The sequence below is a fragment of the Ochlerotatus camptorhynchus genome, unplaced genomic scaffold (assembly GCF_037179485.1).
Source record: "Ochlerotatus camptorhynchus isolate MF236.1 unplaced genomic scaffold, CSIRO-AGI_Acam_v1.1 ptg000229l, whole genome shotgun sequence".
Classification (NCBI taxonomy): domain Eukaryota; kingdom Metazoa; phylum Arthropoda; class Insecta; order Diptera; family Culicidae; genus Ochlerotatus; species Ochlerotatus camptorhynchus.
This window is the reverse complement of record NW_027040719.1, coordinates 1137024-1423405: the sequence shown is the minus strand read 5'-3', so window position 1 is coordinate 1423405 and position 286382 is coordinate 1137024. Positions and strand designations below refer to the sequence as shown.

The 286382-nt window shown below is 39.9% G+C and overlaps 3 protein-coding genes across 8 annotated transcripts; 1 reads left to right on the top strand and 2 right to left on the bottom strand.

Moving 5' to 3' along the window:
* Nucleotides 1–45704: 45704 nt before the first annotated feature.
* Nucleotides 45705–67423, bottom strand: LOC135704045 (U6 snRNA-associated Sm-like protein LSm4). The gene is made up of 4 exons (XM_065225463.1): nucleotides 67317–67423; nucleotides 67211–67252; nucleotides 46332–46430; nucleotides 45705–46176 (listed from the first exon to the last, which is right to left on the bottom strand). Exons 1-4 carry the CDS (start codon nucleotides 67317–67319, stop codon nucleotides 45850–45852), a joined length of 471 nt encoding a protein of 156 aa, XP_065081535.1. The 5' UTR covers nucleotides 67320–67423; the 3' UTR covers nucleotides 45705–45849.
* A 7713-nt stretch (nucleotides 67424–75136) lies between these two features.
* Nucleotides 75137–80385, top strand: TfIIB (transcription factor IIB). Of its 2 annotated transcripts, XM_065225462.1 has the most exons (5): nucleotides 75137–75376; nucleotides 75656–75930; nucleotides 75991–76365; nucleotides 76427–76715; nucleotides 80373–80385. In XM_065225462.1, exons 1-4 carry the CDS (start codon nucleotides 75360–75362, stop codon nucleotides 76708–76710), a joined length of 951 nt encoding a protein of 316 aa, XP_065081534.1. In that variant the 5' UTR covers nucleotides 75137–75359; the 3' UTR covers nucleotides 76711–76715; nucleotides 80373–80385. The 2 variants fall into 2 exon arrangements, with proteins under 2 accessions (XP_065081534.1, XP_065081532.1); XM_065225460.1 differs by lacking the exon at nucleotides 80373–80385 and having other exon boundaries at nucleotides 76427–77366.
* A 17103-nt stretch (nucleotides 80386–97488) lies between these two features.
* Nucleotides 97489–282713, bottom strand: LOC135704038 (breast cancer anti-estrogen resistance protein 3 homolog). 5 transcript variants are annotated; one of them, XM_065225450.1, is made up of 14 exons: nucleotides 282573–282713; nucleotides 264005–264337; nucleotides 255371–255499; nucleotides 245350–245490; nucleotides 243737–243836; nucleotides 136562–136628; nucleotides 128656–128904; nucleotides 117020–117122; nucleotides 116766–116928; nucleotides 115704–116707; nucleotides 115377–115645; nucleotides 115121–115313; nucleotides 114835–115045; nucleotides 97489–99348 (listed from the first exon to the last, which is right to left on the bottom strand). In XM_065225450.1, exons 2-14 carry the CDS (start codon nucleotides 264045–264047, stop codon nucleotides 99219–99221), a joined length of 2802 nt encoding a protein of 933 aa, XP_065081522.1. In that variant the 5' UTR covers nucleotides 264048–264337; nucleotides 282573–282713; the 3' UTR covers nucleotides 97489–99218. The 5 variants fall into 5 exon arrangements, with proteins under 5 accessions (XP_065081522.1, XP_065081521.1, XP_065081519.1 ...); XM_065225449.1 differs by lacking the exons at nucleotides 264005–264337; nucleotides 282573–282713 and having other exon boundaries at nucleotides 114835–115042; nucleotides 255371–255734; XM_065225447.1 differs by lacking the exons at nucleotides 264005–264337; nucleotides 282573–282713 and having other exon boundaries at nucleotides 255371–255731.
* Between the last annotated feature and the right edge of the window lie 3669 nt (nucleotides 282714–286382).

Below are 286382 nucleotides of genomic sequence, written 5' to 3'. Positions count from 1 at the left end.
ATTTCATGTAAACTTAAGTGCTCCGAAATTGAAAAGTTCTTTACTCGACGAAAAGTACGTTTAATTGAGTTGAAGTTCGCGTCTGTTATGTTAAACTAAACTTATTCCTTTTTATATATTGCTATTTGGGAGGTTAACCACAAAAAAGCAAGAGTGAACATGAATGTATTTTGTTTGGAACCGATTCCCGCTCGCAAAAGAAATGAAAGTAGATAAAGATAGCTTTCATATAGATCATCAAAATCGGATAAGAATTGGATTTTACAGCCATAACAAAACAGCCAACCTCCAGATGAATATGTGCTCAGAAGGGTTAAGCTAATATAGTAAGTATTAAAATACATTTAAAGCGTTATATAATTATTTGAACGTGAAAAATAATTCTTCAAAGATATATTCAGTAGTTCAACAGTGTTATTGAGGGAAAAAATGGAAAATGCTGAGCATTTGCAAGAAAACTTTGTCTATTCCCTCGGTTCTCTGGGTTGTTTTTAACCTGTTAAAACTGTTAAATACTTTGACAGATCGATGTACATGTATAATACTAAAAAAAGTTTCAACTTTTGAAGATCATGTTCCTCATATGTGATAATATAATAATTTATAAACCTCGTAAATCGTTATGAAGAAAATAAAAAAGTATAAAACGATTTTTAAAATCCAGATTTCGAAAAATGCTAATAAGAGATACTAATGTATCCGTTCAACAAGACTTTGGGACTCAGATATTTGAAATACCGAACTAATTTATAACTAGGACTTCGAAGCTGCAAAACCCAGTACGCCACCCAGTACGTACCTCTTCTCTCTCTGTTGGGTCATCCCTGCCCTGGGTGGGTGGAACTTCTACACGTGCCCTTGGTGGGGCCCTGTCTCATTCAGCATACAACATCAATCTGTCAGCTGGCTCCGACAATCACGATGGATCGGACACCTACGATATAGATCACCGTCGCGATGACACTAGCTCCACAATCGCGGCGCGCTCGTACCCCACTCCTGCCTTGCCCAAGCCAGTAAACTTCATCCTGCAGTGGAACATTAACGGGTTCCTGAACCACATTGGTGATCTAGAGCTTCTTTGCCACGACGATCCCCCCTGGGTCATCGCACTCCAGGAAACTAACAAAGCGACAACATACCAAATGAACCGCTCTCTAGGCGGTAAGTATACGTGAACAGCAAAACGGGGAAACAACTTCCGGCACTCCGTGGCCATCGGGGTTTTGAAGACGATACCTTTCCAGGTTGTCGCTATGGACTCCGAGCTTCCCATACTTGGTGTCCAGCTGGCGGCACCGGCGAACATCTCCGTCGCATGTGCATACCTGCCATGCGGACGGCTGCCAAACCTGCACGATCAACTCAGCGAAGCCATAGCTAAACTACCGGAACCGCGCATCCTGGTTGGGGATCTGAATGGGCACCACCCAAGCTGGGGCTGCCCCCGCTCCGACCCTCGAGGTGTTACCCTGGTCGATATCTTCGAGAAGGAAGACATGGTGATTCTGAATGACGGTGTGTCCACGAACTTTAACGGGCGGCATACTTCCGCCATCGACGTCTCTGCTGTCAGCCGCTGCTTTGCCGGAAAAACTCAGTGGAGCGCGAACACGGATCTCTATGGTAGTGACCACTACCCCATCAAAGTTCAAATTTCGACCGCCAACTTCCCGATGACAACACGGAGGTCCCGATGGCACTATGAACTGGTGAAGCCTTTCAGTCCTTGTTACTACAGCGTAATCCGAACAGCATTGAAGACTTTTCAGAAGTGGTATACGAAGCAGCAACAGCAACCATCCCAAAGACCAGCAGCGTTCCGGGGCGAAAAGTGCTACGCTGGTGGAATGAAGATACGAGGAAAGCCGTTAAAGCCCGGCCTAAACCACATCGCCGTGTAAAGCGCCTTCCTATCAGACATCCCGACCGCGAGGACGCTCTCCGTCACTACCATGAGTCGCACTATCAATGCCGGCAAGAAATCCGTGTCGCCAGTTTCTCTGTTTCTTCTGACGCTGGAAACTCGGACATCAACCAGGAATTCTTCTGGCAGGAATTGCAGCATGCCCTCTCCCCGCTGCAGCAACGGAAAGTCGGCGGGTCCCGACGAAATCGGGTACCCTCTACTCAAAAGGTTACCAACGCCAGGTCAGCTACGGATGCTGGAGCTTTTCAACAAGCTCTGGCTCACCAACTCGTATCCAGCGTCGTGGAAAGAGAGCTTATTCATTCCCATCCCAAAAGCTAATGAAACAACCCGTGAAACTAGCAAGTTCCGGCCAATAGCCTTGACATGCTGTATGGCCAAGGTCCTGGAGCGAATGGTCAACAGGAGGCTAAAGCATTTCCTTGAAGCCGAAAACCTGCTAGAACATCGACAGCACGCGTTCCGTCAAGGGTACGGAACGTCAACTTATTTTGCAACATTAGGGGAGGTCCTCAAGAGTGCCAACGATAGCGGTCTCCACATCGAGATCGTCTCGCTGGATATATCGAAGGCCTTCAACGGGACGTGGACGCCCCTCGTCTTAGAGCAGCTTGTCAACTGGGGGCTGTGTGGACCCATCAAAAATTTCCTGACCGATCGTTCTTTCAGAGTCGCAGCTGGCAACACGAGGGCCCAGCTTTTCAGAGAAGAGATGGGCGTCCCACAAGGTTCAGTTATCACCGTTACCCTCTTTCTTGTGGCCAAGAACGGAGTTTTCGGAGGGCTGCCGAAAAATGTTTACATTTTCGTGTATACTGACGATGTACTTATTGTAAGGCCCAGGCAGCAGTCTCCGCTGTAGCCAGGTGGGCCAGCGCGGTAGGTTTCCAGCTTTCGGCCACCAAAAGCGTCAGGTGCCACGTGTGTCCATCCCGGCACCGTGTCAGCGGGCCACCTATTTTAGGTCAAAGCCAGCCCATACCACTGAAGAAGACGGTCCGTATTCTGGGGGTACTTGTTGACCGGTCCCTCAACTTCGAGCAGCACTTTAAGGCAATCAAGAACGACTGCCGCAGTAGGATCAACTTGATCCGCACCGTCTCTCGCCCCCACAGGTCTAATAATCGCGACACTCGTTTCCGGGTTGCAAGAGCCGTCATCGATAGTCGCCTACTTTATGGTATTGAGATGACGTGCATCGCCACCGAAAAGCTCGTGCAGATACTAGCACCAACTTTTAACACCTACGTTCGGATTGTCTCCGGTCTTCTTGCGTCAACGCCCGCCGATGCCGCATGTATCGAAGCGGGTATTCTGCCCTTCCGCCATCGTATAACCGCAGCAATCGCAACGAAAGCCGCTGCCTTTACCACAATGACCTCCGGAAATGACAGGATCTTTTTCCTCGATGAGGGGAACAGACTCCTCCGCATGACTGCCAATTCGGAGCTCCTCCCAGTGGCCAAGGTCCACTGGTACGAAGACAAAAGTTGGCGCATACCTCCACCAAAAATAGAGAGTCGGATAAAAACCAGGTTCAAGGCTGGAGATAACTCTGCAGCGCTGAAGAGAACAATAGCCGAACTGCTAGGCTCGGACTACCAACCCATGCCCACATATACACGGACGGATCGTTTTCCGGAGCGGGGGACGGAATTGGAGTAGCCGGAATTTCAGCACCGATAAGTAGCAGCCTACCGCCACAATGCTCGGTTTTCTCCGCCGAAGCTGCGGCGATCTTTGTTGCCGTTACAACACCCTTAGACCGGCCCATACTGGTGCTATCCGATTCGTACAGCGTGATACAAGCCCTTACATCGGAGACCATATTGTGGAGGCCACACCTCCGAACACGATGTTTTCCTGGATCCCTGGGCACTGCGGTATCCCAGGAAATAGCGACGCCGACAGCCTGGCAGGGTCTGGACCAGCTGGCCCCCGTTACACCGACGAAGTGCCACTACAGGACATAAAGCGATGGATAGTCAGCAAAATGTGGGAAGCCTGGGAAGCAGAGTGGTGCCAATCCCAATCCCTCTTCATCCGAAGAATCAAAGGAACAACGAGCAAGTGGACGGATATGTCGAAACTACGGGACCAGAAGGTGGTTTCTCGTCTTAGGACAGGCCATACAAGGATCTCACATAGTTTTGGTGGAAGCGGAACCACTGCATCGGTGGAACACATCCTATGCCTGTGTCCGCAATACCAACAACTACGGGAGCAGTACGCACTTCCCAACAGCATTAGGGACATACTGGGCGGTGAATCTTCCACTTTAGCGACAGTTATTTATTTCCTCAAGGACGCTGGGTTATACAACAACATTTAGGTCCTTTTAACTTTTTTTTGGCTGACGGTTCATCTCTACCGGACGGGGGATTACCCCTCCTAAGGTGGAGCTCCGAGCTCTTTCAAAACCCTACCTAACTTTGATGTGCCAGATTGGTTTTTTTCTCGTTGCCTGTATTGTTAGTCTTTTTACTGGAATCTGTTTTAATTGCTTCTATTTGAGTACATGTGAATTGTAAGCCAACTCCGTGAAAAAATTTGCTGGCAGAACTCCCCTATGGGGCCTCCCATTTTATAGAGATGAAGTAGCCAACGGCTAAAAATCTCTCTAATAAAGTTTAAAAAAGAATATTATAACTAAAAATAAATCATATGCCTGAGAAAACAGATTTTGGCTTTTCACATATTTTCAAAATCAGGATGTATTCAATTTTTGAAATCAATGTACATTAACAATTTTTAAGATATTCCATATTGAGCATAAATTAAATATTGCTAACTTCAACAAAATTTCCAAGATTCAAATAGGGTAAACGCTCCTATAGTTGCGGTACGTTAGAAGCGTTAGGTTCATATAGTTGTGTATTGAGTCTCCATGCACAACTATAGGAACCTAACGCTTATAACGTACCGCTACTATAGGAGCGTTTCCCCTACTATGAAATTATGTTTCAATACTGATTTCTCTGTTTTTGAAGCTTCATTACTTTGTCCTAGATTTTTCACAGTATTCGTTTAAACTTGACTACGCTTTTGCTCAACATTACCATTTCCAAGAAGCTGTTTAAACGGCGCCGGTGGTGTAGTGGTAAGCGTGATTACCTCTCACCCCAGCAGGCCTGGGTTCAATCCCAGTCGGCGCCGTCGGGATGTTCTGAGGCATAACATCTCTGATCACGCCTTCCTTCGGATGGGAAGTAAAGCCGTTGGTCCCCGGTTCATGAGTTGATGGGTCGATAGGTAGGGTCCAGGTGTGGGAGAGCTGCCTTCCTGGCACCTCGGTAGCATTGGTGCTCAGCACGGACAAGATCGACGGAAAAAACAAACCAAAGGGAAAAAAAAAGAAGCTGTTTGAAATTTGAAGTCTTCGAAAACAAAATGTCTTCACAAATATTCAAAATTTCCTTAAAATCAAGGCATCACAAGTAACCAACAAGCGCGCTAAATCGCCTTTTTGCAATATAAGGCTAATTTGCAGCTTAGCTTTGCCCAATGTTAGCCGTGTATTAGCCTTATATAGCAAAAAGGCGAATTAGCGGGCTTGTTGGTTACTTGAGATGTCTGCAAATCTGGCATCCCTGCACACAATATTCAATTTAATGCATTTGTTGACATAGAAAGCTCTCAACTCATAACTGTAGATGCTTTTTTTTTTTTTTTTTGTCTTTATTTTAGAGATTTTTAGCCTGAGGCTAGTTCATCTCTTCATAACTGTAGATGCTAATCTAGGCTGATTTCCATTTGCAAAATTTTCACATAAATTTGACATTTCAAAAATAAATTAAAATGTTATTGATCGGTCGATTTTCGAGAAAGCGTCTGTCAAAATTGATTCCTTGTCTGTCAGAAATAAGTCTGCTGAAATAGCAGGTTTATTTGAAAATTTTCCATCAGTCAAATTTGAGTGAAAATTCACCAAATGGAACACAGCGCTACAGCAAAACATAATTTTGATATCACTTCAATCGTGGCAATGTAATATTACTTGCCAAAAAGGAAAAAATATCATGAATTCAGTGCATGAACTGACATTACGCTGCTTATCTTAGTGGCCAAAAAAATTACATGAGATTTTCGAAATGATTGCATCCTCTTGGATGTAATATTCAAATTATTGTTTTGCTGTGTAACACTAAGTTGAGAGACTTCAAAATGCTCACAAAAGAAGCGAAAAAAGTCTAGAAGAAGAAGAAGAAGAAGAAGAAGAAGAAGAAGAAGAAGAAGAAGAAGAAGAAGAAGATGAATAAGGAATAAAATTTCTCAAAGTGGGTTGCAGTTAACAAAAGTTTGAGAACCGCTGAAAAACATTGCCATAGATGATCGGGGATTCGAGAAACAACATGTTAAACAAGCCGACAACCACATTTGCGGCATGTTGTGAGAGAATTTTCAACTAACGGGGTTAAATAAAAAATGAGAATTTTTTCAGTCATATAGCTAGTAAAAAAAAATTCTACGAATTCAGTATTTTTGAATATTGGAGAAGGGGCCCTGGTCAGCCGTACGACGCAACTTAGTTGCGATGCTCTCACAAGAGCGCTGAACGGCACTGAAATCATTCTCATTTTTTATTGAACACCCGTTAAATTGTTTATCAACTGGAAAGCCATAGACTCCTGAACAACTTTACCCGGAACAGTGTCTTTCTAGAATCTAGATGGCCAGTATATAGAAAATTACACATTCTTTAGCGCCACTTAGTTAGTATGAGAATATAGCAGTTCCACACCAAATGACGATCAGACTCGACCTTATCAAATTTGAATGAAACTTTGCATAATTGGTTGAAATTAGAGAGGGTCTAGTATAAGTGAGGAGCGGATTAAATACAAACTGCCTTGGCAACCTATGCTTAGGTTATTTCTAGCAACACTACCAATGCAATCAAGATAGGCTCTGCTCTATTGGCTCTGGTTTTGACAGTTCGTTTGGCTCAGAACCAGTCAGTCCCCTCCGCTCTTATACTAGACCCTCTCTAGTTTTTTTTTCCTTGTCGGGTATTTTCATCACTGCGACCATTTTTCTGATCTATTGTGATATATTCCCCATTTTTGTTTCTTAAGCTATATCAAGATGCCGTATCACTATTATTAGGAGTGATCGCCAATAATAGCATAATCCCAGCAAGGCATTACACTTTGAATAAAGTGCACTACCGTACTGGGAGTTGTTCTCCAAATGTCCAGCCCCTTGTTGAAGAACTTACGCCTTTTATTGAAAATTGCCGGACAGTGGCATAGCAAATGTCTCGAGTCTTCCTTTTCTATGCCACAGAAGCGACATACATCATCTTGAAGTTTTCCAATCAGCTTCAAGTGATAACGGCTCGGACAATGACCTGTTATAAGACCTGTATATATGCTAAGATCTTTCTTAGAAAGTTCCAGGATTTTGTGGGTCACAGAAATGTTTGGATTAATGAATCGCTTTGACTGCCAAGCAATGGAAATGTTCTTCCAGTTTTCCTCCACTTTTGAATATTCCCACGCTTTTAGCTCCATTCTCAGAGATGCAGCCGATACGCCAGAAAAGGGCTGTGGACCAATGAACTTATGAGAAGATCCGAGTATTGCTAGTGCATCAGCTCTTTCATCCCTCAATCCCGCAATGACCAGGAACCCAATATAAGTTGACTTGAATATGGCAAGACAATTTGTGAAGTGATTGAACACGCTCCCAGACAAATTTTGATGTACATATCGCCGATTTTAAAACATTTAGAGCAGCTTGACTGTCGGACATTATGCATATATTTGAACTCTTATAGTTTTCACGCAAACATATAATGGAATACTCTAAAATTGCTTGGATTTCAGCTTGGAACACAGTTGGCCATCTGTCCATAGGAACCGATATGTCTATCCCTGGGCCAGTTACTCCTGCTCTCACTTGATTGTTCAATCTTGAACCATCTGTATTAAAAACAATCGATCCTGGACGAAGAACCGGGCCACCAAATTGCCATGAATTACGCCCAGGGTCAACTGCTTGAAAAAGCCGATTGAAATTTTATCTTTTCTCCATCTAGTCTTCGATGTTCCTTACTAGAGAGATGATACTAACAGTTTTTAGAATTCTAAGATGTCCTCTAAGGTCTCCTTTAAAGAGTTTCACTGACCTTGTAATCCTTAGAGCACACTTTTCGGCTTCTAATTGTACAAATTGATGCAATGGTAGCATAGAAAGCAAAGCATCCAATGCCTTCGATGGTATACTTCTCATTGCACCTGTTATTGAGAGAGTTGCTAACCTTGGAGTCAATGCACCATAAGTAATCCTGGGTTTCACAATTTCCGAGTAAATCCAATGGATCATTTTCGGTGTCAGTCCCCACTGTTTACCGAATGTTCTTTTGCATATCCATAGGGCATTAGTAGCTTTGTTTATTGCCTGCTCTAGATGCATATTCCAATTAAGTTTACTATCAAGGATTACGTCAAGATATTTGACAGCATTAGAAAGTTCCACAAGGGTGCCTTTCAATTTTATGTTGCCTAATGAAAATTTCTTCCTTCGCGTAAATGGCACAATAGTAGTTTTAGAAGGATTTATGTTTAATCCTTCCCTATCACACCACGATGAGACAAAATTTAAAGTAATTTGCATTCTGTTAGCGATAATACAATCATATTTGCCACGTACAATTATGACTATATCATCTGCGAAGCCAATTATTTTGAAGCCTTGGGCTATTAAATTTCATAGAAGATCATCAACTATTAAAGACCACAATAGAGGTGATAACACGCCTCCTTGCGGGCATCCTTTGGTTGCTCTTACACTGGTGAGTGGGCTTCCAAGGTTTGCTGATATTTCTCTTTTTGATAACATTTCATTGATTCAATTTACAATGCTTTGATCGAAACCACGTTTCATCATAGCTGTAGTCATTGAATCGTGAGATGAATTATCGAATGCACCTTCAATGTCAATCTTTCTAGTTTTGTAACAACCGTATGGAGTGCTGTTACTGATGACTTACCTTCCTGGTATGCTAACTGATATTTGCTCAGAGGATTTGTAACTAGATATTATTGGCCTGAAGGATTTTTGTTAAGGTTTCTCCTTTTTATTAGCCTTGGGGATAAAAAAAATAACCCGCACTTGTCGCCACACTGCCGGTATATAGCTTAATATTAAGCTTGCTCGAAATATCTTTGTTAGAATAGGCATTAAAACCTCTTTTCCCTTCTGTAGTAGTACAGGAAAAATTCCATCCCTACCTGGTGACTTGAAAGGTTCAAAGGAGTCAATCGGTCATTCAACTTTTCTTTCAGTAAAGATTTTGTTGGCTAAAGTGCAAGCATCAGCTCCTGTTCTGTCTAACTCAGTCGTTTCATTCAATATTTCATGAATATCGGTCCTGGTTTCATCGATACTAATTGCTGTTGTCGTTGCGTTTTGGTCTTCGTTTGAATTAATAATAGAACATAGAAAATGCGTTCTCATCATCAAATCTAACGTTTCATTTGTAGAAGTAGTAAAAGAGCCATCCTCTTTTTTCAAAGTGCCCAGACCATTGGAATGATCTTTAGCGAGTATTTTCTGCAACCTAGCAGTTGCTGGAGTATTTTCAATGTTCTCACATGTATGCCTCCAGTGTATCCTCTTTGATCTCCGTATTTCCTGATTATACGCGGCGAGGGATTCCTTATATTGTTCCCACTGTTGTGTTCGTTTAGCCCTATTGAAAAGCTTCCGGGCTTTTTTACGAAGTTTCTGTAGCCTGTTGTTCCACCAAGGTACATCCCTGTATGATGCAACTCTCATAAAAGGCATGTTGGATCAAATTTGAAAGTTGTCTCAAGTTCTTCACAAGTGTTTAAGCTCATTGCTACCGTGTCTCTTCCTGCCACTAGCTCTGAATTATATAGGGTTTTTGATCTAATTTCCGTCCTACTAAGCACAACCCGCGTTTTACCTCTCTTTTTTGAACGGGGTTGAACAAAAAATGGAATATTTCTTTCAAAGACGACCTTTAAATTTATTCACCTTTCCATACGTACCGTTGGATTTGATTAAAAGTCACAAATTGTTGAGATATTGTTTAAAATCTTATACTGCTTCTGGATTCTAAATTCGTCCTCCGAGTTTCAATTTCGTCCAAACGCATTGAAACGCCATTAGATTTTCTTCGTCCAACGTAGAAAAAAAGGGATTCGCTAGGAGCGCTTCTTTTGTTTTGAGAACAATGAGCGTAAATATTCATACAATAGGATTTATGTTGTAGCTAATGAACTAACGCATCGGAACAAACCTATTATTGATTTGTGCACGGAGAAATCATTGATGTTTTTGATCTTTTCTGATCGATAGAACGGAAATGGGCGATTACGACGAAGTAGCGCTCTACCCTAGCTCCCAGTCTGTTTTCCTATGATCTCTAAAAGTTTGTGTGAGCTGTTGACCAGCTTCATATTCAAATATAATTGCTTGTGATCAGACAAAGATATTTCGTCTGACACATGCTAATTTTTGATTCTGTCTGAGATTATTGGACTACACAAAGTCAAATCAAGAACTTCTTCTCTAATTGCGTTTATAAAGGTTGGAGCATCTCCTCTGTTACATATATGACTGTTGATATGAACTAAAGATACTAGAATATACAAAGAGACACCATCTGATCCCTATGAAAAAAAAAATCATCTAGCAACCAAAGTAGCCGATGCGTGCAACACTGTCATTCTTCAAAACTTCGCTTAACATTCGATTTGGTCACGTTTGTGGTTATTCGAAGAAAATTATACAGTGTTGTTTTTTTTTTATGTGTGATTCGATTTAAAGTTGGTAATCAATTTAAATCAAACGAATGTAGAGATTTTACCTGTAATACCTGAAAAGCTTGATGAAGCAGACAGCAATACTTCTCCAATCACCACTAATAATTAGTAATTTTTATAGACAGGTTTCGTGATCGATTAGAATGACACGGACAAATGAATTAGAATTACAATAGGAACATGTATATTATAGTCTATTTAATGTGAATCATGCACCTATCTGCTAAAATTCGGCCATGTTGAAGCTTGTATTTGTTACAAAATGGCAAATTCAAAAAAATATCAATAAATTGTAGCACGATAATTTCACTTCTATTGAATTGAAGTTTGAGACAGACAAAGTTGCAGGTGAAATAAAGTATAGGGTTTTTTTTATCTAATTTCCGTCCTACTAAGCACAACCCGCGCTTTACCTATCTTTGCTGAACGAGTTTAAACGAAAAATGGAATATTTCTGTCAAATATGACTTGCAAATTTATTCACTTTTCCATACGTACCGTTGGATTTGACAAAGAGTCACAAATTGTTGAGATATTGTCTAAAATCTAACACTGCTTCTTGATTCTAAATCCGTTCTACGAGTTTCAATTCCGTCCTAACGCATTGAAACGCCATTAGATTTTCTTCGTCCTACGGATAAACGTAGAAAAGGGGGATTCGCTAGGAGCGCTTCTTTTGTTTGGAGAACAATGAGCGTAAATATTCATACTATGCGCTCTAACAGGATTTATGTTGTAGGTGATGAGCTAGCGCATCGGAACAAACCTATTATTGATTTGTGCAAGTTGAAATTATTGATATTATTGATCTTTTCTGATCGATAGAACGGAAATGGGCGATTACGACGAAATAGCGCTCTACCCTATCTAGAAACAAAATTAACACGGTAATTTTTTTTAGTAATTTTGAGCAAAACAATATTTAAAAAAAATAACATAAATGTCTTTGTTTAAATTATGTTTAATTAAAAAACAAAGCTTGTGAAAAATTATCATTTTTGGAATATTGAAAACCTTGGACCCTTATATATTGATAAACATATCTCGATTACTTTTTCGAAGAGACGTATCAGCTTTTGTAAACAATACATTTGATCGTTGGTTTGGCGTAACTGGTAGCTCGCGCACGCATGCTAACACTACCATCAGATAGGGGAAATTTTCCCCTACCTAATAGTATGCGCGGACAAGCTACCAGTTACGCTAAACCGACGATCAAATGCATTGTTTACAAAAGCAGAAACGTCTCTTCGAAAAAATAATCGAGATATACAGTGGTGACCCGATTTTGTCGGCCCCCGATTTTGTCTACCCCCGATTTTGTCAGCTTTTTGACCCGATTTTGTCAGCCTATATGATTCAATTAGTTTTGGTTGAGGTGGACTGTTTTGTACAGTCGTATTCGTATTTTATTGATTGTCCAGCTCAATAATGGCATTTTTCGAGAATTAAATGTGCAGTGGTGGCAAAATCAAAGCAGGGGAAGGGGGGTTGAGGGGCTAGTTGAAAATTATGTACGTTATGCATGTGTTTTTTGTTTTCTTTTTTTATAGTAAGGTTTAGGAAAGCTTCAAGAAGCCTAGCCTGTAGTGAAGTTGGCACGGTGTGGTATCCACTAGTTGCCTAGTACAGCTCCACTAAAACCCATTCCTTACTCTCTCCTCTGCCTGGATCCCCCCGGGACCACTGTAAAGCGACTACTTCAAGGGGTGGCTGTGCTCATGCACTTGTCGTACTCTCAGCGCTAGCTGGCGTTGCTAGATCGCTGCTCTTCTCTCCATTTAGGCTGCAGCTCCGACATAATCTGCGTGACTGCCCTGCTGACGGCATTCCAAGTGTCCTCCTCTCGACACAATCAACGACGACATTCTCCACGTTAAGGACGGGCATCTCCGTTCGCACTGCCTCGAACCTTGGACAGTCGAAGACCACATGCTCCGGCGTTTCATCGACGTTGCCACACTCCGGACAAAGGGGTGACGCTGCGTATCCGAACCGATGCAGGTATTTCCTGAAGCAGCCGTGGCCAGACAGGAACTGCGTTAGGTGGAAATTGACTTCTCCGTGTTTTCTGTTCACCCAGGTCGAAAGAATCGGTATTAGTCTTTGTGTCCATCTACCGTTCTCCGTCGTGTTCCACTCCTGTTGCCACTTAGCCAATGACTCCACTCTCACAACTTTCCGTACTCTTCCGGCTTCTCTCCGCCTGTAGCACTCGCTGTCCTCTGCCAGGGTGATGCCGATTGGGATCATACCGGCGATAACGCATACTGCTTCCGACGAGATGGTTCTGTACGCACTCACGACTCGCATGGCTATGAGCCGGAACGTACTGCTCAGTTTCCTTTGGTTCTGCTTCGTTTCCAGCGCTGGAACCCAGGCTGGACCTCCATATCTCAGTATCGATGATGACACACTGGCCACAAGACGCCTCTTGCTACTGCTGGGACCAGCGTTGTTTGGCATGATTCTAGCTATTGCGTTGATGGCCTTCGAAGCCTTCTCACAGGCATATTCGACGTGGCTGTTGAAGTTTAGCCGGTCATCGATCATCCCAGACAACCAGAAGTCGTATAACAATGTACAGACAGTATCGTAAATTGCTACAGTTAAAGTCAAAATCGCATATAATAATGGCAAACCTCGCATTATGTTTGAGTTAAATCGTATAGAATGCAAATTTCCGACTTATATGCGATGACTTATTTTTCCATCGTACTGTATCACAAATTGAATCGGACTGCATCGTAAGATTTTTCGAAATGAATTTGTTATTACAGATTAAATCCTATATGATGTTAAATCAACTCGTTTGAAATTAAATTAAAATATGCACCTATATGGCCTCCACTTTTGTACGTATAAGCCATTTCTTTGCATTCTTTACGAATTGTTTGTTTGTATATATGTTTGTATATCACGAAAACAACTTTGAATATACGTGCATTCTGGTTGTCTGGGATCACTCCCAGGTATTTTAACACACGCTTCGAGGCTATGGTGTGCAACAACAACTTTTTTTTTTTAATTCTTGAACTTCTTGTTTGAGCAATAATTTTAAAATGTTTGCACAGAAAGTAATTTAAAAGGTTAAAAATATTGTTTTCTATGCAAAAATTATAAATAATACCATACAAACAAAAACATCAAAAGTTTTACCAAAGGTTTTTTTTTCATGATGTTTATTTGGAAGCCATGTTGTCTAGCATCAAAGTTGAAGAAGTATCTATTAGTTCCGTCCCAATGATGCGTCCATATAGATAAAATTGTTAAATAGCAGATTTTAAGCGATGGGCGCAATCTTAGATCCATAGGCCAACATTAGAGCCATTTCTCCTATGTAGTTTTAATAGGTTTTGATATTAACTACAGCTTTGGTCAATACCTTAAATCTGTATCTCTTATGGATGACGAACTAGAGTGGACAGGATTTGTTTTTGATTTTCAGTTAATGCAGAATTCACTGAAAAACAATGGTTGGTTCTGTTCGCTCGGGCTCATCATGCATAAGAGATACAGATATGAAAAAATCACAAAAGTTGTAGTTGATATAAAATCTTAAAAAAGCTTCATACAACATTTTGCCGAGTTCTGTAGATGAAAAAAGTTAGATGCAAATGAATGTAAATGATTTCCCATGCCTGGCTGCGATCTCGATATTTTTGTTGCATTGGCCAGAATGTCATAATCCTGGCAATTTTCTTGATGGCATTGTCAATTGAACTTAAAATTGTCACCAATAATCTCGCCAAGATATTAAATCTCCCGAACGCGATCAATAGTCTCATCATACATTACAAATGAGACGTTCTCATTTAATCGATTCCGAGAAATTACCATAAATTTAGTTTAACTTGTATTCAATCTCAATTGCTTATACTTCAACCATCTATTTAGCGAATGCAAATCTTCATTTAGGTCTAAAACAGCAGCATAAAAATCCTTAGCTGCAACGAATAGCACAGTATCATCTGCAAAACAAACTAATGTCGCAAAATCGTAAAGCACTTCGCAAGTCATAATAAATAAAAGGGGCCCTAATACACTTCCCTGGGGCACTCCTCACTGGAAGCAGAATAATTAAAAGCAGTCCTTTGAGTTCTGTCACACAAATAGCACTGAATACATACATGTCCAGTACTGCAACCAATATAATATGTGCGATGATTCATTACATATTTCAAACAAAACTTGAAGAGAATCTTACTTTTATAAGAACTTTTTCGAAATACAGATATTTTTTTATAATAGCTTGGCGATAATTGCAAAAAGTCCCCGGAACTTCCAGTTTCTAACGAATTATACCCCTACGCAGACTTAACTTATGCCTTGCGTGCTGCAGACGGTTCCTTCCATCTCACTTTATCTTATCGAGGTGACGGCGGCTTCCGGCGAGAGTGAGACACAACATCACACCTTTGCTGCGGTAATCGGTTTTCTCTTCCTCAACCCATCTACCATTGCCGAAGGAGTAGGTAGTTCGGTGTTAGGAGTTGGAAGTCGGTGCGGGACGGGTAAACTGCGGGGTCCAAGTAGGGTGTAGATGAGCAGCCCGCTCAATACCCAATTTGGCTCAGCTGTGTGGGATTTCGACTCTCGTATTTCTCTCTTGCTCACCGCTCTCAGCGCTCTTCGATCGTTCCCCGTTTACAACAAACGGAAGACCAAGTTCAAAAAAGAACTTCTCCATCCAACTCTGCCGGTTTGCACTCCCAACGAAAATCATGCTGCTGGGTAGCTACCTACAGTAATCCTTCTATTGATGCGGTGGGTTCACCCACAGCTGTTTCTAGGCTGTCCTTCAACCAATTACGCCGATCTCTTGCATGTGATTGGTGTCAACCAGTTATCTACAGGAAATCAGCTCAATTGGATGAAGGACAGCCGAAAAATAGTGGAGAGTCGGTACCACCCACCGCATAAATGGAGGGACTACTGTACCTACCTATGCTCGCGATCGCACTTATGTTTCCAACTCACAAAAACCGCTCCGAAGGAGGAAGAGGAGGTGAAGTGAAAAGTGACAAAAAGACTAATCGTTGCCGGTTCGGATGAAGTCAGGAAAGGAATCCCTCTCGTCGCAATCGGAGTTGACGGTTCTTGGTGCTACTTTTTCGGTTTTACGGGTTCTTTTTCGTTTGAGAAATTCTGATCATGGGCGAGCAACAACAACTGCAGCATGATGATCACGTAGGTTTCAGCTTCTTGCTCTTCCAGTAGGTAGTTGTATTCGGACTGTAAACGTTGAAGATTCGACTCGCATACGGGGTGGTGGGTGGGTGGCAGGGCCGGGACGACAACGGAGTGCAGATGGATCTGAAAGGAAGAAAAGCAGAAAAAAGTGGTATGCGTGTGTGTGTATGCAACACGACGATGCAGACACTTCTCGGGCCGTACGTTTTCGGTTAGGTTTTTGCACCATCTGCAAAATTATATCACACCCCGAGCCGAAAGACGTTGGCCGGCACTGCAATGGCAGCAACGGCAGCAGCAGCAGCAGCCGACTCAGATCGGGAAGTCAAGGATTGAGAGAGGATTATTTCCATTTTAAATGAGATTTAGATTCTGGGAAATTTAAACGGATGCAATGGAGCAAGTTAAGATACGGCGAGGCCGATTCACGGAAGACGACGGCTTATTTATGATGCTTTGTGGTTGTGCTGGGTTTGAATGATTGTGTTCGGTTTTTCGGATTTTTTTTTTTATTTTTTGTTAAAATATATATATATGTTTATCAGATCAATAACTGGACTTGTTTTAAGATCTATCGATCAAAATGTAAATCTCAAATACCGAAAACATTCCCTTCCGTTTGATGATTTAATTCACCTAATACCTATTAACTGTTCATCCTTATTGCTGTAGCCTGAATAATAACAATATGATTCATTGGACTGATGCAAAATTTGAAATTTTCGCTCCACAGTATTCTAACGGTTTCAAATCGGGTCCTGATTAGCCTCCGAAAGTTAAACTCATATGATAAAAAACTGACTTGTCACAAACCATTTGAAGTTTATATGGAAATTATTATGGAAAAACAAAACTTTTCGTTCATTGTCTTTTAGTCTTTTTACATATTGGACTGTTAACAAATTCTATCGACGCTAGGAAGGCAGCTCCCACACCTGGACCCTACCTATCGACCCATCAACTCATAAACCGGGGACCAACGGCTTTACTTCCCTTCCGAAGGAAGGTGTGATCAGAGATGTTATGCCTCAGAAAATGCCGACGATGCCGACTGGGATTGAACCCATGCCCTTTGGAGTTGAAGGCAATCACACTTACCACTTCACCACCGGCGCCGTTAAAACTAGTGCATTTGCCCCGTACTGAATAATTAACATTTGAAAAGTACAATTATAGAGAAATTCGTTAATAACGCATGAACTTTATAAGAAAAAAAGTGTATTTTAACAAATTCTAAATGTTGATGGAGATCGAAGTAGGCCGCGCTGCGAAAATGACGTGTTTTTGTTTTGCTGCGTCGTTTTCGTTCTAGTGAAAATGTTATAAATTTTCAATTTCATTTTTAAAAAGTGTCAATTTGAAAGTACATAAGTGATGTTGAAAAGTGCATTAAGTGAAAATTTTCAAATTCTTATCCGTTGCATGTGGTGCCGACTGTTTTAAACTAAGCGTTGTTACGCTCAGCTAAGTTTATTTACCGTTTCGTTCCTCTGTCCTCGATAGCAAATGTCCATCTAATTCAAGACAATCATTTCAAAACTTACTAGATACGCGTCAATCAAGTATTGCACAACTGCTTGATTGAAAGTTTCAGTACATTATCAATGGTGTATATGTGTAACGATAATGTATTGTATCCTGTTTGAAAATAGCTTCAGAATACTTTCGTTATTGAAATGGGCTACTGTAGCTGCGGTAGAGCTGTCGCCTTCTAACTACTGGGTTCGAGCTTCTTGCATAATAAGAAATGATTGCAGGCAGATTTTATCCATAATGCCACTGCCAGACAGTGGGAGTTAGGCCAAGGGCGGATCTCCATTCTAATCTACGATTCCACATACTATTAATAACCTTTTACACATCAGAATGGATTGTGCATATGTTTAGAATCAACAAACATTTTCAGGCGCAAAGAAGCAACAGGATCGAGCTGATAACGTTTCTTAATTCCAAAATCTAAAGCCTGCTTTGAATAATATGTTTAGGTAATGGGCAGCAACAACGGACAGATAAACTACTTACAGATTCTATTTATTAAATGCTTGATATAACGATTGCCAGCAACGCCGGCTGGGTGTATCCCATGGCTTACCGTCCCTACTAACAAAAATCCACCCTTCCCGACACTTATGAGGGGTCGTAGAATTCTCTGTATCTCTCTTAAGTAAGTGTCGGACTAACATTCCTCCCCTTTCCCCCACCAGATGCAAGGACGTGGCCAGGACAGCTCTGGTGTGTTTGAGGGAGACACATCCTTTATCTAATAGGTAGTAATTAATCAAAAATTACTATCTAACAGCAACGTATGAAGGTGGGTCTCCCTCTTAACAACAGTTTGGAGCTCGTACCACCTACGACATTGTGCAACCTGGTTTATGCTATGCTATTTTAACAAATAATAAATGCTTTTTCAAGACGACTTGACGAGAAATTTGAAACAAAAGATTTAGAACTAAAAAATTACATTTTTCAGGTACATCCTAATTAAGTTTTTTAGTAAGTTTACTAGTTCGGGAGATATGGCCGGAACACGTTCCGGTGAATATGGGCCGTAGGACTAGATTCGACCCGAAACATGAAAATCACATCTTGTCACACATCACAATAAAAGAAGAATTCAACAACAAGAGCATACTGATTATACTGAGAACCAAGGACCACATTAGTTACACCAAGACATTTTCCGGGTACCCCTGGGGAACTGGACAGTTTTTGACTTTGGCTAAAACCCATCACTTTGGCGACACATCAAATTACATCAGAATTCAAAAGCTCAATGACATCCCAGAGCCCCATTTCGCACAGTCGGTCATGTTTCGGGAATCCCCGAAGAAGTGGCCAATTCCTAAATAAGACCAATACACATCATGCAACACATCGAATTACATCAGAATTCAATAAGAGTTAAAGCGAGTGACAGTGGCCTGTTTCTGCTTAGAACATGAAACAAACTACTTTGAATTTCCTCAAATGTTCTTAGTTTAAAAAGTTTCCAATTAAATTAATTGATAGTTTTAAAATATGTACTTAAAAACGTCAACTCAAAAAAATCTAGAAAGAAGAACCAAAAAATAATAACTGTGCCTAAATTTTAACCAAGAATAAAGTCTTGATTGTTCTGAAATTGATAGAAAATTAAGTTAACAGCTGTTCTAAAAATAATTGCTGAAAGCTTTTTTTAGGTGATTTTTTTTACAAGTAACTCTTTTTCATTTGCAGGCATTCCGGGTGACGAGCGAACATGATGAAGAAGATGGCTTTATCACAGAGCCCCGTCTCGGACCGAGTGGATTGTTGAACGACATGGTCTACGATTCAAAATTGGTTTCTGTAATGATAAATATCACGATTTTCATCGAAATGTAAGTATTATTGACAATAATCATTACAATCAACTCGTATATACATTGAAATACATAAATAAAAGGGAAGGGACGGTCCAACAGGGCACCCGATTGAAGCGATTTGGACGGGAAGAGAGGGAATGCCAACTCCCTGTTGATAACATTTCGTGGATAAAGGGCGGGCTCTTCTCCCCACTCATTGGGGCATCGTCATGTTTGGGGGCTTGTCTTTTTGACCAATTGGCTGATCAAGTTGCTGGAAGGAGATTCTCTTGTTCCGTAGATGCGTATAGGCGACTTTGCCTATCGATCTACCCATCCGTTTTTGGCCCTTCATACAGCGACATGTTGAGGACAATCAGAGGTTATTACCCAAGTAACAATTTCCAGTTGAAGAAACGCTTTCGTTTTGATTTTTTCAGCTGTTCAATAATAATTGCACAATGTGTTCACCACAACTTTTATAAAACCCTTTTTTACACTGGTTTGGAGAACCTATACAACTGCAACACAAAGGTGTTGTCTAACGTATTCAGTAAAACGTTTACCCAAAATCAATTTCTTGTTGAAGAAACGCTTCCATTGTGATTTTATTCGACTGCATGCTGAATAATAACTGTACAATTTGTTTATTACAACTTCTGTAAAACTCTTGTTTACACTGGTTTGGAGAACCTGTTCAACTACAGCATTATATGTATACGCGGTATAGGAGTAGAAGCAACTTTTATACAACGTTTATAGATACATATTTAAACTCAAGCTTTATTATTTTGGTGAAAGCTCTAATACAACGTTTGTAGACACTTCTTGACAGCTGTTTTGAAATTTAGTAGAGAGTAAACCTGAGAGGCGTTTGTTGCACTCTTTTATGACTCCTAAATAATCATTGAACAGCAAGCGGTGAAAAGCGTTTATAGCACTTTTCAATGACTCCTTAACAACCGGATAGAAGCAACTTTTATACAACGTTTATAGATACATATTTAAACTCAAGCTTTATTGTTTTGGTGAAAGCTCTAATACAACGTTTGTAGACACCTCCTAACAGCTGCTTCGAAATGTATTAGAGATTGAACCTGAGAGGCGTTTGTTGCACTCTTTTATGACTCCTAAATAATCACTATACAGCAAGCGGTGAAAAGCGTTTAAAGCACTCTTTAATGGCTCCTTAATAACCGTTGTGTAAGTACTCACAATATTCACAGATTAAAATTAGTTTAACAATTGTCGTGGTACGCCAAAATAATTTCTTGTACAGTTTTTATTAATTTAATTTATTTGTGCACATTGAAAAAATATGTAATTATGCCATAATTCACATTCTGTGATCATGGAGGAAGTAGTAACAAGCATTTGTTTAATCTTTGATTGATATTCTTTCAATTAATCTCTCTAATCATTAATTGAGAGAATTTATCTAGAAATGTTATCGTTGATTATATGATATATGTCTTAAATTAATGTTTGCATTTATTAATAACACCTATATATAATTTACCTTTACTCCACCGAGGGTTTCTCGAAGCAAGATTCGAACTCATGATCCCGGATTGCCAGCCGCTTCTGTTTCCATCTGCTCTATTCTTGAATACATATTTTGATCATATGAGAGAAGTATATGAAGCTCATCTTGAGTGACTTCTCTTGCAGTCGAATAATCATTGCCTTATGGTCATATAAACGTGCCTATCACTTGTGCTATTTTTAGCAACAAAATTGTGGTTGGTGGTTGGTCGAACGTAAACAATCATTTAAGAGTGCTCCAAGCAGCTTTTGAAGCTTTTAACCAAAAAGGCAATACAACTACATTCTTGTACAACTCTGGAAGCTATTATTCAACGTTTGATCAACTCAGGTGTTTTATAAGAGCTCCCAATGGTTTGTTTTGATGCGTTTATTCCACGTTCTATATAGCTCTTGTCAATCGGTTTAACTAAGGTGCTATAAAAGTTATCGTAGGTCTTATAAAGCATATAGGTAAACCGAACGTAAACAATCATTTAAGAGTGCTCCAAACAGCTTTTGAAGCGTTTAACCAAAAAGGCAATACAACTACATTCTTGTACAACTCTGGAAGCTATTATTCAACGTTTGATAAACTCAGGTGTTTTATAAGAGCTCTCAATTGTTTGTTGGGTAAGCTTGATCAAGACAATCAGAGAAGAGAGCCCACTGCTGTCGGACTTAGTTTCCGTGCTACAATGGGTGGTAAACCACTATCATGCATCATGCATCAAGACGACTTGACGAGAAATTTGAAACAAAGATTTAGACCTAAAAAATTACATTTTTCAAGTACATCCTAATTAAGTTTTGATAAATTTTTCTCAAATGATGAAAAAAGAATTCTGTCAGAAAGGAGCTTGAAATCAACTCAACTAAGGGAGAGGGATCAGTTACTTTGCTTTAATTGTTGCATGCAGTGTTGGCAAAATCAGAATTCAATTGATATTTATATTGGAACAAAATATCATGCTTGATATTGATTTCACAATCCCCTTTGATATTGCGAGACTATTCACAACGTTCAAGTTGAGAGTTTAATCGACACAAAAATGATTCCATTGCACATCGTTTTCTTAGAAAGAGAAAGCATAGTTTGCTATCTCTTTTTAATCTTCACCGATGCCAGACGAGAAGGGACTGCTGCAAGCCATTATGGAAGTTTCGGTTGCATTTGGGTGTAAAGCTGGGTTTAGACTAGGCAAGTCAAATGATCAACTCAGTTGAATTCAATTGGCTTGAAAAGTTGAGCCTGGTTCCGAGCTGCAATATCACAGCTTGCAAAATCAACCGCAGTTGTTTGTTTGTTGATTTTTGCCAGCGAAAATCAAGCGTGATCTTGGGCGTTGGTGAGATTTGATTTTTTGATATTTTCCCAACACTGGTTGCATGTATCAATCATGGTCTATGTTATTTAAATAGGTGGAATGATATGTTTTGAGCCTGAAATTGAAACTTTAGACTAAAAGTCTCTTCTACAAAGTTGTTCCTTATAGTTAGGCCCTCATTTTTATGACAATGAGTTCTAGGGTGGTTCCTATTATCATTAAAATCAAAAATCTAACTTTTTTGTTTGAATAAATTAAGGTATACATTCTTGGGCAAAGTTATAGCTGAGCTAATTTCAAGCAACTTTGTTGCAAATAACTTTTCTGTATCTCTTAAATTGGCCGATTTAGAGCTATTTTCTTGAATTGAGTTAGGGTGGCTCTTAAAAAAACAGTTTTTTTGCTCTAGTTTTCTTATTTCGAATTTCTCAGCAAAGGTGTCTTGAGATAACTTTTAGATCTTAAGAAGGCACAAATTTTTGCTGCACAAAACTTGTGAATATCTTTGGCCGATCAAGAGTTATTGACGTTTTTATACTAAAAATATGCACTTTTCAAATGTTAATATCTCTGTTTGGGGCAAACAAAAAAAAAGTTTTCTTGCAGCATTTGAAAGGGCGTATGTTATTCTCAATAATATGAAAAAAAAATTGGAGGTATATTATTTTTTTCACTCGTATAAAATCAATTTGAATTTATTCATATTTTTTACTATATTTGAGTATATCTTTTTTATTAGAAGAGATACAGGCAACAAATTCAGGTATAAAACATTCGTCTTAAAAAGTTTTAAAAGTCTCTACAAGATAACTTTCATGAGAATTTTCAAATAAAAAAGTTATTGGCAAAAGATGGATTTCATAGGACCACTCTAATGACAAATTTATATAAAATGTGCTAGTACATTTGTTTCAATATTTGGACATTTAGTGTCTCAAACTCAATTCAAGAAAATAGCTCTAAATCGGCCAATTTAAGAGATACAGAAAAGTTATTTGCAACAAAGTTGCTTGAAATTAGCTCAGCTATAACTTTGCCGAAGAATGTGTACCTAATAATACCACCCTAGAATTCATTGTCATAAAAATGAGGGCCTAACTATAAGGAACAACTTTGTAGAAGAGACTTTTAGTCTAAAGTTCCAATTTCAGGCTCAAAACATATCATTCCACCTAAATCTGCATTCTGGACCACTGTGCATTGTCTTATTATATTTTTTTTCCTTTGATTTGTTTTCCGTCGATCTTGTTTTCCGTGCTGAGCACCAATGCTACCGACGTCAAGGAGGCAGCTCCCACACCTGGACCCTACCTATCGACCCATCAACACATGAACCGGGGACCAATGGCTTTACTTCCCTTCCTAAGGGAGGCGTAATCCGAGATGTTATGCCTCAGAACATCCCAGCAGCCGTTGAACCCAGGCCTGCTGGGGTGCCGGGATTGAACCCAGGCCTGCGGGAGTGAGAGGTAATCACGCTTACCACTACACCACCGGCGCCGCTAATGCATTGTCTTGTTGTACTTTTTCAAAACGCCTTACGAAATTTCTTGGGAAACCCAAAACTTTCGCTAGATTTGATACAAACCATGTTTGGTTTTCCAGGTAACTTGTGCATAATAAGTTGTCCTTGTTTCTCTTGCATCTTTTTTTTCTGAACCTTGTTTGCGTAGCGAAAGCAACCTACTATTATTATTGATATTGTGGACACGTTGAAGTCAATAATTTTGCTAATCCATCCACTTGGAGCGATGTAATATCCGAAACTGTTTGTTCAATTTCTAAATGGTCTAAGCTGTAGCTGAAATTGTGTACGCTTCAAGTAAACTTAGTTTGAAAACTTAAACTGCTCGATCTCACAACACCCATAAACGCCTAAAAACATCACAAATAGCTACCTTCAACCCAACATCTGCAAAGTGCAATGATCGGATTCACCCACGTAAACAGGAAAAAAACCCCGGGCCCTAAATTCGCACTCAAAGCTCGTGCATAAAAACCCATAAAGACAAGGCGCGTGCCTTCACCAGCGATTAAAACGTTCAAATCTTCTACAAATCGGTCGAGCTTATTAAAGTTCATAATTATACCGCTTCCGCCAAATCATAGGTTTTAATGTACGATCAGTTTTACACCATTTAAAAGCATCCCGTTTTTGTTCCTTTCCTTCCCTCGCTTTGTTCCGATCTTCGTCGGGCCTTCCTTCCAATTCCATATTGGTTCGCTTCGAGCGAGCATAGCACACGGACGGAGCATAAACATACATCTTCTACACGGCTTTCCACGGTCTCTCGCCCCATACCTTCTCTGGAGCGGAGCACAAATAATCAACCAAAGTTCATCGCGCGGTTTACAACGGACACGTACCTTCTGCAGCGGGAACAACACCGAGAATCGAACCGCGTCCAATCCAAAGAGTCGTGCCAAGAACAAGAAATTTTTATGTAAAAGCAATGTTTTTCTTTGCACTTCGGTTCGCTTTCAATTCCCATTCTCGCCTTGGACACGTCTCGATCGTCCGTCGGGTTGTAACTTACAATATAGGAATGGAATGGTCCGATAGGGACTGATCGCGGTGTTTAGTCGGTTTAAAATGAAAATTGGAGAACGACCCTATGCGCAGCATCCCGAAGGATGGAAAAGATCAACGACAGCAATAACAACAAAAGGGCAGCAGCAGCAAGCAACAAAAAGCTCACGAAGAAGAAGGCGACCAAAAAGGCATCAACGGACCGAGAAAAGTCGTTGCTTCCTCTGACCGAAAGGAAAGCAAACCACCACAACCGTGAAGCGAAGAAGATTGTGAAAGATGAAACCTTATAAGCTTATGCGCAGCACATCCGATGGAACAGAACTCTCTCGCTTTCAAACCTACACACTGCTTCGATGGATGGATGGATGGATGGATGCGGAGGCTTTCGGGCAATGCATATTGAGAGCGGGTTCGGTTACGATTTATTTATGTGCTGGGATCTTGGCTGGGATCGATGAGGATGCACGGCAACGATGCCAGATTGGTTTCTGTATGGGGCTGGACCAGAACTTCAATGTTTCTTTAGGTGTCAATAAGACTTGTGAAGGATTAAGTCGTCTGAATTAAACGGAAATTTAGAATTAAAAACAGTGATAGTAACTGAAATGGAATAAACAGAAGATTTTACTAGCTACTACAAAATTGACTCGTCTACAAGAACTCTTCTATGCAACTCAAGCAACCATTGGTCAAAATAGTATACGGAGTTTTCATGCATTTGTTGTACACTTTTACGTATACTTATGTAAGCTTACTTTTACAGTGTTAGGTATACCTACACTCCCGATCATAAGTTTTGGGTCACCCTTCAAGAAACATTTTAACGTTTTGACGTAGAACTACGTCTTTGTCGACTATACTGGGGTGCAAATCAAAAAATATGTGTGGTGAAGGAGTGTTAGGTTTTGAACGCTTGCAACTTTGTCATTTATAGATGAAATTAAAATCCAAATACGCCACTCGATAGGATATTACATTACAAACCTGCCTAAATAAATATTTTTCCAATTTTTCAGTAATTAAACTTTTGAAAATGTACAAATGATAATTTTATCACTGTTTTCATGAAATAAGCCTTTTTCCCAAACCCAGTCATCATAAACGAATACCACTTGGTTGCACATCATTCTGCTTGAACCTGAAAAGATATAAATCAGCCTCTGCTCATTACCGCTTCGGACAGTATGGCACTAGGTCCTGCAGCAAGCAGGACTAAGTTAGCGACTAAAGGTGGATCACGGCGTCCCTAGCAACACACTTGTCACATAACAGTTGTGGTTACTTGAATGCACCTTATTTCAGTCACAATCAAGTTAGAGCAACCTATTTTGATGGATATGTGTTGCTTGGGGTGTCCACCACAATGAGGAATGATACTTGAAAAAACGTGCATGTAAAACCCCCTTCCCCTTAACAACCTTTCCCCTCCCCCCTTAACATAACCTGAAAAAGATATGGACAAACCACAATTACCTTTGTATAAACGATTATTTTTTACATGCAGTGAAATTCAGTTCGAATGTAACTGGTTTAATATATTTTACGATTTTACAAAATTTTCAAAAATATACACTGAATATTCATGGACTGAGTTTCTCAGAATTGGGTCAGCCAATTTTTGAAATAAAAGTGGATGAACCCTTATTCTATACCCATCGTGATTCGTTTGTCAAAGTAAGATTGAAAAACTTAAAATTTGTTTTAAATCAAACAAATAGTTATTCAAGTCATCAATCAAAAGTTTGGTGTCATCCCACAGTATACTAAATTATAAATCATAAATGATTTGTCGCTGTTGTAAGTTTACATGAAATTTTAGTATAATATATGGAAAAAAAAACTACAAGGGACAGCCCAATGGGGTTGTACGCAATGATGACGTAGGACTACGTGGTATGATATTATAAATATTTTTGTTAACTGCAGGCTTGTGGTTTGTGTAGGAATAGGAATTTGAGTGGGGTTTTCTCTGTTTATATTCTTTAGTATGACTATGATTGCCCTGAAAAGAACCTTTTGATATGAACTTTAGTTAGGACATGTTCAGAAAATGAACTCTTTTGGAAAATGTTGGTGGCCCTGAAAAGGACCGATGGTAGTTCAGGCTTTGGAAGATGATGATGACGTGTAGGCAGCTGCGTATTCAGTTACGGCATCACGGATCACATTTTCTCGGCACACCTTCAGCACACCTCGGGTTTCCTCGTACATGGCGACTCCTTTACCAAATCCTTGCCACCCTTTCCACGACCAGTCATGCCTCCTGGTTGTTTGCGGTTGAACGTTACAAGATTACAACTCTGGAGAGCATTTTGTGTGGTCGTTGAGGCCGTGTGGTTCTCAATATGGCGATGAGTGTGCAAAATATTACGCAATTCCCTCCTCCCTATTCGCACGCGCCCGAGGATCGGAGGCGAATGCCACTTCGACTTGTTTCATATATTTACTACTCTCGACGACTGTGCTGGGGAAGCAGCATATGCATGTACGTAATTGGTAGATTTGTTAGTTAATTCGACGCTTTTGCACAATGCTGGACATTTACCAGTTTTTCAATTGTTTTTAGTTAAAAATCAATAGTCAACAGCAGTTATCGATGCGTCATATTTCTGATCGATTGGTGATAAAATTATTGAAATTGGACCAGGGACAGTTGAGTTATTAACGTTCAAAATCTTTCATAATTTGTTACATGTTCCATTTTCGGTTTTCACAAAATGTACCCCCATATTGAAATCACAGACGTAGTCCTACGTCAAAATATGATGTGCCACATAGCAACGCACTTTAAAGATCCATTCATTGCCTTTCAAATACTGAAAAGAGCACTAAAATTGGACAAAAAGTGGCAGAGATATTAACGAAACAACATTTCAGGGTTTTGTTTTGAGGGTAAACCCAAACTCTTAAGCGATTACACCATACTGTGGCTGACTTTGATTGGTCTTTTTGTCCAATTGTAGTTGAAAGTCTATGAATATAACTTACTGCGTTGATATGTGGCTCATCATATTCTCTCATTTTTGTACACTAAAACTTCAATTAAACTTACAATCGATGACTTGATAACTTGTGATCGATGACTTGAATAATTATTTTGTTGATTTAAAGCATTATATAGAATTCAACCAAACTTTCACAAACGTATCATGATGGGTATAGAATAAGTGTTCTACTTTCACTTTCATTTCAAAGGTAAGTCACCGTTTATACTTTCACATAATGATAGCATATGCATACAAAACATTATATTATTATATGAATAAATAAATGATGGGAGGGAAGGGAAATGAAATTGTCAACTCCCTGTTGTTAATCTCGTGGAAAAAGGGCGGGCTCTTCTCCAGACTCATTGGGGTATCCTTCTGTCGGACGCCTCGTTTTTGAACCAATTGTATGATCATGTGACTGGAAGATTCTCTATCATCCCGTGGAGGCGTTTAGGTGAATTTACCAATTGATCCACCAAAACCGTTTTTGACTCTTCATACAGTGACATGTTGAAGACAATCAGAGGTTATTAAGCTTGATCAAATCAAACAGTGACGAGCGCCCACTGCTATCGGACTTAGTTTTCGTGCTACAATGAGTGGTAGACAATTATCATACAAACATCTTACATCTACTTTCGATTTCATTTCAAAATTCGGCCGACCAAATTCTGTGAAAATCAGTCATGAATAATGTAACTTAAGGAGAAGTTTTAACTAAATTTCAGTCCATACCTCTCAAATTACATATGAAGATTGAAAATCGGTCGTAAAATGACAAAGATATGAGCCAAATACATTTACTTGTTTTTAAAAGGGTGACCCCAAATTTATGATCGGAAGCGTACGTACAGGGTTTTATTTATTCATTTATTTACTTCTTGATTAAATTATTTACAAATCATTTTTTTTATTTTTTTATTTACCTACTTACTTACTTACTTACTTACTTACTTACTTACTTACTTACTTACTTACTTACTTACTTACTTACTTACTTACTTACTTACTTACTTACTTACTTACTTACTTACTTACTTACTTACTTACTTACTTACTTACTTACTTACTTACTTACTTACTTACTTACTTACTTACTTACTTACTTACTTACTTACTTACTTACTTACTTACTTACTTACTTACTTACTTACTTACTTACTTACTTACTTACTTACTTACTTACTTACCTAATAACTTACTTACTTACTTACTTACTTACTTACTTACTTACTTACTTACTTATTTACTTACTTACTTACTTACTTACTTACTTACTTACTTACTTACTTACTTACTTACTTACTTATTTTTCTTTATTTTTATTAATATGTCTTTTTTAAAAAAATTATTTACTTTTAATTTATTAATACAATTATTTCATTAATTGTTTATTAATTTACCTATTTCCTTATATCTTAATATATGTTTTATGTATGAACTTGACTATTCATTAAATAACTTCTTTAATTATTTAATCATAACTTACTTACTTACTTACTTATTTACTTACTTACTTACTTACTTACTTACTTACTTACTTACTTACTTACTTACTTACTTACTTACTTACTTACTTACTTACTTACTTACTTACTTACTTACTTACTTACTTACTTACTTACTTACTTACTTACTTACTTACTTACTTACTTACTTACTTACTTACTTACTTACTTACTTACTTACTTACTTACTTACTTACTTACTTACTTACTTACTTACTTACTTTCGTTTCTTCTTTTTGCTATCTTTCTTTCTTTCTGTATTTCTTTCTTTATTTCTATCTTTAATTATTTATTATTTTTTTTAATGATTTATAATAATTATTATTTATTATTTATTGATTATATATTTATATATTTATTTATTCATTCATTTATTTATCATTTATTTAATAATTTAGTGATTTATTGATTTATTTATTTATTTATTCATTTTTTTTATTTATGTAAATATATATCTTTGTTTTAATTTTTTATTTACTGATTGTTTTGTTAATGTATTTCATTAATTCTTTATTGATTTTCCTAATTAATAATTTCTTTATACCGTGGACCCCCGGTAATATGACCGGTTTTAATCTGAACACTTTTTAATTTGAGCCCCGCTTATCTGCACAGCGTGCAAACTAAAAATTGCCTAAACGTCATTTTGCACATGGAACGGAGTAAAGCGAAATGGAACATTGCAAAACGGAACGCAGAATCAAAACAAAACAGCAACCAGAAGCACGCTGATAGGGTTACTAAAAGTTCAAATTAAAAATGAACTCAGTTAATATGAATGAGGTGTCGTTCAGATTAGCGGGGGTCCACGGTATATGTGTTTTGTATGTATTTTCGTATTTATTTATTTACTTATTTACTTACTGACTTAATTTCTTGCGTTCGCTCTTTTCTTTCTATATTTATTTATTTCTTTATTTATTTATTTAGTTTTGTATTCATTGATTTATTTTTATATTTATGTATTTATTCATTTATTTTCTTTTATATTTTTATTCGTTGATTTATTAGTAAATTTATTCACCTATTGATTTATTTTTTATTATTGTTTTTTTACTGACGTTTTTTTATACTTTGTTATTAACGTACCGTTTTATTAATTTTTTCTTTTATTTTTTATTTTTCACCTATTTATTAATTTCTTTATATATTTTTATGTATGTACTTACTAATTTATTTAATAACTTCTTTAATTATTAAATTATTGATTAACTTCTTTAACTGTTTTATAATATGTTTAATTATGTATATATTTATGTATTTTTTAACTTGTTTATATATTTTTTCATATTTAATTTTATTTATTGGTACAATTTTTTTATAACTAGTTATGTTTTTTTGATTCTTTGACTAACTTGTTGATTATGTTTTTTATTTATTTCTTATCTTCTTTAAATGTTTTTATTCATATATTCACTAAAATATTTATTTATTCCTCTTAATATTAATTAATTTATTAACGTCTTAACTTTTTTAATCTTCTAATGTTATTACATTTTATCTATTTTTATACTTTTATTCCTTTGGTTTTTTTATTATCTATATATTTTCATTTGCATTTATATATTTATTTAATTTAATATATATTGATTTATTTAGTTTATTTTCTCTTTATTAATTAATTAATTTGTTTGTTTATTGATTTATTTTTTCATTCATTTCTTTATTTATTTATATGTTTTCTTTATTTTTTTAATTTATTTATTATTTTTTTATTTATTTATATCTTGACTGATTCATATTTTAATTGGTTTCATTATTTATTCTTTTTTGTTTTTTTTACGTATTGATTTATTTATTTATTTGTTCGTTTACTTTTTTATTTATTTATATAGGGTAAATTATGGCTTCGGCACCCATTGACTGTTTTCGGCAACCGAAATTGAAACGTTAATTTCACTGTATTTTCCCATCAAAACTCTTCGCTGAATGTATAAAGCCGATTCATTACCTTTTCAGCTTCAACCTGATTACATTTTTACAACTGTGCAATCCTGTTATGCCATATTTTTCTTTAAATGAAATATACACACTACAAAATACGGCTGATTTCGAGTTGCCGATAATAGAACAGCTGGTTAACACGCAGTTCAAATGGAAAGGGTGCCGAAGAATAAGAGACTGCCGACAATAGTCACACTCACCTGAGAAGTTTGGGGCGTTGTAAAAACATGTTCAACCCGTTTTGATCAATTCTGTCCATTGGAATTGGTAGAACAGCAAGCAGCAAATAAATGTCAACAAACAAACCTGTCATGTATGTGTGTGACGCTGAGAAATCGCTAATAGAAGTTAGGACGCTGCTTAGATTGACGAGAATACGTAAATTCCCCTATCTGTTTATTTATTTTATTATTTTTATATAATATTATTATATGTTTTTTTATTTATGTATTAAATTATTTATTTTTGTTCACTTTTTTATATGCATTTATTTATTTTTAATTTTTTTTATGTATTTAATAATTTATTGATACCTGTTGTTTTTTCGATGTTTTTTTTTATACATTTTTCATTTCTTTTTATTTATTTTTTATTTATTAGTTTATTAATTTATTTGTATTTGCTTGTTTTATTGATTATTAACATAAGAATTTATTAATTGATTTTTTTATTTCCTTATGCATTTATTTATTTATTTATTTATATATTTGAATTTAAGAAAAATAATATTGAAGTTTACAACAGGCCTACAAATTTTTACATGAATTTATGAAAATCTCGGACCATTTTTAAGATTTTGAATTAAATGTTCGACTACAGTGAAAATATCTACGAAAAATTGATTAAAAAAATTAAAAAAGGGTAACTTCTTTGGATAGAGATTCTCCATAAAAATAGTAGAACCCTGAGACATCATATATTTTATGATTATTGCATTTAATTTTTTTTTCTCCAATATATTGGATTCCAACAACAACTTCTGTCTTTGTTTTGGACATAGACATTTTTAGAGTTTTTTTTTAGATTTTGTTAGTCCGGAACAGGCTTGGAAATGCTCATTACAGCTAAAATGCTACTTTTGGAAATTATAAAACTATGAGATATGATAATAATAATTTTTTTATGTGAGATGCAAGAATAGAAGGTAAAGTTTGTGCATGTCACATATGGCCTGTAAATTTTGCATTCAGAGGGTCATTATTAGCTATTTTAGCTGTAATCACGATGAGTGAGTACTCTTCGTTATAGCTAATTACCTGAGTACTGCGAACTAACTCGAAATGCTTGTCATCTGGGAGCCAAACATTCAAAAGAGCACAGAAGTCACGTAGGTAGTTACTGTTTGAACCACAAGTAAAGGTGTTGCCACCTACTGAAAACAAATTAAGAATTATAATTATGAAACTGTCGAAACATCAACCTTAGTAGACGGATAATGTAAATCCTAGAGTGTGATGCTCGAAAAAGTGTTTTTTTACTTGATATTAATAATGCCAAAACTGGGTTGCTGAAACAAGAGCGTAATCAAACTTTATAAGAGTCATGTGAGCTTTGTGGGCAGGTGCACTCCCATCACCGTGTATACGTTATTTCTGGAGCAGCCAAGAGTTCATTTGACAGCATGTATATACAATTTCGTGAGCTGTTTCAGCAAAACTATTTGAAACTTCGGAAGATTTTCAAGATGTTTTCTTACTTACCAATCAGGCTAAGGCCTTGTTGTCCTCTGCTGTCCGAAGAAGTCGTCTCCACTTTACTCGATCCATGGCTACACTTCGCCAGCCTCGTAGTCTGCGAAGGGTCCGCAGGTCACCTTCTACTTGGTCGATCCACCTTGCACGCTGCGCGCCTCTTCTTCTTGTTCCTTTTGGGTCGCTTTCTAGAACCATTTTCACTGGGTCGTCGTGCGGCATTCTTACGACGTGCTCAGCCCACCGTAGTCACCCAATTTTTGCAGTGTGGATGATGGATGGTTCTCCCAGCAGCTGGTGTAATTCGTGGTTCATTCGCCTCCTCCACGTTCCGTCATCCATCTGCACTCCACCGTAGATGGTACGCAACACCTTCCGTTCGAAAACACCAAGGGCGCGTTGGTCATCCACGAGCATAGTCCAGGTCTCGTGGCCGTAGAGGACCACCGGTCTAATCAGCGTCTTGTAGACAGTCAACTTCGTGCGGCAGCGAATTTTATTCGACCGGAGCGTCCTCCGGAGTCCAAAGTAGGCACGATTCCCTGCCATAATGCGTCTTTGAATTTCTCTGCTGGTATCATTTTCGGCGGTCACCAGTGAGCCCAAATACACGAACTCATCGACCACCTCGATTTCGTCACCGTCAGTCTGAACTCGGGGTGGAAGGCTTACATTGTCTTCCCTAGAACCTCTTCCTTTCATGTATTTTGTCTTTGATGCGTTGATGGCAAGTCCAATCCGTCTAGCTTCAGCCTTCAGTCTGATGTACGTTTCCGCCATCATCTTAAAGTTCCGTGCCATAATGTCAATGTCATCGGCGGAGCCAAGGAGCTGGAGCTAACGTGATGTTGAACAGCAGACACGAAAGTCCATCACCTTGCCGTAACCCCCTTCGAGATTCAAAGGGACTCGAGAGTGTCCCCGATACTCGAACAACGCACATCACTCGATCCATCGTTGCCTTGACCAATCGCGTCAGTTTGTCCGGAAGTCCGTACTCGTGCATAATCTGCCATAGCTGATCTCGATCGATTGTGTCGTATGCGGATTTGAAATCGATGAACAAATGATGTGTGGGCACGTTGTATTCGCGGCATTTCTGCAGAACCTGCCGAATCGCGAAAATTTGGTCCGATGTTTTCTAGCTCACTTGAAAAATAAAATCGGCTGAGTTCGCAGTACTCAGCTAATTACTAATTGCGATACTCTGAAAGCGAAATTGTCAGGTTTTATGTGTCATACACAAACTTCACCACCTTGCATATAAAAATTATTATTAAAATATCTCATAGTTTCCTAATTTCCAAAAGTAGAATTTTAGCTGTAAAGAGCATTTCCAAGCCTGTTCTGGACTAACAAAATCTTAAAAAAAGATTTCTAAAAATGGCGAATCAAAGCAAAGCCAAAACTGGGCATGCGACACCTAGTTTTAAGATCCGCAATTAAAAAAATGATGATGTGCTAAAAAAATGTCATGCAATCTGACAGATATTGAAACGTCATTACCATTTTCACCCACTCGTCATCTGTGAGTCAATCGTTACTTTGATTCATCAATATACTCGCTTTGTTTTTTTTTTTGGATTTGTCTTTTCAGACAGGCTAAGACCATGGCTGGTTCATCTCGCCTACTCGCTTTGTTTGAAAACTCTCTTTTCACAATCAAAGCGCGAATTTGACTCTGAACAATGAACTGTCAAAGTATGGATTTGCTGGAGGTTGATGTGATACACTGTTCCAAAACATCATCCTCTGTTCGAATGAAACCTTATACCATTCGAACCGAAACATCTAAATCCCGTCTTCGAATGATAGCTCCAAACGGATGACGATTGTTTTGTAATCAGATGGGTTTCCTCTCAAATACAGCATGAACATTGGTAGGAGAAGCGAACGGGCCTCAGTTGAAATACGTAATGCGCTCTGTAGAATGATTGTCATCCCAAATTGAAATGCATATTGGTTCCACCCCATTACGCAAATAACCCAAAACGATAAACGATGTAAATAATTCTATAGAACGTCATTTGCTGATCTGAGCTGACAAACGAGGTGGAAACATAGTCATCGCTATCAGAGGCGGTACGAACATTGCTATACCGTGTTCATGACTATTCAATATGGAAATGTAAACAATCGAAATATAAATCTGATCTAAAGCATTTGCAAGTCATCCTTTCCTAAATAGTTGTCCTCTGAGTGCAGCATGTTTTACAGCCAAAATTCAAACGCATATTGTTAACGCTCCGAACACGATGCCTCCGGTAAAACGTGTAACGGCAAACTTGCAATGTTTGAAAAATCATAGCTCAGTCATGTATTGTCGAATTTCAAATCTTTTTAAGCCATTTGAAACTACATACTTTAGAGATTAATTCGGTATCAAAAGATTCAAAATCTAACGATAAATTTCTGAGCAATGATTTTTCAAATAATGCAAATTTACGGTTACACATTTTACCGGAGGCATCGTATCGTTTAACACTCCAAACGACTCGAGCAATGCAAAATATGTTTTCATTCAGTGTAGTTTAGCCCTCCTATACTCAATGGTTCCAACTCGATCGGTTTCTTTAGGGTAAACAAATATGCTTCTAGGTAGTACAAAATCTTTTTCCACTTGGAAATGTTCAAAGTAAGTGTCTGTATGAAAAACATCAGGGGAATTGAATGTTGTTCAATTTTAATAACCGTTCCAAATTTTGTTCTGAACGGATTTACGACCTAAGCGACCTTTACGAGATTCAAGTAGAGGGTAGCGTGTAGGGTGAAATCCCTGCAAATGTTGTTCATTTCTGCGGCTACGAGACTTGGGTCTCTGGATGCCACAAGCATGATATAAATGGTTTTAACACCCTCATAGCTTCTGATTCAGCTCCCATCAGCTTAAATGTCCGTAGTCCGTAGTTATCACACGATTAAGATCCTGGGGGAAAACTATACCTATGACACGATAGCCATTTTGGTCGGTAAATGCTGGGTAATGCGCAATACAGATCCCATTGAGATCACTAGCCTCTTCCCAACAACTCCTATCCCTACCTCCCCGTGGTACCGGCCGGGAACTATGAGCAACCTTAGGAAAGATCGGGTAACCAACCCCGGTGGGAACTTTGGTCATAGACTGACAGGACTCTAAGCACAACTGTGCACCCTGGTCCTCCGGAATGTTAGAGGGTTGGTGTCAGGCCCTGCGAACCAGCCGTAAAAAAAAGCATTGCTACGGAAAATCAACAACAGAGGAATACGAACCGAGACCAACGGCAATGACCCCAGCGACGAAATAGGACTTGCGATTGGAAACTCGGCACGTGGAACTGTCGATCTCTCAATTTCATCGGGAGCACCCGAATACTCGCCGCGGATTCGGCATCGTAGCGCTGCAGGAGGTGTGTTGGACAGGATCCATGGTGCGAACGTTCAGAGGTAATCATACCATCTACCAGAGTTGCGGCAACACACGCGAGCTGGGCACAGCTTTCATCGTGATGGGCGAAATGCAGAAGCGCGTGATAGGTTGGTGGCCGATCGACGAAAGAATGTGCAGGTTGTGGATCAAGGGCCGATTCTTCAACTTTAGCATAATCAACGTGCACAGCCCTCACTCCGGAAGCATTGATGATGACAAGGACGCATTTTACGCGCAGCTCGACCGCGAGTACGATCGCTGCCCAAGCCACGACGTCAAGATCATCATAGGAGACCTAAACGCTCAGGTAGGCCAGGAGGAGGAATTCAGACCGACCATTGGAAAGTTCAGCGCCCACCAGCTGACGAACGGGAACGGCCTACGACTCATCGATTTCGCCGCCTCCAAGAACATGGCCATACGTAGCACTTTTTTCCACCTAATATCGACTCTGACCACTACCTGGTGATGGTCAAACTACGCTCAAAACTTTCCGTCATCAACAATGTACGGTACCGACGCCCGCCACGGTACAACCTAGAGCGCCTGAAGCAACCGGATGTCGCCTTAGCATACGCGCAGAATCTTGAGGCAGCGTTGCCAGAGGAGGGCGAGCTCGATGTGCCCCCTCTAGAGGACTGCTGGAGTACAGTAAAAGCAGCCGAGAGCACCATCGGGAACGTAAAGGGTGTCCACGATGAAATTGCCACACACAAAATTGATTCGCAAAATTCGAGTTTTCATTCGATTGCCATCAAATTTTCAGGGATTGAGAAATAACTATTAAACTTCATTTTACCATTTTACTCGTATTTTATTTACAGTCCATACGCAAATGCCCGCACCTTGGCCTTAACCCCGGCCATAAGATTCTGCACAACCTGTGAATCAACCGTTTTTTGCATGTAAACCCATACTTTCTTCAGTTCCTCGACTGTCTTCACTACCTTAGGTCGTTTAAGAAGGTGCTGCTTCATAATCGCCCAGTACTTCTCGATGGGGCGGAGCTCCGGAGTGTTGGGAGGGTTGAACATTTTCGGCACGAAATTGACCTTATTGTCCGCATACCACTTCAGCACGTCCTTGGAGTAGTGGCATGAGGCCAAATCCGGCCAGAAGATTGTTGGGACGTTGTGGGCCTTCAGGAGAGGAAGCAGCCGCTTCTGGAGGCACTCTTTTATGCACACCTGTCCGTTCATCGTGGTCACGAAAGGTGCACTCCGCTTCCCGCACGTGCAGATGGCTTGCCAAACCAGGAATTTCTTCGCAAATTTGAACATCTTCTGAGTGCGGACATGCTCCGGAACGCTGAACTTATCCTTGGCCGTGAAAAACAGGTTGCCGAGGATCTGTTTGAAGTCGGCCTTCACATATGTTTCGTCGTTCATGATGCAGCATTCAACTTTCGTCAGCATGTTGAGGTACAACTTCCTGGCACGGGTTTTGGCGGACTTGTTCTGCTTCTCGTCGCGATTAGGGGCCTTTTGTACCTTGAACGTTCGAAGCCCAGCCTTAGTTTTGGCCTTCTGGACAAAACTTCTGCTTAGGTGCAGCTTCTTAGCCACATCCCTAACGGAGGCGTTCGGATTTCGGTTGAAGGCCCCAACTACGCGGTTGTGATTTTTGGTGTTGTACGGAATACTTTTTCCTTCACTTCTGGGCTTCCGATCGGTGGTCAACCGTTCCTCGAACCGCTTAATCACTCGCGACACCGTGGAATTCGCGATTCCCAACGTTTTAGCGATGGAACGATGCGAGAGATCCTTGTTCTCGTGATGAATGCGCAAGATTTTATCACGCACGAGCTGTTCTTTCGACTCCATTTCCGCGAGTTTTAATCACAGGACTTTAAAACTTGCAGGATGTAAATAATGCACTATGAACTAAATCCACCCAAATTTTCATTAAATTCTACCCAACGGATAAAAAGTTAGAGCAATTTCATAGTGTGGCAATTTCATCGTGGACACCCTTTAGAAAGAAGTCGACGGAATGAATGGTTCGACGAGGAGTGCAGAGCGATTATGGAGGAGAAGAACGCAGCGCGGGCGGTAATGCTACAGCATGGAACCCGACAGAACAAGCGGAGTGCGAGGAAATGGAACTGCTGTGCCGTTCCCAAGAAACACGGAAGTTCTACCAGAAGCTCAAAGCATCCCGCAACGGCTTCGTGCCGCGAACCGAAATGTGCAAGGATAAGCCTCTTGACGGACGGACGTGAGGTGATTGAAAGGTGGAAGCAGCACTTCGATGCGCACCTGAATGGCGAGGAGAACGTAGGCACGGGAGACCAGCGCAATGGAGGAAACGACTACGTCAGTGCAGCAGAGGACGGAACTGACCCAACTCCCACGCTGAGGGAAGTTAAGGATGCCATTCAGCAGCTCAAAGACAACAAAGCAGCTGGTAAGGATGGAGTCGGACTCATCAAGATGGGCCCAGAAAAGTTGGCCACCTGCCTGCACCGGATGATAGTCAGGATCTGGGAAACAGAACAGCTACCGGATGAGTGGAAGGAAGGGGGTAATCTGCCCCATTCACAAGAAAGGCGACCATTTGGAATGTGAGAACTTCAGAGCGGTCACCATTTTGAATGCCGTCCACAAATTGCTATCCCAGATCATCTTCCGTCGTCTATCACCTAAAATGACCAAGTTCGTGGGAAGTTATCAAGCTGGCTTAATTGACGGCCGATCGACAACGAAACAGATCTCCACCGTACGGCAAATCCTCCAGAAATGTCGTGAATACCAGGTCCCAACGAATCATTTGTTCATCGACTTTAAGGCGGCATACGACAGTATCGACCGCACAGAGCTATGGAAAATCATGGACGAGAATGGCTTTCCTGGGAAGCTGATCAGACTGATCAAAGCAACGATGGACGGTGTGCAAAACTGCGTAAGGGTTTCGGGTGAACTATCCAGTTCATTCGAATCTCGCCGGGGACTGCGACAAGGTGACGGACTCTCATGCCACGCCTACTCTTCAACATCGCTCTAGAAGGTGTAATGCGACGAGCCGGGCTCAACAGCCGGGGTACGATTTTCACGAAATCCGGTCAATTTGTGTGTTTTGCGGACGACATGGACATTATCGCAAGAACATTTGAAACGGTGGCAGAATTATACACCCGCCTGAAACACGAAGCAGCAAAGGTCGGACTGGTGGTGAGTGCGTCAAAAACAAAGTACATGCTAGTAGGCGGAACCGAACATGACAGGATTCGTCTAGGAAGTAATGTCACGATAGACGGGGATACTTTCGAGGTAGTGGAGGAATTCGTTTACCTTGGATCCTTACTGACGGCTGACAACAATGTGAGTCGTGAAATACGAAGGCGCATCATCAGTGGAAGTTGTGCCTACTACGGGCTCCAGAAGAAACTACGGTCAAAAAAGATTCACCCCTGCACCAAATGTACCATGTACAGAACGCTTATAAGACCGGTGGTCCTCTATGGACACGAACATGGACTATGTTCGAGGAGGACCTGCAAGCACTCGAAGTTTTCGAGCGAGGTGTGCTAAGTCGATCTTTGGCGGTGTGCAGGAGAACGGTGAGTGGCGGCGAAGAATGAACCACGAGCTCGCTGCACTCTACGGCGAACCAGAAGGTGGCCAAAGCCGGAAGGATGCGGTGGGCAGCTCATGTTGTAAGAATGCCGGACAACAACCCTGCTACTGATCCGGTTGGCACAAGAAGGCGTGGAGCGCAGAGAGCACGATGGGCGGACCAGGTAGAGCGTGATCTAGCGAGCATTGGGCATGACCGAGGATGGAGAGCGGCAGCCGCAAACCGAGTATTGTGGCGTACTATTGTTGATTATGTCTTATCTTAAATGTGATGTTGTACAAATAAATGTATGTATGTATGTATGAACGACAGCCATTTCCAGATATGTAATTTGAATGATAAATTCAAACGAGAAATGGTCGAGAGGTTTCAATGTCCTTCAGTATGGTTTTCTCCTGGGACTGGATCAACGAGTCACGCTGGATACGGTCAGTGAGGTGCAGTTAATGCTGTTAATAGAATAAATATTAATATCGTATTACGTGTTTTATGTACGTCTAAACTAAGTAAAGGGCAAGTTAGGCGGACTGCGGAACCGAAATAAAAAGATCACCGTTTTTGTTGTACTTCCAGAGTAAACTGAGCCCAGCTCTATGTATTCAATGTGTTTTTATGCAGCTGGCCGTGCTGCCAGTTTATGGTTTATAAACATAGTTTCGTCAATTGACGTTTGGTATCTCGTGAAATGTGCAGGTATACAACAATTCTTCCCCTTTCGAAAGTTAACAAATTCTATATTAAAAAATTGACCATTGTCAAACAATTCAAGATTCAATTTATACAATTCCTTAGTCGTAGTAATAATCTTCGAGCTTTTTTTCTTTTCTAGCCCTCTTTGACCTTCTTGGTTCCTCCTCCTTTGTTCCCAGCTGCTTCCTTTTTCTTCCCCCCTTTGGGGCCCTAACCTCGTCGGATCTGTCGTCTCCTGCTCTTCTATCACTAGCTTCCTCTATCGTAGTACTGTCGGGTTCACAGTTCGTGTCCGTTCGTGGTGTATTCACCGTCACTACCAAGTTCGGGAAGTCCCAGACAACCTCCCGGTACGGCCTAAGCTGAGAACGGTGCGCCATCGCGCTTACGCTTCCAATTTGTGCCTGAGTCACTATCCTCTTCCTCCGACTCGTTTGTGCGCATCCGCTCGAGCAGCTCCGTGATGTGCCTATCCGCTGAAGGTCCTGGTCTATAGGAATCCACCATATTCACTGCGTCTCTGTGAAGGTTTTTCAGTTTAAAACACTTCTTCTTTATGTGACCCTTCATCCCGCAGAAATGGCATATCATCTCTGAATAATCCGGCCGCTGTCCCTGTCTAAATTTTTGTCCATATCGGAATTCACCGGACCCTGTTGTTGTGTTTCTTCCGTCACTCCTTTGTGGTGTCGTTTGGTAAGGCGTGTACCCTAGACGGTTTTTTACCGGTCCCCTGTTGTTGCCTGCCTCGTGACGCGCCCAATCGTAAGTCCTTTCTAATTTCCTTTGTGCATAGCCTTTACCAATGGCTCCTACCAGTCCTTCATCCTTATGACCGTCTGCTGTTCCGGCATTTGCTCTAGCAACCTCCCACGTGGCTATCAATTTCTCAGCATTTTTCAAAGTCAGTTTTTCCTCACTTAATAGCTTTTGTCTTAAAGGGTGTCCACGATGAAATTGCCACACACAAAATTGATTCGCAAAATTCGAGTTTTCATCCGATTGCCATCAAATTTTCAGGGATTGAGAAATAACTAATAAACTTCATTTTACCATTTTACTCGTATTTTATTTACAGTCCATACGCAAATGCCCGCACCTTGGCCTTAACCCCGGCCATAAGATTCTGCACAACCTGTGAATCAACCGTTTTTTGCATGTAAACCCATACTTTCTTCAGTTCCTCGACTGTCTTCACTACCTTAGGTCGTTTAAGAAGGTGCTGCTTCATAATCGCCCAGTACTTCTCGATGGGGCGGAGCTCCGGAGTGTTGGGAGGGTTGAACATTTTCGGCACGAAATTGACCTTATTGTCCGCATACCACTTCAGCACGTCCTTGGAGTAGTGGCATGAGGCCAAATCCGGCCAGAAGATTGTTGGGACGTTGTGGGCCTTCAGGAGAGGAAGCAGCCGCTTCTGGAGGCACTCTTTTATGCACACCTGTCCGTTCATCGTGGTCACGAAAGGTGCACTCCGCTTCCCGCACGTGCAGATGGCTTGCCAAACCAGGAATTTCTTCGCAAATTTGAACATCTTCTGAGTGCGGACATGCTCCGGAACGCTGAACTTATCCTTGGCCGTGAAAAACAGGTTGCCGAGGATCTGTTTGAAGTCGGCCTTCACATATGTTTCGTCGTTCATGATGCAGCATTCAACTTTCGTCAGCATGTTGAGGTACAACTTCCTGGCACGGGTTTTGGCGGACTTGTTCTGCTTCTCGTCGCGATTAGGGGCCTTTTGTACCTTGAACGTTCGAAGCCCAGCCTTAGTTTTGGCCTTCTGGACAAAACTTCTGCTTAGGTGCAGCTTCTTAGCCACATCCCTAACGGAGGCGTTCGGATTTCGGTTGAAGGCCCCAACTACGCGGTTGTGATTTTTGGTGTTGTACGGAATACTTTTTCCTTCACTTCTGGGCTTCCGATCGGTGGTCAACCGTTCCTCGAACCGCTTAATCACTCGCGACACCGTGGAATTCGCGATTCCCAACGTTTTAGCGATGGAACGATGCGAGAGATCCTTGTTCTCGTGATGAATGCGCAAGATTTTATCACGCACGAGCTGTTCTTTCGACTCCATTTCCGCGAGTTTTGATCACAGGACTTTAAAACTTGCAGGATGTAAATAATGCACTATGAACTAAATCCACCCAAATTTTCATTAAATTCTACCCAACGGTTAAAAAGTTAGAGCAATTTCATAGTGTGGCAATTTCATCGTGGACACCCTTTAGGCCTTTGTCCCTCATTCCCACTATAATACGGTCCAATATGGCCACTTCCTTAAAATTGTTAAAGCCGCAAAATTCAGCTTGAAGCTTGAGAGATAAAACAAAATCTTCCATAGTCTCATCTGTGTTTTGCATCCTCGTGTTAAATTTATAGCGCTGGACCAAATCTGGATCTATTTTGTCAAGACGACTTTTGAGCTTGGAAATCAAGTCATTAAAAGTCGCCTCCCCGCGGGATAAAGTAGCTTGATCTCTTCAAACATGATTGGCCCACTTAACGTGATGAAGTAAGCCATCTTGTCCTCATCTTTCACTTTATTTACCCGAAAAAAATATGTCAGCCGAGTGAACCAATCGCTGAAGGAAGCACCACGACGATATGGTTCAATCGTGAAAGCCACGTTAGAAGGACTCATGATTTATGGCAATATTCGAGGAGTTTTTGGATTAGAACACAATTTCAGGCACCAATCAAACGAATCCAAAATGTCCCCGCTAACCTTCAGCTGACCTCCACGTTCCGAGTATGCCACCAACGGAACGGGTTTGCAGAACTTCCTGCTGCGCACAAGTGGAGCTTTTCCACCACTAAAAGCCGTTGCTTCCTTCTTGATTAATTTAGCGGCCTCCGTATAATCACACTCTGTGATATGAACACTAGGGACAAACTAATTGGCTGCCGCCCGGAGCACTTTTCGCTGGACGGTTTTCCACCCTGCCTTCGATACCCGGAAAGTTACCGGCAAGTTTTACCTTCAGCGCAGTAACCCAAACGGAGGAACAATTCTGGTGTAGGTGGGCACTGTCGCCGTCGTTGATAGTGCACTGCCGTATGACAGCTACACACCTCGCACAACTAAGCTCCTTTTTTTTTTCTCCTAAAACTTCACTTTCACTTTTCGTGACCCCACTATTGCACGCGAATGTTCTTTTTTTTTTTGCTATCGTCGCCACTTTTATGTACGTCTAAACTAAGTAAAGGGCAAGTTAGGCGGACTGCGGAACCGAAATAAAAAGATCACCGTTTTTGTTGTACTTCCAGAGTAAACTGAGCCCAGCTCTATGTATTCAATGTGTTTTTATGCAGCTGGCCGTGCTGCCAGTTTAAGGTTTATAAACATAGTTTCGTCAATTGACTTTTGGTATCTCGTGAAATGTGCAGGTATACAACAACGTGTATAAAAATCTACCCAAAATCAGATAAGATTTGAATCCACACGTCAAATGAACAAACAGATGAAATTGTCTAGCAACCAAGAAAACAAACTATCCCTAGATACCTATTTCTTACGTATTAATATATCGGTACACACCAAATTTAAATCGCTGAACATCAGCAAAATTTCGCTGATTTTAGACCTGATGAAAGATCAGCAAACGTTCCAGCAAAATAATGCTGCTGAATTTTTCAGCAATTCCAACTTCTGTCAAAATGACAATCTTTTACAGAAAATCAGCAATATTTCTTTACAGATCTTTCAGCAATTAAAAGTTTTGACATTTGGCAGCATTTTGCTGATTAAACAATTAAATTCAGTAAATCGAATTTGTTTTCACTATATGAGCTTCCAGCTTCTGTAAATATACGAATAATAAAGATAAAATCGCCAGACTCGTTTCCAAGTATAGTTTATTAAATATAACCAGTGTCCTAGCCAGTGTCCTTACCTACATAATTTTATCTATTTGTAGTTTTTTTTTAGCTATTCCTCCTCCTGCGGCTTGAATGGTGGTGTACGAATGCAAAAATACTTGCGACTGTGATGCTAAACGTTTGACAGCTCTTTTACTGGGTATTAGTTTATGTTAGCTGATGTTTTCAGTAAAAATATCGTTTGATGTTTTTCAGTAAAGCATTGGATTGCTGGTCATGATCCAGCAATCCGTTTTACTGATATTGAAAACTTAAATTTGGTGTGATATCGATAGAAATACAAAGTTTAGAGTGGGATGCCCCTTGGACTAGACATCCAAAAACATAATTTTTTTTATTAACTTTCGAAAACTTCCGAAGCTTCAGGATTTGACCATTGAAAAGCCGATAAAATTTATTTTTAGATAGAGCCACATTTATTCAGACAAAATTGAAAGTATTAATATCCAAAATTTATAGGTTTTCCTAATAAAAGTGCAAACAACCATTATAAACTATACCATACCGTAGTTGCCTTGTATGCATCTTGGTTCGTTCGGGGTGAATTTTGCTCAACTTCCCTGAGGATAAAGTATCATTGTGCTTACCACGCTTCATACAAAGCCACGTTGGAACACCTAAGCCGGATTTCAAATTTTATTATTTATTCCGAGTGCTTGAAACGATCCAAAACTACCGATCTAATCAGGTTCCGCCGTTTTTGCGTAGGTGTTCTTGAACTGTATCCATCATCATTCAAAGAGACGTCCTCTGAGTGACAGATAAAGTTAAACTCCCAGCTTCCATCGCTGGCAGCGCTGTTGCTGCTGCCGCTGCTGGTCCTGCTAGTTCCATCCCAGAGCCAGAACCCACGGAGCCCCAAATGGCGAGAGCCACACAATGGACAATGGATACCTTCTCATTCTCCGCCAGGCGAGAAACCGGTTTTCCTTTATTTCACACCAGTTTATTCAATTTGGTCGAGGTGTCGTTTTTAACAGATTTCAAACGATTAATTCTCGCTCTCCGCTTTGGTCGCACGAAAAAGATAGCTTTTTCCTGCCGCCTCCACCCAGCCGATTCGCACGAGGTTCGTTCGTTCTTTCGTTCCGTTTTTGTCCGTTTCGTTTCGCCTTCTATTCATTGCAGCCTTTTGTATGGCGGGCGATCGATCGAGAGCCGTGAGTCCCGTTGTCCATATAGGTACCTATACAACACTTACAATCTCCAAATGGGACCCCGTGAGCATAAAAGAACCGAACCCGAAGCGGAAAGAAGAGAAATAATTTATACAAAAAGAAATTAAATTTATCTTCAAGCAGACAGTTCTCTATTAAACGGGAACGGATCGGACGAAGCGAAGAGGTGAATCCTTTGAATAATAAAAAAAAGAAACCAAAGCTGTATCTTCCCAAGCACACAAAAGCATATTTTTTTTTTATTCATGTTTTCTCTGAAAACGTTCATCGAAATGCTTCGCTTTTCTTTTTTCACACTTTTAAGACGACCTAACCAACAGACGGCACTCGGCCCTGGTGCTGCTCGTGGTGATTACTTCTTGTTGAGCGCATTTCGATTCGGATTTCCAAGTCCGGATCGATTGGCGGCTCGATTACCGAAGGTGTTTCTATTATTGGCGTTGGCATTATTGCGTCCCCCACCGGCACCACCTGGGCCACCACCGCGTCGATCACCCTGCTGGCCACCGCCGCCTCCACCCTGGCCGCGATTGCCACCCTTGTTCAGCTCCGTCCGATTCCGCGATTTGGCCTGCACGTCCTCCTTCACCATGTCGATCACCTCGTCCGGAATGCGCAGATACTTGATCGTACTGCCACGGATGTAACATTCGGGCATTCGCCAAAATTTATCGCCATCCTGTGTCGCGGGGTTAGCAGGGAAAAAAAATCAGAATTACGAATTAATTTATGTTCTTGAATGTTCGCTTCGCTACAGAGCGAGGGCCGTATTTGGCAACGGGGAGAATATCCATTTCAAACCCGAGCGCGCAAGCAACGTGCGATTGTTCTCACCTTTGATGTGCAGATGACCTCACGAAGATTGATGTTCATCCAGGTGTCGCAGCTTACCAAGTGACCGTTGTAGGTTTCGCCATTTTTGAGCTCCACCAACTGCGCGGGAGTGCGATTTGTTGACGACAAGGGGGTAAACAAGAAAAACCGTCAATTAGTAGTCTGTTCGTTCGTAAAATAAATACTGATTCGAATGTCGTAAGCAAGCACGGTTCTACCCTTTAATGGTATGATAATGGAAATGGCTGGTGGTAGCACATCTTTGGGAGGCTGTCTTGTCACCATTGGGGTTTTGGGAGACTTGAATGCGTTCGCAAGCGACAATCTCGTCTTTGTTGCTACACTGATAAAACAGCAAAGATTTCATTTATATGATTTCACACATAACTTGCATAAAACGACCCACACATAAATTTTAAAACCGACACATGAACGTCATGTGTCTTACTTATGCCAACTATGTGTGCCCCAAATGAACAGCATGTTTAATGATACATAGCAAAAAACTATGTGTGAGCACACATAAAACTAATATACACTCGATAGAGAATGGAATTTCAAAATGAAGACCAAAAACAAGTTTGTGAATGTTTAGTATTTTGAGATTCCGGAAGAACAATTGCATAATTATAAGGTAAATATGAGGAAAAATGTTGAAACGTATATTTAACTGTAATATTTTAAGAACCAGATGAAATCTGTTCCTCGATCTTAACTGGCTGCTGCAGCGAGAGATAGAAGAGCTGCCCGGTTAAAACATGGATCCGACGCACTGCAGAAAAACCCACACTAATAAAATTTTAAACTTAATGTTTATTTTGTCAGTGCACATAATTTTTATAAGATATTCAAAACATTATGTTTAGATGTGTAAACATATACTTCATAATAAACCCCTTACCTACTATAAGATAGCCCATAACACGTATATGCGTGACAAATTTTATTTATATGTGTGCTGCCATAAAAATTATGGTTCTAATCTTATAGATGAAGGTTATGTGTTTTCACACATAATGTTTAAGTGATTCAATTCAGTGCACACTATCAATATGGCGTCAGACAATAAATTTGCACATATTTTGCTAAATCGTCTCCATATTCCAGCAAAACTTGAGCATTCTCAAAGGTAAATAATTGTTTATCTCATTTATCTTTAACTATTTACCAACTATTATTTTCGATTGTTTTCAGCGCAAAAAAATCACAGGAACATTAACCAACAGCTCCCATGATGAGCTTGGAGAAGCTTTAAAATCAGAGGAAACCGAATGGAATAACATGGAATAACCATTCAACGACGAAATCTTCCGTCGGCTAACTAAATGGCGCAATGCAAACGTGAGTAAGTGCGATAAAAATGATTTGTTTGAAATAACTTTTTTTTTTGTGAATTCTACACAGAGATTCTTCCTGCTGGACGTGCAGGAGGAGGACGCGCAGGAAGAGGACGTAGAGACTCAAGGTGGCGATCTATACGCTAGACACTCAGATGAGCCCTCGGACTGACATCGGAGGACTCAAACCAATAACGCCTTCACGCGGGAATATACAATCCACTGACGTCAGTGACGGTGTAAAATCTTCAAGAAAATACATAACTTACCAGAGCCTGTATTGTTATTATTTTGTTTATATTTTTAGCACATAAAATATATGAACTTGACACGTAAACGTTATTGTTCGTACCATGACTTTCATTTGAATTAGACACACAATCTTTATGTTCTACCGAGAAATAAATGTTCTAAACTTCACACATAAATTCTATTTACTAAAGCAAATGAAATTCATTTTTTTTATTTCATTGAATTTATTGGTGGGAAACCGAGTGGGAAACCAAATAATTTTTATGTTCCCCAAACATATTTTTTATTTGCGAAGTCTAACTGCAAAAAACTATGTAGTTTCACACATAAAAGGTATACGGAAATTCACCTCGGTGCACCAGAATTGGATCGGTGACGAGCGGTGCACTTGGAAAGGGAATCGACAAGCCGAATATTTGATTTGTCGCAACCTCGGTCGCAACACCATAAGCACTGTGCGATCAGTAGAAAAAGTGCAGAGGCTGAAACGGAAGATTACTGAAAATGCTGAACTAGCTATCAACTGGAACTCAGCACATAATGAAGCGATTGGCAATACCCGAACACGAAAGCATCCAGAGCTCAAATCATGAAGAACGATAATGTTTTCAATTCGGTGTATGTATTAATTTATTGGCTGTTCCGATCAACATGAAATATATGGAGAAGCTTTGAATTTAGAGTATTATATCATTCTGGTTAAAAATTAAATCCAACAATTTCAAAATAATAAACAATAAAAAGTATCAACAGACAAATGAAATCTATTCATCACTACCCATAATGCCCATGTGTGATCACACATAAAATTCATTGAATGTCGATTGGAAGCAATTTATGTGCCTCACACATAAATTTCATTTGTGCAATCACATTGCAAAAATCTATGTGTGTGGCACATAAACGTTATATGCACAATTTTCGCAGTGTAGGTTATTGTTGGCTTGCTTGAGAATACTATTTATCTGTCCTTTTCCTACCACGGTTCTTGTTTTCAGTTTTTAGAGCTAAATCAGATGCTTTTTTTTTAACTCTTTATTTGTTCCAAATTCTAAATAGATTACATTTCATTTTAACCTAGGTGCTCCAGTTACTACAGGAACTTACCAGCCTTAATTAATCATGTTTTGTTGTTTTTGACATCATCCACATCCAGAGGGCCAGTCACTTTCGAATGTATGGGAATGGTAGGAAACCATTTGGAAATGCATGAAAATTTTCAGTTTTTATTCTTTATCGTCTTTATGGGCAGTTTTAGATGCGCAAAAATTGCTTGTTTATTTGTTTCCTTGTGTGAAAGCATGTTAAGTCACAAATCGTGGATTTTCTGATATTCTCCATACTGCAAAAATGATTTTCCTACCACTGAAGGGGCGACATCTGTCGAATCTTCAGTATAGCTACTACTCAAATCACATAATTATTTGTTATGATATATATCTAAGTGTTTTTACATTGTTCCTGCCTTGGCAATTCAGTATTTTAAACAGATTTTTTAAACCTGCATGTCAGTATAATAATTGAAATCTTAAAACTAAAAGCTAAAACTTAATCTTATCGAAGTATAAAGGGAATTAATCGTTCCAATTGAGGATTGCAATGATTTTTGCCTGAAGTTATTAATTATTTTGTTGGACATTTGTTCTAAAGTCTCATCATTCGAAATTCTATGTACTTCGGTAGTACTGTACCAGGGAGGCAACTTCAAAATCATTTTCAGAACTTTATTCTGAATCCTTTGAAGTGCTTTTTTCCTGGTAGTGCAACAACAAGACCATATTGGCACAGCGTAAAGCATGGCCGGTCTATAAACTTGTTTAAATATTAGAAGTTTATTCGTCAGGCAAAGTTTGGATTTCCTGTTTATAAGAGGATACAAACATTTTATATATTTGTTCTATTTGGCTTGAATGCCCTCAATGTGATCTTTAAAAGTTAATTTTTGGTCAAGTATGAATCCAAGATATTTCACTTGGTTTGACCAGGAAATTGGAATTCCGTTCATAGTGACTATGTGACTACTACTAGGTTTCAAAAAGGAAGCTCTGGGCTTATGTGGAAATATTATAAGTTGAGTTTTGGAAGCGTTGGGAGAAATCTTCCATTTTTGTAAATAAGAAGAGAAAATATCTAAACTTTTCTGAAGTCTGCTGCAAATAACACGAAGACTTCTTCCTTTAGCGGAAATGCCTGTGTCATCAGCGAACAAAGATTTGTGGCAACCCTGAGGCAAATCAGGGAGGTCCGAAGTGAAAATGTTATACAATATAGGCCCAAGAATGCTACCCTGAGGAACTCCTGCTCTAACAGGTAGTCGATTAGATTTGGAATTTTGATAATTTACCTGTAGAGTTCTGTCAGTTAAATAATTTTGAATTAATTTCATAACATAAAGTGGAAAATTAAACTTTTTCTATTTAGCAATCAAACCTTCATGCCAAACACTATTGAATGCTTTTGACGTTGGTTTACGTCTTTCGGCAACATATTGGGGGTGCAATTTAAAAAAACCAAAATCGACCGCATGACGAAAATAGGTCAGGTTTTGACCACATATAACTCTGTCAATAGCAGATGAATTTTAATTCTAAACAAGCCAAAGAATTGGGAATTTATCTAGCAATCTGCGAAATTGAACATTTTATTAATTTTCAATAGGTCACTATTGAAAAATACACAAATGTCCAACTGTTGCAATGGCAGGGCTGTTACAAGATTTTCTAAATTTGATCCGCGAAATCCGCGATTTTTGAAAAGAAATCCGCGACTTCAAATACTAATCCGCGCCAAAAAAAAATTTCATTGCCTAAAAATAGCATTTGTATACTACTACATGGCATTTCAAGCTTATAGCATATTAGATTTTTGCCTGCTTTCAACTTAGTATTCTTTGAAGTACTTTCACATTTTAATTGAGAGCTTTCTATGCCCGTACCATCCTATGCCCAAGAAAGTAGAGAATTTTTCCAAGCCGAAAAATTAAAAGACCGGACGTGAATCGAAATCAGTCGCCTCCAGCATGGACTTGCTTTGTAGCTGCGCTTTTACCGACTGAGCTAAAGGAGTTTCGTTTGTAACCTTTATTTTTTTTTAAATTACATTGTATCATCTTCAGTTATTTATGTATAGTATAAATTCTGAGTAATTAGTGAACATAATAAAACACCCTTACATTATGAGATTCTATTGAATAATACCGGCCTAGTTTTGATGAAACATTATTTAAAAAAAATACATTTTCATTTGAAATGCAAATTTTCTTGACGTATTTTGCTGTCCTAAATTTTTTTTTTTTTTTTATTAATTACTTTATTTGTACAGGCTCAATCGAATAAACTTTACAGAGCCGAGTTATCATTTTTGTTATACATTATTGATTTCTTATATTTAAAGTTAAAGGAGCTGGACCGGATACTCGCGGTTGTCTCGAGGTTAGTGGGGATTTACAATTTTTTTTTTGATGGGAAAAGGGAGAGGGAGGTTTGAAATGTGGTTTACGATACAAATATTTAATTAATCCTAAAACATGAACTAATTTCTATTCATCTTGAAAACAAACATAAAAAAAAACCCACACGTACAAAATACAAACTAAACACAAGGTTAATAAAACTTACAATCTAATGTTAATATTCTTAAAGTAAACATATATGAGTTTCATAAACTCCAGATCGCGTCTAGCCAAAATATCCCGAACTGGAACATTAGGTTGTCTACCTCGAGCCCGAAGGGAATCATAAAAATGTGATCTGACTCCACGATACTCCACACAAGACCAAAGGATGTGATCAGCGTCCTGGTAACCTTGTCCACATTCACAGAGATTGCTGTCCTTCAGCCCAACACGGAACAAGTGAGCGTTTAACGAGTAGTGATTGGACATGAGGCGAGACATCATACGAATGTAGTCTCGACCCACATCCAACCCCTTGAACCAAGAACTCTTCGACACCTTAGGGATGATCGAATATAGCCATCGTCCCAAACTCCCTTCACTCCACTTATTCTGCCAGCTGACGAGTGACTGTTGACGATAAATGAAGAAAAATTCATCGTAGGCGATTTGTCGATCGTAAATATCGCCTTCCATAGCGCCCACCTTAGCAAGTGAGTCAGCCATCTCATTGCCCGGAATCGAGCAATGAGATGGGACCCATGCAAAGGTGATGACAAAAGATCTTAAAGATAAAGCACTTAAAAGCTCTCGTATTTTCATGAGAAAATACGAGGAGTGCTTTACCGGCCTCATAGAGCGAATAGCCTCGACTGAACTGAGACTATCCGTAAAAATAAAATAATGATCTGGTGCAAGTGAGGCGATCGTTTCTAGCGTATAATGTATTGCCGCCAGCTCAGCAACATATACGGAACAAGGAGCTTGAAGCATTCGAGAGGCGCTATGAAATTCGTTATAAATACCAAAACCAGCGGACGCCTCTATTAGTGATCCATCTGTGAAGAACGATCTTGCGGAATCAACTTGGCCAAACTTTGCAGCGTAAATTGACGGAACAATCATGGAACGATGATGTTCTGGGAACCCACGAATCTCCCGCGTCATAGATAAATCAAAACTAACTGAATTGCCGAAGTCGGAGAAGCATACACGATGAGGATTATGCTGTGAAGGGCTGACATCCTGTGTTATGTACACGTAGTACAATGACATAAAACGAGTTTGAGGGTTCAGCGCAAGAAGCTTTTCAAAGTTTTCGATTACCAGTGGGTTCATAACTTCGCAACGGGTGAGGAGCCTGAGGGACAATTCCGAAAACCGATCCGCTAGTGGCAACATGCCCGCCAACACTTCTAGACTCATCGTATGAGTCGAGTGCATGCATCCTAACGCGATACGAAGACAACGATACTGGATACGTTCCAGTTTGATGATGTGAGTTTTAGCCGCCGACTGGAAACAAAAACTACCGTATTCTAAAACCGATAAAATCGTTGTCCGGTACAACGTTAGAAGATCTTGCGGATGGGCTCCCCACCACGTTCCGGTAATTGGTCGGAGAAAATTGATCCTTTGTTGGCATTTTCGTCTCAGATACTCAATGTGGGATCTCCAGGTGCATTTTGAATCGAACCAGACCCCAAGATATTTGAAAGACATGGAATGAGTGATCGGTTTACCCAAAAGTTGAAGCTTTGGTTGTGCTGGGCTATGCTTCCTAGAAAAAACGACCAACTCAGTTTTCTCCGTGGAGAATTCGATACCTAGCTGAATAGCCCAAGTAGACAAATTGTCTAAGGTATCCTGTAAGGGTCCTTGCAGGTCGACCCCTTTGGGCCCTGTCATAGACACTACGCCGTCATCTGCAAGTTGTCTCAACGTGCAGTTGTCACTTAGACAATTGTCAATTTCTCTGACGTAGAAATTATACAAAAGGGGGCTTAAACATGAGCCCTGGGGGAGACCCATGTAACTAAATCGAGAAGCTGTAGAGTTTCCATGAGAAAAGCTCATATGTTTCTCTGACAGCAAATTGTACAAAAAGTTATTTATTAATGGAGAAAGGCCACAAGCGTGGAGTTTGTCTGAAAGGACTTCAACGGATACTGAATCAAAAGCCCCCTTGATATCCAAGAATACAGAAGCCATTTGCTCTTTTTTAGCAAAAGCCAACTGAATTTCAGTGGAAAGCAACGCGAGACAGTCGTTCGTTCCCTTGCCCCTACGGAAACCAAATTGAGTATCTGAGAGTAGGTGGTTCAACTCAACCCATTTGTCCAGGCGAAAAAGGATCATTTTCTCCAACAATTTTCGAATACACGATAACATCGCAATGGGACGATACTAATTGTGATCTGACGCGGGTTTTCCAGGCTTTTTAATGGCTATAACTCTCACCCGCCTCCAATCATCCGGAACAATATTAAGCTCCAGGAACTGACCAAACAAGTTCAACATGCGCCTCTTAGCGACGTCTGGGAGGTTCTTCAACAAGTTGAACTTAATTCTATCAGCCCCCGGAGCCGAATTGCCACACGAAAGGAGCGCGAGTGAGAGCTCCAGTATTGAAAAAGGCTGGCTGATCTCGTCTACCGAATTCGTCGTTTCGCGAGGAATCATCTGTGCCGGCACGGTATCAGGACATACTTTTCGCGCGAACTTGAGAATCCAACGATCTGAGTACTCCTCGCTCTCGTTGTTCGAAGACCGGTTACGCATCCTTCGCGCCGCGTTCCAAAGCGTATTCATCGACGTTTCGCGCGATAATCCGTCCACGAATTGCCGCCAGTATCCGCGTTTCTTAGCTTTGATGAGGCTCTTGAGTTCGCGTTCAAGAGCCGAGTACGCTTCGAAATACACGGGTGTTCCACGTTTCCGGAAAAGCTTAAACGCGTCGGACTTTTTACGATAAACCTCAGTGCATTGGTGGTCCCACCAAGGGGAAGGAGGTTTCCTACGCAAAGACGTTCCAGGAACCGACCGAGTTTGAGCTCGAAGCGCGCTGTCCAAGATCAGATTGGAGAGGAAGTTATATTCCTCCAACGGTGGAAGCCCTTCTACCGACGTTAGGGCATCTTCTATCACATTCTTGAACTTTGTCCAATCGATATTACGGGTAAGATCGTACGCGACGTTAACGGGTTCCGACGGATTGAACCCACTGGCAACTGAAACTTTGATCGGCAAGTGATCACTACCGTGGGGATCCTGGATCACATTCCACGTGCAATCCAACGATAATGAGTTAGAGCAAAGTGTGAGGTCTAATTTACTTCCATTCGAAGATGGTCCAGCCAAACGTGTTACTTCTCCATTGTTAAGAATTGTCATATTGAAGTTATCACAGAGGTCATATATAAAAGTAGAACGGTTGTCATCATACAGTTCCCCCCAGCCTGTACCGTGGGAATTAAAATCTCCCATAATCAACCGTGGAGCAGGAAGTACTGAACATATATCTGAAAGTTGTTTTCGATTAACAACGGCTCTAGGAGGAATATAAACAGAAGCAATACAAAGGCTCTTACCTTTAATAATAGCCTGACATGAGACAACTTCAATACCTGTAAATTGTGGAAGATTCACTCTATAGAAGGAATGGCACTTTTTGATCCCCAAAAGTACCCCTCCTCCACGCGAATCCTCACGATCCAGTCGAATAATGTTAAAATCATAAAAAGGAAGATCTATATCTGAAGAGAGCCAAGTTTCACAAAGAGCAAATGCATCACAATCATTATTGTGAACTAAAAACTTAAAAGAGTCTAATTTAGGAATAAGACTTCGACAATTCCACTGTAGAATAGTGATCAAATCCCCGACCTCGTTTGGAAAATTATCCATCGAAGGAAATGATTGCTGCAATGAGGGGCCACTTCAATGTCAATTGCTTCAAGAGGGTCTTCACAGTAGGAAGCATTGCCAGAACAATGCTTTTGAGAGGATCAGAAATATTCAGGTACTTGAGAATATCGTCCACAATTTTATCAAATGAGAACAACCCAGATGAAGAAGGGGCTTCTGTTCTTAAAAATGGGACATCAGGGGTTTTGGATGTCCCCGGGAGAGGTGGAAAATCCTGGGTATAGTCAGTTCTTCTGAATCCAGGAGGAGTAGAAACTTCCTTTTTTCCACCACTCCTTGATTTGGGCAAGCTGATTTGGGGTTCTTCATTCTCAACTTTCCGCGAACGGATGCGTTTTCGTTTCCGTGCTGAAAAACAGAAAGAAGTTCCCTCCTCAGCCAAGTCAGAGTCAGTCTCGTCATCTGACAAAAGAGAAAAGGGATTTTTGTCGTTGGTCGATGGCGTGGCCGTCTTAAGCATTTCTGCAAAAGACTGCCGGGAACGTTCCTTAAGTGAGCGTTGTAATTTCTCCCCGCGTTGTTTGTACACCGGGCATGACGAGATACCATGAGGAGTTCCCTTACAGTACACGCATTTTGGTGCGGTAGCTGCACAGGTGTCATCCCCATGCTTCTCTCCGCATTTGGAACAGCGTGCCTTGCTGCCACAGTGGGAGGCCGTATGTCCCAACTGCTTACAGTTTTGGCAGTTCATGACCCGGGGAACGAACAAACGCACAGGTAGTCGAAGTTTTCCCAGCTCGATGTAATGAGGAAGGGCTGAACCAGAAAAGGTCACACGGAACGAGTCTGTGGGGGTAAAACTCTTTTTAGCCTCGCTGACAGATACTGAGCCCAGTTTTTGGACATCCAGTATCTTCACCGGAGGAAGCAAACGGTTCTTGAAACGGCCAACCGCCTGCTTCTCCAAGATCTCGGGGGTCAGACTCGCTTCGGTGACCACACCTTCGATCTCCACATCACGAGCTGGGATGTAAACTCTGTACTCGAGCGTGAAGAGCTGGGAGGCAGCAATCTCGTTAGCCTGCTTCAGGTTAGAGACGGAGACACGAAGTTTATTGTGCCTAACCTTCGTGATTTCAGTCACGGCCGAGTATCGCTTCGTCAGATCATTAGTAATTTGCATTACATTCAAAGGTTTGTTTCTGGGCTGAAAGTAGACAACCCATGGGCCAGTCGAGTCATCTAGATAGGCTCGCGATCGGGGGTTTATCTGAGCCTGTCCTTTGCCAGACTGAGACGATGAACCAGGGAGAGATGACGTACGTTTTCGACCCTTCTTGCCATCGCGTGGCAAAGTGGTGTCATCTTCCGACAAAACGTCCATTTCGTCTTGCGACAAAATGTCCATTTTGCCGTACTAGTGGGAGCGAAAAACGCTCTACCACTGAAACGATAATCACTCGGACACAATACACAAAAAAAAAACTACAAACACAGAACACAAACTTAAAATTTAACTGTGGGCGAAAGAGAGAAACAAGAACAAAAACTTATCTGATAACACTAGTTTACAAAACAACATAAAAAGTGTGAACTTTAGTGGCTGACCAACGTTTCCAATGCAAAATCCTACGCTGAATTCACTGCCGTGGTCAGAAAAAATTAAAATAGAGCCATTTTTGAGATATACAAACATTTTGATTTTTTGAATTTTGGGCAAAAGTACGATTACTAAAATGTCAATATCTTTGAAACTAGTGCACCAATTTTAAATCTTTTTTTATGAAAGTGAAGCTGAATAAATTTGCTATCGTTCACTACAATATTATGTCCTAATTAAAAATTTAATTTTGAAGTCATTTAAAAATTTACAGCTTTTTTTTTTATTTTTCCTGCGAATTTTTCATAAAAATCTTGTTTTAATCAACATTTTTAATGGGATAAAAAAAATTAAAAAAATCATTCCATAATTTATTCTTAAAGTCCATTAAAAACTGGAGAAAATGAGCCTTTAATGGATGAAATCGGTTGGAAATTGTCGAAGTTATGAAATTTTTTGTAAAATCATGGAAATTGAATGTTCCAAGATTGGCCGTTGTCCCGCTCCTAGGTTCATGCACCACTTCCAGTAAGCCTTTCTGCGGACGTGTACGCATACGGTGCATTTCACTAACACTACCAGCTGTCACGCAAAATTAAATGGGATATTTTCAACAATATAATTTACGCTAGTGTTTGTGAGACCGCTCGGCGAGAACCTAACGCAACCAACTCAATTTGACAGCTTTCTTTCTTTAACATTGCTTAACGATGTATACGACAAAACGTGAATTCAAGTGTAAAAATGATCCTCAAAAGTTTTGTTACGCGTGCGGCAACTATATATTTACAAAATCGGTCAATTTCACTGCTTCGTTGCAAACTGCATACAGGCTTTATTTTAAAATTGATCCTGGAGGCTTTGACGAACCATGGATTCCAAAAGTATTATGTAGTTCGTGCAAAACGTGCTTGGCTAGGTGGATGTCAGGCGCAAGGTAAATTGATTTTTTGAATAACTTTCATATAAACAATTTATGTACAGCATGGTAGTGCTTTGTTCTTTCCTGATCGACATTATCTTACTTCATCTATTTTTGATAAGTGTTAATGTCTTACTTACTAACTCACTTATTTGTTATCTGTCAGTCGCTATTTGTCCTTTGACATGCCCACCATATGGCGTCGACCGTTTTGTCATGCAACGGATTGTTATTTCTGCTTGACAAAAGTTAAGCAACAAGGACGTCACAAAACAGTTGAGTATCCACAAGTGGCTTCTATGACAAAACCTGTTCCACATTCAAGTTCGGTCCCGTATCCTGTTTATCCAAAGCGGAAACGAGCGCCCTCTGTTGAATCGACCGTTACAAAAAGTGAGGAGGAATTCAAGGAGGAATGCGAGGAAGACTTCGAGGTGGAATTGGAAAGAAACCCAAAACTGTTTACACAATCCGAATTTAATGATTTGGTGCGAGATCTCGACTTATCGAAGGAGAAATCCGAATTGCTGGCATCACGCTTGAAAGAACACAACATGCTGAGCAAGGAGGTCAAAATTTCTTGTCACAGGAATCGTCACAAGAAATTTGACAAATATTATTCTACAAAGGACAAGGCATGTTTTTGCCATGACGTAAACGGCTTGTTTGAAGAGTTTGGTGAGCCATATGATCCAGCTGAATGGCGTTTATTCATCGATAGCAGCAAGTTGAGCTTGAAAGCCGTTTTACTGCATCAAGGGAATGAGAAACCTTCTATTCCATTAGCTCATGCCGTTAATATGAAGGAAACGTATGAATCAATGGCTCTATTGCTCAATTTGATAAATTACAATCAACACAATTGGAAAATTTGTTCCGATCTTAAAGTGGTTGCCATTTTGACTGGATTGCAACAGGGATACACAAAATATATGTGTTTTTTGTGTAAATGGGACAGTCGAGCTCGTAAGGAACACTACGTCCGAAAAGATTGGCCAAAACGGGATAATTTCACAATTGGTAAAGACAACGTTAAAAATGATCCTCTTGTGGTAAAAGAACGCATAATACTTCCACCACTACATATAAAACTTGGGCTATTCAAAAATTTCGTCAAAGCGTTGCAAAAAGAAGGGCCGGCATTCCAGTAGGTACTTGAAATCAGTATTTCCAAATTTATCTGACGCAAAGATAAAGGAAGGTGTATTTGTTGGCCCACAGATCAAAAAACTGCTCAATGATTCCGCATTCAATACAGTTTTGACACCAGATGAGGAAGAAGCGTGGAAATCGTTCCAGCGTGTTGTCACAACCTTTTTAGGAAATTTCAGAAGCCCAGATTATGAGGAAGCCGTCGATGAATTGCTCAAAAATTAAGAGAAAATAGGTATAAATCAAAAATATTGTGTTTGTTACATATAATTAATTTCAAATCCTTTTATTTCACTGAACACAGGTGTGAATATGTCTTTGAAGATACATTTCCTACATTCTCACATGGATTTTTTCCCGGAAAATCTTGGTGACGAGAGTGATGAGCACGGCGAACGTTTTCACCAACAAATGAAGATGATGGAACGTCGTTACCAAGGGTTTTGGGATGAAGCAATGATGGGTGACTATTGTTGGTTTCTGATTCGAGAAACAAGTTCAAAACATCGAAGACAAAGTCATTCGATTCTCAATCATTTTTAATAAAACCTAAATAAATTTCTTTTGTATCAACTCGGTTTTAAATCCTGATATGCCTTAATCAAATTGATATGTAGAGAAAAGAATTTCCCATGAAAACTTTACATGCGATTTGGATGCTTAAAACGACACCTAGAAAAGGAACTCTAAAGCTGTTGTATTTCAGCAACATTTTTAAGTGTTTTACAAAAATGCTCATAACTTCGACAATTTCCAACCGATTTCATCCATTAAAGGCTCATTTTCTCCGGTTTTGAATGGACTTTAAGAATAAATTATGGAATGATTTTTTGAATCTTTTTATCCCATTAAAAATGTTGATTAAAACAAGATTTTTATGGGAAATTCGCAGGAAAAATAAAAAAAATGCTGTAAATTTTTAAATGACTTCAAAATTAAATTTTTAATTAAGACATAATATTCTAGTGAACGATAGCAAATTTATTTAGCTTCATTTTCAAAAAAAAGATTTAAAATTGGTGCACTAGTTCCAAAGATATTGACATTTTAGTAATCGTACTTTTGCCCAAAATTCAATAAATCAAAATTTTTGTGTATCTCAAAAATGGCTCTACTTTAATTTTTTCTGACCACGGCATTGAATTCAGCGTAGGATTTTGCATTGGAAATGATCATCAACTTACCGAGTTCAAAAATGCTGTAAACTAGTGTAATCCTATACTACTACCACCGAGCGTTTAAACAGCAGCAGCAGAGCGACGCGCAGCGTGGATGATCTTCGATCCGCGTGTGCGGGCGGTCTTCGTTGGTGTGTGCTTATGTGAGGGTCGGCACTCAGCTGAACACACGATGATAGATGAGCGGTGTAAATGCGGAGGCAGATGCTGACACTCGATGATGATGATCCGTGTGCAGGTATGCGTTACCACGCACCGATGGTGCGCAAAATGGTTGGCGAATTGGCAATCGTAAAAACAATTTTCCTTCCGATGATGCCGAAAACACACTTTCTTCTCAGAAAAAAACTCACTTTTAGTTAATTATTTAGCTGGGAACTCTAAGCGAGAAAAAACTGACAATTTAAATCAAGCGAATAGCGAGAAAACTTCCAAAATAGCGGAGCGCGAACTAAGTCGACCGTACTTCTTGCTAGGACGCAGTGGAATGATGCTGTTGCTGTCCTAAATGTTGTAGTTAATTTGGCTCTAGTTTTCTCAATGTTTTACCGATTCAAACCAAACACCCTGCACATAATCGAGAAATTACCAGAGCTTCATAAGTCACCCTTGTTGGTCACGTCGCGGTTGTGGATATTCCTTGGGTTCTGTCCAATGGTGAGACATTTTCATTATTTATTTTTTTCTAATATGAACCTAGCACGTTTCGTTGTCAAATCATAACCGAATCGTATATATGTGACTTTGTGGATCATGCACGACTTATTAGTATGTATACCGGAAATTATAGGTTTTTCAAATCGTCCAGGACATCAGTTGATTTGCTCTACTAGATCAAACAAGACTGCAATAATGTCTGTAGTATCGGAAAATGTCCAATAAAATTCAAAGTGTCTATGTGGATCATGCATGACCTATATCCGAGTAATCCAGGTGTTCAAGGTTCTTCAAATCATCCTGGAGTTCAGATAATTTGATCTACTACATCAACCGAGATTGGGACAATGTCTTTAGTATCGAAATATTTCCAGATAGATGCACAGAGTCTATGTGGATCATGCATGAACTATTGCCATGTATACCATATGTTTTAAGTTCTCCAAATCGTTCTGGAGTTCAGATGATTTATTCTACTAGATCAACCATGACTGGGATAAAGTCTGTAGCATCGAAATATGTCCAAACAGATTCAAAGTGTCTAAATGGATAATGTTTAATTATTTCCACGTATACCAGATGATCTAGGTTCTCCAACTCGTCCTGCAGTTCAGATGATTTGTTTTACTAGATCAACAAAGACTAGGATAATATCTGAAGTATCGAAATACAGATTTGGAAATCCTAGAACATTTGGCATACACGGAAATAGGTTGGCAAGATCCACATAGACACTGCAAATTTGTGTGGGCATATTTCGATACTACAGATATTGAATTAGATTGGGTGATCTAGTAGAAAAATAATCTGATCTCCAGAATGATTTCAGAACCTATAACATCTTGTATGCGTAGCAATAGGTCGGGTACAATCCACATTGACACTTTGAATCTGTTTGGACATATTTCGATACCACAGACATTATTGGAGTCTTAGTTTATATAGTAGAAAAAATCAACTGAACTCCAGGACGATTTGGAGAACCTAGAATATCCGGTATACATGGCATTTACTCGCATATATACAATTTGTTTATGATTTGACAACGAAAAATGCTATGTTCACCTTGGAAAAAAAAGGAAAATGACTTGCATTGGACAGACCTCAGGGAATTTCCGTGTAAATCCGGTGTGACCTATTGAATTGATCATTTCTCGATTATTTACACGGTGTTTGGTTTGAACCGGTAATAAATTGAGAGCCAAATGAACAACAAAATGGATGACAGCAAAATAGTCCGGGACGGAAAGGTTACAATGAATTCCACAATTTTTGTGACAGCACATCAATCCCTTCGTGATTTTCGCGACATTATTTAATGTTTCCGCGATTTTCGCGACTGAAAATTCAAATCCGAGACAAATCCGCGGAAATCGCGAAATCCGCGAAATTCGCGAAATCCGCGCCTGTTGTAACAGCCCTGCAATGGTGATCAAAATTATCACTGGCCCTTCGCTCATTTTCAACTTCTATTCAATTTTCATACTGCCGTACTCTAACGGAACTATCCACCTACCCTCTTCTAAAGATCATTCTCTAGCTAATAAATCATCACACTAAAAGCTTCATGTTAGCATTTCCAACCAACTCTTAGAAACATTATTTTCAAAAGTTTTGTTCCTCAGGGCAGAGAATCGCTTTTTAATTTGTTTTTGCAAATCCCGCCAGATAACTTTCATGGCAGGATCGCGTGTTCTTTGATATTGTCTTCTACGGGCATTTTTAAGACGGATCAAGAGCTGAAGATCGTCGTCTATTATAATTGAATCGAATTTAACCTCGCATTTTGGTACTGAGGCAGCTCTTGCTTCAACTATAGAAGAAGTCAGAGATTCAAGAGCATAATTAATTTCATCTTTGGTTTGCAAAGGAATGTTTGGATCGAAGTTATATTCCATAAATGTTCGATACTGCTCCCAATCAGCTCTATGGTAATTGAAAGTAGAGCTGTTGGGATTACAAATTATTTCTTGGGATATTTCAAAAGTTACTGGAAGGTGATCAGAACCGAAGTCAGCATGGGTAACCAGTTGGCTACAAAGTTGACATGAATCAGTTAAGACTAAATCAATAGTGGAGGGATTTCTTGCAGAAGAAAAGCATGTTGGGCTGTTTGGATATTGACCTGCAGAACAATCATCAAACAGAATATTACCATTGGAATTGCTTTGAGCATTATTCCATGAGCGGTGTTTTGCATTAAAATCACCAATAATGAAGAATTTAGACCTATGACGGGTAAGTTTCTGGAGGTCACCCTTGAGAAAATTCTTTTGCTGGCCTACGCATTGGAATGGCAAACAGGCAGCTATAAACGTAAGTTGTCCAAATTTTGTTTCAACAGAAACTCCCAAAGTTTCAAAAACTTTGGTTTCAAATGAAGAAAGAATTTTATGTTTGATTCGTCTATGAATAATGATGGCAACGCCACCACAGGGTCCATCAAGACGATCATTTCTATAAATCAAGTAATTTGCGTCCTTCTTAACCTTATGGTCAGGTTTCAGGAACGTTTCAGTTATAACGGCAATTTGCACGTTATGAACTCTCAAGAAGTTAAATAGCTCGTCTTTATTATCTTTAAGGGATCGAGCATTCCAATTTAAAATATTTAATGCTTTAAAATCCATTACTGAATTTTAAAGTCATGACAATATTATTTGCAAATTTTACTCCAGTTTAAATAGCATCAAACATGGAGTTAGATTTAAGCATATCAGAAATCATGTCAATTAATGATTTCTGTAAAAATTCCATTTTAGGGGCAGTAATGCTTCCTAAGTCAAAATTGTCAAAATATCCGTTAGAATTACGTTGGTTAGTATTTTGATTTCTACCTGCTGCTATTGCATTAACTCGCTGAACATTGTTAGCAGCGAGGAGAGTAGGTACAGATGACAAATTTGAAGCATGGGTGATATTTGTACCTACGGGTACGAATGTAGAATTTGTTCCTCGCTGACCGTTTTTAACAGCAGAGGAATTTGTACCTGGTCGGAAACGTGGAGCGTTTCCTACCTGACGGTTAGAACGAGATTGTAGGATCGCTTTGCGAGTCTTACATTCCCAAAAATTGGATTTGTGGTTTTCACCACAATTTGAACATTTAAATTTCTTAGGATCTTCCTTCCCAGGACAGTCGTCCTTTGCGTGAGAGGAATCACCACAATTCTAGAGTAACATTTGAAATGGGCCTATGTCCAAAACGTAAACAAACCAGAAAATGAATTTTAAATTTTGACCGCCACTATTCAATTCATATTTAAGAAAATTGAAGTATTTTAGGCATTTATATTGTTCACAATAACAATAGTAACTGTATCTCAGTATACAACATCCAAAATTTGCGAAAAGCTTTCAAAAATATATGAAAATCGATAACAATATAATTTCATAAATTAATAAGCCTTTTTTGTGAATCTTTCAATGGATAGGCCCTTTTTGTTAAGCCCTTGTGCTTGTCATCAGAAATGGTAGGCCCTTTGCTGAGCCTTTTCGCAACGTCAAATAAATTCAAAACAAATCATCGGCCCTGCCTCAAGCAGTAGTGCCTAGCTTTGGTTTGAAATTTTTCAATCATCGGCCCTTCTACGTCGCTAGGCTTATCAATGAAATGAAATAAATGAATGGTTGGCCGTTTTAGCGTGCGGGCCTATTAATGAATCGAAAAATTTCGTTGATCGGCCATTTCGAAAATCGAGTTATTTTTAATGATTTTTCTCGATTATGCGGAACTTTCTTACACGATTAGTAGCTATCAAGCGGTGCTAAAGAATGGTATGAACCCGATTTGTTGACGTTTTGGACATAGGTCCATTACAAATGTTACTCGAGAATTCATGCATTTAGCTGGCATGTAGCAATTTTTAGTTCCGTGACTCCATCCCTGGCACTTACGGCACTAGGTGAGGTTTTGGAAATTTCCTCCAGTCTTCCTGAAGTGTTCCCACTTCACTCGGACATGGAGCATAAGGCTAGCTTTTTCTAAGGCCTAGACTTGAAGTGAACTAAATAAAAATCATTAGAAATCCCGTTGCGCGAATCGCCAGGACGGGATTTCATTTTCATTTTGATTACTTGGAGTGGCACAACTCCAAGTAATTTTGCCAGTTCATCTTTGATCTGATCCAGGGATTCACCACTGGGCAGTCCTTTCATGGCAACCTTGAACACACGTTCAGTGGAAATAGGGGGAATCTTTTGCTTCTTGGCATTAAGCCGGGAAAGTTTACTAGAATTTTTCTTCGATGATGGATCTTTCTCATCACCCGTGAGCAAATCAAACTGATTACTCAAATTAATTTCATCAGAAGGGGGATCAAACCTTTGCCCTTTTCTTTTGCGCTTAGGCGCCATGGCGGCAGAACGAAGTTTCTCCAAATGGACTTCCAAGCAGATTACTATGAGAATCTGAAGGATCGAAGAGAAATTTTCCAAATCGATATCCAAGAAGGAATCCCTGGGGTAGGGTCCAAACAAGGATCAAAGAGGACTAAGAGTCAAACAAGGTAGAAATTTTACAGGTTGAGCACTGAAAAGTGCTGTTTAAATTTGTTGTAGCTTTAGGTAGCAACTTCCTTCAGCAAAAAGCAAATAGATCCGCACGGCAAAAGAGCACGATGCGGACTGAAAATCAGATGCTTAACTAATTAATCTACCTATCGTGCGATATGTGCCTTTTTCTTATGTCATGGAGCATTTCTCGACCCCTTCCGATTTGAATAAAACATTGCTCACATGTCGCTGCCTACCAATGGTTGCATTTTTCATCTAATTATAATTTTTTTTCAAGATTGAATTTTGAAAAGGGCGTATTAAAAAATAGATTTTTTTTTAAATTATAACATGAAAATTATTGATCTGATCCAAATGATATCTGAGATGAAGTTGAAGGAAATCGAATGTTCTTTGAGAAAAAAATATACTGAAAGAAAAAAGCTCAGTAAAACATCCCATCTTCAGTATTTTTTTTTTTTTGTAAAAGAAAGCTCGCAAAAAATCGCATCATGGCGCGAGGAAAATTTTCCCAGATGGAATAATCACGGACAGGGGGGACCTCAGCGTAGTGGTTAGAATCCGTACCTCTCACGCCAGACAAGTCTCGAATGACCCAAGAGTGTTAAAGTGACTATAATAAAAAAAAATGAGCACGGACATAAAACAAAATTGAATGCGTCTAGGACTTAAAATCTCGATCGTGAAAAATTAGATATTAAGAATACATTTTAGAGTCCTTTAATTTTTTTCTAAGTCCTGGGCCTGGAATTTTTGTTTTTGTATTACTGGAATATTAGTGTGAAAAAAAAAACTTAAAAGGGAACTCAAAAATCTGTGACATGGTTTTTTTTTCTCGATATTTGGACAAATACCTACTAAAGCTACCGGGGGTTAAAGATTATTCAAATTTCTGGCTTTTGAACAAATGTCGAGAGCTTGAAAATTTTCCTAGACCATTTTTTTGATATTATATCTTAAACCAACGGTAAAGGTAATTTCTACCTGAAAGTTCAGGTAACCTTTTCAAATTTGAAATTCAATAAGGTACACGTGCCGCACCTGCAATGCAATGACATGGCAATGAATTCCACTGGATTCACTGGACCAGTCCACATGTCATGCTGGTGAAGGTTAAGTGAAATTCAAGTAAGTTTTTCGTGATTTCATGGTATGAACAATTTCTTGTCGTATTCGTAATTCAAAAATGGCGATAGAAGAAAGTGCACTTTCGTCGTTGTTGGACGAGTTGGAATTACCAGGCTTCTTCATGTTTTCAAGCGTAAGTTTTATAATTTTTATAAATTAACACTCATTTATAAATTAAAATTAGATTGCAGAATGCGGGAATGGATTGTTCGAGATGCTAAGAACAACAAATTGACGAACTTTAAGGTTGCTACTATACGGTACACCATAACACACAAAAAGTTCGTTCAAGAAAATATTCGGAAAAAAATAAACGAGAAAAAACGCACTACCCCGAATAAACCGCATATATAAAGAAAGAGATGAACTAGCCTAAGGCTCAAAATATCTTTCAAATATAGAAAAAAGAAAGCATATATAAATTGAAAGTAGGTATATTCCAGTATATTCCCTTCTTACCAAGGCACGCATAGACGAGATACACAAAAATAGCTGTTGAAAGCGGCCTGGTCTCTTCTCAACCTCAACACATCGAACAAAAATTGGGCTAATAACAAGAAAACATAAATCATAGCTATTCGAATAAAAATGACGGAAGAGGGTAACCAGGTGTCTCCAGAAAACAAAAATGTTCAGACAATACATTTTCGGTTGGTGTTGCATCTTAAACATCGAGAAGGAACCGTCCGCCATGAAGACACGGTTGGGATGGTGCGTGTACGGACAGCAAAAAGAACAACTAACCGCATGTGTGTGGAAACTATCAGCCCAAAATTTCAATAATCAATGTTACTAAACGATGAATCAGTTGTGCTTTTTTGAATAATTACTTATAAATCAAATTAAAGCTATGTGACCGCCACATTGTACTCACCATAGGATGACTCTGTGCCGTTTTGAGAAGCGATAGCGGGAGCTAAAAAAAGGCATTATTTTCAATGTAAAACTTGACTAACTGGATCGTAGTAACTTCTACTTACCATTTTACTTAACTTTAAATTAAAAATGAAGATATTTTAACAGGATTTAATACGTTTTCAAGAATTTCGTTGCGCGGAATTATTTCCGGCCCAATGTTTGTAAACAACCTGCGATGCGCCGATTCTGACAGATTAGAACAACGGGGAACGGATTGAAAACGGAACCTTGCCCATCGGGCAAATGTTTTCACGAATGAACTATAGCTTATGTATTGAAACCTCTGGTTGTGAATAGGCAAATCAAAGCTAGCCCCCGTGGAGAATAGAAGAACTATGAAAGTGATTTCAAATTTTGCGTCTTGCCACAGAGAACAGACGTTCAAGTTCGGTCAGAAACTTGTGTAAAATAAGTGGGAACGTCGCCGTTACGTGGTGTTAGCATCTCCTGATTTTCTCTATAAATTTTCCACTTATGACCAATTTGGCGCTAGTATCGATAAATTTTCTGTTGAAAATTGCCACTTGGCGCTACTAGCACTTAGTGTCTAGTGTAATTTGTGCAACGCCAGTGCCATCATGTTGTCAAAGAGGGGTTTTAAGTGGGGAAGTCGCCGTTAGTGGCGCTTAAGTCGAATAGGAATCTTAACACAAGTTTTTAGAGAAATTTTGTTTGAGCCTCCATGTCTGTTCTCTGTGCTTGTTATGCATAATTTGCCATGAAAACATCTCCGATCCATACCGAAATAATAACAAATAGTTTTCAAACACGTTTTCTTACACGATTCAAGCAAAAGTTTCCACGGGAAATTATTAGTTTTTCTTTATGGACCGATTTGCCCCAAAAAGCGTCAGTTTTACTTGGAAAATTTGGAAACTATCCTCCTTCTAGTAGTATTCACTTCGAAATGTAGGTGGCGAAAGCTTGGAAAAGTTTCACTGCAAGACGTCAATAGGAACTTAACGATCGATTCAGCCTCTGGTGGTGAATAGGAGAACGTCAAAAAGAGTGTTGTGAGCAGAAATTTTTGCCTTGAGACCGAGGGGGGCGACTCTATCTACGATGCAGAAAAGATTGTGTTTTGCTGTGGCTAGCTGCACGCACGCTGAGTAGATAGAAAGAAGATTGATGACGATTCTGAAGATTTCCTGCTAAAAGATGATGCGTGATGCAAGTAGATGCGAGAAATGAAAGAAGATTTTTCGAAGATTGATTCGCTAGTGTGAGATTTGTTGAGCATCTAGACTTGAGATTTAGATGTGTCGCCCCCCTCGCTTGAGACATAGGAAGCGGAACACTTTTTTACTTTTCCTGATAAATTGATTCATCTGAGATGCTCCAAAACTTAATCTACAGTTGAAAAATTTAATTCTGTAACATTTTTGCAAACATCCTGCTGGTGTACAGGAATATTTTTGTTGCGAAAAATGGAAAATTAGAAAAGTGCGTTAGTGGTTATGATCTTCCGGATTTCTTGTGTGTGGATATTTAAGGTACAAATCAGTTCAGATCTGGTGAAAATCGTAAAATAAGACAATTAACCACTTCATTCGAGCAGATAAAATGACGTTTACTACCACTCGAACTTTGAAATGAAACATTATTTTAAGATTTTTTCTTCTAGAACCTCGAGAAAAGTAGCCAACATATGTGCGTTTCTCAAAAAAAATAGAAATTAGTTGGTCCAGTTTTGTGAAATCGCTGGTAGAAAGTCACACCAAAACTGCTTGACAAAGTGGTCAATTACCGATAGAAATTGGCAAGATGCTGAATGAAGAATGCTTTAATTTGCGTTGTGAAAAATTGTTATTCTAATGTAAACAAACGGTTTGGTTGACGTTTCTTCTCGAACTCGCGTGGCGCACTCTACGTTGGTGGTGCATTAAAAAGGCGTATAGAAAATTGGTTGTATAGGACGCCAATATTCAATAAATGTTCATTTTGGCCTTTTTTAAGCAAACATATTGATACTCACAATTTTTGACGGAAAACGCACCGGAACTTGATTTACTCAACACGCACCATACTATAAAATGGTGCTAGATGGTCTTCAAAGTGATAACAAGATGACAAATCATCTTTATTTTGAGTAATTGAGCAATTTACTTCTGTTTACCATCATATTTACGATGCAGCATTGATTGAGCCGTGAAATGAAATGAATATATCTTATGAAAGTTCACCTGGAAAAGTCAGAGATGCACTTCAGTCTGATCGTAAAAACGTTTTCTTCTTCAATTCGAATGTTATATTGGAAGGATTTCACGCAGGCTTGATGAAAATTATGATTTAATGCTAAGTTTCACGAATTTGATATGCAGTCTGTAAACATTATCATCATCATGTAGTGGCGACATCAGCGTTGAGCTTTTGCGGCAATCTTCCAATACCACCACACACAGTGATTGGAACTGAATGCGATCAGCTGTTGAGAGCAGCCCTGGATAACACCACCACTCACTATGCGGTGATTGAATAAACACCGTTTGGTGAGACCGAATGGAATTCAACTTTGAAATCTGTGCTAGGGAAATCGCTTTTCGCAGGCAATCGGTGATAATTTTAGTTATCATAGCAACAGATGCACATTCGTGAAATTTTCAATAGTGACATTTTGAAAAATGATAAAGTCTTAAATTAAGCAGATGCGTAAGAATATTTCTGATCGATTGGTGATAAAATTATTGAAATTGGTCAAGGGGCAGCTGAGTTATTAACGTTCAAAATCTTTCATAATTTAGTTACATGTTCCATTTTCGGTTTTCACAAAGTGTATCCCCATATAGAAATCACAGACGTAGTCTTACGTCAAAAAGTTGTTGAATATTACATGGAAACTGCTGCAACCTGGACAATCCATCGGTTGTGTACTGTAACGTTGTACGATGTACATCGATTTTGCGAACAAAATTACATCCATTGATGTAATATTGTATCTGCTTTTTGCTATTACATCATTATTTCATACATCAGCTTGAATTACGTTGATCGATATTACATTTTTTTTGCTGTGTAGTGAGCCAATTTAAAATCGTTACTTTCGTATCGATTGTTGGTACTACTAACTAAGATACGTTTAAATTGACCGTTAAATGCTTGTTCGATTAACAACTTGTGAGAGTTATGTCTGTTTGTCTGTGGTTATATCACAAACGAAGTGACAGACTCGAAATCTTTGGTGACAAACCTACTATTGCAATTTTTCAATGTACCACACTAACACTATTACCAACAATCAATACGAAACTAACGATTTTAAATTGGCTCACTACTTGCCTAGCCTATTGGTCCCAAGCAAATTGATTAGCGTACCCCATTCTAGTCGAAATTCTAGTACTACGCAATGTTTGTTTTGATTCGCTATGAAAGTTTGACAGATAAAATGAGGGGTTAGTGGATTTTCCTATATTTCGAGGGGTGAATCGATTAGCTTGGGACCGAAGAGAGTACCAGAGCTGAGCCAAAAAGTTGAGCACGTTTCATCGGGACCTTCTAGTCTTAGAGTTACCTCTATGCTATTACTGGATTGTACTAGCATTTTCACCAAATGTACTAAAATGTTTTTGTTCTATCTCTTTCACTCTACTCAAAACTGAAATGCATAAAAAAATTACAAGATGATACCATAGAGGTAACTCTAAGACCACTGGGTCCCGAAGAAAATCATTATTATTTTTGGCTCACTCAGTACCAGAACAACGGTACCAAGCAGTCCCAAGCTATTTCACTCACCCCTGCATGTTCTGCATGCATCCACACACCCCTGATGTTATCTGTCAAACTTTCATAGCGAATCAAAACAAACATAGTGTAGTAATAGAATTTCAACTAGAATAGGGTACGTTAATCGTTCCAATTTAAAATCGTTAGTTTCGTATTGATTGTTGATGATACACTCTTTGCACACTGTCAAAGATCATTGCACACAAAATCCACTTTGTTCGAATCAAAACAAAAATACTAGCCCATCTGTTGGCTGATGGCATAAGGCATAAGCTTCTAAGAAAATTCTATTACACAGAAAAAAGCTCACTGTAAAACGTCGTTGCTAAAACATTACCGCCATCTGTTGAGTACACTGTGGTGGGTAGTACGCTGAACAGATGGCGGTAGTGTGTTAACGTCAAACGCAAGGGATTTTACTATGCGCACCACAGGTGGCAGTACTACCAACTGAGATACTTTGAAGTTGACCATTAAATGCTTGTGAGTGTTATGTCTGTTTGTCTGTGTTTTCACCATCGGTATTGATGCTAATAGGCGAATCCAATAGAAACTAAGCGATTGATTCAGCCTCTGGCGGTGAATAGAGGAACCCTCAAAATAGTGATGAGGGTGGAAATTTTTACCGTGAAGCATAGGAAGAGGAACATATTTTCACCTTTCCTGATTAATTTATCCACCGCAGGTGCTTGAAATCATCATCCACGTGGAATATTTTGTTTTATGTTTCTGGTTTGCAGTGATCCGGCTAGTGCTTCCATATATTTTTGAAGCGAAAAATTAAGATTTATAAAATTATCGCAGCGGTTATGACCTTCCGGATTTTTAATGTGTGGTTTTTTCAGCTATAAACCAGTTCAGATCTGTAGATAATCGAAAAATAAGACCACTCCTGATAGAAATTTGCAAGTTGTGCATTAAAATGTACATTATTTTGAGTTTTGAATATAGTCATTATGGTGTAAACAAATGGGTTGGATGACATTTTCTCTCAAAATCGGCTAGCGCACTCTACATTGATGGTGCACGAAAAGAGCCTATACTTGGAGCTGTCCTTCCCCTAGCTACAAACCCTATCACCATTGACGAGTGCACGGATGAATTTGAGTTCACTCACTCGACAAAAAGTGACACAACAGCGGGGCCCTGTTTACTAAAAATGAACACATATGTGTTCATTTTTAGTAAACAGGGCCCCGCTGTTGTGTCACTTTTTGTCAAGTGAGTGAACTCAAATCCATTCGTGCACTCGTCTACACACAAAAAACAAAAATTGTTTTAATAAGAATAATGCCATTTCAAATTAAAAGTTTCCTAAATTTCGTTATTTTAACAACGAAAATATTCAAAATAAAAGTTATTTTTTTGGTTTGAAAGTTTTTCTTTCAGTTTCGACTTGTAATTTTAAAAGTGCATTTTTTTAAAATGAAAGTTGTTCAACTGTCAAAAATACATTTTCTAGGCAAAGTTTTTGGCAGCACTGGACCTCGTTTTGCCGCTTAATTTGGCTTGACGTCAGATGTGTCACAAAGAGCGAGGAAAAGTTGGGAAGGACAATAATTTTCCTCCGTGGAAAATAATTATCCCATCAGGTAAGCGATCAAATTTAAGAACAATAGTAGAGTTTAATTAGAGATTTTTATAAAATTCAGATAAACCGAAACAATAGTCATCTGCGAGCGGACGAGATGGCTAGGAATGAACAGAAACCCTCTCCGAAAACGGTCTAATTTGACACCTTCCTTCCGCTATCTACTGCCGTAAAATCTCCACCGGTAAACAATCACGCTGCTGACAATGCTGGAGGTTGTCTTCTGTCCTTAGCCCTGCATCTGTGACATCACCATGTACCTGTTCCTGTAGCAGGTTTACTTAAAGCGAGAATAACTCCAAGACGCAATAACGTAAACATCAACAAAGATAACAATAACAATGTAAAAAAAAATTGGATCTTATCCAATTGAAAAATAATAATAAAGAAGATTGAAAATTTATCCACTAAAATTAAAAACAATTTTTTTTTTGCCAAATAAATATTTTTTGAAAATTCTTTAGTTTAAATTCAAAATGCCCATTTAATTTTAACTATGCCACATTTTCAAGTCAAAAATAATCCACCATTAATTTAAACACTAATACATTTTTCATTTGACAGTTCTACAATTCAATTTGAAAATATGAACTTTTAAAAGTATCGAGCGGACAACTTTTGAATTGACGGTTGGTTGACTTTTATTTTGAAAGCTAACCGCTTTCTACCAAAAAGAACCAATGCAAACTTTTAAATCTACCAATGGATTTTTTAATTTTATAAACGACTTTTCTTTGTGTGTATTAGATAAGCATATTTCTGGTAGCCTTATTTGCTGTTTTGTTTTGATTATGCAAACCGTTTTGCAATGTTCCATTTCACTTTCCTCCATTCCTGGGACCCTAATAAAAATATACCATAAACGAAACATAACCCAAATGATTGCTGATATCTGAACACGTCGTTAAGGAAAATGACCAAACACATTTTATAAGGGGAGGGAGAAGTGAAAAGCACACACAGAATTCATTTTATACTTGTTTTTCTTGTTATGAAAATTTTTGCCAACTTAAAGTTTAACCAGACGGAGTTGTTATAACGGTTGTCAAATTGCAAATTGCAACACAGAAACTACCATCAATATAGCACTATAACATGTTATAACTCTTTAGTCTGAACAAGACTGTGAGTGCACTAAGTGCACACCCAGTTAAGAGCTGTCAAACTGTTATCATCACAGTCGGAAGTATTTTGCATTCTTACAATCCACACCGCAGGAGGTAAAAAACTTCAAATTATGTAGGTAAGGACACTGGCTCGCACACTAATTATATTTAATAAATTATACATGGAAAAGAGCCTGGCGATTTTGTATTTATTATTTGTATAGTGAAAACAATGTCGATTTACTGAGTTTAATAGTTTAATCAGCAAAATGCTGCCAAATGTCAAAATTCTTTATTGCTGAAAATCAGTAAAGAAATATAGCTGAAACATTTGCTGATTTTCAGTAAAATATTTTCATTTTGACAGAAGTTAGAATTGCGGAAAAATTCAGCAGCAATATTTTGCTGGAAAGTATGCTGATCTTTCATCCGAGCTTTCATCAAGTCTAAAATCAGCAAAATTTTGCTGATTTTCAGCGATTTAAATTTGGTGTGCAGCACCATGTATCGGTGACGTTCCCACTTATCTTTACACAAGTTTCTGGTAGAAGTTGGACGTCTGTTCGCTATGCTTTGAGTGTGTAGTGACTGTTTAAGATTGTTCAGTGTGCAGCGAGAAACTGTACTTTTCTATTTGGTATTTTATTATGCCACTAGATATTTTAATAAAACCTCGGTTAATTGTATCTTACAATATTTATTTGAGTGTATTTTGCATGAATTATAAAGAAACGGTGTCCCATTGCATGAAATAACTGGAATCGAAAGTGCGTCATAAATTACTTTACGCAAGATTTCAACACGGCCTTGTGTCAGTAAGGTCCATTAATCGTTTTGTATTATCGCTCAACTTTACGTGGAATATATCGCGAACTGATAATTATTAATTTACAGGCAATCCATTCGCGATATATTCCACATCTCGTTCCACATAAAGTTGATCGATGTTACAAAACCATTCATGGGCCTTACTGACTACCATAACCATAACCATTATGTTCTCAAACCATAAGTAAAAACGTTCTAATATAGTTCTCTTTCCGAAAATGTATGGAGAAAACAAGAATTTGGAATGGTAATGGTTCTTAACGACCCATTATTTGTAAGGTCCGCTTCCTAAAAACCATAATACATAAGGTTAAAACTTTATCACACAAACGTTCATGTAAGGTTCCAAAACCATTTCAGTTAAAGTTAAGGAGGGATTATAAACAATTTATAACCATTATCGGTAAGGTCAATTTATGGTTCGCGTTTATGCGGGTCAGCTTGAATTACGTTGATTGATATTACATTTTTTTCACAGTGCATTCTCCAGAAAATAACTCGTGCTGCTAGTGCTTTCAAGTGACCCGACAGAAAATTATCCCCCTTCTATCGCCGTCCCTGCATGCGAATATAGAAATTGCGCCAGTATGTCAAATTTTGACAGCCAGTTTGACGCTACGACGACAGAAAATCAGCAGACAAACGACAAGAGAGAGGCAAAAAAGAAAGGAAAAAAAGCAACCCAAAGTGAAACTGTAAATAAGTGCCTCCGGAGGAAAATTGTTTCGTATTTGCGTTATACAACCGACGGGATCACTCTATCCTAGTGAATTCGTTCGATAAGGCTGTGAAGACCAGGCAGGAAGTGGAATTTGGTCCGAAGACGAAAGGTTTCTTCGCCATTTCAAGCACAGAAGATGGCAAGCTCTTCAAGGTAAGCGCACGGTCGGGAACGGCAGCAGAAAAGGGTGTCTGATGGTCGTGTCGCACGTTTGGGAAGGGGGACGACGACGGACGTCGGGTGGTTTGTGATGTCACGACCTAGTAATCTCTTTTTTGTGCCGCACAGATTGGTTACGAACGAACGAGAATGAAAATCGTTTTGTTTTCGTCGCCGATGCCAAGAGGATGCCTCTGTAAAGTACTTTGTTTGGCATGGCTGAGATTAATGATGCGGCTGTTTGTAAATAATGTTTTATGTTTTTGTCTACAGGGATCTTCACCTGAATAAAGTATGTTGTTATTCGCATCCGGATGCACCGCTGATTGAGGACTATCGAGCCGGGGACATGATCTGTTCCGAGTGTGGCTTGGTAGTCGGAGACAGGGTTATCGATGTCGGTTCCGAGTGGAGAACATTCAGTAATGAAAAGGCCGGAGTGGATCCGTCTCGTGTCGGTGGTCCGGAAAATCCACTGCTTAGCGGAGGTGATTTATCCACAATGATCGGACCCGGAACAGGACCAGCCTCATTCGATGCATTCGGAAGTAAGTTGAACCGTTGAGTTTTGCAAGGGTTTACCTAATCCCAATCCTGTCCATTTGCAGCCGCCAAATATCAGAACCGTCGTACGATGAGCAGTTCGGATCGGGCACTGATTGCAGCCTTCAAGGAAATCAGCACAATGGCCGATCGGATCAATTTGCCAAAGACGATCGTGGATCGGGCAAATAATCTATTCAAACAGGTTCACGATGGCAAAAATCTGAAAGGTCGTTCCAACGATGCCAAAGCGTCTGCCTGCTTGTACATTGCCTGCCGACAGGAAGGAGTGCCGCGTACGTTCAAAGAAATCTGTGCCGTCAGTAAGATCAGTAAGAAGGAGATTGGCCGGTGTTTCAAACTGACTCTGAAGGCACTGGCCACATCCGTCGATCTCATCACAACCGCTGACTTCATGTCCCGTTTCTGCGCTAATCTTGGTATGTACAAAGCTTCTATGAAATCCCTTAACCCGTCACTAACGCAGTACGCTTTATTCAGACCTTCCCAACACGGTACAGCGGGCCGCGACGCACATTGCCCGGAAAGCGGTCGAGATGGATATCGTACCTGGACGGTCACCGATTTCGGTGGCCGCGGCAGCTATCTACATGGCCTCACAGGCCTCCGATCAGAAGAAGACCCACAAAGAGATCGGCGACATTGCCGGTGTGGCCGACGTGACCATCCGGCAGTCCTACCGGCTGATGTACCCGCACGCGGCGGAACTGTTTCCGGAGGACTTCAAGTATACCACCCCGATCGATCAGTTGCCACAGATGTAAAGTATCTCTCCAAGCGGAGAAACAACATAGGCACAATCGATATGCTGCGCGTATGTTTACCGAGCTACTTTTTCTTCGGCTCCATGTGGAACTGATACAACCACATTTGTCGCTTGTTAGGCTTAAGTTATGAACTTCAATTTCCCGTTAGTTAATTTTCCTTCCACACTTCCACATCGCATCGCAGTAGATGAAAGAATAAAGAACCTGGATTTAGATTTATTTATACCTAAAAATAAAAATGTGCCACGTGAAATGTTTCCGGCACTTTCGATTGCATAGCAGCAAAACATAATTCAGTATAATAAGTGGAAATGATCTGTCCCGGCCTGCGCGTTGTTGAGCAACGGGACACTTGAATGCCACCTTACCTGATCAGGGGTTGTATCGATAATGAATATAACTGTTATCAAACTTAGATGTAACATTTCGCTCTTTGGATGAAAAAGAGACGATAAATAATCACAAGGTAAGCCTGTACAACAAGACGCATAACGTTTTGCTTCTGAGAATGAACCATTGAAGAGAAACAGAAACAAAAGTTAAATTTGACTAAACGTTAACAAAATAAACTCAGTACTTGAGAAATCAACAAAACTATATGATAGTTTTAAGGATAACTTGATAATAAATATTATTTGATTGGAGTCTAAGAACCAGATGCTTTGTAATGGAGACGCTTGGTGGCCTTACCTCTTTTCTAAAGTGGGAGAACATAAGAGACTCTTCTCCTTCTGGGACCAGTGGCGGGAAATGCGGTAAAATACGCCACCCTTATGTCTCAGGGGTCACCCCTAAATTTTGTAATGCGATAGTTAAGAAGTGTAGACACTGGGCAACCACCCATCGAGCCCATATTATTGTTTTCGTTCAAACCGTTTGATGTATGTATGTATGTAGGGTAGCCACCATCCCTTCGAAGATCTTGTCTGGTATGCAGCTCCACTTAATAGCAAGATCAATTTGAGCTACCGATCTGAATTCACAATATCGCTGTATGAAGGGCCAAAAACGGTGGGGTGGACCCGTAAGCAGAGGCACTTACGCGAAATCCACGGGAATTTAAGAATCTCCTTCCAACGATACGATCCAACAAATCGAATAACGCAATTCGCAATACTTATTAAGCTTCCTACAGGATGGTTTGTTAAGAAGGGCGCGTCAATCTCCATGAAACTGTTGGAGTAGAATTCACACCATCATAATCGAATCGGTAGGATAAAGAAAATGATAGTGTTTATTCCCTCCTAGACTCCGGTTGTCATACCACTCCAATCGTCCAGTTCCAGGTCAAATGATACCCTGATGCTCCCTCCCAACCCAGTATTTATATATATATATATATATATATATATATATATATATATATATGTTCAAACCGTTTGATTCATACAAAAAAAATCTCGAAAATTTTTTGTTAAATAACCAATGTAACATTTCCGCCATACGTCGTTTTGACTAGTTAAGTCGACAGACATGCTACATTGGACGATTTTTCGCAATGGCACAATTAATGAGTATTACATTGGACGTTCTACATCATCTAGATTCCTTTTCACAGACTTCAGAATAGAGTACCTAACACCGGAAAAATGTCGCAGCTGCGCCAGCAGTGTCGAGAGTGTCGGTCATCAGACTGAATTTCTGGATCAACAATAGAAAAGGGTTCATCAGCATTTGTAAACAAACCGTTCCAAAGCCCATTCCTCGCAAATCGAAGGCCGCCCACACAAACCAACACCATCATCGTGTAGGTGGAAGTTTTCCCTATCCGATGATGGGGTTGATTTGCGTGAGTGGCCTTCGCTTTGTGAGTGAAGGGCTTTGGAACGGTTTGTTTACAAATGCTGATGGGCCCTTTTCTATTGTTTATCCAGATTTGTTTGCTTGTATAGCCTGGTACGCAGCTGAAAAGTAATGACGTTTTTACGTGCTACGGGATAGGACACGGAATGCAAAAGAAATTACTTTTCCTCAGCATTTCTTGACCCAGTACCGAGGGGGACGACTCTATCTACGATGCAGAAAATATTGTGTTTTGCTGTGGCTAGCTGCTCGCACGCTGAGTAGATAGAAAGAAGATTGATGACAATTCTGAAGATTTCCTGCAAAAGCCTGGTACGCAGCTGAAAAGTAATGACGTTTTTACGTGCTACGGGATAGGACACGGAATGCAAAAGAAATTACTTTTCCTCAGCATTTCTTGACCCAGTACGCAGTTCAAAAGAAATCGGTAAAGGAAAGATCGATTACATTAGTATCGTGATCGACATGAAGGTGGCGCATTCTGAATGCAATTTCACTTTCCTTGCGGAATAATGGTCTGATCAATTATTCCGTTAGGTAATGTTGGCGTTTATTGCAAAACTGATGTTTTGGATGCATTTAAACAACATAAACACTAATAAGTGTTGATTTTACAATCTGACGACATCTCCCTATAATCTCAAAATTTAGCAGCCTATAGCTATCAAATTTTCTTTTGGGAAAAATCCTCAAAAATTACTTTTCCGTTTTCTTTTCAGCTGCGTACCAGGCTAAAAAGATGATGCGCAATGCAAGTAGATGCGCGAAATGAAAGAAGATTTTTCGAAGATTAATTCACTAGTGTGAGATTGTTTGAGCATCTACAATTGAGATTTAGATGTGTCGCCCCCCTCGCCCAGTACGCAGTTCAGCCTGGTACGCAGCTGAAAAGTAATGACGTTTTTACGTGCTACGAGATAGGACACGGAATGCAAAAGAAATTACTTTTCCTCAGCATTTCTTGACCCAGTACGCAGTTCAAAAGAAATCGGTAAAGGAAAGATCGATTACATTAGTATCGTGATCGACATGAAGGTGGCGCATTCTGAATGCAATTTCACTTTCCTTGCGGAATAATGGTCTGATCAATTATTCCGTTAGGTAATGTTGGCGTTTATTGCAAAACTGATGTTTTGGATGCATTTAAACAACATAAACACTAATAAGTGTTGATTTTACAATTTGACAACATCTCCCTATAATCTCAAAATTAAGCAGCCTATTGGCAAATCAAAGTTGACACTCGTGGAGAATAGAAGAACTATGAAAGTGATGATGGTTTCAAAATTTTCCACGGGAAGGTATACGATTGCAATCTTAAAATGCTTTTATTTTTCAAATGGAGCATTTTATTTAAATCTGGTTTCTGCTATAGTGGTAGAAAAGCTGAAATCTATGTATACACTTAAAAATCAGGAAAGAAATTATTTTTTCTATATTATATGTTTATTGAGTAGTCCTTATGTTTTCTACTAACGTAGCATCAACCAGATTTAAATAAAATGCTCCATTTGCAAAATAGAAGCATTTTAAGATTGTACTCGTATACCTCAACGTGTAAAATTTTGAAACCATCATCACTTTCATAGTTCTTCTATTCTCCACGAGTGCTAACTTTGATTTGCCAATAGCCACCTATAGCTGTCAAATTTTCTTTTGGGAAAAATCCTCAAAAATTACTTTTCCGTTTTTTTTTCAGCTGCGTACCAGGCTTTCAAAAGAAATCGGTAAAGGAAAGATCGATTACATTAGTATCGTGATCGACATGAAGGTGGCGCATTCTGAATGCAATTTCACTTTCCTTGCGGAATAATTGGCGTCTTGCAGCGAAACTTTTCCAAGCTTTCGCCACCTACATTTCGAAGTGAGAACTACTAGAAGGAGGATAGTTTCCAAATTTTCTAAGTAAAACAGACGCTTTTTGGGGCAAATCGGTCCATAAAGAAAAACTAATAATTTCCCGTGGAAACTTTTGCTTGAATCGTGTAAGAAAACGTGTTTGAAAACTATTTGTTATTATTTCGGTATGGATCGGAGATATTTTCATGGAAAATTATGCATAACAAGTTTGCACCCACAGGGAGAGGTTACCTCCTGCGCAGCTGCATTTTTCAGAAAATGGTAAATATGTGCGATTTTCACTAAGATGAAAGTGGAAATTAAGTGCATTTACTTAGGAAAGGTTGTATCATGCTGGTGGTAATAGAGAATTGGTTGTATAGGACGCCAATATTCAATAAATGTTCATTTTGGCCTTTTTTAAGCAAACATATTGATACTCACAATTTTCGACGGAAAACGAACCGGAACTTGATTTACTTAACAAGCACCATACTATAAAATGATGCTAGATGGTCTTCAAAGTGATAACAAGATGACAAATCATCTTTATTTTGAGTAATTGAGCAATTTACTTCTGTTTACCATCATATTTACGATGCAGCATTGATGGAGCTGTGAAATGAAATGAATATATCTTTTGAAAGTTCACCTGAAAAAGTCAAAGATGCACATCAGTCTGATCGTAAAAACGTTTTCTTCTTCAATTCGAATGTTATATTGGAAGGATTTCACGTAGGCTTGATGAAAATTATAATTTAATGCTAATTTTCACGAATTTTATATGCAGTCTGTCAACATTATCATCATCATGCAGTGGCGACATCTGCGTTGAGCTTTTGCGGCAATCTTCCAATGGTCTGATCAATTATTCCGTTAGGTAATGTTGGCGTTTATTGCAAAACTGATGTTTTGGATGCATTTAAACAACATAAACACTAATAAGTGTTGATTTTACAATTTGACAACATCTCGCTATATCTCAAAATTTAACAGACTATAGCTGTCAAATTTTCTTTTGGGAAAAATCCTCAAAAATTACTTTTCCGTTTTCTTTTCAGCTACGTACCAGGCTTATAGCCTGGTACGCAGCTGAAAAGTAATGACGTTTTTACGTGCTACGGGATAGGACACGGAATGCTAAAGAAATTTCTTTTCCTTAGCATTTCTTGACCAAGTACGCAGTTCAAAAGAAATCGGTAAAGGAAAGATCGATTACATTAGTATCGTGATCGATATGAAGGCGGCGCATTCTGAATGCAATTTCATTTTCCTTGCGGAATAATGGTCTGACCAATTATTCCGTTAGGTAATTTTAACGTTTGTTGTTAAAATGATGTTTTGGATGCATTTTAACAACATAAAAATTGATAATTGTTGATTTTAAAATTAGACGACACCTACCTATGAACTCAAAATTTAGCAAAAGACACCTCCCTATAGCTGTCAAATTTACTTTTGGGAATATTCCTCAAAATTACTTTTCCGTTTTCTTTTCAGCTGCGTACCAGGCTTATAATGGTATGTTTTACGCTAACTTTTAAGTACCCATTCATGAGTAAAAAAAAATCATTTTCCAGAAAAGTGTCAACTCATTAACCCTTCGCTTGTGCCAAAAACAACTTACGTTGTCTGTACCTCGGGGTCAATTTGACCCCAAATTCAAATCGTAATAACTCTGCGAAGGTTCAACGTATTTTTGAAATTTCAAAAGTTTTGTAAAGTAAACTCAATGCGCTTTCAGCTTAAATTATCAAAAAATATTTTAGAAGGCAGATCTCTCATAGGGAGGGGTCATTGTAAAACTATACCCATGAAGCGGCATATTTGGATGATAGAGATCACCCAAGCATATATGATATGGTTCCTTCTGTAAAGCTATTCAAGATAGTGTATGACATAATTTACTCACTAGATGGCGCTAAAACGGAAATGATCAAGTTGCGCCTTCTTATATACACATTATATAACGGTATCTATAGATTCTGATTAAATGGATCGTTCCCGTCTTCAGCAAAGTTGTTCAGATGGACAAGACCTATTCTAAAAAAAAAGACTTTAGTTCAGAATACACTCACCACGTGGCACTAGTAATTAATTTTTCATTGTTTGTCCTAACTTAACATATGGGTGAGATAGAAGGTTTCCGACTTGGGTAAACTTGTTCAGATGGACTAGACTCAGGCACGTAGCCATGTGAAAAAGAAAAATCTGACCCAAGATAATGCATATCTGTTACCTGTACTGTATAGGTAATAGATATCCATTACCTGGGTAAGGTTTTTTTTATTTTTCATATTATATTAAAATAATTTATGGACAAGGCTTCAGGCCTACAGCCCCCTCTGGCAATGGGACTCGGGCTGTACCTATATAGTGTGCATGAACAATTTATGTTTGCAGCGATTCGGTTAAAGATTATGGGACCATCGAGTTTTTACGAAAGATCAGCCTCGTTTCACTTCCGTAGGAACTAGGGTGTAGACCCAATTTGTAGCCTTCTAAACACAATCCGCACTGTACCCCTCTTTTTCAAGCAGGATTTCATACAAAATAGAACGTTTCTCCTTTTTTCATATGTACCATTGGATTTAATAAAGAGTCACACATTGTTTCTATTTAGATTTTAAAATTTCAAAATTGTTCAAAATTCAAAATAAATTACTTTTCGTTTTAACCCAGGTGCTCAAGCTACCTAGTAACTTATCTGCTGTAATTTTTATCATATGAATCTAAGTGATTTTAAATTGTTCCTGCCTTGGAAATTCAGTATTTTAAACAGGTCTTCTAAACCTGCATGTCAGTATAACAATTCACATCAAAACTAAAAACTAAAACTATATCTTATCTATGTAGGTATAAAGGAAATTATTCGTTGCAATTAAATATTGCAACGATTTTTCCCTAAAATAATTAATTATTTTGTTGGACATTTCTAGAGCTGGAATTAGGGCATAACAGCTTTTGTAAACAATGGCTTCCCTCGATGATTTCTCGAAAGACATGGCTCTTCCTGGCAAATCAACATTACCATCGAATAGGGGAAGACTTCCCCTACCCGATGGATATGTTGATTTGTGTAGGGGAGCCTTGAGTTGCTAGAAATCGACGAGAGAATTCTTTTTTTACAAAAGCTGTTTCGCCCTAATTCCAGCTCTATCTAGATTTGTTCTAAAGTCTCAACATTCAAAATTCTATGTACTTCGGTAGTACTGTACCAGGGAGACAATTTCAAAATCATCTTCAGAACTTTGTTCTTAATCCTTTGAAGTTCTTTTTTCCTGGTAGTGCAAGATCTAGACCATATTGGCACAGTATAAAGCAGGACCGGTCTAAAAACTTATTTAAATATTAGAAGTTTATTCTTCAGGCAATGTATGCATTTTCTGTTTATAAGAGGATACAAACATCTTATATATTTATTACATCAATGTGATCTTTCAACACAACCACTTTCAATAGGATTACAATCTAAATATGTGGACCTCATATCGGCTCTTAATCATGCGAGCAGTATAATACAGGTTTTAAGGAGAGACGAGCTGACGCTGAAGCAAAATTTGCTGAAATTTTAAATGCAGCCTTTCGAATGCGCAGTTACGAGTCTTACGACTGCATCCACGTGCATCCAAGCTAACAATACGTGCAAATCAACCAGTAGAAACACCAGAGGAATACTATCGAAGAGCAGTTTTCATTCCATGACTCGATGGATTGATCCAAAACATGATGGGACGTTTCACAAAAAATGATGACATCCTTCCGGTGTTCCAAATATTGTTGCCTGGTATTACAGATATTGAAGAGTCATCCCAACTTGACAAACTTAACTGTTATCTCTGTGATTTCACCAGCGCGGTTGCCAGAGTTGCGACCTATCACAATCACGATCGCCAAAAAGTTGATGGTAGTAACGCTTTGTACATTCCTATCAATGTGCTCGTCGAAGCTCTCTCTATGACCATCCATCAAGTTGACGAAAGAAGTAAAAAGCAACTGGTGAATGTCGTCTTCTGTTGTGATCCATCACCGATCTGGTCATTCCCGATAATCACGACACTCATCTGTGCTCGTTTTGAAGCAGTTGCTGTTTTGCTTGCTTATTTGAGTGTGTTGGTGAGTGAGCCCAACAGCTTCCGTTTCTTGTTGCCTGCTTTGTTTGTAACTCACACAGTCGCACCTGCCGAGACGAACTTGGAATGCGTAGGCATTGTTTTCATTTTCTTCTGTCGCTTCGCTTTTTCTCATCATCGTACTGCAGAATTCTTCACTGTTTTCGTTGTGCTTTTCATCATCAGCAGCGAGCGTAACGTTTTGCTTGTGAGCAGCGACCATTACTGGTGATTGTTGTTTGCCATAGCTGTAACTCTCAGAGCGTGACAAAACGATCTGTCAGCGATAGTCGGTTGATGCAAAGACGAGTGTCACGTGAGTGTCATGATATTTCGCATCACTGGCTGGTTGCAGGTAAAGGTGGAATACGAGCTCTGGCGCCGGACATCCATAAATATTAACAAGAATTTTGAGGCATTTGGGCTGCTTGATAAATGTGACTCGACGTATTTTCCAACAATCAATGTTTTGTTGAAGATTTTGGTGACACTCCCGGTCACTACAGCCAGTGTGGAAAGATCTTTCTCCACACTTAAACGACTTAATGGGAAACCAGCGACTTTCGGGCTTGGCTATAATATCAATTAAATGCTTAGAGTAAAGCTAGAAGATTACTTTTGTAATAACCAGGTATTATGTCCAGGATATGGCTCTACGTTGTGTTTAATTTGTTGCTCAGATTTTTGGACAGCAGTTTGGAGATCGGCAACTGATTCAAATGAAGTAAAAGAATACATTTCTCATTCACTATTTATTACCTCCTTCAGGCAGCACCCTGATCGGAAGTCAAGTTCAAACTTAATCTAATTGCATTAAATATTTGCACTTATATAGCTAACTGGAACAATACAAAATATCAAAGAATAACGATCAATTCAAAAACAAAACAAAAATACAGTGATTCTAAAACAAAAACTTAAAACATACAGAATGATGAAGGCAACAATATTCGCTGTTCGTGTTTCGTGTGGATCACATTGCTACCACTGCATCGAGGGATGTTTGTTTTTACCGCCTTCATAAATTTACATGAATTAGGATCCGGTACCGGTGATTTTACGATTCAACACCATTAAAATCTTAAAATAATTATGTTTTAAAAAATATGTAGCATATTTTTGTCTTTCTTAACAGAATGCAAATCTTGATCATCATTACCAACAGAAAACAAATAAAACTACAAATATTTTCTTGAATTCCATACATTTGTTTAACTTTGCTCATAACTGCATATTTAAGAGTTTTAAAAATTATTGTTTTACATTCTGATGGTTCATTAAAAATTCCGATCAAAGATTAAAACGAACAAACAAAAAAAAAAAAAACAAAAAAATTATGACACATGATTTTGAACCATTTTGGTTAAGGTAAAAAAACAGTGTATCATTCGATGTTCAGTTATGCGCACATTTTATAAATCATTGAAGTTTTTATGTCATAAAATTAGCTCCTCCCGAAACCAAATGCTGGCTACGGGCCTGACTAGACTTATCCTAAGAAAAAGAGTTTAGTTCTAGATTCACTCACAATGTAGCACTAGTGTGACAATCATTTTGAATTGTATGCCCTGAAGGTTTCCGTCTTCCGTAATGTTGTTCAAATGGACAAGACCTATCAAGTTCAGAATTCACTCACCAGGCAGCGCTAGTGGGATTTTCATTTTCAATTGTTTGCCCTAACCAATATCGAATGGGAGATTGTGATGGTTGAACCAAGTTCGCTGATGGTTTTGGTCCGTTTCTTGGTTGGACGAGTGAACTCTTGTACTTGTTGGGTTCGGATGATTTCAGCTAAGTCTAGTAAACACATTACTTCCCCTTCTCAAAACATGAACTTATCAGGAATTTTTGCATATCGCATGCCGTAGACGTCGCTTATCATAATACCACTTTTCTGCGCCTCTTCTTTCAAATTCGGGGTAATTTTCCGCATATCAGCTGCAATACGCTCAATACTTCTAGCTGCCAGTCTTGACAGTGATTGATTGATATAGGTTTTGAATCTTCAATATTTCTTTCAAATGTGTTTCTAGCATGCTCCAGAAGTATTTTTGCAATTATTGATTGAATAAGTTTAGGATAAATCCAAGGGGGAGGACGGCTTTAATGCGAGTGTCTCTTTAGCTGCGAGTTAATCAGAGTAACCAGTAACCACAGAGAACAGACGTTGAGGCTCGAACAAAATTTCTCTAAAAACTTATGTAAAGATTCCTATTTGACTTAAGCGCCACTAACGGCGACTTCCCCACTTAAAAACCCTCTTTGACAACATGATGGCGCTGACGTTGCAAAACTTACACTAGACACTAAGTACTGGTAGCGCCAAGTGGCAATTTTCAACAGATAATTTATCGATACTAGCGCCAAATTGGTCGAAAGTGTTAAATTTATAGAGGAAATCAGGAGATGCTAGCGGTACGTAACTGTGACGTTTCCACTTAACTTTTCACAAGTTTCTGACCGAACTTGGACGTCTGTTGTCTGTGCAGTAACTCTGATTTGCTCTGATCTGCATCGGAAAAATAAAGAACAAGGCAGATCGCACGTAACATTTGAAAAAGGCCTATAATCAAAACGTAAAAAAAAAAAAAAAAATCGATTTTGGATACCATTCTATAGCACCGCTTGATAGCTACCAATTGTGTAGGAATGTTCCGCATAACCGATAAAAATCATTTTTAAATAACTCGATTTTCAAAACGGCCGATCAAAGAAATTTTTCGAATCATTTATTGGCCCGAACGCTAAAACAGCCATCCATGTATTATTTGAGTGTTGTATGCTGAGATACACATAATATTGTCAAACTGAACCTCGTACTGAACTATAGAAATATCAACCAAAAAACTTAGATTTTCTTATATAGAAATATAAATAGGCAGATTATTTACAATCCATTTTTTGGTTTGTTTCTATTTTGGTTGTATGCCCTTTTAAAATGATACGCGAGATAGGAATTAAAATGATTAAAAAGGCCGAGAAAAGGCAGAGATTATTTACAATCCACTTTCTGGTTTGTTTACATTTTAGTTGTAGGCCCTTTTCAAATGTGAACTGCTCAAGGTCTTAATCGAAACTACCGTAAAAATCTGACATTTTCAGGGATCCATCTGAGTTTCGGGCCAGCCTGGAAATTCTTGTGGAAGCACATCGCATCTGCTCTTTAATGCTCTTGCATTGAATTGTAATCAGCTCTTGGAAATTAATGATGTTTTGAAGATGCAGAGCTACATCTCCAACTTCTTGCTGCATTCGATGCCAAACTATATTCTTGATAGAAATGTTTATAAGTTTCAATAGCTTTTCAAAAAAAAAACCTTGATTCACAGAGAACAGACCGTTGAGGCTCGAACAAAATTTCTCTAAGAACTTGTGTAAAGATTCCTATTTGACTTAAGCGCCACTAACGGCGACTTCCCCACTTAAAAACCCTCTTTGACAACATGATGGCGCTGGCGTTGCAAAACTTACACTAGACACTAAGTGCTGGTAGCGCCAAGTGGCAATTTTCAACAGATAATTTATCAATACTAGCGCCCAATTGGTCGAAAGTGATAAATTTATAGAGGAAATCAGAAGATGCTAGCGGTACGTAATGGCGACGTTTCCACTTAACTTTACACAAGTTTCTGATCGAACTTGGACGTCTGTTCTCTGTGAAAATATTCCAAACTAACTCTTACTTTGAAAATTGTGGTGGCTCTGAAAAGAGCCGTTTTGGTGTTGCATGGCCGTCAAAAGAAGTAAGGACTATCTAACTATCTAAAGCACAAGAATGAAGTCGGCTTTTTTTTTTTACTTTAAATGATCTATATTTCTTGAATTTGTGTGGTTTACATGTATAACTTATCAAGTGACACAGATGCGTCTTTTCAACTTTAGTTCTTGTGAAATTTCAATTATTATTAATTACAGTTCCTAGTCCTATCAGGCCTGCTTTAGAGAATGACCATCTTGGTGGGATTGGTTTGTTTTCATATTTGAAAAAGGAGACTACTTAAAACTACTATTTACAACTAAAACTAACCTACAACTACTATATACACCTAATCTACTTTATACAAATTGCTTATCAAAGCATGTTCTGATAAATTACATTTTTGTGTAAATTCAGTCTTAATTTCGTTAATTCTGGAATCTATTTTGGCAATGCCTGCCTCTTCGTGTAAATTTGTTATTCTAGTGTCAAAAGGACGATCAAGAACCATCCTCAGCACTCTATTCTGAGCGACCTGGATTTTGTTCCTGTGAGTCTGTGCACATGATTCCCAGACCGGAGCTGCGTAGAGGATCGCAGGTGCTATGATTTGTTTGTAGACAGCCAGTTTGTTCACCCTTGAGAGGCGGGATCTGCGGCAAATCAGCGGATACAGACACCTAACCAAGGCAGAACACTTAACTACAGTTTTCTCTACATGCGCACGGAAGAGGAGCTTTTCATCAAACAACATCCCGAGATAGGTTACTTCGGCGGACCACTCAACCCTTGTGCCATCCATGATTACAGTACAAGATGGAGCCGGTTTCAGTTTGGGTGATTGCCGATGGAGGAACATGATTGTTTGTGTTTTGGAAGCATTGATTTTGATTTTCCACGTGGTGGCATAATCAGCAAAGGCGTTAAGGCATCGTTGAAGTTTGTTCGTTATTTCGCGAGGCATCCTTCCTTTGACGGCTATTGCGGTATCATCTGCGAACAGGAAAAACACGCAACCGTCTCCGAGGGGAGGAATGTCAGAAGTGTAAATGCTGTAAAGCAAGGGGCCCAGCAGACTGCCTTGCGGGACTCCTGCTGGGATGGAAAACGTGTCTGAAAGACAACCATTCAACGATACCTTAAACGACCATTGCTGGAGGTAGTTACGGGTGATTTTAACCAGATGTAAAGGAAAGTTGAAGTTACAAAGCTTGTACACAAGTCCATCATGCCAAACATTGTCAAACGCTTTCTCAATGTCTAACAATGGCTGTGGACTTGGATACAGCTTTGTTACTTCGGATGTTATTCATCACCCGCACTAGCTGGTGATTGGTGGAGTGCCCCTTTCTGAACCCAAACTGTTCCGGAAGGAGAATGTTATTTTCCTCGACAAACTTGAGCAAACGATTGAGAATGAGTTTCTCGAACAATTTGCTCAGCGCTGAAAGGAGGCTGATTGGTCTGTAGCTTGAAGACAATGTTGGATCCTTACCGGGTTTGCGGATTGGTATGATTTTTGCTATTTTCCAGATGCTTTGAAAGTAGTGCAGTAACATCTGTTGAAGATAGCGGTTAGAAGAGACTGCACTTTCATGCTGAGTCTCTTCAAGATCAAGTTAAATATACCGTCAAACCCGGGAGCCTTCATGTTCTTGGTGCATTTCAGCGCTGAGCAAATATGTTGTACCGTAATCATATCCGCCGGAGGCACGACACAAGGGGAGATATCTAGGTTTTGAACGCATTGCGCAACCTGATCATCGAGCGGACTTTGGATAGTCGAGCCAAGCAAATGCGATGAAGCGACATGCTTGCCGATCGCATTTGCTTTCTCCTGTGGGGTAATTAAAAGTCGATCGTCATCATTTTCGACTTTGAGAGGTGGAACGGGTTTGGGATGATTTTTCAGGACCTTGGCTACCTTCCAGAATGGTCTGCAGCGGTCGTCCAGATTCTGGACAACACGCCCGAAACTTTCATTTCGGAGTGAGTCCATTCTGAAAGCAATCTGCCTGTTCAGATCGGCCACTTAACGTTTTTTGCCCAGATCTCCAGTCCTCTGAAACTGGCGTCTACGAACATTTCTCAACCGAATAAGTAATTGGGTGTGGGAATCAATAGCAACAAACTTACCCCTCACAGCAACTTGTTGAACACACGCCTCGTCAGCCACGGATATGGCCTGTTGGAGTCCTTCCAACGACCGGTCGATATCAGCTACAGTGTCGAGCAGTGGATTTTCATCGATGTTGCTGTCCACCAGTCGACCGTACTGCACCCAGTTGACATGGTGGTAGTCTTTACGCAGGCAGCTTCTGGCAGGAACCACGTTGACACCGACTTCAGTCACCACCGGTTGGTGGTCGGAGCTGAGATCGTTGTGCGCCTCCGGCTTGGATAGTCCGATGTTTGACAGGAAAAAGTCCAGTGTGGAGGGATTTCCCGCCGGAGAGATGAAAGTTGGTTCGTCTGGAAATTGCACAGTGTACAGTCCATGTTGTGCGTGGTCGAACAATAGACATCCGTTCCGGTTCCTCTGGTAGTTCCGCCAAGCTTCATGGCGGGCATTCAGGTCACCCCCAACGATGAATCGGGAGCTAGTACGGGTGATGGCGGTCAGGTCGTTCTTGAATTGAGTTCCTAGTCCATTGTTGGCGGTGCACTGGCGTGGGCAGTAAACAGCGACAAACCGGACGTTTCCAGTTGGTGATTCCACCTCCACACTAATGGCCTCGATGATAGAAGTGCGGATGTGGGGCAGAGTGCAAAACTTGATTCCCTTTCTGACGATGACCACTACACCACCCCCCCTGGAGCTGGTGCGATCAAGCCGGATAATGTTGTGGTCAGGCAACCAGAAGCTGTCACCGGACTTTAGGTGGGTTTCGGTTAGAAGACCCACGTCGATGCTATGCTTGCGGAGGAAGTCGGCAAGCTCAATCTGTTTTGCTTTTACAGAGCAAGCGTTCCAGGTAGCGATGGTTAGCGGTTTAGACACCATACTGGATGATGAACTTACCGAGCACTTGGATCTGTTCGGGTTTATTGCGGCACTTACGAAGAGCACCGGACATGTTGACGAAAATTTCCATCAGTTCATCCGCTGAAAACAGATCGGGGTTGTTGTTTTGCGCTGGTGGTTGTCTCCAGAATCCAGGGGGGGGGGGGATGGAGAGCTTTGGCCAGCAGAATCACCAGAAGTTGCTTGAGCGGAATGCACCCGCGAATTCTCTTGCCTTTGCTGAGGAGCACGAAGAGGCGGGAAATCCTCCGTCCGAAATGCCGGGACTTTGTCCTTCTTGCGTCCTGGTTGGTTGTTAGTTGCCGCCTGTTTTCGGATGCGTTTGAAGTCCTCGCGTTTGGAGCACTGTCTGTCGGAACCTTGGTAAGCACCACCACAGTTGGCGCATTTTAACGCCACGGCTCCATCCGCAGGGCAGTCGGAAGTGGCGTGGTTTTGAGCGCAATTGCCACAGCGTGGCTTAATGTTGCAGTTGCGGGTGCCGTGTCCAAAGTTCAGACACCGTTGGCACTGAGTCACATCACGATGGCCGCCACGGTATGGCTCCCAGCGGACGATGATGGAATTGATGGAGCGGATGGCCTTCAGCGCGTTGAGCGTCACCGTTCCCTTCTGGAAGTGTACCAGGAAAAGGCTATCCGGATACGCCTTCACATCTTCGTCCTTCCTTGTCATCCGATAGACGGCACTTGGGGCCAGCTTGTACCGGTCTCTGATTTCAGCTTCGATAAACTTCGGGTCGAAGTTTTTTAGGCCCCTAATGACGACCTTGAATGGCTTCTCACCGGGAATGTCGTGGGTGAAGAATTCCACCTTGGAAGTCCTCAGGTGGGCATCGACCAAGTCATACTCCGCTTTGGTACGGAGCACCACCTTGGTGCCGACTCTGCCCAACTTGTATTCGGCTTTAACGCCCAGCGTCGCTAGATCTGCGATGAGCTCGTTAAGATGGGCATTTTTCACTACCAATGGAGGTAGCTTCACTTTTGCCGCACTCGGGCCGACAGAATTTTCGTTGCCGATGGCGTCGCCGAAATCACCGATGTCGCTGGCGTTCGTCGCAGTGACATAAGACTGGCCTCGATTCTTCTTCCTCTTCTTGCTGCGTTTTTTCAACACAGCTGGCTGGATATTCCCTTCCATGGGGAGAACAGCAAACCTGTTCGAGGTAAGCACACCGGAGCTTCCTTCACCGGGGTTCTGGACCTTCGCCGGGCTTCGCGACCGATGCTTCCCCATTTCGGGGCACACACACACGCACGACAAACCGCGAAAGAGAGCGCGAACACTATCGCCACGAACTTTTCAAACAACTCGAGAGAGCGAGCTAACACCGAACTGAACTGCTTGACGATCAAGCAGAGGATCATGACAGACGATGAAGATCGGCTTTTTTTTTTTTTTTTTTTTTTTTGCATTTAAATGATCTTTATTTCTTGTGATTGTGTGGTTTACATGTATGAATTTGTTAAGTGACACAGATTCGTCTTTTCAACTTTGGTACATTTGAGATTTTAATTATTATTTACAGTTCCTAGTCCTATCAGGCCTATTTTAAAGTATGACCACCTTGGTGGGATTGGTTTGATTTGAATTGGAAAAAGGAGACTACTTATAACTCCTATTTACAACTACAACTAACCTACAACTACTATGTACACCTAACCTACTATATACAAATTGCTTATCAAAGCATGTTCTGATAAATTACATTTTTGTGTAAATTTAGTCTTAATTTCGTTAATTTTGGAATCTATTTTGGCAATGCCTGCCTCTTCATGTAAATTTGTTATTCTAGTGTCGAAAGGACGATCAAGAACCATCCTCAGCACTCTATTCTGAGCTACCTGAATTTTGTTCCTGTGAGTCTGTGCACATGATTCCCACACCGGAGCTGCGTAGAGGATCGCAGGTGCTATGATTTGTTTGTAGACAGCCAGTTTGTTCACCCTTGAGAGGCGGGATCTGCGGCAAATCAGCGGATACAGACTCCTAACCAAGGCGGAACACTTGACTACGGTTTTCTCCACATGCGAGCGGAATAGGAGCTTTTCGTCAAACAACATCCCGAGATCGGTTACTTCGGCGGACCACTCAACCCTTGTGCCATCCATGATTACAGTACAAGAGGGAGCCGGTTTTAGTTTGGGTGATTGCCGATGGAGGAACATGATTGTTTGTGTTTTGGAAGCATTGATTTTGATTTTCCACGTGGTGGCATAATCAGCAAAGGCGTTAAGGCATCGTTGAAGTTTGTTCGTTATTTCGCGAGGCATCCTTCCTTTGACGGCTATTGCGGTATCATCTGCGAACAGGAAAAACACGCAACCGTCTCCAAGGGGAGGAATGTCGGAAGTGTAAACGCTGTAAAGCAAGGGTCCCAGCAGACTGCCTTGCGGGACTCCTGCTGGGATGGAAAACGTGTCGGAAAGACAACCATTCAACGATACCTTAAACGACCTTTGCTGGAGGTAGCTACGGGTGATTTTAACCAGATGTAATGGAAAGTTGAAGTTACAAAGCTTGTATACAAGCCCATTGTGCCAGACATTATCAAACGCTTTCTCAACGTCTAACAATGCCATGGCTGTGGACTTGGATACAGCTTTGTTACTTCGGATGTTATTCATCACCCGTAGTAGCTGGTGATTGGTGGAGTGCCCCTTTCTGAACCCAAACTGTTCCGGAAGGAGAATGTTATTTTCCTCGACAAACTTGAGCAAACAATTGAGAATGAGTTTCTCGAACAATTTGCTCAGCGCTGAAAGGAGACTGATTGGTCTGTAGCTTGAAGCTAGCGTTGGGTCCTTCCCGGGTTTGCGGATAGGTATGATTTTCGCTGTCTTCCAGATACTTGGAAAGTAGTGCAGTTCCAAGCATCTGTTGAAGACAGCAGCCAGCAGAGAGTGAACCTTCATGCTGAGATTTTTCAACACTAGGTTGAATATTCCGTCAAACCCAGGGGCCTTCATGTTTTTGGTGCATTTCAGCGCTGAGCAAATCTGTTCCACTGTGATTCTATCCTCCGGAGGGATGGCACAAGGGGAGGAATCAAGGTTGAGTACGCATTGCTCAACCTGAACTTCGAGCGGACTTTGGATGTTGGAGCCAAGCAAGTGCGATTTGGCAATATGCTCACCAATCGCATTTGCTTTCTCCTGAGGGGTGATTATGAGCCGATCGTCATCATTTTCATCTTTTAGTGGCGGAATGGGCTTAGGGTGCGTCTTTAAGACCTTGGCAACTTTCCAGAATGGTCTGGAGCGGTCGTCCAGATTCTGGACAAGCCGCCCGAAACTTTCGTTCCGGAGTGAGACCATTCTGGAAGCAATCTCCTTGTTCAGATTGGCCATTTCACGTTTCCTCGCTAGATCTCCAGTCCTCTGAAACTGGCGTCTACGAACATTTCTCAGGCGAATTAAGAGTTGGGTGTGAGAATCAATGGCAATAAACTTACCCCTCACTGGAACTCGTCGGACGCACGCCTCGTCAGCCACGGTTATGGCTTGGTGGAGTACTTCCAACGCTCGGTCGATGTCCTCCACGGAGTCAAGCGGCGGGTTGTCGATGATGTGCCTGTCTACCACGCGTCCAAACTGGGCCCAGTTTACGCGATGGTAGTCCTTGCGCAGGCTTGGAGCAGCAGCTATGTTGTATCCCAGTTCAGCCACCACCGGTTGATGGTCGGAGCTGAGTTCGTTTAAGGCTACCGGCTTGGACAAGCCGGTATTTGAAAGAAACAGGTCTAGCGTCGATGGGTTGCCTGCCGGTGAGATGAATGTTGGCTCGTCCGAGAACCAAACGGAGTACAGCCCATGCTGCGAACGGTCGAACAGCAGACGACCGTTCTGGTTCTGCTGGTAGTTCCGCCATGCCTCATGACGAGCATTCAGATATCCTCCAACAACGAAGCGGGAACCGGTACGGGTGATGGTGGACAGGTCCTTCTTAAATTTTGCCGCTAGTCCACTGCTGGCGGCACACTGTCGAGGGCAGTAGACGGCGATGAACTGGACGTATCCAGTCGACGACTCCACCTCCACACCAAGGGCCTCGATGATAGAGGTGCGGATATGGGACAGAGTGTGATATTTTATTCCTTTCTTGACGACGACCGCAACACCACCCCCCCTGGAGCTGGTGCGATCAAGCCGGATAATGTTGTGGTCAGGCAACCAGAAGCTGTCGCCGGACTTTAGATGGGTCTCGGTTAGAAGGCCCACGTCGATGCTGTGCTTGCGGAGGAAGTCGGCAAGCTCAATCTCTTTTGCCCTTACAGAGCAAGCATTCCAGGTGACGATAGTTAGCGGTTTAGACGCCATACTGGATGATGAACTTACCGAGCACCTGGATCTGTTCGGGCTTATTGCGGCACTTACGAAGAGCACCGGACATGTTGACGAAAATTTCCATCAGTTCATCCGCTGAGAACAGATCGGGGTTGTTGTTTTGCGCTGTTGGTTGTCTCCAGAATCCAGGGGGGGATGGAGAGCTTTGGCCAGCAAAATCACCGGAAGCTTCTTGAGGGGGGGCGGGTTGAACCCGCGAATTCGCTTGCCTTTGCTGGGGAGCACGAAGAGGCGGAAAATCCTCCGTCCTGAATGCTGGGGTTTTGTCCTTCTTGCGTCCTGGTTGATTGTTGCTTGACGCCTGCTTTCGGATGCGTTTGAAGTCCTCGCGTTTGGAGCACTGTCTGTCGGAACCTTGATGTGCACCACCACAGTTAGCGCATTTTATCGCCACGGCTCCATCCGCAGGGCAGTTGGAAGTGGCGTGTTCTTGAGCGCAGTTGCTGCAGCGTGGCTTGATGTTGCAGTTGCGGGTACCGTGTCCAAAATTGAGGCACCTCTGACACTGCGTTACGTCACGATGGCCGCCACGGTATGGCTCCCACCGTACGATGATGGAGCAGATTGATCGGATGGCTTGTAGCGCATTGAGCGTCACCGTCCCTTTCTGGAAGTGCACCAGGAAAAGACAATCCGGGTACGTCTTCACGTTTTCGTCTCTCCTTGTCATTCGGAAGACAGCGATTGGGACAAGCTTGTACCGGTTGATTTCAGCTTCGACCATCTTGGGGTCGAAGTTTGGTAGACCCCTGATGACTACCTTGAAGGGCTTCTCACCGGGGATGTCGTGCGTGAAGAATTCCGCCTTGGTATCCTTCAGATATTTCACGGCCACTTCGTACTCCGCTTTTGTTCGGAGCATCACCTTGGTGCCGATCCTGCCGAGCTTAAACTCAGCTGCAACGCCCAGCGATGAAAGATCGCCAATCAGCGTGTTGAGTGGGACTTGCTTCACCACCAGTGGAGGAAGCTTCATTTTTGCTGCACTCGGGGTGGCAGCAGTTTCGTTGTCGACGGCGTCACCGAAATCACCAATGACGCTGACGTTCGTTGCTGTGACGTCATCACGTCCACTCGCACCATCGGACTGGCCTTGATTTTTCTTCCTCTTCTTTGACCGCTTCACCGTGGCTGAGGTGGTATTCCCTACATCGGTGGGAAGAGTAGCGTACCTATTCGAAATAGGTACACTCAAGCTACCCTCACCGCTGTTCTTCTTCTCCGTTTTCTCTCGGAGCCTGCTCCGGGAGCGCTGTCTTCCCATCACACGAAGCGACCGACACTACTGACGACTCGATTAAACTGCGAATGTTTGGAACAAACTAGAAACTTTAGAACAACTCGACAGAGCGAGCTAACACCGAACTGAACTGCTTGACGATCAAGCAGAGGATCATGACAGACGATGAAGATCGGCTCGACGACGCCAATCTTATATAGTGGCTGCTGACACGTGATTGGTTAGTTGCATTATCCAATCAGGTTGCAACACGTGGTGGTAACTTCTAGAATTTTTCATGCGAGTTGTGCTTCGCTAGGATGTTGACAAAATGAACCATTAAGTCAAGGCATCTATTTTCAGATAGATGGTTCTGTTCCATTGGTAGTAAGTAATAAAATTCTGAGACCTCCACGGATACGGTGAGCTAGTTTGTGCTTGTTGTGAGCTTCGACATGACGATAACGTGCTTGATGACGGTGGTAATTTATTTAGAATGTCGTTCACTTTTTAATCTGAATATGCACCGAAAGCGAATTATTCCTACATCTCTCAAATTCTATATGGAGATTTTTATCACTTCCTACCAGCGGAACAGCGCCATCTCTGTGGAAAATGGCCGGACGATATGATTATATGAGGGTTTATTGGTAACTTGGTATTTTTTGCTGATCACTTTGATTGCAAAAGGAATTCGTCATCATCCAAACTCAAACCACCGATCTTATTGATTTTATTTAAATAATGTATTATTTATCATTTCCTGCGTTTAAATATCATACCTTTCATATGCGCATTGTCAGTAGTTGGTAGTAGTACATATGTGACCTTCGTCTTATCTGCACATTGTTTCCAAATTTATCGTTTTTGAAATGTCCCGTAAACTATTTACAAATGCAGCGTTTCCATTGGATCCGCTGAGTTGTAGCATACCGTTTTTTTTCTTCCCCGTTACGTAATACTTTTCCTTTACCAGTTTTTCACCCGCTCAAAGTCCATCAGTTTTGAATTATTTTCTTTATTAGTGTTGTGTTTCGTTTGGCAAGCCCCAAATCCCGAAATACACGTAATTTATTGTGGTGATTCAGAGTAGCATTTGTTTTGGTAAATAAATGTGTTTCGATCAGATTGATACAATATACAACTTTTAAATCTTCTACATAAGTGTACTGATTAGTTAGGTGTTTGTCACTTTTATTGGTATTTTGTTTTTTTTTTGTTTTTTCGGTTCGGGTACATGAAGTATTCTGGTATTTTTAAAATCAGGCTCATTCAACGGAAAATGTTGTCTGTCAGATGAAAAAAAAAAAAGAAATCACTTCATTAAATTCTAACAATACAGGTGACTATTTTGGTATTAGTCCAACATATGAATGAGATTAAGTGTGTATTCGTCTGTTGTACGGGTATAAATTTCTTCCGTAAGTACAAATCTCTAATCGTTATTATCATACAGTTCCTTTACTTTCAGAAAAAGTGCTCAAGATTAACTACTTGTATTTATGGTTCTATTCTTACATATGTTTCATTTTCTGCGTGTAGATAGTTATGCTTTTGTGTGTGAGTGTGTATGTGTGTGATCAATGGTTCTACGTAGCACTACAATACTTCGGTTACAGGTCAGGAAAAGGGTATTAAAAATGTTGGTGGAGGTTATTAGCAGTTAGAAAATTTTCTGAGTAGTTCAACAAACCGAAGTCAATTGGCTTGGTGCCGATATTAGAGGGTATTGCTTGGGAAAGTGCTAAACTGAACAATTCAACACTAAATCATCAGTCTATTTCATCAGTGGTTCATTTCGCAAATCAAAGAGGAAAACATCATTCCTGGAAACAAACATTGAGGTTATATGACATTGCTTCTTATCTGCTGTACGATTTGTATAATTGCTATAAAAATGTTCTCTCATACCTCAATATTTCAAATGACTGCCTGTCTGCTAAATTATTGCAAATAATAATTACCCACGATCATTCTTTCCAGTACATAACAAACGAATTATTACAGTAAGTACTTCGACTCCGTCTTGACTAGATCTGATTAAGTTGTATCAAAACATTTTATATATTTGGCTGAAATGTTTCCTATTTCAGATTTGTTTTTTTTTCGATAAATCCACCCTTTAAACGACTAGCTTTTAAACAACTTCCAAAAGAAAAACTTTGCTTAATATGCTCTTCCCAAAAATTCCGTTTTGCGTACGATTCTTTCTATATTTTGAATTTTATTGTTTCGTTTGATTTTTTCGTCTTATATTTCGTAGGTCTTTCAATATTTGAGCTAAAAGTGTTGCGTAAAAATTTAGTCTGTCTCTATCAAGTGAGTTGTTGTTTTTTGTTTTTTTTTCGTTTCAAATGCCTGATTAGATGAGTAGAGATTAGTAGTGAATAGTTTGATTGAAGAGATGAGAGAAAAATGCATGACGTGCAGAAATGTTACTAAGTGTTCGTGTGGTGTTGATTTATCCTGCGGCATCGCCACAGAATTTTTCCGCCATCACCGTGAGCACGTGTTCGAACTTGGCGTGGCGATCTTCGGCCGGCACGAAGCAGCCCTTGCTGCCCCAGAGGAACTTTACCTGGAATTCGGTGCTGAAAAGAGACAGAAAGTGTTGGTTTTAGACTCGGCGATTGAGTGTACGATTCATTTATCTACTGCGGTACACGGTAAAAAGTTGTCACATCTAATCCAAATACCTCTGCACTTGACTCAGTCTGTTATGCGGGACTGCGAATCGAAGTGATTTATCACTGATTTTCAAGTTATTTGCGTGTTGAAACAAAGTGATTTGTCGTTGAAAAATATGTACTGTATAACACCTTTAAATCAAAATGATTATCATTTCAGGTCAAATGATTATTATTTCCAGGTCCGAGTGTTACTCCATCGGCTGTCCTAAAAAAATGCTCCGATATCTTAGCTACTCCGTTGTCCTTGCTCTTTAACCTGTCTTTTCGTCAACAGAAATTTCCCGCACTATGGAAACGCTCTACTATGTTCCCTGTTTTCAAGAAAGGAGACAAACGCAATGTGGAAAACTACCGTGGGATTACCTCGCTTGGGGTTGAATCTAAGTTGTTTGAGTCGCTGATAAATGAGAGATTGTTTGCTTCCTGCAAGCATTACATAAATACATGTCAACATGGTTTCTTTCCTGGCCGCTCCGTGGAAACTAATCTCGTCAGTTTTACGTCGTTCTGTATGGAAAATGTATGCAAGAAACTTCAAGTGCATGCCATCTACACTGATCTTAAAGCTGCGTTTGATAGAGTTGTGCACGACGTTCTGCTATCAAATCTTGAAAAAATTGGATGTTCTGTTTCCTTCTGCAGCTGGCTTAGATCGTACCTCGTGCAACGTGAAGTTACTGTATGTTATGCATTGGAAACTACTCATTGTACTGATTCTCGAACAGATCAGGAGTTCCACAGGGTAGCACTTTGGGATCACTGCTCTTCTCTTTATTTGTGAACGATGTAACGTTTATTCAACTACGTGGAGGTAAATTTGTTTTTTGCCGATGACTTGAAGATTTATCTAGTTATTCGAGGCTATGCCGACTGTTTAGAACTACAGAACCTTCTTGAAATCTTCAATAATTGGTGTGAACGTAATTGTATGGTCCTGTGCGTCTCAAAGTGCTGTGTAATTAGTTTCCGTCAAACTAGGACTGCCGTTTTGTTTGATTATAACGTTGCTGGGACTGCAGTTCAACGTGTCGATCACGTTAAAGACCTCGGTGTCATGTTGGATGAAAAGCTCACATACACTCGCCACTTCTCAGCCACGATCGACAAAGCTAATCGTCAGCTTGGATTCATGTTCAAGATATCTAAGGAATTTCGTGATCCTCTGTGTTTTAAAGCCCTTTACTGTTCATTGGTACGCTCACTACTGGAATTCGCGTGTGTTGTCTGGAATCCCTACCAAGCAGTATGGAGTGGACGATTCGAAGCTGTTCAACGCAAATTCGACAGATACGCACTGCGCTATCTTCCATGGAGTGACCCGCTGAATTTACCACCGTATGCTGACCGCTGTCGTTTACTGGGTTTGGATACTCTTGCTAAGCGGTGAAACATATCGCAGGTCGTCTTCGTTGCTAAAGTTTTACTCGCAGAATATGATGTTCCTGAGTTACTGGTCACTATTAATCTGTATGCTCCTGCCCGAACACTCCGTCCGAGAACCTTGCTACATGAAGTAGTACATGCAACCAACTATGCTGCAAACAGTTCCTTTGTCGCCATGATTTATCAATTCAACGAAGCCTCTGACCTATTTGACTTTGACATCAATGCCTCCAGGTTTCGTCATTGTTTGCTGTCGGCCAATTTTTAATTTTTAATGAGTGACTATATTTAGATTTAAGTGTTTCATTGAGACTATCAAGTCACATTTGAATTAGCACCACTGTTTTCATCCATTGGATTTGATTTGTTTTGCTTTTGGAAGCAAATGTCAAAAACGCACATGACAAACATTAAAGGCCGGCGCACAATGCATACGTTTTCGGGTTTTTTTGACAGATAATGCAAGGGCTAACAAATGAAGTCAAGCGAGAGAAGCGATAATTCTCCATCACCACCGAAATAATTTGCGTTCTAGAGCGTGAGTAATGCAAAATTGTTGTTGTATTCAATAATAGTGTATTATATCACTTGGAAACATGTGATCTAGGTAGTAATATTTGATGGTCATGTTCTGAATAACATATAACAAGGCGTGCAGCGTCAGGAAAATACTGATAGGTGGATTGACCAATCAGGCAGTAAGATTGGTTGGCGCGAAAACGTGGCGCATCACGCCACGTAGCTCCACGAATAGGAGACAGGTAACATAATTTTGTAATGTAAGCATATTTAGTCTTTAAAACGGTAGAGCACACGAGGCTCTACCTCTTTTTCATCATAAATGTGTAACGTGTAAGATCGGTAATAAATAGTGTTAGCATTAAAAGTTCTTTTTAAAAAGTGAACTACGAAGAAAGATCCCTTAACTGGTGTCTGAAGTGGGATCACCGTGAGTGTAACATAAAGAGACCGGAGTGAAAGTTCTTCGAGGATCAAGTGCATAGTTAGAGAACCTAAACCTCTGAACGCCGCAACGACATCGACTTTTGAGAAAGCCGCATCACGTATAGCAACAGTTCGAGAAATTGGATCGTAAAACGCCGCAGCTACATCCCCGAAGACAGCAACTGCCGATCCACTCACGAGGACTGGACTGGATGAAATTAATTGGTGTTATACTGTAAGTAATCTGTCCCTTTAAACCACTATTTAAATATGCCAGAAACATGCAACGCAGAAATTGAGCAGCTGAAGCAACAAATTGCTCAGCTGCAAAACTTAATTCAGGGAGCAGGAAATGCTTATTATATTCCTGACCCTATCAAACAACTGTCAGAGTATTCAGGCAGTAAGAAAGAACTGAACGCATGGCTTCAGGAAGTAGATGAGCTCTATAACGAGTTCACAGTAAAGGGTGAACGGGGAGCCCCCGACACCTTCAACGCGCACTATTTTAGGGCGATCAAAAATAAAGTGAAAGGCGAGGCACGCGCAGTAGTATGTGCCAATGGAAATCCTGATACAATTGCACAATTGACGAAAGTTCTGAGAGAGAATTTTGGTGATCAACGTGATTTTGCCACCAATCTTCACAATTTATTTCATATGAAGAGAGGTGACAGAAACAACCAAAAATTTTATAACGATATAAAGGAATTAAACACTAAATTAAAAGCAAACCTACAACTACACCCTATGATGCCTTCGCAAATACTAGAATTAATGACGATAACAAAATTCTTAGACGGAGTGAGTGAACCACTTGCTTCTATCATCCGTAATTCTAAACCTAAAACGCTGGAAGATGCCTTCCAGGCAGAGATGCCAGATTTTTTTCTTTGCAATTCCGTAGACTTATTCAAATCTACGGATTTCTACGGTTTTTTTTTGTCGAACTTCTGATAGGTGATATTTTACGTTAAATGATAAATCGATGAAAGAACTTTTTTTAAAATGGTTTCAAATTTCGATTTTTCGGAACCACTCTTACTAACACGTGCACACTAAGGTGTTTCATTCTGGAAAAAAGATTTATATAGGCCACCCCCTAGTTCAGTTCATAACACAAAAACAAACATCTGTGCAAAGAATCAGCTGAATTGGTCAACGTTAAGGGGTCGCGCCAACGATTTCAATTTTGTTCGGGATTTTCGTCAAATTAGTATTGGAGAAAATGATGACCCACTTGGTTGGTTGTCGGTTGGTTGTCTTTATTTAGGAGATTTTTAGTCTTAATAAAGACAACCAACCCTCCGGGTGTAACATCAAAAGTTGAAATGAAATTAGCATCTTCAACTATCAAAAGTTGGTTTTACAAGTGCTATGTATACTTTTCTTTAAGAAATATTAAACAGCAGAAAAGGATATCATCCATTTAATTCCACTTAATAAATTTTTTCAATTACAATGTGCAGTCTTCATCAGTGTTATTTCCATTAAAAAACTTATCAAAACCTAACCCCCTTAAGTTCTCATCCCCTTGGTAAAAATGTCAAGAGCACAGGTATAACAATGTCATGGATACCAAAATTAATTGAGTGGAATTAAATGAAAGATAACCTTTTTCCCGATTTATTTAAATCATTCCAATAACAACCCAATTTCATTGCTTCATTTAATCATGGTCTTCAGAACCCTCATAAAACCAAAAATTATACTTGGGTTGTCTTCATCCGTAACACCGATGTCTTTAAAGTCGAAAACTTGCAGCTCACTGAACTCATTATCGACTTGCTGCCAGCCTTCTTTGTCAATTACGTTGTTGAAATGACCGAGTAGATGGCCCAAACTAGTGGATTGCTTCTGTTTTTTCGGCTCTAAGAGAGTTAGATTCCTGAATACCACATTATCTAATTGCAATCGTTTAAGCATTTGCTTAACCAGCTCCACATTTAAGCACCGGTTTTAAAATTCTGTAATTCTTTTCCTGTCATATTTTACGGAGCTGATGAGGACTGATACTTTAACGTCAAAGTATATTTCACCCGAGGGTTTGAGATCGTTGTTTTCAAATAAGAGCTCTTGCGGATTAGAAGCAGCGAGCAAAACTTGAGGTTTTACGAAATAGCCCAAGATTTGGTTCACTTTTCGTGTCAAAGTAGAGTGCATGGATATGGTTTCTGGCTTTTCTGTTTGAAAAAGTTTGTTAGTTTTACCGACAATCGGCAGAATTAAATTAAGCAACTCCAGGTCTTCTTCTTCTTCTTCTTCTTCTTCTTCTTCTTCTTCTTCTTCTTCGCATTTCAAGCTTATTGCATATCGCATATTAGCTTATTGCGTACTCTTAACTTAGTGTTCTAGATGCACTTCCACAGTTATTAATTGAGAGCTTTCGATGCCTTTACCATTTTTGCATTAGTATAATTGTGTGGCAAGTACCATTATACCCTATGCCCAGGGAAGTCGAGAAATTTTCCAACACGAAAAATTCCTAGACCAGACCGGGAATCGAACCCAGCCACCTCCAGCATGGTCTTGCTTTGTAGCTGCGCCGACTGAGCTGCACCGACTGAGCTAAGGGAGGCCCCTCCAGGTATAGCTCGGTAATTGGGTCTTGTAGCACGTTTCTATTTTCGTTGCGTTGGAAAACGAGCAAGAAAACGGTTGACAAGTTGCAGGGGTGTATTTTACTTTATGCTTCTTTCCCTTCAGAATCAGATTATACTCTAGATAGTTAAATTGGATTCTGAAGGGAGCAAACTAGTAAACTGACGTACACTGAATAAAAAAATCCGTAGAAACTGTACCGAATTCCGTAGATTTTGCCTACGGATCCGTATTTCCGCAAAAAATTGTCAAATCCGTAGATCTACGGAGATTTCCGTAGATCTGGCATCTCTGCTTCCAGGCCGTCATAATAAATCAGAATGCAGAAGTGCGAAAACCAGTGTACAAACATAAACCATTCAATGCACCCCAGCAAAATGCCGCGAGCAGTGCAACTAAATTTAAGAAACCGGATGCCATCGCACCGCGGCGACCGTTTCACCCAAAACCTCGAATTGAAACTAACAACACGGAGGAGGTGGACCCGGCAGAAGTGGAAGAAGAACAAGAAGAAGAGTTTGGAGAAGAAGTTCAATCGGAAAGTGATGAATTTAATTTTCAGCAGGTACGGTTGAAAAGCGTCCCACCCGCTGAAATCAATTTACAAGAACTATCGAATTAATGTCATCCTAATAATGAAATATACGGTTCGGAAATTGTCAACACATTTCAAAATCAGCTTGTATTCAGGATTACTTCAGACAAAAGGAAAAGTCCACACATTATGTGTAGAATTTTTCCGGGTCAAATACGGCATGTATTCCACAAAGAAAGACTTTCAGACGATGAATTTAAAGAAATTTTAAAGAAACATTTGGATCCGCATATTCGCTCCGGTGGAGATTATACGCAGTTGCGATAAAATTATTAAAGCAAATCATAGCAAAAATTTAAAGGTACAACATTCTAATATTCTTCTACCAGATCTAATTTCAGGTGCGGACCAGCAAGAATTTATATCTAAGCATCATAACTTTAACCACAGAAATTATAAGCTGACATATGAGGAAATTAGGAAGTGCGCTTACTTTTCTGGTATGTTTGGCAAGGTTAAAGCATTTATCAAAAATTGTCAAGACTGTAAATGCGCCAAATACGAGCGAAAACCATTTAAAATACCTATCGCTCGAAGGATTTACGAGAAACCTTTCGAAAACGTTTTCATTGACGTCTATGTCAAGGAGCGACACAAATTCCTCACTCTCGTAGATTCTTTTCCCAAATTCGCACAAATATTTCAAATCGAAAATGAGACAGCGGACATACTGATACACGACGTGGAGAAAAACCCGGTGGTAATCATCCCGATAGGAATAGCTAAAATCAGCAGCAGTTATTTGAGAATTGGACATCATATAAATCTTAATTCACTTGCAGAGACAATCAAAAATCTAGACTCAATAATCGAATAATCGAAATTTCTTAACAACAAATGTTAAGTCCAATATTAAAAGTAAAGTCAGAAAAACTCCATTCAATGTTCAATAAATTTAGACCCTCTAAACAAAAGCGATGGGAAAGTTTCGGTCGCGCTTGGAAATATGTTTCAGGCAGCCCGGATGCTGACGATCTAAAAATTATTAACGGTACAATTAATTCTCTTATTGATCAGAACAACAGACAAATTAAAATCACTAGCATACTGGAAACTAGAATGAGAAATACCACAGAATCAATCAATACTTTCGTTAAATTTCATGATAGATTTCAAAATAAAACCATTGAAGGTTTTGAGTCAGTTAATTTGATATTTCATTTAGATGAGTTAATCGATCAGTTAGGACTAATAGAAGAAGCGATCACACTAGCCCGACGCAATATCCCCAGCAGCCGCATCATTTCACCAGACGAGATAACCATAGCCCAGGAATTCCTCAGCAACAGTGGTCTTGGAACGGGTGCAGTCGACAACATATTAGATATATCCAGCGCCTACGTACTATATGGTAAGGAAGAAATTATTTACACGCTCCAAATTCCACGAGTCAAAGATGTGGAATATCACTTAAACTACATAGAACCAGTAATTTCCAACAACCATCGAATCCATTTAACGGCGAAATACTACGTGAAAGGACTTAATTCCTTTTTAACCAACATTCCATGTAAACGGCATCGAAATCAATATATCTGCACGAATTCACAGCTAGAACCGTTGGGAAAATGCGTTCAACAGTTGGTTGATGGCGAATCAGCTCAATGTCCTATGGAGAAAGTATATGGACAAAACTTCATAAAGCGAATAGATGATGCAAACATATTGGTGAGTGCTAACAACGTCACCCTAACATCAAACTGTTCAAGGCAAGTAAGAGAGCTACGAGGATCATACCTTATCCAGTTCTCTGGCTGTACCATCAAGTTGAACGACGAGGAATACACCAACAACAACATCGACGTATTACAAAAAAACTTATCTTCCAGCGATGGGACTAACGGTAACTCCTTCAAAAATCATAAACAAGATGCCTTTACAGTACTTACAGGAAATCAATCTGGAGCACCGGAGTCATATAGAGTATCTGAATATGACTACGGACAACATACACTGGCAACTACATCTGGTTAGCTGGCTCTCATTTGGAACATTATCGACCCTAATACCAGTGCTCCTAGCAGTATTAGTTACAAAGACAGTTCTTTCATTCTTACCATGCAAATCGACGCCCTTCTGGATACCAAGACGAACCAACACGGGAACCATCAACACGGAGAGACCTACAGGACCAGGGACTTCAGGACTAACGCAGGACAACGACACACATGGAGAGTGAAAAAAGTCAAACTTTGACGCGTTTGCGCCACCCCTAAAGCATGTCCGATTGAGCTTAAATTTGGCATAGGGTCATTTTTCGAGGCATTAAACATTTTGTATATGGTTTGTTAGCGAAATTAAAAATTACCATTTTCGCTGGCAGTCTAATACACACTTAAATTTTTTCGCCGAGATTCCAACAGCCGAGTAGTCCTGCAATTTATTTTGCTGAGGTTCAGTAAAACAATTGCCGAGACTCAGCTAACAAATATCATTTTGCTGAGATATCAGCTAACAAACAGATATTTTGCAGATATTTCAGCAAAAGTAAATGCCGAGGGCGACTGTTGGAGATTTTACCAAGCTAGATTAAGTGTGTACACTAAGGTCTACTTTGATCAAATTTACACAGCAATCAATTTTACGGATGATTCGGATTTTCCGATGACCACTTAGATCCAATTGCCAGCTAATATATCAAAAATCCCCATCTTACTACATTTCATACAGTTGCAGATAAAAACCATGGCCTACTTTCATCAAATTTACGAAGCAATACATTTTACGGATATTCCGAATTTTCCGCCGGACCATCTCGTGACCATGTGGTGCTAATGACCAGCGTATATATCGAAAATCGCCATGTAGTCGCAGAGAATAATCAATACCTACTTTGATCAAAAATACAGTATAATCAAGATTAAGGAATTCCAGCATCACCTTGCTCTATACGACTGGTACTTTTTCTCCCCTGGATGGCCTCTCGGAAACCCGGAATAAAACCGGAACCACTTGGTAAGTCTATTACAATTTTCAGAAGACCATAATTTCGAACATTTTTCTACTAACTGTGAAAATTTCAGTCAATTTCATGGAGAAAGAAAAAAGTTGTACCCATGCCAACATTGCTATTCGTATGTCTGTTCGTAAAACTAAAAATCGCGTTAGGCCATCTCCAAAAGTAAAGCAGGTGGTGTTCATTTGAAACGCTAATAACTTTTCGGGGTTAACTCGGATTCACATCCGGTCTTGAGTCAAAATGTTCCCAATATTCCAAAGAGTCTACATTTTGTACACGAAGAAAATCGACCCACTACAACGCCACCTAGAGCCACAAATGTGAAAGTGGCTCGTTCCCCCATGCATTTTGTTGATTTTCCCCATACAAACTTCAAGCCATTTGAGCGAAGAGTTCCCGTGATCCTCCCCAACAAACAATTCAAAGTCACAAATAAGCATACACATTGAATAAATGCTGTATAACAGTGTACAATGCTGAATAAAGCAGGATGTCGAATTATGTGCTGAAAAAAGTTCATTGAGATCGATAGATGCGCCTTTATTCCGCTGTTTGCTCTGATTTGATTAATATACTTATTAAAAGCTATACAAACGATGACTGTTTTCCTGATTCAACACCAGAAGTGTGATCTAAAGGGCGAACACGAAATTATTGCGACACCGAAAATGTCATGCCAATTTTCTTATAATGTTTAGAATCAAACCAAAATTTTAGGGTAGTTTTATACATATATTTACTTCAAAAATCAAAAGAAAAGTTAATCGATGGAGCCTTGAGTGTAAAATTGAACGCATTTTCGCTTGATGCCCTCCATCAAAGTCTTTACAGTGTCATCCGGTACCAGTTTCTCAGTTTTTTTTTTCCATTTTCTTAACATGTCCTTCTCGTCTTTGACTGTCTTCTTGCTCTTCCGAAGTTCCCGCTTCATTATTGCCCAGTACTGCTCCACCGGGCGCAGCTCCGGACAGTTTGGCGGATTCATGTCCTTTGGAACAAAATGGACAGAATTGGCCTCATACCACTCCAGGACACTTTTAGAATAGTGGCATGATGCCAAATCTGACCAAAATAGCGGAGCTTCGTCGTGCTGCTGCAAGAACGGCAAAAGGCGCTTCTCGAGGCACTCAGATTTGTAGATCTTGCCATTTACTGTGCCCTTTGTCACGAAAGGCTCACTCCTCAGTCCGCAAGAGCAGATGGCCTACCAAATGAGATATTTGGAGGCGAACTTCGACATTTTCTTCTTCTTAAATTTGTCGTCCACATCGAACTTGCTCTTGCCGGTGAAAAACTCCAACCCCGGAATTTGCTTAAAATCGGCTTTTATATACGTTTCGTCGTCCATCACACAGCAGCCATATTTTGTCAGCATCTTCTCGTAGAGCTTCCGTGCCCGAGTTTTAGCCGTCGATTGTTGCCGCTCATCGCGGTTTGGGAAGTTCTGTACCTTGTATGTATGTAGTCCAGCTCTCTTCTTTGCATTCTGGACGTAGCTCTGCGACATGCCGATCTTTTTAGCCAAATCACGGCTTGAGACGTTGGGATTTGCTTTAATCATCCGCTTCACCTTTCCCTCCGTCTTTTTGTTCTCCGGTCCCGGTTTTCTTCCAGCTCCTTTGCCGTGGTCTAACGTCAACCGCTCCTGGAACCGCTTCAACACTCTGGAGACGGTTGAATGGTGAATGTTCAACATTTTTCCCAACTGCCGGTGCGACAGGTCAGGAAATTCCAGGTGTTTGGAAAGAATTTGTTCTCTCAACTCGCGTTGGTTCACCTCCATTTTCGTTGAATCGAAAAACACGACTTCGAGTTTGACAGCATGTACACAATACACATCAATGAGAAAGTGTGCAAAATTTGGTTGATTTTACCCAATGGTAAAAAAGTTATGCCCTGTTGAATGCGTCGCAATAATTTCGTGTTCGCCCTTTAATAACATACTGAATAAGTGTAATTTGCACTAACATTATCGCTTTTATTCGACTGTTTTCAATTGATTTAATAAAACGCTTTATAAATGTTTTCTAGCTCCATTATTAGATTTCATAGCATTGCTTTACAATATTACTGTACACAGCAAAAAAAAAAGTAATATCAATCAACGTAATTCAAGCTGATGTATGAAATAATGATGTAATAGCAAAAAGCAGATACAATATTACATCAATGGATGTAATTTTGTTCGCAAAATCGATGTACATCGTACAATGTGATATTACACAACCGATGGATTGACCTGGTTGCAGCAGTTTGGATGTAATACTCAACAACTTTTTTTGCTGTGTATAAAGGTGAATACAGTCAGCATAATAGCTCTTATACCACTATGCGTCCATGTTTAAATTGTATGCTTTGTAAATGCTTTACAGTCGGCGTATTCATTAATTATTCCACTACACTACTTCAGGCTAACATAAAAACGAAATTGGTAGCATAGTGGTTACCGTTTTCGCTCTCCAAGCAGAAGGTCGCGTGTTCAATCCCAACCTCAACCCTTTTTTTAATTATTTTCTACGCCTAATTAATTTTAATCGTAATCATAGATCGTATCACTCACGACCACCAATTCATAGATCTATCAAAAAGAATAGCATCCTTTCCATCGAAATTAGAAAGATGGAGAGGTAACGTTGGTCTCATGTTAAACAACTATGAATGAATTAATCATTCTCACATCTCCTTGAATTAGCTAGAGTTACGGCTGGGAGTGCTGATAGGTTTTCAGATTCAAGCTTTTATTACTTATTTAGCTGCCTATATGATGTATTTTAGGATAGCTCAGATGGCAAGGCAAGCGGCTGGTGATCGGAAGGTCATGGTTCGAATCCCATCCAACGAAATGTGCGTATGTATGTATGTAATAAATTTTCTAGGATCTATGTGTGGGGGGTAGTGGGTGTGTGCTTCGACAGAAATAATGACACAACAATCACTAAATGAGAACAACCCTGCTCTGTTGTTGTCCCGTTCTTATTTTCGGATTAACTATCCCGTAGTTGAATAATCGTTTAATAAATGTATAATAGTGTCTATTAAAAAAAATATTTCACATGAGGATCAAGCGTCTATATACACACCTTTCTACCATCGCTGTTAAGAAAGTAATGATATCTAATAAACACTGAATAATCATAAGAATGATCGAATAAGCTCTGTTTACAACTCTTGTAAGTCGAATAAAAGCTTCTCGACATATCTTATTCAACGCCAAATATTTCGATGTTGTGGTTGAATAAATTCTCCAGATTTGCGTGGACAAAGCCTGAACAGAAGTTATTATTAAAAATAGTACAAGTATTGCATGCAGTGGAATAAAATCGTCAAGAAGTCGTTTCTTTAATAGGCAATTGTTTGTTGGGCTCATAACTTAAAATTTTGGCAGGTTGCTTCTGAACCCTCAACTACCATTCCAGGGGATAGCGCTTGAAATTCCAGGATTGACTTATTTTGAAACACTCTAATGTCCACGGTTCATTCATTTATTGGATCATTGGCCCGAAGTTTCTGAATCATCTTGCCCCTTAAATTATACACAGTAGATCTGGCCGTTTTCATATATTTTGTGCATATATGGTGGACAACATATCCAAATAGAAAAAAAATCCAGGATAATTGCATGAACTGGCTGGTTGGGTGCTAGATTACATTAGATTAGATATGGAATCTTGTAAATTGCACAAAATTAAGCATTTCAAGTACTATCCTTAACATCGTTTTCAAAAAAAAAATTACTTATCTACGATCTTAAACATTTTATAAATCAGAAATATTGAAAAAAAAAGTTCAGTTCATGTTTCAAAGAAGAAAAATTCAGCTATGAAAAATCTAAAGCTTGAAATAACATCTGATGAACATTTAGAAACAAGGAAGATCTGCTCATGTTTGAAAGAAGGAGAAATGTTTTATGAAAAGTCAAAGGCTAAAAATTCCTCATCTAATAGTGTTCCTATTGGCGAGATCTTCCAAATATTTTATTATTAAAACATTTTCTATGCCTATGATCTTCAAATGCTTTAAATATTCACACACACAACAAACAAAAATGGTATCTATAAAAATGTTACCAACACAGCAAAAAAAAAAATGTAATATCGATCAATGTAAATCAAGCTGATGTATGAAATAATGATGTAATAGCAAAAAGCAGATACAATTTTACATCAATTGATGTAATTTTGTTCGCAAAATCGATGTACATAGTACAACGTTACATTACACAGCCGATGGATTGACCTGGTTGCAGCAGTTTGGATGTAATATTCAACAACTTTATTTTCTGTGAATTAAAATTAAAAGTTTCTCGAATTCGGTAGTTTCAACTACAAAAATTTTCAAAGTGAATTTTTCTCCTTTGGTTTGTTTTTTCCGTCGATCTTGTTTTCCGTGCTGAGCACCAATGCTACCGACGTGCCAGGAAGGCAGCTCCCACACCTGGACCCTACCTATCGACCCATCAACTCATGAACCGGGGACCAACGGCTTTACTTCCCATCCGAAGGAAGGCGTGATCAGAGATGTTATGCCTCAGAACATCCCGGCGGCGCCGACTGAGATTGAACCCAGGCCTGCTGGGGTGAGAGGTAATCACGCTTACCACTACACCACCGGCGCCGTTTCCAAAGTGAATTTGTATTCTATGATTTGAAAGTTTTTATTTGACTATCAACACGTAATTTTAAAAGTTCAAATTTTTAAAACAAAGATTGTACAAATGTCAAAAGGACCTCCTGAAAAGCTCATTGTCATTGTCCAAAAATCTAATAGGGCATATAAGGTACTAGAATCCAACCGCAGAAAATCAATTGTGCATTGTGCACTTCCAAAATTCCACAACCGGGGGAACCGATTCTGGTACCGGAGTCAGTGAAAAAGATTGAGTTTTTCACAGAAGGTAAGATTGCTACTACTGTCTACATATTTCAAGAATGATTTTGAACATGAAATTGATAATTTTTCAGATCATCAGCATCTTGGGACGTTGGAACACACAGCCGAGACGTTTTTGGTGGCTATCAATAAGGATTAGAGACTCCGTTCTTTCCTACACAGCAAAAAGATAATTTTGATATCACATCAAAGTGGATGCACTACAATCATGTCGAAAATTTCATGTAATTTTTATGACCTCATAAATAAACAAATGCAGTAAAAGCAGCGTAATGTCAGTTCATGCATTGTATTAATGATAATTTTGTCCTTTTTAGCAAGTAATATTACATCATATTTTCGACATGATTGTAGTGCATCCACTTTGACGTGATATCAAAATTATTTTTTTTGCTGTGTACTGGTAAAATTCAGACGCCCGATCGTCCGATCCATACCCGGCTTTGGTGCTTATCGTCGGCCAGCAACGAAAGCAAGATGCACTTTAGTTCGACCAAGTCCGCTGCACGTTGGAACCCCGCATTTAGGAGGAAACCTTCATTATCCGACGAAGACGACTATCTGTTCCGAGACTGAGTTAGATTTTTTCCAAACATCATCATAAAAATGTTTATTTTCTGCATGCGTCATAAAAGCACTTAATTTCAAAATAATTTGTAATTGAGATGAAAACTTATACTAATTGCGAAGAAATACCCGTGTTTTGAAGCAACATTTTTCCAACGTCAATATAAAAGGATTATGTTTTCAGTTTGACTGTTCTACAATTCGATTTGAAAGTTTTAACTTTTAAAATTAATAATATGTTAAACTTTTGATTTGACAGTTGGCTGACTTTCGTTTTGAAAGTTAAGTACTTTCTACCAAAAAGAACCAATGCAAACTTTTATTTCTACCAACGGTTTTTTTTTTAAATATAATATCAATGATAATTTTTTTGTGTGCAGTCTTGGATTACAAATTGATAATTTTCAATCAAGGAAAAGATTTGATTTTACAGAATCTTCGAATATTGATTAAAGTTCAATATTTAAAAAGACATTTCTTGAATAATTCAAATTGATGAAGTAATGAAATTGGGCTGTTAGCGGAAAGCTTAAAAGGGTTATCTTCCATTTAATTCCACTTAAATAGAGTTGGTTGGAAATGCTAACATGAAGCTTTCGTGTGATAATTTATTAGCTAGAGAATGATCTTTTGCCTGTAGACATGAAGACATACTTCAAGTCTCCGCGTACATCGTAAGGGTTAGGCAAAAGATGTGCGTCTGACTTTAAAAACTGTCGCATTAATGGCCCTTCGCTCATTTTCAAACTTCTATTCAATTTTCATACTGCCGTACTCTAACGGAACTATCCACATACCCTCTTCTAAAGATCATTCTCTAGCTAATAAATTATCACACTAAAGCTTCATGTTAGCATTTCCAACCAACTCTGAAAATCGCTAACTTCGCGTATGAAGAAACATAAAAACACTTTGAATGCCACTTAAATAATTTTGGTATCCATAACAGATACGTAATTTAAATACAATGTGCAGTCTTCATCAGTGTCATTCCCACTAAAGAGTTATCAAAAATGGGGATGAGTACTTAAGGGAACAGGTTATTGATAAGTCTTTAGTGGTAATGACACTGATGAAGACTGCACATTGTAGTCAAAACATGTATCTGTCATGGATACCAAAATTATTTAAGTGGAATTAAATGGAAGATAACCCTTTTTTTGCTGTTTTAATTCAAATTGAGGTGTAAATATATGTATGTCCCTTCTCAGACAGAGAGGAACATTTTCAAAGTTTCAGAGTGTTGACAATTGTTCCAAAGAATACTTTAAGTTTTGTCTTTCTCTTTTCAAAATTCACCAAATGACCCATTCGGCCTTATGGCTTCCGACCTAATGACTCATTCGACCTAATGATCCATTCGGTTTAATAACCGTGCACTCGTTTTACAGTTGTACTAAAATCTGACAAATTTTCCTATAGGAGCTAAAAGAAAGGTAAAACTCACCGGAAAGCATCCTCCAGCAGCGTATCGAGCCGACTGGTGTCCTGCATGATGCTGTGTGCATTTTTCCGATAGAGCGATAGATTGTTCACAAAACTCCTGGCCGCGTCCAGGTGAGCAAATAGTACCGAGAAGCCGAAATCCTGAGTAGTGGTTTCCCACGGCGTTACGCAACTCGTCACCAGCGTGGAACTCTGCGTCTGCGATGGGTCTACTGGGAAGGTGGTAGTAAAACGAGCATTTAATTTGAATGATGATTTTGAATAGCTCTCCCTAAAGGGATAAATACCTAGGACATCGTTGATTGTGCGATCCTTAACCAGTATGTATGGCAGTATGTGGGGTATCGTCGTGTTCGGTGCCTGCGGATTCGAGCAGTCGTTCATGCTGTTTAGCGTAGGTCGTAGTTTAGCTTCGAAATTAAATGCACTGTCGGTGTACTTTTGGCGCAATGTGTGCCATGTGGTTTCCAGCTTTTGGATCTGTCAAGTGGAGAATTTGTGAAATGGTTGCTAAGAACAAATGATCAAAAGAGGTGGTGGTACCTGTGGCATCGATAGTCCGAGCATGATGGCACAGAATCCAAACAGATTTCCGAGGGCAGTTTTGGTTTCCACCGCGATCTGGATCCACTTGTTCAAGGTTTCGGCCCGTTCTAGATCGTCCTGGCAGGTTAAAATTGTAACGGCTACCAGCAGTTTCATACATTCGGTACGTTCGATAAGATCCAAGCGGAACTGGCGGCCATTTTCTAAGGTGATCAACTCCAAACCGGTACAATTCAGAAGGTTGTCTTTTTTCTCTTCGTCTTTTTCTGGAAAATGAAAGAAACGATTTATTACGAAATTCCAACGAAATTCTCTATTACGAACCTAATATTAAGCTAATATCCACCCGTGTCAAGTGCGCCGCAATCACCCTGGAGCTCGTTTCGCTCAACATCATCCGGAACGTATTGAGCGTGCCGCTATCCAACGGTTTGTATTCACAGAACGGAAGCAAAAGTGTGTTGAAGTTTTCGAGATCGTAACGCGAGACCTGCTCGAACGTTGGAATGTTCATCGAGAACAGGGCTTCTTCCGCTGCCAGTGGATCGAAGTCGACATACGATCTTAGCGTGATCGATGACATCGAGGTCGGAATGAAGCGAGGATTTTTCAGTATCACTCCACCTCGATGTTGCACGACGATCTCCTCTCCGGCAGCGGAACTCTGTGCAGAATCTCCCGAGCCATTCCCGGAGTCCGATCCACTTGGGTGGTACGATCCCATTCGATGGATCGGTCCATGTGGATCGACTTCCTTCATAGAATCGTTCCTGTGAACTCCCCGTCCTGGCTTCGGTGGTGGACTAGGAGGTTGTTGCGATTCCTCTTCATCTTCGGCGAAATGTTTCTGCTCCAGGCAAGGACTCAACGAGTGTTCACTCGGTTCTTTATTGATGCTAGACGTTCGCGAGCCAAGAATTCCGTGGGAAGACCTTAGACTGTTTGATCGTGGAAGAGATTGCGAACTGGGTCCCGATCGAGTCAATGTTTGCGATTTGACGACTCCATCGGCGCTGGAGCATTTCTCGTCCGTTGACCGTGCCAAATCGTTATTATGGATGACTCCATCTGCACTGTTACACTTCTCGGTTGAACCAGTCAACCTTGAAGGTTTCGAAAGCGTTCTGCTACTATCGGATCCATTGGATTGTATCACACCATCAGCGCTGCAGTACCGCTGTTGAGCCGTCGGAGCTCCTTGAAGGGGGGTTAGAGATTGCGAACGTTGCTTCTTCGAAGGGAGACGAGGGGGCGTTTCACGCTTTGTCCTTGGAGGCGAAGACATCGGACTTCGATATGTGTTCGTTTGCTGAGTGTATGGATTATACCTGGGAAAACAAAACCGTTTAGTATAACAACGCTAATCGTGTTGATGATGCCCTTTACCTGAACCCAGGAGACGACGGTACCGGTGAGGGTGAGTTGAGTGGGCTTGGCCCACGAATGCCACCCACACCATGGCCATACTTGGAAGCGTAGAACGACAGCGGGTAGAGCCTGTTGCAGGGGAACTGAATCCGTGCTCCCGAGGCGGCAGAGATGACTTTCCCTAGAAAAGGATCGAACAACGCACAGAGTACATGGGTTAATGAACGAACGATTATTATGAGCTCGTTAGGCCTCACCGAGGATGGTCTTACCTGAGCCTACGTAGAATGTTATCAAATCAGGAACTGTGTCATAGGCGTCGTCTTCGAACTGATATTGTACTCTCTCGTATACGGTTTCGGGCTGAATCAGCAGCTGCGGAAGAAAGAGCGGAAGCAGAAAAGGAAAACAGTTAGATACCGTGGGTGGGTGGCTGGTTGGTTGGCATATCATGATTCCAACAGCAAAACACAGGAAGAATAAGTACGGGATGTGAAAAATGATGGCTATGCTGGAAATGTGATAAATTTATGGAACTGGAGTTGAGGAAGGAGGCAGGGATTTTTTTTTCTGGTTTTGCTGGAAAGAGCAAAATTTTGGTTTTTAGATTGTTTTTAAAGGGGAAATTGATGTAATATCGGCCTAAATGCTCCTAATTTGGGACCATACATATGTAAATTCAGCAATCGACTAAATTTTCAATGGCGACCAAAAATATCCATTAGTACCGTTCCAATGACGAAAATCGATGCCCAGCGCCATATTTAAATCCAAGGTGGCGGCATCCGGTATCAGAAAAAGTGGGCAATACTACCAATACCTTCAATATGGATATTTCCGGAATCTGAATGACGTATAAAACCAGTAAATCAATGTCCGACGCCATTTTGAAATCCAAGATGGCGGCTTCCAATTTCAGAAAAAATGGGAAATGCTGCCAAATACCCTTCAATATGGATATCTTCGGAATCGGGATGACGTCTAGAGACCGAAAATCGATGTCCAGCGCCATCTTGAAATCAAAGATGGCGGCTGCCAATTTCAGAAAAAGTGGGAAATACTGCCAAATACCCTACAATCTAGGTTTTTTTTTCGGAATCAGGATGACGTCTAGAGACCGAAAATCAATGTCCAGCGCCATTTTGAAATCAAAGATGGTCGCATCCGGTATCAGAAAAAGTGGAAAATACTATCAAATACCCTTCAATATGGCTATTTCCGGAATCGGAATGACGTTTAAAACCTGTAAATCGATGTCCGACGCCATTTTAAAATCCAATATGGTGGCTTACAATTTCAGAAAAAGTTGGAAATGCTGCCAAATACCCTTCAATATGGATATTTTCGGAATCGGGATGTCGTCTAGAGACCGAAAATCGATGTCCAGCGCTATCTTGAAATAAAAGATGGCGGCTGCCGATTTCAGAAAAAATGGGAAATACTGCCAAAGACCCTACAATATGTTTTTTTTTCGGAATCAGGATGACGTCTAGAGACCGTTTTTGAAAGCGAAAATTTTAACTTACTTTATTTAATGGCTTTCTCAGTCCTAAAACACTCTTTAATTTTTTTAATTTAATTTTTAAAATTATCGTTGTCCTCAAGTGGTGATCAAAATTGTGATGAAGTAGTTTTTTCAATTTAATATGATTAAATGAACAAAAATATTAAAAATCAGCCATAACAACGACTTAACTATTGACAATAACGGCAAACAATATTTTCCTTTGAAAAAGGCCACAACCCATGGCCAAAATGTCAGCCAGATTACATCGTAATCGCTGCAGTGTTTTAAGACTGAGAAAACCGTTAATCAAAGCAACATTTTAGGAGTCCGCATCGTGCTCTCTTGCCGTGCGGATCTATTTGCTTTTTGCTTAAGGAAGTGTTACTACTACCTAAAGCTACAACAAATTTAAACAGCACTTTTCAGTGCTCAACCTGTAAAAATTTTCTACCTTGTTCAACTCCTCTTATTCCTCTTCGATCCTTGTTTGGACCCTACCCGAGGTAATCTTTCTTGGATATCAATTTGGAAAATTCCTCTTCGATCCTTCAGATTCTTATAGTAATCTGCTTGGAAGTCGATTTGGATAAAAATTTACTGCCGCCATGGCGCCTAAACGCAAAAGAAAGGGGCAAACTCTTGACCCCCCTTCTGAAGAAATTAATTTGAGTAATCAATTTGATTTGCTCACGGATGATGAGAATGATCCATCATCCAAGAAAAATTCTAGTAAACTTTCCCGGCTTAATGCCAAGAAGGAAAAGATTCCCCCTATTGTGATAACCACTACCGATTTCCATGCTCTTCGCATGGAACTTTTGAATTTCGTGAAAGTTAAGTTTTCACTACAAATTGGACGTCGGGGTGAATGCCGTGTATTGGCTGAAACCTTGGACGGATTTAAATGTCTTCTCAAGTATCTTACTGAGAAGAAGCACAAATTTTTTACTTACGACACCAAAACTGAACGTGTGTTCAAGGTTGTCATGAAAGGACTGCCCAGTGGTGAATCCCTGGATCAGATCAAAGATGAACTGGCAAAATTACTTGGAGTTGTGCCACTCCAAGTAATCAAAATGAAAATGAAATCCCGTCCTGGCGATTCGCGCAACGGGATTTCTAATGATTTTTATTTAGTTCACTTCAAGTCTAGTGAACTAAACAACCTTAAGGCCTTAGAAAAAGCTAGCCTTATGCTCCATGTCCGAGTGAAGTGGGAACACTTCAGGAAGACTGGAGGAAATTTCCAAAACCTCACCCAGTGCCGTAAGTGCCAGGGATGGGGTCACGGAACTAAAAATTGCTACATGCCAGCTAAATGCATGAATTGTGGTGATTCCTCTCACGCAAAGGACGACTGTCCTGTGAAGGAAGATCCTAAGAAATTTAAATGTTCAAATTGTGGTGAAAACCACAAATCCAATTTTTGGGAATGTAAGACTCGCAAAGCGATCCTACAATCTCGTTCTAACCGACAGGTAGGAAACGCTCCACGTTTCCGACCAGGTATAAATTCCTCTGCTGTTTACAACGGTCAGCGAAGAACAAATTCTACATTCGTACCCGTAGGTACAAATATCACCCCTGCTTCAAATGTTTCATCTGTACCTACTCCCCTCGCTGCTAACAATGTTCAGCGAGTTAATGGAGCTACCTATGCTGCTATTGCAGCGGGTAGAAATCAAAATACTAACCAACGTTCTAACGGAAATTTTGACAACTTTGACTTAGGAAGCATTAATGCTCCTAAAATGGAATTTTTACAGAATTCATTAATTGACATGATTTCTGATATGCTTAAATCTAACTCCATGTTTGATGCTATTCAAACTGGAGTAAAATTTGCTAATAATATTGTCATGACTTTAAAATTCAGTAATGGATTTTAAAGCATTAAATATTGTAAATTGGAATGCTCGATCTCTTAAAGATAATGAAGACGAGCTATTTAACTTTTTGAGAGTTCATAACGTGCATATTGCCGTTATAACTGAAACGTTCCTTAAACCTGGCCATAAGGTTAAGAAGGACTCAAATTATTTAATTTATAGAAATGATCGTCTTGATGGACCCTGTGGTGGCGTTGCCATCATTATTCATAGACAAATCAAACACAAAATACTTTCTTCATTTGAAACCAAAGTTTTTGAAACTTTGGGAGTTTCTGTTGAAACAAAATTTGGACAACTTACGTTTATAGCTGCCTATTTGCCATTCCAATGCGTAGGCCAGCAAAAGAATTTTCTCAAGGGTGACCTTCAGAAACTTACCCGTCATAGGTCTAAATTCTTCATTATTGGTGATTTTAATGCAAAACGCCGCTCATGGAATAATGCTCAAAGCAATTCCAATGGTAATATTCTGTTTGATGATTGTTCTGCAGGCTATTACACTATTCAATATCCAAACAGCCCAACATGCTTTTCTTCTGCAAGAAATCCCTCAACTATTGATTTGGTCTTAACTGATTCATGTCATCTTTGTAGCCAATTGGTTACCCATGCTGACTTCGGTTCTGATCACCTTCCAGGAACTTTTGAAATATCCCAAGAAATAATTTCTAATCCCAACAGCTTTACTTTCAATTACCATAGGGCTGATTGGGAGCAATATCGAACATTTATGGAATATAACTTCGATCCAAACATTCCTTTGCAAACCAAAGATGAAATTAATTATGCTCTTGAATCTCTGACTACTTCTATAGTTGAAGCAAGAGCTGCCTCAGTACCAAAATGCGAGGTTAAATTCGATTCAATTATAATAGACGATGATCTTCAGCTCTTGATCCGTCTTAAAAATGTCCGTAGGAGACAATTTCAAAGAACACGCGATCCTGCCATGAAAGTTATCTGGCGGGATTTGCAAAAACAAATTAAAAAGCGATTCTCTGCCCTGAGGAACAAAACTTTTGAAAATAATGTTTCTAAATTAGACCCGAGTTCCAAACCCTTTTGGAAACTCACAAAAATTTTGAAAAAACCTCAAAAGCCAATTCCAGCGCTTAAAGAAGGTGGTAAAATTTTGATCACATTTGGAAAAAGCTCAGAAACTTGCTAAGCAATTCGAGAGTTCCCATAATTTCAGTTTGGGTCTTACTAGTCCTATTGAGAATCAGGTTGCTCGGGATTTTCGGAATATTTTCTCTCGGGAAAATATTTTTGATGATTCCTGGGGGACTGATTTGGACGAAGTAAGGTCTATAACTAAAAAATTTCAAAATCCAGGCTTTCAAGCTCCAGGTGATGATGGAATTTTCTATATCCTCATCAAAAAACTGACAGAGAGTACCTTGTCTTTCCTGGTAAAATTATTTAACAGATGTTTCCATTTGGCATACTTTCCTGATAAATGGAAAAATGCAAAAGTTGTTCCAATTTTGAAGCAGGATAAAAATCCAGCTGAAGCTTCTAGCTACCGTCCAATAAGTTTGCTTTCTTCAATAAGTAAACTTTTTGAAAAAATAATTTTGAATAGAATGATGCTTCACATCAATACGAACTCAATTTTTGCAGATGAGCAGTTTGGATTTCGCCATGGGCATTCAACTACTCATCAACTCTTAAGAGTTACCAATTTAATTCGTTCAAACAAATCTGAAGGCCACTCAACTGGAGTTGCTCTTCTAGACATAGAAAAAGCATTCGACAGTGTTTGGCATGAAGGTTTGATTGCTAAATTGAAAAAGTTTAATTTTCCACTTTACATTATGAAATTAGTCCAAAATTATTTAACTGACAGAACTCTGCAGGTAAATTATCAAAATTCCAAATCTAATCGACTACCTGTTAGAGCAGGAGTTCCTCAGGGTAGCATTCTTGGGCCTATATTGTATAACATTTTCACTTCGGACCTCCCTGATTTGCCTCAGGGTTGCCACAAATCTTTGTTCGCTGATGACACTGGCATTTCCGCTAAAGGAAGAAGTCTTCGTGTTATTTTCAGCAGACTGCATAAGATATTTTCTCTTCTTATTTACAAAAATGGAAGATTTCTCCCAACGCTTCCAAAACTCAACTTATAATATTTCCACATAAGCCCAGGGCTTCCTTTTTGAAACCTAGTAGTAGTCACATAGTCACTATGAACGGAGTTCCAATTTCCTGGTCAAACCAAGTGAAATATCTTGGATTAATACTTGACCATAAATTAACTTTTAAAGATCACATTGAGGGCATTCAAGCCAAATGTAACAAATATATAAAATGTTTGTATCCTCTTATAAACAGGAAATCCAAACTTTACCTGACGAATAAACTTCTAATATTTAAACAAGTTTATAGACTGGCCATGCTTTACGCTGTGCCAATATGGTCTAGTTGTTGCATTACCAGGAAAAAAGCACTTCAAAGGATTCAGAACAAAATTCTGAAGATGATTTTGAAGTTGCCTCCCTGGTACAGTACTACCGAAGTACATAGAATTTCGAATGTTGAGACTTTAGCACAAATGTCCAACAAAATAATTAATAATTTCCCGCAAAAATCGTTACAATCCTCAATTGCAACGATTAATTCCCTTTATACTTAGATAAGATTTAGTTTTAGTTATTTAGTTTTAAGCTATCAATTGTTATACTGACATGCAGGTTTAAAAAACCTGTTTAAAATACTTAATTGCCAAGACATGAACAATGTAAAAACACTTAGATATATATCATAACAATTAAGGCTGGTACGTTACTGCAGTAACTGGAGCACCTAGGTTAAAAAAATGAAATGTAATTTATTTTGAATTTGGAACAAATAAAGAGTAAAAAAAAAAAAAAAAAAAGCAACATTTTAGCTTTTGAACTATGATCAGAAAATTCCGGAAGAAAACTCCGGGGAACTTTTGAATTAGCTTCTGAACGAAGCTGAAAAAAATTTCAAGCGAAAGTCTAAAGAAGCTCTCCTGCTTGAAGTTCGAGAAAGTTCTAAGAAAAATTGGAAAAACATCCGGGAAACTTCCAAGACACGAATTGTGAAAATTTAAATAGCCAATCGGAAAAAAAATCGAATGTTACATCCAAAAGAAACCAGAAAATTTCGGAATTCGTACGTAAATTTACAGAAGTAGCCATTTCCAGGGAAAGCCAGAAGAAGCTCGGAAAAACCTACCAATAGAAGTTGAGCAAAAAAACCTTTGGCTTTTGGTCAAACTTCCAGAAGAAGACGAACGAAATTTCTGGGAGAATTAATTGAACTTCCTGGAGAATACAAAAAAACTTCCTGGAGACGCTGACAGAAATTTCCTACGGTAGATTGGAAGAAACATCTGAAGAAAGTCGGAAGCCAGAGCTCTTACGGAACAGTTGGAAGAAACAAGGACATAATTCATAAAAAATCCCTGAAAACTCCGCAATTTCCCTGAAGTTTTCGGACCATTCCTGAAATGCACTTAGAAATATTGCATAATTCCTAGAAATTTCTTAAAATTTCTTATAATGTTCCTAAAACTAGGGGCTGTTTTAGAGTTCTCTGTTCATCCTCGAAGCGCTCGAAATTCCCTGATTAAAATAAGACTACCGGAATATCTCTAATCATCTTTGAAGGTATCTGGACTTTCTTGAAGATTACGAAATCTCTTAAGTACTCTCACAATTTTCTTGAATTTATTGTAACATCAGCATTGAAGTTCTCTGATCTTCCCGATTTTTTTTAATTTTTAAAAGTTATCGACTCTGACATTTAAAAGCATAGAACTTCCCAAAAAATGTTCTCACAATGTTCTAATGTTCATGTAACTTTCCTTACGTTCACTAAATTTGCATGAGCCCCTCAGAACATTGCTGAAGTTTTCGGAAATCGCCTGAGTTTCTCGGAACTCCTTTAAAATTTCATCAATTTCATTGAAATTAATTGATCTGTCCTGATGTTCTCTGAACTTCACTAAAGTTCCTGAAAACCATAAAATTTTCCTGAAGTTCTATGGACTTGTGAAGTTTCCAAAATATTTATGATGTTTCCTTAAGTTCAGTAGAGTCTGAAATTTCCGGGTTTTCGAATTTTAAAAGAAATTAAGGAAACCTTTAATTTATCGAAACTTATACAAAAGCCTGGACTTTTCTGAAGTTTCAGCACTTCTTTAATGTTCCTGCAGCTAGTGTGGATCCGCAATAAAAATCTGATAGCATCCTTGAAGTTCCGGGAAAAGTGAAAAAAAAAAAACTGGCGGGAGAAGATGAAAGATTCATTAGAGCGAAGGCTGAAGAAGATTCCAAGGTAAGGTGGAAGAAAATTCCAGGGAATGTTGAATGAAATTTCAGGAAGGAATAACCGGAAAGAGCCATAGGCTATTTCTCGATTGATGGGTAGCCAAAAACGGTGAGGAGATGCAAACATTAGTTGAAAGAGTATCAGGCATTAGACGATTGTTTAGAAATTTGAAGGCTCAAAAAATATGAGGTATTCAAAAAGATACAAGTCTCCCACAAAAAATTTCTCCGAAATTCGAGTGCAGGCAGACAATAATAAATTTGATTATTTAAAAAAAAAATCGGTATAAATCGGTATAACATCTCAAAAATCGGTATTCTGAGGAACCTTATCTGTATATCGGTATCTAGTTTGGAAATCGGTATATATACCGATAAATCGGTATATCTGGCAACGCTGCACTGCACATTTAAATCGGCCGTTTGCGATTTTCGGACATAAGTTAGAATTAAGTGTCATGTCGGTTTGTCGGTGGTTAAACCCTCTCCGTAGGGGAGGCTCCTTCTAAAGAGCCTGAATTTATGAAGAGGCGATATCTTATCCATTTGACTGGTATTCTGCTCGATTGGAATGACTTTACCTATGACTTTGACAGACAATCGATTGTTCCAATTTTGACATGTCGTCTCTTTATAAATTCAGCGTCTTTAGCTCCTTCCATTCGCTGATATATGAACCAAAATTTTAGTCAATATTGAAACAGCTGCCTGTTGCGTTATCATAAAATGCAACCTTCACTCTCTTCTCTGCTTCAGAGACCTAATTTAAAACTAATGATGGAGCTACTTTAAAAATGTAACGTATTTTTTTGGCAATTGTTTTATCCCACAACATGCATGGCGTCTTTGTGGACTATACTGGGCTCCTTCTCCAAAATATATAACGGCTTGTTTAGGACTCCTCATTTGAATTTTCATAATTTATTACATTCCAGGAAAAATACTTGAACCAACATTGAACCATAACCGAAACATTGAAATATTTGAAACAATTAAGTTCACTATAATAGTCAAAAATGCATGACATTCATAAATTTTGTGTAGTTCTACGTCATTCTGCGGTCGTGTCTAGGACGCAACCCTTTAATTTGTTTTTTCATATACGGGAAAAGTTGGCTTCGGCAATACCTTAACCTATTATCGTCAGGGGGGTAAACAAAGTCCTAGAGCACTCAAATTTGGCCAATAGTTGCTCTGAAACACAATGTATCCACATGCCAAAATTGAGCTCTCAAGGACGTTGTTTACCCCCCTGACGATAATAGGTTAAGGTATTGCCGAAGCCAACTGTTCCCCTATCTGTGTCCCAGCCTTCTGAACATCCCGACGTGACGGATTTCGCCCGGTCCAGATTTTGTCCGGTCCAAATGGGACCGGCTTTCGTTTCGTACGACCAATCGACTAGCCAATCGAAGATTATTATTATTATTATTTAGCTTTATTAAGGAGGCTTTCAGCCTTGGGCTGGTTCGCCTCCAAGCCAATCGAAGATCTTAACAGATGCAAACAACTGGATGGTGCACCTCAAAATGTCCAACGGTTCCATACAACTTTGGACATTGAGCAGTATTCGTGCCAGAGAAAGTGAGAAGAAGTGGTTTGTTCAAACCATCCATTTGTGATCCGGGATCTCGTTGCAAAATGTAGAGTTTGCTGAACTATGTCAAGAAGAGGGAGTGATCTGCATCAGTGCATAGAAGTTACTGTCTAAGATTTGATTTTTGAAAAAATATATTTTCATTTCCAAAATTTCGTTTGTTCTTTAATTTTAAAAAGGCAAACTATTTCATTGCTAACATTCTGATATTTTTCTCCTTCCGACGCGACGTTGAGTAAATTTCTCCTAATCAAGTAGGTTGTTTTACCCATTGTATCACAGATCGAAATTATAAAAATTTGAGTATCTCGAGTTAACTCAATTTTGGCTAGCCCCACGGTAGCACCGAGTTGGGTGAAAGCCACTTAAAATTGAGTATATATTTTTAACTGTGCATATGCTATCCATAATGTCACTGCCAGACCGTGGGAGTCAGAATGTAAACACACACACATACACGATCGGCTGTCGAAAAATTTAAGGTATAGAACATAATGCGTATTATGCTTATTAACCCAAACATTTCATCTGCTGGATCTGGACTCGAAATCACCACTTTTATAGTATTTTTAAACCATCCACAACGTTTAGAAAGCCATTTTGAAATCAACGGGCAAACGACAACACGTGAAGAGCTTCATTTTTGTCGTAGGTAGGGTAGAGAACTACTTCGGCTTTATCGCCCATTTCGGGCCTATCGAGTAGAAAATGTCAAATATATCCATTATTTCGGCGTTAAAAAGTCAATTCTCGCGTAACATTTGAAAAGGGCCTATCCTCGTTGATCAATTCTCTTCATCGACTTTCTCTTTGGTTTACCACGGCAACATAATCAAATTTCTCGCTAAGCTTGCAGCACAGTTCGACAGAAGATGATGTTAGCTTCCGCCTGAAACAACACACTGAATGGGAAATTCATTTACTGTCGGGTTATTCGCGAAAGAGTATATCGCGAGAATTATGCGTTTGGTATGATTCTTCAGTTAAGAAGATACCGAACGAAGTCAATGAAAACACGTGATTTGAATGTTTGCACTCATTATTCTCAAAAACAAAAGAAGCGCTCAGAACGAATTCATTTTTATCTTCTTCCGATAGGCCGAAGTGAATTAAATGGCGATTCAATGGCGTTTTAATGCGTTTGGTCGAATTTAGAATCCGTACGCCGGATTCGGGGTCAAAAAGTAGTGCTAGGTTTTTTTTTTAAATATTTCAACAATTAGTTACTCTTTTTCAAATCTTACGGTGCGTCCGGAAAGGTGAACAAATTTGAAAGCCATCTGCAGTGAAAAATTCTATTTTGTGAATAAATCTGCTCGAGAAATAGAGGTAAAGGGCGAGTTATGCTTAGTAGGCCCAACATTAGATCTAAGCCCTACATCCATGAATTTTGATTACAGGCTACCTATGTGCTTGCTACTTGCTTCACGTTGAAACTCTCGTCGGTACCTTACTAACAGTCAAATGAACACGGAGAGGGGATGAGATGAGCATCCCGATGTTTCGAGAGGGTGAACATTTTCGGAACGGCTCTGGTCCTGGTGAGATGATGATGGCTTGAGGGGATTAAAAAGTGCGACCGAGAGACAGAGCGGTTGTTTGCGATACATCTCCATGACAATAAATTTCTACGGGCTGGAAATCGAGGAGAGGAAGGGGGGTTTTGACGGTTCGTTAAACACTTCCATGCAGTCGGTGGCCATTCTACCGCCACTGTTTGCATACTTTAAATCAGTCAATGGGGATGTTTTAAAGTCAATAGACAACTGATAACAGAACGGGACACCACCACAGAGTCAGCTCACTTTTTCATAGCACCGTACTGTGACATTCTCTCGAGAGCTGGATAAGAAAACGGAACCGTTGTTAAACTCTCCTTTCTTCCTTAATAGACTCTTACATGGCACTTACAGCGACTGATTCGTTGTAAATCTAAACTGTGTGTTTCTTTCGAGTTTGTCGACTGCTGCTAGTAGTTAGAAGAAGTGTCGAGAAAAAGCCACCACCTCTTAGCAAATAAAAAAAATAAAACAGTGTGCTCCCAGACGTGGAAAATCCCTGAAGCACCCAACCCACCCGTAACGGTGATGTAGAAGAGTTGCACGGGTGGATACCAAGAGCACAAAGTTCACATATTAAAAACTTTACACGTAGTCTAAGTGGTTTGTGATGCAGATGAAAAGTATGTTCCTCGTTGGCTCGTATTTCTCTCTAGGCCGGCGTCGTCGTCGGGAGACAGACCTTGGGAACTGTTTTGCTACTTAACCACTTGGGAGAGGATAGTTTTGTTGTTGTCTTGGAGTGAAACTTTCCTGCTCCTATATATTGTATGATGCCGTCTGGGGCTTAATATGGTTGCCTAGGAGGCGAAACTGTTTTGCGGATGCTGAAGGACCTAAATCCACTTGATTTATGAGCGTGTGCACATGGAACGAGATTTGAAAACTTCATTCCGGAAATTGCATTACCAAACGGCCTTTCTCGGGAAGGGAAAGTGTTTGTCGCTGCGGTTTTTTGGTTGCGAAAATCGTAAAAAAAAAAAACAAAATATCAAAAAAGCATCGAATGTCATAAAATTCCGTCCCCATTTCCATTGCTTCACACTTACCTTATTGATAACAAAATGTAGCGTCGGTCCCTTGGTTTTGCAGGTCAGCACGTAGTTTCCCGGCTGGGAGACGCAGTCTCGCACCAGGAAGTCCCCATCCCGTTGAACAATCTCCTCGGCTCGCTGCCGGGGAATCGGTCCGTGGTACCAGGCGTGCGATCGTAAATCTCTCGAATCCAGCGACAGTTCCCATTCGAGGGCTTTTTTCAGTGCGACTGCTTCATTGCCGCCACCGCCGTCGGGTGATTCCTGTTTGCAGTGTTTGTGATTTTTCGAGTTGGTCGTATTTTTTTCCGGTGGTGCAAAATGAAATTGAAACAGAGAAAATGGGACGTCAAATTTAGGGTGGTGCACATGAAGATGGGTGGAAATTAATCAAGGGATAGCATTATATTCGCTTCGCTTTAGAAGTAGGGGGAATTGGTGTAATACGCGAAGTTTGGAAATATGACCAATTGCCTTTTATCCTGTTCTTTTCAAGCAGCAATTGATATTAAAATTTCGGGTTGAAAATAATCTAATAATTCTGTATGAAGAACCTATGGAGCATTTCCAGGCCAAATAGCAAAACAAAATGATCCATTATTCACGTTTGAGTTAAAATTCAACCATTTTGAATCTTGCTGAGAAAATAAAATTAAAAATGGTTTTATTCATAATTTTCAACAGGGCACTACCATACACGATGTTATATAAGAGACGCGCGGAGAGACTAAAAGTAAATCTGGTTACACGGCCAACTAATTTCTTTTTCTGCAGGATTTGGCAACCCGCAATTTTGTGTTAACTTCAAGTGACTTTTAATTTGAGCGACTGCCGTCTGCTTAATCATTACGGTAAAATTAATACTTTTAAACCGTATCGGTCATGGGGTAGGTCACTCCGCACAGCAATTATGGGTCACCATTTTTGTCAGTGTGCCTCAAATGTTCTGCAGGTGTGCCGATTGTGCCAGTCATAGAGCAAGCTGCGATTGTTTGTAAAATACCCATCCCGGCAACCCGATATTTATGACACCTTGAATGTTTTGGTTTGAAATCGCAAGGATAAATCGGATTGAGGATGACGCGAGAAGTTGCGGGTTTGCGAAATTTTGGTGTTTTGTGTTCATAGGGTAATAAAAGTCCTGTGTTTTAGTGCTTTATAATACCCTCAAAGGCAGACCAGAAACTTAGCTTTTCGTGATGTGAAAAGCATCGGTCTATCAGCGACTGGAAAGAGTTGGAACCGGTGGGGAGCATTATTAGAGACCGTCTATAGAGGATGATAAATAGACTGCTTTAGTTTGTTTTGTATGAGTTGATTATTTGAATTATGGGTACTAATGGGGTACTAACTGCCTTTTTCTCTTGTACCCACTCTAGAACCTACATTTCATATTTAGATCTGTAAGTAATGTGCTGGTCTGAGTTCCTCTGTTATACTCAATTAGAGGATGTTCCTGAAAATACAGTCAAACAACACGTAATGAAAGTTGTCCAGCAGTGCTCCCATTTTATTTACAACAAACCAATGCCTACGAGATTGTGACGTAGGTATGCAGAAGGAATGTCGAAGGTGTGCCGATGGATGTACCCAAGCTGTGCCGAATCTAATTTCGGCACAATGTACTGAGTGACTTACCCCTTGGTATCGGTAGTATTGCTATTCAGTGGAAGTATTTGAAGACTCAATTTTAGACAACTCTAAGTAAAACCAAATATACCACATTGGAGGGTATATTCTACAGAACGTTGCACAAAATTATTCAATCTGCAATTGTTGCTTCCTATCATGTTTGAGTGAAATCTCTCACAAATTCTACTATCTTGAAAAATTAAAGCGATCTTTGTAACAGAGCCTATGTACACACTTAGTTTTTTCTACCGAGCTCGGCTGTGCAAATCTCGGCAAAAAAAGTTTCACTGAGATCTCAGCAAACATTTCATTTGTTTGGTGAGATTCAGCTAAGCATTATCCGAGACTCAGCAATCAAACGTCACTATTGCTGAGATCTCAGTGAAACTTTTTTTGCCGAGATTTGCACAGCCGAGCTCGGTAGAAAAAACTAAGTGTGTAGATGTATTTCGTTGTGCTGGAGCAAATATTTGGTGAGAATTTACCGAGAATACAACTTTTTTTTTAAACTTTATTAGAGAGATTTTTAGCCGTTGGCTAGTTCATCTCTATATGGAGAATACAGCTGATGAATAACAATAACATTATCTATCCAATTTTACTTTTCATACGCAAACTTAATTATTATTATTAAAATCTCAACAGTTAACCAGCGTTTGGCTGAAAATCTCCTTAATAAAGACAACCAACCTCAACAATTAAATTCAACACCAACCTCAATACTTCCCACGCTTTTCTTCGTGAAGCGCTCGTGTTTATTGCTCGATTGGAACCGCGTTTGGAACTTTTGGCTTCAGTCTTCGCGCGTCTCTTATTTAACATCGTCTCTGGGCACTACATTTTCGAAACTCGAAAATGAACTCAACCTTTGTTTTCTTTCATACATCGTGATTAACGCTAAGGGAACTTTCATAAATGACGTAGAATTTGAGGGGGAGGGGTTGTAACCGGTTATGTATTAAGTATATGTCTGTATATTGTTTAGTAAAAATTCAAAAAAAAAAATCGTGTTCAGTTTTGATATAAAAAAAAACTTATGAAAAATGCCAACTTTTTAAATATTGAAAACCATGGACCCTTAAAAATTAACAAAAATCGTAGAATAATAAATTTTGGTTAATATGTGAATAATTGCCCATAGCAAAAAATTATGCAAATCGGAGAGTGCAGTTTCGAACCCCTTTGGATTGTGTTTAAAGTTTGCTCTCTGTTTTGTACCTACGTGCGTTCGCTTTCATAGTTTTCGGTTGTATTTGCCTGATTAGCGCTGGCACTCTGCTTCCCGGACGGTTATACGTGTGTGATTGGTGGTTTTCCCACTTTCCGGGAAGTTTTAGAATCGAGAAAGAAAACGTGATTCATCATGTTTGCAAGCATCAGAAGAGATTGTGGCATCGCGAGTAATGATTTTTAATTTCAGTTTATTTACGCACTGTAAGGTGCGATAAACGGTATTCCGCTCATTGGATCTGTGACTCAGTTTTCCGTTGCTTTTGATTCCATCGGAAGTTAAGTATTGTCTCCTGCGGCAACGGAAAAGTCGGAAAATATTCTTGTTGTGCGTTCTGTGTATGATATGAAGTAAAAGTAGTATATCAGAAATAACTTGGTGTGATCCTTGAGATGATACGTCATCTGTTCAAAGAAGTATTTAGATGCCACGATAGTTCCAATATTACAAGCTTGCAACCAACTGTCCCGCGGGTTTTCCCCTCAATCATTAAAGAATAACAAAACACAACATAATTCTTTCTTTTTAATTAGCTACGGATGTGACAATGATGGTGAATTCACCATGTTATACCTTCATTTTATTTCAGCAACCTTATCTTCCACCAGACGCTCAGGACAGCAATTTCAACATTTATAAAAAATCTACATTTGCCAGCAACACTGACTGGGTGTATCCTATGGCTTACTTTTCCTACTAACATATTTCCTAAATTCCCGAGACATAGGGGAAATGGCTTTAATGTTGGCCTATGGACCTAAGGTTGGGCCCATCGCTAAAAATCAGCTATTTATCAATTTTATCTAGATGAACGCGTCATTGGGACGGTACTAATGGCTATTTTGGTCGCTATTGAAAGTTTAGTCGATTGCTGAATTTATGTATGGGCCCAAATTAGGGGCATTTATGCCGACATTACATCCATTTCCCCTATATTCGTAGAGTTCTCTGCATCTTTCTTAAGTAAATGTTGAAATAACATACGTTTCCTATCCCTACCAGTTGTAAGGACGTAGCCAGGACAATCCTTAACTGTTGGAGCGGGATATGTTTTTATCTGGAGATAGTAATTATTTCCTACTTACTATCTGTCCAGTAATTGATATCCGTCTTGCACCTACGATATTGTGCAACTTGTTCGATGCTAATGCTAATGCTAATAACAAACAATTATGCAAATCGGATATGGTCGGGTCTGATCGATTCGTCATCAGGAACTGCTCTCTTCTCACTTGTGCTATAAAAGTTCAAGCTTTGCATATGAACCTCCTTAAGCCATTTATTAGAGTCTCGGGGTAATTTTTGAGCATTGATCGTGATCCGATAATTAGGTTTTAAAATATTAAGATTTGTGGATAAAGGGTGATACGGTCAAAATTTGGTCAAGGGAAAACGCGTGTAAATCGGTGAAATCGTTTATTTAAAAAATCAAATTAAATTTCTTTTTCATGTTCAATTAGTATAAAATTCAGGAAAAATATTCAGTTAGGCTTCCGCTTTTCCAAATCCGAATTGCCGGGCCTTACGCTTGACCCCTGCCATCAGATTTTGTACAGCTACCTTGTCCACCTTCTTCGCCGCAGAAAGCCAGTTTTCCTTGAACTGCTGCTCGCCCTTAGCAGTTTTTTTTGGTCTTCTTTAGGTTCCGCTTGACAATAGCCCAGTATTTCTCAATTGGGCGGAGCTCTGGCGTGTTGGGAGGGTTCTTGTCCTTGGGAACCACCTGCACGTTGTTGGCGGCGTACCACTCCATGGCCTTTTTACCGTAATGGCAAGATGCCAAATCCGGCCAAAACAGTACGGAACAACCGTGTTTCTTCAGGAAAGGCAGCAGACGTTTATTCAAACACTCTTTCACGTAAATTTCTTGGTTGACAGTCCCGGAAGCTATGAAAATGCTGCTTTTCAAGCCACAGGTACAGATGGCTTGCCAAACCAGATATTTCTTTGCGAACTTTGACAGTTTCATGTGCTTGAAAACATCTGCTACCTTTCCCCTTCCGTTTGCCGTATAAAACTCCTGTCCCGGAAGCTGCTTGTAGTCGGCTTTGACGTAGGTTTCGTTGTCCATTACCACGCAGTCAAACTTCGTCAGCATCGTCGTGTACAGCCTCCGGGATCGCGCTTTGGCCGTCGTATTTTGTTTATCATCGCGATTTGGAGTCACTACCTTCTTGTAAGTCGATAGTCCGGCTCGTTTTTTGGCTCGATGCACGGTTGTAGACGATACACCCAGCTTATTTGCGGCATCTCGGAGAGAGAGGTTAGGGTTTCGCTTGAAACTACCGGCAACTCTCTTTGTCGTCTCAGCGGCTTCCGGTTTTCGATTTCCCCCCGATCCAGACTTCCTGGCTGTCGACAAACGTTCCCCAAACACTTTAATTACATTTGTAACGGTTGATTTGGCAACTTTTAGCAATTTTGCCAACTTTGCGTGCGAGTAGCTCGGATTTTCGCGATGCGCGAGCAAAACTTTGATACGCTGCTCTTCTTGCTTGGACGGCATTTTGACAACTGAAGAGTGAATTCCAAAATCAAAATAGGAGCAACATTCTACACACACACACCTTCAAAATGAGGGGTGTTCAGGTTTTTTAAATGCAAAATTGAAAGAAATACGTCAAGTTGATATTGACCAAATTTTGACCGTATCACCCTTTAGGATAAATTGTGCGTTGCCGAAATAGTATCATTACTTTATTATGTACATTATTTTTGAAGAAGACGTAGGGTGGAGAACGACTTCAGTCCCCCGAGACCCTATTCCAAGCATGGTGATTTTCTTTAGATTATTAATCGTGAGAATTAAAAATCTATCGGGAGGATCCGAGTGTGTATATTAGAGAACGCTTGCAAATAAATTGTGGTAGTGGAAACGGTTTTGAATACTACATATCATAAGCCAAATACTCGTGTATCGTCAAGCGGTCTGCGTAGTTTAATTGGCAATGCACCCGTGCACTGAATGGAATTTGTGAGTTCAAATCCTACCGACTGCCGTAGATTTTTTCGATAATTTTCTCATACACACGTGTTCCTCCGATCATGTGTGCTTTTCCCCGTAACGTGGGTAGATCACCTTTTCGTGGTACGTTACGGGATGTAAGATCTACCACCGATTCCTAGTCCTGACTACTTCAAACTAGGGGAACAGGATTTTTCAGTAATACAAGGAACACATCTTAGTCCTTGTTACTTTTTATGCCTTGTTGATAGTGACAAGACTCGGCTTTGTCTACCGAGGATGATCTTGAAACAAGGCAAAAAATGAGTTAGTTGTCTTCATCTATGTGATTCCTAATCTTCTATCCGTTGTTCCCTAGTTCCTGACTACTTCAAACTAGAGGAACAGGATTTTTCAGTAATCCAAGGAACACATCTTAGTCCTTGTTACTTTTTATGCCTTGTTGATAGTGACAAGACTCGGCTTTGTCTACCGAGGATGATCTTGAAACAAGGCAAAAAAATGAGTTAGTTGTCTTCATCTATGTGATTCCTAATCTTCTCTTCGTTGTTCCCTAGTTTGAAGTGGTTAAGACTAGGGTTTTGACGCTTGGTCATTATCGGTCTCATACCTTCATTTTGTTGCTAAGGAATCCAATTTTGACTGACAAAGGGGCGCGTCTTTGGAGGGTGTTTCAACACTCCGAAGGGTATAAATAGCGGGACCTTTCAATTAGACTCGGATCCTTGCGATAAATGCAAGAGTGGCAACTGTAAAAAAATCGAATACTTCATCATTTCTCAATAGTGATGGAGTAATACGACATGCACTAAACTAAGGACACGGGATATACTACAATAGATCAATTTACTGGTCGCAGTAGTGTTAGGTCCCGAACAGAGGAAAAAAAATGTGTGCTTTGCTTTCTCAGTATATTCTAAATATTTTCCAAAACAAAGAATTACATTACTTACATCCCTTCGGAAGGAAAACGAGATCAACGATTTTTACACCTCAGAAAATCCCAACGACCTTGACTGGAATTGAACCCAGATACACAGGGGGTGAGAAAGCAGTCACGATTCCCGAGCAAAGCTGGAGATCAAATTGAAATAAAATTTGCTGTTATGATGTAATTTATTTTGAATACTAAAATTGATCTCAGTTTGGTTGACTTAACACACCTAAAATGAGAGCAAAATTTTACACTGTTGAATAAAACGGAAAACTAATCCTGCTTTCAATGATATAAATTTGATTACTGATTCTGCATTCATAATATTTAACTGAATACGAGTTTAAATATTACCCATTGTGCGCACGAATGACCTTAAATGTGTTAAACAAAATAAATAAACAATAATCGTTAGTTCAACGACAGATGAACTTAACTTAAATTTTCAACAAGAAGTTAACAGCAAAACTTTAAGTTATGTTACTTTCATTTAAAAAAAAACTCTTGACTGCATACCCGAGCAAAGTACAGCATCAAAATGACAGCAAATTGAAATCAAGTTTTGATATCAACATCAAACTGAAATCATAATTTGATATCAGTTTACGCAATTGACAGATTTGATACCAAATTTTGTTTTCATTTTGCTGTAGATTTTCTCTTCAAAAATGTGTTGTTGCGGGTTTGTTTTCATTGCCTTAGCATAACATCAAATTGAATGCTTGTTTTGTTATCAACAGGAAAAATTGATATCAAATTGAGTTTTCAGTTTGCTCTCACTGATAGCAGAAATAGTTTTCAATATGATGTCACAGGAAGATTTTTTTGCTCAGCGAAATCACAACATCAAATTTAGATTTCAATTTGATCTCAGACTTTGCTCGGGTAATGAAAGCACAATATTATATCAGACTTAAGTCGCTACAATTGAAATCAAAATGAGTTTTCATTATGATAGGAACTGCAAACTTTACTACCGATTTTGCTTTGCTTAGTTAAAAAAATCCGACTTTTCTCTGTTGGCAGTTCATTTGCTGCATATTTGTTTCCAATATTTGAAACTATTCTTTGTACAAAGATTGTATACTGACCAAACTTAAACTTCTGTTCGTACTGTCAGCATTGTACAATCACATATATTTTTCTTTTTACCACTCACCATATCTAGTAGATCGCCCAGACTCTTGCTTTGCTTCGCGTTGCTGGCCGTCAGACACTCATAGCTGCTGGAACAGAAAGAGAAAAGACAAAGAAAGATAAATTTAATTAAAAGTCCCATCCTTATTACTTCCATGTCGCTATAACAATATCGCCGAAGTTTAAGTCCGCTGGCTGCGGTAAGGAAAGAAACGAACGAATCCATACCAACCCGAACCAAGACCGGAAGGAGCAGGAAAATTCTTTCGCTAAACCAAACGAGAGCTACTAATAGCTTTTATGGGCATAATATCATTTTGCTTCAATCGTTCAATTCTTCGGTAGCCCCCTCCCCCAACGCGCCACGCGGAATATTTACACAGTTAGATTCCCTATCTCCTAGGTACCAATGAATGTAAACAGGACAGAAACCGATCGATCGCAGAGTGAAAATCGACTTTAAATGTAATCCAATCTGTACGAGAATAATTTTTCCTGCTTTTCTCTGTTGCCGGCACCTAGCTAGTACGGTCGACGGTACTCTTTTCTTTTTGTTGAAAACGTGAGTAAGCTTTCGATTGGGAATAAAAAGCTGAGAAAAGACCAATAGCAATACCGGCGGGTGGTGACATAAAAAAGAAGGACAATAAAATTCTATTCTCTCTTTGGGAAATGCAATGTGAGGTGGTTCGAATGACTTTCCACTGCCTTGTTGGTTTGTTTGTGTTTGTATGTATTTGCCAATAGATTCGATTTTTACGATCTTGTAGACTGCTTTTCAGTTGACCGTTTAGAATAGAGACAACAATCAGGGGCCGCATTATGCAACTGAGTCGAAACGACCTTTTCATACAAAGATTTCATACGCAAAACGATTCGTTTCAACTTTCCCAATGAGGCTGCAGCTTTAAATGATGTGTAGATGAGGGTGATAAGAATTGAATTGATGAGAAAATGATCAAACGATTTTGGTGTATGATCACAGAAAATAAGTACATACACAGTTGAAACATGAAGCGGCATTAAAAAAGATCAACATTTTTAATGAAAGTTGATGTTCTACGATTTTAATCAATTTGAAAGTGCCCATTAGCATTAGCATTAGCATTAGCAAGGAATCAAAAATATCTCCAAATGACAAAATAACAAGCGATCAACGAACCGAATAATAACGCTATGTCAGAAGTGCAAAGTAATAATGATATAATCTTCACCGTTCTTTTTCATGACAAGCAGCTCGTGCGACCCAACTCATTCGGGGCGGTAGAAGGAAACGAGCAAATTGTTGGCAAGCTGCTTCACGAAGTAAAGCCGAAGATGATACACGTGTGTTAATGGGAATTTTTTTGTTATGTCTTTTCCCGATTCATATCAAGCTATGTCCTCATCCGTGTATATTGCAACAAAGCAGGCAAGCAATATATCATTATCCTTCTACCACTCGGATCGAGCTTTGTTTCAGAGCGAGTTTGTCATGGTAGTCGTAGCAACCGTTTTGTCTGTATCGTTGGTTGCTTTATGTGATTGGATTCGCTGAGCATTAGCATTAGCATTAGCATTAGCATCGAACAAGTTGCACAATATCGTAGGTGGTACGAATTCAAAACTATTAAGAGCTAGACGGATATCTATTACTGGACGGATAGTAAGCAGGAAATAATTACTTTCTCCCAGATAAAAACATATCCCGCTCCAACAGTTAAGGATTGTCCTGGCCACGTCCTTACAAATGGTAGGGATAGGAAAGGTATGTTAGTCCAACATTCACTTAAGAGAGAATCAATTTGAAAGTGCCCATTGTGTCTAAAATCAGAAAAGATAGCATTTTTTGATAAACTTTAAAATCCACATAATTGAAAAATAAAATGCGTTTTTTTGTTAATCAAGATTTCAACATTTTTTTTAAGTGTTGACCGAAATTTGTAATTTATTTTTTGAATGAAGAGGCAATTGCGTCTCCTAAAACTTAGTCTCAGACGTCATTTCGATAAGATAGAAGACGTTTCTTGATAGAAGAAATGCTATGCGTAAATTTAATACATGTGTTTGTGACAGTTTTACTTCCAGGTATATACTAACTCATGCGCATGATATACAGTTTCGTTCAGTTGTTGTTTACTTGTTATGCGTAATGAAGCAATTTTGGGAAATTGTTGTGCAACGATTGTTGAACGCCTGGAATCTTTCGGTGTTAAGCGTAACTTCATTTACAAGACCATCAAATGGTACTTTTTGGTGGACATGAAGAGGTCCGGTCATCCACGTTCGGTACGGACGCAGCGAACCATTAAAACCGTAAGGAAATGAATCCATCGCAAAGAGCAACGTTCATTATGGAAAATGGAATCAGACTTGAACATTAGACTGGAGAAATTAGGCCCTGATTAGCCTCCCAAAACATGAACTCATTTAGTGAGAAACTGACTTGGCACAAACCATTTGAAGTTTATATGGGTACTTCTATGGGAAAACAAAACGTTTTGTTCAGTTTAGTTCAGTTCAGTTTAAACTGTAGAGCGAAGATTTCAAATTTTGCATCAGTCTACTGAACATTTCCTTTGGATCGGGTCACAATATTGTACGACGTGATCCTGGATTCAACGCTTTTAAGAAACGTAAAGCTCATGGTGTTTCCGCATTATCAAAGCAAAAGAGATTGGATAGAGCTAAGGTGATACTATCGCGGCACGCTGGTCACGAGTTCATTTTTTCAGATGAGAAACTGTTTGTCCTGGCGCAGCCTCACAACCCACAAAATGATCGGATGTGGGCAGCAGCTAAGGAAAATATTCCTGCGTCCCAAATAAATGTGTCTTGATTTCAAAGTGGAGCTTCAGCGATGGTTTGGGGCGCAATTTGTAAGCGTGGTAGGCTACCTTTGATTTTTATTGATAAAGAGGTAAAAATCAATGCCGTGTATTATAAAACGGAAGTTTTGGAGATAATTGTTGTCCCAAACCTACGACAGCTCTCTGGAGAAGATCACTATGTGTTTCAGCAAGAAGAAGCGCCAGTTCACACAGCAAATATTGGCTGAATAACCTCCCAGCTTTCCTGATCTGAATCCATTGGTTTTTTTTTCATTTGGTCCTACATGCTATCAAAACTGAAGGATCTCAAAATCTGAAATTTGGATCAGTTCAAGGCAGTTATCCAGAAAATTTGGATGGAAATGCCCCTGGAATCAGTGCATGCTGCCTGTAACGGTTTCGAAAAACGTTTGAGGCTTGTGAAGAAAGTTAAAGGAGGAGTCATTTCGAAACATTTGCTGTAGTTATTCTACATAAAGAGTACTTGCAATAAAATGTATCAAGAAACTCTATGTATAGTGTTTTTGATATTTTAATGTATTTTGAAAGTGTATCCGAACTTATTGATCACGGTGCAGACGCGAGTCAAAAAGGTCGAATTCCAGCAGAAGTTTGACTCATTGCCCCTAGCGAACAATTATGCAAAGTTTCATGGAATTTGGAGAAGGTACGGTCTGATAGATTCTTCTATTGGCGTGGATCTGCTGATTATTCCAAGGATTATGCACCAATATTAATCAGCTGCTAATAATAGTTTACACCATGTTGATAACTGCTGATTGTGAGCGACAGGCTTCCCAGCACTAGTGTGAACTGGGCATATCTGAGGGTCCTAATATAATTTTACACATAGAGGTAACTGGGCACACTTTATCCCGAATCCAATAGAAACCAAGCGATTGTTTCAGCCTCTGCTGGTGAATAGGCGAACCATCAAAAGAGTGATGAGGTGGAAACTTTCACCGTGAAGCATAGGAAGAGGACAATATTTTCACCTTTCCTGATTAGTTTATCCACCTCAGGTGCTTGAAATCATCATCCACGTGGAATATTTTGTTTTCTGTATCGGGTTTGCATTAAATTAAATTGTCCCAGCGGTTATTATCTTCCGGATTTTTAATGTGTGGTAATTTCAGCTGTTAATTAGTTCAGATCTGTAGATAATCGAAAAATAAGACCACTCCCGATGGAAATTTGCAAGTGGTGCAAAAAAATGAACATTATTTTGAGTTTTGAAAATCGTCATTATGATGAAAACAAATGGATTGGATGACATTTCCTCGCAAAATCGGCTAGCGCACTCTACATTGATGGTGCATAAAAAGAGCCTATTGATTCCCCCTGTTTTCTCTAAATCCTGAAAGAAATTTTTTAACTATGTTCCTACAAAGATTCGTCTAGACTCAGGCCAAACCAATCTTTAAAAATGTAATAAACCCTACCTTACATTGGATGTAAGAAAAATTTGTTTTGCGTGCAGAGTTTTTCCGGAGAATCAAAGAGCAAATCATGAAATGAACAGCGAATCGGAAAATCTCACACAGACATAGATTATAAATAATCCCACGAATGATTCCGTATAATCCCAACACAAATCTTAATAGAACTTCCGTAGTACTAAAAGAGAAATTTTGTAGAGTAACAATCTAACAGTGATCCAGAAGAGTCCCAAGAGTGGTTTCAGTGAATCCCGAAGAACAATTCAGTGAATTTCTAATAGCTTGTTAAGCCGCTTTGCCGAAAGCAAGGTACTTCTCTTTGATTTCGATTCTGAGTTATCGCTAGAAGAACTTTATTTGTACACTGGTGCCACTTAGAGAATCTTATCCCAACTAGACTGTTCACTTCTGAATGGGTTTAGTCCATTTGAACAATTTTAATGCAGACAGGACACTTATTTTTGGTCTAGATCCAGAGCTTTTTGTTCTCTGGTGTCACCTAGGTAGTGATCTAATTACTAACTAAACTGTTCACTACGGTTGTTCATTTGAACAACTTTGCTGAAGTCAAGAAATTTAAATCTGGTCTAGATCCTGAGTTATCACTAGAAGAGCTTTATTTGTACACAGCAAAAAAATAATTTTGATATCACGTCAAAGTGGATGCACTACAATCATGTCGAAAATATGGTGTAATATTACTTGCTAAAAAGGACAAAATTATCATTAATACAATGCATGAACTGACATTACGCTGCTTTTACTGCATTTGTTTATTTATGTGATCATAAAAATTACATGACATTTTCGACATGATTGTAGTGCATCCACTTTGATGTGATATCAAAATTATTTTTTTGCTGTGTATGACAATACCTAGTGAGTCGATTAGCAATTAAGCTGGTCACTACTGAAAGGTCTCGTCCATTTAAACAACTTTACCTAATATGTAATTTATATTTGGTCTCGATCCTGAGTTATTACTAGAAGGAATTTATTTGTGCTCTGCTGGCACTTAAGGTTCAATTTACTTTGATGCTTTTTGGAAAATTACAAAAGCATTTTTTTTCGACGCATAATTTCAGATTGCAAAAAGCTCGCACTATTCGATTCCTTTTGATATTTTACACAAAATGACGCGAGCTTTTTGCAATCTAAAATAATGCGTCGAAAAAAATTGCTTTTGTAATTTTCCAAAAAGCATCAAAGTAAATTGAACCTTAAGGGGAAGTTTACCGGCCCGAAAATAAAAAAAAATATTTTAATTTTTCTAAAAATATTGGGAAAAATTATCAAAAGTCCAAGAAAATCAGTTTCTTCCTTATATTTTTTTCAAAAATTAAAGGCAGCCCTACTTTTGCTCAATAAAACAGATGAAATTATCCTTAATAAGTAAAAAAAAATCTCCTTAAAATAGATCGGGTTGCTCCTTAAATGATTGATCAAAATACGTTAAAAATCTTAAAATGCTCAGTAAATATTTAAAGTACGCTCCCTAAAATAGAGAAAACTGTACATTAAGTATTTGAAAATGCTCCTTAGTACGCACCGCTTTGCACCATTTTGAAGTGTAATTGTACCATATATCATCGGAAAAGCTGCTGTAGAAAGGTTAATAAGTACCATGAAATCAGCTGAAATGTTCAGTAAATCATTGTGTGCATTTGTGCAAAAATGCTGAACATTTCAGCTGATTTCATGGTACTTATTAACCTTTCTACAGCAGCTTTTCCGATTATATATGGTACAATTACACTTCAAAATGGTGCAAAGCGGTGCATACTAAGGAGCATTTTCAAATGTTTAATGTACAGTTTTCTCTTTTTTAAGGAGCGTACTTTAAATATTTACTGAGCATTTTAAGATTTTTAACGTATTTTGATCAATCATTTAAGGAGCAACCCGACCTATTTTAAGGAGATTTTTTTTACTTAATAAGGAACATCGTCATTGTTTAATGATTCATTTACCTTTTACCAAAATTAAATGTAAAAATATTTTTTCTATCTCGTTATGAAAAAAATGGACCCTCAGCAAAACCGAAAAGTTGATGTTTTGTGGTTTTTTGTGTTTGCACGTGAATTTTCTGTGAAAAATTAGATTTTTTTTTTTGTAATTGTTGATACTTTTTTTTTCAAATATTTTTAGAAAAATCAAAACGTAATTTTTTTTTTCGGAGCGGTGAACTTCCCCTTAAGGAGTCAATTTTCAGCTAAACTGGTCACTACTGAACGGTCTCGTCCATTTAAACAACTTTGCTGAAGACAGGAAACTTCTATCTGGTCTCAATCCGGAGTTCTCAACTAACTAATGTTTACAATGTAAACGCTTCTCTCATTTCATTTATGCAGCCTCAAGCTGTATTCAAACGTTATAACCCAGGTAACAATTTGATGCTTAACAAGTGTTGTTCAATCGATTTTAATTCAGCCTTAGTTTGAAGAATTGTTATACATAGACCACGTTAACCTTTGTTCAGCTTTTGAGCATCTAAATCTGGTGATTTTAGATAGCCAAAAGCTTAACAGTTATATAAATTATAAACTTTTTAAAGCACTACATATCAGTCTTTTCCAACCTTTGTTCAGCTTTCTCGTTTAACTTAGAAAAAAAAATCAAGGCCGCTTCATATCTTATATATTTTTATGGGACTTATTTTTGTGTGAACTTGAAAGCCGCTTATTAAACCTTTTCCCGATTATCTAATAATCGCTACACAGTTTTTTTCTTGAAGCAGCGTTAAATATTATACAAGCTTTTTTTGTTGGAGGAATTTATTGAGTTTATTTTGCTGTTAAATCCAATTAATCCAAATTAGTTATACGCACACCAACACATTATTTACCCTGCACACCGGAACTTATAATCGAACTAGAGACGACCGCATTGGAAAACCTTGACACTGCCAATATAGCTACGTCAACATTTTGAACTGATGTAAAAAAATCTACATGCCCTTTTGCAATAATATCGCTGAGTAGAGGCTCTATAATAGTGCACATGAACCACTATTCTCGACTAAAGTTACTTCGGCTTTGTAGAGGAGCAGAGTAAAAGCTGCAAAACTACACACGTCTAAAAATAAACCTAGTTGACTGTAAAAATGCTTCCAAAGTAGCGCTAACACAGTTTATTAGTTGAGTACAGGTTGTTTAGTTATTGAAAAAGCACTGTTGATGTTTATGTTCTTCAGCAAGAGTGTCTGGTTGAGTAGAAGCCATCAAATAAGTAATATATTCGCTTTATTAGCTTTGTTTTGCAGCTAAAAGTTGAAAGTTGATTAATATTTGCATAGAAGTGACATTAGCTTTTAGTAGCTGATGTGATTCAGTGCGACTGACAAATTGAATAATGGCTGTGAAAAAGTTGCGTAAACGCTCTTTAAAACTATTTTGATAGTTTCTGCTTGTAGCTGTATCTGCAATTTTTTTTAGCTGCTTTACAGCACAATGCTGGAAAAGTTGGCTTATAAAGCTGAACATGTTAGTTGGGTTGTCACTAGAAGCGCTTTATTTGTATGACGCTAGCTATTGAGTAGATTCTCAACTAAATTGGTTACTACTCAACGGGTCTCGTCCATTTGAACAACTTTGCTGAAGACATGAAACTTCTCTCTGGTTCTGATCCTGAGTTATCAATACTAGAACTTAATTTGTACTCTAGCGCCACCTATCAAACTAATTCTTAACTAAACTATCCACTGCCAGACGGTAATTGCCCAGCTGAACAACTTTGCCGAAGACTGATTCGTTGAATGTGGCGAGGGGGGCGACACATGTAAATCTCAATTCTAGATGCTCAAAAAATCTCACACTAGCGAATAAATCTTCGAAAAATCTTCATACATTTCTCGCATCTACTTATCGCGCATCATCTTTTTGCAGGAAATCTTCAAAATCGTGATAAATCTTCTTTCTATCTACTCAGCGTACGCGCAGCTAGCCACATCAAAACACAATATTTCCTGCATCGTAGATAGAGTCGTCCCCCTCGGAATGTGGTATAGTTCAAGAACCGTAAGAGCAGTTTCACGCTAAATGACAAATCGGAAAACTCGACCATCTCCGATTTGCATGAAACTTTGCATAATTGTGTAATTTTTCGAAGGATGATTCGCTAGTGTGAGATTTTTTGAGCGTCTAACATTAAGATTTAAATGTGTAGCCCCCCTCGGTTATGGGCAATGATTCACATCAAGTATGTTTTGGCGTATGACTTAGCATTTGGCGATCTTGAAGCAAGAATCGATCTTAGTGAATCGATTCATTTTTTTTTGAAAATAATCGTTTCACCGATTTAATCAATCAATTTGAATCGATCTTTTGAATCGATTCATTTTTCAAAATAACACAAAAATGTTTCAAATATAACGGATTATAGGAAATTTGGTGCAGGTTAATGCCAAGTTCAGTCTCAATTTAATATTACGTTACATAAGCTATCTTGTTATGACATTTTACTTATAATAGTCATTTAGTTTGATGATTGATATCATTTAGAAATAAATTGTGTAGTACGTACGCAGTAAAAGTTGTGAGTGTAACATACATATGTACATGATGAGAATATAGTAAATGGCTATTTTGATTTCATTTGATATGTGGAAGTTTTTGCTCAGGATACTTGATTAGGTGAGTGATTTAACAGGCTATAATATTCATTTTATTGGTATTAACTGAACGATATAAAAAACGAAAGATTAACACATGAGTCAATATTATTGTGTCATCTGACATGACACAAAACGATTAGATGGTCGGAGTGTAAAAGCAGGTAAGTACGGAAAGTACTTAATTCAGATATCCCAAAACTCATCCGAGAGGGATCCCAAGAAAGCTAATTGAGCCATGCGTTTTGCATTGAGCCGATATCTGTGTGGTTTCACCAGTTTTAGAGAATAGCCTCTCTGACGGAACACTTGTTACCATTCTTGATAAACAGGATATACTTGGGGATATTCACTACGGATTTTCTCCCATGGTTGAAAAGGATCAACAGAATGTCCGAAAACAGGCTGATGCAAGAAATTTTGTAATTCTGCCGATATGCCCCCATGGCGATCCAGTTCTGACATAGCAGAGGACTGATGAACCTGAAATATGTCATAAGAAGTGAATGTTTCTACTGAACTGTCACACTGATTGTTTGCAGAATCCATGTTCAAGGCAAGTGATGTGCAAAAGCGAAGACAAAAAAAAAAATCAAATGCAAATTCACTGAATTTTTTTTTGGATCGAAATAAAAATCGAATGATTCGATTCAAAAAATCTATTAATCGAACCAAAAGAATCGATCTTTTGTGTTTCGATTCTAGATTGCCCATTGCTAGAACGACTATACATCTTTCTTCACTATACTGGGGGTCACATTACGAGAACTTCACTATACTGGGGGTCACATTATTGAGAAATATGTCATGCGATATCAAATTCGACAAAGAATTTATCTAGCAATTTTAGGGTGTATAGTAAAAATAGTGAAAATAGTTAAACAGTTAATCATGTTTTGTTGTTTTTGACATCATCCACATCCAGAGGGCCAGTCACTTCGAATGTATGGGAATGGTAGGAAACCATTTGGAAATGCATGAGAATTTTCAGATTTTATTCATTATCGTCTTTATGGGCAGTTTTAGATGCACAAAAATTGCACGAGTACATTACTATGGTGATAAGGTAAACACTCGTTTATTTGTTTCCTTCTGTGAAAGCATGTTTAGTCACAAATCGTGGATTTTCTGATATTCTCCATACTGCAAAAATGATTTTCCTACCACTGAAGGGGCGACATCTCTCGGATCTTCAGTATAGCTACTACTCAAATCATATAATTAATTAAGAAATTTAACGAACAAAATAGGAATATCTTGTAAAATAAGCAGAAGAGCGGACGGATAGGTTGAATCTATATTCTCTCGCACGGACGGGCATCACTTTCCAGCTCATGCACAAATTTGCCTTCCACAGGACTTTCTGGCAAGATGGTCGATCTGATCGGAGCTCGATGAAAACTGATTAGGCAAGAATAGTTGTAGAGGAAGAGCTGCCGAAATGTTCGTCCACAAAAGGGTCTGCCAAAACGCTTCCACCATCAGTTGCTGCCAGTCGAGCTGGTTGGAGCTAGCAGATAACGTCAGAGTAGAGCAGCGAAGAGGGATCTGCACACTACACCGTGTAGTGTCTGGCCCGATGGATTTGCGTAGGTATTTAAGATGCAACTATAGCTAGTTTACTTACTCTCTCATGCCACGGCAAATACCGTCCGACCCTAAGTCTGTATCTAAAACATCTGCCCTGGGCGTTATTAAAGCGTTCGATAATGTCTGGCACGATGGCCTAGTCTATAATACGGTCTTCCAATCTTCCGTGTGAAGATCATAAAAAATATCTCTCGGACAAGACATTCCGAGTCTCTCTGAATGGCATCACATCGGATGCCTTCAACGTCGGTGCAGGTGTTCCACACGGAAGCATCCTTGGATCCATCTTGTCCAACCTGTTCACGTCGACTCTCCCTGATGGTGGATCGTTGTCCCTGTTTGCAGATGGGCAGGGTAGTTTCATCGGAGCTCTGACCTCCAAACTTCAGAAAGGACTGGATATCCTGTCTGATTATTTCAACAGCTGGAAGATCAGTATAAACGTGGTGACGACCCAGGTAATCATCTTTCCTCATTTCAAATCTCCCAGACTTGTTCCGTCCGAGAATAATAAGATAAAATTGAACGGCACAATTGGAATGGTCTACCTTGGGCTTACACTCGGCAGCAGGCTGCTTTTCAGGGAACACGTTGACAAAACGAAAACCAAATGCAACATCCTGATGAGATCCCTGTATCCGCTCATCAACAGGAGATCCGCTCTGTCACTGAAAAACAAGCTTGTTGTCTACAAGCAAATCATCTTTCCTGTAATCGGTACGTACGGTATGCCAATCTGGGAGAGTTACGCCAAATGCCAGCACCTTAAACTCCAAAGGATCCAGAACATGATCCTTATGATGATCCTCCGAAATTCTGAGGTTCACCGCCTGGGTGGTCTTCAGTCTCTGGAAGAGCGAAGAACGGTCTTCTTGAAATGGTTCGAAGACACCTGTCTGAGATCAGATCTTCCGATAATACGTGATCTAGCACGTTAGGTTAAGTTATACTCTTAGTTAGGTAGGCTATCACATTTTTTAATTAAAACGAAACACACCGCAAGGGGTATTCTGCAAACTAGATTAAAAATACGAATATTAAATTAGAATATCCAATGAAACAAAGATGAAGAGCCAGGTAGGCTAATCAATTGAAATGTTAAATCATTCTACAATCATAATCAACAGGAATAAACGTAATTTAACTACTTACTACTACTACACTACACTGCACGGTGTAGTGAGAAGAGCTCTTCGTTGTTCCAATATGCTTCTGCGCTAGTGGATTTGGATGACTCGTTAATAGCGTGATAGTGTATAGTGGAACAAGTTGGAGCTCGGAGATAACATTTAACACAGGGAGAGGAAGAGTAACGGAAATCTTCATCCATACACCACGGCTGTCAAATCGCTTCAACTTATTCAGCCAGACAGTTCAGCTGGTCGAAACCATGAGGCATTACTTCGGAAGACCAGTGAATCAGGAAATCGGGAAAAAACCGGGAATTTGAAGTCACAGGGAAAAACCTGTGATCTTCGATGGCAAATCAAAAAAATTTACTTCGTCCTTTTCTCAAGAAAAATAAGATCTTTGAAGTTGAAAACATTTCAAGACCTTTGGACTGTTCTAGATTTTCAGGATGCAGTCACTGAAGAACAATTACTAGAATTAAAAAAAAAAACAATTCCTAAGCAACTTTGAGCAGAGTTTAGACTGAATTCTAGAGATGAACTCAAAGAATGTTTTGACTAGAATTACAGGTCAATTATGTGATTTCAGACTATTTTTTGTAAGTTGCTCTGTGGAAAAATGAATGGTGATTTTAAAGAGGATTACCGGATCCGTGGAAAATGCCTAGGAAATCGAATTTGGAGAGTACAATTCCAGAGGTATTATACGAAGAGTTTTAAGGAAATTCCGATGATAATTTCAGGGGCATCTCGAAAATAATTTCTAGGTAATTTTAAGGTGAGTTCCAAGTTCATCAGAAGAATTTGGATGAGAACCTCAAGGTTATTCTTAGTGATAATTTAAGATAATTCTGATGTGAATTGCATTTGAGTCATGAAACGAAGAAGAATTCATGCAAATTTAAATAAAAATGGAAGGATGGATCGGTGAATTCTTTGAAAAATATTTAATTTCGAAGAGAATCTCTGAATGAATTTCTTTATTTTTCTGGAGTGCTCTGCATAGAATTTTTGGACTGCTTTAAATAAAAGGAACCCCATAGAGAATCTCAAATATATTTTAGAAGAATTCTGAAAAGAACTCTGTAAAGGGAAAAGATTTTATAGGAATTGCTTGTAAGCAATCACATCAAATTCTGTTAAGTTTGAAGCAAATTTTCAAAGATAAATTTTAAAGACTTCGAACACAGAGCCAAATTCAATATCCAGAAAAAATACTGCTGTCTTAGAATGCCACATATGATCTCTTCGGCTCAATCGCATTTGTTTTATCCTTTTTTTTTTCATGATTTGTTTTCCGATCGATCAACGGCTTTACTTCCCTTCCGAAGAAAGGAGTGATCAGAGATGTTATGATTTTATGGGATTGAACCCAGGCCCTTTGTGGTGAGTGGCAATCACGCTTACCACTGGCACCGCTGTTTATGTTTAAATTACATGTGTATCGCACAACCGGGAAAATGTACAAAGTTCCGGAGAAAAACCGGTAAGTGGACCATTAAGTCAAGGCTATTTTTCACACAGATGGCGATGTTCCATTGGTAGTAAGAAATACAAATCCCCATATAGAAATTTTCAGAAGTGGAAATAAGAAGCTTTTGATGCATTTCCAGGTCTCAAAAAAATGACGACAACCTAAAGAAAACATTCGTGGACTTTGACGTTAAGTTTTTCCTGGAAATTATTGTTAAACAAGCTACAATTAAATAAAAAAAGTTTTTTGCCCATATCCGTCCCCAAAGAGCAAAAAAAAAAAATCAAAATTGAGAAAAAATTCTCTCTTACGAGCTCATTCTCTCAACATGCCATGTATTCTGATGCCACTCGATTTGTGATTGTACTCTCACAGACTACAAAATAGAGTACCTGACACGTCTGGTACGTTTTAATATGCATTTAGATTAACATACGAAGTCCCTACGTTTTTACATAAAACACACAAAAGAAACTTTCTGTCCCACTTCATTTATGAAAAAATAGCGGGACTTAGAAAGTACACACTTAGAAATAACTAATTTCACACGTGACGGACTCCATCTTTGACGTAAAGGATCAGACGTAAACCAATATTTCATGTAAAATTAAGTGCTCCAAGACTGAAAAGCTAGTTACTCGACGAAAAGTACGTTTGATTGAGTTGAATTACGCGTCTTTTATGAATCAATTTTATGTCAAAATTGACGCTCGTATATGTCTTAGAGCACCTAAATTTACATGTTTTTTTTTCTAAGTGTGCAGTTTTTGTGCATAATATGTAAAAAAGGTAACACTTCGTATGATAATCTAAATGACGAGTGTACCCCATTAGACATACGGACGTTAGGCATTATATAAGTTAGGCATAATGGACGTTAGGCATTATGGCCGTTAGGCATAATGGCCGTTAGGCATAAAATACCTTGCTGCTGTGCAACTCTAGAAACCTGTTTCGAGCATGGTAAGCAATGCTTAAATTAGGCTTAGCGTTGAATAAAAGATGATACAAGTTATACAACTATTTAATAAGCACAGTTTGGAATCCATTATTTATCATATCATAAGTGGCGTAGCTACATATTTACATCTTAATTTTGTCTCAATAAATCAACTTTTTTTGTATTACCATTGCATTGTTTTAATATAACTGATGAGTTTTCTAAAGATTGGTACTCAATTAGCTGGTGTATATTAGAAAAAAAATTGCGGCAGATCTTAGAATGTCAGTGGTCCCTTTACGATGTCAATGTCATTTGCGTACTGCTATTGAGGCGAATGACATTGATATTCTAACTGTGTGAACTGATACTGACATCAGGTGGCTAGTGAAATTCAGCATTTTGTAGGTATTGATATTGATATTTTGCAGCACTGTTGACAAGGCAACAAAGAACTTCTCGAGCATCTATTGCCTCAATTCACTGCACTGTTCCCTAGTGCGATCCATTCTGGAATACTGTTCTGTGGTCTGGAGTCCAAACTACAACAATGGTGCTGAGAGAGTTGAGTCCGTTCCGCGATGTTTTCTTCGATTTGCTCTGAGAAAGATACCTTGGAGAGATCCGTTTCACTTGCCTAGCTAGTCGCTGCCAGTTGTTCGATATGGAGCCTCTCCGAACTAGAAAAGATACGTACTTCAAGGGCCCTGCTCATCGCGGGCACATTACATGGCAGAATCTTTGAGCAACTTAACATCATCGTCCAACCCCGAATGCTGCGTAACAACGTTATGCTGAGATTGTCACTTCGTTGCACAAACTACGGCATGAACGGTGTTGTAGGTGGGCTGCAGCGATTGTTCAATCGAGTCTCTTCGATATTTGATTTCAAGCTGCTACGACAGCTGCTACGGAGACGTTTCTCTTAATTGTTTCTAGCTATGTGAACCGTAAATGATTGTGTGTATCAGTGTTTAAAATTCCGAATACGATACCTCCGGTAAAATGTGTAACGGGAAACTTGTAATGTATGAAAAATCAGAACTCTGCAAATAATCTATAGATTTTTAATCCGCACAAATCTTTAAAGTATAAAGTTTCATATGGCGCTGATAGATATGAAATTTGTCAATAAATGGCTGAGCTATGATTTATCAAACATTGCAAGTTTGCCGTTGCACATTTTACCGAAGGCATTGTGTTCCGAGTGCTAATTTATGTTGTTTTGTTAATTTGTTTATTTTGACTCAATGTAGTCCCGAGTCTGATGAAGTTGGAAAAAATTAATAAAATAAGGGGATTTTAGGAAAACTTCCAGTAGATTTGTGGAACATGTCCAGAACTCATAGGAATTAATTTCAGAAGACACAAGGTAGTACAAGTATTATGATTTTACCGGGCATTTCCAATGGGCAGGTCATTTGTCAGCCGTTGGAATCAGCCACTTCGAGACAATTGAAGACACAGAACAAACATCCTCCCAACGAAGTCACTTGTATGTGTGCTCAAACGTGCCAACATCTAAATACCCCGAAGCCAGCACAGAGTGTTCGGACTTCATGTTGTAATTCCTTCATGGCACTGACACCAAAAATTGTTTTCCACATTCTGTTTGTTTTTCCCAGTAGCCGATGGGCCTTGGAGCAAAGAGCAATGGGAGAAGTGAGATTCAATTTCAATTAACCCACCACGATTGGATGTCGAATCGAATCGAACACCAAATAGAGGGATAGGGTTATTGAATTTTCGGCGGCACCGGTGAAAAGAGCACAACCATGTAGGACAAATTTTACTCACCATTGTCGATTGTCTTTAATTTGTATAGGGAATTGGGATCAAAACAGAGAAAGCTTTTAAAATGTTAATTGAAAAAATGTGCTATGTGTTCAATCTCCAATCAATATTTTCACATAAATGTAAGCACACCCACCTGGCAAAGGCAAACAATCGCTACAAAAGCCCCCAATTAAAGGTAGAAATAGAAAAAAGAAATCCTGTAACAATTTCGGCAGTGACTCAAGGGCATGCCCACTGAATTCCCGTTTCTCGACTTTTCGAGTGGTTATTATTATAGCTTCGCCAGATTGCTCCCATTCTGAAATCACTTTTCCTCCCGAAGTAATGGCCATAATAATGCCCGGTGCATCGACCAAAAGGACCGGAACATGTTGACAGCAGTGAGCAGCAGTTATGTGGCTAGAGTGGTGGAAGCAAACAGCAAAAAATCAACATCCACAGCGGGAGAATATGAGCAACGGGGCGAATAATTGGGCTGCCCTTTTCCATCACGTGGTTCCTAGCGAAATGTATAAAAAGCATTCTGCAGCGAACACTTCAGCTGTGCCTGCTACAAGTGGGGGAGGAAAAGTCGCGACTCTACCATCACCCCAACTGAGTGGTTTTTCATGGAGAGCATGAAACAAATGGAGGATTTTTAATGCAACAGCAATGAGGCTGCTTGGTAAATGAAAATTATGTCTCTTCATTGTTTTGGCGGACAAAGAATGTGAATCTACTTTTCTGTACGCAACAGTACTCGCGGAAATGACAAGTTACTGTAACAATTGCGCAAGTTTTTCCTTTTATGAGAGTTGTTTTGTTTATAATGCCTCATGGTGCAGAATGAAACAGATAATCATTTGAGCCTTGATTGTGTTGAAGCATTACTTCCTGGAGCAAAAAGCTAGTGGGCAAAGAAATTACATTTCCCAAGGGAGTGGTTTTACCTTGGTCGATACAAGCACGTGGAATGTGCTAATGTGTGATGATAATGCACAAAATCACACCTGACGACGACGACAACTCTTCTATACCACCGGCAAAGCCAGACGGATTTCAAGGAATTATTTACGCTTCGACTGGAATAATACGAATTAAACTTCCGTGATGCGGACGTGGATGAAGATCCGGAGGTCACGAGACGGTCGACTCCTGAGCACAACATCAACCAGGAGGTGTCAGAGCTCAACACCACCCACCACAATGCGAACCTATTTACCTGGCAGTCGGCGATGGAGCAACTGGTGCCGCCAATACTTATTCCACAGACGAGTCAACCAACAAGCACATAGCCATATATTATAAGTAGGTAGGTCGGTAGGTACTTACTCAACCCGGCTTGTGATAATCATATCAACGCAAACGAGTAAAACTCAAGTGGTGCCCGTACACCTACACAATAGCTTATCGTTATCGGGTGGCTGCTTGAGCGACGATGCTATGGTTGAAATGGATCAATTATACTAATTAAATTAGCATGAACGTGGGTGGTAGGAATTGTTTCCGCTCTTTAGCAGGACAGGACTGGATGACTTCTTACGCAACTGGGTGGGCTTTAAGAGCTTGCTTTATGAGCAGGATTTCAGTAGAAAGTGCTACGAAGTACACTGCCAAAGTAGCCAAAAATTTCGATTAAAGGGTATTTTATGGCTTAAACAGCTTGGTTGCAGATGGTTTATAGGATTCTTAGCATCTTTATGTTTAAGTCGTTATGCGAACTTTAACCGTAACATAATTGTATAGAATTTTAAGCAGCTTCTAAAGGATCTTGTGAGTGAAGCCAGAAGTAGACATCAATCGCACTGTCAAGTGGGGGTACCTATGAGCAAAGTGAATAAACAGTGTTTGTTCCCAGAGTCGGTGGACTGAAATTATTGCATTCATTGCAGAAAATATTTTAGTAATTTTTAACGAAAAAACATTTTTTCTTTTAATTTAGTGCATTTTGGTTATAACATAGAGGTAGCTCTAAGACTAAAGGGCGAACACGAAATTATTGCGACACCGAAAATGTCATGCCAATTTTCTTATAATGTTTAGAATCAAACCAAAATTTTAGGGTAGTTTTATACATATATTTACTTCAAAAATCAAAAGAAATGTTAATCGATGGAGCCTTGAGTGTAAAATTGAACGCATTTTCGCTTGATGCCCTCCATCAAAGTCTTTACAGTGTCATCCGGTACCAGTTTCTCAGTTTTTTTTTCCATTTTCTTAACATGTCCTTCTCGTCTTTGACTGTCTTCTTGCTCTTCCGAAGTTCCCGCTTCATCATTGCCCAGTACTGCTCCACCGGGCGCAGCCCCGGACAGTTTGGCGGATTCATGTCCTTTGGAACAAAATGGACAGAATTGGCCTCATACCACTCCAGGATACTTTTAGAATAGTGGCATGATGCCAAATCTGGCCAAAATAGCGGAGCTTCGTCGTGCTGCAGGAAGAACGGCAAAAGGCGCTTCTCGAGGCACTCAGATTTGTAGATCTCGCCATTTACTGTGCCCTTTGTCACGAAAGGCTCACTCCTCAGTCCGCAAGAGCAGATGGCCTGCCAAATGAGATATTTGGAGGTGAACTTCGACATTTTCTTCTTCTTAAATTTGTCGTCCACATCGAACTTGCTCTTGCCCATGAAAAACTCCAACCCCGGAATTTGCTTAAAATCGGCTTTTATATACGTTTCGTCGTCCATCACACAGCAGCCATATTTTGTCAGCATCTTCTCGTAGAGCTTCCGTGCCCGAGTTTTAGCCGTCGATTGTTGCCGCTCATCGCGGTTTGGGAAGTTCTGTACCTTGTATGTATGTAGTCCAGCTCTCTTCTTTTCATTCTGGACGTAGCTCTGCGACATGCCGATCTTTTTAGCCAAATCACGGCTTGAGACGTTGGGATTTGCTTTAATCATCCGCTTCACCTTTCCCTCCGTCTTTTTGTTCTCCGGTCCCGGTTTTCTTCCAGCTCCTTTGCCGTGGTCCAACGTCAACCGCTCCTGGAACCGCTTCAACACTCTGGAGACGGTTGAATGGTGAATGTTCAACATTTTTCTCAACTGCCGGTGCGACAGGTCAGGAAATGCCAGGTGTTTGGAAAGAATTTGTTCTCTCAACTCGCGATGGTTCACCTCCATTTTCGTTGAATCGAAAAACACGACTTCGATATGGTAAAAAAGTTATGCCCTGTTGAATGTGTCGCAATAATTTCGTGTTCGCCCTTTAGAAGGTCCCGAAGAAACGAACTCAACTTTTTGGCTCAGCTCTAGTACTATCTTCGGTCCCAAGCTAATCGATGCACCCCTCGAAACAAAGGAAAATCCACGAACCCCTCATTTTATCTATCAAACTTTCATAGCGAATAAAACAAACATAGTGTAGTACTAGAATTTCGACTAGAATGGGGCACGTTAGTCGATTTAATTGGGACCAATAGGCTAGTCCACTGAGCCAATTTAAAATCGTTAGTTTCGTATTGATTGTTGGTTATAAGAAGCACGTATTTGAAATTGTTTCAGGTATTAAAAAAAAATTTAACTCCCAGTAGATTCGTTGCCGACATGCATTTTTTCACTTTTGAATGAAAGTCATCCGATGCTTATACTTAAAATGTGATTGCAGTTTACTCTGATGAAAAATCAATCACAAACAGAGCTGCTTGTTCTCAACATTTTATCTTTGAGGGACTCTTATTATTGTGCTTGTCGAGAATTTCTAGCATTTTCTGATTTTACCTTTCTATCAAAGAGAAAGACGATTATACATCAAAAAAGGCTGCCAGAAATATGCTTTTATAGACCTTTTTGATGTTTAATCGTCTTTCTCTATCTAGCACACATGGATGAATGCACGGTTTGTTTTCCCACTAATCTGTTTCCCTCTTGCTCGTACTCGTTCGATTTAAATGGTGCAGTAGTGTGCGCCGATTAAACGTCAAAAAGCTCTATTACGCTGATGGGGTTACTAGAAGTGCAAATTAAACATGAACCCCGTCAATATGCATAAAGTGTCGTTCGGGGGTCCACGGCATAGAGCTCATTCCGAAGGAAACTTCGCATCACTGAAACAGCGCCTCTTTTATTTATGACAGCCAACGGGTGAACTAATTCACAGCAAGCGTGCGCATTTTACACGTCCATACTCGATGAACTGCCAGCTCTCAAATTACCATCCATTTTTCCATCCAAACTTTGGAATTATTCCGCAAATACAGATCGTAGCCAAATTCGTTCAAATTAGGCAGAGTTGTTGGGGATATCAACACAGATCAAAACAGCAGTGGAGAGCAGGGGTTTGTGATCCGTCATACAAACTTGACCCACCCGAGTAGATATGGTTTCAGAAACAACAAAGGGCAAAAGGGGACAGTGATAGCACCATGATCAGTAATCAAAAACAGTCGCCACTAGGCCATCCAGCTCCTAATATCACAACAAATCACTGGGACCGATGATCGTTCAAGCCCAGCGACATGACATATTCCTAATGGCGCACGCTATGTCTGAAGGCACTTTTTTTGCAACATTCATGTACCTCAGTGTTTGTACAACGTCATATATATGTACATTTACCTTACACACTGTATCGATACTACAGACTACAAAACCTCATAAAACAATAAACAGTATCTCACATGCCTCCGCCATGGCAGGACGGTCGAACAATCGGTGTGCTTTATTTCTTTTCGTATCAACACAACGTAGGAATCCCACCCGTGCGCGATCACTCAGTTTTTTCTTCACAGGATGTTAGTACTGATCCTATCAATCAACTCTGTGATGGTTTGAAAATATTTCATCTTGGGTTTTTTGAGAAAAGGTGTTTTGAAGTTTACAACGCCGATAACGAAGGCGTATATTGGGCTATTGACGATACAAAACTATTTCGAATTGAACAAATGCAGTTAAATCAGGCGCAAAATCAATTAATATTTGTTGCTAGAACAACTGCTTGTTTAATTTCTCTTCCCTCATAAGAGTAAAAGAGAAATAAACGAGCATGACAGTCCAAGACAGCCACGTAATCATAGTAGGCATTGATTTTCTGCCTGTTTCGAGTGTTTTTTTAATCTCTCGAAGAAAATAGAGAGTTCGCTTGTTGTTTTTCGAAAAAGCGATTCTGTAAAAAAATAAAATCACGCCATTTTAGTAGCGACGTTCGTTGAAAGATTTTTATCGGAGTTCAATAAAGGAATTAGTAGGTATCTGAAATGTTAGTGTCCCGTACTCAGCTGGTGACGAAGGTGGCATTTACAACCCTGAGGGATAGAAAATTAGTTTGGATTTTTGGAACCCATGACGAAGTTGTTTGAAAATCGGTTAACAGATAATGCCGATAATACAAGAATGAAACTCACATGATGTTAGCTACTCTTGCCCAGTGAGTTAAGGTAGCCTTCACCTTTAATTACTACAGAATTGCTAGAGCTTCATTGCAGTTCCAATATTTTGTCTAAGGAAACTTTCAGGAAGGCTCAGCGACTTTCTAGGAAATTCTGCGAACTATAGGGAACTGTAGTGAATTTAAGAAAAGTTAAAGACGTTCCTCAAAAGAATCAGAGAAGTTTATTGATCTCAGTTCAGAAAAAGATGTGCTTCAATCTTCAGAGAAGCTCTACAAACTTCAGGAAAATTCTGCCAACTTCAGGGACGTTTTGTGAGCTTCAGGGGAATCCAATGTCCTTCTGATAAGTTCTACTACTCACGAGACTCAGAGACGTTCTAAGAACTTAAAAAAAGTTCTTAGAATATCAGAAAAAAATGAAGAATTTCATCGAAGTTCAACGAAATCAAGGAAAAACCAAATGAACAGGGATATGAATTTGAATGTATTTAACTTCTTTAAGCTGTCTCATCGGGTCGTTGGTGGAACAACTCCCACTCCATGTCTTAGAAAACAGGTATGATAGTGAGAATTTGTTGCGATATCTCTTTCTCTTTTACGCTTCCTTTATGAAATGTGATCAACGGCATGAGCAGGGTGGCAGCAGGGGCGGGATGTGCTGTCAAATCGGCCTACTGAAAGTCCATCAAAGAGATGAAAATATGTAAGGCTCAGTGAATTTGTTATCTCTTTCGTTCTCCCGTTGTTTAAACGGTTGAAGGAGTGTGACGTCAAACTAACTTCATCCATTTAATCAGCCGGAGAACGAAAGAGACGTCAAATTTACTGGGCCTCACCTATTTACGCTCATTGATTTTCCATATGGGAATTTGGTTCCAAACATCAACAAACCATCGTTGCTTATGCCTTTGTTGTCGTTTGGAACCAGTTATACGAGGTAGGCGATAATTGTTCGTATTTGACAGTCACCTCCCCCCAGGGTGGAAGGCCGTAAAAAATGAGAGTTCGCCACCTACAAAATATCCTGAGTACGGCTCACGCTTGTTACATTGCCGTTAACCAGTATAAACAAATTGATCAGTTTATGAAAATTGAGGTTCACAAATATCCAGAAAATGATGTTAACAAGACGTTCAAACCATGTTGACTGTCGAATTGTGCGAGTGTGTAGATATGTATAAGAAAAAAAGTAACACATAAAATAAACAAATTCATAAAAATGTGTAAATAATGCAAGGGGTAGGTCACTTCGCACACCAATCTTGGGTCATCTGTTTTTGCAAGTGTGCCGCAGGTGTGCCGATTGTGCCGGTCATAGAGTAAGCTGCGGTTGTTTGTAAAATACCCATCCTGGCAACCCGGTATTTCTGACGCCTTGAATGTTTTGGTTTGAAATCGCAAGGATAATTCGAATTCCCTCCCTTTGGCTAGTTTTTAACCTGGACGTTGGTGGGCGGGCCTAATCTTATGCTTCATAGTGGAGCGTTGGAGACGGTTGGTTTAGGTCCGGCATCGTTGGCTCATGCCGTGACAGAATAGCGTCATAAGCATGCGATGAGGATTACTGAGCTTCCCCTCTCTGATGAACCATTGCATAAGAGAACCAAAGTTCTAGTCTGAAGTGATAGTATCACACTTGTTACTCCTTTATTTGAAAGCCGCGTTGTAGTACGCTTACGTATAGGCACTGACGTTGGGTGCGATACTGGCGGGTTTTGCCGCAAATCACTCTTATTTTATTTATTTTTACGCAGATAAATTTATTTGGGTTTGCAAAGGAATTATACTATTGAAATATTTCAGAAAGTGCCCAAGCGTGCGTGACAAGCTTTCATTGTTGTTTTCATTGAAGCATTACTCAAGGAACAATATTAAACACCACCATGGTATTGTAACTAATCTTATATATGCTTCATTTTGGTTTGGGATAAGTGTTTGAACTATGGCTCGGGATTTCCACTGTGGCGTGCTTCTATTGCGACATATCCATACGTAATTTTGTGGGACGACATAGTGGAAACGTGTGAGTGTAGTTGGAGCATATACCTTATATAATTTAAAAATCAGCTAGGAAACTAATTTCAAAGTGAAGCATTTTAGTCACTTGAAGGTGTCACCTTAGTCGATCTAAGCTATAATAAATATAGATCACAGTCAAAATTACTTGAAACACGTTAAATTTTAGATTACATAGCAGTTTAGGTACTTAATAAAGCATGAGTTATGGCTGATTAGGTAGATTAGAGATTTCAATTATTTATTAAATTAGACTAATGAGATATCCTAATCATCAAACGAACTTAAATAAGAAAATTTAGACAGCCTAATAACATTAAGTAGATTAACAAAAGAGTTAGGATGCGAGGGGTCCGCTTAGGGAGGCAACTAGCCTTTACATATATTGTCTGTTTATTTTGATGGTTGCTTTAAAATATCAATTTGGTATATATGTGACAGGATGAATCAGTGGGAGATGGATTCTCGGTTTCTTTACATTTTGCAACACAAATCTAGTACTATGTGTCATTTCCTCAAAACCCCACAATAACCGACCTCTTCAATTCGTTCCTTTTCCCATGGCGTTCAAGTGGTCCGCATAGACTATTCAGCCATTACCCTTCCTTTATCCTCGGCTTTGGATTGACTTGCGCTCCCATTGCCCCACCAAACGCTGCAAAATGAAAATGAAAATGAAATCGCAAGGATAATTCGAATTGAGGATGACCCGCGGAAAGAGGCGGGTGTGTGAAATTGTGGTGTTTTGTGTTCATAAGATAATAAAAGTCTTGTGTTTAAGGGTTTTAAATGCGCTCAAAGGCAGACTAGAAACTTAGTTTTTCGTGATGTGAAAAGCAACGGTCTATCAGCGGTCGGAAAGAGTTGGAACCGGGGTTGGGAACGTTGTTGGTGACCGACTATTGAGAAGTGAACTGCTGGTCTGAGTTCCTCTGGTATATTCAATTAGAGGACTTTCTTGAATATTCAGTAAACAGCACGTAATGTTGTGAACAACTTCAATGACAGTTGTCCGTCAGTGCTCCCAATTTATTAAAAACAATCCAATGCCTACTAGATTGTGCCGAAGGTGTGCCGATAGATGTACCCAAGCTGTGCCGAATCTAATTTCGACACTATGGGCTGAGTGACCTACCCCTTGAAATCATTTATGACGCAGAAGAACCTGGGGAACGTCATGCATGTAGTCAAAACCGGAAACTTCAGAATCGCTCCGAGTTGGCAGATGAAAGTAAGGATCACTTTGTTGCCAAAAGCATTAGAGAGATAGCAAGCAAAAAACTAGCCGTGATAAGTTTTTCAAACGTCGCTGGACGACCGGTGGGTTTAAATTTAAAACAATCAGGTAAAAAGAAAGATCTTAATCCGAGTGTTAATAAGGTCAGTATGTACATAACTTTACACTATATTTTTGTTATGCTTCATACGCATGATACATACCGACCGTCAAACTATCTAGCCCGGTCTCAAATCAGCTATGACGAAAGGCAACGCGGCCAATAATGATCCCAATAACGCATCAAATTCTGTGGCTGCTGCAGCAATTGTCAAGCAAACATGGAGTATCTATAAAGCAGTGGAAAATAATTTCAGTCGTATCTGATGAAAGCGGTGGTATCGTATAGTAGTGCTCATTTGAAGTAATCTCCTTATCTTGACAGCTCCATGTTATTTATCATTCTCTTCAGATTTAAGCATTTATAAGAATGGATGAAACAGATGGAACTGATAATTATAGTAAATTTAGAGAATAAACCATTGTATAGTTATTTTATCATTTTAAACATTATGAGATCCTGACAAAGTTACGATATCTTACGGTGCCGAAGAGGAAATCTTACTGTACCATTGAAACGAAGTATTTTTTATACTTTAATCTCCAACAATCATATTCTGCTGAATTTGTTTCGATCCGTAACAGTTTTGTATCGTCAGTAGTCCATATACGCCTTCATAAACGACTAAGTATATTTCAAAATAGTTTTTCTCAAAAAACCCAAGATGAAATATTTTAAAACCATCACTGATTTGGTCGTTAGGATCCATTCTAACTTCCTGTGATGAATAAACTGAGGTACATGAAAGTTGCAAAAAAAGTGCCTTTAGAGACTTTGATTTCAAGCCCGGATAGAGTATACGTCATATTTTACCAGGAATATCTATTTTATCCGATCATCCTAGAAGGTGTGTACATTTTTTAAACCAATGTGAGAAAAACTATAACAATTGAAATTTCTCAATAACTGTCTGCGTAGTGTACGGGTATCGCTCTCGAAACTTTGCATAACCTCTTCTGACGACCCAGAAACATCAAAGCAGAATATATTTAAGGACGGAACTTAAATCTAATGTCTCTCTCGCTTGAAACTTTAATACATGAGCTAAGATCTAACAAAAACTGAAGCAGTCACTATAACGGCGCCGGTGGTGTAGTGGTAAGCGTGATTACATCTCACCCCAGCAGGCCTGGGTTCAATCCCAGCCGGCGCCGCCGGGATGCTCTGAGGCATAACATCTCTGATCACGCCTTCCTTCGGATGGGAAGTAAAGCCGTTGGTCCCCGGTTCATGAGTTGATGGGTCGATAGGTAGGGTCCAGGTGTGGGAGCTGCCTTCCTGGCACGTCGGTAGCATTGGTGCTCAGCACGGAAAACAAGATCGACGGAAAAAACAAACCAAAGGATGAAGCAGTCACAAAATCACACATTTACTCAACCGAGCATTTGTGCGCTCTCAGATCCACCAAGCATAGCACCGGTCAATCGGATTACTTCCATTCTGCTCGATCCCTCTGTCCATTATCAAAAATGAAATCCATTACGCTCTTTATGGCACTGCATATTAGGAAATCCACAACAGTAGCTGTGCAGTCCAGCAGCAGTCCCACGTATCTTATTATGATAAGCCACAGCCAGGCAATTGCAGAAACCACTTCCGAAATGACTTCCTTTTTTCAGTAGGGTTTGTGGGGAAAAAAATGCGGTAAAATGATGGTCACCACATACTACGAGCACAGCAATAACCTTCGTATACGTGTGCGGAGCCTGATGGATATAATGAGTGGAAAAGCTCCTTCCTACTAAGCCTGGATTTGGAAAGGTACTGTGCACATAAGAAGGCTATTATCGTTTCATGCCTTTTACACTTTGCTTCCGGGTGATTTCTCGAAGGGTTATAGATAGTTTCAAGAGAGAGGAAATGGAATCACGTTCATCAAAGATATTGAACAATTCGTTCGATCAATCGGGATTAGAACAAGTCCCTTAGTGTCACATAAAATTCAATTTGAAATTGCGAGTTAAAGTTATGCACCCTCGGTTTTTTGTATCGCTCGCAGAAAGATGCAAATCTATGCAGATAATGTTGTGTCGCGTAATAAGCACGAACCAGGGTTGTTTGAAATTCATCACCGGTTTGAATTATTCATAAATCTGCGTGGATAGCGTAGATGTCGTTCTTTCATACGGCATTCATTACGACATAAGTGACACGGGGAACACCAGTCATTTAATCACACGAGGCGACACATATGCCGGATGATAAGATCCAGTCTAGCGTCATAATAAGCATCGGCGAAGTCAGTCTCGTTCAGGAAAAAGAGGGGGAGGATAACGATAAAGTCACGCATAGATTTGGAAAACTACGGTGACGTTTCCCCGGTGGATAGGTGGTTGCAATCCTGATGATATTGAATTTCAGCTCTGTCAACTAATGTGAACATACATACGGAAGCAAATGGGAGCTGAATAGAGTTTACACTCTATTGATTTATATGAATAACGGAAGCGCTCGGTGACGCACGGCCGATGAGATCGACTCAAAATTGAGTAGTTTTTCACTCATAATCGCAAAAACGTACACTTCCAATCAAAGGGTGACCCCCATAAAAACATGCAATGGTTTTATGTTCATATCTCTGTCATTTTACGTCAAAATTTCGTTCTCTTTTGCTTATTTTTAAAGGTATTGAATGGAAATTTATTGGTAGATAAATGGCTTCATATAGAGGAAATGTATGTAATGTCGGCCTAAGACACCCTAATTTGGGCCCATACATAAATTCAGCAATCGACTAAATTTTCAATAGCGACCAAAACTATCCATTAGTACCGTCCCAACGACGATAGCAGAATTTTATCGATGGGCCCAATCTTAGATCCATAGGCCAACATTAGAGCCATTTCCCCTGACTGTCCAATTTTGAATACTAAACGTTCACCCAAAGCTGCTACATTTTCCAAAATTAACTCTAAAAAATCATAACTGATTTTCTCAGAATTGGGCTGGAGATTGCTGGGTTCGATTCTCGGTCCGGTCTAAGATTTTTTTTGGGTTGGAAAATTTCTCGACTTCCCTGGGCACACAATTATACCAACCGGTGGAAACTAACGATTTTAAATTGGCTCACTTCTCGACTAGCCTATTGGTCCCAAGTACATCTATAAGCGTACCCCATTCTAGTCGAAATTCTAGTACCACACTATGTTTGGTTTGATTCGCTGTAAAATTTTGACAGATAAAATGAGGGGTTCGTGGAATTTACTATGTTTCGAGGGGTGCATCGATTAGATTGGGACCAAAGATAGTACCAGAGCTGAGCCAATAAGTTGAGCTCGTTTCTTCGGGTCCTTCTGGTCTTAGAGTTACAGGGTACGTGACGAATTTTTGCAGTAAATTTCAAATAGTAATTTCTCATGCTTGTGCATCATGATTTAGATATATTTGGCAGCGCTGGATAGCTTATACTGTTAGGTGTAAGATTTAAACAAACAATGTTGAGTAAACGTAAAGATGTCGAAACAAGAGAGCAATATGTCAGCCGTTGTCGCTTTGTTGCGCGCCGGAGTATGCATGAAAGAAATAATTCGGTCGGTAAATGTGTCTGAAAGAACAGTGTATAATATTAAAAAAGGCTTGGGAAAGTGCTCATACTGCTAATAAAGCACAGAAATGGCTTACGGAAAATATTTCGTAAATTTGGGAGGAAGAAATTTGGCCCCCAAGCAGTCCCGATATCAATCCGTTGGATTATTTTGTATAGGGCGTCGTCCAACGGGATACCAATAGAACCCCTCACACCACACTTAAGTCGCTAAAAGCTAAAATCAAGGCAGTGATGACATCTATGGATCGAAATATTTTAAAACGTGCATACTGCAGTTCCCGGAAGCGTCTAACTACAGTCGTCGAAAGGGAAGGCAATTTTTTTGAATAAATTTACTTACAACTTCCATATGTTGCGAAAGAAAATAAATCGCGCAAAATTCATTGCTAGAATAACTAACTGGTGTATTTTTTCTCAAATATGCCATTTACTGCAAAATTTCGTCACCCACTCTGTACCTCTATGATTATACTGCCCATTACCGCAAGTCAGTCCCATATGTAAAAAAAACTGGAAATGAGAAGACGGCGTTCAAAGATTTTACAAGTTTTCTCATTTTACACTTATTTGGAAGGGATAATTTTGAAAATAGACGTGCAATGTGATAGAATACATCTATGTTTAGTAAACGATATTGCATAACATATCGTGAAATTTTTATTTTATAATCCAAATCTGAGTGGGACTGACTAACGATTACATTTAACGTCAATGAGTAAAATAACCGCAAGTCAGTCAAAGTGTCATGGCAATGTTGCATTAGTTTAGCACAGTATTGAACAGAAAACCGATGCCCATAGAACACTATTGAATGTTTTTGGAATCATTCCGCTGGTTTGTAACCGTTCTGTTACAAAGGTTCAATACAATATTTTAAATATGCACCATGTGATCGAGCATTCAAATAAACTTGTGTAACACTTGCGGTGAAACCCACTGGGCAGACGACACGGCCATGCTTAACGGCCGACTGCTGAGTAAGGCGCGCATGGCCGCGGCAAATGGTGACACGGAGTCACGGGTGATGAGCTGAAGGGTTCTGCGATGCTTAGAGAACGGCCATCGTTGACTTTATCTCAGGCGAGCGTGTAGACCAGAAGTGTCTGTGGAATACATGTTAACAGAAAACAGTGCGAGTAGTGAATCAAGGTGCAGTGGAAATCACCAATTCAGCTGATTCAGGACCTTTCTTTTCAACCAATCAAATGGTTTTCTGGTTGGCGAGTCAAGGACCGCCATTGCACGCTACGGTCTAGGTGACATTGAGTTACCTTGACCTAACCGTAAAGGACATTGTTCTCGGGCTGAAGGCCCTAAACACCAAGGAGAATTTCCCTTCCCGGTTCGACAGCCGGTGCCGTCGTCGACCGGCTTCGTCAGAAGGAAGCGCCTGTGCATCGGAACCATCTCCACAAACCGCTATACCAGCCCGGTAAAACCAACCCGCCATCGCACTACGGCCGACGTTCGGTCAGCCTCGCTTCGTCCGCCATTGTCGGAATTGTACCGCAATTTCACCGAGCGGTGGTACCGCCATCTTGCCGACAAGATCGGCCTTTAAGGATCTTTCCGGAACCACAGCGAGCGCTCGCTGGTCTGCAGTCGTCGTAGTCGCCATCGTCATCAAGGGTATGTGCCAATAAAATCGAACACAACACCACACAATCCACACTATCGGTAATTGGAGAAATACAGTGATTAAATTGATCCACGTTGTGTTTCAGTTTAGTTGAAAGCTTGAGTGCCTTTTCATCCGCGTAGCCCCTCCAGTTTGCCCAGTAGTGCGCCGACTCTGAGAGACAGATCAAGGAGTCTCGTGCTGCTGAGTTGTTGTCGGGCAGAACATTAGTTTCAGGTTCCGGAGCTATGGCCGGAACATATTCCGGCAACTATGGGACTTGAGACTAGAAATTTTCAAAAACGTGCCACGCCCACCATACAATAAATCAATTCACATGAGAATTCGAAAATGAGTTCAATAAGAGTCATGATGAGTAACCAGCACCATGCTGGTTACACCCGCATATGTTCCGGGTATCCTCGGGGAATTTTACAGAAATTCCCTGAGTTTCTAGTCAAGCTAATTGAACTGAACTGAGATTCATTGACCCTCTCTGGCATTCTTGATGCTACCCGAAAGTTTACGCTATTCTCATGAAGTTCTTCACCTGTAGATTTTCCCTGATCATTTCTGGACTTTTGTATTGTAGTTCCCAAAAAATGTATGAAGTTTTCTAAATTTCTCACGATTTGACAGGACATTCCTGAAACTTCCATAACTCTCAAATTTTATCTAAAAGAGGCTAAAGTTTTATAGAAATTTTCAGAATCGTACCTTATTATCGCAGTCTGTTCATGAAGCTTCTCCGAAAACCTCGGATCTGCTTTAAAGTTGTTTTCCCTTGATTTATTTTCCATCGATCTTGTTTTCCGTACTGAGTACCAATGCTATCGATGCCAGGGAGGCAGCTCCCACACCTGGACCTTTCTATTGACCCATCAACCCATTCCCTTCCGAAGGATCGGATCAGAGGCGTGATCAGAGATTTTATGCCTCAAAAAATCTCGGCGGCGCCAACTGGGACTGAACCCAGGCCTTTTGGGCTGAGAGGCAATCACGCTTACCACTACACCACCGGCGCCACTCTGCTTTAAAGTTCCTAAAAAATGAGTGAACCACTTAGGTGTTCTCTAATCTTTTCTGAAGTTCTTTGAACTTCCCTGAAGTTCTTGGAACTTCCCTGAAGTTCTTGGAACTTCCCTGAAGTTCTCGTTATTCTTCTGAGTATAGCCCATAATGTTTCTGGTATAGCCCATAAAATAATTACCCTACCCTGAAGATCTCATAGCATATTGACGTTTTGTGCACTCAAAGTCTGGAACGCGCAAAAATTGGTCAACTTCAAATTGGTGTATTTCTGTTAATAATGCATAAAAAACCTGAAATGCTGGATTTAGAAGTTGAGTGTATATACAATGGTTGCTATGATGAGTTTTCATTGTATACTCTCCAGTTTTCAAAATGACGTCCAAGCAAGAGAAGCAGCGTGTCAAAATTTTGCTCGCGCAGCAAGAGAATCCGACTTTCTCCCACGCCAAGTTGACAAAATTGCTGGATGTGGCCAAATCGACCGTGACAAACATTTTAAAAGTGTTCGGGAAGCGGCGGCAATCGTAATCCGGACGTGGCAGCGACGACGAAGAAGGTGTGGTGAAATATAAGCGGAATCCTCTCGTAACCTCTCCATCTGCGACGTCGCTGGCAACCTCAATGTCTCCAATACTACTGTGCAGTGGGCCAAGAAACGAGCCGGGTTGTCAACGTTTAAGAAGGTGAAGGTGGCGAACCGAGATTACAAACAAAACACGTCTGCAAAGCAGCGGTCCCGAAAGCTGTATACGAATCTGCTGTGAAGGCGGATTGCAAGCAGCTTCCGGGACAGGAGTTTTATACCGCATCAGGAAAAGGAAAGGTGGCTGAAATTTTCAAAACCATCAAACTATCGAAGTTCCCGAAAAAAATATCTCGTCTGGCAGGTCATATGTACGTGTGGTCTAAAAAGCGGCATTTTCATTACTACGGGAATCATCAATCAAGAGATCTACGCCCAGGAGTGCCTGGAAAAGCGGCTGCTACCATTCCTAAAGCAACATAATAGACCTGTGCTGTTCTGGCCGAAGTTGGCGAGCTGCCACTATGGGAAAAAGGCAATCGAGTGGTACGATGGAACAACGTGGTTCTGGTACCCAAAGACCACAACCCTCCCAACAGCCCAGAACTCCGCCCTATCGAACGGTATTGGGCCTTGGTCAAACGGAATCTAAAAAAAAAACTAATGAATCCATGGAAAATGAGCAACTGGCGTTCTGCGGCAAATAAGGTCGATGAAACCACTGTGCAAAATTTAATGGAAGGGGTTAAGCGGAAGACACGGCAGATCGGATTTGGCAAACCAAAAGAATAAACGAACATGTTTTCCTTTAAATATATGAATTGAACTACGACAAGAAAAATAAGAAGATTTTTGTGATATGAATTTTGACTGAAATAAACGATTTTTTTTTTGACCAATTTTGCGCGTTCCAGTCTTTACTTGTATGCTGGACTTACTTCTGTGAAGTAATTCTCAAATTTTTTTTTTAACTTCTCTGATGTTCTGTAATTTTTTAAACTTCTTGATATTTCTCGCTTTTTTCTTGCCTTATAACTATCGACATTTAGGGGAAATGACGGCTTAGGCATGCCAGACTATTTTCGGCAACCCAAATTGAAACTCTATTTTCACTGGATTTTCTTACGAAAACACTTCGCTGAATGCATGCAAACGATTCTTTATGCTTCCAGCTTCAATTTGACTATATTTTACCACTGAGAAAAAGCAATCTAGCAAGGTTTTCTTGAAATGCAACACACGCACTACAAATTGTAGCTGATTTCGAGTTGCCGATAATAGAACAGCAGATTTACATGCAGTTCAAATGGAACGGTTGCCGAAGAAAAACTGGTTGCCGACAATACTCGCTCTCACTAGAGAAGATTGGAGCTTTGTAAAAGCGTTTCAAAACAGTTTTTGACAATTCTTTCGACTGAAATTGTTAGAGCAGCTGGCAGCAAAAGATTGTAAACAAACCAATACTGCATATGTGTGCGTTCCTTAGAGAAAAAGGCTATAGAAAGAAGGTTGCTGCTTAGGTTGCCTAGAATACGTAAATTCCCCTATCTGAAACTCGCAGAAATCTCCAGAAATTCCCGCAATTTTCCTGATATTTATGGAACTAATTTTAAGTTTTCAGTACTGCCCCAAAACTTCACGATGCTGCCCGTAAAATCTGTAAACTCATCTGAAGTTTTGGAAACTTTTTTAAAGTTCCTGCAATTTTCCTGAATTTATTGGATTGCTTCCGGAAATCAGATCTTAAAACTTCTGTGTACTTATGGAAGTCCTTTAAGTTCTCAGAACTAGCCTTAAGTTGTCGGGACTTCCTTAAAATTCTTGGAATTTACATGAAATTCTCAGAGCTTTTGGAAGGTTCCCGCACTTGAACAAAAAAAAAACATGTTAATGAAACTAACATAAATTTTTCAAAATTTTCTTGAAATTTTCGGAACTTCACGAAATATCCATATCCATCTTGCAACTTCCTTGAAATTTTCTGGACATTTTCTGGAAGTTTTAAGAATTTTCCTTAAGTTTACTCAATTTTTCGGATATTCATGGAACTTCGCTGAACTTATCAGAACTTTCTTCAAGCTCTCTGACCTTTTTCGAAGGTCTTTAAGCTTATCAGAAGTTTAAGTTCAGTTATTGGAACTGTCATGAAGTTCTACAGGGTTACCCACTCGAAGTGTTACCTATTCAAACGACAATATTTTTTTTTCAGTGAAATATTTTTTATTGACGCCAATGGCAAAAATGTTTGTAAATAATTAAAATTTCAGAACTCATCCACTTAAGCTCGATGAGGCCACCTTTTGCCTTGAAAATGGTCTTCAAATGGTCAAACACGAGTTGCATGCTGCACGAATGTGAGCTTGTGGTATTTTGGCCCACTCACTTCCAATCGCTTTCTTTAGCACATCTGGCACTGGCATATTTTTTAGTCCGCACTTTGCTCTCTAAAATGGACCAAATGGAAAAGTTCATCGGATTTGCGTCTGGCGAATTCGAAAGCCATTGTGGCGACGAAATGAAGCGTGGAATATGATTTTTTAACCATTCTAGTTTAATTTTCGCTTTATGTGACTGTGCCGAGTCTTGCTGGAACGTTCATGCTTTGCGACCGAAGCGTTTGCGTACCCACGGCTCTAAATCAGCTTCTAAAATATTTTCACGATAATAAGTCGCATTTACATTAACACTAGGCTCGATGAAAACGATTGGAGAGCGGTCATCAGAGGTCACGGCTGCCCACGCCATCACTTGCGATGGGAAATTACTTCGGGTGACCATTCGTTGGCTTAAATTCTCGTACGTGCGTTCGGTCAAGTAAACACGATCATTTTGAGATTTTAATAACTTTAATAACTTAAAAAACGAATAACTTTTTTTTCTAAAAGACGGAGAAAAAAATACGCTTGTAAACAATGGAATGAACTGTCATTGGTATAAATTTGAGCGCGTTATAGCAGTTTGAATCTGGTAACACTTCGAGTGGGTAACCCTGTACAATCTTCATCTGCTTAGTTCACGAAAATTTCTTGGAGTTTATGGAACTGTATTGACGTACACAGAACTTGCCCTTGAAGATCTTTAAACTTCCCCAAAGTTCTGGACTTCATGTAGTCCTTGGAAAGTTTTTGAAATTTCTCTGGATATTTTGAATATTTTTTTAAAGTTCTTGGATCATCCTTAGTCGATATTTGTGTGCCCAGTAAGCAAAAAAAAAAATTGGATTTTAAAGCTGTTAACTCTTGGAGTAACTAAGAGTTTTAAATTGTTGACGATCTTCTGGGACACATACAAATTTGAAAGAATTTAAGAATTTGGTTTGTTTTTCCACGTATACAGTAATCGGAAAAATTAATTATTTATCCCTAGTTGACATATTCAACAAACTAAAATAACATCGTTGACATCGTCTATTGAATTATAGATAACACATCGGATATTGTTGAAAATTTCTAGTGAAAATAGTTCGACTACTTAAAACTAATGAGTGGATATTTTATCATACTGAATTGCATTTGTATCAAGTTTTTAAATTTTCACAAAATCTCTATAATAAAGAAATTATCATGATCAATCAGTTTTCACAAAAGTACTATAAAACCAAAAATCTTACTAAGGGGCTGTTCATAAATTACTTAGACAGTTTAGGGCGAGGATCATCCACCGCCCATACAAATTTAAATTAATTTGTTTGTATGGACAATTGTCTACCCAGAAGGAAGGGGGTTAAGAATCCTTTTTTTCCCTTTGGTTTGTTTTTTCCGTCGATCTTGTTTTCCGTGCTGAGCACCAATGCTACCGACGTGCCAGGAAGGCAGCTCCCACACCTGGACCCTACCTATCGACCCATCAACTCATGAACCGGGGACCAACGGCTTTACTTCCCATCCGAAGGAAGGCGTGATCAGAGATGTTATGCCTCAGAACATCCCGGCGGCGCCGACTGGGATTGATCCCAGGCCTGCTGGGGTGAGAGGTAATCACGCTTACCACTATACCACCGGCGCCGTTAGGGTTAAGAATCCTAAAAAACTGCTTACGTAGTTAATGAACAGCCCCTAATATGAACGTAAGTTTTATAGCCAACTAACAAAGCGGGAGAACTAATGTAATGTAATGCATGTAACCATGTAAGGTAATGCTCGATTCAAAGTAAATCTGGACGCACGCTTTAAAACATCATCACCGCGCTCCTGGTGGTTGGAACAAAAAACGTTTGACAGGCATTTGTTGATGTTTCATTGACGAAAAAATTGGTGAAAAGTTTTTCTCGATTGATCGACGCATCCCGAAATTACGGATCATGGAACTTGAGAAAAGAAAATTAATTGTGCACAAACATCTAGAGAACCCTTCGTGGTCTGCCTCAAAAATAGCAAAAGTGTTAAAATTCCCAAAGTCAACGGTGAGTCTTGTAATCAAACGTTACAAGGATACTCTAAATGTGGATAGATCACAGCGCATCTATCATAAAAGTGGCACTAGGGACAAAGAGCTGAGGAGAAAGGTGTTGAGGTACGTGAAAAGCAACCCAGGTGTCTCCATACGTGATTTGGCAAAGAAATACGATTCCAACTTTTCCACCGTGCGTTACATCCTTTCAAGAGAAGGATATAAGTCTTTTTTGTGGCAGTAAACATCCGAATCGCTCCCTGAAACAAAATTTAGTGGCCAAAAAGCGAGCACGATTACTATACGAACGAGTTTTGACGAAATTTGATGGCTGTATTTTAATGGATGACGAAACATATGTCAAAATGGATTATAAACAAATCCCCGGACGAAAATTTTACCTGGCAACTGGTCGTGGGGATGTCCTTTGCAGGTATAAATTTGTTTTTGCTGATAAGTACTCAGAAACTAATGATTTGGCAAGGAATTTGCAGTTGTGGCCTTAAAACCAAGGTTTTCATCACATCTCACACAATGACGTCGAAGGTTTACATTAAAGAGTGTCTGAAAAAGCGGATTTTACCCTTCATTTGGCAACACAAGACCAACGTTATGTTTTGGCCGGATCTAGCCAGCTGCCACTACTCTAAAGAGGTACTAGAATGGTATGCCGCAAACAATGTTGCTTTCGTCGCCAAAGAGATTATCCTCCGAGTTGCCCTGAGTTCAGACCGATTGAAAAATATTGGGCAATTGTCAAGCGAAAACTTCGAGGATGCGGTAAAGAAGTGATAAATGCACAACAAATGCGTTTAAAGTGGAATAAGTTCGCCGGTACAGTGTCACCAGCGACTGTGCAGATCATGATGGCATCGATCACAAGCAGTGTTGCCAGGTCATTTTCAGAAAAATCTGGACCAGATAAAATATAAAATCTGGAAAAATCTGGAATGCTCCAAAAAATGCTCTTTTTAACATAATGCTATTGAAATCAAAGTGATGTGCCAATCTCCCGTAAAAATAGGTCAGTATGATCATCTGGAATTTATTTAAAGTACTAGAATGGTTATAAATTACATGTTTAAATAAATTATATAAAGCAAATAACTTGTAAGCATTGCTAAAATCATCCAACAGTTGAAAAGTATTGACACGGTGTGCCCAAAAAGTTAAAATATCCATTACGCAGCATTTCAAAAATTGGGTTAAATGTGTTTAAAACAGCAGAAAATATGGTTAGAATTGTTTTTGAAACTTTACCTTTTTTTAAAAGAATGAGAAGGAAAGAATCAAGGAAATTTGATGGGAAGGATTTTTTAAACTAATAGTCGATGTAGTCCTTACTATTTGGTGCAGTACCAGAATTTAAAGATTTTATTAGTTCTTAATGATTATAATATTACTCTGAGGTTGACCAGACTTACAGTTTAATTCTTGACATCATACAACACACAACACCCAGCAGACCAGTAGGTAATTTTATTTTGAAGCAAAATTCACCGGGCTGAAGTGAGAATCAAAGCCTAACATCGTGGAACTCACACACAGTTTACCTAAGCTACGGGTAACTCCACTATTCGCATGACCATTACGAATAATGTTATTCTAAAGATTAATTTTATTATATTACTTAAATGAAAGTCTGATCCCTTCATTTTTAAAGTATCAGGATCTTGCAATGATTCTAAATTCGGGAATTTATATTTTTCCTGCGTCCCAGATCATGAATTCCTTTTGTTAGTCTGAATTTACTTGGAACTCTTCACATGATATCTTCGCCATTTTTTTTTAGTTCAATTTGAATCATCCTAGAATTCCATCATATTTCTTTTCTTTATTCCCCTTAAATAATCTTGAAAACATCTAAACTTTTCCAGTAACATTCTAAGAGTTCGTAGCATTACCTCTTGTAATCTCTTATAAATCACTCTCCAATTCCACAACTCCCTAAAACTGGCAAGAATTGGCTCAATTTTGTGTCCAATTTTCTCTATGAAATTCTTAAAATATTATTAACAATTTCCTTGGTACACTCTTTAGAATGACCGTCACACTCTTCTCAGACTAATCCAATAATTCCCTTTGAACTGCTTTGTAGGTAAGGTCAGATTTGTTTTGAAATCCTTTTCAGTATTACCTAAGTACTCAAGTACTTTGCCGAAATGGGTTTGAAAGTCTCCCAGAAATTTTATTAAAATTAATCTCTATAGAAACATTGGACAGAATTCCTTTGATATTATTCTCACGATTCGTATCAGCATACTCCTTAAGTTTCATCATAAGAATTTTCTATGGTTTCTCTTCCGGATTGTATTTCCTTTATTGACAAAATCTCTATGCAATTGTCATCAGAGTTGACAAGATAATTGACACCGTCTTCAACCAGAGGTTGCAAAGACTGAATATTTAACACTAGACAACGGAAAACACACCACACCCATTAGACCAGTAGGTAAATTTTCAGGTTGCCAAAATTTGCACCGGCTGGAGCGGGAATTGAACCCTCACTTCGTGGCACTCACAATACGACTAAATGATGGATGACGCCGAACGACCCCAAAGCCCGCAAAGATGGATGTAATTATACTCAGAAGTACTGTGAACTATTTTCAGAATTACCTTAAAATTCCAATAATGTCCAACGTTTAACTTTCGACTTTTTATTTTTTTAATTAGAGTTTAAATCAATTGCAGTGATATTTTTAAAGCAAAATGTTTTAAAAATCTGGGAAAATCTGGAACATATTTTAAAAATTTGGAAATGTACGTGGTCTGTCTGTGTATCTGGCAAGGCGTCTAAAAATCTGGAAAATCAAGATAAATCTGGAATACTGGCAACGCTGATCACAAGTAAAGTGCGACATTTCGTTCGAAACGGTGAAATGTAATAACTTGTTATACATCGTTTGAAAGCTGAATAAATACCCTTTTGTTTAACGTTTTGATCAACCGTGTATGTTGTTTAATTCTTGAGTTATGATCACTTGAATGCGTCCAAATTTACTTTGAATCGGGCTTTAGCCACCATCCCTTCGAATATATTGTCTTGTATGCAGCTCCAGTTAATAGCAAGATGAATTTGAGCTACCGATCTGAATTTACAAAGGGCCAAAAACGGAGGGGCAAACACGTAAGCAGAGGCACTGCTAAAATCCACGGATCTAACAAGGCGGATGAACTAATATTCATTTATTCATATTGAATATATTATCTGCAAAAGTCTATTCGAAATGATGAATACAATATAATCTGAGACAATAAAACGATTTTAATATGCGATAAGCAATTAGCTTGAAAGGCGAAGAACAAGGAGAAGAAGAAATTTTGAAATGAAAGTAGTAGTAGAACGGGCCATTTTTGTGAAAATTTGGAGGAAAAAAGTATAAAATAGAAAATTTGGTGGAGAAGATTTGAATCATCAAAATATGTATTCAAGTCCTCGATCATAAGTTTGGGGTCACCCCACAGTCACCGTTAATTTGGATCGCAGTAGGCCGCGCTTGAAAACTGACGTGTTTTTCTTTTGCTACTTATTTTTCGTCAGCGAATTAAACATGTTTTGCTTTAAATTTGTTAATTTGCGTGCTGAAATTTCGTTTCAAGTATTGATAAAGTAATCATTTAGTGATATATCGTGTTTTGCCTGCGTTTGCCTTGAGTGACTCGGTTAACCTTGAATCTAACCTCCAAAAACTATTACGCAGCTTCATTTTCATTGTTCGGTGTCGGTTTTCATTGCCTCCCGCGAGCCCGGTTCTCCGAGTTTGGATGCCACACGTTCGGCGTGTAATTCTCTTGAGAGATTCGTCACCGTGGGCGCATTTGAATCCGGTCCGGTTGGCGAATTAGCCCGGGAACGTGCTGATAATGTGTCCGTCGCGAGTTTTGGTGGTGATTAGGTGGCCGACGTTGCCGTGAATCAGCAAGTTTTCCACTTGCACAAGTGCTCGGCTGCTGGTTTCACGCCGGTGTCGGAGATTGCGAGCAATCTTAAAGACACCTCGCTGGATACGCCCAAGACTAGACGGGTGGTATCTGGTGGCCATGAACGATTCCTGGGGAAAGCAATAGATGCGAACCTCCTCCCAGATGACCATGGAAATGCATGAAAATGTGTGTTCTTTAAAGGAAGTATTACGACAAAGGTGAATCACGAAATGAGATGCAAATCTACGGAACCCATACATTGGAGGATTAAATTAACACGGTGAGACCAGTCCAAATAATTCTTACAATTAAAAAAATAAACAAACTAAATACGTGCCAGGATTCAAAAGAACATTTTGAAACTGGAAGTGTGTGTGTGTGTAATACTAATATCCAATTGATAGAGGTACATACATTCGGGGCTTATTGTAAGTGAAAGTAACCTCGGAATGGGCGTGACTCTCCAGACATTCTGGAATGGGTTGCTGGATCTGCAATAGAGCTATCATCTTCTAACTCCCGGACTAAAGCTACAATTCTAAACTATTCCGGACTAAATCTACAATTACCATAGCCGGCCAGTGGGGGTTAGAGGGAATACACATACACACACACACGAACGCCCAACAGTCACTGTGATTTTTTTACAATAAAAATTTTAAAAGTATGTTAAGCTACACACACATGTCTAAAATTGGACGCAAAATAGCAAAGATATGATCATAAAACTTTTTTTTTTTTTTTCTACCGAGCTCGGCTGAGCAAATCTCGGCAGGCCATTACCACTTGCACCTGTATAACCTCTAGTGTCACATGCATTCCACAACCAAGTCACTGGTATCAAATGTTGTTCAACATTGAATTTATGAAGTTCTTGTAAATGTAAGAAGATTAATTACAGATTATCGAAAAAAAAAGTTTTTTCAAATTTGTTGCATAACATTTTTTTTAAACATTCACAAACCGGAAGCCACCATTTTGGATTCCAAAATTGCGTGAATCATCGATTTCCGGCCTCTACACGTCGTTCCCGTTCCGAAAATATCCATATTGTTGGCTATTTGACAGTTTTTCACAATACCGGAGCCGCCATGTTGAATTCCAAAATGGCATGAATCATCGATTTCCGGCCTCTGCATGTGGTCTCGGTTCCGAAAATATCCATATCGTTGACTATTTGACAGTTTTTCACAATACCGGAAGCCGCCATCTTTGATTCCAGAATGGCATGAATCATCGATTTCCGGCCTCTGCATGTCGTCTCGGTTCCAAAAGTATCCATATTGTTGGCTATTTGACAGTTTTTCATAAATCCGGAAGACGCCATCTTTGATTCCAAAATGGCATGAATCATCGATTTCCGGCCTCTGCATGTCGTCTCGGTTCCGAAAATATCCATATTGTTGGCTATTTGACAGTTTTTCATAAAACCGGAAGCCGCCATCTTGGATTCCAAAATGGCGTGAATCATCGATTTCCGGGCTCTACACGTCGTTCCCGTTCCGAAAATATCCATATAATTGGCTATTTGACAGTTTTTCACAATACCGGAAGCCACCATCTTGGATTCCAAAATGGCGTGAATCATCGATTTCCGGCCTCTGCATGTCATCTCGGTTCCAAAAATATCCATATTGTTGGCTATTTGACAGTTTTTCCACAATACCGGAAGCCGGCATCTTGGATTCCAAAATGGCATGAATCATCGATTCCGGCCTCTACGCGTCGTTCCCGTTCCGAAAATATGTATGTAAGGGAGAACAGCCCATAATGCACCCCTGGGGTAAAATGTCCACTTTTAGAAAAACAGCGATAACTTTTCCTCAGATGCATTTTCCGGGTAACGGTTTGTGATTCTTTTCAACTGGAGGTTTCACAAATAATTCTTGATCATAAAATCATGTATTGACCTGCTGATTCCTTAAAAAAATTACATTTTGTGCAAAACAGGACACAGTTGTTAAAATCATCGACTGTAAATTAAGCTTTTAACATCATATATCACAAAAAAAAAAATAACAAATTTACGTTTCGTATATTTTTTGGATATTTTACTTGATGAATCACAGTTTAACATTCTATTGAGATTTTGAGACCTTATTTCCAGAACAACATGTGAAAAGGGCATACAAGCTTTTTGTAAACAAACCTTTGTAGGCCCTTTTCTCACCAACCGAGGGTCGCCCACGCAAAAAAGCAATATCATCGGGAAGGGGAAAGTGTCCCCTACCCGGTGATGTTAAAGGTTTGCGTTGGTATCATATGGGTGGCGAGAAAAGGGCATAAGAAGGTTTGTTTACAAAAAGCTTGTATGCCCTTTTCACATGTTGTTCTGGATTTCTGATGTAACAAAAAGAAATAATCATTTGAAATACCGCATCCCTTTGCATTATCTACTTGCAGGGGTTACGGTTTGTTTACCATGGGGTGCATTTTACCCCAATGTTGTGGTGCGTTTTGGCCATTGTTGTCGTGCGTCTTGTCCCAATGTTGTGGTGCATATTGCATCATGAATCAGGCGTTTTGCCCCGCTATCATTTTGGAAGCAATTTAGAAAATACCTTGACAGTCATGGAAAATCATCCTTTTGTAGTTCTAAATCACTCGATCTTTGTAGAAAACATGGTAATGAACCAAACGCCATTACTTTCTTCTTGATTTTAGCTTCCATTCGCCAGCCATTGACGATTTTGCTTAAAGGGTGCGTTTTGCACCATCCTACCCTACCCATGTTGTCCGGTGAATCCACTCGAAGTGTACTTAAAATGTGATTGCAGTTTACTCTGATGAAAAATCAATCACAAACAGTGCTGCTTGTTCGCAACATTTTATCTTTGAGGGACTCTTGTTATTGTGCTTGTCAAGAATTTCTAGCATTTTCTGATTTTACCTTTCTATCACTGAGTTGTGAGCTAAGGTACTTTATATATAGTTTGGCATACATCAAAATATTTTTTGGCTATAAAAGAAAGCTTAGAGAAATAATTATAATACCGTGGACCCTCGGTTATGTGACCGTTTTTAATCTGGACACTTTTTAATTTGAACCCCAGACTAAAAATAACTCAAACGCCATTAAGTAGGGGAAATGACGGCTACGGCATGCCAGACTATTTTCGGCAACCCAAATTGAAACACTATTTCACTGGATTTTCTTACGAAAACACTTAGCTGAATGCATGCAAACGGTTCTTTATGCTTTCAGCTTCAATTTGACTATATTTTTACCACTGAGAAAAAGCAATCTAGCAAGGTTTTCTTGAAATGAAACACAAATTGTAGCTGATTTCGAGTTGCCGATAATAGAACAGCAGATTTACATGCAGTTCAAATGGAACGGTTGCTGAAGAAAAACTGGTTGCCGACAATACTCGCTCTCACTAGAGAAGATTGAAGCTTTGTAAAAACGTTTCAAAACAGTTTTTGACAATTCTTTCGACTGAAATTGTTAGAGCAGCTGGCAGCAAAAGATTGTAAACAAACCAATACTGCATATGTGTGCGTTCCTTAGAGAAAAAGGCTATAGAAAGAAGGTCGCTGCTTAGGTTGCCGAGAATACGTAAATTCCCCTATATGGAATGGAGGAAAGCGAAATAGAACATTGCGAAACGGAACGCATGATCAAAACAAAACATAAAAAAGGCGGCCAGAAATATGCTTTTATAGACCTTTTTGATGTTTAATCGTCTTTCTCTATCTAGCACACATAGATGAATGCACGGTTTGTTTTCCCACTAATCTGTTTCCCTCTTGCTCGTACTCGTTCGATTTAAATGGTGCAGTAGTGTGCGCCGATTAAACGTCAAAAAGCTCTATTACGCTGATGGGGTTACTAGAAGTGCAAATTAAACATGAACCCCGTCAATATGCATAAAGTGTCGTTCGGGGGTCCACGGCATAGAGCTTATTCCGAAGGAAACTTCGCATCACTGAAACAGCGCCTCTTTTATTTATGACAGCCAACGGGTGAACTAATTCACAGCAAGAGTGCGCATTTTACACGTCCATACTTGATGAACTGCCAGCTCTCAAATTACCATCCATTTTTCCATTCAAACTTTGGAATTATTCCGCAAATACAGATCGTAGCCAAATTCGTTCAAATTTGGCAGAGTTGTTGGGGATATCAACACAGATCAAAACAGCAGTGGAGAGCAGGGGTTTGTGATCCGTCATACAAACTTGACCCACCCGAGTAGACATGGTTTCAGAAACAACAAAGGGCAAAAGGGGACAGTGATAGCACCATGATCAGTAATCAAAAACAGTCGCCACTAGGCCATCCAGCTCCTAATATCACAACAAATCACTGGGACCGATGATCGTTCAAGCCCAGCGACATGACATATTCCTAATGGCGCACACTATGTTTGAAGGCACTTTTTTTGCAACATTCATGTACCTCAGTTTTTTCTTCACAGGATATTAGTACTGATCCTATCAATCAACTCTGTGATGGTTTGAAAATATTTCATCTTGGGTTTTTTGAGAAAAGGTGTTTTGAAGTTTACAACGCCGATAACGAAGGCGTATATTGGGCTATTGACGATACAAAACTATTTCGAATTGAACAAATGCATTTAAATCAGGTTCAAAATTGATTGAATTAATCCAAATGGCATTAAAGAGCTCCCTCTGACTCTTAAGCAAGATGCGTATTGATTACGTCGACTTAGCGCAAAATCAATTAATATTTGCTGCTAGAACAACTGCTTGTTTAATTCCTCTTCCCTCATAAGAGTAAAAGAGAAATAAACGAGCATGACAGTCCAAGACAGCCACGTAACCATAGTAGGCATTGATTTTCTGCCTGTTTCGAGTGTTTTTTGAATCTCTCGAAGAAAATAGAGTTTCGAAAAGCGATTCTATAAAAAAATAAAATCACGCCATTTTTAGTAGCGACGTTCGTTGAAAGATTTTTATCGGAGTTCAATAAAGGAATTAGTAGGTATCTGAAATGTTTGTGTCCCGTACTCAGCTGGTGACGAAGGTGGCATTTACAACCCTGAGGGATAGAAAATTAGTTTGGATTTTTGGAACCCACGACGAAGTTGTTTGAAAATCGGTTAACAGATAATGCCGATAATACAAGAATGAAACTCACGTGATGTTAGCTACTCTTGCCCAGTTAGTTTAGGTAGCCTTCACCTTTAATTACTACAGAATTGCTAGAGCTTCATTGCAGTTCCAATATTTTGTCTAAGGAAACTTTCAGGAAGGCTCAGCGACTTTCTAGGAAATTCTGCGAACTATAGGGAACTGTAGTGAATTTAAGAAAAGTTAAAGACGTTCCTCAAAAGAATCAGAGAAGTTTATTGATCTCAGTTCAGAAAAAGATGTGCTTCAATCTTCAGAGAAGCTCTATAAACTTCAGGAAAATTCTGCCAACTTCAGGGACGTTTTGTGAGCTTCAGGGGAATCCAATGTCCTTCTGATAAGTTCTACGACTCACGAGACTCAGAGACGTTCTAAGAACTTAAAAAAAGTTCTAAGAATATCAGAAAAAATTGAAGAATTTAATCGAAGTTCAACGAAATCAAGGAAAAATCAAATGAACAGGGATATGAATTTGACTGTATTTAACTTTTTTAAGCTGTCTCATCGGGTCGTTGGTGGAACAACTCCCACTCCATGTCTTAGAAAACAGGTATGATAGTGAGAATTTGTTGCGATATCTCTTTCTCTTTTACGCTTCCTTTATGAAATGTGATCAACGGCATGAGCAGGGTGGCAGCAGAGGCGGGATGTGCTGTCAAATCGGCCTACTGAAAGTCCATCAAAGAGATGAAAATGTGTAAGGCTCAGTGAATTTGTTATCTCTTTCGTTCTCCCGTTGTTTAAACGGTTGAAGGAGTGTGACGTCAAACTAACTTCATCCATTTAATCAGCCGGAGAACGAAAGAGACGACAAATTTACTGGGCCTCACCTATTTACGCTCATTGATTTTCCATATGGGAATTTGGTTCCAAACATCAACAAACCATCGTTGCTTATGCCTTTGTTGTCGTTTGGAATCAGTTATACGAGGTAGGCGATAATTGTTCGTATTTGACAGTCACCTCCCCCCAGGGTGGAAGGCCGTAAAAAATGAGAGTTCGCCACCTACAAAATATCGTGAGTACGGCTCACGCTTGTTACATTGCCGTTAACCAGTATAAACAAATTGATCAGTTTATGAAAATTGAGGTTCACAAATATCCAGAAAAAGATGTTAACAAGACGTTCAAACCATGTTGACTGTCGAATTGTGCGAGTGTGTAGATATGTATAAGAAAAAAAGTAACACAAAAAATAAACAAATTCATAAAAATGTGTAAATAATGCAAGGGGTAGGTCACTTCGCACACCAATCTTGGGTCATCTTTTTTGCAAGTGTGCCGCAGGTGTGCCGATTGTGCCGGTCATAGAGTAAGCTGCGGTTGTTTGTAAAATACCCATCCTGGCAACCCGGTATTTCTGACGCCTTGAATGTTTTGGTTTGAAATCGCAAGGATAATTCGAATTCCCTCCCCTTGGCTAGTTTTTAACCTGGACGTTGGTGGGCGGGCCTAATCTTATGCTTCATAGTGGAGCGTTGGAGACGGTTGGTTTAGGTCCGGCATCGTTGGCACATGCCGCGACAGAATAGCGTCATGAGCATGCGATGAGGATTACTGAGCTTCCCCTCTCTGATGAACCATTGCATAAGAGAACCAAAGTTCTAGTCTGAAGTGATAGTATCACACTTGTTACTCCTTTATTTGAAAGCCGCGTTGTAGTACGCTTACGTATAGGCACTGACGTTGGGTGCGATACTGGCGGGTTTTGCCGCAAATCACTCTTATTTTATTTATTTTTACGCAGATAAATTTATTTGGGTTTGCAAGGGAATTATACTATTGAAATATTTCAGAAAGTGCCCAACGATGCTCCTTCTATTTGCGTGACAAGCTTTCATTGTTGTTTTCATTGAAGCATTACTCAAGGAACAATATTAAACACCACCATGGTATTGTAACTAATCTTATATATGCTTCATTTTGGTTTGGGATAAGTGTTTGAACTAGGGCTCGGGATTTCCACTGTGGCGTGCTTCTATTGTGACATATCCATACGTAATTTTGTGGGATGACATAGTGGAAACGTGTGAGTGTAGTTGGAGCATATACCTTATATAATTTAAAAATCAGCTAGGAAACTAATTTCAAAGTGAAGCATTTTAGTCACTTGAAGGTGTCACCTGGGTCGATCTAAGCTATAATAAATATAGATCAAAGCCAAAATTACTTGAAACACGTTAAATTTTAGATTACATAGCAGTTTAGGTACTTAATAAAGCATGAGTTATGGCTGATTAGGTAAATTAGAGATTTCAATTATTTATTAATTTAGACTAATGAGATATCCTAATCATCAAACGAACTTAAATAAGAAAATTTAGACAGCCTAATAACATTAAGTAGATTAACAAAAGAGTTAGGATGCGAGGGGTCCGCGTAGGGAGGCAACTAGCCTTTACATATATTGTCTGTTTATTTTGATGGTTGCTTTAAAATATCAATTTGGTATATATGTGAAAGGATGAATCAGTGGGAGATGGATTCTCGGTTTCTTTACATTTTGCAACACAAATCTAGTACTATGTGTCATTTCCTCAAAACCCCACAATAACCGACCTCTTCAATTCCTTCCTTTTCCCATGGCGTTCAAGTGGTCCCCATAGACTATTCAGCCATTACCCTTCCTTTATCCTCGGCTTTGGATTGACTTGCGCTCCCATTGCCCCACCAAACGCTGCAAAATGAAAATGAAAATGAAATCGCAAGGATAATTCGAATTGAGGATGACCCGCGGAAAAAGGCGGGTGTGTGAAATTGTGGTGTTTTGTGTTCATAAGATAATAAAAGTCTTGTGTTTAAGGGTTTTAAATGCGCTCAAAGGCAGACTAGAAACTTAGTTTTTCGTGATGTGAAATGCAACGGTCTATCAGCGGTCGGAAAGAGTTGGAACCGGGGTTGGGAACGTTGTTGGAGACCGACTATAGAAGAGGATGATGAATATGACTTCTGTAGTTTGTTTTGTGTGAGTTACAGCATTGTTTGAATTAAGGGTACTAATAGGTACTGATTAACTGCCTCTTTCGCTTGAGCCCAGTCTAGAACCTTCATTTCGTATTTAGATCTATAAGTGAACCGAGAAGTGAACTGCTGGTCTGAGTTCCTCTGGTATATTCAATTAGAGGACTTTCTTGAATATTCAGTAAACAGCACGTAATGTTGTGAACAACTTCAATGACAGTTGTCCGTCAGTGCTCCCAATTTATTAAAAACAATCTAATGCCTACTAGATTGTGCCGAAGGTGTGCCGATAGATGTGCCCAAGCTGTGTCGAATCTAATTTCGACACTATGGGCTGAGTGACCTACCCCTTGAAATCATTTATGACGCAGAAGAACCTGGGGAACGTCATGCATGTAGTGAAAACCGGAAACTTCAGAATCGCTCCGAGTTGGCAGATGAAAGTAAGGATCACTTTGTTGCCAAAAGCATTAGAGAGATAGCAAGCAAAAAACTAGCCGTGATAAGTTTTCAAACGTCGCTGGACGACCAGTGGGCTTAAATTTAAAACAATCAGGTAAAAAATCTCTCACGAAGATTTACTCAGCTTTAAGAAAGATCTTAATCCGAGTGTTAATAAGGTCAGTATGTACATAACTTTACACTATATTTTTGTTATGTTTCATACGCATGATACATACCGACCGTCAAACTATCTAGCCCGGTCTCAAATCAGCTATGACGAAAGGCAACGCGGCCAATAATGATCCCAATAACGCATCAAATTCTGTGGCTGCTGCAGCAATTGTCAAGCAAACATGGAGTATCTATAAAGCAGTGGAAAATAATTTCAGTCGTATCTGATGAAAGCGGTAGTATCGTATATTTAGTAGTGCTCATTTGAAGTAATCTCCTTATCTTGACAGCTCCATGTTATTTATCATTCTCTTTAGATTTAAGCATTTATAAGAATGGATGAAACAGATGGAACTGATAATTATAGTAAATTTAGAGAATAAACCATTGTATAATTATTTTATTATTTTAAACATTATGAGATCCTGACAAAGTTACGATATCTTACGGTGCCGAAGAGGAAATCTTACTGTACCATTGAAACGAAGTATTTTTTATGCTTTAATCTTCAACAATCATATTCAGCTGTATTTGTTTCGATCCGTAACAGTTTTGTATCGTCAGTAGTCCATATACGCCTTCATAAACGACTAAGTATATTTCAAAATAGTTTTTCTCAAAAAACCCAAGATGAAATATTTTAAAACCATCACTGATTTGGTCGTTAGGATCCATTCTAACTTCCTGTGATGAATAAACTGAGGTACATGAAAGTTCAAAAAAAAAAGTGCCTTCAGACATAGCGTGTGGTGTAACTGAATTAAATCAACTTTGATTTCAAGCCCGGATAGAGTATACGTCATATTTTACCAGGAATATCAATTTTATCCGATCATCCTAGAAGGTGTGTACATTTTTTTAAACCAATGTGAGAAAAACTATAACAATTAAAATTTCTCAATAACTGTCTATGTAGGGGAATTTACGTATTCTCGTCAATCTAAGCAGCGTCTGCACTTCTACTAGCATTTTCTCAGCGTCACGCACATATATGATGTGTCTGTTTGTTTACATTCATCTGCTGCTTGCTTCTCTCGACCGACAGAATTTTTCAAAACGTTTTGAATGCGTTTTTACAACGCTCCAAACTTCTCAGGTGAGTGTGACTATTGTCGGCAGTCTCTTTTTCTTCGGCAACCTTCCCATTAGAACTGCGTGCTAACCAGCTGTTCTATTATCGGCAACTCGAAATCAACCTCATTTTGTAGTGCGTATGCTTTATTTGAAGAAAAATGTAGCATTACTGGATTGCTCGATCGTTCAAATATAATCAGATTGAAGCTGAAAGGCTAAACAATCGTTTGGACACATTCAGGGAAGTGCGTTGATGGGAAAACATAGTGAAATTAACGCTTAAATTTTGGTTGCCGAAAACAGTCAATGGGTGCCGAAGCCAACATTTACCCTAGTGTACGGGTATCGCTCTCGAAACTTTGCATAACCACTTCTGACGACCCAGAAACATCAAAGCAGAATATATTTAAGGACGGAACTTAAATCTAATGTCTCTCTCGCTTGAAACTTTAATACATGAGCTAAGATCTAACAAAAACTGTAGCAGTCACAAAATCACACATTTACTCAACCGAGCATTTGGTCTCTCAGTTCCACCAAGCATAGCACCGGTCAATCGGATTACTTCCATTCTGCTCGATCCCTCTGTCCATTATCAAAAATGAAATCCATTACGCTCTTTATGGCACTGCACATTAGGAAATCCACAACAGTAGCTGCGCAGTCCAGCAGCAGCAGCAATCCCACATATCTTATTATGATAAGCCACAGCCAGGCAATTGCAGAAACCACTTCCGAAATGACTTCCCTTTTTCAGTAGGGTTTGTGGAAAAAAATGCGGTGAAATGATGGTCACCACAGACTACGAGCACAGCAATAACCTTCGCATACGTGTGCGAAGCCTGATGGATATAATGAGTGGAAAAACTCCTTCCTACTAAGCCTGGATTTGGAAAGGTACTGTGCACATAAGAAGGCTATTATCGTTTCATGCCTTTTACACTTTGCTTCCGGGTGATTTCTCGAAGGGTTATAGATAGTTTCAAGAGAGAGGAAATGGAATCACGTTCATCAAAGATATTGAACAATTCGTTCGATCAATCGGGATTAGAACAAGTCCCTAAGTGTCACATAAAATTCAATTTGAAATTGCGAGTTAAAGTTATGCACCCTAGGTTTTTTGTATCGCTCGCAGAAAGATGCAAATCTATGCAGATAATGTTGTGTCACGTAATAAGCACGAACCAGGGTTGTTTGAAATTCATCACCGGTTTGAATTATTCATAAATCTGCGTGGATAGCGTAGCTGTCGTTCTTTCATACGGCATTCGTTACGACATAAGTGACACGGGGAACACCAGTCATTTAATCACACGAGGCGACACATATGCCGGATGATAAGATCCAGTCTAGCGTAATAATAATCATCGGCGAAGTCAGTCTCGTTCAGGAAAAAGAGAGGGAGGATAACGATAAAGTCACGCATAGATTTGGAAAACTATGGTGACGTTCCCTCGCCGGATAGGTGGTAGCAATCCTGATGATATTGAATTTCAGCTCTGTCAACTAATGTGAACATACATACGGAAGCAAATGGGAGCTGAATAGAGTTTACACTCTATTGATTTATATGAATAACGAAAGCGCTCGGTGACGCATGGCCGATGAGATCGACTCAAAATTGAGTAGTTTTTCGCTCATAATCGCATCGTTTACATCTCTGTCATTTTACGTCAAAATTTCGTTCTCTTTACGTTATTTGAAAGGTATTGAATGGAAATTTATTGGTCGATAAATGGCTTCATATAGGGGAAATGTATGTAATGTCAGCCTAAGACACCCTAATTTGGGCTCATACATAAATTCAGCAATCGACTAAATTTTCAATAGCAACCAAAACTATCCATTAGTACCGTCCCAACGACGCGTTAATCTAGATAAAATTGATAGATGGGCCCAATCTTAGATCCATAGGCCAACATTAGAGCCATTTCCCCTAATTGTCCAATTTTGAATACTAAACGTTCACCCAAAGCTACTACATTTTTCAAAATTAACTCTAAAAAATCATAACTGCTTTTATCAGAATTGGGCTGGAGGTTGCTGGGTTCGATTCTCCGTTCGGTCTAAGATTTTTTCGGGTTGGAAAATTTATCGACTTCCCTGGGCACACAATTATACCAACCGGTGGAAACTAACGATTTTAAATTGGCTCACTACTCGACTAGCCTATTGGTCCCAAGTACATCTATAAGCGTACCCCATTCTAGTCGAAATTCTAGTACCACACTATGTTTGTTTTGATTCGCTGTGAAATTTTGACAGATAAAATGAGGGGCTTGTGGATTTTCCTATGTTTCGAGGGGTGCATCGATTAGCTTGGACCAAAGATAGTACCAGAGCTGAGCCAATAAGTTAAGCTCGTTTCTTCGGGTCCTTCTGGTCTTAGAGTTACCTCTATGATTATACTGCCCATTACCGCAAGTCAGTCCCATATGTAAAAAACTGGAAATGAGAAGACGGCGTTCAAAGATTTTACAAGTTTTCTCATTTTACACTTATTTGGAAGGAATAATTTTGAAAATAGACGTGCAATGTGATAGAATACATCTAAGTTTAGAAAACAATATTGCATAAAATATCGTGAAAGTTTTATATTATAATCCAAATCTGAGTGGGACTGACTAACGATTACATTTAACGTCAATGAGTAAAATAACCGCAAGTCAGTCAAAGTGCCATGGCAATGTTGCATTAGTTTAGCACAGTATTGAAAAGAAAACCGATGCCTATAGAAAGCTATTGAATGTTTTTGGAATCATTCCGCTGGTTCCGGAGCTATGACCGGAACATATTTCGGCAGGTATGGGTCTTGAGGCCAGAAATTTTCAAAAACGCGCCAAGTCCATCATACAATAAATCAATTCATATGAGAATTCGAAAATAAGTTCAATAAGAGTCATGATGAGTAACCAGCACCATGCTGGCTACACCCGCACATGTTCCGGGTATCCCCGGGGAATTTTACAGAAATTCCCTGAGTTTCTAGTCAAGTTAATTGAACTGAACTGAAATTCATTGACCCTCTCTGACATTCTTGACGCTACCCGAAAGTTTACGCTATTCTCATGAAGTTCTTCACCTGATCATTTCTGGACTTTTGTAAAGTTCCCAAAAAATGTATGAAGTTTTCTAAATTTCTCACGAATTGACAGGACATTGCTGAAACTTCCATAACTCTCAAATTTTATCTAAAAGAGGCTAAAGTTTTATAGAAATTTTCAGAATCGTACCTTATTATCGCAGTCTGTTCATAAAGCTTCCCCGAAAACCTCGGATCTGCTTTAAAGTTGTTTTCCCTTGATTTGTTTTCCATCGATCTTGTTTTCCGTACTGAGTACCAATGCTACCGATGCCAGGGAGGCAGCTCCCACACCTGGACCCTATCTATTGACCCCTTCAACTCATGTACCGGGAACCAACGGCCTTACTTCTCTTCCGAAGGATCGAATCAGAGGCGTGATCAGAGATTTTATGCCTCAGAAAATCCCGGCGGTGCCAACTGGGACTGAATCCAGGCCTTTTGGGCTGAGAGGCAATCACGCTTACCACAACAATATCGGCGTCACTGTGCTTAAAAGTTTCTAAAAAATGAGTGAACCACTTAGGTGTTCTCTAATCTTTTCTGAAGTTCTTGGAACTTCCCTGACGTTCTCGTTATTCTTCTGAGGATGTGTCTGGTATAGCCCATAAAATAATTAACCTACCCTGAAGATCTCGTAACATATGGACGTTTTGTGCACTTAAAGTCTGGAACGCGTAAAAATTGGCCAACTTCAAATTGGTGTATTTCTGTTAATAATGCATAAAAAACTAGGGGAAGTACAACTTGATCTGAAGTAATATTTGATGTAAAAATTGCTCAAATTGGTAGTTATTATAATTTTTAGTATAAATATTAATGATATTAACTGTCAAGCGGAAAGCTTCAAAGTAAAAAAAATAACAGTGTAACTTTAACGCATACACTCAATGACGTTGCACCATTGTTGTTTATGTTTACTGCAGCTTTCTGTTAGTCATAATTTTTACCTAGATTTTCGTTTTCGATAGCTCTGATCGATTTCGACTTCGGCTTTTCATGATAAAAACGGTACTGGACGTTCCCCCAGCAACAAATCTCTCTGAGTTGCATGCTCATAGCGATTCGAGCGTAATACAACCACGGAACCATCACTCTGGGATTCCGTTAACAGGGGCGGCGTTGTCAATCGATTCTAGATCCATTGGAGAACAGCACATTGGTTCACAGACGATGAAGAATTCGTGGAAATTAATCGCTGTGAATGGCCGATTATGTGCACTGAGAACAGCTACCAAAAAATGCCGAATTTATGAGAACAAGGAGCGGATTTTGGTGGTGGTGGCCAGCAAGATCACAAAGGAATTACATGCCTCTCGTGTGAAATACATTTTTGATTAAACGAATGTCAAATGTACACTTAAAACCAAAATAGTCAAAAACAAACAAAAAACAACTGTCAGACTAATTATAAGATTCGCAAATATCACACATATTAAAATATTTAATATTTCCACCATCGGTATTGATACTGATACTTGGAGCTGTCCTTCCCCTAGATAAAAAACCTGAAATGCTGCATCTGGAAGTTGAGTGTATATACAATGGTTGCTATGATGAGTTTTCATTGTTTACTCTCCAGTTTTCAAAATGACGTCCAAGCAAGAGGAGCAGCGTGTCAAAATTTTGCTCGCGCAGCAAGAGAATCCGACTTTCTCCCACGCCAAGGTGGTAAAATTGTTGGATGTGGCCAAATCGACCGTGACAAACGTTTTAAAAGTGTTCGGGGAGCGTCTGTCGACCACCAGGAAGCCTGGAAGCGGAGGCAATCGTAATCCGGACGTGGCAGCGACGACGAAGAAGGTGACGGTGAAATATAAGCGGAATCCTAACCTCTCTATCCGGGACGTCGCTGGCAAGCTCATACTACTGTGCAGCGGGCCAAGAAACGAGCCGGGTTGAAGGTGAAGGTGGCGAACCGAGATTACAAACAAAGCACGTCGGCAAAGCAGCGGTCCCGAAAGCTGTATACGAATCTGCTGTGAAGGCGGATTGCAAGCAGCTTCCGGGACAGGAGTTTTATACCGCATCAGGAAAAGGAAAGGTGGCTGAAATTTTCAAAACCATCAAACTATCGAAGTTCCCGAAAAAATATCTCGTCTGGCAGGCCATATGCACGTGTGGTCTAAAAAGTGGCATTTTCACTACTACGGGAATCATCAATCAAGAGATCTACGCCCAGGAGTGCCTGGAAAAGCGGCTGCTACCATTCCTAAAGCAACATAATAGACCTGTGCTGTTCTGGCCGGACTTGGCGAGCTGCCACTATGGGAAAAAAAACTAATGAATCCATGGAAAACGAGCAACTGACGTTTTGCGGCGAATAAGGTCGATGAGACCACTGTCTAAATTTTAATGAAAGGGGTTAAGCGGAAGGCACGGCAGTTCGGATTTGGCAAACCAAAAGAATAAACGAACATCTTTTCCTTTAAATATATGAATTGAACTACCACAAGAAAAATCAGTGTTCACTCGGCTGTCGACAAAAGCAGACCACTCTCGATGTGTGCTACGCGATCGTCTGTTTTCTCGGCAGCAACCATTGTGTGGTCCTCCTCATTGTTCTTCATCAGCAGTTCTTTCGGTCGATGCGTCGTCGACTTTGGAAAGCAACCGTTTCGTGATGAGTGTGTGAGTGCTGACCACGTTTTGCGTCCATTGCCACAATGGACGCGCTCTGACCCTCGTTGGCGTACAACAATTTGCCATACAATGAAACTACTGGAAGCTGCTCCAGTTCTGATGGAGGAGGCTTTTTGGATAGCGGAAGATAAAGTGTTTATTGTGTTGTATCTTTTGACTATATTTTTAAGATGTATTGTATAGTGACCAAGAATCCTCGGCTCTGTAAAGTTAATTCGGTTGAGCCTTATCAAATAAATTAATAAACAAAAAAAAAAACCACAAGAAAAATAAGAAGATTTTTGTAATATGAATTTTGACTGCAAGAAACGATTTTTTGTCGACCAATTTTTGCGCGTTCCAGTCTTTACTTGTATGCTGGACTTACTTCTGTGAAGTTATCGAAATTTTTCTCATGTTTTTTTTTAAATTCTCTGATGTTCTCTGTAACATCTGTAATTTTTTAAACTTCTTGATATTTCTCGCTATTTTCTTGCCTTATTATTATCGACATTTATCTGAAACTCGCTGAAATTTCCAGAAATTTCCGCAATTTTCCTGATATTCATGGAACTAATTTTAAGTTTTCAGTACTGCCCCAAAACTTCACGATGCTGCCCTTAAAATCTGTAAACTCATTTGAAGTTTTGGAAACTTCTTTAAAGTTCCTGCAATTTTCCTGAATTTATTGGATTGCTTCCGGAAATCAGATCTTAAAACTTCTGTGTACTTATGGAAGTCCTTTAAGTTCTCAGAACTAGCCTGAAGTTGTCGGGACTTCCTTGAAATTCTTGGAATTTACATGAAATTCTCAGAGCTTTGGAAGGTTCCCCCACTTGAACAAAAAAAAAAAAAACATGTTAATGAAACTAACATAAATTTTTCAAAATTTTCTTGAAATTTTCGGAACTTCACGAAATATCCATAACATTTTGCTGATGGGTCTTGCAACTTCCTTGAAATTTTCTGGACATTTTCTGGAAGTTTTAGGAATTTTCCTTAATTTTTCGCATGTTCATGGAACTTCACTGAACTTATCAGAACTTTCTTCAAGCTCTCTGACCTTTTTCGAAGGTATTGAAGCTTATTAGAAGTTTTCTGGAAGTTTCCTGAAAGGTTATTGAGGTTATTGGAACTGTCATGAACTTCTGCAATCTTCATCTGGTTAGTTCACGAAAATTTCTTGAAGTTTATGGAACTGTATTGACGTACTCAGAACTTGCCCAAGAAGATCTTTAAAATTTCCCCATTTCTGGACTTCTTGTAGTCCTTGGAAAAGTTTTGAAACTTCTCATCCTAAGTTGATACTTCTGCGCCCAGTAAACTAAAAATCGGATTTTAAATCTGGTAACTCTTGGAGTAACCAAGAGTTTTAAATTGTTGACGATCTTCTGGGACACATACTAATTTGAATGAATTTAAGAATTTGATTTGTTTTTCCACGTATACAGTAATCGGAAAAATTAATTGTTTATCCCTAGTTGACATGTTCAACAAACTAAAATAACATCTTCGACATCGTCTACTGAATTATTGGATATTGGTGAAATTTTCAAGTGAAAATAGTTTGATTACTTAAAACTAATGAGGGGATATTTTATCATACCGAATTGAATTTGTATCAAGTTTTTAAGTTTTCACAAAATCTCTATAATAAAGAAATCATCATGATCAATCAGTTTTCACAAAAGTACCGTAAAACCAAAAATCTTTCTAAGGGGCTGTTCATAAATTAAGTAGACAGTTTAGGGTGGAAATCATCCACGGCCCATACAAATTTAAATTAATTTTTTTGTATGGACAATTGTCTACGCAAAAGGAGGGAGGTTAAGAATCCTAAAAAACTGTTTACGTAGTTAAGTTTAATAGCCAACTAACAAGGCGGTAGAACTAATGTAATGTAATGTAATGTATGTAAGGTAATGCTCGATTCAAAGTAAATCTGGACGCACGGTTTAATACACCACCGCGCCCCTGGTGGTTGGAACAAAAAACGTTTGACAGGCATTTGTTGATGTTTCATTGACGAAGAAATTGTTGAAAAGTTTTTCTCGATTGATCGACGCATCCCGAAATTACGGATCATGGAACTTGAGAAAAGAAAATTAATTGTGCACAAACATCTAGAGAACCCTTCGTGGTCTGCCTCAAAAATAGCAAAAGTGTTAAAATTCCCAAAGTCAACGGTGAGTCTTGTAATCAAACGTTACAAGGATACTCTGAGTATGGATAGAGCACAGCGCATCTATCATAAAAGTGGCACTAGGAACACAGAGCTGAGGAGCAAGGTGTTGAGGTATGTGAAAAGCAACCCAGGTGTCTCCATACGTGATTTGGCTAAGAAATACGATTCCAACTTTTCCACCGTGCGTAACATCCTTTCAAGAGAAGGATATAAGTCTTTTTTGTGGCAGTAAACATCCGAATCGCTCCCTGCAACAAAATTTAGTGGCCAAAAAGCGAGCACAATTACTATACGAACGAGCTTTGACGAAATTTGATGGCTGTATTTTAATGGATGACGAAACATATGTCAAAATGGATTATAAACAAATCCCCGGACGAAAATTTTACCTGGCAACTGGTCCCTTCCAGATATAATTTTTTTTGCTGATTAGTGTTCAGAAATTAATGATTTGGCAAGGAATCTGCAGTTGTGGCCTTATAACCAAGGTTTTCATCACATCTCACACAATGACGTCGAAGGTTTACATTAAAGAGTGTCTGAAAAAGCGGATTTTACCCTTCATTCGGCAACACAAGACCAACGTTATGTTTTGGCCGGATCTAGCCAGCTGCCACTACTCTAAGGAGGTACTAGAATGGAATTGCCCTGAGTTCAGACTGATTGAAAAATATTGGGCAATTGTCAAGCGAAAACTTTGAGGATGCGGTAAAGAAGTGATAAATGCACAACAAATGCGTTTAAAGTGGAATAAGTTCGCCGGTACAGTGTCACCAGCGACTAATCAGATCATGATGGCATCGATCACAAGTAAAGTGCGACATTTCGTTTGAAACGGTGAAATGTAATAACTTGTTATACATCGTTTGAAAGCTGAATAAATACCCTTTTGTTTAACGTTTTGATCAACCGTGTATGTTGTTTAATTCTTGAGTTATGATCACTTGAATGCGTCCAAATTTACTTTGAATCGGGCTTTAGCCACCATCCCTTCGAAGATATTGTCTTGTATGCAGCTCCAGTTAATAGCAAGATGAATTTGAGCTACCGATCTGAATTTACAAAGAGCCAAAAACCGAGGGGCAAACACGTAAGCAGAGGCACTCCTAAAATCCACGAATCTAACAAGGCGGATGAACTAATATTCATTTATTCATATTGAATATATTATCTGCAAAAGTCTATTCGAAATGATGAATACAATATAATCTGAGACAATAAAACGATTTTAATATGCGATAAGCAATAAGCTTGAAAGGCGAAGAAGAAGGAGAAGAAGAAATTTTGACATGAAAGTAGTAGTAGAACGGGCCAATTTTGTGAAAATTTGGAGGAAAAACGTATAAAATAGAAAATTTGGTGGAGAAGATTTGAATCATCAAAATATGTATTCAAGTCCTCGATCATAAGTTTGGGGTCACCCCACAGTCACCGTTAATTTGGATCGCAGTAGGCCGCGCTTGAAAACTGACGTGTTTTTCTTTTGCTACGTATTTTTCGTCAGCGAACTAAACAAGTTTTGCTATAAATTTGTTAATTTTCGTTCTGAGATTTCGTTTCAAGTGTTCATAAAGTAATCATTTAGTGATATATCGTGTTTTGCCTACGTTTGCCTTGAGTGACTCGGTTAACCTTGAATCTAACCTCCAAAATCTATTACGCAGCTTCATTTTCATTGTTCGGTGTCTGTTTCCATTGCCTCCCGCGAGCCCGGTTCTCCGAGTTTGGATGCCACACGTTCGGCGTGTAATTCTCTTGAGAGATTCGTCACCGTGGGCGCGTTTGAATCCGGTCCGGTTGGCGAATTAACCCGGGAACGTGCTGATAATGTGACCGTCGCGAGTTTTGGTGGTGATTAGGTGGACGACGTTGCCGTGAATCAGCAAGTTTTCCACTTGCAAAAGTGCTCGGCTGCTGGTCTCACGCCGGTGTCGGAGATTGCGAGCAATCTTAAAGACACCTCGCTGGATACGCCCAAGACTAGACGGGTGGTATCTGGTGGCCATGAACGATTCCTGGGGAAAGCAATAGATGCGAAACTCCTCCCAGATGACCATGGAAATGCATGAAAATGTGTGTTCTTTAAAGGAAGTATTACGACAAAGGTGAATCACGAAATGAGATGCAAAGCGTAGAGAAAAACAAATCTACGGAACCCATACATTGGAGGATCAAATTAACATGGTGAGACCAGTCCAAATAATTCTTACAATTAAAAAAAATAAACAAACTAAATACGTGCCAGGATTCAAAAGAACATTTTGAAACTGGAAGTGTGTGTGTAATACTAATATCCAATTGATAGAGGTACATACATTTGGGGCTTATTGTAAGTGAAAGTAACCTCGAAATGGGCGTGACTATCCAGACATTCTGAAATGGGTTGCTGGATCTGCAATAGAGCTATCACCATCTAACTCCCGGACTAAAGCTGTCTACAATTACCATAGCCGGCCAGTGGGGGTTAGAGGGAATACACATACACACACACACGAACGCCCAACAGTCACTGTGATTTTTTTTCAATAAAAATTTTAAAAATATGTTAAGCCACTTACCACATGTCTAAAATTGGACGCAAAATAGCAAAGATATGATCATAAAACTTTTTCAGGGTTTGTTTTTAGGGTGATCGATGACATATTTTGATTATTCAAATCTTCTCTACCAAATTTTCTGGAGTATTCAATGAGGGTTCTACCACCATTTAAAATTTTAGCCGACCCAATTCTTAGAAAACCAGTCATGATTAATCAGTGTATATTTTGAAAAATGTTGTAATTTTACGTGAATTTTTAGTATACAAAATCTGAAAAACAAAAATAAGCCACTTACGGATGAAGTAAGTTTCATTAAATACTTTTCAAATGAACTAAGAACAACTATAATTGGACGTATAATGACAGAGATATGATCAAAACACATTTGCATGTTTTTTTTTTGGGAAACTTCAAACTTATGATCGGGAGTGTAAGTCGCTCAAAGACTGCGTAAAATTGTCCTTGCTTTTCCTCAAACATCTGCACGAATATGAGGAAAATCGACGGAAATTCGGCTCAGTCTAGGAGTATACTAATAGACTAAGTGAAACCTCTCTCAAATTTCCTAATATTCGAAAAGTTTTTGCTGGAAAATCGAGGAAAATTTTACCTACATTTATTTGTGAATTTGAGTGAACGAAAGCTAAAATTAGCGTTGGTTTAATCGGCCGTGTGGCAGTTATACACCGCTAACAGAAACGTTGATGTAGACACGCGGCGCGGTTGGGTGCATGTAAGTGCTTCCCAGAAGCCATAGCATGGGAGGGTTTGTCTGTCTGGCAGAAAACCATGTTCCAAAATGACGATAAAAATGAATTTTCTTATCGTTCGCCGCAGATGGTGCTTATTCGTAGTTCGGTAGCATGTGATGCATTGGTAGTTGTCAAAACTGGGAGAACAGACGATGGATTCATCTTGAAGTAATTTATGATATGGAAAAGCACTACTGTTTGAAGGAAAATTGAAAACGATGATATTGTGAAGAAAATTAAATTTCATACAATTTAAAATGCAGATTTCACAAAGCTGCAACAACATATAAAAATGTCTATGCGACGAGCAATCAGTTTTTGAAGGACGAAGCCATTTAATAATGATCATCGTCCCTGCTAATTAAACAAAGATTAATGATCTGCTAAATCTTCCACTTCACCTGTCCAAAAGTTTTTCTTAAAATCAATTTTAATTATTCAACGCTAATCTTCTTCCCTGTACACCACAGCTTCCACTTCCACTAAATAATTAAACCTAAAACTACTAGAAGCGCTCAACGAGAACGAAAAAAAAAGAAAAGTTTTCACCACCACACCTTTCCCGAGCAGAAACCATTTTCTCCAGTAAGCATCGAATGGTGTCGCAGCATGGTGGTGGAGTTGGTGCTCAATCAGCATAGTAATGAGCGGGAAAAATTCAAATAATATTTTCTCGTTCCTTCTTCTACTGTCGATGTTCCAGACTCACTCGAAAGGCACTAAAAGGATGTGCTCTCTTTTATACGGATGGCTTTTATCGCTTCCTTCGCATATTTAGTGCAGATTCTTAGACAATATTGGAATATTGGCACTACCGCGCTAAATCTCTAGTGCACGGTTGATAAGACCAACTCAAAATTGTGTCGAGATGACTCAATTTCGGCAAAAGTGGATTTACTCAAAACAGAGTTGAATTTTCCGTGCAAAAGTTGTGAAATATGAGGAAAATTTTATTCCGCTTAGGACTACTTAGTACTAATAGACCAATAGACCGAGTGAAACCTATTCCGATTTTCCTCATATTCGAGATTCCTGGAAAAACCAGAACATTCAACTTAATTTTGAGTGAGTCTGATCGACCGTATAGACTTTAGCTCAGTGAAAATAAAGGAAAGGGAATGATTTTATCGGCATCGCAATGAGCTCCCTTCGCAGAGTTACAGAGCTGAAACCGACAATGACTGCAAATGACAGGTGAGGTTTCTTGCTGAAACTGAGGGAGTTGGTTTGAAAATTTAATTTTAAACATGTCACCACGCTGGAAATAACAACGTGGTTTGTCAATTGATTTGTTTGAAAATTTTATCAAATTCATGAGTATATTTGAAATTTCAGTCACCCGTTTTGCAGGTTAAAAGTAGCATTCAAATTTATCGCAAAACCAAACCACCACCCTCATCACAGGCTCAGTAAAGTAACCTCAGTGATTGTTAGAGGGGAGCTAAGCGCAGGCCAACCTTCATAGAATCTCGTTGCAGTGATGACGGCAACCTTTTCGCCACAATGAAACAGCACCCGCGATAAATCAAACATCTGCAAATGCCAGTCCGCCAGACATTACATCACAAGGGGGTTTTATAAAAGGTCCTTGGAGATTAAAGTGTGTGTATTTGCTTTCATTTTTCTTCACCGTTCTCAGGAAAAGGTACAAAAAGAGGGTGACATCATTCGCTGATTCTTTAAAGCCTGATTCTTTGTTTGCCAGGTACTTGATGTTATAATTAATTCCTTCCAAAAGTATACAGTTTCTAAAAGGAGGAGGGCGCTGATTGTAATGAAATGGTACCTTCAATGTTGGAGGTATATCATAAATATATATACCATGACAACTTTAAAACATATAACTCTTGCAGATCCAAGCTTCCATACTTTCCAACATTTTTCAAGTGTTATTGAAATCAACGGAGAAAGTTACTGAGACAGCCCTACGCATCACTGGTTAGGATTTATGAGTGAGCTCAGGATGTATAAGTGAGTAAGTGTTTATTTTTGAATATCAGTCCACTTCCGAGGGTCTATGTAGACTTGATTGTCCATTGCAATGGAATAAAACTCATTTTTAAGTTATTGTTAAAGGCTGACTAAAAGTTAATTGGTACGCACGAAAAGACCTGTCTTTCGTGATTGAATAAGTTTAAAAAGTCCATTAATGGTTGCTTTACAGTACTTTTATTAAAACTTCAAAGTAACAGAATTTGATGTTTACATTTCTCCAGTTTGAACGAAATCTCGAACCTTCCTCTTGATGGAGCCCATCAGCGCCAGCACAGTGGAAACGGACGAGGAATCAGCACATTTCTTCCATTTTGCCCGAAATGGCTGGAAGTCCTTGACTGCCCTGCCACTTCATCGAAGTCCCTGTTTTGAAATTGCCCAGTATTTTTCGATTGGTCGAAATTCAGGGCAATTCGGAGGATTCATTAGCTTGGGGACCACCTTGGAGTAGTGGCAGCTGGCCAAATCGGACCAAGGTTTCCTTGTAGGTTGTGAGCACTGGACAAACTGTTGTTTTCGGCATCTTCAGCCCTTTAGTCAGCTTGGAACTGGACCACTACGGATTTTCCTGGTGTTTGTGCACAATATTTTTTCTTCTTTCTAGTTCCATTTGACGTTATTTCTGAACGCGATCGACTACTTTGATCAAACTTGCAACAGTTGTTTTTATAGGGTGTGTATTTACAATCTAACTCCCACTGACTGGCAGTGGAATTATGGATAGAATCCTCATGCAACCATCTTTTATATAAATAATTGCAAAAAGCTCAATTCCGGGTGTTAAAAGGTGACAAGAAAGCATGCATTCCGAAGCATTCCGTAAGGTTAGCCCCGCTCCAATACATTTCAATGGTGGAATCATTAATTGTATTGCTTGTATTGCTTGATTGACGCGTATTTAATGAGTTGGAAATGTTTGTAGTATCACTAGTACTAGTACTAATACTCGAAAATTAAGTATGAAAATATTATAAAGGACAAAATGGAACGAACTCACTCACCAAGTGAACCCTGGCTGGCCTGACGTGTTAGAAGGGAAACTAACAAGAAAGTCCCCCGTCAGGAGAATTCCGGAAATTTAAATGAAGTTCCAATAACTCATGGACAATTTTCAAAACTTTATGTTGGATCCATTAGCATCTGGAAGTTCCGAAAACTTCAAGGTAAATTTCCGGAAAACTTCGATAACTGCAATGGAGATCAAAGTGCTTCATGACAGTTCCATTCAAGAAAATTGCAAGAAGTTTGCTGAATTATCCAAAGTCCAAGGGCCGTCCAACATTGTGAGTCGAGCGAGCCAAGGCGGTTCAGTTTTTTTTCGCTCCGTTCACAGTAATCCGTTTAATGTCATCCAAACCTTTTTAAACCATTTTAAAAACAGATTTGTTCATATTGAAAGCTATCAAAATCGTTTTATGATTTAATTCAATAGAATTAAAAAGTTGTTTCTTTTCAGTGACTTTCAAGCAAGGTAATATCAAAATTGCTTTTTTAAGTGTTCTATACGGTAAGCGTGATTGCCTCTCACCCCAAAGGGCCTGGGATCAATGCCAGTCGGTGCCACAGGAATGTTCTGAGGCATAACATCTCAAAATTTTGAACACTACAGGGAAACTTAAACAACTTCAAGGCAGTTCCATCTGCTTCAGGAGAACTTCAGGAACTTTTAAGAAGTTCTAGAAACTTTAGAGATATCCAGAGAACTTCCAGGAAGACAAAGAAAGCTTCAGATAAATCCCGAGAACTTGGAAAAAATGTGAATACTTTAAAGAAGATCCAAGTACCTACGGGAAACTAGTGTAAAAGTCATGAATCGTTGTTTCCATGCAAACGAATCATCTTTTAAAAGTGTTAACCGGCAGCAATCTTGCCACTGGTCAACCACCTATTCCAAACCTGTTCGACACAAACAAAAGTGTCGTATTACGCATGCCTCGGCTTAACTGAGTTCATATGAATTAGTACCGACCGGGTGTGCACTTTGCATTATCCTCTTTTTTTCAACCAACAACTCTCACTCTCTTTCGAACTATAACTGTTGCATTAGTGTTAATTAATTATGGAAATGGAAATGGAAATTGGCTCGATTGTGATTGGTGCGATCAAGAGAGTACGGATGGTTCCAGGCACCTTCTGTAGGTACAATTTAAGTTTGGATAGGCAACAATAAATCAATCTTGAGTTAAACAGCGAGTGGACTAGGTATACGTCTTTTATATCACCAGTCCGTAAACTCAATTGTTTCTAGGTCTAGAGATCTTTAGGAAGGCTCAGAGATCTGTGATCGTGAGTTACGATAACTTAAGGACAGTAGCATGAACGTTAGCATAATTTTGAGAAACTTTAAGAAGTTACAAGTATTTTAAGGACGCTAGAAAATTTCGGAAAACTTTTGAAATTTTTAGGAGCATTACAGATGTCCAGATAATTTCAGGGAAGTTTAAAGATTTTAGGACAGTTACATTAATTTCAGGGCAGTACCAAGAACTTCATGGATGAACAGTAGACTGATGCAAAATTTGACTTTTTCGCTCCACAGTGCTTAAATGGTTTCAAATCGGGTCCTGATTAGCCTCCCAAAGTTACAACTCATTTGGTTAGAAACAGACTTCGCACAAGCCATTTGAAGTTTACATATAAATTTCTATGGGAAATCTCAACATTTTATCATTGTCTTCTAGTCTTTTTCCATATTGAGCTGCGAAACAGTTCGATAGCCAGTCTTATAGAAAATTTTCTCAGCTACAACTTTGCTGAAGACCGTTTCTATGTAAAACGAGATAGGAAAAAGTTATTAATTATTTAAGAGATTGGTAAACTTATGACATGATCAAGCAGCTGCTCTGTAGGAAACACTGTATTTTGCAATGTGACATAATAGCCATGATTTTTGTGTTCTATTCAACACCCTAGAAACACCAATGTTGCCTGCTGAGCATGATCATAAGACATCAGCGCATTAAACCATTGATAACTTTCGATCCTTGCATTTAATCAAAAAGTGGTCTCCAGCAAAGTTGTAGCTGGGAAAATTTCCTGTTGAAAACCTTTGAAGCAGACCGATATAGCTAATTATTAGATAGACATGAACAAAAATCTTGGTTTCACCATAGTAATTCCCATACAAATTTCAAATGGTTTGTGCCATCTCAGTTTTTCACCAAAAGGGGGATCAAATTTTGAGAGGTTAGTCAGGATCCGATTTGGAATCGTTTAAGTATTGTCGAGTGAAAATTTCAAATTTTGCATCACTCTAATAAACAGTGAATCTCAGGGCAGTTCAATTAATTTAAAGAAAAATTGAAGAAATTTTACAGAAGCTCCAAGATACTCTGGGGAGTTACAAAATCATTAGCAATGTCCTGAGATCTTCAGGGAAGTCCAAATAACTATAGAGAAGTTTAATGATTGTTAAGCAGTTTCATTATTTTTAGGGATGTTCCTAGTTTTTGATGAAGATCAGATAATTTTAAGAGCAATTCCATTAACTATTTGCAGGAAGTTTCAAGAAGTTCCAAGAATTCATGGAATATTCCGAGAATTTCATGAATGCTTCAAAAATTTCTAGGAAATTATGAGTTTTCCGGGAAGTTCAATGAATAGCTAAAACAAGTAGAAGGGTCTGTGCCTAGTGGCATGAACGGAAGCTTGACGTAGGACCGCTAGTGGACGGAATAAATGTGAAGAGCATTTAGTTCTTTTAATTGATCAATTATCTATTATCTCAACTCTTTCCGTTTTTGAATTGTAGGCGTACCAAATTTGTGGTAATCTTTTTCAAAGAGAAAGTTGATTAAGAGAATCAATCAAAATCAGTTGCACCCTTGCTTCCAAGTTTGGTTACAAGATTACAACTCTGGAGAGCATTTTGTGTGGTCGTTGGGGGCTTGTGGTTCTGAATATGGACAAGCAAGCACAGATAAATTCTATTCCAACTCTTTACTGATGTAAGCTTGATGGAAGAGGACATACATGGCCACTTACGCTTGGCGTGTTTAGTGTAGGTGACAGCATCACGGACCTCATTTTTCAGGAACACTTCCAGCACACCTCGTAGATCAGACCGGAGATACGTTTGACACCACCAAGGCCACCACCGGCATGTTCTAAGGCATAACATCTCTGATCACGCCTTCCTTCGGAAAGTAAAGCCGTTAGTCTCCGGTTGAGTTGATGAGTCGATTGGTAGGGTCCAGGTGTGGGAGCTGCTTCCGTGGCGTCGGTAGCATTGGAGCTCAGTACGGAAAACAAATCTCGCGTCACTTTTCAATAGGTCCTATCTACATTGATCGATTCTCTTCATCGACACTCTCTTTCGTAAATAACTTGGCTTCACAAATGTTTCCTGCCGTCTTCGTCGAATTAGATGCTAGATTGTTGCTTCTTCCATCGAAAATATTCCGCCGTGGCGATTCAAAGTTGATCAAGGTTGATCAAAATAATTTGTACCCCTACTTCCAGTTTGATTACATGAGCATTTTGTGTGATCGTTGGTTCTGAATATGGACAAACAGGCAGATGAATTCTATTCCTACTCTTTACTGTAATAAGCTTGGTGGCCTTGAAAAGAACCGTTTTGTTGCCAAAGTTGGTGATGATTTTACCTCCGAAACCAAACAGAGTGCGTCTCTGTCACTTCAAAACGTAGATGACATCCATGACCGCTTACGCTTGGCGTGTTTAGTGTAGGTGACAGCATCACGGATCTCATTTTTCCGGAACACCTTCAGCACACCTCGTAAATCAGACCGAAGATACGTCAGACACCGCCACGGCGAGCCAGGCGACGGATGGTGGTTATCTCGAAGATTTTGCGTTTGGTTCTGAATATGGCGATGAGTGTGCAAAATATTACGCAATTCCATCCTCCCTATTCGCACGCGCCCGAGGATCGGAGGCGAATGCCACTTGGACTTGTTTCGTCTACTTACTACTCTCTGACGACTGTGCTGGAGAAGCAGCATATGCATGTAGGTAATTGGTGGATTTGTTAGTTAATTCGACGCTTTTGGACAATGCTGGACATTGACCAGTTTTTCAATAGTTTTTTTGTTGAAAATCAACATTTGGAAGCATTGTTATCGATGCGTAGCCATATTTCTGATCGATTGGTGATAAAATGATTGAAATTGGACCAAGGGCAGCTGAGTTTTAAACGTTCAAAATCTTTCTTAATTTGTTACATGTTCCATTTTCGGTTTTTACAAAGTGTACCCCCATGTAGAAATCAAAGACGTAGTCCTACGTCAAAAAGTTTAAATTTTTATTTTTCTGACTAGCTTTGACGATTTTACACGAGCTTTCGCCTGCTCTCAACATTGTGTTCTTTGAAGCTCTTCCACAGTTTTTTCCTTGATTTGTTTTCCGTTGATCTTGTTTTGCGTCTTGCTACCAGCACACAGTGGGACCATTCTGAAAAAAGACGGTCGATACCTTTTTCTCCTCTTTATCGTCGTTTAAGAGACTTGGTGTCTTGGAAGAAGTTTCTCGTAATAATGGTCCACGTCTTTTGAAATAATTACCCAAATTTTTACTTACAAAAACTATTTTTTTACTGGTTCGAGATAATAGCTTTATGTCTTGAACAATGTTGTAGAAAATCAAATTTTATGAAAGTTTGCTGAAGACACCAAACTTCTATATCATTATCTTCACAATATTTAAGTGAACTCTTGACAGGAGTACCTTAACATCACTGTTTTGGCTTTTTTGGTGTGCAGCTCCCACACCCTCGACCCAAACTCATGGACCGGGGACCAACGGCTTACTTTCCTTTTGAAGGAAGGCGTGATCAGAGATTTTATGCCTCATAAAATCCTGACAGCACCGACTGGGATTGAACCTAGGCTTTTTAGAGTGAGAGGCAGTCACGCTCACCACTACACCACCGGCGCCGCTATCTTCCACAGTTATTAATTGAAAGCTTTCTATGCCAAACAATACGTGAATTTGTGTCTAGCTTTCCACGATCATAGTATCAAAATGCACCACTGACTGTAGTTTTAGACACTAACTGGCTTTGCGGATTTTAAATCCTGCCTTTATCATCTAGCAGGGACATAGGCAAATGAAACGAATGAAATGCTTTAATTTCCTTTAAACATATTACTGATGAACTGACTCTTGGATCCTCAGTACTTGTTTTAAAAATATAAAATTTGTAAAACATTCATTGCTGTAAATATTATTTAGGAAATACTTTAAAAAACTATCAATGTTACCCCGTTTTACGGTATACCCTAATAAACAAATACCATAAACGAACTGTATCCCGGATGGGTAAACTATCCCACAAATGGTTTGGATGATACCCCGAACACGTCGTTAAGCTATGTTTTATGGTTATTTTTATTAGGGTATGCTTAACTAAATATTATGAAAATGTCCGGGAAATTAGGTGAGGTTTGTCGCATCTTGCGCAAACCTCTGATACTAGCCCATTTTGCTCGATGTTCCATTCTAATTTGTCTAAATTCTATATTTAAACTCTTAAAAATCCTAGACTTAGACGGTAATGGCGGCCTGTTTGTATGAATAAATGCATCCTTTACTGTGCTTATTGACACTAACTGGAGGGCGTTTGTTGTTCCATTTTCTTCTGTTCCTGGGAGAGGGACAAAATCCGAACATCCAGATAGTGTCAAAAAGCACAGTGAAGGATACATTTATTCATACGAACAGGTGGCCAGCCGGCGCCAGTGGTGTAGTGGTAAGCGTGACTGCTTTCTCACCCCAATGGGTCTGGGTTCTATCCCAGCCGAGGTCGGTGGGATTTTTCTGACGCATAAAAATCTCTGGTCACGTCTTCCTTCGGAAGGGAAGTAAAGCCGTTGGCCCCGGCCCATGTGTTGTTTTTTTTTTTTTTTTCCTTTGGTTTGTTTTTTCCGTCGATCTTGTTTTCCGTGCTGAACACCAATGCTACCGACGTGCCAAGAAGGCAGCTCCCACACCTGGACCCTACCTATCGACCCATCAACTCATGAACCGGGGACCAACGGCTTTACTTCCCATCCGAAGGAAGGCGTGATCAGAGATGTTATGCCTCAGAACATCCCGGCGGCGCCGACTGGGATTGAACCCAGGCCTGCTGGGGTGTGAGGTAAGCACGCTTACCACCCAACAAACAATTTTAGCTGCAGATTAGCTTATACAGCCAAAATTTGCCTTATGCAGCTAATTTTTGCCTGTATAAGCTAAGCTGCAGCTAAAATTGTTTGTTGGGCACTACACCACCGGCGCCGTTCCATGGGTGTTGTGAATGGGTGCGATATCCTACGCAGGTGATGAAGCTGCCTTCCTGCACATTCGGTTGCCGTCAATGGATGGCAATCGATGTCCGTCGGTGATTGGCACTAGATTGCGGAACAGAGACCGACGTTAAATAAAGGAAAAAGAAGAAGAAGAACAGGCGGCCATTACCGAGCATGGAAAGCTGGATTCCTCTGGATTTCAACGAAGACTACAAATGAAGAAGACGTGCAACTGTGCCCTTCCCAATACAAATGTCAAACGTCACTGATAACAGCGCCTCTGTCAATCAAAGTGTTAGTGAGACTGCTCATAAACAGTGACTGTGTGTGTGTGTGTGTGTGTGTGTGTGTGTGTGTGTGTGTGTGTGTGTGTGTGTGTGTGTGTGTGTGTGTGTGTGTGTGTGTGTGTGTGTGTGTGTGTGTGTGTGTGTGTGTGTGTGTGTGTGTGTGTGTGTGTCTGTGTGTGTGTGACTGTGTGTGTGTGTGTGTGTGTGTGTGTGTGTGTGTGTGTGTGTGTGTGTGTGTGTGTGTGTGTGTGTGTGTGTGTGTGTGTGTGTGTGTGTGTGTATGTGTGTGAGTGTGTGTGTGTGTGTGTGTGTGTGTGTGTGTGACCTAAAATCACCGAAAAGAAAAATCATAACACGGTACTGGTTTTTGTTTTTGTTTTGCTCTACGAAATTTCACGGCAATTTGTATCCTAATCCCAGGTGGTTTCCAACTCCAAACCGAAACACTTGTCATGGTGGATCAAGTAGAGGATTGAAACTTGGATCGATACCTAGTGAAAGTAACTTTTACCTGCGAACGAGGCAGCTTCCATCACCATTGAGGTAACTACCATCATTCTGAAGCTGCTGAAAATTCAAGGATTCAAAAAGAAAACATACCTACATCACGATCCAACGGAAGGCGTAGCAGGATCTTATGTTGGAGAAAATGAAAATTTAAGGTTGAAGGACTGCAAACGATACGTATTGATAAAGAATATATTTCCATTTTAGATGTTGTCAGAACATGAAACTACCGGATAGTGATCCTCTATATGCTTTAACAATTCTTAAAATCGACCGACTGCTTCCAGAGAATGATAACAACAGTGTCGGATTGGCCAGTGACATTCAAATGGTCAGCGAGTACTGTGTCAAGTTGCCGAGCGTCACAACTTAACTCCCGCCGCTGTGGCCAGGTGCCAAAACCGTGCGGAACGGGCATGCATTTTTTTTCACTAAAGGGCTTAGGAAAAGTGAAAGATAATTCTGAGATAGCAAATTAATGATCGAGGAAGGTCCCACCATCATTGTGAATGGCATCATTGCCATAGTTTTAATTTTCAAAACAAATTTACTTTAGCATCTGTTCAGTTTCAGCTGGAACTTTACTCGTTGTCAGCATAAAGCAAAGAAAGAAACGGTTCACCAATAATTGACAGCTATTTATTTCTACCTATGTGGGTGTGAATGCACTCGTGAATTAACACACACCATCATACACAGGTTCCAGTTTTGCTCAAAAGAGGCGTTGCCGTTACAATCTCCTGATTTTTTGAAGAGTTCCCAGTCTTTTTGATTTGTAGCCTTCGATTTCAATAAGACAGGCTAGGCTGAGGAGAAAAAAAAGTTTTTTTTTTATATTTTAATTTTCACATAAATGTTGAAGAAGCAGTTTTCAATCAAATGTGTTCAAATTTTGTGTAAAACGATCAGGATCTGATTTTGGTAGAGCAAAATTGATCGCTTGAACCACTCTAATATTTTCTCCCAACCATATGGTAATGACATGTCATTAATCAAACAATATTCCAACATCCCTCAACTTCATAATACAAACTCATATTTCTCAGTCAAGCATGTACCTCACCCTACGAATGAAATATCCCAGTTAGTGATAATTCCACATGCAACACATTTTTTGTTTAGCCAAACAACCCTTCATTTGAACCCTAAACGTATCACTTTCTGTGGCAGATTTGCACCCAATGTTTTCTTCCAAAATCTTTCAGCCCTTTATTTATTCGCAGAAAACGAACCATTTTTCCTCCGGACAAGATGAACCAAAGTATTCACGGTCAATCTTCCTTCCACCGCCTCATCCTCATTTCCATTCGAAGGAAATTCTACATGTTTAGATTTTCCTGCTCCACCAACGATAGGGAGTATCACAATAACGACGTCTTATAACCATCGCTGCCAACAAACTGCCCACAGGCTGACGTCTTGTGCGGAAAAGGGGTTAACGGATGAAGGCAGGGACGACATGCCTGGTAGGGGTTCTGCCTTCGAATAGGTACAGGAATCCCCCGAAAAGCGCGATGCATGATGCCGTGCACCCAACGCAATTTCTCAGTTGCCCATCCATCCAATTGAGCTGAGAATTTTGGCATGTGATTAGGGTCAACCATGAACTTGTTACCTACAAAAAATCATCTCAATTGGTAAAAAAAAAAACAACCAAGGAATAACGGTGGGTGGACGGAACAACTCACCGCGATATTCGGGGGATTCCTGTAGGTTTCGGAGAAGGAGGTGAAAAATTGAGAACGGTATCGAAAGGATGAAATTTATATGCTGCCAGTCGGTGAAGGATTTCTAATTCATCGCTTCTTAATATGCGGCTTATTTCGGACAGGGTTGCATGAAGGTTCAGAATGTTGAATACTTGTGAAACAAACAGAGTAGCATCAAAAATCGATACCAACATGCTTCCGCTTCTCTTGAAAACTAGCATTTCAATCAACATTCCCACCATGTACGAGACACATTTTATACGCTTTTATAAACAGCAATCAGAGGAAAAAGTGCATCTGTTTGCCTTCTTTTAAACCTAGCAGTTTTTTTTTTCGTGGAGGAAGCAAAGCAAAACGAATGTTCCTGCAAAGACAATTTGAATATATGTGGCGCACATCATGCTCCTTGCCGGATTAAGCTTCCATAGCTTCCGCTACACATCCGGGTTGCCCTTTTCTTCGGAGCAACGAAACAGAAACGGGAGGGCTGCCGAAGTTTTGAGAAAAAGTCTAGATCAACAATTGAAATAGGCGGAACAACCAAACGTAAACAATGGCTTTAATCGCAAATTCTTCGAGAATCAAAGCACATCCAAGCAATCAACCACCGTCATCTGATTGAGCAAACTTCCTTTATCGAATGGCATTGTTAGTTTGCGTGGAAGTGTTTTGATTGTCGAGAATTTTGTGTTTAAAGCCATTGCTTACGTTTGGTTGTTCCGCCTATTTCAATTGTTGGTCTAGAAGTGTCCTCGTAAGTACAGTTCCACTTGATCCGATTTTATACGCTCCCGCCGGAAAATGATAATTTATTTATTTATGGAGAACACAACCGAGATAGGAAAAATAACTGAAAGCTCGTTTACGACTTTCGGTTGTCGGCGTCATCGGGTACGGTCACAGGGAACAATTGCTTTGAAAATACGATTGTAACGATCGTATTTGTCAAATCGGTTGAAAAGGGTCCATTGTGGTTCAAGGCAGAACAAAACATTTAATTGAATAAAACCAGCTTGATAAGCGCTGTATACGCATACAGAACATAATCGTTCAATTTGGACTCAAGTATCCATTGTGGAGCAGCCCATAAAACATAATGGACGTCCCTCAAGAGGGCAGCAATTAATTATTTTATGAACCTAAACCAACGGGAGTGCTCGAAAAAATAAATAAAATACATATCAAATACCGAGGAGAAGGAGTGTTTTCCATCCGTTTGAAGGGGAAATAGCAGTGGAAGGTGGGAATAATAAAAACGAACGCATCCCGCGGGGGTTCCAAATTTCATTCATGCTACTGGGAAAGTTGAATTAAAACTCAAAGTGTTTGTGTGCTTCTGATTTCTACCATAGTCCATAGTACAGTATCTAGCACAGCAGGGTATAGAAATACACTCAACTAGTCGGAATGAACCCCACTTGTTTTCCATCCCGGAGATAACAATCATCTACAATTACATGATCCTTGTCAAACTCTGACTTACATACAACATTGTAAATTCCTTTAAAGTTGCACACCTCATTACGTGCTGCGATATTTAAGGATGTGATACGGATAATACAGCAATCAGTTTTCCTAAACGCGTATCAAAAAATATTGGATTTTAAAAACCCTTATAATAACTGACAGTTGCGGATTAGGGTGCTTCATTCTGAAAAAAGTGATGAATTTCTGATGGGCCACCCTCCAGTTCGATTCATAGCCCCAAAATATGAACCTGTGCAAAAATTGGTAAAGATTGATGAAGGTTTAGAGGTCGCGCCAATGATTTGAAATTTGTATGGGAATTACTATGGAAGAATTTAAAAAATCGCTTATATCGCTATAACTTTGCTTCTACTTGTCCAAATGTCGAAAAAATTTAGTATGTTATTGCTATGGCAATAAACAAAAAGCCTACAGTTGCTACGCTCAGTTTTGCAGCGTATCAAGAATTATAAAAATGTGAAAAAATGGCAAAATAGGGTAAATTGACAGATGAATATGTACAAGGCAACAACGCCAATTTCATCGCAACAACAACAGGCTTGTTGATCATTGTCATGACAACCACATATTTTTTTTTTTTCAACGTTTGGACAACTACAACCAAAGTTAGAGCAATGTAAACGAAAATCAATAATTTCCCATACTAATTCACCAAAATCTCCATACAAAATCCAAATCATTGGCGCGACCTCTAAACCTTCATCAATCTTTACCATTTTTTGCACAGGTTCATATTTTGGGGCTATGAATCGAACTGGAGGGTGGCCTATCAAAAATTCATCACTTTTTTCAAAATGAAACACCCTATTGCGGATACAGTGAAATTTGCAAAGTTTTGAAATTTTCGCTGCCCAAAATTTGAACTCATTTGGTTAAAAACTAACTTGGCACAAAACATTTGAGGTTTGTATTGAAATTACTGTGGGAAAACCTTTTGTTTTGTTCATATCTATCTAACAATTTACCATATCGCTCTGCTTTAAAATATAATACCGGTGTTGCGGTGTTGATATTAAATTTTCTCAGCTATAACTTTGATGAAGACTGCTGTTCGATCAAATGCAAGGAACACAAGTTGTTCGTGATTCATGGCTAGGGTTGTGGAACCGGTAGTATCGGTACCGGTATTACCGGTAATACCAGGTGATTTTTTGGTACCGAAATACTGGTATTTGCATGAGACAACACCGGTATTGGTACTGGTAATTTGAAAAATGATAAAGCAAATTTCAATATTCGATGCCTATTATATTTTTTAGACGTTTTTAGTAGAACTGTCAACGAGTAATTATTTTTAAATATAAAAAAAAACGTCGTGAAAACCAAGCTTGAAACATTTTATAAAACATCGAGAACCAACAAGAATTAAAAAGGATGTATTTCACAATGTTTTCCAAACCGTTAAGTACGGTTTGTCCTGCCCCTTGAAAACTTAACCAAATCACCTAATGCAATGTTTAGCTTGAAATATCTTTAAATACAATGTTTAACTCTTTCATTATTTTTGGTGTCAAAAAATTGTTGACATGCTAAATAAAGTTTGATACATATATCATGTCACGCTCTAAGGGGGAGGGGGGGGGTCTAAGATTTTGTGACAAGCAATGCATTAGATATAGGAAAAACGTCACAATAGGGGGGGGGACGTGGTAATTTTTTGCTCGATTTAGCGTGACATAATTAATGCATGTGCCCTAATGTTTCGACAATGACCAATCCCATACACTTTTTGTATCGCGTCTCGCTACTGAAACACTGGTGTAGTTAAAGAAAAATCAATTAACCTTCATTTGGTGTGAAGTCAGCTAATTGAATTTGGCAGCACTGAGCGTCGCCGTACACGAATAGCTTATTGACAGATACGCACCGAGATTGGATTGAACTTGAGCTTCGAAAAGCTCCGAATACACGAATATGATCCGTGCCTGTGTATTGGCAATCAAAGATCGGCTTCGAAACGACGAATTGGCGTTGACGGCACCGTTGAATAATCGTCTCTTCTAGCAAAGATTGGCAGTTTGTTTTGGGAATTTTCAGTGGAGTGAAAGGATAGTACGAAGTCCGCCATGTTTCACGCACTGTCTGACGTTTGCTTATGGATTTTACCATTGGAGTAAAGAGCTATAGAGTCGCCGTCAACGCCAATGCATAAGATGCGAAGTGAGGGAGATGAAATAAAGAATTAGAATAAGCCTTTGGGTTGGAAGAGTGCGACACGTATGTGAACTAATCAATCGAGCCCGTTCAGACTAGCTCGCTATTGGGAGATTGCAGTATAAGCAACAATCAATACGAAACTATCGATTATAAATTGGCTCACTAATTGACTAGCCTATTGGTCCCAAGCAAATCGATTAACGTACACCATTCCAGTCTAGAGGTATAGATGCTAACCACTACGCCGGGGTCGCCCCCTAGGAATGCATATAAAATTCGTGAAAATGTTCATTCAATAACATTCGAATTGAAGAAGAAAACGTTAGCAATTTACTTCTGTTTACATCATATGTACGATGCAGCATTGATGGAGCTGTGAAATGAAATGAATATATCTTATGAAAGTTCATCTGGAAAAGGCAATTCGAATGTTATTTTGGAAACAACTAGCGTAAGTGTGCCTGCGATTTGCATTGAGTGTCGGAGATTGTGAGTAAGCTGAAGAATGTCTCGCTGGATACGCCCAAGACTGGACGGGCGGTAGCTGGTGGCCGTGAACGGATCCTGGGGAAAGAACTAGATGCTACCCTCCTCCCAGATGACCATCCCTAATATAAAAAAAATACCATAAATGAATGATAGCCCAAATGATTAAACTATTCCACAAGTGGTTTGGATGATACCCGGAACACGTCGTTAAGCAAAATAACCATAACAATGTTATTAGGGATGGCAATACAGGAAGTATTACAACCAAGGTAATTGCCATTAGATATTTTGAAAACAGTGACAGATAGCGGACATGAAGAACCAGTGCAGGTGCCGGGCAAAGGTGTTTATCCTAGACAAATGGTAAGTTACAAATTCGCTGTTGTCGTTATCGTAGGCGCCGTCGTAGTCGCTGTCGTAATCGCCGTCGTAGTCCATCAACCGCTGAAAATATGAATTATCGCGTATTTCTGTTGTTCATTACATGCCAAGTGAAATTCGAGAACGTAATTTCATTTGAATTTCATTCGGTCATAGCTTGTTATGATTGCCTGAACCATGCGTAAAGAGAAAATCGAAACATTGAACGTCGCGTGAAAGTGGATCTTAATGAAGGCCTAAGTACTCTTTCGTAGCTTTTAGTTTTAGGATTTCAAAGATCGTCGGTTGCAGTGGCTTGCTTACTGAGCAGAAAAACGCGGTCCCAAGTCCTTTCATGGTCCAAAAAATGCATGGTAAGATCGCTTGTTTATCGTGTATTTTGTAAAACTTTTCGTTGTCGTCGGTGCCGGGTTTGAATAGTTATGAAAACTTGAGTAACGCTTTAATGTGATATGAGGGGCTCGGTGGCCTTAGAGCAACCGGTTTTGCTTACTGAGCAGAACATCATGAGTCTAATCTCAAGCCCATCCACATTCAAGATTCGTCAATCGTTTTATTTGTTAACATAACTACAACAGCATAACATAACAGCAACTCGATGATTAAAAAGGAGCTCGTCTGCCTAGTGTCAAACGTTTTTGCTTACTGAGCAGAAGACCGCGGAAGAAGAAGTGCAGAGATGTTCTCGGCTTCCATCAAAGCGAGTGTCACGTCAACACATTCCTACCCCTTCCTTTCTTGACCTCTGTTCGGGCTCGGCCGGCGCTGGTATTGCCTAGTTTGAGATCACCAGTTTTTACACATTGAGGATGATTGCTAGTCCCAAGCATCGTCTATTGGTTCTCTGTGTAATTACAGCTGGTCCGGCAATAACAGAGTAGCAACCGTGGGTGGTCAATCATGCTCATGCTCATGCTCATGCTCAATTCGAATGTTATATTGGAAGGATTTTACGCAGGATTGATGAAAATTATAATTTATTGCTAATTTTCATGAATTTTATATGCAGTCTGTCAACATTATCATCATCATGCAGTGGCGACATCTGCGTCGAGCTTTTACGGCAATCTCCCAATTCTGTTAACGATTTTTAAAGCGGACAGTCGCTGGTGTGGATCGCGGAAAAGTTTGGCTGGCGTCGCCTTTGACAGTGAACAATGGAAGAGGCTTGAAACCTCGACCAGTTCACGACAACTGGTACTCGAAAAAAGGGTCCGGTACTGACAACCCTATTCATGACGCTGATGTCCTAAGAGAAGAGGTGACAATACGGGGACGAAAATGAACCATTTTTCTGTCAAACGTGAACCAGCTCCTGATTGGCCGATTTCATGTGCGTAAGATAGAGATAGAGATAGATAAAGATAGAGATAGAGATAGAAATAAAAGAGGAAGAAGCCAATTGTCACCTCTTCCTCTTAGCTGATGTCCTATGATTAATGATTGTGCTCAATCAACTGTTGAGCAGGCAACATTGGTGTTTCTGGCACGTGAAATAGAGCACAAAATTCATGGCTACTATGTCACAAAACAGCTGCTTGATCATGTCATATAGAGAGGGTCTAATATAAGAGAGGAGCGGACAATAGTCACTATATTCATAGTCTGGCGAATAGAATTTCGATCGGAAATATTCAAATATATTGTAGACCAACAATTGAAAAGGTACTATCAATTTTTATAAACAAAACATTGATTATTCTTTCCTCTCCAATGGAAGGTAAATTTCCAGCATTATCGGATAGGGGAAACTTTTCACAACCAAAGATTTTGTTAGTTTATGTAGGCGAGCCTTTAGTCACGAGAAAACTGTTTCCGAAATTTTGTTCGCAATAGCTGATGTGCTTTTTTCTGTTGTTGGTCGTGATTTGCTCGATTGGTTCCGCTATTTGACAGCTCAATTGGTTTCCGAGATTCTATCAGCTAGACTATGAATATAGCGACTATAGAGCGGACTGGTTGGTTTTGAGACAAACGAACTGCCAAAGTCAGAGCCAATCGAGCAGCGCCTATCTTGATTGCATTGGCAGTGTTGCTAGAAACCACCCAGGCATAGGTTGCCAAGGTAGTTTGTTTTGAATCCGCTCCTCTCTTATACTAGACCCTCTCTAGCGTCATAAGATTTTCAATCTCATAAATAATTAATAAATATTTAGTTTGACGTTTGATTGATAAACAATATTGCGCAAAGTTGTAGCTGAGACAATTTCTAATTAGAATAGCTATAGAACTTTGCATCAGAGAAATATAGGAAAAGGTTGGAAAAGGTTGTTTATCATCGCGATTTGGAGTCACTACCTTCTTGTAAGTCGAAAGTCCGGCTCGTTTTTTGGCTCGATGCACGGTTGTAGACGATACACCCAGCTTATTTGCGGCATCTCGGAGAGAGAGGTTAGGGTTTCGCTTGAAACTACCGGCAACTCTCTTTGTCGTCTCAGCGGCTTCCGGTTTTCGATTTCCCCCCGATCCAGACTTCCTGGCTGTCGACAAACGTTCCCCAAACACTTTAATTACATTTTTAACGGTTGATTTGGCAACTTTTAGCGATTTTGCCAACTTTGCGTGCGAGTAGCTCGGATTTTCGCGATGCGCGAGCAAAATTTTGATACGCTGCTCTTCTTGCTTGGACGGCATTTTGACAACTGAAGAGTGAATTCCAAAATCAAAATAGGAGCAACATTCTACACACACACACCTTCAAAATGAGGGGTGTTCAGGTTTTTTAAATGCAAAATTGAAAGAAATACGTCAAGTTGATATTGACCAAATTTTGACCGTATCACCCTTTACCATATTTTGTAGTTAAAAAAAGATCCTGTTGACTGAGTCAGGATATCCGTTGTCGTAACGCCCTTTCGTACATTTTATCGTTAGAATGTTTTCAATATACTGCTTTGGTAGAATATTATAATACGCTGTATTACTGTGAAATTTCCACAGCAGTCATACATCTATGGGTCGACCCAACATGATTAAACACATTCCCCTTTAGACTTACACTCATCCTGCGTAGTAGTAAAACAAGATGCTAAGAATTTTTTGTTCTACACAGAGCATTCATCATTAGTATCTCGAGATGCCCATACTTTAACGGCTTTATAGATGTAGCAAACGGCGATTGCAGCAATGTCAACGCACTTATTTTTGGTTTCAGTTAATGATGCTGTATGCAAACTATCAACTGTCAAAACTTTGCGGAGAACGCAAGCACGCTTGTGGTGTAGTGGTAAGCATGATTACCTGCAGGGATAGATCGTTCTTTAGGGACTTTTTCATTACTTTTTAATATATAATGCCTACGTTAAATCCAATTGAATTTTCAGTTATCCCATCTTAAAATAGATAGTCTAATGCTATTAATCCCCTACCAAAATTCAAAATATTCGCACCGTTGAGCCACACTCTGTAACGGCGCCGGTGGTGTAGTGGTAAGCGTGATTACCTCTCACCCCAGCAGGCCTGGGTTCAATTCCAGTCGGCGCCACCGGGATGTTCTGAGGCATAACATCTCTGATCACGCCTTCCTTCGGATGGGAAGTAAAGCCGTTGGTCCCCTTGGTCCCCGGTTCATGAGTTGATGGGTCGATAGGTAGGGTCCAGGTGTGAGAGCTGCCTTCCTGGCACGTCGGTAGCATTGGTGCTCAGCACGGAAAACAAGATCGACGGAAAAAACAAACCAAAGGAAAAAAAAAAAGCCACACTCTGTGTCAACACAACCACAAGAGTATAGACGTCAAACGCAACGTGGCCATCAAAGCAACACGGAAATTAATAGTTCCTAGTAGGACTGATAAGCGTAAAATTTCCTACTTCATAGCAAATTTCTCGGCATAACAGTCCCACTGAATAGTTTTCGACTAAAAATAGGTTTTTTTTTTGTTTCCTTGATTTGTTTTTCGTGCTGAGCACCAATGCTACCGACGCCAGGAAGGCAGTTCCCTCACCTGGACCCTAGCTATCGACCCATCAACTCATGAACCGGGGACCAACAACTTTACTTCTCTTCTGTAGACCTACCTAAGAACATCAGAGCGGCGCCGACTGGGAATGAACCAAGGCCTGCTGGGGTGAGAGGTAATCACGCTTAACACCACCGGCGTCGTTGAGGGGTGGTATCATGATTTTTTTTTATTCATTGCTGTTGATTCGTATTTACTACGCTTGGTGTGTTGATCGGTTTGCGGTAGGGTGTGAGCGTTAAGATTTTGTTTGTGTTGAATAGAACGTTCAGACTATAGATATGTACTATAGATTCCATAGATAAGCGGAGGAAAAGTATAATGTAGCCAAACGAACTGTCAGTTAGTGTAGCCAAACGAGCATGACGTCATCATGGTGTTGTTTGAGGGAGAAGTATTGTAATATTATGAGCACAAAACGCTTTCCACACTCCACATTCCGATTTATTTCGCGGACAACGGAAGAAGGAAAGATAAAGTAAACCATTCCTCGGTTCATTGTTGCAAAGATTTGCTTTGCACTTCATTTTGAACTTTTACGCACGAAACAAAACAAAACTGCACAACGAAGAGCTCTATGATGGCATGAACTTTTTTCACGGATGCCAGTAAGATCATTTATTTTTCATGGTTGCCAAAACAACTGTTTGTGCCTCCGCTTATCTATGGAATCTAAAGTATCTATAGTTCAGACTATAGAGTTATAAAATGTTATAATAAATATCGACTTAAAAAATGTCATCAAGTTAGGCTTATAAAATGTTATAACTGCTCAGTCAGGCCAGCGTTTAAGCATGATTCTTCTAGAGGGAAGGATGAATGGTACGGTCACACTTGAGAATGTATTTTTTATAGCAATTAAGTTCGTTTCAGATTGTTTAAAAGTTGTGCAGTATTTGTTCCAAAATGATCGATCCTGATCGAAAATGTTGGGATAGTCATTGATGGTAATATATGACATATAAAGGGCTCGGTTGTATAGTTCAACCGTTTTCGCTTACTGAGCAGAAGACCGTGGGTTTCATTCTAGATCCCTTTACATTACTGAGTTGATAGGGTTAGGTTTGTTTTGATTCATTCTTCTGACGTTTTGTATGTTTGGGAGCTACTAGGTGTTTCAGAATGATACATAGGGGAAATGGATGTAATGTCGGCCTAAATGCTCCTAATTTGGGCTCAAACAAAATTCAAAAACTGACTAAATTTTCAATAACGACCAAAAATATCCATTAGTAACGTCCCAATGACGCGTTCATCTAGATAAAATTGATAAATAGCAGATTATTAGCGATGGGCCCAATCTTAGATCCATAGGTCAACATTTGAGCCATTTTTCCTGTATTGAAAATTTGCAAGAATCGCAAGGATTTCATGTAGAAATGGCTGTGGTTCGTCTTACCACATTGCATTTTCATTAAAAAAAAACCTGATAAGTTATGCAAAAATCGATACCCATGAATCAGAAATGCCCCTTTAAAATAAGTTAAACTATGACTAACTGTCCTCTTAGCTGACACACTCAAACCGATTACCAAGCTACACCTACAACCATCACCCATCAGCCCTATTCAAACAAGTTAATTACACAAATGTACAAACTACACATCAAAGCCAAACCCCGGAGTGCTGAATGTCGTCGAGTGGCCAAACATAAAAATAAACAACAATCCACAAATCAATGGGTGCACGATTGTGAAGAAAGAGAGTTCCCTTCCAAAAAAAATCAATGGCAAGCTCAGGTGTACACTCATTCTCCCTCGCTCTCGAGCTCTTTCTTGTTGTATCTGTATTATTTAATGTACACAAACATCCTAAGAGCATCACATGAGTCAGGAAAATGTCTTCGTTTTTACGCGCTGAGCGGTCTTCGGTGGTAACTCAGCGAGCATTCCATTGAGAAAATCAGTGTGAGAAAAGTATAGGACGGTTTTTCCTTAAAGACACACAGAGTGATGGAAAATCGTATACACACCTTAAATCATGGGGACGCAATCCACGCTCTCCGAGCCAAACCGAATGCGATGGAAAAGTTTAATTAGTCCTCGTAGATTGGTGTTGTTTGCTGGCGGAAAAGCGAGTGGCAGTATCTAATCCGTGTGTGCGGTTGTCACAGAGCTTCCTGTAGAGTACGTATGTAGGTATCCTTTGTACAACTGCGCCAGCCTGGGTGAAAATTACGGACCAGCAGTGCTGAAGGGTGTGTAATCCAACTATGTATAGCGAGTGGGGGGTGGTGATGCCGTTCGAAAACTTTTTTTTTCTCTCCTGGGTGAAATTCAGGAACAACTTTTCTTTTTCATCAATTATTAAACCAATGCTTTGCTGGGCCCACAAGACAAAAAACACTCGAATTGTGTTGTTGTTTTTTATGGCATCGTTGATTGGAAGCAACTTTCACACGTCAGAACTTAATTCCATTAGCAATAGGGCCTCAGTTTCGCCTGGATCCTTGCATAAATTTTCCCACCCACTTTTTTTTTCAGCACTGGAGAAAATTCGGTTTTAGTCTTCACATTACAACTCGCACTGAACAGAAGAAAATCATGATTCTTGGTTGTAGAATGTTTCGCTATATCGAAACGAATCCAGAGGTAGAAAAAAGAATGATTTTAAACAAGCTAAAAGGTCCAGAACTGTAAGCAAAAACCTAATTTTTTCACTAGCAAGACCGAGAGGATAAAACCCGACATTACCGAACGCGAGAAAATACACTTCTGATCTGTGGCAAGGATCCCACTGGGCTTGCTCCTAAATCCTTGCTAGTGCGGATCTCACTGTCCTAGTAAAAAGGAGTCACTCACCAACACATTCCCACAGGTCACTCAGGCTTGCATTTAACAAATACTAGCAACAGAGGTGTAGTGAGCGGGAATCACGTAAAATTATGGGCAGGTTGAGAGGCGCGATTCGTACTCTCTACTGGCAGCAGTGCGAAAAGAGCTGATAAGAGCAGAACAAACGTGCTGAAAAAGGACCCTTCCCGCCGCCGTAATATACATTTGCCTTGAGACTTCACGATACTGCAGAACTTACACATGAGCACACGTAGTACTACCGAGAACGGTGCTGTGTGCATGCCGAAACAACCCACTTTCAGGACGACTTCTGAAGAGGATTGCCTGTGCTTTTCGTGGGTGGATGGAAGAATCTGGAAAGGGATTGCCAGATGGGCGCAGAGGATAGCAGAAAGAGGTGTTTCCTTTTACAATATAGCACACTACCACCGACTGACGGGCGCTGGAGGTTTGCTATTGTTGGGTGCGAAGCGGAAAAGTTGAAATGTATGTGGTTCATTCAAGATCAGACAGCGACGCGCCTCAGGGGGAAGGTCGGTGGTTGTAAGATATATGTGCGCGAGTTGGAGGTGGTCGACGGGCGATGTGAATTGATTGCAGCGGGAGGCTTTTTTATGAATTCTTGGGAAAGGATCCATTGGGATTAGATTCCTTTGAAATCAAGCGCATCAAAGAGCAACATTTGGTGAGGAGCGTAAAGAGGTAAAAAAATAAAGGTCTGTTAATCTCTTTATGGGTTATAAAAAAAATGTTGAATAGATAACTGAGACATCGTAATTTAAGCCGATGACTTCAATAATAGATGTATGTGACATTCACCATGCCTGTGTTTACCTTGAGGGGCAAGTTTATATGAAAATATAAATCATGAGTAGAGTGAGCCAGCACTGACAAAAATGGTCAATAGGTTAAACATAAATTTAAATGCAGTAATGAGCTGATTTTCACAGTCATAAGAATTTTGTTCTATTTGATCATCAAAATCCATCCGTTTAAGGTATGCTTTAGTGCAATAAGACCACTAAAAAAGCGCATGGGTTTCGTAGATCATCAGAAAAGATTTTCAAAAAGAAGGCTGACTAAATCGGGTCATTACTTTATTGCAACAATTACTCGAGCTTTATCCGAGAAAATCGAATATCGGGCAAATTATTCCTATGGCACCCCTGTTTCAAACCCAATAATCATAGGCGGCTCCAGGCGTTGTATAAAGGGGGAAGGAAGCCACAAACCAATTGGAAGGGATCCGTTTAATTATAATACAGTATCCCCTCGCACAACCGACAAAATTATTTCCGGATTATGGGATTTTGACTCGCTAACTGGGTGCAAAATACAAACTAAAAATTCAAAGCAAACAGACATCATACTTACAGAACACATCTGAAAATTGACTGCTCCATGTAGTTAAATGCGTGTTTATACTTTTGACGTAGGACTACGTCTGTGATTTATATATGGGGAACACTTTGTGAAAACCGAAAATGGAACATGTAACAAAATTATGACAGATTTTGAACGTTAATAACTCAGCTGTTCCTGGACCAATTTCAATAATTTTATCACCAATCGATCAGATAGGGGAAATGGCTCTAATGTAGGCCTATGGATCTGGGCCCATCGCTAAAAATCTGCTATTTATAAATTTTATCTAGATGAACGCGTCATTGGGGCGGTAGTAATGGAAGTTTTGTGGTCGCTATTAAAAATTTAGTCAATTGCTGAATTTATGTATGGGCCCAAATTAGGAACGTTTAGGCCGACATTACATCCATTTCCCCTATATTTCGCCAAAAATTTATCTTAATTAGGATTTTCTTGAAACTTTCAAGGCATGAACTAATACATATGGATTATGTTTCGGCATAATTAATCATTGTGTTCGACAATTTTCCACAGAGATGGCGCTGTTCCGCTGGTAGGAAGTGATAAAAATCCCTATATAGAAATTGTGAGAAGTGGAAATAATTCGCTTTCGGTGCATATTCAGGTGAAAAAAAGTGAACGACGATCTAAAGAAATTAATCAGGGACTTTGTCGTTCAGTTTTTTTTCCCGGAAATTATTGTTAAACAAGCTACAATTAATTAAAAATTATTTTTCCCCATATAATTTTACCTGCTTTACAACCAGTGCCCAGAGAACCAAAAAATTCTAATTTGAGAGAGAAATTCTCTCTCACGAGCTCAATCTCTCAACATACCATGTATTTTCTTGACACTCGATTTGTGATTTCCCTTTCACAGATTACAAAATAGAGTACCTGACACTACAAAACATGTCTGGTACCTCTATATATGCATTTGTTTTAACATTTGAAGTCCCTCCTTTTTTAAATATTCTGCGCAAAAGATACTTTATGCCCCATTCGGCGGGAAATTCTGTGAGGGTGAGCTATTTTGTGTGCAGAATGTGTAAAAAAGGAGAGACTTCGAATAATAATCTAAATGCATATATAGAGGTACCAGACATGTTTTGCACTGCAGTGTCCTCTGTGAACAATTATAGGAAAACAGATTGTGTGTAGTATCCGATAGATGTCACCGCAAACAATAGCAGTGACATCTGATGGAACATGAATGCAGAAGCTTGACAAAATGATTAATTACTTTATTCAATTTCCTTTCCATCGCTGAAAGCCCGCACCTTTCCCTTAAGACCTCTCATTACATTTTGTGCAATGGTGGAGCCGACCGTTCTCAAACACCTTGGACGATTTTCGAACTTTGGCCTTCATTATGGCCCAAAATCTTTCCACCGGACGAATCTCTGGTGAATTTGGGGGGTTGGCGGTTTTTGGTACAAAAACAACGTTATTGTCTCTGTACCAATCCAACGTCGATCGCGCGTAATGGCATGATGCCAGGTCCGGCCAAAATAATGTCTCGCCTCCGTGGGACCGCAGGAAGGGCAACAGATGCTTCTGGAGGCACTCGGTGCGGTAAATTTCGCTGTTGATGGTACCCATTGTGATGTACGGTTTACTCAGTTTACCGCATTGGCATATGGCCTGCCAGAGCAAGTATTTTTTGGCGAATTTGTCCACTTTCTTCTTCCTTATGTCTTCCGGAACATCAAACCGTGATTTGGCAACGTAGAACTCCAGCCCCGGTATTTGCTTTGCGTCTGCCTTGATGTACACAGAAAAACAAAACTACCCACCGCTTGAGTTTTTTAAACTCAAATTTGAGTTAATTGACCTCTGCCCGTTTCATTTCCTCTCGCTATTGTTGTCAAAAATAGAACGAAAGATTCGACTCAACCGTCTAGTTCCGTACGAGAAGCCAAAATTGAGTAATATGCGATATACCCAAATTTGAGTTAATTGAACTTAATTTTGGGTAGAAAAAATTGAAAATAACTTAGCGATGGGTAATTTTTTTTGCCGTGCTTAAATGCAAACTACTTTGAGCCGGTTTACCCAAATTTGGCTTATTGTACGGAACATGGGAGATGAGTGAAAAGAACTTAATTTTGGGTTGTTTTGAATTTCTGTGTAGGTTTCGTCATCCATAACCACACACATCGGTTTCGTTAACCACTCTCGATACAGCTTCCTTGCGCGGAATTTGGCCGCCGGGTTTTGTTGATCACGCCGGTTCGGTGCCTTCGCGGTTTGCTGAACGAACCAGGCGGAACACTTTGCCTTCAGAGCCGCGTCGCGAATCGAAAGTTTCGGATTACGCTTGAAATAATCCAACACCTTCCGGGCCTGTCTTCGATTTTCTTCCACTTCCAGCCCGCCGCTCGGTCGTCTGGGACTCCTTAAACGATTTTACCACCCGAGACACAGTTGTATGGGTGATTCCCAGTTGTCTTCCGATCCATCTCATGGTCACAGTCGGATTTTCCATGACGGCGCGCAAAATTCTCCGGCGATTTTCTTCTTGTTTCTATGACATCTCAATAACCACTGAATCGATTGTTATGAAATTTTGCACATGTAAACAATTCACTCCAAACTAGTTATACCCAGATTTTTATCAATTTTTACTCACGGATAAAAAAGTTGCACACGGATAAAAATTGTGCATTTTTTGAGGAGTATTTTGTGAACATTTGTCAAGGTCATCAATTGGATGTTAGTTCCCATATCAAGATAGAGCTGGAAATAGGGCGTAACAGTTTTTGTAAACAATGACTTATTTCGGTGATGTCTTGAAAGTCAAGGCTCACGCACGCAAATCAACATCACCATTAGGTAGGGTAAGACTTTCCCTACCCGACGGTAATGTTGATTTGCGTGGGCGTGCCTTGAATTCCTAAAAATCATCTACCCATTCCTAAAGATAAAATGCCTGATTGTTTACAAAAACCGTTACGCCTAATTCCAGCTCTATCTAGATTTACGATATTTACGTTTAAATCTAACATACCTTGTACTATAAGGCAACATTGGGGGTGTGATTTCAAAAACCCAAGTCCGTCGCGACATGTAAGTGGTCTGATTTTGATGAATTTTAATTCTTAATACGCCAATGGATAGGAATTTTATTCTACGTATCTGTTAAAATTAAGACTTTATCATTTTTCAAAATGTCACTATTTAAATTGCACGTATGTGTAACTGTTGCTATGATAATTAAAATTATCGCCGATTGCCTGCGAAAAGCGATTTTCCAAACACAGATTTCAGAATTGAATTCCATTCATCTCACCAAACGGTATTTATTCAATCACGTGTGGTGAGGGGTGGTGTTCTCCAGTACACAAAGAAAGGTTGCCTGCAAGCAGCGAGCTGCAGCCCACATGAGCATCCATAGGAAGAGGAAGAAGCCGCACTGCTATTGATCGGAATCAGTAGCTCTTCGTGAGTCGCTGTGGGCCATCTATGTCAAGCGCGTCATACTAAAGAGCATAAACAGAGAGAACCCGCTCAAATTCCTATTCCTACACAAAACACAAGCTTCTGGTGCAGTTAACAAATAAGATTTATTATATAAGATCACGTAGTCCTACGTCACCATTGAGTACAACACCATGGGGCTGACCCTTGTAGTTTTTAATCCAAAACAAAATCATTCCAAATCGGTACATTATTTTTACAAATTAGGTAGATAACATATTTAGCTTTAGTATGCAAATTGTTACAGCAGTTTTCATGCTTTCAGTCTCAAAATACAAATAGAGCGTAACGGCGCCGGTGGTGTAGTGGTAAGCGTGATTACCTCTCACCCCAGCAGGCCTGGGTTCAATCCCAGTCGGCGCCGCCGGGATGTTCTGAGGCATAACATCTCTGATCACGCCTTCCTTCGGATGGGAAGTAAAGCCGTGGGTCCCCGGTTCATGAGTTGATGGGTCGATAGGTAGGGTCCAGGTGTGAGAGCTGCCCTCCTGGCACGTCGGTAGCATTGGTGCTCAGCACGGAAAACAAGATCGACGGAAAAAACAAACCAAAGGAAAAAAAAAAAACAAATAGAGCGTAGAAGTCTAATTTAGAGCAAAATGCGCAGCTCCATTCTATGGAAAATTAAATTTCTTAGAGATCTGAGATTCAAAAGAAGTAGCGATAATCTAAACTAAGTGACATTTAATCATATATATTAAACCTGTTATTTTTATCAAAAAATATTTGTGATCCTACTGGTCAACCGAAATTATTATTCTTTGATGACGAAGGTCACGCAAATAATTTAAAATTTGTGTGAGAATTACTATTCAAAAATCACTTATATCACTCTAACTTTGCACAGCAATGTGAGTTCCCCTGCCGCTGGAAACTTTCTAATCTGTTCCCAGTCTACAAAAAAGGAGACAAACAGAATGTCGCAAATTATCGTGGAATCACCTCCCTGTGTGCCTGCTCAAAACTGTTCGATATTATCATAAATGATGCTCTGTTCGCGTGTTGCAAAAATTATATCGATACAAAACAATACGGTTTTTAATCGAAACGCTCCGTGTCCACGCACCTGGTGCAGTTTACTTCTAGCTGTCTGCGATGCATGGATCCAGGATGGTAAGTCGATGCTGCGTATATGGATCTAAAAGCTGCATTTGACACGGTGGACCATAATATCTTGCTTGTCAAGCTGGAGATACTTAGCGTCTCGTCAACGGCTGTGGATTGGTTCAGATCTTACTTGATGAATCACTATGTACGGATTAAGATTGGCGCGTCGGAATCAGATGTTTTCTCAAACAACTCGAGAGTTCCGCAGAAATTATTACCGACTTCGGTAAATTTTTACCGACCTTTCAACAGCTGAACGTTCGGTAAAACTATGACCCTCATTTCACAAGTAGTTGCACTTAATTTTGAATATGAATATGTTCGGTAGTTTTGCTGACTGGTGCTCAAGAAATTTGATGAGTCTAAGCATCGAAAAATGTAATATTATTTCCTATCACCGAAAAATCTAACAAATCATGTTTGACTATGTCCTCTACGGACGTTGTCTTGCTCGTGTAGAGCACATAAAGGATCTCGGCGTTATCTTGGACTGCAGACTCACTTTCAGAATCCACTACAATGACATCATCTCCAGAGCTAATCGACAATTGGGCTTTATTTTCAAAATTGCCAACGAGTTCCGTGACCCGCTATGCCTCTACTGATCGCTTAAGTGATCCTTATTGGAGTCAAGTTTAGTTGTTTGGTGCCCTTTCCATGCTAGCTGGATTACTAGAATTGAATCCGTTCAACGCAAGTTTGTGAGATATGCTCTTCGTTTCCTCAACTGGCGTGACCCAATAAACTTGCCACCGTACGAGGAGCGTTGCCGTCTCTTGGGAATCGATCCATTAGAGGTGAGACGGACGGTCGCTCAAGCTGCTTACGGGTGACATTGACTGTCCAACACTGCTGGCTCAGCTAAATATGTATGCCCCTGAGAGGCCTCTTCGTCAACGCGACTTTCTGTTTTTGGAACCACGGCGCCGAAATTATACACAACACGAGCCAATTCGAGCAATCAGCCGGCAATTCAACAACTTCTCTTATATGTTCGACTTCAATGTATCAGCCGACGGGTTTCGTCATCGGTTTTTTGGCCTTTTCAACGGTACATCCGTAGCTATTTAGTTTAAGTTTTATTCATTCAGACAATAATTGTCAGTTGAATTTTTCAATATACAAATAAACAAATGAACAAATCTACACGTCCAAATATTTAAAAAAAAAAATGCTAATGTTGCTATGGCAATGAGCATGATTGACCGCCAGTGGATGCAACTCCGTTATTGCCAAATCAGCTGTAATTACACAGAGAACCAATAGACTTGGGATTAGCAAACATCCTCAATGTGTAAATACTGGTGATCTAAAACAAGGCAATACCACCGCCGGCCACGTCCGAATAGCTGGTCATGAAAAGAATGAGCAGGAATATGTTGACGTAATATTCGCTTTAATGAAAGCCGAGAACACCTCTGCACTTCCACGAGAAATCACTGGGATATTGGATAAAAGGGTTGGGATTGCAGCAGGATTCGTTTTGGTGAACGATATGCTGGATTGATGTCCTAACGATTCAATTGCGCTGCTTAGTAAGCAAAATCGGTCACCACTAGGCCATCGAGCTCCTTATTTCACAAAACAATTACGATCAAGTTTTCGTTCAATTTGTTATTATCCCGGCGATGACCCAACCAACGACGACAACAACTGTTCTTGAGAAGAATTTGATTTGGATTTCCAATCTACACGTCTTTCCTAAAACTCAAATATTTCTTCTTTTACGTACCCGGCCCTTCAATCGAATTTATTTACGCTTTACATCATATTATGAAAGCAACCCGATTATTAAACTCTATAATGTGAAGGAGCTTGGGATTGCACCCCTGATTTTCTGCTCAGTAAGCTAAATCGGTCACCACAAGACCACCGAACTCTTGATTTCACAAATAATTAAGACCAAGTTCCTGTTCAGCGGCGCCGGTGGTGTAGTGGTAAGCGTGATTACCTCTCACCCTAGCAGGCCTGGGTTCAACCCCAGTCGGCGCCGCCGGGATGTTCGGAGACATAACATCTCTGATCACGCATTCCTTCGGATGGGAAGTAAAGCCGTTGGTCCCCGGTTCATGAGTTGATGGGTCGATAGGTAGGATCCAGGTGTGGGAGCTGCCTTCCTGGCACGTCGGTAGCATTGGTGCTCAGCACGTAAAACAAGATCGACGGAAAAAACAAACCAAAGGAAAAAAAAAAGAGTAACACTGTTTTAAGGGGGAAGCAGTGATGTCTAATAATCGCTGAATGATCAAAAATGTTATCGAATAATCTCTGTTACAATATAAGTCGAATAAAAGCTCCTCGACATACCTTATGCAACACCAAGTAATTCAATGTATGTTGTGGTTGAATAAATTCTCCAGATTTGTGTAAACAAAGCCTGAACAGAAGTTATTATTATAAATAATAAAGGCTTTATTAAGCATGCAGTTGAAAAAAATCATCAAGAAGAAGTTTATTCAATCGACGATTGTTTGTTGGGGAGCTTGAGATTGAATCCATAATTTTCTGCTCAGTGAGCAAAATCGTTCGGCTCTAGGCCACTGAGCTTCTTATATCAGTGACGACCTTACAGACGACGAGAACGAATGCTCTTGAGAAGGATATGATATGTATTTCCGATCAACACACGTCTTAAACATAAAGTGGCATCCAAGCAATTTTTTTTTCCATTCGTTATATGGTAAATATTGAATTAAATATAAACAAATAACAGGAAAGGATGCCATCTGAAAGATCTGTATTTAGCTGGTCTCCTAATGTATCATAAGCTTAAAATGAATCGCTCTTCCAAGCAGACTTGCAATTGCTCATTACAGCTAAAATGCTATTTTTCGGTATTATGAAACAATGGGATACTATAATAATAATTTTTATTTGTAAGATGCAAGAAGAGGTGGTAAAGTTTGTATATTACATATAAAATTTGTCAATTTTGCTTTCAAAAGGTCACAACTAGCGATTAGCTGTAACGATGAGCAACGCGATGAGTGAGCAATCAGCTATCATCAAATCGCTTGTTGTGACCTTCTGAAAACAGAATTGACAAATTTTATATGTCATATACAAACTTTACCACCTCTTCTTGCATCTTACAAATAAAAATTATCATTATAGTATCCCATTGTTTCATAATACCGAAAAATAGCATTTTAGCTGTAATGAGCAATTGCAAGCCTGCTTCCAAGTTTACCGCTTAAAACAATTATATACATTTTAAAAGAATGTTAACTTTATCGCGTCGTTACATATCCCTAGACATGATCCAGGAAGTACATATCAATTAATAGTTTATTATTCTTCTAAACTGAAACGACAACCTAAAGTGAAAAAAATGAATGGCTTTGAAATAATTAACTTTTGGTTCGCTTTGAGAATCGGTCAAGAACGGATGCGCTGCGTGCTTTTAATTTATTCCTCATCCCCCTGTTGCTTAGGTGCCTGGTGTGCTCTCGCTTCCCTTTGTTGCCGGTGTGACTTAACCGCGCTGATCTATTGTTAGGTTTTTGCGATGTGTATGGCTTTTGTGCACAGAGTGATTTGAAAAAGAAATGTGATGGCTCTAATGTTGGCCTATGGATCTAAGATTGGGCACATTGCTAAAAATCTACTATTTTCTTTTGTAAACAAACACGAAAATCGTCGATTTCTCGCGAATATAAGCACAATATTGCAAACAAACTATACCAAATGATGGAGGAATCATTCCTCCACCTGTTTGTGGCGTTAGTTTTTTTTTTAGATTGAGCTTTAATTCGTGAGAAATAGGCGATTGACCGATCGGCGGTTGTTTACAAAAGCAATTACGCCCTAATCTTGAAGTTATCCGGATTTATCAATTTTATCTATCCTTTAAATTTGTCGACCCTCTCAACGGAATCCCTTTATGAAGAGCTTTGAGTGGGTTGGTTTATTTCCTTTAAATTTCGTTATAATTGCTTATCTCTTGACAGATACGCTTATTTCGTATTCTGCTTGCAGAAGTCATCAGTGCCAAGTACTCAACACTACTCTACACAATTTTATCTAGATGAACACGTCATTGGGACGGTACTAATAGATATGTTTGGTCGCTATTTAAAATTTATTCTATAGGTGACTTTATGTATGGGCCAAAATTAGGGGCATTTAGGCCGACATTACATCCATTTCCCCTATTTAGTTATTGTGTGGCTGACTAGAGAAACATATGCGTGGAAGCATCGGGAATGCGCACCCGAATATTTTGATTTGGTGAGTACGTTCCAGTTGAAGATTGTTCTTATACATTTCTCGATTGCATTTTCGAGGGGACGTGTCTTGCTTTTGTGGGCAGCGCGTTTGATGATCGGTTTGGTGTGGCTGGTGGCTCGCCCGCGCGTGCAGGTGCCCCTATCAGGTAGGGGAAAAATTCCCCTATCTGATGGTGGTGTTGGCGTGCGTGGGCGGGATGCCGGTTGCGCTGGATTGGGGTCGGATGCATTGTTTGTATCAGAGGAGTAATTTATTTATTTTCACCATTTCTCATTTGCCAGAGGGATGACCTCGATCGCGTGAGGCAAGTTCCTCGATGTTTACGGTTAGGTGCCTACGAATATTTCAAAATGTTTTTTTTTTTCATGTTGAAGCATTAATCGTTAAGAATATAAATGTCGCGATCGAACATGCAAGCTTGGTACTGGACCGATTAGTTTTTGATGTGTTGTTAGGTGTGTCCTTAACACGATCATGAGAACAGTGGTTGAAGACTTACGATACTCACGGCAGGTCGTGTTTGATTATGTGGTTTGGTGGTTTTGATACGGTAGTTTGGGCGGTCCAGTGAAATTTGAAGGAGAAAACAGTTGTTTTAAAACGCAATAGAGTTCAGTCGAGATAGCTTAAAAAATGTGCCATATTTGTACGCTGGTAAAATCATAATGTCAGTCGTAGGTTACTTTGTATAGTAAGGGGCTCGGTAGCTCCAAAAACAAAATGTGAAAGTTTTATGGATTTTGTTCCCGTCTTACGTAAGGACCAAATCCAAACAACGAACATCGCTTAAAAGTAGAATTTGATCAAGGCATAAGCGCTTTTTTCGTAGCTTTTTTGTCTCCAGGTTCAAATGATAATCGGTCGTAGAGGCTTATTCTTGTGTAAAGGGCACCGCCGTCGAGTTTGAGTTTGGATAAATCCCAGGTCCTATCACATTAAGGTTCAATTTACTTTGATGCATTTTCGAAAAATTCAAAAGCAGTTTTTTTCGACGCATTATTTCAGATTGCTAAAAGCTCGCGTCATTTTGTGTAGAATAGCAATAGGAATCGAATAGTGCGAGCATTTTGCAATCTGAACTAATGCGTCAAAAAAAAACTGCTCTTGAATTTTTCGAATAAGCATCAAAGTAAATTGAACCTTAAAGAGGCTTATAGTAACATTGCTTGATTATCGTGTGTTTTGTAAAACTTATCATTGTTATCAACGTTTATCTCTCCCAATTCTATGAAACTTCGCATAATTGTTCACTAAACAATAAACTAAGATTGCGCCGGAAACCAGCCATTTGAACTCTCGCCTTATTTTTCAAAGTGGCTGGTTCGATATTTTTCAATAAATAATAGAACGAAAACGGTTTATCTAAAGTCTGGAACGCGCAAAAATTGGTCAACTTCAAATTGGTGTATTTCTGTTAAAAATGCATTAAACAACCTGAAATGCTGCATCTGGAAGTTGAGGTGTTGCTATGATGAGTTTTCACCGTTTGCTCTCCACTTTTCAAAATGACGTCCAAGTAAGAGGAGCTCACGCAGCAAGAGAATCCGACGTTCTCCTACGCCAAGTTGGCAAAATTGCTGGATGTGGCCAAATCGACCGTGACAAACGTTTTAAAAGTGTTCGGGGAGCGTCTGTCGACCGCCAGGAAGCCTGGAAGCAGCAGCAATCGTAATCCGGACGTGGCAGCGACGACGAAGAAGGTGGCGGTGAAATATAAGCGGAATCCCAACCTCTCCATCCGTCGCTGGCAAGCTTAATGTCTCCCATACTACTGTGCAGCGGGCCAAGAAACGACCGGGTTGTCGAACCGAGATTGCAAACAAAACACGTCGGCAAAGCAGCGGTCCCGAAAGCTGTATACGAATCTGCTCACAAAGTTTGACTGTGTCGTCATGGACAAGGAAACTTATGTGAAGGCGGATTTCAAGCAGCTTCCGGGACAGGAGTTTTATACCGCATCAGGAAAAGGGAAGGTAGCTGAAATTTTCAAAACCATCAAACTATCGAAGTTCCCGAAAAGATATCTCGTCTGGCAGGCCATATGCACGTGTGGTCTAAAAAGCGGCATTTTCATTACTACGGGAACCATCAATCAAGAGATCTACGTCTAGGAGTGCCTGGAAAAACGGCTGGCACCATTCCTAAAGCAACATAATAGACCTGTGCTATTCTGGCCGGACTTGGCGAGCTGCCACTATGGGAAAAAGGTAATCGAGTGGTACGATGCGAACAACGTGGTTGTGCTACCCAAAGACCACAACCCTCCCAATAGCCCAGAACTCCGCTCTGTCGAACGGTATTGGGCCTTGGTCAAACGGAATCTAAAAAAAACTAATAAATTCTTGGAAAATGAGCACCAGTTTAAATCTAACTGTCGTTCGGCGGCGAATAAGGTCGATGAGACCACTGTGCAAAATTTAATGGAAGGGGCTAAGCGGAAGGCACGGCAGTTCGGATTTGGCAAACCAAAAGAATAAACGAACAGTTTTTCCTTTAAATAAGTGAATTGAACTACCAAAAGAAAAATAAGAAGATTTTTATAACATGAATTTTGACTGAAAGAAACGATTTTTTTGTCGAGCAATTTTTGCGCGTTCCAGTCTTCAATCGAATTGTGACTAGCTTACAGAAAAAAAAATCTTAAATCTCGGTCAAAAAATTAAAATTACGGGTTAAAACAACAAAATAAGCACATTTTATGCTTTTTCAACTAATGTTCATTTAAAAACTTATCAAAAATGGTAACTTTTCTGAAATGGACACAACGTACTCTTAAAAATTGATCAAAATGATTGAACATAACCATTTAGTATTTTTTACCCTTCTTACAAAGAAGGGTATAGATATCACTTTTTTTTTTGTAAAACAAGTTGGTTTTATTTGTCAGTTTGTTTGATAACAGTAATTATAATTTGTTATTCTAAATCGAGATGAAATTTCAGTGCGTCTACATCAATTATTTCGTTACATTCACAAACAAAGCAGATGTATTTAATAAAAACACTAAGCACTTCCGCGCGCCTTCTTCTGTCTACTCCTACTAGGGCAGGTCTCACCAAGTCTTCAAAAGAGAGTCGTCTCCATCCATTCATTATGGCTTCTATCCTCTGCTGTAGAACCGTCCAAGCCGGGCCGACACGAGCACAAGCACAAAATTTATGCAGAAGAGTTTCAGTCGTGTGATTGCCACAATGTGTGCAGTTTTCGTCCGGTACTCTCTGCATCACGAACAGTAGTTTTCGGTGCTCGATTTTCCCATTCACGAGCAGGTAGAGTTTTGATCGCTGCGTTGAAGATAGCTGTTTTACTGCAATGTTCCGCCACGTGCGTGGCCAGTCGTTTCCCGGATTGTTTTGTTCCACCTTTGGTCGTTCCGTTTGCTTGACGAAATGCTGATGGATTTGATCGGCAGAGGGGTTATTTTGAATTTGGAGGGGAATGTGGGATAAGTTTGATAAGATCAACTTGACGTCGGGAAGGTCTATTGATATTGCTGGGCGGGGATTATCATGGAAAAGAAGGGATCCATAATAGGGAAGGGAATCGATCTCCTGCAGGTGTCGATTTATTGCGAGTGACTTACACTTCAGCGCTGGAAGTTGCAGCTTCAGGCCTCCATTTTCTCTGCCCCGAGTAAGCTGCATCATCGGTACGCGGGCGATCATTCCTCTCCAAAGGAAGGCACCCATCGTTGATGTGATTTTCGCAGTGTGTACACCAAGTGGTGGCAGTATGGACGAAAGATACCAAACCTTGGATGTGCCAAATGTATTTAGCATGATCACCTTCTGATGCAGTGTCAGCTTGCGCAGCGATTGCAGCCACATTTGATGCGCGAACTTCCCCACGAGCGCATTCCAGTTTGTCGTTGTCATTAACCGTATAGAGTTTGCGAAAACAACACCCAAGATTTTGACAACATTGGCTGTTTGAAGCCAGTGAGTGTTGATTTCGTTTCCTTCGCAGAAACCTACGTTGATGGCAACAGTTTTTTGGAAGTTTAATTTTGCGCCGGCGTCAATCTCAAAGCGGGTGAACAGTCCATTCATCACTTCGATTTGCTCAGCCGATGTTACGATTACGCTGATGTCATCCGCATACGCTACCAGCAGATCGTTTCCACACGCTTGTTCGAGTCTACACACAAGAGGGTGGAGGTACAGCACGAAGAGATGCATGGATAACGGGTCCCCTTGCCGTACGGAGCGTTGGATCTCGAGCGAACGAGAGAGATGCCCATTGATCAGCAGGCGAGATGTAGATCGGCTAGCAATACGCGAGAGTAGAGCGATGAGTTCTGGGTTGAATCCGAGCGAGCACATGGTATCGAATAGAAACGAATGCCGGACCCGATCGAACGCATGATCTAGGTCAAAACTGACGAGCTTCCCTGCACGACGATGATTGCGGAGACTGGCTATGCGATCTTTGAGGGCCAGAGTGGCTTGGAAAATGTTTCGCTCTGAGTTCGGACATTTCTGTCCGTTGCTCAAAACATTGTGGGTTCTCATCACTCGCTCCAGTCTGGTTTTGAGGATGCGGGAGAAGAGCTTATAGTCGCTGTTGAGAAGCGAGATCGGACGATACGATCGGGCCGTGTTGTCACTACCCTTTTTCTTTACCAGCACGATGATGCCTTCCACGAACGCAGCGGGAAGGTTACCGGTGAGTGCTTCATTTAGCAGCAGATTAAGCTCTCGGTGGATGACATCGAACATACGGTGGTAAAACTCCCTCGGGATACCATCGTAGCCTGGAGACTTCTTCGGTGCGCTTGCTTTGATTCACAGAACAGAAGGGGAAGTGCAAACGAATCGGTGAATCAAAAGGTGGTTCGTTTTTCTGTTCAACAAGCGATGTATTGTGGTAGCGTTCCACACGGTCTTTCTATGTGCACTCACACTATCATAGGATGCCTATCTTAACTGCAGGCAGAAGATGCCTTCTACCGCTAGGTGCGCTAGTGTTCATTTGCGACAAGTGGAGCCACTTTCTGATCCGAAGTTCCACTTCTGTGTTTGATTGCATGCAAAATATCTTCCGTGGTAATCTCGCTTGTGCAGGCTTCATTCAATGGGTCGTTGGGTGGAACGACTCTCTCGCAAACGAAGCTGTTTTCGACATTCTCCCTTATTTCTTCCGAGTAGAGGGTCGAGAAGTAATTGACCATGTGCGTTTCGATCGCTTGTGGGTCGGCAATAGTTTCGTGCTGCTCTGTCTTCAGCTGCGTGATGATGGTTTTCCTCCTTCGCCTTTCTCCCAGTTGAAATATAGACATGGGTTCTCCCGCCACATGAGTTTCGTTGATTCGCATGAATGTTTGGGAGAAATTTCGTTGAAGCGCCAACATCTCGCTCTTCAGCCTGTTGATGGTGGTTAACATTTCTGGGTGCTGGTAATAGCCGTCATACGCTTGCCGTAGTTCCGTATAGAGATGTTGATGTTCGTTATGGAATTCTTCGAACACCAAACGAGATTTCCACTTGAAGAAGCTTTTTATTTTAGGCTTAGCGTATGTAAGCCACCATTGAATCCACGAACCATAATTTCTGCGTTGCCGGGTCCAAAATTGCCACTGGTTTTGGAACTCCGCAACGTTTTCGTCGGTCAGAAGGTGAGACCGAAGAGACCAGAACCCACGGCCAGGCTCCTGTCCAAGATGGGGAAGGCAAATTCGGAGTGTCAACGCTTTGTGGTCGGTGAATGAGCACACGTGCGTGTGTGCTGCTCGAAGGTGTTGTCGCAGTTCACCGCTCACGTAGATGCGGTCGAGGCGTGATTGTGCGTTCCGATTGACGTACGTGAATCCTGTCTCGCGTGGACACAGTTTTTCCCACACGTCGTGAAGCTGCAATTGTTGCACAGCTGATCTAAGGGCAGGGCTCGTGTTCGGGCTACTCGAATCGCATGCACGAAGTACGCAATTGAAATCACCGGCCAGGATGACATGCCTAGTGCGATGACGGAGGTAGTAAGCAAGCGTTCCATTGAAGAAATCCTCCCGAGTTGCACGTTGTGAGGAGCCGGAGGGAGCGTAGATATTACAAATCGTCGTGTCTTGTACTCTCAGAGCAAGCAGTCGACCATCCAGACTTTTCTCAACGTGAGAGACCTGGATATGTTCCTTCAGTGCAATCGCCGTTCCTCTTCTCGTGTGGTCCACATTTGAGAAAACGACGAAGCCAGGCAAGGAGAGCTGTTCGTTTTCTACTTCTTGCAGACACACAATATCGAGGCTTTGGCTATTGATGAAGTTCCGTAGCGCGTTTAGTTTTGTTGGACTCGTGATGGTGCCGATGTTGATCGACGAGATATTATACGACGTGAGAGCCATTTATGGGTGGGAATCCTCATCCTTCTCCATATCATCGTCGTCCCGACGAGGTTTTTTGCCCACTGGACGTCCTCTGCTTCGTCTGCTGCTCGTGGATGTGGAGGATTCATCAGTTTCGTTCCCGTTGCCGCTTTTGCTCTGCGATCGCGGTGTATTTTCTGGTTTTTTAAATACATCGACCAACGACACGACAGCTTGCGGTGGATTTAGGAATGATGGCAACGAATTGGGTGTTCGTTGTGTTTGTGGGCATAACGACACAGCACCCACTGTAGGCAGGCTGTTTGCGTTCGTTTTCGAGCCTGAGGATTCACCCTGGCTCGTGCGTTTCGGCAGTTCGGGAAAAACGTCCAACGATAAAAAACGATATAAAACGATACGCTGGTGGAGCGGTGGATTTTTGACCGAACGGTTTCGTGCTTGGTGGCTTCGCACCAGCTGGTTTTTTCGGTTGATGACCGGTTGTTGACCTATAACTCTGTCCAGTTTGCTTCGTCACGTTTGCGTAGCTTTTCTGAAACAGTAGTTTCTTGTTCTGGACACATGATATGCCAGTGTGTGCGTGCTCTTTGCAGTGCCGGCAGGATTGCAGCTGCCCCTTGTACACCACGAACGCTTGCTCTCCGTCGATGATGACCCACGAGTCGATGTTCCGTTGCACTAACATACGGACAGACCATATACCGAGCGGTATGCCTTCGCATTCGTTGTTTTCACTCCATGATACCTCGCGAATCGAGATTACTTCGCCGAACGCGCTTAGGAATTGTACGACCTTTTCTTCAGACACACCTTCGGGGAGGTCGTAAACCTTCACCTCAACACTACCGTCTTCCAACGTAATCCGAAGCTTGTGTTTCTTCCCCTCACACTCCACTTCATGTTTTCCATCATGTTCGTCAACAACTTTTTGTGCAAGCGCCAAGTCACTGACTTTGATAAACGCACATGCTCCACCTCTGTGGCACTGTAGTCGTTTGATATCTTCCCTTTTCAAACCGAGAACCGACCGACAAAATCCATAAAGTTTTTCGACCGATGGCTTGATGGTGAAGTTCGAATAATCGATTTTAAAAGTGTTTTCTCGCCTCATCGCGGAACACTTTACCACGCGACGCGGCACACCGAAGTAGACAAATATCCAACCGTAAATGCTTCACTTGTGATAAGCGCAATCGAAAAAAAACGTCTGCACGTCTCAGAAGCTGAGCGATAACTGGCTTGAAAAACCGACTATCGATCCGAGGCCCGGAGGGCCGAGTGTCATATACCATTTGACTCAGCTCGACGAGATCGGAACATGTCTGTGTGTGTGTGTGTATGTGTGTATGTGTGTATGTGTGTGTGTATGTAACGAAATGAATGCGCTCACGTTTCTCAGCAACCGCTCAACCGATTTGGACAAACTTGGCGCCAAATGATAGGTCTTGAGGTCCCATTGAACGCTATTGAACGGTTTTGGAATCGGTGAACCAGTTCCGGAGATATGGCCGGAATAAGATCCGGTGAATATGGGCCTTCACGCTGGATTTAACGGAAAACGTATCAAAACCATCGTATACCATTCGACTCAGCTCGACGAGATCGGAACATGTCTGTGTGTGTGTGTGTACGTGTGTATGTGTTTTTTTTTTTTTTTTTTTTTTTTATAGTAAGGTTTAGGAAAGCTTCAAGAAGCCTGGCCTGTAGTGAAGGTGGCACGGTGTGGTATCCACTAGTTGCCTAGTGCAGCTCCACTAAAACCCATTCCTTACTCTCTCCTCTGCCTGGATCCCCCCGGGACCACTGTGAAGCGACTACTTCGGGGGGTGGCTGTGCTCATGCACTTGTCGTACTCTCAGCGCTAGCTGGCGTTGCTAGATCGCTGCTCTTCTCTCCATTTACGCTGCAGCTCTGACATAATCTGCGTGACTGCCCTGCTGACGGCATTCCAAGAGTCCTCCTCTCGACACATTTCATCGACGACATTCTCCACGTTAAGGACGGGCATCTCCGTTCGCACTGCCTCGAACCTTGGACAGTCAAAGACCACATGCTCCGGCGTTTCATCGACGTTGCCACACTCCGGACAGAGGGGTGACGCTGCGTGTCCGAACCGATGCAGGTATTTCCTGAAGCAGCCGTGGCCAGACAGGAACTGCGTTAGGTGGAAATTGACTTCTCCGTGTTTTCTGTTCACCCAGGTCGAAAGAATCGGAATTAGTCTATGTGTCCATCTACCGTTCTCCGTCGTGTTCCACTCCTGTTGCCACTTAGCCAATGACTCCACTCTCACAACTTTCCGTACTCTTCCGGCTTCTCTCTGCCTGTAGCACTCACTGTCCTCCGCCAGGGTGATGCCGATAGGGATCATACCGGCGATAACGCATACTGCTTCCGACGAGATGGTTCTGTACGCACTCACGACTCGCATGGCCATGAGCCGGAACGTACTGCTCAGTTTCCTTTGGTTCTGCTTCGTTTCCAGCGCTGGAACCCAGGCTGGACCTCCATATCTCAGTATCGATGATGACACGCTGGCCAGAAGACGCCTCTTGCTACTGCTGGGACCACCGTTGTTCGGCATGATTCTAGCTATCGCGTTGATGGCCTTCGAAGCCTTCTCACAGGCATATTCGACGTGGCTGTTGAAGTTTAGCCGGTCATCGATCATCACTCCCAGGTATTTTAACACACGCTTCGAGGCTATGGTGTGCTCCCCGACGGTGATTTCTGCCCGCTGTACCGCTTTACAGTTACTGACCAATAACACTTCCGTTTTGTGGTGGGCTATTTGCAGCTTCGCTCCTTTCATCCAGTTACCAATCATGTCGATTGCCTCGGTTGACAACACTTCCACCTCTTCCAGCGTCTCGCCTGTTACCGTCAAGACGACGTCGTCCGCAAAGCCAACGATCTCAACTCCTTTGGGCAGTTTCAGCGTTAGCACGCCGTTGTACATGCCGTTCCAGAGCGTTGGACCAAGGATGGAGCCTTGTGGAACTCCCGCTGTGATCCTAATCGATCTCTGTCCCATGTCTGTCTCGTAGACCAGAACCCGGTTCTGGAAATAACTCCTCAGGATCCTGCACAGGTAGTCAGGGACCCTCATTCTATGCAGTGCTTCGGCGATGGCCTCCCAGCTGGCGCTGTTGAACGCATTCTTGACGTCGATCGTTATGACGGCGCAATATCGATCTCCTCTCCGCTTCTGTTTGGACGCCTTTTCAGCTCTCTCGACCACTGTCCGAATTGCATCCACCGTCGATCTCCCTTTCCGGAATCCGAACTGCCTCTCCGACAATCCGTGCTCACTCTCCGTGTATTTCGTCAGCCTGTTTAGGATGATCCTCTCCAAGAGTTTTCCGAGTGTATCCAGCAGGCATATAGGCCTGTATGATGCTGGATCCCCCGGCGGTTTTCCTGGTTTCGGCAGCAACACTAGCTTCTGTATCTTCCACCTGTCAGGGAAGTGACCCTCGTTCAGGCATTTCTGCAGCACCATCCTGAACATGTCCGGGGATGACTGGATCGCCGCTTTCAACGCTACGTTGGGGATTCCATCCGGACCGGGAGCTTTCTTCACCTTCCATCCTTTCGCCACTGCTACGAGCTCCTCGTTGGTGACTTCGACGTTATCTCCCTCTCCTTCTCCGTACGGTGTAGGTGGCCAGGTTGTTGGGTCGTGCTTCGGGAAAAGTCCTTCCACGATGACTTTCAGCTTCTCTGGGCACATTTCAGCGGGCATCGTTGGACCTCTGATCTTCGCCATCACGACTCGGTATGCGTCGCCCCAGGGGTTGGCATCAGCGTCTCGACACAGCTCCTTAAAACAGTTCGACTTGCTCTGCTTAATCACTCGTTTAAAAGCAGCCCTGGCCGCTCGAAACACTTCTCTTCGTTCCTCTCTGTCTGCTTCCGTTCTTGCTCTCTGAACACGTCTTCTGGCTCTGAGACAACTAGCGCGGAGAGTACTAAGTGCCTCGTTCCACCAGTAGACTGGACGCCGTCTGTTATTTGGCTCCAGTTTCCTCGGCATGGTCGTGTCACATGCTCTCACTAACGTTTCTGTCAGCTCGTCCGCATTTAGATCTACGGGACTCCCGTCCACACGAAGTGCCTCAACGAACAAATCCTTGTCGAAAGCTTTCGTCTTCCACTTTCGGTCACAAGTTCTCGTCCTCCGTACTGCCACAGTATTCCGTTGACCGATGCCATATCGTATCGCCTGATGGTCGCTATGGGTATATCCTTCGCACACTCTCCAATCCATGTTTGCCATCAGCGACGGACTGCAGAAAGTAACGTCGATAATGGATTCTCGGCCATCTCTGCGAAAAGTGCTGCTGGTGCCTTTATTGGCCAGCATAACTTCCAGTTTTGCCAGAGCTTCCAACAGACTGTGCCCTCTTGCATTGGAACACCTGCTTCCCCACTCCACTGCCCAAGCATTGAAGTCTCCTCCTATGACTACCGGTCGTCGTCCGACCAGCTCTTCGGTAAGTCCATCAAGCATCTCGTGGAACTTCTCCATCGTCCATCTGGGGGGTGCGTAACAACTACACATGAAGATTCCGTTGATTTTGGCGATGACGAAGCCTTCGTATGAGCTCGCAACCACTTCTTGAATGGGGTATCTGCCCATAACTTGTATAGCTGCCATCCCAGCTCTATCTGCAACCCAGTTACCGTTATCGGGAGGGACTCGATACGGTTCCGCAATGATTGCAACGTCGCACTTTGTTTCTGTTGTCGACTGCCACAACAGTTGCTGAGCAATGTCGCAATGATTGAGGTTTATTTGGGTTACCTCCATTACTGTTGGCCTGCCATCGCCTTTTTGTATGCTAGGCATTTGAAGCCTCCCGTCGTATGATCGTTACCGTCCTCTTTTTTGCAGAGCATACACCTCGGATGCTTCGTGCAGCCTCTTGCAATATGGCCTTTCTCTCCGCATTTCCTGCACAGATCAGATCTGTCAGGGCCATTGCAGTTCCTCGCCTGGTGACCGAATCCCATGCACTTGAAGCATCGCTCCAATTGCTTGGTAACCCGAGGAGTGGCTTTCAGCGAGCACAATGACCAGCCAACCTTGACCTTGCCCGTCTCCAACAGCTTATTTGCTGCAGCTGTCGAAAGCCGTATAACCGCCGTTTGCATGCCGCCGTACGCCTTCCTAATGCGGATTGACATCGGGACATCTCCCAGTTCGCAGTGCACTCTCAACGCACTTCTTAGCTCCTCTTCTGTGGTGATCTCGTCCAGGTCCCTGCACTCGACCACTGTCTCCTGGGATAGAGCTCTTACGCTCGCCCCTTCGCCAAGAGACTTTTCAACGAGCTCCTTGTAGGCTGAGCTCTTGATAGCAGGATCCTTCTTCAGCTCAAAGAGGATCTCGCCTTTCTGGGTTCGCCTAGTATGTATGTGTATGTGTGTAAGTGTGTATGTGTGTGTGTATGTAACGAAATGAATGCGCTCACGTTTTTCAGCAACCGCTCAACCGATTTGGACAAACTCGGCGCCAAATGATAGGTCTTGGGGTCCCATTGAACGCTATTGAACGATTTTGGAATCGGTGAACCGGTTCCGGAGATATGGCCGGAATAAGATCTGGTGAATATGGGCCTTCACGCTGGATTTAACGGAAAACGTATCAAAACCATCATGTGACACATCAGATTACTACAGAATTCAAAAATAAGATCAATGCAAGTCGTGTTAAGTGTTCCAGACCACATTGGACACACTTGGACATGTTTCGGGTACCCCGGGGAAGTTGCTTGAATATGAATTGAATTAAAACCCATTAAATCACATTAAAATACGATGATAAGGTGATTGGTAGCCTCACCAAATAGACTACACCCGGATATATTCCGGGTACCCCCAGGCAGTGGCGTAGCGTCACTGGATGACACGGGGGTGGGGGGCTTGGTCACTGATAATGACAATAAAATAAATAAACTTGAATAAGTAAGAAGGGTCTGATCACACCATAGGTGGATAAATTCGGGTTTTTATTTATATAATCATATACTCTACCTGTGGGTAAAATTTTGGCACATTTTGTACGATAATTTAAAATAATCCCGTTTGACGTTATGAACCTGTTAAGAACGACCATTACTGCTTATCATTCTTGAATTTATCAATTTCTAACTATTAGAATATAATCAGGAAAACAAATTTACCGGAATTTTCAATTATCACTTTTTCGAGAATAATATTCCATAAGATACTAGGTTAACTTCTAGAAGCATAATGCGATGGTTCAAATTTCTCTCCATCAGTAAATCATTCTCCCCAACGCTGCCAAACTGCCTTAACCTTTAATTACATCACTCATTGTTGATTCAACAAACATCATCCTGTTAATCATTTACGCTGCTTCTAATTACAGGCAGCAACAGCCATAAGCCACACGCACATTAGCAACCGTGCAATCCCAACAAGGAGCGAGCAACCCTCCAACATATGGTTAGATATTCCGTTTGTGCTATTAACATCAAAAAGCCTGATGCCTGCCTATACCTACAGCAGCAGCAACAGCACAAACGAAAACATCTATAGCAACAAGGGTTTTACTTGTAATGGGAAGGTACGTCCTCTTGAAATCCAAAAAGGAAAGATGATGATCCATATATGCCATCATGGGATGCTGAGTTGTAATCCCTCGCCGTGCTCGCTCTCAACTTCGATTCGATTGATTAGTTGTCCGCTGAGTACCTTCGACATTCGATTTTTGGTGGTGCAATGAATGCATTGTTATTTTGAATGCAGGCACAGTCGAAAAGGAAATGCCGGTGTCGGGAGAAGGATCAACCGCATCATGAATGATGAACATGCAGCGAAATAATGGTTCAGAAATAGTGTATTTGGTGATATACAAGAACGCTATTGTGTGGTTTTCCGGTAGGAATGCTCCAAACTGCGCATGTATCGAAATACTCCCTTCAGAAAATGCTTATTCCAGGCTATCAGAACACAACTCGGTGAATTTCAAGAATATTTAACAAAAAAAAAACTTTTAGCTCTTCGATCAAAGACTACAATGAGTTTTTAAAAAAGTTTCAAATTAAATATGTTTTTGAAATATGTGAAGCATTTCTCCCTGTTCATATCAGTTCTTAATATGAAGGGAAAAATCATAAAGGACTCACTTGCATCCCAATAAATATCACTTGCAAGCAACTTATGGTGAAAGTTCAGGAAGCTTCGCCTATCCGCAAGCTTTTATGCTTAAATATCAACACTGATGCATACTCACATGGATTCCTGTTTCACCACGGCAGAAGTTTTGTTTGGTTCCATTGCCACGCTGTGTCGCATTGTCCTCTGCTGTAACGTATCAGCCCGGTTGAGGCTTGCTGCGAGATAAAAAAATGATTTTATTATCAACACTTTCCAATCAAACTTAATTTCATGTCATTATATCAGCTACCTCGAGTAGGTACGCAGCAGAATGCTTTCAGAATGCATTGTTGCTGCTTCTTGATGCTTCTTCTCATCGGAGAAATAATATCAAGAAATCGGTAATCACAATGATTGCACTTAACCACGATGATTTCGCTGTACGGTTCTGATCGGACTAAATAGATGCTGGAGTGGTTTTTCAAACTAAATGAGCTGTTGGTTTACATCTGTCAGGAAATGTGTTAAATTTTACAGCAACACGGTAATCAATTTCCTGTGATATGCTCCTGCTTCTTCTTCATATTATTCTTGTTCTTTATAGCTTTTACGTCCCTATTGAAACTGTGTGTTTTTCATCTATCAAGTAATCTATGAGCATTTTCACAATTGTTAAGTACATAAGTTGGGCAGAAGTACCAGTAAATGGAACTCTCGTATGACATAATTGAAACACATAATACAGTCATTATTGGTACATCTACCCTATACGCTATTTTTGCGCATGTATATTGGAAGCAAGTCAGAGATACCGAACAAAAATCCAACGCGTAAAAGTCCTCGATCGCACCGGGGATCGAACCAGACACCTCGTATGAGTTTGTTTTTTATTGTTGCAATTTTACGACACATACACATAAGTGTAGTAAAATATCTGTTTTGATTTAGCTCACAAAAATGAATTTCATTTAAAAATATTTACACCTTTGCATACCAAGTGCCGCAAGGTCAGCTCTCCTTTCTATTTTATTCCAAACAATCCAAGCAACAAATAACAAAGATAAATTAATATTTGTCATTTCATCGTTATCTAATAATACTTTTACTGCCCTTACCTCGCACGCGGCTCCCTCGTTATCACTGCTATCTATGATAAATAGACTCGTCAAGTCGTGATATACAAACGAACTTTCCGTAAATATCTAGTGCAAAAACGAAGCGATAATGATGCAGTAAACAATACCTCCCTTTTTCGGCAAAGGCTTTTATCATCGGTCCCAAAATAGAATCTCCGCTTCATGACAGATTGCAAATTGGACCACACTACCGAAGGGAACAGTTTTGATTGCATACTCCAGCGAGCAGTGCGTACAGTGTCTGCTTATCACCTCGGTAAGATCTTGATTTGTAGCTTCGTACCAGCTGGTAGGCCATGAGATTGTGCCCCGTTATCACACAACCTCACCGGAGAGCACAACAAGAGACAGCATCACTCAAGTCACCGGTGATGGTGCGACGGCGCACAGCAATTAAATTAGCTCGACCAACGAACGAACGTCGACGTCTTGTTCCAGAGAAGACGAGAATTTATTACCACGGGTGGTGATTTAATTTTTGCCTACACGCTTTCTTTCTGTTGTTGTTGTCGTTGTGCAATCATGAAGGTTTATCGATTTAGACCTGCTTCAATCTGAAGCTGATATTGTAAGGCTTGGTTTGGTTTGGGGTGATTTGCTTTCTCGGACCTACCTGTTGATGGTTTCTCCCGCAGTGCCACCAAACTGCTGACCATCCGCGCCCGGTGAGCATTGTTCCGTATTCCGAGCTTCTTGATTTCCGCCTCGCTGTAGTACAGGAAGTCTTCCACTCCGTTGAAGTGCTTGAATTTTACTGAAATGTTCGAAAGCATTAATGTAAATAAAATTCAACTTTTAAGTGTGCTTAAACTAAATAGACATTCAAAGTGTTTTTATGTTACTTCATACGCGAAGTTAGCGATTTTCAGAGTTGGTTGGAAATGCTAAAATGCTTTACTGTGATGATTTATTAGCTAGAGAATGATCTTCAGAAGAGAGTAGGTGGATAGTTCCGTTAGAGCACGGCAGTATGAAAATTGAATAGAAGTTGAAAATGAGCGAAGGGCCATTAATGCGACAGTTTTTTGAAGATAGACGCACATCTTTTGCCTAACCCGCGTACATCGTAGCTAATAAATCATCACACTAAAGCTTCATGTTAGTATTTCCAACCAACTCTAAATAGAAATGTTCAGTAGGGTGCTTCAATTTAAAAAAAGACACATTTATTATAGGTAACCCTCTAATTTGATTCAATACCCCACAGTATGAATTTATGCAAACAATGGTATATATTAATGAAGGTTTAAAGCTCGCACCAATGGATAGAAGTTTGTATGGAGATCAGTGAATTAATATGAGAATATATGAAGTTTCACTTACAATACACACTGTGGACAAAAACGAAACAATGTGTTAAAATTCAATAACTTCGGTGCTCGCTGGAACAAGAGACTAAAAAATAGTCATTCTGATAGAAAAAAGTCTCAGAAATCGATTGGAGTGGGTTTCATCTTGGGCACGGTAGGGTAAGTTGGGGTTTTTCACAGTTTTGCCCTAAAATCTCCTATTTTGCATGATTTGAATGCTGTATCTCAAGATACCGATGATATAGATGGATAATTACTTCGGCAAAGTTGATCAGGGGGTCAAGGATTGTTGGATGATGGACAGAAAAATTCGGAATTCTTCCGCTAGACGGCGCTAGTGAGCATTCGAAGTGTATATGTTTGTGCTGCTGTATCTCAAGATCCTGACTATTTAGACGGATGATTTCTTCGGCAAAGTTGATCAGGGGGTCAAGGATTGCTGAATCCTCCGCTAGTTAATGCTATCTATGATCTTCTCTGGCTATTGCGTCTCAACTGTAACTTAACGCCTGCTCTCAACTTAGTGCTCTAGATGCACTTCCACAGTTGTTAATTGAAAGCTTATAATGAGAGAGAGAGAAGGATTAGTATTTTCCATTTAATTCCACTACTTTATTTGCTTATCCTTAACAGATACGCGTATTTCGTCTACAATGTGCAGACTTCTTCAGTGTCTTGTGCAGACTTCTTCAGTGTCTTGTGCAGACTTCTTCAGTGTCTTGTACTAATAGTCGAGTATTAGTACAAGACACTGAAGAAGTCTGCACATTGTAGACGAAATACGCGTATCTGTCAAGGATAAGCAAATAAAGTAGTGGAATTAAATGGAAAATACTAATCCTTCTCTCTCTCATTATACAGGTATTCCACTAAGACGCCCACATTCATCAGGATTCAATTGAAAGCTTTCCAAGCCTGTTCGATTTTTACATGTGTATATTGTGTGGCAAGTACAATAATATACTATGCCCAGGGAAGTCAAGAAATTTTCCAATCTGAAATCCTAGACCAACCGGGATTCGAACCCAGCCACCTCCAGCATGGTTTGCTTTATAGTCGCAGGATCTACCGACCGAGCTTATGGAGGCCCTTTGATCTATGAATGTAATCAAACTAAAATGCGAGATGGCAGCCTAATTAACAAGTTTTGAGGACAATTTGGTGAACCTAGAACGTCTTAAACATATCGAATTCAAACGTAAATAATGTGCATGATATGTTTAACCCTGTTTACAGATGTTTTAATACAAAGGGCTTTGAATCAGTGGACCTGGATGAGAATTTGATTTGAACTCAAGGACAATTTGGAGAACCGTGAGTATCTTATACACCTCAAAATCAAATATAAATGAACAGCAGAACATCGTGCAGATTTTAGTTGATCCAGTTGATCAAATAATCTGACCTCTAGAACAATTTGAAGAACCTAGAACTTCTAATACACCTTAAATTGATGTTGTTTGGAGATGTTTAGTTGCTAAGGACCTTTTATCAGTTATGGTTGATCAGGTAAATCATTTGATCTGAGCTCAAGACAATTTGGAGAACCTTGATTATAAATCAAAATTAATCAAAAACGATCAGCAGAAACTTTATGAACATGTTTTTGTAGGTTGTGTCGCTGAGGACATCGTGCAGTTCATGGTTGAGCCAGTAAATCAAATAATCTGAACTCCAAAGCAACTTGGAGAACCTAGAACATCTCATACACCATCAATTACAACGAAAATGATGTGCATTATAGTCATGGACCTGGGTGCAAAAATTTGCCAGAAAAATATTCATTCTGTTAAAAAATGTCAAAATTAAGCGGAAAATATGAACCTCACTGTTTAAAACTTCTTTTGAATTTTCAACATTCTTATATGTTGGACGTCACTTATCCGTAGAAACAGTGAAAACATATTACTCTTTCTCTGAAAATGTATGGTTACGTCACTTTGTCTCCAGGCTTCCAAAACACATTTTTATCACGAAGAGAGTGTTTTCTGGTGTATCTTAGGGTAAAGATTATGAATATGAAGAAAAGTGAAAATTGACCATGGTGGCGTTTACGTCACTTTATCATCTGACGGCAGTAAGGGCCTTGTACCGGTTAGGACTGACCTGGTACATTATTTGATCTGAGATCAAGGACAATTTGGTGAACCTTGAGCATCATATATACATCAAACTGATCATGAGCGATGTACAGAACCTCTTTGAACATGTTTGAGCAAGTTTCGACGCTGAGGACATTGTGCAGGCCTTGGTTGTCAAATGTTCTAAACTACAGAATGCTTTGGATGACCTAGAACGTCACTTGAGCTTCTTATATACATCCAAATAGATCAAGAACGATGCGCAGTAACTCCTTGAACATGTTTAGGCAGGTTTCGCCGCTGAGGTATTTTGCAGGACATTATCAAAAAGTGATGACCGGGTCATAGAACTTGTTATCAATTTGATATTTTACTTTGCTCGGGATTATGATTACATCGCTACGGTATAGTTTCAAAATTGGTCATACAATTCCGGAGATACGGCCGGAACAAGTTCTTAGTGTCTCAGGAAAAATAACCAGCTTATGAGTAAGTTCAAAACCCATCATGCGACACAATAAATTACATCAGAATTCTAAAACAAGTTCAATAACACTGATATCTAGTACCCTGAACCAGATTTGTTGAATCCGGATATGTTCCGGGTTGCACCGGGGAAGTGGCCAGATTTGACTGTTTTTTTAAATCAATCATGTGCCACATCAAATGACGTGAGAATTTTTAAATAAGATCATTGGTAGTCATATTGAGTGTAAATAGGGTCAGACTATAGGTGAATAAATTGGGATTTTTCCAATACATATAAGCAAGTTTGGTCTCTTAATATCCATTAAAATATAAACTACAGTAATGGCCTGCTTTTATTAGTTCCTTCACGCATTATTCTTTTAATGTTCAGTAATTTCCTATATCCATAATTCGAAATCTTTTCCATTAATCTTCTTGATCGATGTTTAGGGTAAACTTTGGTGCAATAAAAGCATTGAAATAGCGCATGGGTTTCGTAGAATATTAAAAAAGATTTTCAAAAAGGGGGCTGATAAAATCGGGTCATTGTTGCATATATTATATCTTCAAAAAAAATTTCCACCGGCTGGAGCGGGAATCAAACCCTCACTCCATGGCATACGCAAAATAGCTGTTAGACGGGTGACGCCGCTAACCACTCGACCACGAAGACCACTTTGACGCGAAAATGTGAAATGTCGTCATCGAAACGCAATCCAAAAGAATTATTTGTTTACTCTTGTTTCTTGCGTGACAGTAGCTCAGTGTAGTGCAGTTCTTACGTGGTGTTAAGTGTGTTCCACTGAACATTGCCGAAGAAATCATCCGTCTAAATAGTTAGGATCATGATATACAGCAGCACAAATATATTCACTTTAAATAACCACTAGCGCCTCCTAGTGGAGGAATTTCGAATTGTTCTGTTCATCATCCAACAGTCCTTGACCTCCTGATCAACTTTGTCGAAGAAATTATCCGTCTAAATAGTCAGGATCTTGAGATACAGCAGCGCAAACATATTCACTTCGAATGCACACTAGCGCCACCTAGCGGAGGAATTCCAAATTGTTCTGTCCATCATCCAGCAGTCCTTGACCTCCTGATCAACTTTGCCGAAGAAATCATCCGTCTAAATAGTCAGGATCTTGAGATACAGCAGCGGAAACATATTCACTTCGAATGCTCACTAGCGCCGCCTAGCGGGGGAATTCCGAATTGTTCTGTCCATCACCCAACAGTCCTTGACCTCTTGATCAACTATGCCCAAGTAATTATCCGTCTATATCATCGATATCTTGAGATACAGCATTCAAATCATGCAAAATAGGAGATTTTAGGGCAAAACTGTGAAAAACCCCAACTTACCCTATCGTGCCCAAGATGAAACCCACTCCAATCGATTTCTGATACTTTTTTCTATCAGAATGACTATTTTTTAGTCTCTTGTTCTAGCGAGCACCGAAGTTATTGAATTTTAACACATTGTTTCGATTTTGTCCCCAGTGTGCAATACTACACTCAAAAAATTCCACACGTCATCATCATGTGTCTCACACTTAATTTTGCGCATATTGTGAAACACATCCATTTCCTGTGTGAATTTTGTGCTATGAACCATGCCCGAACACTATGGATTTGAATTGTGACACACTTAGATTCTATGTGCCTCATATGGTGATATCAATAGCTTTGCACACCATAGTTCAATATTCTACAATATTCTACTTTATCGACTTCTACTTTACCGACTCTAAAAATGAATCGACAAATATATAAACAAAACTACCAGAGGCCAGATCTGTCACATATCTTTTTAATGGATCTGATTTGGGATTCGATCATGGACTGTTGGGGTGAGCTGCTGCCGGAGTCTTCGTTCGATCTCACTGTGCCACGGTTGTCATCTTTCATGAGGCGGGTTGATAGGATAAAGTCACAACTCTTGCTTTCGATGTTTACCTTTCTGACCAAGCAATTCACATCGTATTGAAGTGCAAAACACTTTAAATCCATCTGTTTTGAACAGTAGTGTTATTCAATGTGCTATACACTTGAATATATAGTGAATGATTTTCAACATTTCAAAGTTTGAAACACCAGAAATTAACGTGTATAACACATTGAACCAAGGTGAAATACACTTAAAGTAAATGTGATTGTGCATTTAAAAAATCAAGTGTTTAAACACTTCGATCAAACGTGTGCAATTTTTTGAGTGTATAACTTTGGTTGCAGCTATCTTTACGATGAATTTGATATGTGGTAGTCATGACAATGATTAACAAGCCTTTTATTGTTTTGATGCACACTCAAAAAATTCCACACGTATGATCGAAGTGTTTAAACACTTGATTTTTTAGATGCGCAATAACATTTACTTTAAGTGTATTTCACCTTGGTTTAATGTGTTGTACACGTTAATTTCTTGTGTTTCAAACTTTGAAATGTTGAAAATCTTTCACTATCTATTCAAGTGTATTGCACATTGAATCACACTACTCTTCAAACCAGATGGATTTAAAGTGTTTTGCATTTCAATACGATGTGAATTGTTTGCTCAGAATGGTAAACATCGAAAAAAAGAGTTGTAACTTTATCCTATAAACCCGCATCATATATGAGAAGAACCGTGGCACAGTGAGATCGAACGAAGACTCCGGCAGCAGCACACCCCAACAGTCCATGATCGAATTCCAAATCAGACCCATTAAAAAGATATGTGAAAGCTCTGGCCTCTGGAAGTTTTGTTTATATATATTTTTCGATTCATTTTTAGAGTCGGTAAAGTAGAAGACGATAAAGTAGAATATTGTAGAATATTGAACTATGATGTGCAAAGCTATTGATATCACCATATGAGGCACATAGACTCCAAGTGTGTCACAATTCAAATCCATAGTGTTCAGGCATGGTTCATAGCATAAGATTCACAATAAGCGCAAAATTAAGTGTGAGACACATGATGATGGCGTGTGGAATTTTTTGAGTGTAGGGCCATATAAGTAATTTTTAAAATTCTTCCATGGTAATTCCTATTCTAATTTCAAATCATTCAGAGGTCGTAAATCTTTACAGTTTATTTACAGGCTCATATTTTGGAGTTATGAATCTAAATGGAGAGTGGCTTACAAGAAACTTAACACTTTTTTCATAATGAAGCACCCTAATGGCCCTTACCCATACACATGTTAACGATTGTCCAATTGTACAGGTATACATACTACAAATGTAAACACACTTAGATAAACAATACTATACACCCAAGTAACATTTAACCTTTTATGAAGTACTACAAGGCTTCTATAAAACATCATTCATAAAACCCTGGTCCGGATAGCTTTGCATTTATTGCATCCACCAAAACCCAAGGGGTTGGTTACTCCGCACAGTGCACAGTGGTCCCAAAGCCGTATTTAGGAAGACAAAAATGTTTGCGCTAAAACCGTTGATTTTAGGCATATGGTGTCTTGCAAAAAGTTTCTTCATATGTTTTGGTCTATTTTTTCATCTTAGTGAAGTGGTCCATAAAATTGGTGAATTGAAAATGCGAACTTTTTTTTATTTTTTGAGATAAGCCAATGCAATGTTCTAAAAACTTGCAGAACAATCGATTTGCTGCAACTTTGCTAAAGGCACCAAATTTCCATCTCTTATGGTTCATGAGTTATGTTTTTTTTTTTAACAAGCAGGTTAGGGTGGCCCCTGAAAAATTGGTTTTCTATGAATATCTTTTCATACGTTCATTTTTCGTAAACACAATGCTGTAGGCACTTTTATAACTTTTAATGATAAATATGTTTGCAGAAGCAATCAAGTTGCTATCTTTTTTTATTGGAAAGTTAAAGGCGATTTTCTTCAAAAAAAGAGCAGTTTTCTATTTCCAATATCTCTAAAAAAGGCAAACCGATTTTCAAACTTTTAATTTTATTCGAAAGATCATTGTTTTGTTCATTTGTTGTTGGAAAACTGCGAGAGCGATTTTCGTTTGAAGCATTTAATTTAATTTTTTTAAATTCATAATTTAATGCAAAAAAACTGCCATAGCTCTTCAAATGAAGGAGATCGTATCTTAATTGCTTGGGTAAAAATGTGCGCCATAAAAAGTTCTAAAAATGTCCACGAAAATTTTTTGTGCGAAAAATTAATGTATGAAAAGATATATAAAAATAACCTTTATTCTACGGTTGACCCTAGCTTATATTATAAAACATCAAACATGGCCTACTGGGACTGTGTTACAAACCTTATTAAATGTTACAATGGTATATTTTCCGTGGAGTTAGTGCTTTATAAATATTAAAAACAAAGTGCAATGATAAATTTAATGATATTTATTGTTAAAATACCCAGTTAGTTTGACAACTATCAATAGTTGACAATTAAAAGTTTAAGAGCTTCTTCGGGTAGACATTCGTCAGTTTGGTTATTCCTGTTTCTTTCTTTCTTTCCTTTATTTAACGTCGGTCTCTGTTCCGCAATCTAGTGCCAATCACCGACGGACATCTATTACTATCCATTGACGGCAATCGCATGTGCAGGAAGGCAGCTTCCACACCTGCGTAGGATATCGCACCCATTCATTCAACACACATGGGTCGGGACCAACGGCTTTACTTCTCTTCCTAAAGGAAGACGTGACCAGAGATTTTTATGCCTCAGAAAAATCCCACCGACCTATTCCTGTTTCTGTTCATCAGCAGTATAACCGGATCAGATGTAAGTTTTTTTGATTAATAATTTATTTGATAAGGCTCAACCGAATTAACTTTACAGAGCCGAGGATTCTTGGTCACTATACAATACATCTTAAAACTAAAGTCAAAAGGTACAACACAATAAACACTTTATCTTCCGCTATCCAAAAAGCCTCCTCCATCAGAACTGGAGCCGCTTCCAGTAGTTTCATTGTATGGCAAATTGTTGTACGCCAACGAGGGTCAGAGCGCGTCCATTGCAGCAATGGACGCAAAATGTGGTCAGCACTCACACACTCATCACGAAACGGTTGCTTTCCAAAGTCGACGACGCATCGAGCGAAAGAACTGCTGATGAAGAACAATGAGAAGGACCACACAATGGTTGCTGCCGAGGAAACAGACGATCGCGTAGCACACATCGAGAGTGGCCTGCTTTTGTCGACAGCCGAGTGAACACTGAGATGTAAGTAACAATCGATTAAATACATCCTCGATGTTGGCACTTTGGCTGAATTTGCGAGAATAGAGCTCACGGAATTTCCTTATGGATTTGTTGCGTGTCTCTAAAGCTTCTTCACTCAACATCCCCACTGACCATTGTGCTGCTGTTCTTGCGGCTGCTGCTTTAGTTGCTGCTGCTGGTCCGTCTCATACAATATTCTTTTGACGAATTTTGGAGGAGCCGGACAGCAACAACAAAAGCAACAGCAGCAGCAGCAAGAACAGCAGCAGCCGCAAGAACATCAGCAGCATGGGAAGCAGCCGCAGCCATGAAAGCTACATCGCTAATTCGTGTTGCCGTGGCCGAGGCTGGAAATCTTGGTCCGGTCACGACATGCGGTGCTTAAGTTTTAGTCGGAAAGTCAACCAAACATAAACTATACCGTCCGACCTCGCCTCCTGAAACTGCTCGAAGACATATAAAGGGTGATACGGTCAAAATTTGGTTAATATCAACTTGACGTATTTCTTTCAATTTTGCATTTAAAAAACCTGAACACCCCTCATTTTGAAGGTGTGTGTGTGTAGAATGTTGCTCCTATTTTGATTTTGGAATTCACTCTTCAGTTGTCAAAATGCCGTCCAAGCAAGAAGAGCAGCGTATCAAAATTTTGCTCGCGCATCGCGAAAATCCGAGCTACTCGCACGCAAAGTTGGCAAAATCGCTAAAAGTTGCCAAATCAACCGTTAGAAATGTAATTAAAGTGTTTGGGGAACGTTTGTCGACAGCCAGGAAGTCTGGATCGGGGGGAAATCGAAAACCGGAAGCCGCTGAGACGACAAAGAGAGTTGCCGGTAGTTTCAAGCGAAACCCTAACCTCTCTCTCCGAGATGCCGCAAATAAGCTGGGTGTATCGTCTACAACCGTGCATCGAGCCAAAAAACGAGCCGGACTATCGACTTACAAGAAGGTAGTGACTCCAAATCGCGATGATAAACAAAATACGACGGCCAAAGCGCGATCCCGGAGGCTGTACACGACGATGCTGACGAAGTTTGACTGCGTGGTAATGGACGACGAAACCTACGTCAAAGCCGACTACAAGCAGCTTCTTAAATACTGCACAGTAGACCTGGCCATTTTGATATATTTTGCACATCTCTGATGTTCAAAATATACCAAATATACAAGAAAAAGGATGAAGGTATATCTATCATTTTCCAGGATGCTTTCATGAACTGATGAGCTGGGTTTAGATTAGATTAGATTAGATTATGTTATCATGATTGCAAGTTATGAGAGTTATTAGTAATGTAAGTCATTTGAGTAATATGTAATATATCCCTCAAAATGTCACTGTCATTGTCGATCTTACTCCGAGCTGATAAGTATAAACTCAAATCTTATATCAAATAGAGAGGAGCTAGATGTCAAATATCTCACTCAAATTATGAATAAATACCAGGCATCTCGTTGCCTATGTAGACCAAGTACAGTGGTAGTACAGATCTACTCACCTCATACCTCAGGTGGACGGATTTCTGAGGCGTACGGATCTCTGACCTGCACGGTAGTTCACTAAGTAATTTTACCATCCAACTCCAGTATATATAATCACTAAATTGTTCGTACTCACCATGATACTCTTCCAGGTCCATTCTCTTCAGCCATTCCAAAACCTCCATATGAGGACAGGAAGTGATGACCATGGGTGCATGTTTCCTCCTTCGATTCAGCGATCCAAACTTATGACTCCAGGATATACCTTCGAAAGGAGAGAACAAACACTGAGATCGAAACATTGACGAACGGGACATTCCGGATTCGATATTTTTCGCACACTGTCTTCAGTCCATTCAACCGTTCATAAGGCAAAGTCTTCCACTGATCCACCTTAATCCCGTCGCAAAGAACTACACTCTGAGTCACACACGATCTGCAATTTAGCCCGGCCCGAGTGCAACTGCAAGCATCAGCGATTCTTGGGGGCCATACCAGCTTGACCCACCGACCGCGGGCAAAAAAAGTATGAAAACAGCGGCACGATGGGAAAAAAAATCAGCTGCTACCCGTGGTCTTTGTGGCGAACAGCTAGTGCAGCGAGCCCCTCTAGTGTGTGTGTGTGTGTGGTCAAACGCAAGGCGCAAAAAGACACGATCAGCCGCGAGAAGGAATGACAATCCACCGCGAACGCCAACCATGTGCGAACTGCTGGTGCACATTTCCCTCAAAGCCGCTTTCGTTGCTTTGATTTTCTCTCACAGGTTGAGCGAAAGGTTTTTGTTTTTACGGTGCGTGCTGCTATCAAAACAAAGTTAGGAGATAAGGTTATGATTGTTGTTCTCTGTTTTTTTTTTGTAATTTTCGAAGATTTAATACTCCTATCGTTAACGTAAAGCGCGATGATCTTTCCGAGAAGTGATATCAACAAACGTTCAGACGGATAACCACTTCTGCTACTAAGTGAATGAATCATTAACATCTCATATAAACTGAGCAACTGAAGCAGCGTGCCACCCCCCATCATAAACGGGGGACGACGTTACGGCAGCACTGCAAATGATAGTCCCACTATCATAAATATCGATAAGCATGACAATTCTGGGCGATAATGATTATAGCTGCATCGATTAAGTGAGGTAAATGAAACCCTGCTGGACTGCCTCCGGTTCAGTAGCAGAGTAAAACGAGCCAAGTCCGGTCAGAAAGTCGCATTTAGGGCAGTTTGTCACCGTCGTAGTGCAGCAATTTTTCTGAGTTTATAATCACATGGTAGGTTGAATCATACCGTGCCAGGCTAAATGCATCACCGGACCTTTTGTGAATGGATAGCGGCAAAAATACAGACGGATTAACGGAAATTGGTAATAAACACTGCCAATAAAAAATAATTCAGAGTGAATAGAACTGCATAAGAGCTTGAGAGAGACTTAAACACGGACAGAAAATTGTTTGCATTGAACCAAAAAAAAAACTTTATTTGTATTTAAACAAACAATTCCGGTTGAAATAACATTGCATTTTATTGTTTCGATAATACTTATTCAAATAAATTAAAAATAAGATTCTTTTTGTTTTAATAAGCCACTCTTCAACTGCAACTATTGTTAAAATAACAATATTTTTTTTATTAAGCCAACAATAGTTAATTTTAATTTAGCATTTATTTGTTGTGTCCGTTCTCTTGGCCATGAATGCAAAAATAACTACCAACCATTCCCTCGTTCCCGGACAAAAAATAAATCAATAACACAAAACTGTTCTCGTTTGATTTAGCTCTTTTCCGCGTTGGACGTAAATGTTGTTTTTAACAGTGAATTTCGGGAAATAAGTGCAAGATTTCCGAAATTCTTGAGACTTGAGGTAGGGGAATTTACGTATTCTCGTCAATCTAAGCAGCTTCCGCACTTCTATTAGCATTTTCTCAGTGTCACGCACACATATGATGTGTCTGTTTGTTTGCATTCATCTGCTGCTAGCTATTCTATTTATTCCAATCAACAAAACTGTCCAAAACGAATCCTAATGAATGTGGGCGTCTTAGTGGAATACCTGTATAATGAGAGAGAGAAGGATTAGTATTTTCCATTTAATTCCACTACTTTATTTGCTTATCCTTGACAGATACGCGTATTTTGTCTACAATGTGCAGACTTCTTCAGTGTCTTGTACTAATAGTCGAGTATTAGTACAAGACACTGAAGAAGTCTGCACATTGTAGACGAAATATGCGTATCTGTCAAGGATAAGCAAATAAAGTAGTGGAATTAAATCGAAAATACTAATCCTTCTCTCTCTCATTATGTCCAAAACGGTTTGAAAACGTTTTTAAGGCGCTCCAAACTTCTCAGTTGAGAGTGACTATTGTCGGCAGCCTCTTTTACTTCGGCAACCTTTCCATTTAAACTGCGTGTTAACCAGCTGTTCTATTATCAGCAACTCGAAATCAGCCGTATTTTGATGTGCTTATGTTTCTTTTAAAGAAACACCTGGCATAACAGGTTTGCTCAGTCGTAAAAATGTATAAGCTGAAGCTGAAAGACTAAGGAATCGTTTAAATACATTCAGCGAAGTGTTTTAGTGAGAAAATACATCAAAATTAACGTTTAAATTGCGATTGCCGAAAACAGTCGATGGCTGCCGAAGCCATCATTTACCCTAAGTAAATATGCTGCAGTTGCTAAATATAAACAGTTTTTCTTTATTTTTATCCTTGATTTTTTTTCCGTCGATCTTGTTTTCCGTACTGAGTACCAATCTCTGTACCAATGCTCCCCACGTCAGGAAGGCAGCTCCCACCCCTGGACCCTACCTATCGGTCCATCAGCTCATGAACCGGAGAGATTTCTGGTTATTACTAAAAGAAAACAAAACATTATTGAATCAATGAACATGTTTTTATTTCTACAGCGTATATTTTCAGGTTTAATAGAATAAATATGATTGAATCAACAAGAAATCTCTTTTAAAAACAAACATATTTTTTTGTTGACCAGCTGCCTAATTTGACAGCTTACGTCAAAACCATGAAAGGTCTTGTAAATTCGAAAAGATTTTCAATCCATGGGTTTTTAGAAACAAAGATACTGGATTGTTGAAATAATAATGATTTCTTTTTGCACCCTAAACAAAGTGAATTTCTTATTAATTTTACGTCAAATATTATTACGTTTAAAATATTTTTTTCTGCGTGTAGAATTGAGGCAGTTTGTGTTACCTTAAAAGGAGTGGAAATTGAACAGTGCGGTGAATTTGATCGTAATATTTTAAATGTTCAGTTTTGTTCTATAGAAATTATTTGATCATGTGGTTTTTGAAAACTTTAATTTTATAAAAGTACTAAATTGAGAAACTTTTACTAGCCGATCTGAACAATCTTTGATAAATAAAGTCCTCATGCACCGAACTTAGGTCAAAGTAAGCCCTGAAATGAGGATGCATCAAAAACTGACTAACAAGTTATACAATTTATTAGGTGGTACTGAAGGCCTTCCGAAAAGTGGCCACAGTCACCAATTTATTATTCAAATAGTATGGAATTGGTTATACTCACATATTATATTATACCCTTGATAGAAATCCATAATGTCTCAGTATTACCAACAATCAATACGAAACTAACGATTTTAAATTGGCTCGCTACTTGACTAGCCTATTGATCCCAAGCTAATCGATTAACGTATCCCATTCTAGTCGGAATTCTAGTACTACACAATGTTTGTTTTGATTTGCCATGAAAGTTTGACAGATAAAATGAGGGGTTCGTGGATTTTCATATGTTTCGAGGGGTACATCGATTAGCTTGGGACCGAAGATAGTACCAGAGCTGAGCCAAAAAGTTGAGCTCGTTTCTTCGGGACCTTCTGGTCTTAGAGTTACCTCTATGGTATTACCAACAATCAATACGAAACTAACGATTTTAAATTGGCTCACTACTTGACTAGCCTATTGGTCCCAAGCAAACGATTAACGTACCCCATTCTAGTCGTAATTCTAGTACTACGCAATGTTTGTTTTGATTCGCTATGAAAGTCTGATAGATAAAATGAGGGGTTATTGGTTTTTCCTCTGTTTCGAGGGGTGAATCGATTAGCTTGGGACCGAAGAGAGTACCAGAGCTGAGCCAAAAAGTTGAGCACGTTATTTTGGGACCTTCTGGTCTTAGAGTTACCTCTATGGTATTACCACGAATGTAACTACCTTTAGTCAAACTTCTATGACAACTACCATGTTTTGGGAAATTATAAACTGTTGAAAATTCAGACGACGTGGCTTTACTAACAGAACATCAACCTAAATCTGTATATGTTAGGTAGATTCACCCAGATTTACATAGAACTTCTCCAGAAATTGTTTTCGTCTCCAAAGAAACTTCTTTTAATATCCGTCTTCCTCTGTAAGTTTGTCCGGAAATGGTCTATTGTAAGTGAACATTCCCTTTTTTTGACGTAGGACTACGTCTTTGATTTCTATATGGGGATACACTTTGTGAAAACCGAAAATGGAACATGTAACAAATAATGAAAGATTTTGAACGTTAATAACTCAACTGCCCCTAGTCCAATTTCAATAATGTTATCACCAATCGATCAGAAATATGGCTACGCATCGATAACAATGCTTCCGAATGTTGATTTTCAACAAGAAACTATTGAAAAAGAAGAAGGGTCTGTGCCTAGGGGCACGAACGGAAGCTTGACGTAGGACCGCTAGTGGACGGAACAAATGTGAACATTTAGTTCTTTTAATTGATCAATCACCAATTATCTTAACTCTTTCCGTTTTTTATTTGTAAGCATATCAAATTTGTAGTATTTATTTCAAAGAGAAAGTTGATGAAGAGAATCCAAGGGACTGTCAACTTGAGTATTTTCGATTCATCTACCCGACTTTAAAAGGTTTATTTTGATTTTTTTTTGTTATTTATGAATTATTAAGTTTTGTGCATTTTGGTATTAAAGTGTATTCAATTCACCCCTCACAGGATTTCCTTCCGAATTATATGAATGGAGCGGGGCGGAAAGTATCGTTTGTGCAGAATATGAAAAAAAGGAGGGACTTCGAGAGATTGAACTCGTGAGAGCTAATTTTCTCACAAATTTGATTTTATTGGCTTTCTGGGGACTGAATATACACCCAAAGCGAATTATTCCCACTTCTCTCAAATTCTATATGGATTTTTAACACTTCCTACCAGCGTCTTCTAGAAAATGGTCGGACGATGATTAATCTCACCAATTCATTCGGGCCTACAATTCCACACCTTCTATAGAGACCAGGTTGAGCCTTGATAGCTAACTGCTTGTGGGAACTGATGACCTTGACAAATGTCCAAATAATACTCTTAACAAATTTGTGGTGGTCCTGAAAAGGACCGTTTTGTAGTGATGGTTGAGTAATGCTGAGCTGAGCACGACGAGCTACTGATTCCGATCCTAGCCTAGCGGTGGGACTTCTTCCTCCTTCTCTATGGTTGCTCATATGAGCTCTGCAGCTCGCTGCTTGCAGGCAGCCTTTCGTTGTTGTTGTTGTTGTTGTTGTTGAAAGCACTCCTGCTGCTGCTACTGCTGGATTGGACACCACCACTTACGGTGATTGAATGAGCATCGTTCAGTGGGACCGCATCGAATTCGATTTTTATGTCTGTGTTAGGGAATGCGCTGTTTTCAGACATTCGGTAATAATTTTGAGCACCATTGCATTGGTATTTTTCCATAGTGACGTATTGAAAATTAACTAAGTGTTCATTTTAGCAGATTGGTAGATAAATTTCCAATCGTTTGGCTTGTTTAAAATTAAGATCTATCTGCTATTGGTCGAAACCTGACCTCTTTTCGTAATGCTGTGCATTTTGGTTTTTTGAAATTGCGTGGATTCTATAGATCCTGTGGAGATCTATCTAGCCCTGATGTATGTGTTGGTAGAGGGAAAAATATAAACTTTGCGGGAGACGATGTCTTAACACTCGAAAGCAATTTTGAGAAATATGAAGTAAAACAAATCCTAGCTAGTTCTGGATGATCGCCAGGAAATACCAGCTGGCGATTCGTTTTTTTATGATAACTCCTTACTTGAAAACAGGCAAACACTCACAAACAGGCTGCTTTTTCATGGTATACAGTGTGATAATTCAATAATCAATAAATTATCTCAACATTTAGTGGCAAACCATTCATAAATTTTGGTAACAAACAAAAAATCTATAATCCACAATAAATTTCATATGTAAACGCCGATTGAAAAAATCTTTTCGACGTCACTTCAAAGGTGAATGATTAAATGAAAGAAACGAATCGTGCGGAATGAAAGCCGAGGAAAAACTAATTGCCCCAATATATTCAGGCCTACAATTCCACACCTTCTATAGACAGAATGAGCCTTGATAGCTAGCTGCTTGTGGGAACTGATGGCCTTGACCAATGTCCAAATAATACTCTTTAACAAATTTTTGGTGGCCTTGAAAAGGACCGTTTTGTAGTGATGGTTGAGTAATTCTGAGCTGGGTGTTCAACACAGATGAGGCTGTCGAGCTGTATGTCGTTTGGAGCGAGGGTGACACGCTTGGCATAGATGACCAACCCGCAGCGACTCACGAAGAGCTGCTGATTCCGTTCCATAGCATAGCGCTGCAGCTTCTTCCTCTTTTGATGGTTGCTTATGTGGGCTCTGCAGCTCGCTGCTTGCAGGCAGCCTTTCTTTGTTACTGGAGAACAATTTTCAACGCCACACGCCGAAAGCACTGCTACTGCTGCTACTAATTTCGACGACCGAACCCCACCACACAACCCAAGTAACAATTTTGGTTTTATGATGGTTCTGCAGATCATGATTTGGACTTGTAGAATGCTATAAAACCTCGATAAAACCTGCAATGTTACTTGGGAGTGGTGTGGTCGTTGGGAGCGTGTGGTTCTTAGTATGGCGATGAGTGTGCAAAATATTACGCAATTCCATCCTCCCTATTCGCATGCGCCCGAGGATCGGAGGCAAATGCCACTTTGACTTTTTTCGTCTACTTACTACTCTCTGACGACTGTGCTGGGGAAGCAGTATATGCATGTAGATAATTGGTGGATTTGTTAGTTAATTTTACGCTTTTGGACAATGCTGGACATTTACCAGTTTTTCAATAGTTTCATGTTGAAAATCAACATTCAGAAGCGTTGTTATCGATGCGTAGCCATATTTCTGATCGATTGGTGATAAAATTATTGAAATTGGACCAGGGGCAGCTGAGTTATTAACGTTCAAAATCTTTCAAAATGTGTTACATGTTCCATTTTCGGTTTTCACAAAGTGTATCCCCATATAGAAATCAAAGACGTAGTCCTACGTCAAAAAGCTACAAAATGATAACCTTAGCGCTTATGCGTGTTATTTCCTCTTTAAGAAATTACACATTTTGTGCGACCAAATTCTAAATGGAACAGACTTTATTTTATTTTACTTTGCAGAACTGCCTTTTGTGACTGAGCTTAGCGAGGCCCTGAGTAACCCGACTACAAATGTTTTAATTAATATACGTCTCCAAAAAACAAAACAATACCCGACATTGCAAAACAATCGATATCATTGAAATTACCAGACTATAACTCCAACATTGCAGAATGTCTTGCACTCACACTATCTACACCCTAAGCTTCCCATAAGAGTCGAGGTAGTACAGCCCAATTTTTAAGCTTAGCCCGCGTGCCACACACCACAGAGCGCTCCGCCACAATTTTCGCCATTTATACAACACCGCACGGCTAGCATTGACATCCACTAACTGGCCAGAAAGTCAGGTTGTTTGGTGCAGCAGCTTTGCATATTGCATTTTATGCATGACCGTTTCAGCCGTTGGTTGGTTGGTTGGTTGGTTGTTGGTGCACGCTGTTTGTTGTGATGCTGTTGGGAATCACAAGGGAAAAGATCGGTGCAAGTGTGTATAAATAAGCAATTTATTTTATGATTATTATTAATTCATTTTCAGTCTATATCGATTAAAGCGGGAAATTTACTGCCGGAGCGCGGGTGATGAGATTCGAGAGTAGTCAGCGTATCAGTGAATGAACTTTCAGCACTTTCTGGGTTAGGTGCTACGGGGAGGAAACGACGGACAGGAAGGGTTCGGAAATTGCGAACACCAACGATCCAGTCAATCGAAGGGGCAATTTAAATTAATGACATTTGAATTTGATTGTGGACCAGTTCTTTTTCTCGATTGGCATCATTGCCCCAGTCTCAAATGGGAATTATTTACAAAGTAATTTTCATGCAGAATTCATTCACTCTCTGGTATGGTTTTTTTTTATGATTGCATCGTGTTAAGCTTGTCTACGAGTGTCGAATAACTTGTTCCTTAATTAAGCTAATCAGAGTCAACAAATCGACCGCAGGAACGCGTTGTGCAATGAGAACGTGCGAAAAATATCGAATCCCTTGGATAAAAGCTGAGCTGTTGGATGGTGTGTGCGTGTGTATGTGTCACCTCCTTTCTATAAAACCTAAGCGTAAATTTAATGGAAATGTATGCAAAAGTAATAAAATCAAATGAGCTGATAGTGAAAAACTGCACCTGCAAACTAGTCCACTGGGACTAGTTCATTAGACTGATCCTAAACATAAAAAGACATGTTATGACAATTATAGCTGATCAGTCTAATCCTTGCATGGCAGTACGCTGCGGCTTAAATCTTCCAGCTATTCACACGCATTTACGGTCTCTAATTACCGCATAGCCGAGACCGGATCGATACACGTTCTATATATATATATATATGTTACTTACTTTGCGATCGCCGTTTATCTAATTTGCTCGTAGTTTTACCCATGTTGCTGAACTGATCGTAATTTTTTTTGCCGCTCAGGAATTCACACAATCACCTTCAATCGGGCGTTACTCGATCATTATGTCGATGTACATGAACTCCGTTCGAACACCACTTGTTACACACCTGAAACCTGACGTATATTTTCCCAGCATTCAAATTAACGCTCCACTCACTGGCCACACGCGATAAGAACTTCTTGTTTCTCGGATAATCTTCTCTGTTCACTACGTTTGTTTTATTCATGGAAATCTAGAACACACACACACACTCGTTGAAAGCAAATTGCCGCGCTACACCGGAACAGTAAACATTAGAAATGGTATTAAGATAAGCCACCCTCCTTACCAGATACCATCAAACGAAACCGCCAACAGACTGTCATCTTGAAAAATGTTCTTCGCAGAATCTGCCGAAAATCCACAAAATGCACTCCGAAAAAAAGTGCCTGTTCTTGATGGCAAAGTCAGTAAGACGATTAATTCAAGCTCACGATGACCCACTCCAATCGCAAAACAAAACGACGACGACGACGACGAGGAAACTAATTGCTTCCATTCAACCCCGAGATGATACCCGAAACATCAACAGCAGAAGGTGGTGATGGTGATGCTGGGTCTCCCTGGCCAAAACAGTATTGTGTGAACTGAGAAAGGAACGAAATCCAATGAGCTTTTGCACGGTGGTTCGAAGCTGGATGATGGTGGTGGCGATGACGGCGGTTTGTGTTGATGGTGGTCCATATGTGTTGTATGCCTGTATGTTTTGGAATTCTTAATGAGAAGCGATATACGGAGAGATCGAGAAACCGCGGGGTGAATGATGTCATTAATCGTGCACCGGTAGAATGTGAGTCGAAACTTGCAAGGTGCGCTGTTCTTTAGGTGAACTAATCTCAATCGGGAATGCTAAGATGTAATGTCTGAACTTGAAAGCTGACTTATGACCTTCAGCATTGTAGCAAACTGCTCTAAAGAAAGCAAATCCTAATTGTGCACCGCATTGGTCGGATGAACACTATTTCATCGGTAATTGAATGTTTCCAATAGCCACTAATACTTTACTTATTCATAACTATTGTTTGTCGGGTGGAGTCAGGTCAAAAATGTTGAACGAAATTTTTGGATAAACAAAGTTGTGGTAAACCATGGCCCACTTGGTAATGGAATAAACTTTTTTGCTTATTACAGCTTTTGGAAACTAGTAAGCCACGAGAAAGATTTCAACAAAAATGTCCATTATCCTAACAACCACTGTTGACTCAAGTTCAATACAAATGTGGTATCTCATTAATTGTCTGTTTGATTCACCGTTTCGGAGGTAATTGAAAACCAGTATTCCCATTTCAAAACCCTTCCAAAGAAGAGTTCCTACGGTAATTTGTGCGAAGAATAGTCAGTCCCATCCTCAGGTGAGCGAACTGTCGGTGTGATACCGAACCATCCGCCTGAAACAACAGCACTCCCAGTGAACGTTTTCGGAAGCTTTTGACGTCTATTTGTTGACAACAGCAATAATAATAACAGTATATTTTGTCAGTTCATAAAACGCTCTTGTTTTGGAGACAGTCCCCATGCAAGAGGAGCGTAGAAAAAAAATTAAAGGGTTGTGTCCTAGACACGACCGCAGCATGGCGTAGAACTACGCAAAATTGATGTATGTCATGCATTTTTGACTACTTTACTTTGTCTTAATCTTTTCAAGTATTTCATTGTTTAGGTTATGGTTTAATGTTGGTTCAAGTATTTTTCCTGAAATGTAATAAACTATGTAAATTCATATGTGGAATCCTTAACAAGCCTTTATATATTTTTGAGTAGCATCCCAGTATAGTCCATAAAACCACCATGCATGTTGTGGAATAAAACAATTGCCAAAAAACACATTAATTTTTTTTCAGTAGCTTCATCATTAGTTTTAATTTAGATTTCTGATGAAGAGAAGAAAGTGAAGATTGCATTTAATGATAACGCAACAGGCAGTTTGTTTTACTTGTCAGAAGACAGTGCTTTAAATATTGAACAAAATGTTGGTTCATATGTCAACGAAGTAGGGGAGGAAGGGGTATAACGATCATACGGGGTTTAAGCACCTCTTTATTCTCCAATTTGGAGGACAACCCTGACATAAAATTATCATGCATCATCATTATGTAGTTTACAGCGTGTTCGTAGAATGATGCAAAATAGAATACTGTGTATTTTCTCAAATCGAACGTTTGGTTTCCAATAAGTAGGTGCTTAGTACAACATTAATTGAAAATTAGGGAGATTCAATTATTGAAGGCATGAGGCAAATTCCGACCTCAAACGAATAAAACTTATCATGTGACACCTCAAAGTTCAATTGTAGTCATTTGAGGGGCCCTGTTCCACATTGGCTACACCTGGACATGTTTCGAACCCCTTGGAAAAGTGGCCAGTTTCTGAATATGATCTAAACCCATTGAATCACATTAAAATTCAAGAACCAGTTCAATGGCAGCTATACGGAATAGCCAGGATCCAGTCAATTTCCAGAAACTCCTAGGAAAGTCTTGGATCTAAATTCATTATGCGATGCTTCAAATCACATGAGAATTCAACTACTTCGTCTATGCTCTGTTTAAGAAAGTTGTGACTAGGAAAGTAAACAGAAAATTATGTTGCTGCGTGCGAAGGAAATTGTAAACAAACCGAAGCACACATGACAGCCAATGCAAGAAATAACTAGGTCCATCCATTGCCAAATATTCAATCTTTTCAATGAAATTAATGCAATAATAGTCTGGTAGCAATCTTTAAGCAGATTTGATTTCAGTTTACACATTGACAAATTTACTTTTCATTTTGCTGTACATTTGCTCTTTAAAAATATGTTGTTACGGGTTGGTTTTCATTGTCTTAGTATAACATCAAATTGAATACTTGTTTTGTTATCAACAGGAAAAATTGACATCAAATTGAGTTTTCAGTTTGCTCTCACTCATAGCAGAAATAGTTTTCAATGTGATGTCACAGGAAGATTGCTTTGCTCTCAATTTTGATATTTTAACCGTTAAAACGACCAAAACGACAGCAACCTGAGAAATCATTATCAGCGAAATCACAACATCAAATTAAGATTTCAATTTGATCTCAGACTTTGCTCGGGTTGCCAGTCATTGGTCCCAGTATGGGATGTCGATACGTATTAACCTCAAATATTTCATCAGGTCTGGATGATTGCCTTACTTCTTTCTTCTTCTTCGCATTTCAAGCTTATTGCATATCGCATATTTAGCTTATTGCGTGCTCTCAACTTAGTGTTATAGATGCACTTCCACAGTTATTAATTGAGAGCTTTCGATGCCTGTACCATTTTTGCATTGGTATAATTGTTTGGCAAGTCCAAGTATACTTTTATGTCCAGGGAAGTCGAGAAATTTTCCAACCCGGAAAATTCCTAGACCGAACCGGGAATTGAACCCAGCCACCTCCAGCATGGTCTTGCTTTGTAGCTGCGCCTTTACCGACTGAGCTAAGGGAGGCCCCAATTGCCTTAGCAAAACAGTATAGGATTTATAGGAACAGATCAATGCAATCAAAAATTACATTCTATTCCGTGAGTACACCCCATCATTACCGATCCAATCTGCTATTCTGTTGCCCTAGTTCGTCGCAAAAGGATCCGATGCTAAGGGTGGCCTACCAATCAATCAATTATAAGGCCTTGCTCAATCTCGAAAGTGCATGACGCATGTTGACACTAAGTAATTTGCTGTTCGGCAAGATCCCATGGGCGTGCAGATGAAGAACAACAACCCCAGGGCAGTGATGGAAAAGTTCATCAAAGTTCCCTATGACTCGCGAACTTTTCCCTTGGTGAACTTCGTGAAATATCGCGAACTTTTCCAACACTGCCCCAGGGTACAGTTGAACTGCAGATGCGAAGTTTATCTGGATCGTGCACCATTTACGAGGTATGACAGATATGAAGTGGGGGAACATTTGATGGTTTTCACTGGTGATACATTGGCCATTGGTTTTGATTGGTGGTACCTTGTGGAAGGTATCACATCTGCAAAGGATCGTGAACTTAATAGGCTTGAACGTGTGTTATTGGGTGATGGTAGGAGACATCACAATCTGCTATACGATAGGCTTGGGTGATGTCTTAGAGGTTGTGTAGTTCTGAGTCGATCGAATGACAACCTGCTGACCAAGTCCGGTGGGTGCATACTTATGGATGATGAAATCTATGTAAAGGCTCACTTCGGACAGCTTCCAGGACCAACATTTTGCAAGGTGAAGGATCTGCCAGGTGTCCCTGGCAGATTCAAATTTGTTTTTGCCGATACATTCGCACGCAAATATATGACAGAAGACAAAACCGAATGTCTCCAGAAGCGAATTCTGTCCTTCATCCAGTCACATGATTATCCGGTGACTTTTTGGCCAGATCTTGCGAGTTTTCACTTTAGCCGGAGACAAAAGTTGGCAATCGCACAAGATTAAAATTGACAGCCGAATCAAGGACCGCTTCAGGGCAGGAGACAACTCGCTGGCTTTACAACGGACAGTTGTCCAAACTCTCGGGGCGCACTACCAAGGTTATGAAGTTAGGTACATCGACGGCTCTCTCTCCAGGAGTGGAGTGGGAATGGGGGTCTCCGGAGATGGTCTGCTTGTGAGCAGATCACTCCCGACCCAATGCTCGGTGTTCTCAGCTGAGGCAGCGGCCATTTTCCACGCGGTTAAGCTACCGGCCAACCGGCCGATATTAGTCGTAACTGACTCACACAGCGTGATATTGGCCCTAACAACAGAAACACCGAAGCATCCGTGGATCCATGGAACGGTAAAGCACGCGCCACCCAACACAGTATTCATGTGGGTACCCGGTCACTGCGGGATCCAAGGGAACCTAATAGCCGACCACCTCGCCGGCTCAGGCCACACCGGACCCAGGTCCACCGGCAATGTACCGCTCCAAGATGTCATAAAGCGGACGATTTGGAGAGCCTGGGATACCGAGTGGAGGAACAACAGGACACACCATCTTCGGAAGATCAAGGTGACCACCGGAACCTGGAAGGATCGACCAAACCTACGAGAACAGCGAGTGGTGTCAAGGCTGCGCACCGGGCACAGCAGAGTCTCCCACAACTTCGGAGGAACACCGTTCCGGAGGACCTGCGAAACCTGCGGAGTGCCAGCCACCGTGGAGCACATCCTCGTGAACTGCGCGGAGTTGGAAGACCTTCGGCTTGGAGTCAATCAGCATTCGGAACCTGTTGGGCGACAAGTAACCGGCAGCAGCCGCCCTCATCACCTTCCTAAAGGAGGCGAACCTTTACCACAATATCTGAGTGTTCCTTGTTTGTATTTCCATTTTGTTGGCCCTTTTGGCAGTTTTCTACACCTTTTCATTATAGCAAGATAAATGTACCACAGCCAAGATTGGGAATCTCCTTCTGAGAACCCAATTTTTGTTACTCCATTTTTCAATCTTAAGAGTTGAACTAGCCATATCTAAAATAAAAAAAAACTCTCTAATAAAGAAAATAATAAATAACTTCAGCCGGAAAGTACAACAATGGTACAAAGACACCGGGGTCCGAAAACCCTCAATCCGCCCAATTGTCCCTGATCATGTGATGAAAGCACTAGGGCAATTATGAAGAGGAAACTGAAAGTAAAAGGTACAGTCGTCAAAACGGCAACTCAAATGAAAAATTGATGGGATAAAATCGCACAAAGACCGTTAAGCGCCGTTCTTGATGGGTCGTATAAAGGGATAAGTTCCAGAATTCCTTCGAAACCGCGACGAATAATTTGTTTCGTATTTTTTTCTTAAAATATAAGAAATAGTATGCATTTGAGTGAAAACCGTTTTCAAATTCGTTAATTCAAATACGAAATAGACCCAAATGATCTTGTTCCATTACTAAGTGTGCCATGCTTTAAAAGTCATTGATTTCAACAAAACTTTGCCAAAATGCAAGCGGTAATCAACTTTGCACACTGTGCCGAAACACAGTACGGCATACTTTACAGAACGGAAGACACGCTAAAATAAACATACCTTGAAGTCGGTATAGAATTCCTAGATATCGGTAAAAATTAGTGATAATCGAAGAAAGTGCACATATATAAATTGTCGGTAATCATGAATTACCAAAAACTAACGTTATAAATGTCCTAATTTATAGTGAAAAATAGGCTTTTTAGAGTAAAAAGTAATGATTTTTATCGGCAAAAAATACCGATAATTCTTTGCCGATAATTTAAGGTAATCGTAGTTTAGAGTGTAGGGCATATGTTGACAAGTATGACACAAATAATATTATATAAAACGGCAGCACTGTTGAGTTTTACCAATCGTACTCATTACTATGGTTACTACTTTGTTTACTTCAGATACTGAAAATAAAAATAGAAAAACATTCTCTGGACAGTTGACTTTCGATCCCGCACCTGGTGAACCATTTCCAGACCGAATCATCTCGGAGTCTTCTGCAGGGGATTGTCTAACGTTACCTATAACGCTGCCGTTTCTATTGCAGGGAAAATACAGCATAATATTCAAGACGTTTGGCGGATGGACACGGATTGGGGCAACATGATTTCTATTGACATCGCTACGTGCTGGATGGATTGTACTGTGCCACGAATAAATTCGATTTCTCCCGATTTTTCCCCGTCAGCTTTTCTCGTCCAGCATCACAAATGCTTCCAAGAAGGACATCACAGTATGCAGCAAGAGATCGCAAAATACGGTTGATTAGCTTCAAGACAGACGCATTGCCTTCGCCAAGGATAACAATCACCAAGGTTCGGAAGAATGTTATGATGTCATTCGGAGACAAAAAGCATTGTCTCAATTGAGTTCGTATTTCTCGATGAACATTTCAAATGGTCCTATCTGCTTTGAGCGATTCTCTTCATCGACTTTCTCTTTTGATAACCACTGCTATGCAAACAACTTTTGCGCTACCTCATAATTTGTCAAAGGAGGTTCTTATCTAGCATTCAAAACGTTAAATACAACAGGGGAAGGTTATGCAGCTGATTTATTAACGAAAGAGAAAGTCGAACAAGATAATCGATCAATGCAGATAGGACCTTTTGAAATATTTATCTAGATTTCTAAAGGAATATAGGAGAAATTGATGTAATGTCGGCCTAAATGCCCCTAATGTGGGTCCATAAATAAATTCAACAATCGACTAAATTTTCAATAGTAACCAAAAATATCCATGACTACCGTCTCAATTACGCGTTCATCTAGATAAAATTGATAATTAGCAGATTTTTAGCGATGGGCCCAATCTTAGATCCATAGGCCAACATTAGAGCCATTTCCCTTATAAGGAATAGTATGCACTTGAGGGGAAAACCGTTTTCAAATCCGTTAATTCAAATCTGAAATAGACCCAAATGATGTTGTTCCATTACTAAGTGGGCCATGTTTTAAAAGTCACTGATTTCAACAAATCTTTGCCAAAATGCTTATTTTAATATTTAAATAAATGCCCCTTTGGATTTTGCTCTAAAGTGCGGAAATAAAATATAACAAATCAAGATGAACAACGGGATCGAAGTAGGTTCTGCTCGCGAACGGTTGAGTTTCTTGCGCTGGCACGAATTTCTTTACACACTAAGATTTTGTTTCCGTGTTCGGTAAATTTTACCGAAATCAGAACAGCTTTCGGTAAAACTTTGACCTTCATTTTAAAGGCTATTGCATTTGAAAATAATATCAAAACATGTTCAACCTTGTTTAAATGATCAAATCTTGTCATTTTAGTGGAGATTTAGTTTCAAAGTAGCTGAAAAGCAATTGAATTGAATTGCATAAATTTTACTGAAAAGTTCAGCTGTTCAGATTTCAGTAAAAATTACCGAAGTCGGCGATAATTTCTAAGTGTGTAGCTTTCCCGAGTGTTTCCCGTCTAAAATTACTTTTTGGGTTGTGTGATTCTTTGAAAACTTTGAAAGGAAAGTTTAAGTTTGTGCAGGGCATTACAGATAGTATTCCACGAAGCACTGAGTCCTTCACCTTGTTTTCAAAAGTTTTCCGTAAATCATTCATAAAGCATGAAGATTTATGCCGGAAATTTTGCTATGAGGGTTCGAGAAAATATGTGTCGTGATGTGTGTTATGTGTCATTTGTTCAAGTGAAAGTGTTTTCGAAGAAAATAGAAACCATGATTTATCAGTGACACGGCAATACTATGCAGTATTTTGAGACGTTCTAGTGCCAGTATCTTGCAACCGACAAATTTTCAGATGGAGAATAGAATTTGTACATGCAGAACATTTTTAGTAAAATGTCGGCATATGGCTACTATGCTTTATATATCGACAAATAAACGTTTTTTTAACTAGGTATTTAAAAAGTGTGATGAAGACTGGACTCGGAAAAAATGCGACACTTTGTTTTGGGTGTAACTTTTTATCGCGTGGGTAAAAATTAATGAAATTTTGAGTAATACTAGTTTAGAGTGTTATGTATATATATCGCGATCTGTCAAGTAGTTTTCAAGATGCATTCGAAACAAGAAGAGCTACGCCAGCAAATCTTGAGCGCGGTAATCGATAATCCTGGTCAGTCGCACAGATGGATCGGCAAAAGGCTTGGAATCCACCATTCCACCGTGTCCCACGTTGTGAAGATGTTCCAGGAGACAAACACAATCGAGCGGCGCGCTGGAAGCAGCCGGAAACCGAAAACGGAATACCCAGAGAAGGCGCGGAAGATAAGGCAGTACTTTAAGAATAACCCGAACCTTTCCACCCGACACGTGGCCAAAAAAGTCAATTCGTCGAAGTGGTTCGTCCAGCAGACCATGAAGCGGGCTGGGCCACGTGTTTTTAAGGTCAGAAAGGGGCCAAACCGGACTGACAAGCAAAACACGGTGGCCAAATTGCGTGCGCGAAAGCTGTACCGTGGACGACGAGACATACATCAAGGCGGACCCCAAACAAATCCCCGGCCTCGAGTTTTTTGTCGGTACGTCCCGCATGGAGGTTCCGGAAAAGTTCCGGAAGAGAAAGATGGACAAATTCGCGAAGAAGTACCTGTTGTGGCAGGCGATCTGCGAGTGCGGACGGTACAGCAAGCCGTTCGTTACAACCGGCACCATAAACGGGCAGATTTATCAAGAGGAATGCTTGCAGAAGCGCTTGCTGCCCTTCCTCCGCTCTCACCGTGGTCCCACGCTGTTCTGGCCGGATCTCGCTTCGTGCCATTACGCCAAGCCTGTAATGGATTGGTACGAAGCGAAAGGCGTTAATGTGGTCCCGAAGGTGGCGAACCCGCCAAATACACCAGAACTTCGTCCGATCGAAAAGTTTTGGGCGATAATGAAGAAGAAGTTGAAGAAAAGCGGAAAAACATTCAAAACCGATGAAGCTTTGAAGAAAAACTTGGAGAAATTGTGTAAGGAAGATGGGCAAAGCCTCGCCCAAGATCTCATGAGCAGTGTTAAGAGAAATGTACGAGCATTCAGCTTGGGGGAGGAAATTCAATAAATAAGCTAATATATAGTTTTTTAATCCCTGAAAATTTGAGAAGTATCCGATTTAAAATGAATTTTTGGTGATCATTTTTGTGTGTCTCATTTTTTTCCGAGTCCAGTCTTTAAAAGTGCGAATTTCTGTCCAATAGTCTTGGCGTCTGCGGTGCACCCATGATGTTTAGTTCACTTTGCTGGAGAGGAGATGCCGTCGTTATCTAACCTAAGCATTTTCCAGGATGCTTTCTCGTACTGGCTGCGTTAGTGTTAGATTATATTAGATTAGTGCTTGGATTCCCCTGGGCTACAACCCAGGATTTATGAGATTTTTAGAATCATATCTTTGAATAGAGACTTCTCCGCAACCAAACAAGTTCTATGTCTAACCAAACTCCCTTCAATGTTTAATGTAACACACATAACACTCACTCGCACTTGAGTTACGGTTAAGTTTGTTTACTAACTGTTTCAATTTTATTGCTTTTCTCGTGTATATTTTGTGACTTTTTTCTTGTGTTAACGTTTGCTGACTTGAGCTCTCCATAAACATCAAGAGCAACGTGAAGTTCAGTGCAAACACTAGTTGTCCCGTGTGAATTCGTGTGGTTTTGTTTCACGCTGTTGTGATCCAAAATTTATTGACGTAACTCATCGACCACCCACGTCACTGATTTTGCCGCTTTAGTCGACATTGGTTGTGGCGCCTGTTCTCCTGCAACCAGCGTTCGAATTATCTTTCATCGAAGGACAGCGAAGAGTACATCATTAGGCGCATTCAGACGTGATCAACATCGAGATGGAGAAAAACTGCTCGAAATGTGACTCTGCCATCGTTGGCATTGAGCAGGTTGCTTGTCGCGGATTTTGCGGTGGATCGTTCCACATGGGCTGCGCCGGAGTGTCTCGTGCGCTATTGGGATACTTCACCACACACCGAAGCAACCTTTATTGGATGTGCGACAAATGCGTGGAATTATTCGAAAATTCTCACCTTCGATCTATTGCAATCAAACCCATCGATACTGCTCCGCTCGTGTCTCTCACTCAGGCCATCAGTGAGTTGCGCACCGAAATCAAGCAGTTGGCGTCTAATTCTACCAGTACCGCTTCGCCGCCTGCGCCTAGGCCGATTCCGCAAGTTGAGAAGCCTCGCATCGTTGACAACTGTTTGTCTGGATCCAAAGCATCGTGCCAGGATGTCGTATGCGTCCCAACGTACTCGGAGCCGAAGAAATTCTGGCTTTACCTGTCACGAATCAGGCCTGACGTGGCAAACGAGTCAGTTCTGGGGATGGTGAAGGCAAACCTGAATCTCAGTGAAAATCCTGACATAGTCAAACTAGTGCCCAAAGGAAAAGACGTATCGAACCTAACGTTTATTTCCTTCAAAATTGGTTTGGACCCTGGATTGAAATCCCAAGCGCTGGACCCTTCAACGTGGCCGGAAGGTATCATGTTTCGAGAGTTCAACGGTTCCCAAAAATTTCGAAAGCCCGTCAACCCGTCTCCTACTGGCTGATCCCGGGATGCAACGTCGATAGCCTAATGGAAGCCCCCAAGCCACCTGAAACAGTCGTGCCCATTCCTGCATCCTGCCAACCGAGTCGTCCCGGGCCTGTTAGGGTAGGGGAGGGGGTCTTCCAACCGGAATTATCAGGCAAGTACTTTCCACTATCGACTTATGCTTCGCCTGATGTACCTTCGACTTATAGCACTGTGACTTCTGTTTGTTCAAACACCAATGACGAGATCGAAACCGAGACTGCTAATACTGCATCAACTACTTCATCGATACAAACCAACTACACTTCGACACCGAGACGCCCGCTATACAGCATCATGGAAGCCCCCGATCCTCCCGACATGGTCCAGTTTGCATCCCGTATCAACTTAGTATCCTGCCATCAGAGTCTCGGTCCCGTTGTCGGGAGTGGAGAGGGGGTCTTCCAAACAGTGAACACCGGCAAGTACTCAAGCTTAACAACCTGCTCGCTCCCTGATGATCATTCACTTTCTAGTGCACCCGATTACCAGCGTTGCGTGACCTCGTTCGACGACTGTGGGGGCAGTAGTGGAACCCCATCAAGACATCGATTTCTGTCGGTTTATTACCAAAACGTCAGAGGTCTACGAACGAAAACATCTGACTTGAAGTTAGGATTATCCAGCTGCGATTACGATGTGGTCGTTCTCACCGAAACGTGGCTCCGGCCCGATATAATCGATGCGGAGCTAACATCGGATTACTCTGTTTCGATGTGATCGTAGTGAATCAACAAGCAACTTGTCGAGAGGCGGGGGTGTGCTCGTTGCAGTAAAATTGAGTCTGCACTGTACCGAGGTATCTTTAACCGACTGTAGAAAGCTTGAGCAAGTCGCTGTGTGCGTGAAACTACCAAACCGGTCTCTGCACATTTTCGGTATTTACCTTCGTCCGAATTCTGATCCTGCGTTATATTCCACCCACTCTTCCGCTGTTCAGTATGTTGCTGATCGATCGGCGGCCAGCGACATAGTCTTACTTCTTGGGGATTACAATCTCCCTCAGCTGCAATGGACCTTCGATGAAGATGTCAATGGATACCTGCCTGCGAATGCCTCCAGCGAACAAGAACTCGTACTTACCGAATCCATTTCTACATGTGGTTTGGTTCAACTAAACTCAATCTCAAACCCGAATGGCAGGCTACTCGATCTGGCTTTTACGAACGCTCCTGACGATTTTGAAATATCGCATCCTGTTTTACCACTCTTGCCTATCGATCCTCACCATCCGCCGTTAGAACTTCAAGTTGATGTACATAGATGTGTGCACGTTCCAGCAAACGCTCAGTCGGACTCTATTGATCTGGATCTTAGGCGCTGCGACTTCGAATCTCTCAATGCAGAATTTTCATCGGTTGACTGGGAGCAGCTTCTTCAGGGGCACTCTGTCGATGATATTGTTCTTCTGTTTTACGACAAGCTTTACGAAATTCTCCACTTGAAGGTCTCTCGACGCCGCCCTGCTATTAGTGGAGCCAACAGGAAGCCCTGGTGGTCCATTGAGTTAAGAAACCTGCGCAACAGACTGCGTAAAGCACGTAAACGATTCTTCGCTAACAAAACCATTGAAAACCGAGAATCGCTTCACCTTGTGGAACTGTCCTACAAAGAGCTCGTAGCATCAAGCTACCATGAATACATGCAGAGGCTGCAATCGAATTTGAAACAAAACCCATCAATGTTCTGGAGGTTCGTGAAGCAACAAAGGGCAAGCAATCGTGTTCCGGACAATGTCAAGTACGGTGACGCTTTGGCCTGCTCTTCTGAAGAGGCAGCTAATCTTTTTTCGACCTTCTTTCAAAGTGTGTTTAATGCGGAGTCGCCCCAACCTCACCCGGGTTGTTTTCAAAATGTGCCATCCCATGATATCCACCTTCCTTTTTTCAATTTTTCTCGTGAGGAAGTGTTAAGAGCGTTAGCCAAACTAGATGCGTCGAAAGGAGCCGGAGTCGACGGTTTAACTCCAACACTGCTGAAGAATTGCGCCGAGTCTATAGTTAAACCTTTGACGATACTGTTCAATCGATCGTTAAATGAAAAAACATTCCCAGGTTTATGGAAAACTGCCAAAATGATTCCCATCCACAAATCGGGTAGCGTGCGGCACGTTGAAAATTACCGCGGGATCTCGATTCTCTGTTGCCTGGGAAAGCTCTTTGAATCCTTGGTCCACGAGGTCTTACTGTCTGCAGCAAAACCGATAATTTCGGAATACCAGCATGGATTCGTTCCCCATCGCTCTGCAACAACCAACTTATTATGCTACACCAACGTTTTGTTTCGTGAGATTGAAAGCCGGAATCAAGTGGACTCTGTATACATTGATTTTTCGAAAGCATTTGATACTGTTCCGCATAGCTATGCCGTGGAAAAGCTGAGACACATGGGTTTTCCCGATTGGATAGCCGACTGGCTAATGTCTTACCTGACTGGTAGGAAAGCATTCGTCCAGGTGAACTCAGCACGATCCAGGACCTTCTACATTCCATCTGGAGTTCCACAAGGGAGTGTGTTAGGTCCATTGATCTTTGTGCTCTTCATCAATGACTTGTGCCTGCAAATATCTTCTGGAAAGTTGTTTTTTGCCGACGACCTCAAAATCTTCAGAGTCATCAAGTCTGTTTTGGACTGTGTTGCTCTGCAGATTGACATCGATGCCCTTTCACGATGGTGCAAGGAAAATGGAATGTGCGTGAACATCAATAAGTGCAAGGTGATCACTTTTAGCCGTTGTTGGATTCCCATCAATCATCTTTACAATATTGACACTGCTCCGCTGGAACGTGTGCAGTCTATCCGTGATTTAGGAGTTATCATGGATTGTAAGCTTCGATTCAACGAACATATATCCACCGTTACTGCCAAAGCCTTCTCCGTTCTTGGGTTCATTCGCCGCAATGCATCTCAATTCACCGACGTGCACACATTAAAAGCCTTGTTCTGTGCTTTAGTGCGAAGTATCCTGGAATATGCTGCTCCCATTTGGGCACCGTACCATACATCTCAGGTGATCCGCATCGAACGTGTGCAGAAATCATTCATTCGCTTTGCTCTTCGGCACCTACCGTGGAATGATCCTGTCCATCTACCTGCATATCCAGAACGATGTCAACTAATTGATCTGGAACTGCTATCGGCAAGACGGCTGAAATTGCAGCGGCTGGTTATATTCGATATCGTCCAGAATAACGTCGACTGTTCGGATCTTCTCCTGCAAGTATCACTGAACGTTCCACAGCGTCAGCTGCGGTACTCAGCACTTATCGCAGTTCCCGCACATAGAACATGTTATGGTCATAACAACCCGCTCAGTTCTTGCCTCAGAGCTTTCAACAATGTTAGTGATTTGTTTGATTTTAATGTGTCCAAAAATTGTTTTAAAAATAGGATTAAAAACATAGCATAAGTTAAACTAGTCTGTACGACACTGTCGAAGACGAAGAACAAATAAACAAATAAACAAAATAGATTAAACAAAATTTTACTTGTGTTATTCAAAATACAGTAAAGAGCAGGCCTTCCTATAAGGTATCCATTTTATCAAAACAAGGCAATTTTTCATACTGCGCGGGATTTGTTGTTTTTCAAGATTTTGATCTGAAATTCCCTCCTCAAATTGGAAAACCTATCTAATAGATGTGTTCCAAAAAGAAAATGCTTTGAACAAATGTTTTAAGAGACATATAGGTAGACGAGCGCTAAGGAAATTTGGAGCTTTTTAGCAGGAAAATCAATGTATTATATATTTGAATAGAGATTACTCAAGGGGTAAGTTACTCAGCACATTGTGTCGAAATGAGATTCGGCACAGCTTGGGCACATCCATCGGTACACCTTCGGCATATCTTCGACACAATATCGTAGGCATTGGATTGTTGTAAATAAAATGGGAGCACTGCTGGACAGCTATCATTGAAGTTGTTCACAACATTACGTGCTGTTTGACTGACTGAAGAACTCAAACCAGCAGTTCACTTATAGATCTAAATACAACTCCCACAAAACAAACTACAGAAGTCTATTGCTCCAACAATGTTCGCCACTGGTTCCAACTCTTTCCGGCCGCTGATATACCGTTGCTTTTCACATCACGAAAGGCAATGAGGGCATTATAAAACCCTAAAACACAGGACTTTTATTATCCTATGAACACAAAATAATAATAAATTTCACACACCCGGCACTTCCCGCGTCATCTTCAATCCGATTTATCCTTGCGATTTGAAACCAAAACATATTATGTTTTACAAACAATCGCAGCTTGCTCTATGACCGGCACAATCGGCACACTTGCGGCACATTGACAAAAAAGATGACCCAAGACGGTGTGCGGAGTGACCTACCCCTTGAGATTTCTCCACAACCAAACAAATTGTGTGTGTTCTTGACCCACCATTTTGAAGGAATTTCAATGTAGAATTAGGTTGATTTATCACAATGTGATTATTATTTTTTCGACTACAGTAAAGAGACTTATTGTTGAAAGGTATTCAAATGATCGTAAACGGGTGCATTTTCATATCGCTCGGATTTTGTTATTTTTTAAGATTTTGACCGTAAATTCCCGGATAAACTTTGAAACTGATGGCTCCTGATGGTGGAGCACCAAGTGTAATTTGGAATTCAAATGAAATGTGTTCCAATACCCAATACTAACCTAGAACTACTGCTGTAAATTCAAATATTACTGATTTTTGGCTCCGCAAAGTGTCATACACGACTGAGCCTAGTAAATAAACGAACTAGTTAAAAAAAAGCAACGATGGTTTTTAAAAGGCCAATTTGAAATAAAAATTGCTCTAGCACACCAATCTAAGACCCTCATCAAAGCATCATTAATTTTTAGATAGATTTCAGTAACAGAGCTACTAGCACAGTCAAAATATAGCTGTGCATCATCAGCAAAAAGATGAATTTGATTTTTTTTTTAATTATTTCAGGGAAGTCGTTAATGTATTAAGAAAACAAAATTAGCCCCAAAATAGAGCACTGGAGAACCCCAAATGATAATGGAAGAAATTGAGATAACTCTCCATTACTAAATACAGCCTGGGTTCGCTCACATAAATATGATTTTATCAGTTTTGAAGCATGAACGGAAAACCACAAATTTGATCTTAGTTTACGACATAAGATTTCATGCGACACAGTGTTAAACACTTTAGAAAAATCTAATAGGATGAGAACAACTGGGTGACCCCTGTCTAGTACCAGACCAATATCGTCAATTATTTTAAGCATAGCCGTTTTGGATCTGTGTTTTGTGCGATAGCATGACTTTTGTTTTTCTTTGATTTGTTTTCCGTCGATCTTGTTTTCCGTACTGAGTATCAATGCTACCGACGCCAGGGAGGCAGCTCCCACACTTGAACCGGTACGACCCATCAAAACTCATGAATCGGGCTTTACTTCCCATCCGAAGGAAGGTGTGATCAGAGATTTTATGCCTCAGAAAATCCCGGCGGCGCCGACTGGGAATGAACTCAGGCCTTTTGGGGTGAGGGGCAATCATACTTACCACTACACCACCGGTACCGCTACGATAACAAGACTGAAACAGGTTTACTGCAGGAAAATTGTGGGAACTTTTATATAGTTCTGAGAAATTCAGGAAAGTCTATTGAAGTTCAGAGGTCTTCAGTAAATCTCAGAAAAGTATAGACTATCGGGGAAGTTTAAAAATCTTTAAGAATGAGTCATTTTGATTGGGTTTTTCAATTTTCAAACTATAGTGCTGATTACAGTTTTGTCATCAGGGGCTGTTCATAAACTACGTAGACAGAGTTTAAGGGGAGGGGGGGTTGTGAATTATCCACCGCCCTTACAAATTTAAAAAAATAATTGTATGGACAATTGTCTACGCATGGGGGGAGGTCAAGAATCCTAAAAAAAACTGTCTACGTAGTTAATGAACAACCTCTCACCAACGTTCCGATCCAGGGCTTGGGATCTTCATCAAGGCTAGATTTAGTTTCAGATCGTAAAGAATTTTGAAGAAGGTCAAATCCAAAGACTGAAACGTTGAACATAAAACATAGTAGCGTTTCGATCCACTGTTTACTGAAATGCCATTACCCGTAGAAAAAGAAACTTAATCGCAGCTATAGTTAGGTGCTATACCAAGTAGAAATTGTGGTTTTATGAGGTTTCTGTAAACCACAATTTAGACTTTTAGCATGCTATAAAACTTTAGTGGCTTCTGGAGAGTTCAAAAGCCACATTGCACTAACGTGCCTTTACACATTTACCTTAGTTTTCAAAGCTTTATGCCCAGCTGATTGCAGAACAAGTTTTACCGACACCCTAGTTTTAATTAGGGGGAAATAATCATTCCTTAATTTAAACCTCTAAAAAAAGCGCACAAATGACTTTTTTGAAGAATCCAGCTCTAAATTTACCATGACAGCACGGATCATATTTATCTACAAGATGTATTTTTCCTCAAATAGTTTTCCGTTCATTTGTGAATGATAACATATCGAGATAAGTAACTATGGCGTGTCTGATACATTTATATTAATCTGATGATTTATCACATAGCCTTGTTCTTATCGCACGTATTATTTTTTGTTATCTGCGCCAGTATTGAATTGTTTCACAATTGTCTGCCACTGGCCATCCAATTACTGTCGCTATGTTCAAAGCTTTTCCAAAGTGAACTTAATTTCAGATAGTATAAAACGCAAAGCCACATCAACTAAATCACAAACGCACACTCTTGACCGAATAGCACTTGCAAGTTGTATGGGAAGGGACTTGCAGTGATGCTTGGCGCCACCTCCGGATTACGACACTCAGTACGATGTCTAACACGCACTAGCAGGTAAATTGATGACCACACAGTACTACGGAGCAAACGTTCAACTTTTTGTTTTCAAAATGATTGGGAAAGCACCCCATTTCCAGCACAGTGTCATTCCGAATATAGACACCATCAACGCCTACGCCGCAAACTACTATTGGCGAATGCCAGTTCGACACATTTTGGCTCAGTCTATTGACATTTAAATTGAATGAATCTTCCCGGAGCAACCACCACAAACACAATCGAATACACTTCACAACTTGGGGGACCACCATCGCCGCACCGCAACTACTGTGGACCGTGCAATCAACGATACGAGGCACTATGTGGCACATGGCAACATACAAGAACTACCCACCGCGGGACAATTAATTAATTTGCAAAGGTAAACAGAAAACATTTTGCATACAGATTATTTTTTTGCACTCGTTATCGGCTTTTGTCTTCATCCACCTTATCCTGCATTTTTGATATCACCGTCACCGCTCAGGTCAGCTGTTGAATTTTGCTACCGGGCACCAACAACAGTAGCAGCGACTACAACCACATTGCACCGGTAACACGATACAGGGCTGATGGTGGTATTTGCTGACACAGCCACATTGTTGTTAAACACGTTGGACATGGAGTCAGGCAGCTTCATAGCGATGCCCGCCAGATAAGACCTACAACTTTGCAAACAATTGCACTCCCTACCTAGACATCATCGTCGGTAGCCGCCGATCTTCACAGACTTCCGCGAAAGCCGAACTGTGCCCGCACGCGTCGCTTAGATATTGTCACACTCTCGTCACCGTGAAACATATTTATATTGACGACGTGTTAATTCGTATCGGAAGCCGGTCGAACGAGAACTGACTGAGTGGAACCGCGGGCTGATCGTCTGCCCATCGAGCGAGTTACAACTTTACCCATATACACTTAGAAGTTGGCGGCCGGCGTGTGTTCTACGCGAGAGTGTGGCGATGCGCGCGTTGCTTGGGCACGGCGTGGATGGTACACTGAGCAATTATTGACGTTGTTTTTAAATTTCACTCATGTTTTATCATTTTTAGCCAGCCCAGTGGCAGGAACGTAAGTAACATGTTATACCATAACAGCGGGCCCAGCACAGCAAAATAAATTATTTGAGTCCGGGACATGCTGTACTGTTAAACGCTGCTGTTGGTAAAGGCCTTGTCACTGGCCTGTTTTTAGCATATAAATAAGAAGGGTATAGAGTAGGATGACCCAGAATAACACCAACAATCAATACGAAACTAACGAAACTAACGCTCAGTTGACTAGCCTATTGGTCCCAAGTAAATCGACTAACGTACCCCATTCTAGTCGAAATTCTAGTACTACATTATGTTTGTTTTTATTCGCTATTAAAGTTTGACAGATAAAATGAGGGGCTCGTGGATTTTCCTATGTTTCGAGGTGTGCATCGACTAGCTTGGGACCGAAGATAGTACCAGAGCTGAGCCAAAAAGTTGAAAACGGGACCTTCTAGTCTTAGAGTTACCTCTATGATAACACTGCATGGAAACCTGGTGGCTCTCCCTCCAAATCAGAGCCAAGGATTTTAACTGAAAACTTTTATGTAACGGAAGCTCTGCAAAATGTGATTTAGAGGTAGTCCCGATGAGATTTATGAAAAAAGCCGATTTTTCATAGTCAGAGCTGAACAAATATTTCTAAAGCAGCGACATTTAGTGCAAACTAACCTTTTTTTTATTTTGTACACATTCCTTGGGGTCCTCACTAGAGAGTGTCCAGAATAAGAGAGGAGCGGATTGATAATATATTGCCTTGGCAACCTATGCTTACGTGCTTTCTAGCAACACTGCCAATGCAATCAAGATAGCTCGCGTCACTTTTTAAATAGACCAATGTAACATATCCACCATTTTGAGAAAATCGAAGTTGAAGTTCGACAGATTATTATTTCAACTGTTTAAAAACAATACATTTTGCAATACTATTTTTAATGTAGTCAGTGTATAATAACGTTGAAAATTCAGAAGAAACGGTAAAATCACAATTTTACTTTGAATTTCATGCTACAACATAGAAAAAACCACATAGGACGTTTTGACAAGTCGAGTTGTACATCGGACATGTTACATTGGACGATTTTTCTCAATGACATAATCAATGAGTGTTACATTGGACGTTTTGTCAACATGATACTAGATTCCCTTTCACAGATTTCAAAGTATAGTACCTAACTTTAGATTGGCCCCGCCTTTGGAAAATGAGCACCAATCATGTTAGGCAGTCCGAATGACCGAAGTAACAATCATGTACCCATCATTTCAAACTATACATTGGACAATTTTTGATCAATGATTATCTTAAATAAATGAAAGTAAATTTGCATGGATGTTTTTGTATCACATAAAATGACAGAAGAGCAATAGCTTGTATCGCTTAACTCGATTTGTTTACATTTGTTACATTTGACTATTTGAAAAGTGACGCGAGATAGGCGCTGTTCGATTGGCTCTGGCTTTGACAGTTCTTTTCGTTCAAAACCAGCCAGTCCGCAGTGGTTGAAGGGTCCATTTTGACGCTCTTAATTAATAGCAAGTGGGTTTAGAGTAATGAACTACTTCGGCCTAATCGCCCATTTTGGGCCTATCGAGCAGAAAACTTCAAATAAATCCATGATTTCAGAGTTAACAAGTCAATTATGCGTTTGGTACGATACTTTAGTTAATAAGCTTCCGAACGAAATCAATGAGAACGCGTGATGTGAAGGTTTGCACCCATTATTTCCAAAAACAAAAGAAGCACTCCGACCAATTCAATTTTTATCTTCATCCGATAGGCCGAAGTGAATTCATTGGCGTTTCAATGGCGTTGCAATGCGTTAGGCCGAGTTTAGAATCCGTAGGCCGAGTTTGGCGTCAAGAAGCAGTGTTAGACTTTTGACAATATCTCAACGATTGGTTTCTCTTTATCAAATCCTACGGTACGTATGGAAAGGTAAATAAATTTGAAAGCCATCAGTAATAATAATATTCTATTTGGTGCTAAACTGCGCTAGATTAAGAAAGACTAAGTGCGGGTTGGGCTAAATAGGCCGGAAATAGGGCAGTTAACCCTATAACATGCTTCATCTTTTGAAGGCATGAGTTTTGTGATTAATCCAAGGATTAATCCCATTAAAAATAAAATGAAAAAAAAATATTTTTTCACAATGTCGAGATAAATGGTTGTCATTTTCAGCTAAGTTATAGCAAAAATAGTTACAAACAACTTTGCTGAAGACATAAAAGTCGTAAATTACACTCACATCGAGATCCTAGACTAGTTTTTTGCCTGCTAACTATCTAATGCTTTTGGCAACAAAATGATGCTTACATTCATCTGCCAATTTGGAGAGATTCTGAAGTCTGAATTCTGAAACCTGCGTTCGACATAATTTGAAATTTTTTATGAATTTTTTTTCTGTGGTATTTGACTGTCGAGTTTGGTCTTCTGGATATTTATGAACCTCAATTTTCATAAACTGCTCCCTTTTTTTGTACCGTTAAACGGCAATGTAACATGCGTCAGCCGTACTCACGATTTTTTTTTAGGTGGCAAACTCTCATTTTTAAGCCCTTCCACTCTGCTCATGCCCTCGATCACATTTCATAAAGGAAGCGTAAAAGAGAAAGAGATATTGCAACAAATTCTCAATATTATACCTGTTTTCTAAGACATGGAGTGGGAGTTGTTCCACCAATGACTCGATGAGACAGCTTATAGAAGTAACATTCAAATTCAAATCCCTGTTCATATGTTTTTCCTTGATTTCGTTGAACTTCGATAAAATTCTTCAAACTTTCATGATGTTCTTTAATGTTCTTGTTTTTTTTTCCTGAAATTCTCAGATATTTTGCAAAATTCATAGTACTTTCCTAATGTTATTAAATTTTCCTGAGGTTCACAGACCATCCTAAAGGTTGCAAAAATTTTCTCACGTTTAAAGAACTGTTTGCAGCACATCATTGAAATTCATATAATGTTGCTATAGTTCACAGAACTCTCTTGAAGTTCGTAGAACTTACCAGGATAGCATTGAACTCCCCTGAAGCTCACAAAATATCCCTGAAGTTGGCAGATCTGGAGAGCGAAGAACACCTTTAAAGTTTGAAGAATTTTCCTGAAGTCTTTCTTGAAGTTCAATGAACTTCTCTGAAAGTTGTTGAATTTCTCTGCTTCTTTGGAGGAACTTATTTATAGTTTGCCGAACTTTAAAAAAAATTCACTACAGTTCCCTATAGTTCGCATAATTTCCTAGAAACTCGCTGAACCTTCCTGAATGTTTTCTTATTCAAAATATGAGAATTGCAATGAAGCTCTAGCAATTCTGTAGTAATTTAAGTTTAGGACTACCTAAACTCACTGGGCAAGAGTAGCTAACCTCATGTGAGTTTCATTCCTGTATTATCGGTTGGACGATTTTCAAACCAATTCGTCATGGTTGCCAGAATTTATTTTCGATCTCGCCATTGATCTATTTTTTTTTTA

Bases quoted from the DNA above. Each gene is read 5' to 3' on its own strand.
- LOC135704038 (XM_065225447.1), bottom strand. From the start codon at position 255,551: ATGTCCCGTTCGTCAATGTTTCGATCTCAGTGTTTGTTCTCTCCTTTC. The intron at 116,929-117,019 runs GTAAGACCATCC...ATCCTTTTCTAG, and splicing joins AACATTCTACGTAGGCTCAG to GGAAAGTCATCTCTGCCGCC. The intron at 115,646-115,703 runs GTTCGTAATAGA...TTCATTTTCCAG, and splicing joins GGATATTAGCTTAATATTAG to AAAAAGACGAAGAGAAAAAA.
- LOC135704045 (XM_065225463.1), bottom strand. The intron at 46,431-67,210 runs GTGAGTACAATG...ACTCCCGCGCAG, and splicing joins CGGCACAGAGTCATCCTATG to TTGGTGGAGCTCAAAAATGG. The intron at 46,177-46,331 runs GTGAGAACAATC...CCCGCGACACAG, and splicing joins AGGTCATCTGCACATCAAAG to GATGGCGATAAATTTTGGCG.
- TfIIB (XM_065225462.1), top strand. The intron at 75,931-75,990 runs GTAAGTTGAACC...GTCCATTTGCAG, and splicing joins CTCATTCGATGCATTCGGAA to CCGCCAAATATCAGAACCGT. The intron at 76,366-76,426 runs GTATGTACAAAG...CGCTTTATTCAG, and splicing joins CCGTTTCTGCGCTAATCTTG to ACCTTCCCAACACGGTACAG.